The 288,358-nt window shown below is 41.3% G+C and overlaps 6 protein-coding genes across 10 annotated transcripts in view; 2 read left to right on the forward strand and 4 right to left on the reverse strand.

Moving 5' to 3' along the window:
* The first annotated feature begins 1,909 nt into the window (after positions 1–1,909).
* EHD4 (EH domain containing 4) lies at positions 1,910–28,639 on the forward strand. Its single transcript, XM_064714600.1, has 6 exons — positions 1,910–2,185; positions 9,847–10,023; positions 14,267–14,364; positions 18,356–18,768; positions 21,573–21,737; positions 24,187–28,639. The coding sequence occupies exons 1-6, from the start codon at positions 1,950–1,952 to the stop codon at positions 24,721–24,723; spliced, it is 1,626 nt and encodes a 541-aa protein (XP_064570670.1). The 5' UTR covers positions 1,910–1,949; the 3' UTR covers positions 24,724–28,639.
* Positions 28,640–37,222: 8,583 nt separating this feature from the next.
* SPTBN5 (spectrin beta, non-erythrocytic 5) lies at positions 37,223–127,400 on the forward strand. The gene is made up of 67 exons (XM_064714316.1): positions 37,223–37,333; positions 40,235–40,402; positions 40,859–40,978; positions 41,649–41,806; positions 42,690–42,918; positions 45,768–46,399; positions 47,369–47,507; positions 48,835–49,067; positions 49,510–49,663; positions 50,159–50,359; positions 51,490–51,696; positions 52,846–53,037; positions 53,764–53,916; positions 54,443–54,573; positions 55,250–55,501; positions 56,050–56,337; positions 56,980–57,226; positions 58,059–58,198; positions 59,192–59,291; positions 59,856–60,026; positions 60,115–60,279; positions 61,023–61,249; positions 61,769–61,955; positions 63,103–63,303; positions 64,344–64,460; positions 65,025–65,188; positions 66,903–67,035; positions 67,898–68,043; positions 69,217–69,331; positions 70,989–71,099; positions 72,240–72,419; positions 76,357–76,560; positions 77,783–77,932; positions 87,985–88,089; positions 89,093–89,278; positions 93,214–93,369; positions 94,001–94,192; positions 94,808–94,903; positions 97,579–97,697; positions 98,344–98,458; positions 99,127–99,240; positions 100,359–100,480; positions 101,116–101,278; positions 103,145–103,333; positions 104,120–104,197; positions 105,621–105,793; positions 106,852–106,942; positions 107,583–107,729; positions 108,886–109,023; positions 109,744–110,000; positions 110,151–110,337; positions 112,688–112,900; positions 113,276–113,472; positions 114,049–114,253; positions 114,960–115,154; positions 116,260–116,415; positions 116,984–117,201; positions 118,813–119,002; positions 119,806–119,982; positions 120,926–121,030; positions 122,009–122,629; positions 123,580–123,651; positions 125,195–125,281; positions 125,686–125,777; positions 125,947–126,032; positions 126,513–126,648; positions 127,226–127,400. Exons 1-67 carry the CDS (start codon positions 37,223–37,225, stop codon positions 127,398–127,400), a joined length of 11,679 nt encoding a protein of 3,892 aa, XP_064570386.1.
* Positions 127,401–129,894: 2,494 nt separating this feature from the next.
* Positions 129,895–159,031, reverse strand: LOC135448195 (cytosolic phospholipase A2 beta-like). The gene is made up of 21 exons (XM_064713907.1): positions 158,963–159,031; positions 152,876–152,948; positions 151,701–151,877; positions 150,929–151,065; positions 150,104–150,235; positions 148,871–148,929; positions 147,026–147,068; positions 145,773–145,836; positions 145,195–145,322; positions 144,961–145,071; positions 144,715–144,752; positions 143,689–143,824; positions 142,606–142,742; positions 142,116–142,338; positions 141,389–141,506; positions 140,276–140,413; positions 139,007–139,111; positions 138,369–138,554; positions 135,186–135,352; positions 134,493–134,679; positions 129,895–132,299 (listed from the first exon to the last, which is right to left on the reverse strand). The coding sequence occupies exons 1-21, from the start codon at positions 158,981–158,983 to the stop codon at positions 132,061–132,063; spliced, it is 2,619 nt and encodes an 872-aa protein (XP_064569977.1). The 5' UTR covers positions 158,984–159,031; the 3' UTR covers positions 129,895–132,060.
* Positions 159,032–182,409: 23,378 nt separating this feature from the next.
* LOC135448987 (acyl-coenzyme A thioesterase 1-like) lies at positions 182,410–186,537 on the reverse strand. The gene is made up of 3 exons (XM_064715407.1): positions 185,941–186,537; positions 184,426–184,628; positions 182,410–183,394 (listed from the first exon to the last, which is right to left on the reverse strand). Exons 1-3 carry the CDS (start codon positions 186,395–186,397, stop codon positions 182,792–182,794), a joined length of 1,263 nt encoding a protein of 420 aa, XP_064571477.1. The 5' UTR covers positions 186,398–186,537; the 3' UTR covers positions 182,410–182,791.
* Positions 186,538–187,572: 1,035 nt separating this feature from the next.
* JMJD7 (jumonji domain containing 7) lies at positions 187,573–195,853 on the reverse strand. 2 transcript variants are annotated; one of them, XM_064713909.1, is made up of 8 exons: positions 195,767–195,853; positions 195,050–195,203; positions 193,898–194,151; positions 193,382–193,438; positions 192,871–192,966; positions 190,548–190,624; positions 188,698–188,857; positions 187,573–188,183 (listed from the first exon to the last, which is right to left on the reverse strand). In XM_064713909.1, the coding sequence occupies exons 1-8, from the start codon at positions 195,831–195,833 to the stop codon at positions 188,095–188,097; spliced, it is 954 nt and encodes a 317-aa protein (XP_064569979.1). In that variant the 5' UTR covers positions 195,834–195,853; the 3' UTR covers positions 187,573–188,094. The 2 variants fall into 2 exon arrangements, with proteins under 2 accessions (XP_064569979.1, XP_064569978.1); XM_064713908.1 differs by lacking the exon at positions 187,573–188,183 and having other exon boundaries at positions 188,191–188,857.
* Positions 195,854–199,094: 3,241 nt separating this feature from the next.
* Positions 199,095–288,358, reverse strand: part of MAPKBP1 (mitogen-activated protein kinase binding protein 1) — a 97,548-nt gene continuing 8,284 nt past the window's right edge. For 2 of the 4 annotated variants that reach the window (XM_064713911.1, XM_064713910.1), the window contains exons 3-32: positions 267,346–267,437; positions 243,381–243,443; positions 242,747–242,804; positions 239,628–239,798; positions 236,537–236,674; positions 235,740–235,922; positions 235,131–235,148; positions 234,433–234,593; positions 233,865–234,054; positions 232,707–232,853; positions 231,648–231,832; positions 231,446–231,537; positions 230,952–231,077; positions 229,241–229,311; positions 228,680–228,801; positions 227,702–227,777; positions 225,059–225,170; positions 224,445–224,508; positions 221,302–221,427; positions 214,753–214,901; positions 213,991–214,040; positions 213,213–213,449; positions 212,227–212,396; positions 210,480–210,625; positions 209,887–210,057; positions 208,914–208,992; positions 207,061–207,371; positions 205,212–206,273; positions 201,906–201,991; positions 199,095–200,897 (exon numbers count right to left, since the gene is read on the reverse strand). In XM_064713911.1, the coding sequence (XP_064569981.1) occupies positions 200,604–200,897; positions 201,906–201,991; positions 205,212–206,273; positions 207,061–207,371; positions 208,914–208,992; positions 209,887–210,057; positions 210,480–210,625; positions 212,227–212,396; positions 213,213–213,449; positions 213,991–214,040; positions 214,753–214,901; positions 221,302–221,427; positions 224,445–224,508; positions 225,059–225,170; positions 227,702–227,777; positions 228,680–228,801; positions 229,241–229,311; positions 230,952–231,077; positions 231,446–231,537; positions 231,648–231,832; positions 232,707–232,853; positions 233,865–234,054; positions 234,433–234,593; positions 235,131–235,148; positions 235,740–235,922; positions 236,537–236,674; positions 239,628–239,798; positions 242,747–242,804; positions 243,381–243,443; positions 267,346–267,437 (4,950 nt within the window). In that variant the 3' untranslated portion in view covers positions 199,095–200,603. The remainder of the gene's footprint in view (positions 200,898–201,905; positions 201,992–205,211; positions 206,274–207,060; positions 207,372–208,913; positions 208,993–209,886; positions 210,058–210,479; positions 210,626–212,226; positions 212,397–213,212; positions 213,450–213,990; positions 214,041–214,752; positions 214,902–221,301; positions 221,428–224,444; positions 224,509–225,058; positions 225,171–227,701; positions 227,778–228,679; positions 228,802–229,240; positions 229,312–230,951; positions 231,078–231,445; positions 231,538–231,647; positions 231,833–232,706; positions 232,854–233,864; positions 234,055–234,432; positions 234,594–235,130; positions 235,149–235,739; positions 235,923–236,536; positions 236,675–239,627; positions 239,799–242,746; positions 242,805–243,380; positions 243,444–267,345; positions 267,438–288,358) is intronic. The other 2 variants (XM_064713912.1, XM_064713914.1) reach the window with 2 other exon arrangements.

Raw genomic sequence — 288,358 nt, forward strand, 5'->3', positions numbered from 1 at the left:
TCAACAAGAATACAGAGGAAAATGTCAGGCCTGATCAAGGAGGTGGAACTGCTTCCACCCAAGGCACAAATAGCTGAGGAATCTGCAACCCAGAAAAAGAACAGGAGGAGTGAAAGGCAGAAAAGAGAGATGCGTGAAGTCAGTGCACATCTCTTCTATCACAAGACCTTGAGAGGATCAGTCAAAACTAGTGAACAGCAGGTTTAAACAGAGTGAGGTAGTTCTGCACACATGCAATTAAGTTTTCTTGTTGATAAAATTTTATGCATCCAAAAAACTGACTGAGACAATCACTGGAAAATCTTTAGGGACTGAAAAAATACAATGGCTCTGCATCTGCCTCAGTCCTGCACTGAATCATGAATTCCCAGAGGCTTGGAGGACAGTCTGAGGCAGTATCATACCTGCCCTGTAAGGCATGTGAGCTATGTAAGCTTCTCCAGTCACTAAATACTGGATTTAGCACCACAGACAAGGAGGAAAGGAATCTCACTCCACACTGCAGTACTTAGGTTTTCAACAGCCCAGATATTTTTGCAGATAATTAATAATTAGGAGCAGTCAGACCTCTAAAGATGTGGTGGTACAAGACTAATTTAAAAGAAATTACTGAAGTAAAATAGAGAAGGTGTAAGTAACTACAAGGATAACTTAATTGTGTATTAATTAAGCCATAGAGAAAATGAATGACAATTAAAGGAATACCATGAAAAGGAGATTTTAAAAACTGAGGAAACCAGTCAGCAAGACCCTATGTGAAATGGCATAAAATCTTTGGACTCAGCATGGAAATTGCAACAAGAAAGTTGCAAAATATATGCACAGTCCTAAATAAAATGCAAAGCAAGGAACCAAGAAAAGGCAAAGTGGTTAAATGCCCAGAACTGAGCATTGCTAAAGTCTAACATCTGTTCTTTGAGGAAGAGCATAGAGAGGAAGGAGATTAAAAGAGCACATCTAAACCTGCTGATGTACTTAGAAAAGACCTAGAGCATATAGAGAAAATGCAGCATTCAATATGGAAATGAGGATGAAGAAAGGTACATAGATAAAAATGTGAAACATTAGATGTACTGGACCAGCAAAAGGGATTTATATGATATGGGTGCTCTGAAGGAGCCATAAGTGTGTCACACAAAAGGCGCATTTGTAATACAGTGTTTAAACACAGTTTCATAAAAAAATTCCACTCCTTTGCTTTTAACGGAGATCCCAAGTTTTTGTTTTGGTTTTTTTTTAAGTTACTGAGCAAAAACTTTAATATCAGAGGACAAAAAATACTTGTTTTATTGATTTCCCCAAGATTGTAATGAATCCGATGTTACCCTCCACTAAAATCTCCTGTAAAATCAATGGGCAAGGTGGCAGGACCTAGGGTTAGAACTAATGGTCGTATCTTCTACACACGTCTCACAGAAAGATTTCCCTGTTTTACTGAGATTTTTCACTGTGTTTAAAACAGTTGCCTGATGTCGCAGCTAAACACCACGGCGCTTAGTCACACATTTCTTTTGCATCCAAAGACAGCAACCATCATCCCAAAAACACGAAAAGCATTTGGGCCATTCTACGTTCACATCGGAGCTGTCAAAGTGTTTCCGGATTTCATCGCAAGGGGATGAGATTTTAGCGCAGAAGAGCAGCAGGCACAATTAAACCTCCAGAGACGGACTTGTGGCCAAAAAAAAAAAAGAAAAAACAAAAAATGAAAAATCATCGGATTCGATAAAAACCCCAGACGACCTTCCCTTTCAGCAGAGCCCCAAACCCTGCCAGGGTCGTGCCGCAGGGCGCGGGGCCCCGCCCGGCCCGGCCGCTGAGTGGAGCGCGGCAGCGCTGCCGGCACCGCCTCTCGCCGGGGCCGGGCGGGTCCGCGGCGGCGGCGGCTGCGTGTGCGGGAGGCGCGGCGGCAGCGGCAGCAGCGGCGGGACGGCAGCGGCAGCGGCGCGATGTTCAGCTGGCTGGGGAAGCAGGGCGGCGGGCGGGAGCGCGGCGGCGGCGCCGACCTGGTGCAGACGGTGACCGGAGGGCTGCGGGACCTCTACCTCCGCAAGCTGCTGCCGCTGGAGGAGCACTACCGCTTCCATGAATTCCACTCGCCCGCCCTGGAGGAGGCCGACTTCGAGAACAAGCCCATGGTGCTGCTGGTGGGGCAGTACAGCACCGGCAAGACCACCTTCATCCGGTAGGTGACCCCCGGCGTGCGCGGCCCTGCCCGGCCAGCGCCCCCGCCGCCCGCTCGGCCATCCTGGCTCGGCTCCTGCCCGGCACGGTGCTGCCTGCCGTAAATCCCTCCCACGCCCTGTGCGAGCCGGGCCGGGCAGCGCCGTGCCCTGACAGGCGGCGGGGCTGGAGCCGCGACCCTGCCGGCGAGCGGGGCTTGCCCAGAGCCTCCGAGCTGTGCCGAGGGTGTGCCGCTCCCCGCCCTGGCACACGCTCTGCAGCTCGCCGCTTGCTTCCCGTTCAGGAATATTATCTCCATTTCATGTTCTGCTGAGAAAGTGTAACCCCGTTGTCTACTTCCTCTTAGTTCTTGTAATCCCCAAATTGTTTCAAAGGAAAACCAAGGGCTTCGTGTTAAAACGGTGTGACTGCATCGGCCATGGGGAATCAGTTCATCTTATCTCCTCCCCTTTCTTTCCCAAAAGTAGCTTAATGCACAGATCAGATGTCATCATAGAAGATTAAGGCGACAAGAGTTTTGGGCAAAAAACCACGTGGTATCTGGAAAGTCTTCCCTTCCATGTGTGTTCATTTTGATCAATTACATTGAAGAAGCAGTATCACTACTAAGGCACCTTAACATTGTTGTTCCTGTTGTAGTATTTTCTGTCTTTCCTATATTCCTTATTTCTAAGTTTCCGGTAACTAATTTTTAGGAAAAATTCTAAGTTTCTGGTAACTAACTTTAAGCTGAAGCATATCTTGGGTAAGCACAATGCTATCAATCTATAAATATTTTGCATATTTTTGTCCCTCCCACATGCCCCTTACAAATCAATCTAATGATTTGCCCAACTCTGCAAGAGACACTGAGGAGTCACTTGGTTCACATTTTGACCTGCTTCTATCTGAAGTTCATTGTAGTCTTTCTGTAAAATTTACAAATATTTATCTTTCAGTTCCAAGGATTACAGGCAGCCTTTCCACAACGCTGTTTTCTTTTTGCAGTGCAAAATACCTACCTCCCTCTCCCCTGAAGATCGATGTTTACCTTTAATCACCTGAGAGCTTTTCAGATGTTTGCAGAACTAATCATGTGTCTTTTCAGATTTTACAGCTAGTTAATTGAAAGCTTGAAGTCAAACATGGTTTCTTTACTGATTATTACTGAACTCCCACAAATACATAAAAGAGGTGTTGCTCAGAGGAATATTTTTTAAATAGAAATATGGCTGTAATTGAAAGAAAAGAAACTTAGTTTCACGATCTCCGCAGACAGTCACAAGGTGGTGAGTGGGGGGAGGGGGTTTTGATCTGGATTTTGCCAACGTTTCTCTAGGTACGTTAATTCATTTTCTTCTTTAAAATTACAGTCGCCTTGTTAGTCTGTATATATTTCCTGATAAGTGTTATTACTTGGCTTATGGACAAGAGATGGGGAGAGCACAGGTAATATAGAGGCAGGCAAAATGGTCAGAAATATGTCCATACCAGAACTTGTTCTGTCAGCAGCATTGTTCTGTTATTTGCAATTCATAGAAAACTCTGGGTCTCCCCTCCTGTAAGAGTCTGCCTTGGTTCAGAACACAGGTTCTGGATTTAGGGATATTCAGCTTTTCTGTCCTTTATAGCTGCCCATATTTGACTGAAGTACAAGTCAGTACTGTGCTTAGGAACATTAGTGTTCCTTACAGTGCCTTAGGTGTATTTTTGCTACTGTTGCTTTGTGAGTAACTTATCACTTTAACAATAAAATGCTGAGCAAAAAGGTTGATTGATACTAATATACAGCCTGAATGAGAAAGGACCTATACTTTATTACAGCTCTTACCAGCTTTTTTAAGCGTCTGTCGGTGCCAGATGAAGATGCCTAGACAATTTTGACAGAGACGAAGTTTTCAAAGATGGTTTCTCATATGTTTTGTTAAAATACTTGACTTGATGCAAGATGTGGCTTCTACTGTGATGTGCCCTTCTTTTTATCCTCTTACCCCTTTCTGCTGTGCCCATTTTAGGAAGCTTGCAGAGCAGTTTAATCTTGTACAAGGTATTGGAGAAGACAGGCATTGACTACAGAGGCCAAATCTGTAGCAGAATATCTTCTATTGCTTCTAAAGGCTCTCACTGTGATCAACATTGCTTACCTCAGTGTTTTCTATAGCATAGATAATAGCTGGCTAAATCAGCATTAAAAAATGCTCCACTGAATATGGGCAGCCACTTCGACAATAGTGTCACAGCGACTGCTACTCAAAATCCAATTTTGAGGAGAAAAAGAAGGGCAAAAAAAGAGAAGTTCTTGTATGCTGTGTGCAAGACTTAGAAGAAGATCTGGAAAAATATTATAGTGTCCAGGTCATCCAGAAATAAATTCATCCTCTGGTAGCCTGAATCTCCCATGGAAAAATGTCATACCCTCTCAAGATTGTTATAATCCTGTATTTGTTCTAGATTTTTTTTCTTAGGATGAAGTAACACTGTAGGGGACTTATTCCTCCAAACCTTTTAATAAGAAAACATTATTTTAAATTTTAAATAAATAATTAGAAACTGCCTTTTGTTCACATTTCTTGACTTCAGAGTCAGGAGGACATATTAGGTCTACTGAAGTGTTTACTGTTTGGTTTATGTGTGAACATAATAATTATGTTTAGTTGTCAGATATTTATTTGGGATTTACTTTGATTGAGACATTATCGTGAGAACTTCACATTTTCATACCTCTGACACATCCCCATCCACCCAGTTCCTTCCACTAAGTCTTTATGGAAAACACTGATGTACCAGTGACTGAATGTCCCTGGGGATTAAGATATGGAAACAAACACTTGCAGATTTCTAACAGCTCTTGTGTTTTTTCACTCCGTGCTGTTTATCCGCTTTGGCACTCGGAACAATGCAGTGAAACCAGTCAGTTTTGCTGTCTAAGGTGTAGTGTGGTGATAGTTTTATTCACTTATTTGACACTGCTGACAATTCAAACAAATACATCCGAATGTTAACGCTTGTCCAGTTGTGTTTAATGAAGTGGGAGTATGGTGAGAGTCAATTGTTATCTTACATGTGAGCTGGTCGACCTTGCAGTTTCTGTAGTTGTCTCAATTTCTCGTGCCTCTTTTAGGAAAAAAGGTGGGGACAGGAGAGGAGAATTGTACTGTATGAAAAAGAGATAGGAGGTAGTCAATGCAAATAGGTAGCTTCTTTCATTCTGTTTTAGAAGTGTAGGAGACTGATTTTTTTTTTAAAGAACTTATCAACATGAGACAAACCAGAAGTAAATTCCTCAGATTGCCAAGCTGTGCTTTTACTTTGCTCACAGGTATTACTCAGAGGTTAAAAATTGTAAACTTCCTGCTATTTAACTCAGCCAGAGCTGACTTTTGTGAAAGCACCCTTTTGTATGCATAATGTCTGGAGTCTGCAAGTAGTGTGCAGCTGCATCTATTTATTTGGGGGTGAAGTGGGAGGAAGGTCCCTCTTAATTTCTTTGGGTGAAGGCTGTAACTTTTTCACTATCTCTACATGAAAGCTTTGGATTATTTAGAGCAGAATTCTTACACTAAAACAAACATCTAGTTTTGCTGTGTTAATAAAAACCCTGAATACTTGGTGCAGTATGTAGTATGGAGGTGAGCAGCCGTATAAAGGAGCCACGAGTTTATCTCCCAGTGTATCACAGAGTATCCCTGTTCAGTGCTGCTTTGTCCAGCTCACTTGCTTTTAAGCATTAGTGTGGCCTAGCTAATACATTTAGACTTCAGATGATAATGGGTATCTGCAACTGTGAGTAATCTTTTCTATCTCTGGGAACTTCGGAAGCTAGTTCTCCATAGTCTGGCTATCCATCTTGCAGAGGAACCTAGATGAATGTTTATTGGCAAAGCTGAAAGGTTATAGCCCAGGTGAAAACAGAGAAGAATCAACAGGATGTCTGTTGTTTGATCTAGACTGTCTTTGGGGCATTGGCTATTTTTAAGCATTCTTCCTGTGAACCTTTTTGAACTTCTTCTCTGCTGAAAATTCCTGAGAAGAGCATGTAGTTGCAGATGCTGAAAATCCAGGTATTTTCCTGTGCTAATGAAGCATTAGGTACAGAAACATTGACAGCTTTTCAGTTTACAGAAGACTGCTCTTAGCTTTTGTGTGGGTGGGTAAAACTGTTCTTTCTCACTGAGAAGAGTCATAGATTGTGTTGTGGCTTTGCCCACCCCACAGCTCCAGCCTCGGCCGAGCACCACACAGCCACTCACACCCTGCACTGTGGGATGTGGGGAGAATCAGAATGGTAAAACTGAGAAAACTCATGGCTTGAGATAAAGACAGTTCAGTAGGTACAGTAAAAGAATCACAGGCAAGGCAAAGCAAGGAATTCATTCACTGCTTTCCATGGGCAGGCAGATATTCAGGTATTCCCAGGAAAGCAGGGTTCTATCATACATAGCAGTGACTTGGGAAGAGAAAATGCTATCATTCCAAGTGTCTCCTTCTTCCCCTAGCTTTATATGCTAAGCACGATGCCATATGGTACAGGACATCCCTTGGGTCAGCTGGGATCAGCTGTCCCAGCTGTGTCCCCTCTTAACCCTTTGTTCACAGGGTGGGGTGAGAAGCAGAAAAGGCCTTGATTCTTAAGGCCTTGAGTGTGAGTGCTGCTCAGCAGTAATGAAGATATCCCTGTATTGTCAACACTTTTCAGCACATATCCAGAACACAGCCACATAGTAGTTATTGTCCCAGCCAAACCCATCACACTTGAGCACACCCAGTGCTCAAGAAGAGGCTTATTTTAGTCTGTACTAATTCTTGATGTGCAATTGTGAGCCAATCTTAATGGAAAATACCTGTGATGCAAAGTGATTTCTGCATCTGTTAATAGTTGTACCAGGCAGAGCATTGTGACTGTTGGGTGGGGCTTGGTATTTGGAAGGAGGTCTTGCCTTCCTGGATTGTTATCACTATAAAAGTCTGGTTTTTTTAAAGCTGCCTTTATGACATTAACTTGAGAGTATCAATGCAGTTCAGTAGCACTTTATTCTGGTTTAGTCATTTCAATAAAGTGCTAATCGGAATTTGCACTATCACGTTCAGAGCAGCAGAAAGAGATGTTGGAAATCATGAAAGATACTCCATACTTGTAACTCTTTAAAGCTGCTACAGATTCATGAACAGGCCATGAAATTATTTTTTAGGCACCTAAAAGACTGTCACCACTGAATTTCCACAATCATGCCATAATTTATGAGCTTTCAATAGATGGCAATTATCCTGTTACCCTGGAGGTGTCTGCTGCTGCATTTAGATCCCACCATGTAGTTTGCCTTGACCTGGGATGTGGGACTTCACTCCTGTGCATTTAATTCAATATATGTTCTTTACTGCGGCTCTTGGAGCATCTTCTGATGTATGTTGTCTGTCACCTTATGAGTTGCTGCCTCTGTGAGTAGAAGCCTGGGAATGACAATTTGTATCTATAGAGGAGCTTATTTACAGAGCTCTCTCTTAGAGACTCTTTGCCTTGTAAAAGAAGGGAAATGAGGAAAAGCAGTGTTTGAAATAGAACATTTTATTGTGGCAAGTTAAAAACTTCTTTTTAGAAGACGAAAGTAGAATTGATCTTTCAAAATCAAAGCCATGGATAATGCCAAACTGGAAATTTTTAGTGGCTCTTGTGAGTTAGCCTTGGCACGCTGTTTTAGAGAACTCTGGTGTGCAATGATGTTCTGTAAAGAGCTGGGAACACACTTTGGCATTTCATGTGTTCAGCTGTTTGCCAGAACACTTGAAAACCCTGGATTTCCAAGAGGGCTTCAACTGGTGAGCAATGAAAGGAGTTTTGTCTTCATTTAATTCAGATAATTTAATGATTTAATTTGTACAGTGAGGGATCTGCTGCATTTTACAAACCTGTGTGGGCAGAGAGGTTTGAGTGTTGTTTCATTTGCTTTTGGAGAGGGATCAGTTTTATTTCCCTGTTACTGTGCATTAGGTACAGCTTATTCTAGAGATAAAACAGATTGTCATGTTCTGGCATGATTGTTCCTATGTTCCTCCTCTTATGTTCCTCCTTCCTCACAAGTTTTAGTATTGGTATTTTTTTAATTTCTTTTTTTGGAAGCAGAAAACTACAGGAAATCTCATATAAGTAACTGTTCCATGCTCCCTGATCATAGGCTGAGCGAATTGGAGCCAATTTGCTAAGGCTCGTGGAAAACAGTCTTTGAAATATGTAACATATATTTAGTTTCTTAAATTCAGCTTCTGTGCACTGATCTATAAAGTTTGTGAATGCTTGGGTACTTAGTTTGAAAACAGAGATTGTTCAGCAAGTATAGATACTATGTAAAATGTTTTTTGCAGCAAAAGCAAACAGCAAGTGCCCTCAAATCAGTATTGATTTAGGAAGCTATAGCAGAATAGACGTAGCACTGTTGGATTAAGTCCAGAATAAACCATTATTAAAAGAGCAGCAGTAATATAGATGCACTAAAGTGTAACTAGTGCTGTCACTGCATGCAGGACCACCCCCTGTGACTTAAGAAAAATTCTCATGTAAATCCAGTTTTGATTATGTAAATAGTTAAAATATACTTGATTAAAATTGTGGTGTTTTGGGTTTTTTATAGGAACTGCAGGGTGACATTGAAAATGTTTTGTTTTAGCCTGGAGCGCCAAGATGGTGCTGTTGTGCCTGTGGACAATAACACTCTTGCTGTAAAGTTAAGCAGAGCTGTCTGTGTCTCTGTGAAGGATGGCAGCTGTCATAGAATGTGTGCTAGAGAGAGGTTTGCTCAAAGGACTTGGCGCTGCTTTTACTTCTTTGCACTTGCCATCCATGAAGGGATGCAGACAGGCATTTTATGTAAATAAATGCCCTGGTTCCATTAAGTTTTATTACTTAAATATACACTAAATTAATTTCAGACCTTGTTGTCTGGAAAGTCAAGGCCCTCTGAGTTTGTGCCGTATCTTCTGTCAGTGGACTACTCAAAGGGAAGTGCAGGATGGTTTCTGGTGGTAGAGCACTGCCTGACTTGGTGCCTTTTGGAAGTACTTTAGTGTAGGCCTAAATTTCTGCAGATCTGACGTAGTTAACAATTAAGTTTTGATGTGCAGATCAAAAGAAAGAAAAAAATTCCTCATTCCCAAAGAGATAAAATTTTATTGTCTCATAGTGGTTCTCTTTGCCTCTGATAGGATGAGTTAAAGTTCGTGAGATCACACCAAGTTGATTAAAGGGTTGGATCTGTCAAACTGAATCTGCTCACTTGCAGCTGCAAACCATTCCCTTTTTGTACCAGCAGCACTGGTTTGGGCTTAGAAACACTCAGAAAAGCAGCCATGTGTTTTAGTGTAACTTGCTGCACTCAGATCTTTGGTAGGAAGCATCCACTTAAATCCCTGCAGTTTAGGGAGTGCTTTCCACAATATTTGTAAAGGGATTTACTTTATCCTTTTACCTAGATGTTGTGAAAAACGAAGTCAGTTCTCTTCCTCCTTCTCCAGTTAACAGAAATAATGAAATAAAGGAAAAATATAATCTTAATCTTATAGAATATGCATATCCTTGGGAATTTTCAAGCAAATTTGCTTTTGCCATGGATCCCAATCATTCATTCTTTTGGAATATTTAAGTACAAATATAGCAATTGTGTATAAATACATTTATGTGTTATTTACCTCCAGATACCTGCTTGAGCAAGACTTTCCAGGCATGAGGATTGGTCCAGAGCCTACCACAGATTCCTTTATTGCTGTAATGTATGGAGAAACAGAGGGAAATGTTCCTGGAAATGCCCTGGTTGTTGATCCTAAGAAGCCATTTCGGAAACTCGGCCGCTTTGGAAATGCTTTCCTGAACAGGTGAGATCATCTTGCTTTCTGTCTTCTGATGATTGCATTTAAATTTTGGCACGTTCTGTTTTGAACAACATGGAATAAATATAGAAGTACAAGCAGGAATGGTGGCAGTTCAGGTGAATTAAATGAAAAAAGGCAGTACTAGGTAGGGTGACATTATGACAGAGATATTCAGTCATCTGAATAATAAATAGTTGTTAAAACCAGTTCACAGAAAACTGTAGAAATTATCCACTGGTGACTTGTTTGTGACTCCAGGTGGAACTCAGGATAAGTTTATGCAAAAATTCTACTCAATAAAACTGATAGGTTAGTACTATTTTTTAAACTACCATTCAAAAAACAAGAGAAACAATTATTTTCCCTTTGGTGCTGTCTTGTTCCTTTCCACTGATTTCACTGGATATCTTGGTATAGATATTTGAAATTATTAATTGCTGGGATATATAAAAAGAGATACTAGAAGGAAAAGATTTGAATGTATCCCATGGATAAAATAAAAGCTCAAGCTGTTAAGTGTTTTATATTAGCTGCCTGGGTGTTCAGGTAGTTCCACAGATTAGGGAGCTAGTGTCAGTTTTTGCTGTGTATTTGTAAAAAGGGAAGAGTTGTTCAGGGGCTGTGAACATTTTGATAGTAAACTTAAGTAGCGTGCTGAATATTTTCAGTTGAAAGTTAGTTACTAACAACTCTATTCTTATTGTCTGAGCAATCTCCCTGTTTTCTTCCTGTATTTGATGGTTGCTTGACATGGAGGCCTCACTTTGCAAGCCAATTAATCTAAATTGGTTCTTTTTAACAATACAATTTCCTGTTTGGCTGATAAATATTGGCATGCGTGTTAAAAGTTCATCATGTACAATTTTATCTGTTGCTGTGCTTATTCAAAGAAGAAAGTTTATAGCTGCTTACAGTTGGCTTGGCTATCGCTTTGCAGAGATAAGAATATGTGCTGTGGGAGACTGTAGTCAAGTCCCATTTTAAATAACAATTTTGAGATTATTGGTTAAATTCTGTCTTCCAGATCACCATTCTGTTTCTCCCTTTCCTCACCATCGTGCTGCCTCTACAAAAAATTAATATGCTTATAATAAAAATTATATAAATTGTATTTTGCATAATATTTATTATTTGCACAGAACATTTAATAATGGTATGTGTTTGTTTGGATAAGTGGCGATGCAATTTTTTGCCTAAATCATCTAACTAGTTGTGTCAGGTTCCGACTGTTATGCAAGCAAGATTATTGGCTAGCTAAAAAGATGTACTTTCAAAGTAACTGACCAAATTGCTCCAGTTCTTTTGGTGACTGTGATATTGTTGTATTGAAGTGCTGTGGGCACCCTTATCTTCACCAACAGTCACTCTTACTCGTTAGCTATTCAGCAGAGATCTGGGTGCTTATCTTTCCCTAGCATTTTTCAACACTTACCAACTCATTTCTCTTTATGACTTAGATAAAATTGTCTTGGGCTTCAGTATCTTTGAGTTCCTCCCAGGTTACCTGTAATCATAGTACACATTTTACTTTGCCTTCTCTTATTTGCCATGCTGACAGTTCTTTTTATCCAATATTACATTTTTCATACCTGCCTCAATAGACTTCTCTCTGCTTCCTCCTCCACTGTGTCCCATTTTATTTTTTAAATAGTTTCCCAATCCTGAAGTTTTGTTTTATGGAGGAACTTAAGGCTATGAACACTTGAACTATGAAGTTGAGTATCTTTTTCATCCAAGTCTAACAATCCAAATGACAGGAAGCAGGGACTGAGGTAATGGAAAAAATGAAGCAAACAAGAACACGGTATCACAATCAAGGCTTGTACTTAGTAATTAGCTGCATTAATTTATTATGTTACCTTGCTTTTGTTCTTTTTCCATGACCCCTTCTAATTGCCCCCTGTATCCCATTGATTATGGGAGGTGTTCCTCTATTAAACTCTTACTTATCCTGTATACTTTTAAGAAAAGTTGGGGAGGAAACTGAAGGTGTGGACCTAGGACCTAGTGTGTCCTTGGATGCTGGTGAGGGAAGAATACTGCATTATACAGTAATTTACATGCAGAAAACCATGTAAATAAATTAGTGCTGCTGGGAAGAAATGCATGGTCCTAGTCTATTTTCATGTGTCATAAGAAATTACAGTCATTCATACAACTGGTTCTGTAACACTTTTTAAAAAAATCTCTCATTCAGGTGGATAGCATGTAGTTCTGTTTTTTGTGATGTAGCACTTACTTGACCTGTATGAAGTGGTATGTTAAGAAATAGGTCTCGATGTTGAAAAGAGATATTCAATATCCACTATCATTACAGTTGTCTAAAATACTAGTTTGAGGCAAGATTTTTAACCCATCTTTCATCTTTATCTTATGGACATATTCTAAAAGCTAAAAAGCAGTTAATTCTGAGCTCATGCTTCTATTTCCTGTGTGTTTACCCATATGTTTACTTATCTCCTCCCATTGCCACTAGTGACTGCTGCAAAGAAGGCAGTGTCTGCATTTCTGAGGCCTGTAATTCTCTATTTTATCGCATGGTCTTTTCCAGCTGTCCCAGTTTGGGTGGTGCCTGAGTCAAGACACTGCTGTATTGTTCAGCTGGGCATAACAGTGCCTTTCTTCCCATAAGATAGGTCTAGAAACATCTTGGTGATACTGAACAAACACTGGGCTTTCTAAGGTTGGATGAGAGTGATAAGAAAAAATCTACATGGAAAGTCAGTCTTCAAATATATATGAAAGCTACTTTATGCTGTAGTAATGTATGTATTTTTGTAATGGTTCACATGATTAAATGTGTTTTCTTTGTCACTTATGCACATCCATTATGCTTCCACGTAATGTGTTTGCTTTGACATAGCACTGCCTTTAGGTTTTGGCAAGTTCAAATAATGTAATTTATGTTTACATACCCTCAGGTTCTGTCAGGCTTGGATGGCTGCTGTTTCCTTATGCCCTTTTGGGTTTCAGGGTGAGGTGCAGGTGATGCTGTCATTTCTGTTTTATCCAAGAAGGCACACTGTGTGCTTTTGTTGAAGGTTCATTGCTACAAGGTCTCTTGCAGAACAAGGTGAAGTGAGGTGTTAGGACTTCTTTTCTTCTCAATTTCCTTTGAATAATTTGCATTATATAAAATACCATCTAGACTTTGATATAGTTTACATTTTGTATCTGATGCTTGACTGGTTGAACTCTTCCTAACTCAGATCATCCAAGGCCTTAAAGGTCTTGTTTAACCTCAGCACAGCTACAGTTTCCTGTCTGTGATACCCTGTTTTTTGAGGCACTGTGCTTTGTGAAAACATAGGTTGACATATGGCAGCCCCATCTTGGAGCCTGAGGCTGCAGCTTAACCCTGTGTGGGGCAGCCTTGCAGGAGGAGGCTGGGTTATGTGCTCATTTGAATCTTCAACTGCTCCCTGATAAGAAGATTAAACTCTTATGCAAATCTCTTAAAGGCAGGTTATGATGAAGGGCAGTGAAGTTCTTCAGTCATTAACTGTCACAGAAGCATCATTGTAGCTTGCGAGTAACACACCAAGTGTTCTGCACTGCTCTGAGTCCTTGTCAATTATTTATTCTTCTGTAATACCACCATTGAATTTGCCTCTCGTTGCAGAGGCAGGCGGTTATTGTTTAGAGCATACAGTGTGTAATTTGAGCTCCTGCTTCTGGCAGTGTGATAGTTTTGGCTGGGTTTGTGGGAGGAATACTGGTGTTTTTCACTGGTGCTCCAGCCGAGGAGAGTGGTGGGTTAGGGAGTAGGGATCACTCGAACACTGCTAAATCAGGCAAGAGGGAGATGTGGCAGGAACTGGACCATAAACATATTGTCAGTATGGCTTTCTGCTTCCTCCCTTTCTTGGTCTTTAAGTCTGGGCATAAGCTGGAGTACATGAAGAATTTTCTCTTGTGTGTACTAATTTTGGTCCTAGCAAAATGGGTTTGATGCAATCTTTTTGATGTTGCATTTTCAACCCAAGTTGTCAGCTCTTGCAAAATTTGAAGTCTTATCAGCACTTAGATGTATGGTTTTATAAGGTTTCCCTGTGGGGTTTTTTTGAGAAGCTCTCTTCATAATTTTTGTTAAACACGAAACATAGCAGTTTGCCAGGATTCAGAAACTGTTTTGAGTCTCACTTGAGTCTTTCTAAAATCAGATATGTAATGGGGAGCTCTCAAGCAACAATCTGTATGTGAGCTAGAGCTATTGTTAATGGGCTTTTTCCCTGCTTTCCTGCAGGTTCATGTGTTCTCAGCTACCCAACGAGGTCCTGAAGAGCATCAGTATCATTGACAGCCCTGGCATTCTCTCTGGAGAGAAGCAGCGCATCAGCAGAGGTGAGTTGCAGAGCTTTATAGGCACCAAGCTCACTGAATGTTTTCTGCTCTACTGGACAAATCAGCATCCTGATCTCTGGGAAGCCTGTTTTAGTGGTACTGTATGTACTTTTGTACTGCAAGCCCATATTTTAAGGCTGGATGCAGCTTTGGAATTTTTTCTCTTGAAAGCTGGTGGGGGTTGGTATTTCTGTCATCCTGCTGCTATGGCTGCAAATGGCTACAGTTGCATGGTCTGTTGACTAATTAGTGCTCTATCACTCCCGAGAAAGAGCCTTATTTTGATAATTTTAATTGCTTTCCATGAAGTATTAATGACTCTTATATATATTATTGAAGTTCATGAATGAAGAAATGTTTCATAATAGCTGTAGGTTGGTCATGTCTGAAAAATTCAGGGATGGGGCCATAAATAAGGTGGGTTTTTGTGAGCACACCTGCTAGAGCTGCTTCTTAAGGTTGCTCAGTCATGCCATAATATAATACAGTCAAAGAGGAAGTTAAATGGTAGAAGGAGAAAGAGCAAATGAGAGTATTTTTAATAATACGAAAATTCTGCAGAGAGCTGAGCACTGTTTATCAACTGAGCACTGTTTTAAACATTAGCCTGTCTTGAGAAAGTATTTAAACAGAACAGCATAATGTAAACAACTTTCTTCCTTGCATTCTTCAGCTGCATTTGCTGAAGCATGTTGCTTTTCTGTGGAGTTGTAAATGGGAGTGATGCAGGGTGTGGCTTATGCTGCCCTCTGTTTTCAGGCCGTTGCTTAAGAAATGGAAACTTGTGTTTCGTGTCTCTGTCAGAGGAAATAAACAATTCTTTACCATATCACACCTGGAATTTTTTGAGGAAATCATGGTACAAGCACAATATATGTTAGCTATGCAACAGTAGTCTTGTCTTTATAATAAATTGATAGAATAAGGGACTAATTTCTTAGGAATATAATCTAAATTATGCTTACCTAATAAACTGGTCTACCAGATGCTTCTGGATTCTTTATTCAGTGATGTTTTGTCCTCTTTATTACTCATAGTCATGGCTTTCCTATATGTGATGTGTTGGTGAAATAGTAGAGATGAACAGCATGAGAGCACTACATCTCTGCAGGCAAAGACTTGAATGTTGTGAAACCAGAAATAAAACAAATACTGCATGTTGGCACTCATATTTTGGACAAAAGCTTGAGAGTATGACTAATGATCTTTAATCCTGAAAAAATCTTCTGATAAAATGTCCACAAAATATCCAGATCCCAGTTTACACAGTCTGATAAAATCAGCAATGGTCTGCTTTTCCATTGCAGGTTCCAGCTCCCTTTTTCCTCCTCAAGTTAAAACTGACCCCTTCTTTGCTTGTTAAATCAAGAGAAAATTATATGTGGCAGCATCTGTTGCCACTTTCATAATAGTATGGAAGGGAACATGAAATAAGCAGAAAACTAGAGTATTACATTAATATACCACTGAAAAAGTGAACAATTGTTAACCAAATTCAAGACCATTAGGTAATGCTCAGACTTCCGAGTGCAGGACAGAGTTGTGTTTCTCTCCACATTATGTTTCACTGGTAGTCCTGTTTTGCCTGAAGGACCATGACTCTTCACTACCATCTAGAATTGCTCCTGGGATTTAACAAAACATGGCTCTTGTTCCCTTGTTGTTCAGAAACTCCTTGTCAGGATGGTATGTGCCTTATCAATTGTTACAGCCTAGCTTGGCCTGCCTTTGATATGATAGACTTCCACCTAATTTGACATAGTTCAGTGATTACCTCAAACCCTTACCTGTTTCACAGGCTTTAATTTGATTAATTTTTTTACATGTGATTAAGATTGTTTTTAATGTGTCCCTTGTCATAGTTCTCTTATCAAAGTGTAGTTCTCCTGTATGCCGTTAGTTTCAATCATGTTTAAAGTGTCGTTGTACCAAATATGAGGTTTTGGGAGTTGGCTTTAGAGCACTGTTCTCTGTGTCCCAGGCTTTGAGTGCAGGTTAAATAAAGGTTTCGTACACTTAGGCATCACCATTCAAGGAGTTATTTACAAGTGCCTCTGCATTTATTGCATGCACATACTCTGTGCTATCATGATCAGAAATTCCTACACTCAGCCTTGGCTGAAATACTGCATAGTCAGATACATTTCCTGTAAATGGCTTTTGGACTGCTTATGCAGTTTGCATATAGATGGTTTTGTGGGGCACAGACTTGACTTGTCCTGTGATGCTGCAAATAGCAAGGTTTGTCTGACCTGGTTCTTGAAGGAGTCAGTCTGACTTAGACGTATTTATGCTATAGGTCTAACTTAGCACATTTTGAAGTTTGAGTTGCTTTGATGACTTTCTAAATTATTGTGTGTAAATGTAAGCAGGATTGTACAAGGTGTTTTCTGCTACCCCTGAATGTGTCTGTCAGAGAGGGTTCTGCTTTCTAGAAGTTTACCTTCTGTCTAACATTGGTAAGCTACAGCTTTTCTTATTTAAAATGTTTGATGGAAGACTGACATTACAGGGCCTCAGTGTAAGACCATGTCTCTTTGCTGTTGGTGGTTTTTTCCCATCTCACAAGCTGCATCTTAACTATTTACCTACGAACGAATGTAACATCTGTACAATATTAAAATCTGACAGGTATCACTAGGAGTAAGTTGAAGCCTTCAGAGTCCAAGAGAGGACTCAAATAGTAGCTTTCATTTTAACATGCAGGAAAACAGCAAAGGGACTAAGTAAAATTTGAGGACATGCACTATTTCCCAGCATGCTCTATTTTTAACTCTGGAAAGCATCCAGGATGAGGGAGCTTATTTCTTGAAGGGTCAAAAATATACACAGAGGGCAACATGTAAAGATGTCTCAAGACACAGCTTTCCCGCTCCTGTTGTCGGCAGGAGGGTGTGCCAGAAGCTTCCTGCCTGTCAGTTCAGGGCCAGTGTAAGTGGCTGGAGGAGAATGTGCAGATGTCTGCCAGCATTGTCCCCTGGGCAGACAATGCCCGTCCCTGTGCTGCTTCTGCAGCATCACTGGTGATGTTCACGCCCTTGCAGACAGAAATGTCTGCGTGGGCTGCAGGATTGGGAAAAATGAGTGTCTGGCAGGATGTAGGGAGGAGCCCCTTTAGGAAGGGAGGGGGTGTTTCGTTCATGACTGAGTGGTGTGAGGACAAGTGTTTCAAAGACTATGGGGAAAGAGTTCAGGGGAAAATGGATATTGTTTTTTTTTAAAAAGCAAAAGGCTCCCAGTACATACTTAGCTGTTCCTTACTCATACTAGATGAGTCACATCCATGCCGAACCCAGACCCTCATCACCAGTGGTGACTCTGCGGATTAGATGTGTCACTTCTGAGTAAGGAGTTCCTGAATACTGTTTGTTGTAAGGATTAGGTACCAGCTGAACCTGTAAAAGTATTTAGACAGGTGCTATGAATAGGCTTTCCTTTAGAATGTGATAAAGCTTGTTTCAGGTGATGAGGAAGGTCACTGCTTGTATTCTGTAACCTGTCATGTCCTCAAAGCCATCAGCAATGTACTCACATTACTTGTAAATTGTACTTTTTAGTCTGCTGTGGCAAAAATAACAGCAAGTGTTGCAAGGTAAGGAGAGATCATTTTCCTTGCTAATTCAGACAAGCAGTGCTAATAAAGTGATCAATATTGCAGTGATGAAGAGAGATTGTGATTAGACCCCCACAGCCCTACTTAGCTTTGGTGCTGTGCTGGAACCAGACTCCTGGAAAGAGGCAAATGTGGGTGTGAGACAGAAAAAAGGGCAGTGATAAAAACAGAAGGCGTTAATAGTGAGACTGGACCAAGGAAATGCAGGATACAGTTGTCATGACCTCACTGCCCAAACATACTGTCCTCTTGACTGATAAATCTCCTTTTTGCCCCCAGGCAGAGGCTGTTACCCTCTTGTTCTCTGTCCCCAGGCCTACACTCTCCAAAACTCACTTTTCTGAATGGTTAGACTGTAACAACATGTTCTTCCTTCAGGCTACGACTTCTGCCAAGTCCTCCAGTGGTTTGCTGAGAGGGTTGACCGAATCATCCTGCTTTTTGATGCCCACAAGCTGGATATATCTGATGAGTTTTCAGAGGCCATTAAGTCATTCCGGGGCCAGGATGACAAGATCCGAGTGGTGCTCAACAAGGCTGACCAAGTGGACACCCAGCAGCTGATGAGGGTCTATGGTGCTCTCATGTGGTCCCTGGGGAAGGTGATCGACACGCCAGAGGTGCTGCGGGTCTACATCGGCTCCTTCTGGGCCCATCCTCTCCGAAACACAGACAACCGGAGACTCTTTGAAGCCGAGGCACAGGATCTTTTCAAGGATATCCAGAGTCTCCCACAGAAGGCTGCTGTGAGGAAGCTCAATGATCTCATTAAAAGGGCAAGACTTGCAAAGGTAAGAAGAGAAGAAAACAGAATTGAATGAGCCTTCTCTGCTGCTCCCAGTGTGTCCTTTCTCAACCTTGCCAATTTTTCTCCTGCTATAAAGTATGTCTTTTTAGGGCAGTTTTTAATCTGGGATTGAATTGTCACTTTTTCAAGGAAAAGATAGTCACTTGAGGAGAAAGCTATTGGTAGAAGACAGGATCTCTAATTTCCTGTGCAGTTATCAAATCAAATGCATTTTCCTTGAAATATATTTTAATGTGAACTGCTAATCAGAAATGAAGAGGACTTGCAAATCCATCAGTATAGTTGTTTGGGGATGTGTACCACTTCCTGTGTTGGCTTATTTAAATTTCTGAATAGGAAGATAGACTTTCAGGAGTTTTTGATGGGGTTATTTTTGGGGGTTGGAGGGGGGAATGAGGGAGGGATGTTGGTTTGGGGGGGTTTTGCAGCCTGAGCTTTAGGGCACCCTGTAGAAGTTGCTTCTTTGAAAATTCCATTTAAAATCACAATGATGTTGGGTTAAAAGTTGCTCTGATCCCAGACCAACCTCGGATCCAGTCTGTTTTGTAAATGTTGGCAGCATTTTGTTTTCATTTGTTACAATCATTTTGGCATTTAAGGAGGGTCAGTTGAGTAATTTCTACATATTTCTATGAAATGTAAAATAAAAATTTATAAAGGTAAACACAGTACACAGTGGTCTTAGGGATATGTTAGACAGTCCCGGAAGGGGAATAAACTGTTTATGTGCAGGAAAGCAGCAGTGTAATCCAGTGGCATTTTTCTGCCTTTCAAACTGCTCTCAAAGTATTGACAGTCAAAAATAGCTTTTTACAGTGTTGAGTGTGGGGTTTCTTTTACCTTATTTCTGTGCTACCCTCTTCTTAATGTTTTCTAAAGCATTTACAGTAAATTTAAACAAAAGCAAACTCTTAACAGGCTGTCAGATTTAGGCATTAGACTTTTTTTTTTTCCTTCCCCAAGTCCTGTGACTCACTATCCCGTTTTGGAGATGGGGACTGTTCTTATCTACAAGAAACACATGTGCATACTGGCAGACCTTAGGCCACTTAGAATACACATGTGAAACTGTTGGTGCGTATGAATTATAAACATATTTTTCTGAGTTTGATAGAAATATTTTTTTAGATATAAGATCCAAAAAATTGCTCACAATTATTTGTAAACTCTCTTAAAAATACCCTTACTGAATCCATTCTGTAGTTCCGGAGAAATACTTACATCTGTACTCTTAAAAAATTTCATGGGTTTATGCTTCTTTATGCTGGAGTTTTTTTCTCCTCTATAGAAATGTACATTTATTTGCCATTAAAATGCATATGCTCTTTTTGGATATAGGGAAGTGTTGTGTGAAATTTGTGAACTTAAGATGTGCACATAAAAACTGGCTACATAATTTTTCTTTTAAAAGCAAATTTTTTTTTCTGTTTCTTCCTAAACAAGTAAGGAAATGAATGGGCAATTGCCATGTGCAGATTGTGTAAGGTTTGTGTAAAATGCTATAATACACACATTCTGTCATGGTTTGGTAGGTATTAAGTATTACACTTACACAACACTGAAGCAATCACTTGTTTTACTGATGCTTTTTAATGGTAATTTGTCTTCCCCCAGTCTCCAAAATTTCACCTGTTTATTGCTCAACAGTTTGATAGACATACATAATTTTTAACTCTTTTTTTTCTTCTGTGTGTGTGAAAATTATAACTTACTTCTGATTTGTGGACAGCTACATTCTTTTAAAATGAACAAGGACCAGATGTAAAGACATCCTGTAGTGGGGCCATTTGGCTGCTGTGGTCCTGCAGCGATCAGAGCTTAGGGCAGCATTACTTCTAAAAGAAGGCTTTGCCCTGCTGCCTTCCCTCTTTTGTGCAAAATGAGTATCAATGTCCACACAATGAGCTGGATAGGTGAGCTCACCTCAGTCAGGAATTGCAACCACTGTTTCTGTTCTGGAGCTGATCACTTGTTCTGTTGCCAAGCAGATCCTTTTGGTGGGGAAAGGTGGTGGGAGAAGAGATGAATGGTTTAGAATAGAGGCATAAGGAAGGTGGGCAGGATGGATATTTTGATGGCAATGCAAGAATCAATGCATTTAAAGACATCCTAGATTAGTCTTTAAATGTAAATGTAAGTCTTTAAATTTCCTTGTGAGCTGGAAAGGCTCTACTTCTCTCCCTAGGGCTTCACAAGGCAGTCATGGCTTGCTGCTCCTGTTGGAACTGGCTGCTCTGTCATCTGCATAGGTGGCTGCATAAATACAGACTATAGGTACTCACTTTTCTGTCAGTAAATAGGTAGGAATGCAATATCACTCCAAATAGATAGCTCTGCCACTTAGCATACTTGGATTGCTGGAGGAGTTATCCCATCGATACCCACAATGGCTGCTGTGGCAAATGAGCTACAAATCATACAGATGAACCAGTGTGGCTAGAGCTCTGTGTCAGGACGTGGGGTTTGTGGTCTTGCCTTTTCTCTTGCTGTTGGTACTCACAGAATGCTGTACCAAGCTTCTTCTTAAAAGAGCAAGTGTGCATCTGTATTTCCTTGAAATGTGTTTCCTTTCTCTCTGCCCCTCAAAGGAATGCTGAAAGCAGCAAAAGCTAATAATAACTAACAGGCAGCTAACTGTTCATGTAAACATGAAGTTCCAGAAACAGTAGTTGATAATATCTTTCCTTAGGGAAACATATTTCTGTTTCTTTTTATCACCTAGGTGAGGAAACCTACTGCTAAGTGTTGGTAAACACTAGTTTTGATTTCGGTTTTGCTTATTTTTAGGTTCATGCTTATATCATCAGCTATCTGAAAAAAGAGATGCCCTCTGTATTTGGGAAAGAGAATAAGAAGAAGGAACTGATCAACAAGTTGCCTGAGATCTACATTCAGCTGCAAAGGGAATACCATATTTCAGCGGGAGACTTCCCTGAAGTCAAGAAAATGCAGGTAAGATGGTAGATTACCATTCCACTGAAATAACTCTTAACTTTGTAGCAGGATTGCCAAAATTGAAAAGGTAGAACAGAGTATCTCAGTGTTACAGCTGAGGGTGTAGAGCAGTTGAAATGACAGTCATTTGACTGATACGACATTAGAGTGACTTGGAAGTGCTACAGACCAAAAAAGAATGGTAACTTGCTTAGTGTGCATTCACTGATACAGGACTACATAGAGACTATGAAAATAAGGAATAAAAAAATCTGACCTACTCTCCTTTTAGTCAGTACTTGGTCTCTCCTGGCAGGAAGTAACAAAGACTTTGTGCAAATAAAATGGCAGTGAACACTCACAGCTTAAGGGGCTTCTTTTGAATCCTAAATGTGGTTATATTTATCATTTTTGTGATAGCATCAAATATTTGTGTAGGTGAAGATATCATGAGTCATTAGTTCGTTTTCACTCTGCTCTGTTCCTGTTCTTACTGGTACTGTTTCCCAGTGACTAATAAAGGCAATGTATTACTTGAAAAGTCCAGCTAAAATCCTCTTGCTTCTGAAAACAGTCTTTGGCTTTTTTCTTGTCTATGAAGGAGAGAGAGAGAAGTTCTAGGTTTATGCTCTCAACTTATTTTTAAATACCTTTTGTCTCTTCCTCTTTTGGGTTTTCTGCAGTCTTTCAACCAATTTTCTGTCACTTTCTTGCCTATTTATTTTTGTTCTCTGATTCAAGATGAGTTAGAAAATATGCCAGGGAAAAACAGCTAGTGTCATGTTAGTAGTGATTTCAAGCATCAATTGGCATTTTTTATATCTCAGATCATAGACTTCTTAAATGGCCTTTGAATTAGAGGATAATTCAGCTTGAAAGCTGAAGAACAAGAGATCAGGAGCCTGCAGTTTGCTCTGACCATGGACTAGTCATGAGTGTGATGGAGGATGTTTTCCAGACGTGTCGTTCTGGCAGCACACGTGGTACACTTGCACAGCTATCATCAGGAGTGATGATTGGCTGATTATCTATACAAAGGCACACATTTCTTTCATAATCTAAAGTATTTAACCTGGGAATCAACTACTGGCATGAGATAGCAAATCACTGATGAAGCATAAGTTGTATTTTAGCTAAGTTTTCACAGGCAGGATTGATGGAAGCATTTCGTGAGTTAGGCTTTGAAAGGGGATCCTGTGGCAAAAGTTGACTCTTTCTCCCCTTGCTGCTTTTGCTTGTGATGCAGAGTGAGAGAATGAGAGATCTGAATATTGAAATAAAATTTGAATGAAACTCTGTCAGACTTAGAGTACATGTCAGTTAAGCCTGAGCAGCAGATGGCAGCAAATATTACAGGATACTGTGATACAAATGTCACAGTCACTTCTGCAATGAGGAGCAAAATTGTGTGAAAACAAAGTTGTGCCAAAACCAATAGCAAATTGATCTTTGATTCCTGGTACTTATTCCACTACATACATTTATTCTGATCATTTGCTGTCAGTCAGGTGATTGTGTATAAATGTCACCTGAACAGAGTTTTTGGTTGACTGTTTTTACCCTGTGCTCCAGGTTTCTTGGGTTCATGTCATGATCATTTTGATATGTATAGGAGCAGCTCCTTGAAGTGATAGATGGGATTGGTTAAAGCAATTTAACATCATTTTACAGAAGGTGGGAGGTGGTGGTGGTAGTGGTGATGTTTGAATTTTTTTAACCTTTTCCACTGTAACTTTCTCTTTGTGGCAAGCATTTTGCATGTAGAAAAAATGTAATAATTGCCTAAAGCATTTTTAATTTTCTGATGCTGTGGTGTAAAACATGCTCGGGCTTGTGTTGGAATAGTACATATTACCTAGGTAAACGTCTCACTGGTGTTGGGATGAAAACTCCACAAATTCTGCAGGGACTGACTTTGTGAGTTCTGGCAGCACAGCTATAAAACATTGCTGCTATCTCAACTCAGCTTTTCTTTATTAGTAAAGGACACCTTTTCCTGACCTAACTACAACCAAGAAATCTAATCTATAAAATCAGATCAGTCCTGCAAACATTTGATTTTATTTTTAACTCTGAACTCTTGCATAAGTGCTAGCAGGACTGAGGACTTACTTGCACGCTTTCTTTGATGTTTGGAAAAAAATCATCAAATGGAAAGTTGCTCGGTAACATTCATCAGCTGCTGTGGTGTTATCCGCTGCAGTTTGAAATTTGTATAAATGAACTCAATTTGAAATTTAATAAATGAACTCATACACTGTTGCAAAATTGTCTTAGTGTGTTTGATGAAATATATTGGTACATGTGTTTTGTTTCTCCATCAAGAGGAGTTTCAGCTATAGAAACAGCTTCAAAAGATACTTATTTTAATTGAATTATCACTTGACTATTTTAATTTTAAGCCCATTCTTTAAACTTTTCAATGTATTGGAATTGTTTTTAACTACTGTCACTGTATCATCCACAGGAGCAGTTGGAGAATTGTGATTTCACTAAGTTTCATTCTTTGAAGCCAAAGCTAATTGAAACTGTGGATAATATGCTGGCCAACAAAATTGCCTCCCTGATGAACCTAATCAGACAGGAAGAGAGCAACATGCCCACAGAGATGGTACACGGTGGAGCGTTCGATGGCACCATGGCCGGACCTTTTGGCCATGGATATGGGGAAGGTGCTAAGGAAGGAGCTGATGAAGAGGAGTGGGTTGTTGCCAAAGATAAACCTGCCTACGATGAGATTTTCTACACTCTGTCACCAATCAATGGCAAAATATCTGGGATTAGTGCAAAGAAGGAGATGGTGACTTCTAAACTACCCAATAGCGTCTTGGGGAAGATCTGGAAACTTGCAGACTGTGATGGTGATGGGATGTTGGATGACGAAGAGTTTGCATTAGCAAAACATCTCATCAAGATTAAACTGGATGGATATGAACTGCCTGGCACACTACCTTCCCACCTGGTGCCACCATCTCACAGGAAACCTTTCCAGACAGCAGAATGAACAATACAAGGAGAAGAGCAAGGATTTTGAAATTCCCACAGGAAATGTGTTGAAAATACCAAAATTTGAAGTTAAGCTTAGATCCTTAAACCTCACAGCACATTTCACACAAGCTACTGAAGTTATAAGCATGGCAGCAGGGAAACATTCGTGTTGCTGTCCCTGCTGACCTTCACTCAGACATGCTTATCACAAGTGCCTTATAATAGCTCTGTCATAAGGTGAAAACGTTTTTGTAGTCCTGTGTCCATGTCTTGCTGCCTTCACAACCGTAAAGCAGAAAAGACCACGCATAAAATTTGCTGACCTTCACCAAACCTAAATACTTATCAACCCTGTATCCACACTATCCTAAATAGCACACTGAAGCTCAAAATGTTAAATTCACCTGCATATACAAAGAATATTTAGATGCTAAAAATGTACTTAAGCCATTAAGTGGATGTAAGCATTTCTATAGTCTAAGAAAAGGCTGATATAAAAGGAAATCCTTTTCTTTCTTTTTATTGTGTAATTGGAATTAGAAAAAGATAGAATAATAATGAGGAGAGTCTTGTAAGTGCTCAGAATGTGAGCAAACCTGTTTTAAAACTTCAGATTCTATCTAGAACTGCAAAATAGTAAATTTTTTTTCGGTCTGTCATTGTGTCTTGTCTGAAGAGCAGCTTCTTCAGTTTTACACAGCACTATATAGTCAGTATTATCAATAGAAGAACTGAGATCTCCTTTGTTCCTCGTATTTAGAGTTTTCTTTGCAGTTTAAGCTTAGCTTCTCTGCAGACAATGAATTTCTGAATGGTTCAAAGTGATAGCAGAATGGTTTCTTAAGCTGAAAAAACCATGTTTGCATTGAACTTAAGCCTCACTTTCTGTTCAGAAAAGGTGTATTGCTCAAATTCAGCCTCCTCAAAGCACATCAAATTGTATCGGAATATTTTCATTGGTATTTAATTTCTATTTACAGCTAATTATACAGTTATGTCTGTTTATTTTTAAATACATAATATATTTAAGAGAAATTTTTAACTCTTTTGCCAACACGTAGCTGACAACCACAAAGAGAGATTCAATTCTCATGATAGCAGATTTGAAGGATGGGGAGGCAAACAGAAACTGTTACATTGACTGTAATAAGTGTAACTCATCCCTCCAAATATTACTCCTTTATTGAAAACAATCCATGAAAGGAATGGATGATTAATAAACATTTATTTTCCAACAACACACAATCAAAGTTGAACATACTCTCTGCTTACAACTGATTTTTATCAGTACCTTAAAAGAAGGCAAGTCTTCGGCCCTGTGAACTTGAGTCTTTCAGGGAGGGCCAGTTCTTTCCTAAAATCAAATTTGGCAGCCAGTTCTGGTCTATGTGTATGAGCAGGAATTGATTTGTATTCCATTTGTAATAGGAAAGATCCTACACATCAAAGGTACTGTAGTTTTGAGCACTTTCTTGTGAAGTCTCAATAAGTGGCAGCACCAATGCCTTCTGAGACACAGCAAGCCAAAAAGTGCTTTAACATCCTTGTGATAGGGGTGGGGAGGAAATAGTTTGGATATTGTCTCCCAGTTAAGGTTTTAGTCACACTTCCATGTTCAGTTTTGTGGGTGATCTAAGAAAAGCCTCAGCTTCTGTTTGCAAATCATGTATTTGTAGGTTGTTGGGTTTAATACTTCACATATTTCTGGACCTCTCATCTTTCTGTATCTGTTCTATTCTGAGGTGCAATTTCCATTAACTGTGTCAGGGCACTTGCAGGGGAAAACAATGATGCTATTTTAAGTAATGGCAGAACGCCACCTTTACCTCGCGAGGTTTCTGGGCCTGTATCAAGGATGTCCTGGCTTAGCTGAATTGTTCTGAGGACTTGATTTTTTTGGGTGTTTTGTTGTTTTGTTTTTTTTTTAATTCTTAGGTGTTTTTCCTATCATTCAAGCATACCGACTTTATTTCTGTTAGACCTAAATTAGGAGCCAAATTAACCTTAGTGCATCTCTGTGCACTTCAGTAGAGCTGTGAAACTTGACGCTGAGTCTACCTGTGTGACTGTACATCTGCAGAGTAACTATTTTCTATGTAATTTATTTTTGATTGAAAAAAAAGTAGTCTGTAGACATTGCTGGTGTTGAAAAAAAAAAAGGCTGCAGAAGTAGTAAGGTGTGTATGTTTGTGGGTAGTGTCTGCAGTCATTACCACTTCAATACACTACTGACCAATTTAGTACTAGTGACTAGTTTAATCAGGACAGCCACCAGGAGAAAGAATGCAAGCTTGTGTATTGTGACTCTTGGAGTGTAGGCAAAACTGAGAGGATCTGGGAAGCTGCTGATTTTCCCACTCTGCCTTACCTTGCTTTGCAGCAGCACAGGGCTGCAGCAGGGGACTCCTGCTTGAGTTCCCACCACATGCAGCTTCCAGGGGTGATGCTCCAGACATATTGGAGCCATGTGATCCCATGCCATTTGAAATATCCTCCTTCAGTGAGAAGAGCAGGGTAGTTTCAGTAGTTTTATTCTATTTTTCTAGTTTTGTTGGTAGTAAAATGGAGAACACAGCTTTTTCCTCGATCTCTGTGACAATATGCTAGCTTGATCTTAAGGTAGACAAATTGAAATACATCCTTTTGATAAGTTAAAAAATTTTGCCTAGATGGGGTTGTAGTATTTAGCTTTGTGTTCCTGTAGAATTTGGAAGATGAATGCATGAAGCATGTATAGGAGTAGACGTGGATTTTCTCTGGCTGTCTGGAGAAATAGGAGTGTTTCATGGTTGGCATCCACAGCTACATAAGTCTATTTCTAGGTATGTATTACCTAGGTACTACATAAATCTAGGTGTGTGGTAGAGTGAACTTAGATGATAGGAATAAAATACATTTCATGGGAACTTCAAACAGCAGTTTCTTGCACAACTAAACTGATGGAGTAGCTTGCTGTTGCTCAGGGGAGGGGTTTTCTTCTCTCTGCAAGCCTGTTCAGTTAAACCAGCCACACACAAGCGTTTGGGTAATGTTCTGTGGAGTTAGTGAATCCGTGTGTTAGAAGCATGGGAAGTGAGCAGGATTGCCTTCTCTCAGGATTGTTAGTATGCTCTAAGTGGTTATTTTAACAGCAGTGTGAGGTAATCTCTGGTGTTCAGTTTGTTGCTAATGTCTACTGAAGAAAGGTGAAGATGTTCAGTTGGTTGGATATTTTATGCCTAGGATTTTAATAATGTTTTCTGCAAGATCATTCAAAGCTGTCTGTAATTCATCCTGTGAAATCTGTGCCCACTGATGTAGCCTACTGTCTTAAACTAAAAGAGAAACTGCTGCTTTTACCCTTTCTCTAATTATTCCACAACACAGTATCAATTTACATTAATTTTTAAATCAGGATGAGGTCCCTTTTGTTAATTAGGTGTGGTGTGGATTTGTGTGGAACCTGGTCTCAAAGCAGCAGGTATGTGGTCCCTGGCTTTCAATATTGTTTATTGCCAGCACTTGAAATGCACCCTCTTTTTCTTTCCATCACTTTCTTCCCTTCACAATATGCACTCATTTTAGTGGCTCTTTAAATTGTTGGATCTCAAGCAGAGTTTGAAGTGTATGGTTTGATGGATATGTGTAACTTAGCACTGAGGAATGATCATGAACTTCATTTTCTATTTCACATGCTCACCTTTTCTAATATTTTTGTTAAACACTGTTTTCACTTAAAAGGCACTATGATTTTTGAGGAAAGGCTTGATCTGTGCAGTGTGCTTCAGTTTGTCCAATTAGGCAAACAAAGTTGTAAGTTCATTATTGTTGCACTTTTATTACACAGTAAATTCTTTGCAGATACTGTAATATATTTTAATATGCTTTGTAATCATTTTTAGAAAGCGGTGATAAAAATTGCTGATTTAATAAACTAATATTGAACTACCTGAGATTCTGGTTTGTATGTTTCTTTCTGGAAGATAATCTTTCAGTGACTCATATTTTGTAATCCTGCTACTTAAGGCTCATAGGCAGAGTAGCTATTTGGCAAGCTGCTGATTTTCCCACCTCAGTTTATGTATCCATAATAGGTTCTGGCTATTTCTTTTCTGTGCCCTTGAACTTGTTACTGAAATTACTGCTTGTGCCACGGCTTGGTTCCAGAATTAAATTTATCCGTAAAGAATTAAAAAAACTCCCACAAACCTCCAGCACCTCTCTGTAAGTAGCATGTTATAGCAGAATGTAATTTTGGAACTTCCTAATGTCTAAATGTGGAAGTACTCCAAAGTCCAAGTGTGGAACATAAATCTAAAACTTCCTGTGTGGATTGAAGCTTTGAAACTTGATCTGAGAGGTGGCATTTTAACTTCAGTGGGGGTACTAAGCTTGAAAAGTAAGAGTAGATTGAAAAACAGCTTAGCAAAAAGCACTTTGATGTGTTTGTCCCAAAAAATCCGAAGACATCTTCCACATCATGCTGCCTACTCCTTGAGAATAACCAATGGCATAAATAAAACATTGATTGTAACATTGTGCTGAAATTAATCCTCCGGCCCTTTCTTTCTCCTCTATGCACACATCTTTCTTAAGGCATTTCCAGAGATATGTCTGTGCCATCAGGACGCTAGAGTTTAGCCATAGCCTCTAAGTGGTCAGATTTCAGCTGCTGTGGAGTTCCAATGTAGCAGTGCTGATGCCATGTGTCACATGAAAGCAAATGTTTCACATGCAAGCTGTGTGTGGGTTCCTGGAGGCTCCCTAGAGCCTGAAATGCAGCGACTTGCTGGAACTGCTCCTTATAAAAGTAAAAAATAATCTGAAGAAGAGGAGGTTTTAGTGGTGTCTGTCGGTGGGAGGGGTTGCTCTTTGTGGTTTTATTTTAATGTTGTTTTACATGCTCTGCATATAAGATATTTCAGACTTTGAAATATTTACAGCACACTTCAGCAGTTATCTCTAATCCACAATTAGTATTTGGATAATAGGAAAAGTAGACAACTGTCCATGCTACCAGTTTGTAAGTTTTGCAGCAATTGTTGTTTCTAATATTTGGCACAATTAAACAGTGAAAAGTTTCTGTTTTAACTCGTGTGCCAGTACTAACCTTGAAAAATAAGAGTACTGGGGAGCCACTTAGTTTCTCCAAACCTTATTTGCTCTCATGTCTGGTGCATTTATAAGGCCTTTGGAGCAGACACTGCTCTGGGTTTCTCTGATCTTGCCATGCTGCAAGTACTACCTGAGAGTGCAGAGGACCTTTTGAAGGCTTGGCCCTTGGCCCTGCCTGCCTGACTTGGCAAGGAAAACACAGGAGAAAAGGTTGGCTGCCCTGCCCTGCCCAGACAGGTAGGTGTACAAATGTATCTGCTGAAAGTGCCTTCTTTCACTCAGGGATCACAGCAATGAGTTGGAAATAAATATCCATACCAAATAAATACCTGTTGTGATCAAAACACAGTGAGGAAGATGAGGTGGTTTCTCACCAGTGTGTTCAGAAGTCCTGAATCTATGCAACTTTTTCTGACCTGAGGGAAAAATATGGATGGAAACCATGGTTTTGAGGCAGAATCCTCTCCCTTTTCCCATTGGAGGACTTCATGCTGGCACAGATTTGTACCTGCTGATAGACTGGGGGCTCAGTTTCTGGTCCAGTGAATACTGGAAGCTCACTAATGTTGCATCTAACTTGTTTTCCCACCTCTTCTCTGAGATGGAGCTTGTCCATGTTCTTTCCAAGGTTTTGCTAGCTCAACAGCCCATATTCCACTTGAGTCTGAAGCTCTGAAGATTTCATTGTAGTGAAAATCGCTCACGAATGGTATGTATCTGTCACCAGGTGGTGTATTTCAGATATACTGGAAGATTTCGATGTTCACCATATTTCATATTTTTTAACAAGGAACTGCTGAAACATGCTGCTCATGCTTAGTGATTCTCTTTTCAGATAATTCTGTGGGTTTACTCTCAAAATGCATTATTTTGTGTTTAGTCAGAAAGTAAGAAATTAACAAACAATGTAAGTATAACCAGTAAGCTCAGGGCTTGGTAATTTTTGCCTACAATGGTGAGTAATTGCCATTTTTATTTGTGTTGTGTTAGCATGTCTTAGCTTGCATCTGCTAAAATTCGCACCTTTAATGTTGACTGTTTATACATTTTTATTAAAATTTATACAGTGTTTTTTCCAATGATCTTCAACCATTCCACATGACTGGACACCTTCACAAGGAAACTGGGATGGGCTGGGCTGGTTTGCAGTCAGTAATCTGCTGGTCAGGGCCGTGGGGGACCAAAACCTGAGAGCACACCATTGGTGTGCACGGTTCCTGGGGGCAGGTGCAGTGCTCTGGCATTGAGGCTGCTGGGAGCCACTTCCATATGTGAATCCCACAGTTTTCTTTCATCAACAAATGGAGCTAAGTGCTTTATCAGTCCAATGTACAAACAACCCCCTAAAATACAGCTGTGAATAAAAAGTTTCACTCTCATGCAGCAGTCTTCATTAGTAGCTGTGAAAAAAATGGAAATATCTCATTTAAATGATAAAAATACGCTAGTTAGATCTGGCATTCCCAACATGGTGATTTCTAAGCTCAGTTTCAGTTTCATGTTCAAAATATTAAAGCTATTTTGTCACTTGAAATCTTTTATCTATGTTTGTATGAAATGGAAAGAGACTGAGAGTCCTTTGTTCCATGTGTTCATCTCAAAAAGCCTTTGAAGTCCTTATGTTAACTATTTGAGGTTCAGAAACAGAAGGGAAATTTCAAGATAATATAAACAGCTCCAAGGAGAAAATGTCTTTAACTCATGACTAAACAAGCAAACATATATTTTCTGTTTCAAAAAGATGACTGAACTTCTTCATGCCAGGAAAAATAAATCCATCTGATTTTGCTTTAAGCTGTCCTCTTTTTCAAATGCAGTGAGGGGCTCCAGTTCCTTTGGATGATGTAATTCAACTGTTCTGCTTGAGTTCTGCTCCCTGTTGATGTCATGTCGCTGCTAGCCAACTATTCAAAGAGAAAAGCAACTTCTAGTTTAGACTAGAGCACGAGGAGGCTGAGGTTTATAACAACCCAGCATCCTGGGATGCTGGGTTAGATCGTCCTAGGCAGAGCCCAGCTTTAGGAGAAGCTCCATCCACTGTGGACCCCGCTGCCTGCAGGTGGGTGGCACCCCGGGGTGGCTGGTGACAGCAGGTATGTAGGGGCAGGGCACGGGGGGGGGGAGGCCTGGCGGTGGTGTGCTGGAGTCCTTTGGGCAAAGAAGCTGAGAGAAATACGTGGCTATTTTGGGACAGAAGTTCAGCTGAGAGGCCTGTGAAAGCAGGGAGTCTCTGCAGACTGAGCTGGAGGTTGCCGTGCCTCTCCTCAGCTGCTTTTGACTAACTCCTCCCAGCTTTTCTTCAGCTCTGGTATTCCATTCCCAAATGAGTGAACAGCTTCTTCTGCTCCTCCCCCGTGTTCCCAATATCCAAAGTATAGATCCTTTGTGCCGCAGTGAGGTCCAAGATTACATGTAATGCGTGGTTAGGAATGTGTTTAGATGTGGTCAGGAAACATTCTGGATCATGGTTCAGTTCACCTGTGTCCACACTACGTTGATGAAACTGAACATCAGCTGTTGGCTGGCACTGGGGAGGGTGGCAGAGGGAAAGGGCCCCCTGTGGGACCCAGATTGCTGGCTCCAGGCAGTAGGATAGTTTCTCTGCTTGCTTGGAACACTGTGAGCTACACAAGTGTAGTCCCAGGAGGGGGCTGCCTTTATACTCCTGGAGTCAATGTGCAGATGTTTTGAGACTCTTGCTTATGGAAGTAACATGGCTGGAAACCCAGTGGGGGATAAAGGGCTAAGCTGTCATGCACGTGTTTACATTTAACATGCTTATTTTCTTTGGGATTTGGGGAACCCCCTACTTAGCAGGGATCAGACAGGATTTTGCTGTACCTTCAGAAAGGTGTGTATGCACAGCTTGTGTAAGGGAGGGTGACGGATTGTGCCAAACCTTCCACCTGAGCCCTGCGAACAGACCCGGCCCACCCAAAGGGCAGGCGTGCGTGGGGTCACACGGCTCTGAAATCGGAGCTGGCTTTGCCCAGTGGCGGCACAGAGCGGGGCTGCAGCCGCTTGGTACAATGAGGGGCACACTGAGGTACAGGAATGTCAGCTACAAATGGCCTTGCTGGGGATGCTGTGGCACAGGAAGGCGCTGCACCCAGCCGTGTGTGTGTGCGTGTGTGTGTGTGTGTTCCTCGCTGGGAGCCTGCTCCATCCCCGCGGGCAAAGGCAATGAGGAAGGGAGGCCGTGCTGCTGCCTGGAGAGCACAGCCTGCGTGCCCTGGGGAAGCTCATGGAGATCGGCCCTCACTTGAGATCAGCTGTGGGAGTGGTGGCAGCAAACTCGGCATCTGCATCCCTGCGACTGCCACTTCTGGGCTTTTTATGGCAAGGGAGTTAAACATTTCTTCGCATCTTAAAGAGGGGCTGACAATTCACATGCATGTTATGAGAGGAGGACAATGATGACATTTAAGAAAAAGAATTCAAATAGAATGGAGTGTCACGTCCTTCTTTGATGTACGTGGTGTTGCCAGGAGGGGAGGAGCAGTGGGAGATGGGCTGGGAACTGTGGAGTTTTGGGGACAGGCTGCTTGTGCATGAGGTCTGTTTGATCTCCATAGTCTCCGTTTTCCTCTTAAGCAGAACAAGATTGTGGGCAGATAAGAAAGGGTGGTAAGGAATCCTAACACATCTTACTGGTGGCTATTTTGTAGAGGGGAATCTGGCATCAGGATCCTTCCTGTTAGGAAACAAACACATCTGCCATCATGGAAAACCACTTCAGGCTGGAAACAAGGCGTGGGAAGGGTACTCTTTGGGCCCTTCTTCCTGAGGTCAGTGGAAAGGCTTTCCTTCTCTGCAAAGGCAGCAGGAGAGGGCCCATAATTATCCTAGATGGGTGACTTTTTTCCTGATCCCTCCAGGAAACTGCGTGCAAATACTGTTGTGCCCTTCCTCTTGCTTTGTTAGGATATAAATAACTGAGGAAATGGCTTTATTTATCACTGTCACATAAGTGTCCACCATTTAACTTTGAACTTTAGAAAGATATTCAGGAGTTAGTGAGATTTTATACCATACCTTTGATTGCCTTGTGACATCATAAAAAACAAAGGGAGTGATTTTTTGAGTGCATATTTTACTATATAGATAATAATTAACTTGCAATAAGGACAAATACCTGCATCCAGGACCAATTCACCCACTGGTCCTCTACCTTGTGTTTGAAAAGAGCAAGGAGATTTTCTCAACACGCAAAACCTAACCAACTTGTGCTAGATTTAAACCAACAGCTTACAGTATTATTTGGCTAGTCCAGGACATGAGCCCAGGAATTTTGAGGGAATATTTTGGGAAATACCTGTAATATAAATATTCAACTTATTTATTTTTAAAAGTTTTATGTTACATTATATATGATATTTCTAGTGTGCATATGAAGACATAGAATCTACCGATAAAGTTTTATCTATCCTGAGTTTGGGTGAGTTCCTAATTTCTTTTTATGTTTCCTCCTGTCCCTTTTGGAGGCTAGCTAAACTACACTTGCTAAAAGGGAAAACACTGCTATTCTCTTATCTAAGCTCTGAGCTTGATATCTTTCCTTACAGCCTCTGATTTCAGATGCCTGCCCATTTTCTAGTACTGGCTCCCAGCAGAAACTTTCTGATTCCTGGCAATGATGCCAGGTAAATGTGTCCCGTGCACGTGTCACCTTGCAAAGGCCAGAAAGGACTCACTGCTATCTATATAAGTCACCAGAATTATTTTCCCTTTTGTTATTAATGAGAAGTCCATGAATAGTAAACTTTGGAATCAGCTGGCATTGCCTGCTTGACTCCAGTTGCCCAGCCAGCAGCAGGTATCTGTGCACAAAAGTGTCCCCAAAGCAGTGCTGAGCAAATTCCTAACACTTCACAGTTTCACCTTCTCGTTTGCTGTGTCCCAGTTTAACCACTTGGCTATCGCTCTGATCTTTGTACTCTCTGCTGTGCTTTCATTTCCTGAGTCCATTGTCAGGTTCAATTTTCCAGGTAAGAGTTTCTTTAGAAGGGCAGAACCTCCAGTTCAATTGTGCAAGGTGCACTTTACCAGAGCCTCAGAGCTATGTATGACTTTTCAACGGGTTTAGAGCAATTTTGTTGACTTTCATATATTATTTTTGAGTGTAAGAATTGGACAAGACCAGTGAAGACGTTTACTCATTGTGTGCTGTTGGGTTAATTTCTTTCAGATCAGATGAGAGGTTCATAGGTAGATCATAAATACTTGGTCTCTGTTCCTGAAAGCAAAGGTCACTTTGCATTAAAGCAGTGAGGTGAATGTAGGAGTGGATCCAGTGGAAGCCATTCTCAGAAAAACCAGCTGCTGAATGTCAGAAAGGACTTCCTCCAAAACTGGGTAAGTCCATTTTTTTCATGTTCTTTGATCTTTTCTTTTCTTGTAATGTACCACTATGACTAGTTTTAGCTCCTAGCACTGTTTATGCATCCTGAAAATGCAGATAATCTATTATGGATGTGTCCTTTAGGTAACCATCTACCCATGCAGGGAGCATTTCTAACTTGATGAAACAGATGAGCTGTTACGTGAGGCAGTAGCTCAACAAATAATCTTCCTTTGTACCTAAATGAAACCAGTTCTACCATTATTCAGGGTGACTGCAGTTTGGATAGGAATCCTTAAAAAAAAAAGAAGCCTGCAGATGTTCTGAGAAGCATTTGGCAAACTTAGAAATGGCATTATGGGTTACTCAGATATGGATTGTTACATGGGAGCGAGCTAATGTCACCTCTGCAGCAAGGAAAGGCAATTCTTTGAATATCTGCTCTTCAAATGGAGAAAACAGGCAGTGCTGAACTAGCCCACAAAATAATAAAATGTTGAGAGAATGTTCTCCATAATTCTATATCAGGTTTTGCTCAATTCTTCCTTTCATTAGGCTTTCATCTACAGTGATGACCCTTCCCTGTGTGGTTCCTGAACCACCAGGCTTCAATGCTGTCCCTGTTCTGAGGAAGTCAGGCTCTGAGGGTTAAGAAATATCTGCCCCAAAAAGAAATAACAAAATATGCAGTAACAAATCATTGCTTCTGCACTTTTCACACCTCTTAATATTGTAAAATGGCAAAATTATTTTAATACTAATCAGAGCATGGAAAGCTATCAGGTAAGGACTTCCCATTTTACAGTGACTGCTGTTGCTGGTTCCCTGTTGCTGTCTTCTCATGCTAGGACAGATAAAGTTTTCTTTCTCAATATTTTATGTTTTATGAATTAAGTGGGTACAAAGCCCATAACTGTTCAGAACTTTGCCTTGGCAAAACAAACACGGCATTTTGGGAAGTATGTCACACTGCTCCACAGGTTCTCAGATGTTTTAATTTTTCTTTCTTTTCTCTCTTTGCAGTGGGTTGACAGCAGTAGACACCTCTCTCCTCTCCTGTCACTATAACAGGTTTCTTGGTTTCCCAGCCAAGCTGATATCCAGGTTATACTTATCATTATAGCAGTAGTGGTCACTAAAAGTGTCCATAGCCATGAATCATGCACAGATTTTTCTTTTTTAAATTTTTTAAAATAATCCTCTTGCCTTCGTTCCAGCAAGGCTGCTGTTACAATTTACAATGTAAGCCAAGTGTCTTCAAAAGAGATATTCTGCTGAGCTGAAATCCAGTTTATTGTGTCACAGACACTAAAGGCAAGAGTCGTCCTTTCTAATCTTTCTGAATATTCATCTTGGGTGCTGTGAGGAATTACAAGCCTGACTTTTCACTGGTATGGATGAGGTAGACAAGAGTAGGGAAGAGGAATAATGTTTCCTGACACCCAGTCTAGGACCTTTTTCATGTGATTATGGACCTGTGTTACCATCCTTACTGTGAAAGATGTGCAAAAGCTGAACCTGTGAGATGAAAGAGACAAGATGGTTCCATTTCCTTTCTAAGCAGCTCTGATTTCTGTTGGAAGTACTGTGATGTGAAAGCCAAGAACAGAATCTCAACCAGCCCTCAGAGAGCACAACACACCTTTTCTTTGGAGGTGATTTGCAGATTCCTCCTTCTGGCAGTGTCTAAGATCAGGTCTCTGTGAGGTGCTTTCAGCACACTCAAGGAAGTTATTGATGGCTTTCAGGTAGAAGTGGTCCTCATGGGATCAAGGAGACTGAGTAGAGGCTGAGAGCAAGAAAATAAAGCTGCATAGGTACATGTCACATTTTCATCCTGAAGCTAGACATATATTCTTAAAGGGTGAGGTCAAGCAAGTTAAAAATAAAATTGGTGAAATTGAAGTGCAAAGTGCAAGCAAAAGGAAATGAAGGTACTACACTGGGTGTGTTATTGAATCTTGTACCTGTTGGTGCTGGGTTTCCTATAAACACTGGTGTATACTGTTTTTTGTAGGTGGCCTGGCAGATCTTTTCAGCACTCAGCAGCCTACTGAGGTTTCTGGCTTCCTAGGTGACCATGGGCACCGAATATGAAAAAGATCATATCAAAAAGCTGCAGGAGCAGCGAATGTCCATGCAAAAGAAAACCTTCACCAACTGGATGAACAATGTCTTCTCCAGGAATAATGTAGGTAGCTCCTTCCATTTGAAGATTTTTTTTTCTGTTGTTTGTTTGATTTTATTTTCCCACTGTATCCTTTTTAATGTTATTGTTAATGTATTTTTTCCTGGATATTGTCACATGCAAGCAAGGAAGGATTTGACTAACCAGAGTGCTCCATCCTCTATCTTTTACCTCACATCTCTCTCCTTTGTCCATGGTACCAGTCTTCTCTGAAATCAGGGTTCATTATGTGGACTGTATAACCCCATCATATTGTGATGTCCATTGTACAGTGGTGATCCTCTCAGAGAAAAATCCTCATTTGCTTCTTTTACCTGTAAATAAATTATCTGCAGATGTCAGGGTTTCTCGAAGCAATGCTCAATTCCTTATTGCCTGGCCAAAATTTCTGACTTTGTGCTATGCCTGATCAGTTCAGTTCAAGTTGCTGCTCAAAGGATCTGAAAAAGTAACCCCAATTTTGGGAATTTCAGACATACTGCCATGCAAGTACAGCCCAGTTTGTTTTCTGTAGCTCTCAGAATTCAAAAAATCTTCAGAGCCACTGTGCAGTCCATACATGTGTGCAAGGTAACGCCAGCATGTTCCAGGCTCCAGACTTACTGCAGATAAAGTTTCAGGCATGAATGATGTAGCTGTGTCACAGAAAGGAATGATGCCATCCAAAACAATTCCGTTTTCTGGAGTCTGTTGTAGATAGTAATGAAAATGGATGTTGGGACACCAAGCAGGACCAGGCCACTGGGTCCACTATAGCTCATCACTGTGTTTCAGCACCAGATGTGTTTTTTCAGTGTAATGTTTTGAGTTTGTGATTCATACAAAGGCAGCTGCAGAGCACAACAAACTTTCAAATTTATTTTTCGTAACGGGAGCGAACAAATGCAAAACACAGGCTTGTTTTGCCACCTGCAGAAAGTTAGGTTTTTATGGTGTAGGAAATTAGTTGTGTTTAGCTGTAGACATATACTTTCCCATTTTAAAAATACTTTCAAGTTCAGAGATAAAAATGCCGGTCCGAAGTTCCAGCAATGTACTTGTTCACGTATCATAAATGTCTGGGGAGCAAAGCCTGTGAGAGCTTTCCAGTCCATATACGGTAGAGACAGCACAGAGCTTATCTGGGTCTTCCTGGCAGCTTAGTCCCAGCTTTCCAAGGCAAACTTTGAGGTGATTGGATCATGCTACAGGACACTGCAGTGTTCTCAATTATACTGTTGACTACTTCAGGTCTAGCACTAAGGATGCTATTGGATTGAATTTGTTAAGCTATCTGTGACTGGTATCTTTATGAGAACAATGAGGCAACAAAGCTATTAAAACAACAGCTGGGTGAGACATAAAGCAGATATATGAAGCTTGTCTTTTTACAAATTCAAATGGAACTATTCTTCATTATGGAAGTATCACAGAATATAACAGCTTTAACTTTTTTTATTGTATTATATCATAGGCAGAATTTTAAGTTTTATTAAATATGCAAAAAGGAATAAAGCTGGCAACTTAACAGGGAGGTTTTTTTATGAAGATAATCAGTGCAGCAAGTTGTAAATCTTCGTGCCATACACAGCAGAGATTTAAACACTCTCTAACTTTTTTACACTTCCAGTGTTTTTTCCTTTCTCTGGAGAAAAGATCTCTTAAGCTAATTAGTAACTGATCAGAAATTAGAAGGTGCATGCCTGTTGTCTGTCCTTTCCCCCCTTAGCATGTAAATACTCCCCTTAACATGTACATTTAAAACAGATAATGGCTTCTTCCCTTCCCTTCCCTTCCCTTCCCTTCCCTTCCCTTCCCTTCCCTTCCCTTCCCTTCCCTTCCCTTCCCTTCCCTTCCCTTCCCTTCCCTTCCCTTCCCCTTCCTTCCTTCCCTTCCCTTCCCTTCCCTTCCCTTCCTTCCCTTCCCTTCCCTTCCCTTCCCTTCCCTTCCCTTCCCTTCCCTTCCCTTCCCTTCCCTTCCCTTCCCTTCCCTTCCTTCCCTTCCCTTCCCTTCCCTTCCCTTCCCTTCCCTTCCCTTCCCTTCCCTTCCCTTCCCTTCCCTTCCCTTCCCTTCCCTTCCCTTCCCTTCTTTCTCTCTATCTCTTTCTTTTTCTCTCTTTTTTTGATTAAAAAGATTATTTACTGTAATTGCAAAATCACAGTAATTTATTCTTAGGTGTGGTTTATTCTTAGGTATGGTTTTAATGTCACTTCTAGATGGCAAGTGGCATAAGGCCAAAAGGAAACACCCAAGGCAAGTTCTTGTTAGGTCAGAGTACAGACTGTGTCATGTTGTATCACCTAAGCGCTGGGTGACCTCATTACTGGCAGCAATAAAGCACATTCTTGTAAATGATCCTAACCTTTCACTTAGTGTGAGATTCTGGCTAAAAATATGGAGACTTTGAGTGGTAGTGCAGGTCCAAGCAGGACGTGACAAGCTTTGTTGAGACTATGGAGTATAAGATGAGTCATTGAATGGAATTATCAGCTCAACTTTTAAATGAAATGCACAGCTCAGAGTAAAATTATTCTGATCAAAGATTTACTTGAATTGGAATAAAAAATGCCAGCATTTTCAAAATATTTGATTTTGAAAATGCTCAATTTTTTATTTTTCAAAATCTCCTACTTTTTCCTTTTTTACTCTCTTGTGGGTTTGCATTTTTGTTTGATTGTTGGGGTTTTTTTAAACTTCAGACTACTTTCATAAGTAATGCATGTCCTCCTGCAAATCCATTTTTTTCTGACTTAAGACTCACCACTCTGTGGATATACACGCAGTCATAGAGAAGACTCACTGGAACTTCAAGAAGGTGTTGTTTGTTTCATTTTAGAAGTACAGGGTTCTCTGTGCCAAATATTAAGCTGGAGTCTGTACCTGGTCTGTTGTAGTGTGTTGTAATGTCCTGTATGGTCTTTACAGGTAAAGATTGAGATAGAAGATATTTACACAGATTTGAAGGATGGCATCTCTCTCATGAAACTCCTGGAGCTGCTCTCTGGAGAAGCTTTGCCCAAACCAAGCCGAGGACAGATGAGAGTGCATTTTCTAGAGAACAACAGCAAAGCCATCACATTTCTGAAATCCAAGGTAAGTTAATATTGATATTAGAGATCACAACAGTTTATGTATGTTATTAATTAAGTATAGCCTAATGTTCATTGTGGTTTCCCTCTCTAGTATACAAGAGCATAACTTCTGAAGACAGACTAGGGATTTTATTAAAAAGAAAAAAAATTAATCAAATTTTAATTTCTTTGTTATTTGAGTAATGTGTTTTAGAAACAGCTAATATTCCATTCCTTTGGAGGAAAGAAATGCGTTTCTTTCCTCTCCCTAACCACCAGTTTTCAAAAAACATATATAGAAATTTTAAATTTCTGAGATCGCTATCCCTTTGCTAGCAGGTCTGTGGACTGATGAAAAGATGTAAACATTAAACCTCTTTGCTTAAGAAAAGGGCCTGAACACCCTCTCTAGTAATAGTTTGTTACACTGAGAGCTGGACATGAGTGCATCTATGCTGAACAGATATTGGTTTATTAGCAGGTACAAGTAAAAGTGATTGGTCCTGAGAATATTGTAGATGGTGACAGAACCTTAATCCTGGGCCTTATCTGGATCATCATACTTCGATTTCAGATTTCATCTATCAAACTTGATAAGGTAAAACTGTATCTTTGTCTTTTCGCTTGTGCAGTTGTGAGGTTTTTTTCAAAGGGACAAAACAGTGACTTGGAGATAGAACATTCATGTTCTTCACCCTCTTCTACAAGTTTTTTACCAACTTTTGACTTCATGTTGAATTTCTCTGTCAATAGTTCTCTCTAGATTTGAGTCCCAAGACACTGCTCTGAAGAAGCACATGCTTTTTAAAATGATTTAATGTGTACTCTAAGAACGTGAAAAACAAGTTTCTATAAGGGTATTGTGAAATCAAAGTCGATCAATTCTAACATTAGACCTGAACACATAATATTTTGTTTCTGAGTTCTAGTTCACAGCTAAGGATGCAAATAAACTGAACTTTTCTTTCTGCCTGGTTTCTACAGACCTTACAGAAGAGAAACATTTAAAATAATTCAGCACCTACATTTTACCTTATAGTTTCTGCATTCATTCATTTCACTTTTTTTTTTAAATTGAAAACTTCTATTTTCATGTTAAACTTTTCTGCCTTTATAACAGATACAGTCTGTAAGTCATGACTTTGAGTGGATCTGTGAATTGAACAAAAGTGATACAAAGTGACCTTTGGGAACATAAGTGTAAACTCACTGATAATATTTTCATACGTTGTTGACACCAATTTTTCTTTTCCCTGTTCTCTTCACAGGAAGAGTTTGGAGGTAGAGCTGATGTTCTATTTGCCAATGAAGCCTTATTGCTATGGTGTCAGCATAAAACTGCCAGCTATTCCAATGTGAGTGTGAAGGACTTCTCCAAAAGTTGGAGCGATGGGCTGGCCTTCAATGCACTCATACATGCTCACAGGTAAGATTTGATGGATCAGTTTGGGCAGAGTTGCTCATTGCTCTTTCTAGCTCTGACACGGGTTGTTCCAGGGTCTGAATTACAAGTTTTTGTCAAGAAACTGTTAGATTCTCTCTACCCTTTCTTACTGAAGACTCTTCTTTCTTAAATTCTCTCTCTCCTTGGAAGGAAGAACAAAAAGCTCCTACTTGGAAACTCCTTTAGTTGGGTATAATATTGAATTTTCAGGGGAATATCATGTATCTGAACAGTACTGCCCATTTGGTCTTAACCCCTCAGTCATGTTCCCTTTGCTCTTTTTCTAAATTTTTTTTCAGGCAGTGATTTTATTGTATGAACTTTGGAGCATGTATATCTTCCTGTTCAATTGTAATAGAGTAAGCAACTTCTCAGTCTCTTTTTTTTCTCTCTTCTGTCCCTTTGAAAAAGAGTGAAGGAAATAGCCAAAAGCAGGAGAGAGAAACCACCTGTGGTAACCTTGAACACTTCTTTGTCCTCAAGAGTTCTGCTGTATCTTGCAGGGGATACCATAGTGGGGTTGTGGAACTTCCCCAGCTGGGAGTCACCTCCCTTCCCACAACTGTCTCTCTAGTGGGCTTTGGTTTTCACCCATTGGGGAAGAGGAGGAATAAGGGCAGACCTTTGTTGGGAGTGGTAATTCAATTTCATAGCAAACAATTTTCTTCCTGCTCTGTGGGCAAGGGACAATGCTCTGGAATGAAGTTCAGGGTCAAAGTAATTCCAGCGTTAATGTCACATAACATTAACAGTTACATGACTATTAACTTAGTCTCATAAACAGTTTATGGTTTATGATCTGAAAGAACTTACTACAAACATAAATCTTCCTTCATCTCCATGCCCTCTTTTTCTCCTTGCCCAGGCCTGATCTTATTCACTATAGCTCACTGCGGCAGGAGCAGCCCATTAAAAACCTGAACAATGCCTTTGATGTTGCTGAGAAAGAGTTTGGAATCAGCAAACTGCTTGATGCTGAGGATGTGGCAGTGCCCTATCCAGACGAGAGATCCATCATGACTTATGTGTCACTCTATTACCACTACTTCTCCAGACTGAAACAAGGCCAGACAATGCAAAAGAGACTTAACAAAGTAAGTGCATTGCTATCTTTGGAAGTTACAAGTTAAAAAGGTAAAGCTAAATTTAATTTGGAAGTGTGGGGGGTTTTCTGCAAGCTCAACTTCAGGATCATTTTAACTGAATCAAGAGGCACAGCTATCTGAAAGACGTTGTACCTTGAGACTTGTACCTGTACACACTCTGATGTCCAAGAGGGTTGCAATTACCTCACTGAAAATCAATCCCTTTTTGACCTCACACTTTCTGTTTGAGAACAGATATGGTCCCAAGGCAGCTTGAAGCATAGAGATCTCAATAGTATTTGAAGAAGATTAAGACTAGGCAAAAGCAGACCTAATCAACATTTTTCTCATTTAATAGGAATGATGATCCCTTCCTCTATAGAGCTACTTTGGATTTTGACCTCCTTTGAAAATCCTCATCCTTTCTTCCTAACTCCTTAGGTGAAAAATGAAAAAAAAACCAACCAAACAAAAAGCCCAAACAAATGAAACAAAACCAAAACAATTTAATACCACCACCACCAAATAAAACTGAGAGAATGCTAGCTAAATTGGCTGAATTTGTAAAAAATTTATTAATTTTTTTATTAAATTTAGCTAAGTTATGGGGTTTTTTTCTGTTTCCAATTACAATTCACCTCACATAAAAATGGGCTATATTATAAATTTCTTGTATCCCACTGATGGAAAACTAAAGGAATTTTGTAATCATTCTTCTGAAGACCACTTCCCTTGAGAGAATTTGTCTTCTATCTCCCGAGAAGTCTGTTCTTGTTTTGACAAAACTACAAAAGAAGTAGCCTGCAGAAAACCTACACATCCAGGATGGGTCCTGCAAACATCTGGATTCAGAGAACTGCCTGTGCAGCTGAGAGGGGGGATACATTGCTTAGAGGGAGGAACAAAAATTCACACGGAGACTTCCCTGGTGGTGACAAGGTGAAAAAGCAGGGTTTGGTCAGCTAAAAATGTGGTCTGTGTCAAGGATCAGATGATCCTGTAACATGGCTCCCCACAGCACCGAGCCTGTTAGTGTGGAAGGAGGTTCTGGAGGATGCTTTTTGTCAGAAACCCAATGTTAGGTAGTCCTGCAAGGAGCAGGGAGTTGGACTGAATGGGCCTTAGGGTCCCTTACAATTAGAGATACTCTAGGATGATATGTATTAGAGCAGCATGTTCTCCAAAGAGATGCATTAGATGAGAGCAGGACTTGGAATTCAGTCAAAGTTTGGGCATCAGTGAGGAGAGTGGGCAGTAGGACTCCACAGCTCTACACATGGGTCACTGGATTTTGGCCAGGAAGCATTATTTATCTCTTGATAAACATGAAATAGTCCTTGAGTCCACAAGCATGTATTAGAGGAACTGTAAGGACCAAGCAGGCCATAACGTTTGTATTTTATGAGTAAGCAGTTTGCTTACTCTGTCTTTTTTCAATTCTCATTGTGCTCCACTGTTTTTCCCATTTTTTCATAGTTATAGTTATTCTTTCTTTTCTCTCTCTTCACTTACCTGCTTCTTTTTCTCCCTTTGACTCCTTCCCTATTTCTAGCCTGTCTCGAATATTGCCTTCCCATCATCCTGCATTTCTGACACACACAATCAGAAGGAGAAGGAAAGAGAAGTTAATCTCTTCATGTCCTTAGACCCCTCAAATAGATGGCTCTGAATTTACTAATAGGATTGGGAGGGAAGCCTGAATGTGTCAAGGAAGCCTTTGAATTCAGACTAAGTGTGTGATCAGGTTGGCAGAGAGAAACAGCTCTGGAAGGCAAATCTCCTTTCCCTCTGCCATCTGAGGTCTGAGATCTGCATTTGCTTGGGTCTTTCAGCAAGAACTGGGTACGATGGCAGAAAATTCAGAAGCGAGCCCTGATGTCATGGGCTGCTTTTCCTGCACTAAAGGTTGGTGCTATTTTACTGCTCTTACAAGACTGCTGCACTTAGTGATTGCCCAGTGCACTTTCTGGTAAGCAAAAGCAGATTGCCACTTGGAAGGACTGGGACTTTTCCCAGTGCCATCTCCCTCACTAATCTGCCTGGCTGGGGCAGGTAAACTCAGGAGAATGATAGAGGCAGACAGCATTGTTCAGCACTACACCTGACATTTGCAGGAGTAAAGATCTGCGTCTTTAAAAAAATAATAGGAAGTAAAAAGACAAAGTTGGAAAAAAATGTAAAATGGAAAGAAATGATAATTTGATTCTAACACCTTTTGTTTCATTAGGGATTCAATTCTAGATGTTTGCTCCGGTATTTACCTGAACTTGAAATAAAGGCAGGTCAGGCCACATATGAAACAGATAAATGTCTTGGTCTTGAAAAGTTAGCGTTAAATCAGAGTTAACATCCTTACTAAAGCCCTGTTTGACCACAAAATGTTTTCTAGTAATTTTAATAAAGAGAAACAGTTCCAACAGAAGAGATGGAGAAGGAGATGTTTGACCACAGTCTGCTGTGTGCATGTGAGAGAACTAGGATCTTGTCAGATGGTCTCCTAAATCCTAAGTGGTGAAGCTGAAAGTGTGTAGTTACAGATTAGCCTAGAATTGTTTGTGGTTGAGGAATGAGACTGGTAAAAAAAATCTGGTTTTTTTTCAATTCTGAAAAAAAATTGTGAACCATGCTGTTTATTCCAAAATGTTTTCTTAAATAAAAACTGAAATGAAACATTAGGTAATATTGATTTATCTGTGTTTTATGGAAGGCTGTTCTAGCATTTCACCTAGCCTCAGATGTGACAGGTATCAGCACATCAGTATAAAAATGTGATGACTGCTGAAGGCACTGCTTTCTGTTCACCCACCATGCTTCATTCTGTTTCTTATGCGGCTTGTCATTTTATCTTCCCATTACAGATTGTGTTCCTCCTGAAGGAGATAGATGACTTGAAGCTTCAGTATGAGCAGATGGTCTCTGACCTCCTGAAATGGATTAAACAGAAGGTGGTGGAACTGGATGACCGTCATTTCCCCAACTCTCTTCAGGAAATGTGGCTGCTCATGGCCAACTTTAAAACCTTCCGCACTGTGGAGAAACCCCCCAAGTACCAAGAGAAGGGCATGATTGAAGCTCATCTCTTCAACATCAGGACCAAGCAGAGAGCCAACAACCAACGGCCATACTTGCCCCCAGAGGGGAAGACGCTGCAGGATGTGGAAAAGCACTGGATCATCCTGGAAAAGTCAGAGCACAACCGTGGAAAAGCGCTGCAGAAGGAGATGCTGAGGCTGGAAAGGCTGGAACAGCTGGCCCAGAGGTTCCTAAAGAAGGCAGCCCTGCGTGAGTCCTACTTGGAAGACATGAGGAAGGTGATTGGGAAGCAGGACTTCTGGCCAGAGAGTGTGGACAGGATGGAGGCTGCCAGTAAGAAGCTGGAAGCCATTGTGGCAGATGTGCTGCCCAGGAGGGAACGCTTCACAGCTTTGGATGAAATGGCCTCCGTTATCAGCCAGGAGAACTATCACAGCAAAGATCAAATCTTGCAGAAGTGAGTGATGGCTGAGAAACTCTGTGGTAGTGGAGGTCAATGTTAGTTGAAACTCTGTGATGCGGTGGAAGGAAATTAATCATAATTGTGAACCCTATCTTTGCTCCTCATGAATAGAACTGTCAGCAATTTCTTCTACCTGTGTGCAGCAGATAAGACAAACACTTCACCTTCTTCAAAATTCTAACTTTTTTCCTTGAATGATCAAATCCTCAGACCAATTTAGAGTGAAAAATATTTTTAAGGTATTTTTTAATATATAAAAATATACCTACAATTTTCTACTGAATAGTTTATCTGCCATCAAAAAATGCTTAGAGAGATACTGTTTTTTTCCCAAACCAACACATTTCTATTTCAGTCTGCAACTTGGGGAGATATGAATTGTTTAAGGCATGGTATTCTCAGATTAACTCCATTTTGGAGAGAAATTATATATTCTGTGATTATCTCAGGTTATTATATAACCTGATTTGTGAGTATCTAAGAATGCCATCCAAACAACTTCTCTTATGGTGCTTTTCTAAATTCTGACAAAATCAAGACCCTCTGTGAAAACTCAGAAAAACAGTTTAAAAATAGTAAATGAGACTATGAGATCAGATTGTGACTTATGATGTGGTTTAGATTAATGTTTTACTTTAAGCAGCCATTTAAAGAACACTTCTTTATTTCCAAGCCTTTCCACTGTATCAAGCAAAAGCACTGTAGCAAACAAAAGGATGTTTTATGAACATCCTTAAAAATAATGTGTAAATTTTAAGAAGTCAATGACAGTTGATGTGCTAGTCAAAATTCCTATAATGACATTCTTTTGACCTGTTTTGTGTTCCTGGCCTGTACTTTTACACTGATGTCAAGAGTCATGTGTGTTCATTTAACTCCTCTAAAGCTGCAAGCACTGAGAATCCTCCAGTGATGCCTAAGGTCTTTGGTCCAAACTGGTAATTTCTTTCTCTTCCTTTGCAGGCAAAGGAACATTTCAAAGCAATGGCAGGATCTCCTGAATCAGCTGCAGAGACGAGAACAATCCATGGGAACCATGCAGGAAATTCTGGGCCTCCTGAGGGACATAGATGCCATTACAGAGGAGCTGAAAGAGCTGCAGGTACTGACCCTCTCCAGCAGCACACAACTTGCAGTGCTGCCAATGTGTGTCCCCATGTTCCAGGGACTGGCTGCTGGAGATAAGTCAATCAGCTATAGAAAAAATAGACAGTTTTTACCTAGATGTCTAATTGAGCATTTTGGGTCATCATCACAGATAACTACAAGAGGGAAAACAGGCTTTGCTCTAGGGGATTTCCCTTATAGGAAAGCTAAGAATGCTATGGAATGTACTACAGGTTCAAGTTATATGGTAATATAAAGATGTGAAACAATATTTTCTAAATTTATGATTGCAAAAGCAAAATTGGAATAAACACACTCCTGTTTCCATTCCACATAATTCTTCTGAGTAGCTTCTGGAAGTTCCTGCAGTACTTTTACAGATGGGAATTAGCTCAGCCTTACAGGTATATAAGCTCATGAGAAAGAAAAGTTCCACTGTAAATGCATAGTGGTTGCTTTTAGCAAGAATTTCCAACTGTTACCAGAGTGTTAAAGCACAAACTATCCAGCATGAGAAATAACTGGGTTCGTATTGATTTTGTAATGGAAGGAAGTATGCGTACATCCTTTGCCTTGAAGACAGAAAAATCCTCATGACTACAGGTTGCTTTGTACCCAAGCTGAGAGTCAGCATGGTATATAAAGCTGTGAATTTCAAATTAAAGTTAAGAGATATCTCTAAGTTACAAATATTTCTGTCCTAGTGCTAGTAGGCAAAGAATAGCTAATACTGGAACAGCAATAGTCTGAGAATATGGGAAGCGATTGGTAAGGAGAGATAGTACCCTAGGATTAATAGTTGTATCCATTGATACAGTTAGGAAGAAGACAGACTGATAAGCACTTCTCATCAGTCACCAATTAACTATTATAAAGTACTTATTTTCATTATTTACATAGGCAAGTAGGCTTCTCAAATGAAAGAACATTGCAGTTGAATGGGATATTGTGGAATTCTTCAAATAGAGACTGTGAACAATCTGCCTCCAGTTGGGTCTATAGCAAAGAGATATTCATTGCACCCACAAATCCTGAGACCCTGAGTGCTTCATCAGAAGAAATATCTTAGATGCCTATTTGATGAGCCCATTATTTACACTGCAACAGATCAAAACTCTGGATTGTTGCCATTAGCTTCTAGAATTGGAAAAAAAAAAAAAGTATAATTTCTCTAAATAGGCAGGTTTTTAGCTTTACCTATCTGACATTCTAGGACATTTAGAAGCTATGAGAGACAACAGGAACCTTTTAACTGATGTATTTGCACTGAGACCCTGGATGGACTCTCTGAAAATATCTGTTTTTTTCTTCTCGCCTTGTAGGTGCTGGTGAATTCCCAGGACTGTGGGAAGCAGCTCCTTGAAGTAGTGGATTTGCTGCAGAATCACAACTTGGTTGACTCACAGATCTCTTCCTATGATGACAGATTGACACACATCACCCAGAGAACAGCAGAAATCAGCAAGGACAGCACAGTTAAATCAGAATTGCTTTTTGCAAAAGTTCAGATGCTTCGTCAGCTGTACCAGAACCTCACAGCTCAGAGCAAGTCACGGTAGGGCTGTGCTTGTGGCTCTGTTCTTCCTGATTAGGATGCCCAATATGCCATTCTTTAATGAGAAGGCACAGCTTCCCAGCATTTGAAATTTTGTCATTTCTCCATTTATCAAGACATAACAAAAGCAACTCGAGTGTCTTGATTGCACTTATGAAAGGATCACTCACTTTCATAGATGAGAAACAGATTCACTCAGCATTTATTATAACTTGCTGTATGAGAAGTCTGAATAGCAAATGGTTATCTCCTCATCTCCTGGAGAAAGAAGAAAATATAATTTTGTTTATTTTGTCTTAATCCATGAATAAATTAATATATGACAAAGAGGAACTAAAGGCATTCAAATTCTCAATTTTAAAATATTTCTTCAATCAATCTACCATTGTCTTCATGGAATCTTAATTCTGACACTCACATACTGGTTATTTCCTTGGTCCAGTAAATCTCAGCTAGAAGAAGCCTTGAAGCTTTTTGAATTCTTCCGTGATTGCAAAGAGGAAGAATCATGGATCTCTGAGAAGTGGAAGCTGGCAAGAATGACAACATTAGGGAAAGATGTCAGCCAGATCACAGCCTCTATTCAGAAGAACAAGGTATCTTACTCTGTTGCTGGTGCCTTGTCTTTGTATTAAAGCAACATTTTAGATCTTCCATGTCTTTCAGTTCAGTCAGTGCAGCACTTATAAGAATGCTGTCAAACTAATCCTTATCTTAAGGGTAAGATAATCCTTATCTTATTTCAGAGTCTGGAATTTTTAAAAAATGTATAGAGTAGGCATTTTTTTCCCAAGGAGGGGAAATAAAAGGGTATAGAAGGAATATGCTTTATTCTGGAGCAGAAGTGGGCCTTCTTGTGAAGACACTGAGCTCCATACTATGATGGGCAAAAAAAATGGTTGCTAGTTTCTGTGTTTCTCACCTTTTTTTTCCCATCCAAGAGAGATGAGGGTAAAGAGAGAAGTGGTGAAAATATCAGACATGTGCCTCTTGGAAATACTTGCATGACAGCAGCAGAGAGTAGGAGCCACTCTTTTCTCTTGGCTGGTGGGGAATGAGCTGTGCTGACATGTTTTCTGTCCTTGTGCTAGGCTCTTGAGGCAGAGTGCAATTCACACAGGGCCATATGCACAGAAGTGATGAGGAAGGGCTGGGAGCTCAGCCAGAAGAACCCCATGCGCCAGGACGACATTCTGAGGCAGACAGACAACCTCCAGAAGCTGTGGCAGCAGCTCCAAGATGAGATTGCTGATCGCAAAGGCCGCCTGCAGGCAGCAGCCCTCATCAAACAGGTAAGAGGCTCTGCTGGGGTGTGTGATATGTGGGGCATGCATGTAGCTCAGTTCTGCCCCATGCCCCCACGTGGAAGGCAACACTGGCAGGAAAGACTTCATCTGTTGGCCTTCAAAAAGATCTCTGGCAGTGAAGTCTCAATCCTCCTGCAAGCCAGGCACACAGGAGATTTGAGCAGCTGGGAGATGCTTTAAAGGCAAAAGTGCTAATGGAAATAACTCACATGACAACGCTAATGCAGAGTGTTTTTAGAGGTAGCTGTGTGACATATTTCAAAAATGAAAAAAATTCCAAAGACCACCAACAAAAGAAACACATTGTAAGACTTAGATTGCCCGTGAGCTTCACAAATCTGGCAAAGTGTTTGACCCTTCCATTCTGACCTACAATTTTACTCCCACAAACATTCACACATCTGCAAATAAAGAATTTGTGTAAAAGCAACATTCTTAAATAATATCACATTATCTCAGGTATTCTTGTTTTCCCCTTCTTAAGATTTTGCTCAGTCTGTTGTTTCCATTAAGTGTTTGAACAAAACTGAACAGCTTTTTTCTTAAGAAACTCTAAATTCTCTCTTCTCTCTATTGACCCCATTATGGTGTTTTTGTTTTTCTTTGTCCCTCATTACTATGGGCATTCTTTGTTTCCTGTTGTTCCTTTATTCTATGTCTCAAACCCATGTTTCACCCTTCTACAACCATAGCCAGGCAGACTGCAAAGTCTGGAAAAAAGTAAACTTCTGTTGTAGACCAAGTTCACTGCTTGTTCCTTAAACAATTAGAAAATATCTGTTGGTCTTACCTAGTGATGCCTACCAACATCATACATTTTATTGCTGCTGTTATGCACCACAAAGTTTTAACTAGTTAGGAGTTTTTAAGCAGCTACATAGGCAATCCTTGAATCTCTTTACTCACTATAATTCTGTGAATTAGCTGTGTTGTGAGCATGAAATACATCACGAGCTTAGAGTTACTTTATCCATAGCTGTCACAACACCTGGAAGTAACCTGAAGACTACAGACCTAACGGAATTTCCCCTTATTCATAATTTTACAAAGAGGAAGGAGCTGGATATGCTACTTCCAGCATAAATCCAAGTGTTGTTCTCCCTGTGCTCCCTCAGTACTTTGCCGACGTCGATGAAGCGGATTCGTGGCTGCGGGAGAGGCAGCCCCTGCTCGCCAGCCAGGACTACGGCAAGGACGAGTCGGGCGCCGAAGCGCTGCTGCACCGTCACCTGCGCCTGGAGGAGGAGATCGCAGCCTATTCCTCCGAGATGAGGCGCCTCAAGGAGCAGGCTGACATCGCAGCGCAGCACGCTCCAGCTGCAGTAAGCTGGGGAGGGACTGTGTCACGCTGTGTTGAAGAATGTCGAAAAAAATGAAATTTTTTTTTGATTATTAATTTTTTATTTGTTTTACCCAAATAGAATATTCCAAATTAGGTTTTTAATTAGAACTGGGAGAAATTTTTAAGCGAAAAAGAAGTTACTTTCTGCTCATAGCACACCTAGTTAGTATTCTTTAAAGTGCTAGAAATGCTCTCATCCATGTTATTAACTCTAATGGTCCTCCGAAATACATTCTCATTCTTTATTCTCATAAAATTATTAATTTTAATAATCTTTAAAAAGCAGACATTTAATCAAAACATCCTTACAAATTCTTCTGATACCTTAATGTAGTGAAGAACTATCCCACAACTCCAGGAGCAGCTCATTCCATCCCTTATTATTAAAACAAATGAGATGAAGTCAAGCTCTTCAGATGCCCTTCTTTTTCACTGACTAGAAAAGGAACTTTTTACCTGAAATCAGCTCATTTAATAACAGAATTCAGGGGAGATGAATGAATGACACATTTCATAGTTTATGTTAAATGTCTATATTCACTCAATGTTTAGCCCAGTAAATTTGAGAGCAATGGGCATGTATTGTGGTCTTTCCTTTACCTCATCAATCCAACATTAATTTTTATTAGAAAAATATTTTATTACTTTGCTATGAAATGTGAAAAAGCACATGACAAGATGGTGTTGATGCACAAATAGAAGTATTGGTTCACTAGGGCACTCACAGATTTTGAAACTGGAAGTGTTCAGGTGCTGAAAAATCACCACAAAGATAACCATGAGCGCAGTTAGTTACCTTGCTTTGTTGGCACTCCTGAAAATAAAAAAGCTTCTCCAACCAAACAATTTTGATTTGGGCAGAAAATGAGAATTTTTACTGTATCAATACATTTTAAAATGAGCTGAATTAAACTTCTTCTTTAAGCAAAACCAAAATATTTTTCAGGTTTTTAAATTAATTTCTCAGAATAAAACAATGGAAACAGTTCCCAAAAAATACTGGAAGTTTTTGGTTTAAAGGGTCAGACTGCTGTGATTTGAGCTAGCAAATCCAAATTTTCCTTCCAAGTGAAATTTTATCCAAATCAGAAATTCTTATCCATTGATTTTGTTAAATTTTTCTTAACAGATGACAAAGAGGGAAGCCCCAAGTGACTTAAACCAAAAGGCAACTAAGCTACCATTCAGTCGAACCTGGGCAACATCTGAAACTGCATCCACTGGAACCTCAAGTCTGGATGATCATTTTCTTCCAGAGAATATCTGGAAGACCCAAGAAGAAATAGATTCACTTTATGAACATCTACAGAGCATGGCTGAGGTATAATATCCCCTTCTGCTGTGCAGTTCATGAAAAAATCCAAACCAGTGAAAAATTGAAATTAAGTGCTTTGCTGGCTTCTGCTTTTCAGTTTAATAATGTGCCTCAATCCTGTTAATTCCTGTAGGACTTCAAGCCTTGAGATTATCATTGAAGTTTTTTATCAAAACAGATTTTATGTGGGCAAATTTCCCATTTATATTCCAGTATTTTAGTCCACGAAAAGCAGATTCTTTTGTGTAATCCTTTTCTTTTCCCATCTTAATTTTTGCTTCTTGTAGCTCCTCAATCACCAGGCTTTCTTGCCTGACACCAGAAAAAATAAACTGCAACCTGTATTTTGCTAATATGCTGCTCTTCACTCACACCTGCTCTAATCATGCCCTAAAGACTGACACAAACATGTTGTATGTGACTTTTACATATTCTAGAAACTGCTGCCTTATGCCTTCAGCAAGCAGCAGCAGGTTGCACAGCAGCCTTCCTTACTGTCCAGAGGCTGAGCACTCTCCAAATTATTCTCTTACGCATTTAAACCACTGTTGCTCTAGAAGAAATATTGTGATCTTAAAATTTCAAGTTCTGTTCTCTTTCAGCAGTGTCTGGAAAAACTGCTAAGGTATTAATACTATGTGTATGGTAGCTTAAATGGAAGGATCTTTTTTCTGTAGCTTCAAATGGTAAGGAGTTATTACAACAATAGTTAAGTCTTCATCTCTCTTATAGGACAGAAGAAAGGCTCTGGAGGAGATGATTGGATATTATCGCTTCTGTAGCTCTTGCGAAGAATTTCAGTCATGGATGAGAGATAAAGAGAACATTTTCCGCACTCTTCAACCACAAGCAGACAATGTGGAGGTCATGCAGCAGAAATATCAGGTATCCCTTTTTCCTCTTCCCAGATGACACCTTTTTAATCAATTTTACCTTAAGAAAAATTATAAAATTGAGAAATTACGTTTTGAGAGCCTTTTCATTAATTTCAACTTAGAGAGTCATGCATAGGCCAGATATTTCTTCTGTACAGACTATGCCAAATTACTGAAGCTGATGTGACTGTGTCCCTTTATCTTCCTGTGAACACGGTATCCTGTACAAATACCATGGTACACAAGGATTCTTTCTGTCATTTAGCTTGCATCACTTTTAAAAAGTACCAAATTATGAAAAAATCCATCAGTGCACTTGCATCCCAGTGGAGTGGGACATACGTGCACAGTGTGCACACCAGGGAGGGCAGGGGGATGCAGGGGAATTGTGTGCACACGTGTGCATGAAGAAGGCAGGCAAGGGAAGAGGCCACCTATGGAAGAGGGATATGAGTGGATGTAAGAGATGATAGAGAATTGTGTCCACAGAAACAGAAAAACCTCATGTTCTTCATTATTGTATTTTTCCATTTTAGAGATTTTTAACGGAACTGGCTGCAGGCAAAGGCCAGTTGGAAGACATTGAAAACTTAGCTGCTAAATATGGGAAGATCAGTCCCAGCAAGTATTTTGAGATCCAGACTTGGATGGAAAAGATCAACATCAGGTAAAAGTGCTACTGATAAGCAGAGGATTGTTTAACAGGAATAATTGGAGAGCTGGCTATTCCAGACCCTTCTAGACAGCAGTGCCACCGACGGGAAAGGGGCAGCCCTCAGCTGGCTGTAGGCTGGCCCTGAGCTCAGTGCCGTGTCTCCGGGACTGAGGGGAGCTCCTAGGACCCTGGTACCAAATTGCTTAAACTGTAGAAATTTTTGTGTGCCTGTTAAAGCACAATGTGAATTCATCCACAGGTGATGATGTTGTATTCAGAGTAGCTCTGCAGTGCTGCAGCTGATTTGGTTACTTAAGCATCAGGGTGAGGGCATACTTCACAAATCTTGAAAGGAGCATCAAATCATGTTTGACTTCACTAAGAGTATTTAGTATCTGTTGTGAATGAATTCCTGCTACCATGTCACTCAGTAGGCATAGGCAGGTCCTGATTTTGACCATGGTTATTTAATTGCATCGTGTTCAGAGTGTTCTAGTCACCTGAGCAGGTCCCAGTTTTGGAGATGACACTGATATGAACTTTGATGTTGTGAGGGAGTGCTGGTATTCACCCCCACCCATCCCAAACATTTAAATCCTGATGTAATCTATATACAAAACTCTTTCTGAACAGAAAGCAGATACAGTTCATTTATAACAATGGCTACAAATTATCATCTCACTTCAAGGTGGCAATCCATGGAAACACTGAAGGAGGAGAAAGGCTCTGAGCTGATTGGAGTGGCTGATGTGAGGACATTTCTTCAGGACTGTCAGAGCATAGGGGTACTCCTGCAAGACAAGATGGTCCAACTCAGGGATCTGGAGCCAGGGAACTTGCCTGCTGGACTGGAGTCAGACAAGCGCAAACTCTACACAATTGAGAGAGAGGTCCTGGTGACAGAGAGGAAAATTGAGTACTTGAGGAGTGTTGCAAAATCGTAAGGAACCTTCTTTATATTTTCACTTTCTTTGCTAGTTCTCTAAGACCATGCTGCAAATTATGGCTATAAAGAGAAAGAGCAGCTTTTGAAGTTTCTCTTTCTAGAAAACCAAAGAACTCACTTGCCTGCTGGATTGAGCTGATTTCTCTTGAGTGTGGCTGGGTGACTGGGTGACTTTGTTCCAGACTTCGCAGCTGTAGAAGGATGAATACCACAGGATTGTTTGTAGCTCTAAATATCCTCTCTTACTAGTGTTAGTTACCTACTTCAAAATGTGCAGGTATCACTTAGGTCCTGAAAGAGGGTAATTAAGGGAAGCAAGGGTGATGGTAGGAGAATAGCAGATAATTGTGCAAAGGAAATTTGCACAAATAATTTTGAAATATTAAGGTTTTTTACTTAAGTTTTCAGTACATTCACAATGGGGATATGTTGCCTTAGCTGACTTTCTTTTTAATGGAACTCTAAATATCCAGATCCATTCCTTTTAAAGAGTACTGGTTCAAGCTCTAAGTGTTCATACAGTTGAATGTATTTTATTGAAGGATCAAGGACACCAACCCTGCAGAGAGCAGAGCCATCACTGAGCAGGTAGAAAACATGGAGAGGCTTCTGGCAAAGCTCAAGCTGGAGATCCAAAAGAAGCGAGACATTCTGCAGTGGGCCCAAAACCAGCAGTCCTTCCTGCAAGACAGCCGCAGGCTCCTGCTGTGGGCAGAGGGCATTCGGGAGAAACTGAGCAGTGAAGAAATGGGTCTGGACGTGGGATCTGCAGAGCAATTGCTGAAGGAACATCAAGACCTGCTGATAGAAATTGGCTCTCAGAATGAGAGGTAGAGAGATTCTGGCAGGGTGGGCAGAGTGGGGTGATATGACAACGGTACTGTGAAAATGAAATGTGTAAATCATGTACATAAATTGTGCATGAAGGTGATACTGAAATTTTATTCACATTCACTTGAATGTTCATGACAAAAGGAGACTGCAAAACATAAAATCTTGTCAGCTTTTGCATATTATCCTGAAGGCTGGGGGAGGGGGAAGGAGGAGCTGTGTGTTTGCAGTAGTAGAATTCCACAATCTCTCCTGACACTCTCAGAAAGTGCCATCTGTACTTCTTTCCAGTACCCCATTCCTTCTCAGGCCTTATGCTTCCATTTGCCATCATTTTCAGTTCTTCTTCTGCACTGCTATGAATTTCCAGATACTGTTGGCCCTCCTTTCCCTTTAAATATGAAAGCCTGCTTATGTGGGCTTTCAGTCCCAATGGAGAAATCTCACCTACTGCCTCCAGCTTGTATCTCTGAGCAATAAAACAGCTGCACTTTGTAGTGCATAACCTGCAGGGAAAAGGTAATAGGGAGGGAGGGAAACTTGGTGTATTGGTGCTGTCAAGAGACCAAAGAGCTGTGATGAAAGAGAATTCGTATTCCCTCATGCAGTGAGGTCTCATTTTTCTTTTTGACTCTGGGAAGATTTCTGCAGCTTGAAGAGCTTGGGCGCAAAGTAGTCGACCAACAACCCAGTAACAACAGGAGCCGAGATGTCCACCAGACCATGGAGAGGCTTGCCAAGGAGAGCAAAGAGCTGGAGGAAATGTGGGAAAAGCGATGGAAAAAGCTGCAGGATGGCCTGGAATTGCAGAAGTTCAATAGGGAGGGAGACCGTATCAATGCAGCCCTCTCTGGCCATGAGGCCTTTCTCCGGGGGGATGACCTGGGGGTATGGACAGCAGCTGATCTTGTTTCCTCCTGCTTCTTCTCCCCATCCAGGGAGTAGCAACAACCTTCTTTATTAGAATGGCTTCTTTATTCTTCTGATCACGGCATTTCCATGCTTGGGAACTAGACTTTCAGGATCTTATTAACATTCTTGTGTTCTTACTCACCTTAATGAGAACAAAGCTCATTGTCCCTCAAAAAAATTTTAAAACAGCTAGGGTTGTGATTTGTTGCTGTTTGTACATGTCATATGGTTTATATAAAATTGACTCATCCATTAAAAAATAAGGTTTCCACTTAAACATAGTAATTTCTTTTCAAGTAAAAATGCAATCTTTTTTTTTAAAATAAAAAGCTTTTTATTTCATTAATGTAAGAATATTAAAGCATATGAAGCAAAAAACAAATGCAGACAATATTCACAGAATCAGTGAAGAAGGAGGTTGTGGTCTCTCACTCCCATTTATGTTCTCAGCTGAACCCAAAACATTGATACTTTGGGATCAACTGAGTGGAATAAAGTTTTGCAAGTTAGTCTTTTGTAATGCATATCCCTACATGGGCCAGAGTGGGAACATAAATTTAGAATGCAGATTTTCTTAAAAGGTGAAAATGGAACCATAATGGAAACATAGAACAGAGAAACTAGATATGATGCAAACGTGCCCCTTGTTTGTAGCCCTGAACATCCTTGGGCTCATGCAAAATGTATACCCTATTTCCTGCCTGAGAGAGAAGGAGGAAAGTAAGGTCCAACTTTTTTTTTTTTTTCACTGATACAGAAACAATAAGAGCAAGAAAAGTCCTGATCAAATTTTCTTTTTCAAATGCAGGACCATGTAGATGCTGTTCGAAGCCTCCTGAAGCAGCATCAGGAATTTGAACAACTGCTGATGGCACTGAAGAGACGAGTGGAAGCACTCAATGAAAATGGGGTGAACCTACTCGAGAGCAGGCACTTTGCATCTCATGTGTGAGTCCAAACCCATTGCTTTTTTATTTAGCTTTAATAAATGATCCAGTGATCCATGTGAAATGAAAAATTTTCTCTGAGGAGAAATTAGTTGACCTCCAATCCACAATTTGATGAATAAGGGAGCCAAAAAGAATTATTTTCAAAAAATAGATTTCCTGTGCTCTTAGGACAAATGAGCTTTAGGTTAAATGTGGCATTAGGCACAACACTAGAATAATTTGTTTTGTATCATAAATTACACATAGTGATAAACTTCTTTAGAGTAAACTCATTAAATGCCTACAGAAAAGGAACTCCTTAATTTGTCAGTATCACATATACTGACAAATTATAGAAATACGGTTTGCTTTCAAAAAGTTACTGAAGCAAAATTCTTCAGGAGCATCTCCTTCATGTTTTTGTCCAAGCTGAACTGTTAGCCTGTAATTCCTTTCTCTGTCCTAGAGCCACTAGGATCTAGTAAGGGGACTCCTTTGCAAACAAGAATTAGAAATGGAGGGTTAGAATGGACCTCTTGGATCAGAAGACTGTGTTCTTGTGATCATAAGTGATAATGTCTTGGACACTCCCTCCACAAATTTATAAAACTGCCCTTAAGATCTGATTTCTTGCCAGCACTACTACCATTAGAAAATCATTCCAAAGCCTCATTGCACTTACACCCAAGTGGAAGTTATTAGTTAATTATAAGTAATATAACAATTACATAACTATGGAATATTCAGAGCACAGGGAGGTCTCAGTGTTCCAATGTATGGCTGCAGTGCACTAATGTGACACAGCCATACAAGAGGAAAATCCTGACCAGCTAGCAAGCAATATCTGCTCTCCAGGTGAGCCCAACATGGTGATGGGACAGGGCCTTATATCCCTTTTTCCTGTCAGCAAAGTTGTAGAAACTAGATTACGTTTATATCACAGTCATGACTGCAGCACCAGCAAGGGGAAGCAGTTTTAGTACTGCATTGGACTTTCTGTTTTTCATGGCAGTATTGAAGAGAGAATGGTCACTCTCCGGAGAAGGTGGGAGCAACTGATACAAAGCAATGCCAAGCGAAAACAGAGGTTGTTGGATTCCCTACAACTACAGGTAACTGATACTGCAGATTTGGTCAGGCATCTGTGAATTTGGAGTTTTACCCTTTGTCTTAATATGAGACAAAAACTCACAGTGCTGAACATTCCTACTACAGCTCACTTTCTCTTTGGCTGTGGGACAGAGCTTTTTTTTCCGGGGATTCGATGATGCACTGGCAATAAAACTTACAAAGCTATAACCATGGAAAAAAATTTTTAAAAAAGACGAGACTCTGAATGAAAAATATCAATAGAATGCTTTGTCTACTGGTTAAATTTATTCTGTTCATTACTTACTATTGTTCTGGGCCTTAATAACTTAGTGCAGTTAATCAAAGTTTGGCACCAAGCTTAGTTTCTATGCTGAGATATGAAGTTATACTGGAGGACTGGTCCTCTTCTGGTTAAAATATTCTATCAACAATGCAAAACTTCACTGACAATTACAGGCAACAGATTAGTAAATGTGGTAAAAAAGAGACCAAGAGATATTATGATGGCTTAAAACCTCATCTATAGTTCAAGATCATACTTCTTCATTAGTTAAATCAATTTAATCCTGTTTGTTTTCTGTAAGGAGTTTAATCGTGATGCTGCTGAGCTTTTGTTATGGATGGAAGAGAAGTACAAGATTGCATCAGATGAATCCTATCGAGATCCAACAAATGTTCTACGCAAGCTGAAGTGGCATGAGGCTGCTGAGAAGGAAATGTTGGCTAATGAGGAGCACTTTACAACACTGATTAAGGTGAAGGCAGCTTTGGAGTTGTTTTCCATCTTGTACCGAAAGTCATAGATGCTGACTGCTAATAAAGTGATGCTCTGTGTTTCTCCAGAAAGGAAATCAATTGATTCAAGACAACCATTACGCCGCAGTTTCTGTCCAGGAGAAGATGTCAGAGCTTCAGAGGAAGTGGAGGGAATTGTATGGCAAGATGATAGAGCGAGGTGACAAACTGAGACAAGCTGGACAGCAGGAACAGCTTATGGAACTGCTGCAGGTCAGGAAGTCATGAGGAACAGAGGGGAGGAATAGCCTAGGAGCCTGGTTCCTCTATTGTGTGGACACCACATAAAATAGAATACCATCCAGACAGAAGTGGTTTTTAAGGTCTCCATTTCGTCTGCAGTTCCTGGAAAGAAACCCCAATATTATACTATCCAAGCTAACTTCAAGTTTATGAGCATGATAACAGCCAGCAAAGCATGAGGCTGTTGAACTTGGGCTCGACACTGCATCTGTGTGACCATCCTGTACTGGGAAAACAACCCAAACTCTGTAGGGGTCAGTGCTATGCACACATAACTGCTTGTCTGGAGGCAGTCTGGGGCTGCAGGCATGACACTGTATTAAGCACAAGGTCATCCAGTCAAATTTTATAACAAGGACAAATATGCTGCGAAGCTGTTGTGAGACCATTATGAATGGAATTGCTGTTGAGTTATAGCTACAATCTGAAGTCTTTCAAGATTGTGTAACACTTTTATATTGTGTTGCTGGAAGATATTTCAAAGAGACAGTTTTCAATGATGTGTTTTAGTGTTTCAGAGAGAAGAGTACTCCAAAATAGTTCACAAAACAAAATATTCTCAGAAGATGTCTCTTTGAGACATCCAGACATCATATTACCAAGAAAGGACAATTGGATTTAAAAATTGTGTCCAGGAAGCTGTCATAGGAGGGGGTGAGTGACAGAAAGTGTTGAAAGGACAGTATGAGTGTGCTGTAATCTTTTCCTGGCAGGATGCCAAAAAGAAGATAGAAAAAATTGAGAAAGTTCTTCAGGAATCTGAGACAGGCCATGATTTGCGCTCGAGCCGTGATCTACTCAAGCAGCACAGGCAGCTGGAAAATGAGACACGTGAGCTGGCAGAGAAAATGAATGCCATTGTATCTCATGCAAGGAAAATGGCCACCAATCACTTTGACTCCCAGAGGATTCTGGATGAAACACAGAAATATCTGAAAAGGTACAGTGTCCCTCTGGTTTTTTTGTTCTTGTGACAAATAGCATTTTTATTCTACCTTCTAAAAAATTCTCTTGGTTGATTAAGTTTAACCCATACTCGGGAAAGATTTTTCCTTCCAGCTGGACCTGATCGGTACCTACACAGCTGCCTGTTGACCCACCTCAGCCTTTATGACTGAACATTTCTCCTTGCCAGCTGCACTCCTCCTCTAGTCCCTTTCTTATCCCCACTTCATCCACTGCTTTGTAAGAGGTACAGTGATCCAGCATTCAATACATCACAGGACAAACCTAGGACTTTAAAAGTGTAAATCATTTTTTCTCTGCTTACATTTAGCGTTATCATATAGGTCTTGTTGCCAAGGAATCCTTGTATGTGCAGCAACTACTAAACATTGAAATTTAATTGCAAAGAAGTTTCCAGTGCTTCAAAATCTCCATGATGGTGTTGTCGTCTAATTCCCTTGGCAGAATGAGGATCAAGCTTTGTTTTAACATGTATTTAATGGATGACCCCTAGGTTTGAGTCTTTGCAAGCGCCTCTTTATGAGAGGCATAAGTTGCTGGAAGCTGCTGTGGATCTTTATGAGTTCTACCATTATCATGACATGGAACTGAACTGGATCAATGAGCGCCTGCCTATTGCCCATTCCACCAACTGCGGGAAGTCCTTGGATGCGGCTCAAAACCTGTTGCAAAAGCACAAGGTACCTCCTTTATTCAAGTCTTTTATAGTGTGGTTACCCACTACACTTCACCTCAGCCTACAAACCTGCACCCACCCCTGCACAGTCAAAACTTCCAATGAGTACATTCACTGATTCCTTCTCTGGTCCAGATAAAAAGGTTCAGTGGATCGACACAAATCAGCACAGTGGTGATGATTTTCAGAACAAATACAACATTCCTGTGAGAACTGCAAAATTGGTCGTATTATGGAGAATTATTAATGTGAGAAATTGTATAGCTCTTCCCATTAAAAAAAGGATAAAAAAACCTAGTGCATTTGACACTACATGGAAAAGAGTAAACAAAATAAAACTATTGTAGTTTTCTGCTTATGTCTTCATTATAAATTGTATATTGAAGTTTGTGTACACTGGATTTTCTAGGAGAGCATATAACAGGCATTTAGCAATTATCTTAAATCTCTACAGATTTTAAAATGGTCTGGACAATCTACAGCCACTGTATTTATAAGGAGAGGTTAACATTAATTTCTGGGGAGTTTGATTCTTTGTAGCAGTTCCTCACAGCCAGAGTGGTACCTCAGCTGTCCTGCACCACAAGCAATGCTGGATTTTGTAGCACCTTAATTGCAAATTTCATGAGAACATTTATGAGACTGGTGGGGAGGATTTATGGAGCAGTAGTTCAATAGTTTTCATGGTACTGATGACAGTGTCTCTCTTTGCATCATCCTCCAGCCCCTTCATCATCTTGGGTATTTTATTTTTGCATCACCAGCTCAACATTTTTTTCTGATTCCACCAGCTTTTTGTCTCAGCCTGTGATCTGCTCCTTCTCCCAAATCTCCCTGGCTGCTGGACAGGGCAAGGGGCAGGAGCATGGTAAAGAGAGGGCTTTGGTGTAGGGAAGTTAGGGGATGTGTGCTGCTTCCTTACACACCCTTCCCTCCTCCCTCGAGGGCAGTACCGAGAGCAGAGCATTATGTGTGGCATAATGCTCTGGCACCACTGACCAAGGCTGCAGGAATAAGACAGTCCTGGTGTCCACTTGCTGTACTCTGCCCACTGCCATCAGCTGCCAGCTTTGCTTAGGATTAGGAGCACATAGAATTTACTTGTCCTCACATATCCTTTATTCTTATTTTTTCTTTTCCCTCATTCCCAGGAACTGCAGGCAGAAGTGAATGCCCACAAACAGCAAGTCCAGCGTGTCCTGGATAAAGGAAAGGCAATGATTGTCGACCAGCACCCATCAGCTCAGAAAATAAGTGAGAAATGCCAGGAGCTTCTGACTGCCTGGCAGGGCTTGGAGACATCCTCTGAGGAAAGGATGAAGCAGCTGCAGCACTCAGTTGGCTTCCAGGAGGTACAAATTAAAGCAAAGAGCTTGCACAGTAGCTTCTTCAGATGAACAAGAGGACCAAAATGTTAAAGTGAATAAAAAACCAGCTTTGCTGGGGCTGGTGTTCTCTCCAGCTGCTTGAGGCCAGACTCATGGGAATAGAGGTGTGGACTGCCCAGCTGAATGCAGCCCCCACTCTCCCCCTGCTGCCCTACAGGTTCCCTTGGGTTCTATACCCATCCCATACAGCTGTGCACAGAACACACATTTCTCCCAGTAGTAGCTCCTTTCTCTGTGTCTTTACACAGTCTCAGGCTTCAACTTATTGATGTAATGAATCCTGAACTGGCCCTTCATACTGGAGAATTATGGCATGGAAATCAGAAAAGAGAGGATTTCTTGTGCTATCCATTCTTTACCTGTTCCATGCAACAATTTTCCAGGCAATAAAATGATACTGAGGAACAGATACTCTCAAATACTGTCAGATACTCTCAGAACAAGTTAGGGAATTTGACTTCATTCTTTTCAGTAGGCTTCTGGACCTTCATGCTTATCCTGTTTAAAAAAATAAAACTAAAAATGGCATGCAGATATTTATATCGATAATCCAAATTTTCTGTCATCAGTGGGTCATTTAGGAGTTCAGTTACTCAGGTGGTACATGCAGTTTTGTAGAAACAAACAGCATTTGCATGGAGTTCACAGCCCCAGTTAAAGTATGTTCCATTTGATCATCTGGCCTTTATTTCCTCTATATATGAACACACTTGTCAGGACCGTAGACTTTATGAAGCCTGATTCTTACAGTGATTTTAACTTCTCAGGCAGAGGAAGGAGAGATGTCCCACTGATATTATACACTTAGTTATCCTGCACTGAAGTCTTCCATCTGTGATCTCTTCATTATTTTATGATTTCACAGAGAACAGTGAATTAAATATTAAATAAAACATTACGGTAAGCCTTACAGTGCACCATCTATTTAGAATTTATTAGGTAAGAAAAAAATGTCATTAATGTTTTGAAAGTGGAAGCTTATTTGTTTTCTCTTTAACTGATAGTTTTTAATGAATACATCAGACCTGGAGGCTTGGATAGCAGAAAAATATCCACTCGTGACAAGCAAGGACTATGGTAAAGATGAAGATGGAACACTGAAACTCATCAAGAAACATAAGGTATTTCTCTGCCTAAATTCTGTGGGCTAGCCTGATCTTTTGGTCCCTCTGCAGTCATAAAATTGTTTGTCTTATTGGTAGTTGAGTGCCCAGCCATCTACAACATTTTGCATTGATATATGTCTACATATGGATAGATTGATAGAAGAGATCAGTGCAGTTTACTGACTTGGTTGGTAAAATGTAGTTTGGGGGAAAAGGCAGATGGTGAATATTCTCATATTCCTCTGAGGCCAAATCTGACTATCTGCTTTTCAGTTTCAACAGATGTGTCCAGAAGCCTTGTAATTTTTTCCTAAAATCAAAGATACAGATAAAGTATTAATCCAGAAATACTTTACCTAATATTCCATCAGGGAATTCTAATTGTCTTTATTCATTTAATTGGTTTGAATTTCTGTACAATTTTTTTTAATGTTGCTAGAAAATACTCTAAAATTATTCAGGTCTTGGAAATGTCCCATCCTTCCCAAAAATATTTCTTTTTCAGTCACTGCACCCTAGGCTGCTCACCGGCAGTGGCTATCTCGGACAACTGGCTCTCAATTCATTTTTCTTTGTCAGGCACTGGAGCATGAGATTGCCATTTACCAAGATTTGTTGAAAGAACTGAGTGAAAGTGCCCAAACTCTTCCTCTTGTGGGCTCCATCCAGTGTATTGAGGTTGATGCACCAAAGGAACAAGTTCATTCTAGACTCCAGGAGCTGCAGGAGCTAGCAGCAGCAAGGTATAAACCAGAACTCCCCCTTGGATCCTAGATTAGATTCAAAGCCCACTGAGATCCACAAAGGATATCTCCAGTTACTTCACTGGAATTTATATTCATTATGTTATAAATAAGTAATTCATTATCATTATAATATTGTTCTTGTTATTAATTTTATTTTACTTCTTAATTTTACAATCAAATTATATTCTCTCCTCTTTTTTCAATTATATTTAGGAAATTGCTTTTTTCTACATTATAATTCTGTGCACTTATGAGCTTTTCACTTTACTAAACATGACTTCTACAATTTATTCAAGGAGTTTTGCTACACATTAAGGATTTGATATCTACCAATTTCCTCTTTATCTTTATTCATCCTCTTGTAAAGTGACTTCAGGTGCCAGATTCTGGCTTGCATTTGTGGTATTTAGAATCTGCTATCAACTGGAAAAATATTTTTAGAATGTTCCCTTAGTGTTACTTTAAAATTGCTTGATTTTTACATATTGTAAGAGACACAATAATGAATTCACTTATTTATGTACCCAGTGACTGTGCTAGTATACAGAGGTTTTTATTCTTGAATGATCCTTTACTTTTAATTTCACTTTCCTTCAGTTATTATTACATTAGGATATTTACAACAGGAACAGTTGGCTTGTACAAAGGATTTTAACACTTACAGTTTGTTTTCAGAAAGAAAAAAAATGTCTGAACAACTTTGATTTTTCCCCCGCAAAAATTTCACTCAGAAAAGGAAGAGGATTCTGCAAGCAGAATAACAAATAAATTAATCTGAATACTAGAATAATTAAACCTAAAGAAAATGCTGGTATTTTACCTTTTATTTTTAATCTTGTTTACAGTTGAAGGAGTAAAAGCATCTATAGAAAAACCTGTGACTGAAAATTTCAGGAAAAGAAATAATCTAGAAATATCAAAACACTTCTGTGTGTTGAACACAGAAATGTTTTCATTTTTCTAAATGTTAACCTGTGTCTTGTGGCACCTTCTTGGTGCTCTGGTTTGCACCTCTCATCTGCATTCTCCTTAGGCTGGACTCTTAACAAGTAACATCTCTTGTGATGAACATTTGTGACTCAAACTGGGAAGCCAGATTCTTCTTTTCTGCAATATTTGCACAATGGCAGGCTGACAGATGGAAAATTGATTTTTTTTTTTTTTTTTGCTGTGGAAGCGCTGTAAAGTGTCTGGCTGAATTATAAAGTAATCTAGACCATTGGAAATATGTAACAGATTGGAGCAATTCTGCTGAACAGGCAATATGAGAATTGCATCCAAAGGCTTTCCTAGCATCTGCTTTCCTGATGCTCATTTTCACATATTTCCTTCTCATTTTCACAAGTAATTAAATTATCTTTAGAAAGACAGATCAGGACAGATCTGGAAAAAAATAAAGGTGATTCTTTCTCATGGAAATAAAAAAACCCAGCAAAAACAACAAACCTCAGGCAAAATCAAAAACAGAGCAGAAAAAGAGTTCAGATAGGCACAGTACCCTTCTGGGAAATTCAGCTCATGAGACAAGCATGACCTGTCTGACAGCTGTCATCCTACAATCATCATTTCCAAATCTGAGAAATAATCAGCCCTTTCATTACAGAGAATGAATTTTGATGGTGAGAGGTTTTAGGGATTCATTGGAAGAAAGTTACTGATAGCCCTTCTCTTTTATTATTAATTATATTATCTTGTCTCCTTCCCCCAACAGAGGGAAGAAGCTCGATGAAACTCTTCTCTTGCATGAGTTTCTACAAGAATATGAAGATCTGGAAGACTGGATCACTCAGCAGAAACAGACAGCCAGCTCCAAAGACCATGGAAATGATTATGAACATGTTTTGGTGAGTTTTTTGAGTAGCAGATTAAAAAATCAAATAAACTATATGTAGTGAGACTCTAAACAGATACTAAGATTGTCATTGAAAACTTAAAAGATAAAGTAAGAAGTAAGTATCAATACCTGGAAGATGGTTGGGTGAAGAAAAGAGTGAAGTGGATGGGAAGGACTGAAGAACAGGCAGCATTGCATCCTGTTACCATGAGGTCTGAGCTGTCTGAAACAACTGCATGCTGCATGCTAAAATGTCTACCTTCAGAGAGCAAATCTTTTCTATTTTTAATAAGTAGATATTTCAGTATGGTATCCATTTAGGATTTTTTCCTTTTTTTTTTTTAATCTTTTTAATTGTGATTGCTGATATACAGACCTCACACATGGCATAGAATCCAATCTAATGTCAGCCTGTTACAAATCACTGCAATGTCAGCCTGTTAGAAATCACTACAATTCACCTGTTCATCTTCATTTTTATAGTATTTATTATTTATTTCAAAATAGCTTGTGTTTTAAACCTGAAAATCAGACTACATTATCCATTTATGGCACTGAATACGCATTTGCGTTCATTAAGTAAAACCACATAATTTTATAATTGAAATTCATTGCACACAGAATGCTTATTTCTATCCCCAGTAATCATGTTTATGCCTCCTATCTGCATCACAAACCTCATGTTTGGCTAAGAGTTTGAAGCTTCTCATGGTCTTTGAAAGTAGAATCCAGTCATCCTCTGAAGTTTGTCTATCTCTAAGTATTATCAGCTTATTACATGTTTTATGGCTGTGCTCTGATGAGCAGGTATGTTTGGAAAAAGAGAGCACTCAAAAGGGGTTTTCTCTTTATACTTGTTTTCTCTTCTAAAGCAACTTTGTGCCAAATACGATGCATTCCGACATCAATTGGAAGCAGCTGGGAAAAGAGTTGTGGCTTTCCAGCAGCTGGCAGACAACTTGCTGAGCCAAGGGTATTCTGAGTCCTGGGAAATTCGGCAGATGCAGAAACAACTAAGGTAGGAGCCCTCTGTTAGGTCTAAAATGCTTTGTCCTTTCCACCTGCTCTCAAGGAGGAGGAAGTAACAAGAAACTAGGAAGGGATAAGGCATGTCCTCCTGATTCTCTAATTGCAAACTATGTCGTTTGCTCACACAGAGTTGCTTCCAGCCTCATTTAAAAATAAACATCATACTTGCTGTTCTGGCTTCTTGTAAATTGCTTTGGAGGTGTTTTACAAGGTGAACTTCCTTTGCCCTTTGAAAGAGGATCACCAACTGAAAGGCTCAGAGTTTAGATGCTTTTTATTGCTTCTTTTTTTTTGTGTGTTTGAATCCCATCACTGCACTGCAGAATAACATTAAGATGCTCTGAACTTCTTAGTTCTGGCATCAGTCCAAACTGGCCCAAAGGAGAAGTGGGTCTGCAGGCAGCTGTGGTCACCACAATATAAGAGAGTTATTAAGCTATTAGAGAGTGTCCAAAGGAGGCCGTGAGGATGATGAAGGGCCTTGAGGGGAAGCTCCTCATATGAGGAATGGCTGAGGTCACTTGGTCTGTTCAGTCTGGAGAAGACTGAGGAGAGACCTCACTGCAGTCTGCAACTTTCTTGTGAGGGAAAGAGGAGGGACAGACCCTGATCTCTTCTCTGTGATGACCAATGACAGGACCAAGGAAATGGCCTGAATCTGAGTCAAGGGAAGCTTAAGTTGGATATTAGGAAAAAGTTTTTTACCCAGAGAGTGGTTGGGCACTGGAACAGGCTCCCCAGGGATGCCGTCACATCACCCTGAGTTCAAGAAATGTTTGGACAAGGCTATCAGATGCATGGTGTGATTCTTGGGGTGCTCTGTGCAGGGCCAGGAGTTGGATTTTAATGATTCTTGTGGGTCTTTCCCAACTCAAGATATTCTATGATTATATGCTTGGTACTGCAAGTACTGCATATAAAACCTGAAAAGTGCAATTGAGGGGGGAACTCTTAAATAGGACCATTTCTTTAAGCAAACAGGAGGACAGAGTAGGGTAAGAGACATGCTGCCATTCAGAGAATAACTCCAACAGAATTTAAAGGGAGGAATTAAAAACTAAGCAAGAACAGGTTCTGTTTTCAGTATTTCTTTAGACATTTGGTCTCCTTTATTCCTAGTTTAAGTGTTTTACATTGTTCTTTTCCCCATTTTACCTTGAAGGAACTCTTGGGAGGAACTGTTGGAAATGACCAGATCACGAGGTGAGCAGCTGAGAGACGCTGAGGTGATTCACAAGTATTACCAAGATCTGACAGATGCTCTGGCCCATATTGAGGTAAAAATTCATAGGAAAATCTCATATAATGCAAACTTTATTTCAGCTTTTTTTTGGTGGAATATTCTTATGATTCTCAGCATTCTTACTGCTGACTTCAAATCCTGGGTAAATCTTTGACACGTGACTGGTTACCTTATGAGAATCACTGGTGAGACAAGGTGGAGCTGGAGTTCCTGATCCGTGGAAAAAGCTGAGAGATCAGGGTTTGCACTAAGGTGCCTCACCATGCAGTGCATACAGTGATGTAGTTTGCAGTCATCAGGCCTAAGAAACTACTGCCTTACCATGGTGGTTCTTTGTACACTGTTGTAGTTTCTTGTGTGCTGAAGAACTCTCCTCTGAAAAAGGCACTTGTTTGGATTACAGTGACCATTAGCCTGGAAAGTTGTCAGGCAATCATGTGATCTGAAGCGAAAAGCTGAGCCAAAAATCTTTTCCTCTCATTCCTGTGCCCAGTACTGGCAATAATTTCAAACTGTCCCAGCATGAAAACTAGGGGGAGAAGTCTCCCGAAAAAAAATCTTCAGCCTTCTCTTTTATCTGAACATCCTGAAGAATTTCACAGAGAAACCACATCCTTGCTGTAATGAGAGGTGTGGTTTCCCTAATGCAGATGTTTACAGGAGGCAGTGATCCAAGGGGTTCCACTGTTTGCAAGGCAACAGGGCTTTGTTTGGTTACATGTGATGAATTTTCTACTTGTTTGTGCTGGCAGAGGCTGTCCTATTCAACCATGTTATTCCTGTTTTCTTCCCCTGTCATGAAGAGAAAATCAAACATAATATTTCACCATTTACCAGCTGGGCTTTTCAGAACCTGGTGCTTATTTAACTTCAATGATGAAGTAGTTAATGCTGAGACAGTGACAAGTAAGGGTTCAAAAACACTTCACAGACCAGCTGTTGGTTTACCCCCATGCTGAGTTTGGTCCAGGCAGCCACTACGCCCTTCTTGCTTTGCATCTTGTTAATAGCTCCTGTGATTCTGTTGCAGAAATGCAGTTCTTCAATGGTAAGAAATGTTCTGCTAATTTTCCCTAAACTGACCTGGAACAAATTTCTAATAATTTTAGTGACAGTGCAGTTGTCCAGCTGAAATGCCTTTTTGTTTTGCATACATTTCCAATGCATGTCTGGGTAACAACTACATCCATTCAGAACCTTTGCTGAATTAAAAAAATGTTTACATTTCCATTTATGTAGTGGTCCCTCCATTTCTCTCATCTTTACAGTAATCTTTCTTGTGCATGTATAACCAAAATTGTTTCTAAAGATGGTTCACAGGAAAAATGGACTGAAACTGTTGCTTGTTAATGCTACTTTTAAGAATTCACTGTCCCTGCAGTAGGTACTCAAGACTGATTCCCAACACAAAGCCTGTAAGAAATTTTCTTGTATTGTCTGATCAAGGAAAGACACAAACCTTCATTTCTAACAGTCCATTTGAATAGTTTAGCCATTAAGATATTTAAAAGCGAGTCACTAGGAGAGATTTTTCTGGCTTTGTTTTATCTATCATAGTTGAGTAACTCAGAATGTCCTCAAGTGTGCAGTATCAGTTAGAGTACCCAATATTATTTAATGTAGGCTTGTAGTGAGTTTTGCTTGGAAACAGGAAAAAAAGCCCAAAGCTTTCTCTGATTTCTTATTTCCAGGAGAAATCCAAAAGTATTCCAGATGATGTTGCCAAGGACATGAGAGGTGTGCAAACCCAGCTCCGGAACCATGTGGCCTTGGAGCACGAGCTCTCTGGGAATGAGCAGCAGGTAATGGCAGTCGTTTGTGGTCTTCAATGTGTAGCCAAAGTTCAGCTTTCCAAGAAAAGCATAATAATAACTTGGTATTGTCAACCAAATTATTACTGTCTCTCACAGAAAGCCTGGAAATCTCTAGTGATTTTCCTTCATTTTCTGGGGTTTTTTATATAGTCAAGGTCTGATGGCAGTGATAAGGTAGGTAATTAAAACTTATCAAATAAGGTGCATACTGTAATAACTACTGACAGTAGTTCAATATGACCATTGAAGTGATTCACGGGGATATTTTTGATCATGGTTTGAAATGTAGGATTATGCCAGGCTTTGTGATATGCTTATTTTCTTCTTCAAAGGGTTCCAAGTGATTACAAGGAAAAATCCAAAATCAGTTTTATGTGCAGAGAAAATTAATATTGGCACAAATTGTATTGTGAGAAAAAGGATGGCGTTCACAATACAAATATGTAAATGTCATGTAAATAAATGTAAATTTTACAAATATGTAAAATTTTATGAGAAACTGTACCTTGTATATGGGAGACTTGATTGGCTTCAACAAACTATTAAAACTAGCATGAGTTTTCACTCTTGCATAATATGTGTAATACTATACAATAGTATATACAGTGTAAAACACAGCATGAGTTATACTGAGATTACTGAAGTTATCCCAGTATTACTTATCAGTGGCCTCAAATATTTTGGCCTTGGGACAGTAACATTAGAATTGATACCATCATCTTCTCATTACTTTTAAGAGTAAAAAAGCATGAGACATGCATGAAGAGAATGTAGTCACAGTTAAGCTATATAGTCAATGAGGAAAAAATTCTTTTGCTATTGCTTGCATTATAATAGTAATTATAATACTACTTTCATTGTTCATATAATAAATGATGTAGTAAAAATAGGGAAAACAAATCTGCCTCTGAAAAATCACTTGTGATGAGCCTTGACAAACACTGGATGTCACTATTACTCCATACAACAGACATTATAGAAGTGTTTGTTTAATACGAGGAGAGTTAAGTCAGAAAATGTTGTATTTTCATGAACAGAAAAGATAGCCCTTATCAGAACTTCTCTAATATTAGCAGGATCTCCATGATGCTCTCCTTCTTACCCTCTTCTTTCGCCCCCTGTGCACAGCTGCAGGAGCTGATCCACGCTGCTGACCAGGTGCTGCCCCATTGCTCCAGGAAGCAGGTGGAAGACCTGAAGGCAAAGCAGCAGGCAGTAGTGACCAACTGGAAGGCCCTGAAGTCCAAAGTGGAGCAGCGCAGGAGACTCCTGGAGCAAGCCCACAAGCTCTATGAGTTTCAGGCACATGTAAGCACTTCTGCCCTTTGTCCCTCACTACTCAGGGAAGGTTGCCTGCAGTGGGTGCGAATCAGAGGTTCACTTCCAAGCTGGGAAAAGGCTGCAAGTGCTCTCTGTGTTATCAATCAAGCATTTAGTGCTCGTAGATATTTAGAAAGGCATTAGAGGATAAGGGTCTTTTCTATAGGATAAGGATGTTTTTACCTTCTGTAGGAATAGAAGCTTCCATGCAGAAGTGTAAGGAATAATTGTCAGCTGTCAGAAGCAGTCACTGCTTTGCAGGAGTAGCAGTAATCTTTTCAAAGTCTTTGCAATGTCCACTGAGTAAGAGTGACAAAAAGAGATGTTACTGTCCCATTTATAATGCATAAAAGTTTGTTCTTTCACTCTCTCAGGGCATGCAATAACCCTTGGTTCACTTATGTCACAGCACATATCAAATACAACTCACTGATTTTTGCACTAACCTCTCAAGCTGCTCAGACAGGGACACGGGTATATCAGCATAGCATCAAAATCAGCAATGCACAGTTGCTTTGTCTCCAAAGAACTCAGCAGGTCACTGAGCTGTGATTTGCCATGGAGTACTCTGCAAATGTCAGTAGTCTCAGTGAAGGCACTTGAGCTACACCACTACAGATCAGTAGATTATTGCTGCAAAAACTGCAGGTGCTAAACCAGCAAGATACCCCCTTATATCAGGAAAGGAGTTGCTAATGTAGATTTCAAGAATGCATTTACATTTTTTTATTCTTCAACTGTTCCAAGTGTAACTATTGTGTCAATTCAAGATACTTCTGGTAGTTCACGTTCTGCTTCCATTTTTAGTGGGAAGCAGAGAGTGTCCAGATTATGTTCACCTGGAAAAAACTTGCTGCAAGTTTGTGTTAGGGCTGTGATCTGGGATCAAGACCACAACAGAGTGTACATGGTTGGTTTTTTTAACATGAGAAGCATCTGCATATTCAATTAATCCACTTTAAGTCTAAGTGTTTAAATTACCATTACCTGTCATATTTTATACAAAGAAATGTTATATAGTTAGAGATAAAGGATGTTTATGGCAATTTGGGGGCTTCGAGGGTTTGGTTTGTTTTTCAACAGCTACAAGTTCCATTATCATGTGCAGAACTGTTGATGGGGAAAATTAGTGTGATTCTACTGATGTAGGTGAAAAGTTCATTTGCCCACTGTCTTTCTAACAGTATCTAGGACTCATAGAAAGACTAAGGCAATGTAGAATGTACAATTTTAGAATGTATTTTTCTATCATATATATTGGATTCTTGAAGTCTTCAGCCTGGAGGCATTTTCATCAGGAGGTGGATCTTGGTGGATTTGACCATTAAAATGTAGTCACTCAGAGTTCACTTCTTTATTGATTTAGTCATTGCTTACATCATAGATTTAGTTTTTTACTTCAGATAAAAAATGTTAAACTGTCCCCATCCTGTGGGAGTGTTAGTCTAATTTTTATTGTTGGAATGATGCAAAACTCCTTTGGTTTGAATTTTGTCTGAAATGTGTGATGCAGCCTGTGGTCTGAATGACAAATCTATAGCTCATGTCTTGCTCTGCCAGTGTGTCCTTTGATCTTCATGACTCTTGACATCATTAAACAAAATGACAAAGCCATGTTACCATATTCTCAGTGATGTGTCTGGATGGGACTATGCCTCAGGCAACTCCCTCTGTCTCTGATGTCAGGCTGATGGCAAAAAGTATTCCCAATCCTCTCAATTTTCACCTCCTTATGTGACAGTAATTCCTGGAAAAGTGAAGAGCTGGTTCTGCAATTTGGTAAGCCTGTCTTGCTGCCCAGATGGGACAAGGCAGGATTATGCAGCCATGGCTATATAACTGTAAAAATTTCAGAAATTCTTCAGTAGGTTAGAGCAGCTTTGCTGCAGAATATTGCCCAAACTACTGAAGGCAAAGAGGCAACTTTGCCTTTCCTCTTTCAGCTGTGCCAAGAGGTGCACAAATTTAATGTTAGTCATAGCTGCTCAGAGTACTTTTTCCATTATATTGTTCATTTGCCGTCCACAGGGCCTTTTCTTTTAAAAATCATCCACAGATAAAGTGAAACAAACAAACAAAAAAATCAATTTCTATAAAATGAGAATTCTGCACCATCATCTAGTGTATCTCCTTACACCCCAGCAAGTACAATTTTAATGTGATGAAGTAGCAGAGCTGAACCTAACTGACAACCCACAGCACAGCAGAGGGCTTCAGATCTTCCACGGAACTTTGTCAAGGAAGATGAGTGTAGACACAGACTCCAAGTATTTCTGAATGTTCTGAGGCCCTTACTGTGAAGTTTGTGCTAGGATCTGCACAATCAGAGTCAGGCTCTGCTTCGGAGTTTCCTGCAGACTGATGCCTACTCTATCCTTAAATATTGCTGGCAGTGGTAGTCCAGTAACCTCTTATTGGCTCTTGACTTGTTCCATTGCATTATATATCCTGAGGCTTATGGATTTTTTCCTAATGCTTAGCTCAAAAATCTCAGGGAGTTTTAGACATTTGCAGTGCCAAGTGCAATGTCAGTGTCTACAGTGACATCCAGCTGTGTGAAGGAATTAGTTCTACAAATGGAAATTATGCCAACAAGTGTGCACTACCATGGGCCCCTTTAAAAGGACCTCAGTCTTTTTAAAGAGTCATTTAGTAGCACTGTTCACTGTGTTCAAAAAAGCAGTATCTTGGCTTTAAAGGCAAAAGTCAAGACCCCAGATTGGCCAGTTTCAATTTTGTGGTGCTTTTCTGAATTTTTTTTCCTGGATGTCTTTACAAGGTTTTCATTATAGGAACAGAAATCTATGGGTAGAATGGAGCAGCCAAGAATCTATTTCCATTACATACTTTCCTTCAGTGAAAAGCCAGCAACCATTTAAAAGATAAACAAAAAATTTAGTTTTCTGCAATAAAAGAGAATTTTTCTTCAGCACTTCCTATAAATAATAGTACTTTAAAATAAATTTTATAAACCTGAAAGACCATTTACTACCTAAAAATTGAATAAACTAATCCAGACATAGCTAAACTATAACCAACTTTATTCACCATAGATAATCCCCTGTATATCCCTCACAGTCCTAGTTTTTACCTACTGACATAAGAGCAAAACTCCTCCTGCAGATTCAAATAAGATGCCTAAAGTAAGAGACTGTTGAAGTATAGAGTCAAATGGAGAAAAAGACATACAGAGAACAACAAATTATTTTTACTTGTACAGTTTTCTTCAATCACAATTTAAAAAATAAACCTCAGGGATTTGTTTTAGCATTTTCATGCTCATAATTGGTTCACACATTTTGAGTTATTGCAAATATATTTATTGGTTCATCAGATTTTGAAAGTAAGCTAGCATGGCATACTTGTTCCTCCCAATCTCAGTCCTATAGTTCTACATACATAATATGCTTATGCAATTTCTTCTGACCTGTGATTTACCCTTTTCCCAGTTCTATTAGAGTGCATTTGTTTTTTTCCTGGAAATTGTCACTCTCATTTTAGAATATGTGCATAATCTAATTTTCCAATAGAATTGTATAAGCAAAAGTTTTCACAGAAATGTAAGATGACCTAACAATGACCATATAAACATAGGTTTATCCTTTATGAGGGAATAACATCAGAAAATACTTTAATAAAGATGGATAAAAGGGCAATAAATGATATCATGCTGCCACTGATATGATATGACAGTTTGATTATGATACTATAAATCATGTAACACAGTATATAGGAATTCCTGTAGTCGTGTTGTCCATCGTTATAAAACTCATAGAAATACTGCAAGCACTAATGAAATATTTTATTTATCTATTATTTTATTACCTATTATTCACTTAAAGTTGAAGAGTCAGCCTTAGATTTTCCTACCTGCTAACCTAAGTTTGAGCCCGAACCTGATTTTTCATATTTTCTGGGGTTCCAGGTGTGGGACTATTTCTTATGGACAGCAGAAATCATAAGGGAAATGAGAGCCAAGGAGTCTATTCGGGACATATCTACCAGCAGCCTGAGACTCACCCAGCATCAGCAGCTGCTGGCAGAGATCGAGGCACGAGAGGAGAAGTACAGTCACGTTGTACAGCTAGGACAGTCCCTCTTGCAAGATGAGGAAATGCCATCAAAAGAGGTAATTGAAACTCCTCTGAGCTCAGTCATGCATGTTCAGCACTGCATCCCAAGGTAACCAGGATTCTGTATTTTATCACACTGTGAGATACAAGTCACATACTCACTGGTCCCTGTGCATGACCTACATTTGCCTCAGTATGTGACCTATCTTGGGCATAAAAACATCTGCTTCATTTCTAACTCCAGCAGCAGATGTGTAGAGGCATTTCCTAAAGCCCCCCTGCAGCAAATCTGGACTTCTTCAAGAATTTCACCATGTTCTGAGCCACAGAGTCAACTCTATAATCTTCCCAAACTGGATTTTCAAACAAGTGCTACACTTTGTATTACAGGGGTATACCCACACCAGGACAGTCTGGACAAAATCCTGTCAACCAAAGAATGAAAACACTCAAATATATGAGAGAATTTAAAGATTGATTGAAACATTTTCTGTAGAAAAACATTACACTAGAAAATACACTAGTAAAATACACTCCCTGGAAAGATTTAAATCAAAATGTCAGTTGACTCAAGACAAATCGCTTCTAAGATTCTCACAGCATTTATTTCTTTTCCAGTACCTACCAGCTCATTTCTCCCCTGATAATTCATTTACATGTCTCTTGAATACCTTCACAAAAATGCGGAGTTTATGCAAGTTACTCTCCCATCTCACAAGCTATTTCCTGAAAATTTGCTGGATATTGCACTGTATGACTATGGTAGCTAGAAATCTTGCCGACGTTGAAGTCCTTTGCCTGTAGAAAAAGGCAGGAAAAAAATAATTCATGGAAGTGTTTGAAAGCTGAATAAAGTCTAGCCTTGTGGCATGAATTCACTGACTAGAAAATTATGCTATGTTGATAATTTTTATTTTAATATCTAAAATATAAAAGTTTGAAGTGCTAAAACAGCACTCTTAATGCTTAAAGGTAATGAAAAATTAGGATCTGATGCTAGAAGTCACACTTGAGAAACAGTTACCTTTCTTTGCTTTTGGTTATATATGCTCTAAGAAGCACTTCTCCATTGCAGAAATGAGGCACCTTTGATTATCTCTGTGCCCAAACAGAAGTGCTAGAACTTGTTCTAGTTGTTTGGGGGTTTTTTTCTGTTTAATAAATTTGTGCCATTTAAAGGCATTATCCACCACTCCACTTAATCCTCTCTTCTGTCAACTTACCAGGATCATGGGATATAAAGACCAACACAAGTTTTTATTTGGAATTTTTTTTCAGATTCAGCAGAAGCTACAGGCCTTGTTGGAAGAGAAGAAAAATGTATACAATGCATGGAGACAGAAGAAGGAGTGGCTGGAAAAAACACACCAAGAACAAATGTTCTACAAGGATTGGGATCACCTTGACATGCTCCTGAACTCACAGGAGGTGAGTTAATTATAAACTTGAAATAAGCAGCTGAAACCTTCAAGCATGTAAACTCTTTCAGACTAAAAGTGCCACTAGTGTTCACCTACAGCTTGAAATCCCTGTGCCTGTGTACAGAAAAGACAGTCTCTTTTATTGGTATTGTTTGTGTTGTGGTATCACTTGGAGACTGCAGCAATGTGCAAGAAGCCTTCCTTTCTCATGGGGCTGAGGTGTGGAACAGAAACAAGCAGATGATCCTTACCTGAAAGATAATTCACTGCAAATATACCTAAGAGGGAACATGTGAGCATCACAACAGAAGAGGGAGACAAGAGTCCAATATTAGTCCACTTTACAAACAGATCTCAGCTTGCCAGCTGCTTAACCACTGACAAACTTGGTAGGATTCAAAGAGAAAGGAAATTGTAAAGAGCGTTTGAAGGGATTTTACTTTGCAGGTGTTGCTGGAATTCTCACCTCAGGCTGAGAGTTATGCTGGAAAAATGCAGCTGGAGGGAAATGGATGTCAGCAGTGTGAGATAATACAGGAAGTGAATTAACTTCTCAGTTCTGCAAGGGCATTGATAGGAGTATGTAGAACAACAATGAAAGGAGCATTATCTTCTGTTTGATGCAGTTGAGAAAACCAAACTACTGAAAAAGGCCTCCTCATGAAAAAAAGAGGGCAGATATAATCAGTGCAAAGAGACAGAAGGACGTTCTTTTTATCAGCATTTTGCAGCTCTTGAAATAGATTTTTTTTCAGCATTCTTGAATTATGTTTTGTCTTCCTTGCACTTTCTTTGATTTGTGTAACTATTTCAAAAGGTTCCATTTTGAGATCTGGCATTTGCTATTACAAAACTGAGTGCAGTCACTCTGAAAATTCATTAATTGATAGATTGCTGCAATTGTGCTGAGACTTGGCATACAAACTACATCAATGGGCTGCAGGTTGCCAAACTGAAGGATTGGTGCAATGCTGGAGGAGGTTGCACCTCTGGGTCATTTTTCATTAAGGAAAAATAATTCTTAATTCTCCAAGACCACTGAAAGCAAAATATAATGGCTCTTATTTTGCACTGAGCTCGATTTTCCACCAGTGCTTTCCACTGGCACTAACTACTGTCACTAAATCCTTTTGGAAACTGACTCTGAGCTGTGCCATGCAATGATACTTCACCCTTTGTAGCACATGGGCCTGGAGATTTCTGCTACTCCTTCCTTGAATTAAATGCATGTCTATATAATTCTTTATAATTGGTCCTTTTAAAAAATGTGACCTACATTCTGGATTTTGTAGCGTGAAGCAGAAAGTTTCACCTCGGTGTAAAATATTACATAATTCTGCCCACTATTTGTTGCTTATATAGCAAATGACATGGTTTGCATTATATCTACCTCAATTCCCTACCAAGCAGTGATACTTCATTGTTAAGCTCCTGTATGGGAGCTTATCAGGGAAAATGTAAACACTACAAAAATTTGGCCACTGTATTTTTTTCTCTTTTCATTAAACGGATATCAGCCAATACACGGAGGCACTATCACTACAGCATCTGCTTTGCTCTGTGTAATGCAGGGGTAAATGTGTGGGAAGCTACTGTGAATAGGTGATTTTTTGAGCCTCAGTTGTGACTCCTGGTTGCAAAAGTCTGTATTACTCATACATGAAACGATATGAAAGGATAATGCACCTGGCATTTCTGGTATGGCCCCAGCACTTTCTCTACAGGTCAGTGGCACTTCACATTATTTCTTTGTTTGGATGAATTTGCCATTGCCATAGGTTGTGATGTAGACTGCCACAAGAGGGCTGGTGTTCATCAGAAGCTAGGTAAACTCTCCTGGTGGAATCAGAAACCAGAAGTTTCTTCAGCCAAACAAAGCCTGAGAATGAAGATTGTGACCTTGAGGACCATGAAGAGCAGTTCTGTTATCAGAATCTTTTTCCCACAGTATCCTCTCTGTGAACTTCAAAGGAGCCTGGTGCTCAGTTTTTCGCACTGACACTAAGCATCCAGAAGGTGGAACAGTAAAGTGAGGATGCTTGGCTGTCTCTTGCAACAGCTCTTCACACAGACCACACTTTACAGTCAAGCTGTCTTTTGCAGCTGCTGCCATCTGCCATGTAGATCAGAATAAACAATTTGACAGCGGAATGATGTTCCTTAGTCACTACTTGTATTTCACTTTTCTGCAGTTGAAGAACTCTTGGAAGAGAAATCTATTTCTTTTGGATTGAACTCTGTTACTACTGTATAGAGTTAAAATGTGTCTGCATAGTGATACAGACAAGCAGGATGCTAGGAAAGCAGTTTTTTTTCAAACATGTTTTTAAAAAAGAACTCAGCCAGGACATCAGCTGAAGAATCTCAAACCATTTTCCCAATAGGAATTTAGTCATTTGCTGCTTTCAGAAAGAACAAAAGCAAACACGCATTCAAAAAGGATTCCTATCAGGCAAACAAATAGAAGCAATCTCTCCACCCTTTTTGTTTCTTCTGACTTTTGTGTTTGAGTTAAGGCTGTTATGTGCATTTCACTTTTTATGTCTGCAAAACATCTGTGTAAGAAAGCATGCCATAACTTGTCAATCCTATTTTGGCTGTACTTCATGTGTCATAGACCAGAAGCAAGAAACAGGCGAAAGAAGAAGGTAACAGAGGAGTATTTTAAACTAAGAATTACTACTAAGAACTGCTCTTTCATTCGCTGTCTGTGCCACTGTTACAAGTTTGACTTTAAGCCAGCATCTTATATTACATCCAAGTTACTTAAGCCTTCAAAAGATTTCTGCAGAATATCATCTACCATTGTTCTGTGCTAAGAAAATAGAATACATGTGAAGAAAATTAGGCAAAATCAATTTTTAATTTTTTTATTGTTGTTAATTCAGTTGTGCCATCAAATGGAACTTCTCTAGGAGCCTCTTGTAAGAGCTGCAAACTGAGATCTTGTCATGCAGAGTGCAGACAATTAACAGCTGAAAAAGGGAAAGAAGGAAAAAGTTTTTTTTTTACTTTGAGCAGAAACTGTGTCCAATACTCTCTGCTCTGTTCTGATCTTTTCACAGCAGCAGATCCACTGCTCAGGTTAGCTGCTTTTTTTTTCCACAGATGAAATAACAGCGAGTTTGCAGGCTGTCTCTGGCAGGCACTTTTGGCTCCCTCCTACTCTGTCTGCAGTCTCACTGTCAGAACACTCAGGGAGCAGAGCCGTATGCTCCGTAATTTATCTTTCAGCCCTCCCACACTCATATTACTTTGCAGATATGACAGGAGGTGGTAGCAGTTTTAGAAGAGCTGAGATTTTTTATTTTGAATGTGGATTTTTTTTGTTCGCATTTTTCTTCTTGGAGAATGTTTGTTCATCTCCCATTCCTTTGCTTCAGAGGAAGAATGGAAATTTCCAGTGCCAAAGGAAAAAGGATTAGGACTTGGTTTTAAGCGCAGGGGGGAAGGCAAGCTCTGTGGATTTGAATTGTGCATCATTTAGGACTAAGCTTCAGAATGTCATACAGGGACCATTGCTGCAAACCTTCATCTGCAACCTACATCTCCACTGTGGAAGTGCTGCTCTCTTCCTGTAGAACGACCCCACCTCCCGCTTTTGAATCTGCCGTGCAGGACGAGCCTTTTCAAAAGATGCCAGTGCCAGCTTGGCATCCTCCCGCTGGTCAATCAGTTGCCAAGCTTGCTCCAGGAAATGCCATCTCACCACCTAGCAGCGTGTCTTACTGCTCAAGGCTAGATGTCATCCTGACACACACAGACCAGAGGAAAGGCTTTGGGAGCACTAGTCCCTGTGTCAGTCCTTCTGATGAGACATCCACATGTTCCGGTGCTTGCAAGGATCCTTGGGACCATGGATATGAGACGTCTGGCACTCAGTCAACATCTGCATCTTACAAGCAATATTCAAAAAGAGAAAAAAGGGCTCATCGTATTTCCCCTGGAACCAGTGATCCCTTGAAGCTTGCTCTGTCTTTGCCCTCAGATGTTCTTTCCTGCAAAGCTCCGTCAAGCTGGACATCACGCCTAAATGTTGATCTGTCTGCTCTTCCATCTGCTTCTATGCTCCACACCAAAAATCTGCAGTCATCCCTGGAACCTTGTGATTCACTGCCACGCCAACAACATTGCTGTAGCCAGTGCAATGTCCAAATGTCAGACCTCCACACTTCAATGAAGCTTTACATTTCAACGTGCAGCTTGATGATAAAGCCTTTTCGAGCAGGTTCCCATGGAAGCAGTCATGCTCATTCAAGTCTGCTCATGCCACAATTAGAGAAGGTGCCTGAAACTCCCTCTGGTCTTTCAACACGATCCCAGAAACCAAAACAAGGTTTCCCTTCAGGTGGGTCTCCAGCTCTGCAAATCACAAGATTTCATGTGACTTCCTCCAAGTATCGTGGCCTTCCCCAGCAGACTTTATCCAGAGATATATGGCTGTCCCCAGCTGTGCTGACTGGAAGAGAAAATTCAGCTAGCAGGAATGAGATCGTGAGCAAGGATTTAAGTCCAGAGCTGATTGTCTTTCAGAATTACCCCTCATCTAGGCCAGAGTTTAGGAAGACTCCATGTGATGGTCTAACACCTGCTCACCACAAGGTTTCCAAAATCACCTTGATACTTGCCACTCCTTGGACTGCTATGCCTATCCAGGTGGTAAGAGAATTTAGAAGAAGCCCAAATCCAACAATCTTTATCAAAACACATGATTCAGATAGAGCTGGCCCACCCTTTCACCCTGTGGAGATTCGGGCTGGCCTCTCTTTGTCAGTAAACCCTGTTTGCTGCTCAGGATTGCTTTCTAGCCCCTGGACAAGATCTGGTTTGAGGCCTTCCCAGGAAACATGCACTGTAAAAAGTGTATGTCCTGACAACCTTGTGACAAAAATTCCAGCTCCCACCACAGCTTCAACTCACAGAGACACAGCGCACCCAGGGTCTCCATCTATTGCTGTCAACATTGCATCCTTTGGAACTGGGAGGAGAGTGGTGAAGATTTGCATTCCATTCTAGGAACATTTGCAAACAGAAGATCTAAGTTGTGTTTAACCAAGCCATATGAATTTCTTTTTGTATGCATCCATGCCATGTTCCAGCTCCTTAGAGATGACTTGCAAGACAAGAAAGCCACGTGTGTTCTGCTGTCACCAAGGCTGCAGCTACAGATTGATCCAGCTGAGTGAAGACAAGGACTCTGCTCTCATCGAGCACTTAACAAGAGTTTCATTTTAACCATTTGAGTGCTGTTGTTAACACAGCATGCAACTGCTTACAGGCTTTGCATGATTGGGCCATAGTGCTCAGCACTATGAAGACTCAAGATTTTAGAACCAAGAGCTGGTTTTCTTCTCTGCTAGGTTGGACTTGATGATCTCAAAGGTCTTTTCCAACCTAGTCAATTCTGTAATTCTGTAGTCACTCTGGGACCTGGGAAAAAATCCTCAGTGTAGTTTTTCTTAGTTCTTTTCTGCTTCACTGTTTTCATTTCCTTACTTGTCAAATTATGCTGTATTTCTAAATGGTTAATTCCTGGGTTTGTAACTTTAAAGCAAGGCTTGTTTTCAAAAACCAAAGCATTTAAGTATGTAGCAAGAAATCACTTTTTTCCCTTCTTAGAAAAGGAGAGGTACCACCCTTTCCTGAGGGAAAAGAAACAAAGATAATTTAATATCCACAGCACGTCAAATTTGGATATCCCACCAAAGTTTCCAGCAGTGAAACTATGGGGAGTTTCAGAGGAATTTAGCCTGCTTTCAGACAAATGTTTCCTAAGTAAATATTTAAATGATGATGTTGTATGGGTGTAAGATTCTGGTATAACACCTAATACTTAGAGGGTAGGGATCGATACTGCAAATTTTGAAGAAGGAAGAAATAGGTGTGAGGAAACAACTAGGGCAGTTATAAGAAAAACAGCAGTTTTATCTCTGTGTTTTCCCATATATATTTCCAATATCAGATAACTATATTCTTATGCCCAGGAGACAACATGCAGTAGGGGGAGGGAAAGAAATTTTAAATACACTCAGCATTAGAATTTTGCATATAAATGGTGAGGACAGATGCCAATGATGTCACCATGGTAGAAAAAATGTATGTTTTCTTTTTATAAGCAACTTTAGTATCTTTTATTGCTCTTGTAATAGTATGATACCTTCTTACAACTTTTACTGAAATTAAGCATAGTAAAACATTTTTGTGAACCTTATATAGTCATGGTATCAAGAACAGTTACTTATTTGCTAAAGCAAATTTCAGATTATTTTCATTAGTACTTTTAGTATTTACTTTTATCAGAATTAAGTCAAACCACACCTTATTCTTCTCTGTCTCGGAAGATAGTTTGGACTTGCTTACATGCTTTAAGTGAAGGTTTTTAAAACTGATAACAATTCAGACTTCTAGTACATGGTTAGAGCAGAATGATTTTCTGTGGTTTTCCAGCAATCTCAGCAGCAAGCCCATGACAGGCAGTGAGAGGCAAAATCTGTGGAGCTTGTTATACTTGGAAGAGAAAAAGCAGAAGAAGGAAGTGGATTTGCACAAATACCTAAAATATATTTTATTCTAGGGAAATAAAAGCTGCTCTTCTTGGAATAAAAATTTATTTTGGGGCTGTGTCATTTTCCAGTGCATATAAATGTGAAATTGTGGAGTCCAGTTTCAAGTTGGAACGTAGTTAATGACTGAAATGTTTCATTCAGTGTTTCTCCAAAAGCTGGAGCTGGCAGATGCTGTCACATACTATGTAAATAGCATCGGTTTATTTAAAATTACTTTTTTCTTAATTGGACTTTGTTTTTAATTCTGCATTAACTTGTACAAAAAATGCAGCAGCTATGCAATGAACTCAGAAATAAGGAAAAGCTCCAGAAACAAGGAAAGCTCCATGGTTTACAATGTTAGTAACTTGAAAATTTATTCCAGAAAATCTCAGAAATCTCAAAAACCATTTTGTGGTTTTAAGCATCTTTGGAAGTCTTCACTTAAAAACAAATCTGTTTTATAGTGAGTGGCTGAGTCTTTTGTGCTTTTTGTGTCTGAATATTAAATTCCCAGTGATGGGCCATGATGCCTAACAGAAACAAACTTGAAAGAAAGTTAATACCTGCTGTACTCTGTGGGAGACCTCAGTATGTTACCTGAGGAGAGCTATGCAGTGTTTTGTATTTGAAATCAAAGTGTCTCATTCAGAGCAGGAGTTAGGAGACCTGTCTAAAAGTGAGCCAAAATGTTACTGGTGACAGGCCAGCACTGTGGCATGGGAGCCAATTTTTATTCTGCTTTCAGACTGGTATAACAATTGCTTGAAACGTTGTGGTTCTGATTATAGCAATGGCTGTTGTAAGAGTTCTGTGTAAAATACAAATGGAAATTTTTTGCCTCAGCAGCTCTCCAGGCAGCAGCACTGTTGGTGCTACAGGGGCTGCTCTCCTCTGAGCACATTGCTATTCCCTACCCTGCAATGTATGCAGCCACGTCCCTTTTGCAGCAATTTTCTTTCTGAGCACCAGTTTTCCTACTCAGTGTCACAACTTTGGTTGCCAAGAGCATTTGCACAGACTTCTGCTTGGGGGCTTAGTCCAAAGCTTTCAGTAGTCAGGAGGACCTTTTCTCAGTGCTGTAACATCCAAAGGAATTGAGCTTTGAATGCCAAGTGTCATTTGTGCTCAGTGGATTTCAGTGGGAGCAAGGCACTGAGCTCTCTGATGGCAGCTGCTTATGAGTCACCACCCCACACCCCTGCTCTCAGATGTCTCTGTTTTCTCTCTCTAAGGAAAATAACCATCTTCACCAGTAGCTGCTTCTTGCCTTTTTCTTCCATCAGAGGTATATAAGCAGGAAAACTAATAGCTTCAGGTATCAGTTTCACTGCTAACAGCTACAAAATAAAAGTCTTGGAGATAAATCTTTTTTGACCAGAAATGGTAGATAAGCCACAAAATGTATCAAGAAGCTGCAGTATTTTTAAAGCAAGGTTTAAAACACCAAAATACATTATGTTCAGGGCTAAGCCTCAGAGAGGTTCCCAGATGGGAGCAGGGGTCCATCCAGGGCATTTTGGTGCAGTCAGACCCTGGCAAGTAGGTGTGGATTACCCTGCACATGTGTTCAAATTTAGGAAGCTTCTCCTACAGAAGATGCTCTGTGGGGTTAAGCAGTTGTCCAGAGAATGAACATCATGGCTGGTTTTCTAGAGCACCTTTCAAAGAACATCTTTTACCTCTTATGCAAATCCACGCTGTTAGACTGCTACAGGATTGTGATGCTTTGCAAAGCAAGAGTGAGCTCTCTAAATGGTTTTTGTTCCTGTGCACATCTGTGGCTTAAAGGCACAGATTTACCCATGTCCTTTACTAGCCATTTTCCAAAACGTTTAGCATTTGTGTTGTTTCACTGATTCTGTTTCATTCCTGCCTCTTGATTCTTTCACACTGTATCACTGATCTCGAATTCTTCTTCCATCTCTGTTAATTGCACTTTACCCAGGCAAAGTTATTGATTGGAATTTCTCATCCTTGTCCAAATACTTGTGATTCCATGAGCTCAAAAATTGGATTGCGCATTACACACTACTGATAAATGCCATCACTCACAGCATGCTGATTTCCCAAAGTCTGTCCAGCCACAGACACTTCAGTGTGAACCTTATCTATGAGTAGTCCTTGCTCATGTCCCATCAGAGCCTGTAATTGGGGATTTTATCCTGCTGTTGTCTCATCACTGAAGAGAAAGTCTGTGGGCAATTGCATCCAATGAAAAAGAATAAATTCCTGTCAGCCTGCAGAAAAGCATAATTTTTTCTTGATAATTGATAACTATATTTATTATTTTGCATTTGGCAAAACTGAGTATAATAGAATGTATGGGACAAATAATTGGGCATTCATTTTTCTTAACACCAGAACAGAGAAAGGGAGCAATGCCTTTGAAACATGTGTGAATTAGTTGGAAAAGGTGCACACTTGCACAGTGTTAAAAGGTGCAGAGGTCAGATTCTTTAAAACCACATTTGTTATTTGTAATTTTGAATGCAGTCTTTCTGCATCAGATTGGCAGAACAGACAGTAAAAAATATTAATGCAGATAGGTTGGAATGATGGCCTGAGAAAATGACAGGTGCCATGCACTTGGTACAGGTGCCAGCTATGACATTTTTTCAGGAAGGATCGGCTGCATAAATACAGGATGGGGACAAGCTGGTCTGACAGCACTTCTGAAAAGTTTCTGGAAGCTCATAGTAAATTGCAAGGTGAACTTGAGTTCATGGTGTTGTATAAAAGACAAGCACTATATGCAGACATGCGCTGAAGACTGCAGCTTGAAAGTCACTCTGTTGTCTTCCCAGCCTTCACTCTGGCAGCTTTATTGCTTCTTGCCACTTATTACATCAAGTCTCAAAATAAGTGGAAGTGGAGAAAACCCAGAGGAGAGCGATAAGAATAATGAGAATCAAAAAAACCACAGCTGTTGTGGAATGATCAGTCAGATCACTGTAGTTTAACCTTGAGAAGACAGAAATCCGAGTATGAAAAAGGTCTATAAACATGCTCTAGGCTGAAGCAAACATAAAAGGAATGATCTCCTGAGTGTGGTTGAGAGGGCAGTATGTAACAAGGTGTAGCAATAGCCATTGTTTGGTGTTTGGAAAATCCTGCTAATGGCTGAGGTAATAAAGCCCTGGTAACAGGCTGCAAAGCCTCTGGTTTGGGAACTCTTCTAAGAAGGAATCATTTGGACATCTGTCAGACATGACAGTGATCTTGCTTGGGATTACAAGGATGGCTTGTAGACTTCTGGAATTCACTGCCTTGTGACCTAGTGATTAATAAGGACTGACAGGTCACTTTCCTTAGCTAGACCTGCTAATGCTTCTCTTTCTTGCTCAAGACCATGGACTTCTAACAATTAATTTCTAGCTTCCGTTGCCTCCTCTTCCTTTTTTCCACTCTCAAGTGTACTCTCAGCAGCAGACTTAATACCTCTTCTCCCATTTATGAATCAAGATTATGGGATAATTGATTCACTGAGAAAAATAATAAACTTTTTTTATAGGTTTATTTGAAAAGCAGTGACCTCGGAAGGTCTGTAGATGAAATAGAGCAACTGATAAGGAAACATGAGGCTTTTGAGAAGCTTCTGGCATCACAGGATGAGAAGGTAAAAAAATAAACAACTGATATTCTACCAGCTAGAATTCAATGAGCTAAAATTATAGATATGGTTTTTTTTGTAATTATGGTAACACTCTGAATTGGTGACAGGGATGAAATGCTTGATAGGCCTCATATGTTTGAACAAAAGATAAAATGGAGAAGCTTGGGGAAATAAGAGGCAGAGCATTGGAGAACAACTGTCAAAACACTCCATGTCCAAGTCCTTGCAACAGATAGGAAAACCACTTTGTAAGCAGAACACGGGGACTTAACAAGAGGAAATATTTAAAGCAGGCCATATTGTATTATGGATATCAGAAGTTTCTGCTCTTTTTATTTTAAAAAATAGTGACTTTTAAAGCAAGTAAAATGGAGTAGATATTTTACAAAATGCAGTAGGCATTTTAACATTAAAAGAAGTTGTCAAATTTTTTAAATATTCATTTGGTACAACAGCTGTACCAAAAAAGCAGCCTCTCTGCACCTTTGCAATAGCTTCTGAATTGCTCACCTGTGTGTAAAGGAGTCTGCCTGGCTGGTGGCCACTGCTGTAACTCACCCGGGCTAGGGCTCAGCTGAAACCTGCAGCTGTGCCTGGGCTCCCCAGAATGAACTCCAGGACTCTTGCCAGCTCCCTGCCAGGCTGATTGCTCATTTTGAGTGCTACACTACAACACCTGGTTTCCAGAAAGCAATAAAATCTGAGCACTCCTGGATGTCATGCTTACTCCATTACTCCTTGCACTAGATAATCAGTGGCCTAGGGACTCCTGAAGCTACAACTTTAATTAATTTATGTAGCCAGGATGCACCATAGAGTCCAATGACAGTAATGTCATAGATGTAACATAGTACAGGGTGAGGGGGAATGCTGGTTGGCTTCTCCCTGCTCTTCTTGCTTCATTACAGAAAAAAAGAGAGTATTTTAACTATGAAAGGACCTTGATTTTGTTTCTGTCACACCACTTGGAAGCATAAAGGTAATTTCAGATCTGTTGCCTCCTCAGATGATGTCTCTTCAAGAACAGGCAAGCAGGTTGGAAAAGGCTGATGGGCTAGAAGGGCAAAAGATTCAGCACAAACTGGATGTCATTCATGAGAGGAAGCGTCAGATCAAGAATCTATCCCAGAGCAGGCGAGAGAAGCTGCAGACTGCCCTTCTTCTGGCACTTTTCTACCAAAACTTGGAAGAGGTAAGAGGGTTTTAGAGTGGGATGGGGATGTGAAGCAGAGAAACCACCTACCTCTATTGGATGAAGTGCTTGCTCTTGCCAGACATTATTGAGTGGATGGATGATCTAATCTGGTGTGGCCGCTCCTGCCACACTCATGCAAAAAGATGCTCCAATGCCATTCCTGTTATTGTACTATTGTTGTGGCACATTACAGCAACTTCAGTCATCAAAAGCTCTGCTAAAATAAAACAGTTGAAAAGAAAACTGCAAGCTAATATATATTTTTCCTTTAGTGGGAAAGAAAATGTATTTCAAATCAGGATGAACACAAAGTGGAAAGCATTATGGCCTGGGCACCAAGCTTTATTAGTGGGTGTTCATTGAAGGCCTTCAAAGCACTGCTGTGGCTCAGCAGAGCTCTTGGGCTACTGTAGACTGGCTCTGCAGAACACGCTGCTCTCTGTCGCCTGCTCTGGCCTTAGCCCTGTAACTGAGTAGCTCTGCTCTGTCACTACTGTTGGAAAGATAAACTAGGTCAGCCCTTCAAAGGGCAGCACAACATGTGGGACTGAGAACTGTGCTGGCATAAACAAGAGCACACAGACTCAGGGGCACATTTTCAAGCACTCTTGCTGGTCTGGTATCCACCCCTTCTTCTGCTGTGTCCCATGAAATGTCTTCAGCGATTTACAAAACCAGAGCTATACTTACTCTTCTTTTTATTTTTTTTTCTTTCTTCCTTTTCCTTTTTCCTTTTCCTTTTTCCTTTTCCTTTTTCCTTTTTCTTTTTCCTTTTCCTTTTTCCTTTTCCTTTTTCCCTTTTCCTTTTTCCCTTTTGCTTTTCCTTTTATTAAAATTTAGCAGAAATTATTTATACACCCAAATATTAACCTGTATTATTTGGTTTTACTATCCCATGATAGGAAAGGAAGGAAAATCCATCAGTAATGGCTTGTCCACCTTTCGGACTAGCAGAGGGGACTGGATGGTGCATTGCACAGGGGTTATAATTTCAAAAGAGCAATTTCCCAAAATCCTCTTGGTAGAGAAATTGTCAATGCCCTTCTAGAGATACTATCAACCCATTAGGTTGGAATACTTATGCATTTCTTTCTATCTCTCTGTAATTGTCAAATCAGTGCTTGAGCTGGGGACCCCTTTCATTCTTGAATCACACACTTAGAGCATGAAATTTGGCCCTGCATAGAAGAACATTTCCCTATTGTCATCCACTTTCTCCACATAAATTCAGCCAGGAGTTCTTTGGGGAGCTTTTGCTCTCAGATTATGTGCTCATTTACCTCACCAACCTAGAATCATTGCCTACTGTTGGAGCATGTGAATGTCACCAAAGAGTTACAAAACAAAAAATCTTAAAAAATCTTACTCAATCAGTGATATCTTTCTTTCTCTTTGTTGGATAGAATGGAATGTTTAATTTAATTTTAATTATATTCTGGGCATGTACAAGTTCATATATGAGAATGGTCCCCACAGGAATGTTAAATTTGGAGATGAGTTTTGAGTTTGGCTGTGAAATCAATGAGGTCATTGCTTATTCTTACTTATTAAGAGAACAACACCCATAGCTCAGGTCCCACTCCCCTGAAAACTCTCTGTCCTGCAAACATGTTAAGTAATTTCTATTAAACAGAATTTTTTATGTAAGCAGAAATTAGTGATCACTGTCATCATTAAAATTCTTCTTACTCTCTAGAAGCATAGAGAACTACACACATTAGGACAACGAACCACAATCATTAACTCAAGAGATCACATACAGATTACAAAATAAAACTCAGCCTTCTACAGTTGAAATTGGTGCTTTTGTCTCACACAAAAGAAGCAAGATGGACTTACAGACTACACCCTATTGCCAAAAAGTCTGTAGCTCAGTGCTAATCTGGAAGGGAAATGAGCAAGTTGCTACTTAGAAATATGTGTATTTAAGTTATTGCAGAGGGAATACTAAAAAGTTAAAAGTTTTGATTCTAAAGTTGGCTCTGGGTTTTAATGCTGACTTAGAAACTTGCTCATGATATTAGTAGTACTTCCTTTCCCTTTCACCCGGTACATAAGAATAAAAAAACCATTCACATCTTTAACTCAGGGGAATGAGAGAAAGAATTAGTTGTTGTCTCTAGATGTCTGGAGCAGGCATATCCCTTTATATGCTTTGCATACTTCTGTCATTAAAAAATCAGTGTAATTTACAATTTGTACTTGCGAGGTTACAGTAACTGATATTTTGAAAGAGTAAGATTCTAAACTGGTAGTGCCCACATTTTTATGACTCCCATAGAAGTGGTCATAAGTTATAAGTCTGGTCATGGTCATGGTTATAAGTCTGGTCTTGTGCCTATACTGAGCATAACACTGGTTTTTCTGTTGCCTTCAATGAAGCGAAAAGGGCCATTCAGACGAATCTTTCCATAGAAAGATCTTGGGAAAACAGAGCAGCTTTGCTTCATGTCTGAATGTGGGCATGAGGCCAGGAGCAGGATCCCTCACTCTGTGGAGCCATCTTAAACAAGCCTTAAATAAACCAAGGCACTGAGAGTGCAGATGTTCAGTCTGTCATTAACGCCACTGCTTCTAATTAAAAAGTAGGAGAGAAACCGACCTTAAAGTCGTTTTATCCGGGAGATTGGTTTGTTTATCATTCCAATTGTATGGATGAGCCTCCATTCAAATGAAGAGTCACTGAAGTGACACTGAAGCACGAGTGTGTGGCTGGGGACGGGAGAAGGCCATCAAGGAATGGTGTTGGAAATGCAAACAGCACATGGCAATGTGCAGCCCTGGGCAAGTTTGATGTGGCCTGTTTCAGTCTCTAACTGGGCTTTGGAGGGAAACAGTTTCTGGACAGCATGCTGCTAGTGAGAGCTATTTCTGTTATTGTTTATGGATTCTCAGCAGCTGAAACAACATTTCAAATCATTAATTAACAGAGAAAATCCTCCAGCTGACAAGTCCTGTGTGCACATAATGCACAGTTCCACAAGGACAGCCAAGATATTTTGAAGCTAATAAAGCTGCCCTTCAATTTGCAGCTCTTGTGTTGTCAAAACATTGCATTACTTCAGTGCTCTGAGGACAACAGGATCAGTTACAACATTATGCCAAGTGTTCAATTCCCAGTGTTTTGATGGATAGAAAATATTTACTTCAATGCTAAGGGCTAAAGTTCAGCAGAACTTCAAGAAAATTGTAGAAAACTTGTCATCCTAGTCTTCATTTTATTCTGCATACTTTAAAATCCCCTTAAAAATAATTTCCTCAGAGAAACATATAACTTTTGGTTTGTTAGCTCTCATAAATCATCTGCTTTTCTGATATTCCTGACCAAACCATTTTGAATTTCATGAAGTATAAAAGCAAATACAGTTGTATTTCCTTTCAAATAATCTGACTAGTGCTTGGGCCCTGTCTGCAAATCTTTATTTGCATTGCATTTTCCATTTAGGTCTCACAACACCACTGACATGAAGGAATGTTAGTGCTATTTTATAGGTGAGGCACTGAATTCTAAAGAATCTTTACCCAGTTTGCAGGTAGGTCAATGGCAGAGCTACCAGATGAAACTCAGAGCCCTAAACCCCCAGAATCAGTTGTCATAATCTCATTTTAAATATATACCATGCTAAGGCTCAAAGATTCTCTCTACATAGTCTAGGAGACTGTATAATCTGTTAATGTCTTGTGATAAAATCTGAGGTATTCAAGGAATTTTTCATTACTCCTGGGGTCAGATAAAAATTCGTTTCATTCCTACCTGCTTTTAACAAAGTGGAATGAGTTCAGACACTTGAGATCCACCTCAGCTGTCAGCTTGCACTCAATCTATCCAGCCCAGGTACAGACACTTGGACAGAATAGAGACATGTCCTGGCAGGAAGCCCCAGGATCCCAGGCAGTTGTTGTGCTAACTCAGGTCCTTCTCAATGCTGCAGGCAGAGGATTGGATCAGCGAGCGCATGCAGAAGCTGGACGATCCCTCCATACAAGACCCCAGCAATCTGCAGGACAAGATGAAGCTGCTGCAGAAACATCAGGTCTTTGAGGCAGAGATTCTGGCAAATGAAGAAATCATCACAGCTGTTAATAAGGTGACCCTCTCACTCTGTTACTGTTTTTACAGATAATTACTGCTCATCCAAAGACAGATTGATGAAATGTAAAGGATGAGTGGCTTGGTTATCACTTCTGCATCAATTATCCTACTGGATCGACAAGGACCCAGTTGCTTTGCCATGGAAATGTAATGCTGTTAATTTACAACAGGGAAATACTTTATTTGCTCCATTCAGTGAGCTTCCATCTTTCCTTATAGCCTAAATAGGAAAATATATACTGACTTCTTCCTTGCCTGACATGGTTACTCCTACAAAAGGAGATAATAAGATTTCATGCCCAATTTTGAATATTCTTGTTGGAACTGGGTGAATCATATAGCTAAAGGGCACAGTCATCTGTAATACTTGGTGCTCCCATTCCATGAATATCTTTCTTGGCAGGGAAATATTCAAATGCCAGTTTTCAATTTTCTAGATTCCCTCCTGATATAAGAGCTTTCCAGCTGGCTTTATCATTTGAGTGATAAGAATTTACAGTAGTACTCTATTGTTCAGTCCAGGTTAGGAAGGTGAAAGACTCCTCCTAGGAAGGTCATGCAACATGGTAATCCCATTAAAAAATAGTGGCAACTTTAATTTCTAATTTCCTCTTCTGTATGTGAAGAAAGGAGAAGCCCTGGTATCAAAAGGCCACCCAAAATCAGGAGAGATCCGTCGCCAAGTCCGCATGCTTCAGGAGCACTGGGAGAAGTTGAAGAGAGCTGTTGCTGCTCGTGGAAAGATGCTGGAGGACAGTCGGGACTTCCTAGAATTTCTCCAGAAGGTGGACCAGGTGGAAGCCTGGATCAGGGAGAAGGCAAGTGGACTTCAGTATTTAACCCAAGCAGCTCACTAAAGACTTGATATTTAGCAATGACATTCTGATAAATGTGTCATCTTCCAGGATATTTTCCTAGTGATTTTTGTCAGGAAGAATCATTACATGTTCTACAAACAATATGAAATATGACTGAACAAATTCTATGGAGTCTGTCTGTACCAGAGTCAATTGGCAGTATTACCACATCTTCTCATGTAAACTGTGCACATGAAGAGTTTTCTGTGTGATTATTTGAGGCCATCTCATGTGCCTCTACTGAGACCGAAAAATGAAAGCATATTAGAATGGAAGAGACTTGAAGTATTTGGCAGCTGGTCTTCACTCTAATTGTATATCATTTCTAAACGTTTCTCTTTGTAGGAGTGAAGAATTGTTTTCATTCAGAGGTTGTTTCCATAGTTAGTAATAAATGGAAAAGGGAGTTGGGACCAAGTCTCGTAATTATCTAAAGATCAGAAGAGACTATTTCAGAAGCTGTGGGTTGGTGATTTATAGACACATCACAGAACTTATTGCATCAGGTTAAGCACTGGGAGTAACTGTGTTCTTGTACTCTTCACCTACATATTTGTCTGCTGCTTGTTTCCCCAGGAGGTCATGATTAATGTGGGTGATGTGGGAAATGACTATGAACACTGCCTGCAGCTCAAGAAAAAGCTGAATGAGTTCCGCGGAGCAACATCAGGGGTAAGAGTTGTTTTCCATGCTCATGTCTTGCAGGGCTGCAAGCAGCAGGTAACTTTTCAGTCCAGTTAGCAAATACAGTTCTAGTGCTCTGAGGAGGTGCAGGACCAAAGTCATAGGAAGCATCACTACCTCAAAAGTCATGTAAAAATACAGAATTTTCTCTTATTATGCCTTCTGCTTTGAAGATGTCTAGGCAGAGCTGTCAGGCACTCATGACACAACACAACATTTCAGACTGCATTAAACGACTGGAAAGCTTGCCGTGTGAGCCTGACTTTGAGCAGATTTTGTTTGTTTCATGCAGTCTGCAACGTCACAGTGATTTCCACCCAAAAGTGGTTTAAAAATAGTTATTTCAGCCATGCTTGTTTGAATCTGAAACTGATCTGGACCTTTCATGAACAAGCATGTAAAAAAAGAAATACTGTTTTCTCTATTTCTGTTCTTTATTTCTCCATTTTCCTCCTCCTGAGGAAGGGTCTCATTCTCATACTCCTTCATCCAAATTAAGCACGTAAATCTGGGGGCCTCTGTTTATACAGCACACGTGGTTACTCATGAATCATAACATTCATAACCAGACATTCAGTAGAACAGAGCAGTGGTTTATGCTTTGGATAACAGCCATGTGACAAGACAGCTGCACTCTTCACGTTTCAGTGCTGAGATCTCTGTCCCTCTGTCATGGTGCTGAGTCATGCCAGCTGCCTCTCCTGCCCCCAGAGAGATGTGCCAACTCAGGCACCAAACCTGAGGAACAGGGGCCTCCCTGTCGTGTGTTCAGCTCCCGCCATGTGAGGCCACATATTGAGGGGCTGCATTTGCAGCAACCCCCTGTTCTCTCTGTTTGTGTGAACTGCTACAGATGTGCCCTAAGAGGTCTGTGTGTCACTCAGGAAAGATTACTGTGCTGATGTGCTAGTCTGGAAACTGTGGGAAAGGTCTGGAAAGAGACGTGTTATGAATTTGTATGAGCGATGTTTACTCTAATGTAGTCTCCTGATATTCTTTATCGTCTGTTTGCCTGTTATCTTTTTGCCAATTCTTGTTATGGCAGCTCCCATCTTCTACATTTGTTGCCTAGTAGCAGAAAGAGACATTCCTCTTCTATGCAAAGTAACAGCGTAGATGTGACACCAGGGAGAAACCCTAGAGTTCCTTACTCCAGAGCCCAGCAGAATTTCGTGACAGTGCATTCACAGTGGATTTGGATAGAGAGCCAAATTATTTGGCTTCAGTACCAGGGAATTAGTAAATTGAAGAGACATTCATTTTACTCACCAGCTGACTGTGAGCTAAGAGATTGAGCAAGGGCTCTTCTACAGCTTGTACCAGCCAAAAGAAGGATGATTAATAGGGCAGAAACAACACAGTGTTCCAGCCAGCATAACTTCTGGACAGAAATGTTTTTCCATAAACTAAGGTAGATTTTCTATGTGCCACTCTTGAAACTCTTGGCCTTAGACAGTATCAGCTTGTAGCCACTGCTCCTGTAAAACTCTGAACATGACTCCTGCTGATAAAAAGCTGGACAGTTATGCAGTTATGCCCTGATAGCTGATGCTCCATTATGCAGTGCTTCCTAGGGAGATAGCAGCAGAAGGAGGCTGCTTCTGGCACACTGTGTGCATCCATCCAGTCTGGGTTTTCCCACTTGAAAAATCTGAGATCAGGGTAGGAAGTAATCCTCCTGCGTTGATGGCTGCCAAATTTTCTATTAATTGTGCTGCTATTATTTCCCAGGACAGGAGGCTGCAAGGTTTCTGAATAATATCTGACTGCTGGTTTCTCTAGTTTACTTTATGGCTGTACATAATAGGAAAGCACATGTGGAAGCATGTATGTTGGTATGGATGCAGCATAAACAAAATAAACATTGCAGTGAATGCTTGCATTAACAGTGTGCTGGCATCTTGCAGCTGTGCTTCTTTACACTAGTGATTGTCTCCCTGCTAAACTTGTGATTTATTTGTCCCAGAAAAATAGGGAATGTTTTTGAATCTTGGAGCAGTGTTCAGTATTGGCCATCTGTAGTACTCCAAAATAAAAATTATCCCACCATACTCTAGAATAATACATGCAAATATTATCCATTCTATGGTATGTGCATGGGAAGCAAGTGTCCTAGAAGACTTCGACTTAGAAGAAAACAGAGTGGCATAGGTTGTCTGGGATTCTCAAGGCTGTATGGATGTTGAGCCTGTTGTCTACAGTGCAGAAGGCACTCTGGGACAGGAGCTCACCTAGGTGAAACAGCCAGTAGAGCCAGGAGCCCATGAGTCACTGCCTGTCTGAGAGAGGAGCAATCTGCCACACATCAGCTCTTCCACAGCAGCCACCTGTGCAGCCAGCAACTGCAGCTGTGTTTCTTCACCAAATGAACCCCTGCTGGAATATCTGCCTTAGAAATGAGGGTCTGAGGGTCCGAGGGCCCTCACCTAGACCAAGATCATTGCTGCATCTAGAGCCATTAATGTTCTTTCTTGCCTTTACTGTCTAATCATCAGGCACATGGTAACACCAGCAGTTGTAGTAGAGCAAACTCCATGTGTCTGAAATATTACTGGGGTAAAGCCCTTTCTTGTTGCTGCTTGTGTTGATTTTCACATCTCAGTGGAAAACTGGGTCACAAGAAATTTCTCACATGTACCTTTGTTCCCCTTCTCACTTTACAGGAGTCAACAGTGGATGATGCTCACATCAGGACTATCAATACCCTGGCCATGAAACTGGAGAGACAGAACAAGGAAGAAACAAAGACAATCTATGAGCGCCGAAAGCAGCTCAATGAGAAGTGAGTATGCTTTCAAATGTTCCTTGTAAAGCAAAAAAAAAGAAGGGAAAATTAGGTGTCTTCAGCTGAGATAAATGGAGGAATTGGAACATTTGTTTTCATCTTTAATATCACAGCTACCAAATATCAGACACTGGAGTTGTCTTTCGAGACTCCCAGAGCGAGTCACTTAGAAGGATTTTTAATCCAGGAGTGCCAAAGTCGTGTTTCTAACCTTGGAGTCAAATACTGTGTTTCACATCACTTGGCACACAGGATTCATGAAGCTTAGACGCTTCCATCTATTCACACCGTTGTCCTGGTGAATTGCCTTGTGCTTTTCCTGTTCCACAGCCTCCTATCTAGGAAACAAAAGCATGAAGGTATTGATTGGGAGATTATTGTAAGTTTACGGAAACTGGATCAGTACTTTTTTAGCTTTTAACCTCCATGCCATCCTAAAGACATGGAAAAAATGCAACCAGATATTCTTCTCAGGCTAATGCTTTATCCCTGTGATGAGTCCCCTTTTATGGAGAATTGGGAGATCAATGCATGAGGTAGTTGAGAAAACCTGTGGTTTTGTTTAAATAGGAGCATCACAAAGCTCAGTTGTGGAAATCCTTACCTCTGAACTACATCTCTAAAATATTATTTCCAATTAAAGGTGGAACAGTTTTCATGGTAACCTGAATGCATACAGGAAGAAGTTAGAGGGAGCCCTAGAGATTCATGCCTTAATCAGAGAAATAGATGACATCACAGAAAGAATCACTGAGAAGGTATGTTTTCCAATTTTGATTAAGTGAAATGGAAAAATGTTCTGTCAATCTTATTCATTCATAAAATGGAGGTAAAAATGCTGAACCCGAATTATAATTTTGAAATTAACAGAAAAAAAGGCTATATAAAACCCAATTATTTCAACAATGTAAGTGATTATATTTATTTAATTATAAGTCAGTAGGCATTGTACTACTTAAGGTTACAAGACTTTTTGATTGATATTTTTATAACTTTTAAAATTTATTTATTCATTTCATGGAATTTAATTTCTTAGGATCCTAAGGATATTTTTATATTTTCATAACACACCTGAATTTCTGTGCAACAATTTATTGTGAAATATTTTTCTGCTTTGATATATGGAAAAAAAACCCCAAAAATTAGAAAAGAACTATTGAGAAATTCAAGGAGGCATGCCTGTCCTTGTTTTACATGTGAATGGCCAGAGGGACCTTAAGAAGGATTCAATGTTCAAAAGAGATGTGGATTCTTGTTTCATCTCTGTAAAGAGAGCAGATAATGTGCTCTATTGATATTTTAAAAGACGATAAGAACATTTAGATGGCAATGCAAAGAGATGAAGGAGGAGGCTTTTTGAAATAAAATACAGATTCTTTTGTTTGGTGTTACCTTCACCATCTTCATATCCCACTGCCCTTTCCAGAGTGCATTGATACAAGCACTGGATTATGGAAAAGATGTGGAAAGTGTGGAAAACCTGATTCGAAGACATGAAGAAATGGAGAGAGAAATAAGTGTTATTAAGTCCAAAATGGAGGTAAGAAGTAGGGAAGTACAAAGGATAGTGAAAAAATTTCACCTTTTCTTCTTGAAACAATGGTGCAAAAATCATTGTTACTCTTCAGATTGATTTGCAGGAATTTTCAGCAATGCAAGTGCAGCATAAATTTCTTCTCATGAAAATACTGTGCTGCTTAATCCTACTTTATCTTATCAAATATTATTCTTCCTGATGCAAAAAATCTAAGAAGAAAGGTCCCTTTTCAAAGTCTGGGTCTCTGGCCCTCACCTACAAGCCAGATCAGACTGTCCTACACATTTTGGAAAGCATGGACTCCATCTTTCCCCCCAGTTCCTGTACTCAGCTGAACCAAAATCACAAGTCTATTTCTGTTAAGAACAGAATGCAAAACCCATACTGCATGTAGTTTCCTGACACAGACATCCAACACAGAAATTCTAGGTTATAACTGCCTGCTTGATCCAGTCTGGCTTTTGTAAAAACTGGTCAGTTTGCATCATCTAGGACTAAATTAAATTGAGCATTAAATATGGGTCTAAGCTTCTTTATATTTATATATTTTTACTAAAAAGAAATAAATCCTGTTGAGCAGTAGTAGAAATTCAATGAAAACCTCTCACGTTTTTTCACTGTTGGCCCTTTCATATAGAAAACATGAAAAACTTTTTCTTTACAATAGTACAATAACTGTTCATTTTTAAGGATTAAAACCAGCCTGTTTTATTTTTTTGTTCTGCAGAATTAAAATTTTTAATTTTAATCAACTTGATAGAATTTTGCAACAAAGTTTTCAACGTTAAACCTGAGTTGATGAGCATCCATCAGACTGCTAATAGAAGTTAGAATGCACTTCATTTTCCAATCTGTTTGTCCATATTCTAAAAAACTGTTTTCTAAATTGTAAATTAACTTTTGTGCATGCAAAGCAATGCCTGCACATAGATGTTTGCTCACAAATGCATATGTATTATTTTTTGTATATTATATATCCCTTTGTATATTTTGTTACTGTAATTTAATTACCTGCCTTTGAGAGCTGGGGTCTAAAAATGAACTATTTTTCCTGAAAGGCAAACTCAGGAATGAATATAAGTTTATGGCATAAATTTACTCCACTATAAATCTCTTCCCAGCCACTGGAACTGGAATCTTTCCGCCTCTCCACAAGGAATCCATCCATAAATGACAAACTGACTATGAAGCAACAGGAGATGAAAAACAACTGGCTCCAACTCCAGGGACAAGCCAAACAAAGGTGAAGACTTACAGTTGTTTGAATATATCTCAGCAGGAGCAAAGCTGCTCCCTGGGGCCTAAACCATACTTGTCAGAGGTCTCTAAAGTTTTTTAAGGATTTTTTACAAATTTTACATAGGCAGCTAAGACACTTGGGTTGGAAAAAGTGTGACTTGATACACAAGAAGTTCCACTGATGTGACTTTGGGGAAAATAATACAATGTTTTTGTGGTTTATCCCGTTAAATAATGTTACTAAAATGCCTCCAGATTATCAAATTAATTCTATCATAAAGCCTTTGTGAAAGACTTATTTTTGGAGGGTACTTGAAGATTTTTTTTCCTCAAATCTTTCCAAAACAAGAAAGGCTTAAACCTGATCTGTAGTCATTGATGTAAGCAACAGATATGAAGCCTTTTTTACGTTTCTTGTGCTAATGGACTGATGTAAAAATATTTGAAAATATGTTGTCTCCAAGGCAGTGTGCATCTCCTGTGGTTTTGGTTAACGTGAGGAACTCTTAGGAACTGTAAGGGAAAACTTGAATTAATTTCATTTGGCTTCTGTTAAGATACTTTTCTCTGCAAATGGGGAGGGAGAGGCAACTAGATAATTCCCTCTCAGATGACGCTGAACTGCACCTTGTGTGGCAGGAAGGAGAAGCTGGCAGCCTCGTACCAGCTGCAGAAATTTAACCTGGAGATGAAGGAGATGCTCGACTGGGCGCAGAACACCAGAGCTTTAATGGAAGCAGGGGGGCTGCCTAAGAGCGCCAGCGAAGCCGAAAGCATGATAGAGGATCATCAGGAGAGAAAGGCAAGTGTCTTCCGTGGCTCCAGTTTCCCATGCTGGGAATCTTTCTGTGTGCACAGCGTGCCTCTGTCAATAACAGGGTAAAAAAGCTGTTTTCAGTACCAGGCTGGGGGTAAAAATCACCTACATACTGACAAAGCTGTTCCATGGGCTGTTTGGCAGCTTGTGTCTTTGCAAAAAGGCTCAGAAGCCCCATGAGCTCTCACCTCTACTGCTGTCCAAGCCTGATGGTGAAAAACAGGTTCAGTCTCACATCATGCACACTGCTTATCTCCTTATTCATATTGCTAAAGAACTTCATGCCAGTTAATCCTTGCTTCGAGCTAGATTTTTTCATGTGAACTTAATTTACATGAGAAGAAAATAAAATCAGTGGTTTATTTCACACAGCAAAGCAAATTACCAATGAATGGTGCTACAAATTCCCTTCTGAAACACTTCATATCCCAGTAATAATTACCTTATGAACGTTTTGGTGGCTAATTTTGCTAATATTTTTGGTTTCTTTTCTGAAAGGACTGAAATTTTAATTAACGTTAGGGAAAAAGTCAATATTTTACCTTTTCCCAAGAATCATAGCTATCTTTCAGCTGTTGTGCTGCATTCTCTTGGTAATTACTTTAGTTCTTCTAAAAATCTTGTTCACAGAATAATTGCTGATAACCAGTGCTTTGTGGGTCCCATTATTAACACAGTTTGTGGATTCTGATTAATTTTCTAAACCTGAATTTATTGTGAAGTACCTGAAATACCCTCCTTCTTTAGAGTCATCCATTTTTACAATGCTTTCTCCTATCACTTAACAATGTTTTTGCTAATAATTATTTGTTATATTAAAAATATCACAAGCCGCTGATGTAGTGTGCTCCGAATTTAAATGGTGGCAATATCTAAGTCTTTAATATCTGTTAGTCAAGGAGCCCAAATGGCTCTAAGGAGACAGTCACAGAGAAAAGGAGGAATTCAGGCATTATGTTCTTATGCTGACTAAACGAAAATTATAGACAAGGGAAGAAGGAGGAGTTTTTCATTTTGGTTAGTGGCTCAAACCAAAGTCCCTAGGAGAGACTGGAGTTGAACACGAGATGCTCATGAGAGTTTCAAAAATATTTTAATTACAATTTTATAACTCTGTTATCTATGAATGGGCAACACCACCACCCCGAAAATCTCTAAAAGCAGCAGTTCTAATTTCAGAAATGTAATAGTACATGCCATAGTGTTTAAGGTAGTTTATGAGTTAATACATGGCATTATTTCAGTCCATGGTATTATTTCAGTCCATAATTTCATTTTGAAATTGCCTACATTAGAAATTCCACATTCAGTTTGCAGGGATCATAATTGCTTTTTATGCTTTCACCTTCAGGATTTAGTATAGGGGTATAATTCATTCCTCAGACCAGGTGCAAAAGTTGAGTGTGTTTCATTTTAACAAAACAAAACGAAATAAAAGAATGTCTTTAACACAAAAATCTGATGCAAGCTTCTTTGTAGGGAGAGGAAAAGTTCTAGGCACTGTTTCTTAAAAGCACCACTTTTGTGTAGGAAGACTGGGAGATGATATTATGGATGTTTGAAATTGTGTTCATTTATATCTTAGTATTTTCTAATCTGTTTCTAACGTAATCTCAATTTTCATTTGTAGGAAAACAGTTGTTCCTGGACCAATAAACTCATTTATTATTTACATTTACTCTCTCTTAGGCAATTCTATGCCCTTCCAGTAACATAGCTCAAAGATGAATTATTTTCCATGCAAATATTAGTGCTGGAAAGTTACAGCTCAAGCTCTTCCCCTCAAGGCCTGTATTCTGAATAACTGGCTTTTCATAAACCCTTGACATCAACCTCAGTAATGTATTTTAGGAGGAGATTGAAGCCCGAGGGGAAAGGTTCAACGCTCTCAGTGACTATGGTAGAGAACTTGGCAATTCTGGTCACTACGCAACCCCTGAGATTCGCCAGTCCCTCTCCAAACTGCAGCAAGCCTGGTCTGAGCTGATCCAAGCATGGAAAGAGCAATATATTAAATTGTTTCAGGCACAAGATTTACAGGTGAGTAAAATGACATCCAAGAGAGGATAAACATGCCACTGACAGTTTTTTCTTGATAAAAGCAGAAAATTTATGAGATGGCAGGATGAAAAATGTGCTAATAATACCCAGTGTTTCATCTATATTTCAGTGGTTTCTGGAAGGCATGCTGAGGGCCAAGCACATTCAGTGGTGACAGGACTTAGAGAAATTTTACCTCTACAAATCATAGAAATTTCTGTGGAAAATGTGCCAATATATTTTTCAAAGACTGTAAAACTTAGCAAATTTTGGTCAAACTCTCATACATCTGGAAAAAGACACATACTTATAACACAACATCACTATTCTTCCAAATTCTAAAACCTGCCCAAAAAGACATGGAGCCAGACAAGTATTTTTAAAAAACTGAAGAAAAATTTAGCATGGACAGAATAATGTATTTTTTCCTGGCTTTTTTTCCTTATAAAATAACTATTTTGGCTGCAATTTTCCAGAAATACTTCTCTGTAACAGTCATCTCACTTTAAAAATTTCTGCTCAAACAGAGATTCTACAATGAAGAATGTCAAGTATTTTAAATAAGAGCTGGGCTACTAATCCCATCTAAAACCATCACATATATGGGAACTTAAATCTTATGGTATGGGCAGTTTCAATGCTGTTTCATGTATTACATTAATTTTTGAAATCACCATTAAAGTTTCGTTTTTTCAGTATACTCTGCTGAAGTCATGTTAGCTTCTGCTTTATAGCATTTCAGCATGTTGTCATGTTTGTGACTGCTGGTTTTTTTTTCCTACACAGAAATTCTATGGCTACGTGGAACAGATTGAGAGCTGGCTCAGCAGCAAAGAGGCTTTCCTAGCTAATGAAGACTTAGGGGTATGTGCCCTGAGAAATTACAGTTTACTCTGCAACCAGTCTGGAGGAGAAGGGACTTTACAGTGATGTGCTCTGAATCTTCCTGTGCTCTTTCTCCTTCTGAAATTACTGCTCTGCCCAGTTGGTGGTTTAGGATCAGATTTCTTTCCTTGGTACTTTACACAGGATGGGACTCTAAGAGTAATGGAACAATCCAACTGCTCTGAGTATGGCAGGAAAATGAGACTTCACAGAAACATGGAACTCTAGCATGGTTTGGGTTGGAATGGACCTGAAAGACCATCCATTTCCAGCCCTCCTGCCATGGGCAGGGACACCTCCCAACAGCGAGGTTGTTCAATGCCCCATTCAGCCTGGCTTGTCCTATCCGACCCAAATACATTTGCCAGCAGTGTGCAAGCCATCACTGCTGTCCCTGCTGGCATACCCAGTGTAGCTTTAAATTGCCTAGCACAGGTATCAGTAATGCTGCAATAACTGAAACTGCAGACTCATGCATGGGCTGCAAAAGCTGCTCAGGATGCTGGATTTGCATTCTGACACTTAGCTCACCCTACACCTTGTATAGGTAGTGCTACTAAATTAGTTGCCTCTGCAGGTGCTACAAAAACATCTCAGAGTTCAGTGTATTTGCAGTCCCTTCATTACAGTACAGACTTAGAAGGACTCATCCAATCACATTTAGCTTAACAATGTGCAGAAAATGCTCTGTGAGTAATTTCCCATCCAATGACTCATGTAAGCACCCAGAAGTTTAGTGGTTTTTCTGACCCATTTGATGTGAGCTTATTGCTTCCTTTAGAATAGTGGAGAAGCAGAGTTTACTGGGATAACAACAGTTTGACACCACTGGTTCTATAATTAAAGTGCAGAGGTGTGCTGAAAGGAGAACTCTGAGTCATTAATCTTGGGTTTCATAAACATTACAAGAACTGTTTCTCTGCAGATTAAATGTAATGTCAGACTCCAATCCTCAAATTCAAATCTGGATCTGAGCTCTTCCAAATTCCATGGGCTGAAATTGGGACTCTAAATTTAAACTCCTTCTGTGACATATTTGCTCACTTAACTCTGATTTCAGTTTGGCATCCCACGTTTGCTTTCAACATGGCATCTGTTTTAAGACTGATTTAAAATTAGGGGCTGATGTTTCAATTCCTGAGACGTTATGTGTTCTAACCAGCGCAACAATATGCACGAGAAGCTAAGCATCCAGCACTGAAATAATGGCTTCAGACCTTGCATGGAACAATATTTAGGTCCCAAGTGTCAGATCAATGCCAATCAATTCCAAGGAACAAAAAAATTTCTTGACAACTAGTTTTTAAATCTGGGGTAAATGCCATTTATCTTCTGGATTATCAGTGTTTTGGATGGAAAAACTCTGTCTGAAAGCAGCTTCCCTTTGTTGAATTCTATCCAGGACTCAGTGTCTAGTGTGGAGAGCCTGCAGCGGAAACACACACAGTTTGAAAAAGCCCTGGAAGCTCAGATGGAGAAAATCAATGAGATGGCTTCATTTGCTCAGCTGCTAACACAGAACAAGCACTATGACTCAGAAAATATCAGCAGCAGATGCCAGGCTGTTCTGAGGAGGTAAAGTCAAATCCTTCCCATGTCAGCCACCAATCTCTTCTGCAATGAGACCCTCCTCCTGTGATCATTATCTTTAAATGAATCAAGAGAACTGTAAGCTGGTTTGCATTTGCTCAACTTCATGCTTTGCACTGGAGTCTTCCCAAATTGGCTGTATTTCATTCCAAAAAGCAATTAAGAGGAGGGGGAGCAGGATTCAGAAAAAGGCAGTTTCTCTTTAATTTTGGCCTGGCCTTAGGGACAGTGCTGTGATGCTCATTCTGAACAGTGCTGCAAACAGAAGGCCTGCCAAGCCATAAAATACTTAATTATCATTAAATACTATCAAGAAAGGTCATTTCCTAGACAACAGCTTTTCTCTGCTCTAATGGGGTTGATCTTTAAGCCCCACTCAGATTATCCATTAGTGCATTTGCAAATTTTCTGATCAGATCTTACCCTGTAGTGTGAATTACTTTATTGCTACTAACAATTTGCATATTGTTAATATTAAACAAGTGCTGAAGTAGAAGCAGTTGTATTCCCTGCTCTGGTAGATGAAAAGAGCTACATAAAATTATGAAAAGAGACTGGAAGTCCCCTTTGATTCAAGTGAACATACTGATTTGTTAATGTTTTCTAATTTTATATGATTTATTAATATCTCACATCTACATTAACACTAATAAAGGGCTGCAGGTCCAAAAGTGGGGAAAAAAATCTAAAGGATGGTGTAGCTTTAGTTTATCCATGACAAACACCATCACATTTGCAGGATTTCCACCAAAGAAACATGCTGAGTTTATGTTCTCTTGAATCCTGAAAGGCAATAATGGTGATTTCCAGAGGCAGATACCATGTACACAGAACTTGTAGGATATCTGTCAGCTCGCAATCTTTCCTACAGCGTCCTGGGCATTTTCTCTGACAGCTGGATCAAGGGAATCTGCATGTCATGGACATTTCCCTCCTAGGGAATGGAGGATTTGATCATGTGTGTTTTAGAGGTGAAATTTGAAAACCCTTATCTATCTAATTCATTCTGTGACTTTTACCTCACATATCTGTCTTCATCTCAGAAAACAGAGACTGCTGGAGAATGCTGCTGCTCGCAGACATTTGCTAGAGGAATCAAGGCTTCTGCAGAAGTTCCTGAAGAATTCTTTTGAGGTAAAATTACACAGGATTCATAATATTCTGGTTTCTTAAAATACGCTGTGCTGCATAGATCTGAATGCCCAGACAGATTTGCTGTGAGGAAAATCAAGGAACTGAGCCTGGAATGAGATAATATTGGGAAAGATGAGGATAAGGATGAAGGGATATTTTTCGATTCTTTCCTCTAGTCTAGTGTAGTAAATGAAAGATCTACTGTACATTGGAAAACAGCAAAATGCAGAAAAAATAAATGCATTAGAAGGGAATGTGCCATCATTTAAAAAAAAAAAAAAAAAGAAGAAAAAAATTAGTTCTTTTTTTGTGGGATACTGGCAATGGGTTAGAAATAGGGTGATCATTGTCTATGCTCCCCCATGCACACATGTGCCCATGCATTTTCTCACTGCATGGGGGCTATCTGATGGAGAAGCTCCCTTTCCAGACAACAGTGCTAATAAACAAACATATAAGGGTGACCTCATGAAGGGCAGGAGGAGCTATGGGAAGCAGAACCTCTGAAGGACAACTCATTTTGGTCCCCATTTCCCAGTTCCCTGTTTTATACATATAAGAGGACAGCCTGCAGGCTGGAGCTGAAGAAACTGAAGAAACACTGAAGATTTTGTTTATTTCTGTTCTTCCCTCCTCACAGGTGGCTGCCTGGATTAACGAGAAGAACAGCATTGCCCAGGATGATAGCTGGAAGGATCCAAGCAATCTGCAGACCAAACTGCAGAGGCACCAGGCTTTCCAAGCAGAGATCATGGCCAATAGAAATCACTTGGACTCCATCAAATCAGTGAGAGAAGCGGGGTTTTGGGCAAGGGTGGGGAACTGGCATGAAAGACTCTGCAGACAGTGTGAATACAGTGATCTCAACCAAGGGAGAGGGAGTCACTGTCCTCTCACTGGTAATTGTCCATGTTGACTCTGACTATACTGAGAAGCTTATTCTTTTAGTCCACCAAGAATTTTCTGTGTCCATCTCTTTCTTCACTCTCTTACTATCTAGTGTGAGCAGGCTCTGCCTGTTCACTGTGCATGCAATGGAAACAGATGGGGACCTGCAATAAAAGATTCAATCCACTGACTTTAGGGACATCTCTCTGGGTGAATGCCACTTTAGAGGTATCCTTGTTTATTTCCAGCAGAGAATCTATCTGATTGGATGTACAGCCTTAACAAGGCGTGTAAGATGTATCCAACAAAAAGGATAGTTTTCAAGTGCTTCCTTTGCAGAGACACGTTAGTAGGCGAGATATGAAGGAAGCCTGACAAGACTTGTCAGATATTTGGTAGAAGCTGTGATCAGATGATAAGTTTGGAAGGACAGACTGTAACATGTTTATTAATTTTATTTTCAGCACAGTGCTTACTGGATGTATTTTGCAATAGATTACTACATTAAAAGTAGATTGCCCCCTCCAGATTCACCTGCATCTTAGAAACACCTCTCCTTTTCTTTTTTCCTTTTTCTTTTCTCTTTTCTTTCTTTTCTTTCCTTTCTTTTCTTTTTCAATCCCCCTGTTTGCAGACACGACAAGAGGGGGTTAAAGGGTGGAGCTACAATCCTCAGGAAAAATATCTGGTTTTATAGACTTGTTTGCACAATCTCTTTCACATTATTTCATGATGCCCTGCCTTCTTTGTTGGGAATAGTCCTAGTATTTGTGCTAGTCCTTGTAGAACACCTACTGACCTAGTATAGCACCTTTCACTTGCTGTGCCTCTTGCTTCCCTTGCTGTGCAGTTTCTGCCCTAATTTTAGTAAGCCTTTTGTCTTTATTAGATTTTTCTCTGTCTTTGCAATCTCTCCATCTATTATGTCAGGAGGTGAAGGTTGCAGCTGGCCCTTTACAAAAGAGTGCTGGTACACTTTGATGATGTAGGCAAAAGTGGTATATTCTAGTGCATTCAGCAAAGGAAGAATATGTTGCCTGTTGCTTCTGACATAGGAAGGGGAGAAGATGCTCCATGAAAGGCACTATGCCCCAGAAGCCATTCAGTCCAGACTACAAGAAATGGAAGAGCTGTGGGAAGAGCTGCTAGCAAGCTGCCAGGATAAATGGACCAAACTGCAGGATGCTTACAAGGTAATGCCAGTGGTAACAGGGATGCCAGTGGCTGGATCTTGGTGTCTTTTCCAGAGATAGCACAGCTGCCTTGCTACATGTCTCATCTACAAGTGTCACTTGATACAATACAGCCCGATTCCTCAAGACCATTATTGCAAAGAATCTGCTAAGTGTGGACTGACTGAATAGAATTGGCAGGAAAATTGGAGATCCCTATGGAGGGAAGAGGATTTGTATCCTCTGGGCTCCATTCTGCTTTCTGCTGCTGGTTTAGATCCAGATTCCAAAGAGAGAAAAATGTGTTTACTCAAATGTGTCAACTCTGCATCTTTCTCAAGGGCATCTTTTCTCCAGCACATTGAGAAAGAAACCTACAGCTGCTTTTCATTTTTCTAGCTCCAGGCACATGAATTCTCATGACTGTGAGTTATGCTTGCTTGGGCTATCAGAAAATCTGTGGTTATAAAACAGAGCTCTGCCTTTAAATGTTCTTTTTTTAAAAGATGCTATGTCCATGATCTGCATTTGTGCAACACAAGTAAGATAAGCTATTGATGTTCAATGCGTCTGTTCTTGTCTTTACCATGACTGAATTCTCTTCTTCATTTGCACCACCATTGTGTATGGGAAAAGTTCACTGAGCAGTGTGTGCAATCTTTACTGCAAGTGGCTGAGATTTTCACATCACATTATCTGTCCTAAAGGTTTAAATTATTTTTTCTTCTTGCTTGTTCTCAGGGTCTTCATTTTCAGCGAAATGTAGAGGACACGGAGAAATGGTTGGAAGGTGTGGAAAATGACCTGAAAGCACCATACAATGACAATGATCTGGTGGTTTTGAACAGTCATCTGAAGAAACAAGAGGAACTGGAGGAAGACATTGCTGCCCATAGGGACCGGCTGCAAGAGCTTGTGGTCACAGCTCAGCAGTTCCAGAAGGAGAAACATTTCCTTGCTGATGAACTAGAAGAGAAAGTGGATGAGCTGGTGCAGAGGTGCGTGAGAGCCTGGCCTGTCTTCTGCCAGCTTTTTTCTTCCCTGAATATTCTTTTTTCTTTCCTTCTCTACACTATTCTGAAATTAGTGTTTTGCATCCATTCCTTATCAATCTGAAGCCCTCACTGGATTACCTTTAAAACCCACAGATACAAAAGGCTACGTGACCCTCTGCAGGAGAGGCGAGCAAGTCTGGAGGCAAGCAGACTGCAGTACCAGTTCTTCCGAGATGTTGATGAGGAGTTGGCTTGGGTTCGTGAGAAGCTCCCCATGGCTTCCTCCAAGGATTATGGCCAATCCCTGGTTACCATTCAGAGTCTACAGGAAAAGCACCAGGTAGTGTCATGTCTTTAGAATCAAATAAAGAATCAGTCTTTAGAATTAAATAGAAAACACTTAATTCAATTTGTCTCTAGCAAACTTCATCTGCTGTGCTTTGGCTAACAGGAGTCAGCATGCCAGGCATCATTTTTATCCTTTTCTTTTTCAAGGATCTGTCCATGACTTGGCAACATGCAGGATGCCATCCTGCTTACCATTGCAGTGGTGCAAGTACCACACCACAGACCTTCTGTGGTCACCTTGGCTGTTTCTGTGAACTGAGTTCAAACCCTGGCCCTTTCAATACAAAATAGATTTTACAAACTTGTGCATATTTTCATAGGTTCTTTGGTCCTAACAAAATGCTTTCAAACTCAGTAGATCCAAGAAAGCTCATTGCTCAGATGTCTCAGGATAAGCTCCCAGGAAAATATTTTTCCCAAAAACTTTTTCAGCTCTGATGAAGGGAGGGAGGGAGGGAGTTAACAGGGAATTATTTTGGTAGCTGACGTTCACTCCAGTGGTAGCTTTCAAGACAACCGCTGAAATATTTCACAAGGTTCAGATGGGCCATCAGAGAAAGCAGTGCCTGGAATACTGTCATCTCAAATACCAATAAATACCTTCTGATGGTTCTTTAATAAGGAGTACTCTCTCTTGGCAAATACAAGGTGGAAGAAAAAATATTCCTGCTAAGATTTGCCAGCAGCTATTGGTATTTAATATTAATAGTAGCATGTGACATCCCATTTAAGTGCCATGTAAATGACTTTTGGAGAGATCTGTGCAAGCTGCATTAGGATTGGGAAAGACAGGAGATCCTATAAATTGTCAATGTGTGTGATAGACACAGTCAGAAAGAGAGAAAGCCCAAGCATCTGGTGCTATCATTGTGAAATAGTAAGAATGAAAAACTTGTTTCATCATGATTAATAACATAAATGTTGTTTTGTGTGCAATTACTCCTAAAATTTATGAGCTCGTTGGCATGGTAAGAAAGTAATTAAGTTCACAGAAGAAAAGAATGCTTGAGCTGAATTAATCTGTAAAAATATTTCAAATAACTGAAGGAACAGAGAAGATACTGCTTTAGGCTATGATTAATTTTTTGTTAATTGGCTATGTCTCAAAATGTTTCAACTAACTGTGAGAGTGGGAGATATATACCATAAAATCGGTGCATAATAAAATTCTCTGACATTTTACTTACTATTCTTCTGGAAACAGGATTAAAATATAAGCTTTTAATTCTCAAAAATTATTAGCTACAGCCTGTGCATTTTCTTTTTAATGTTGGTTTACAAGCAAGCAAATGTCAGAATTGACATAACAGTCAAGAATTGAATATTCTGTTAGTTCCACCTCTATTGTTTGTCCTATTGAGCCAGATTTGCAAAATTCATTCCTTGATTTGTTGCCACAAAAGAGATTGTGAGTAAACTGTATTAAAACCTTCTTCCTAAAGAAGAAAAAAAAAGAAGCTGCCTTGCAAAACAGCATTTACACACAAATATATTTTGCCTTCAAACAGCTGCTTGGCTTGGAAAAGATATGGTGTTACTTTTCAACAACATCTTGAAATCAATAGGGGGAAGTTAAAGGCAAGATTAGAATCAGAGCTTTTTCCAGCCAAGTTTGACACTTGAGTTGAGAAAGCAACTCCTCTCCTCATAGAGGGCATCTCTTCTACATTAACAGAGCACTGCAGTCTAACTCTGAACCTTCTTATTCATAGCTGTGAAATTAAACAGAGAAATGGTAAAATAGTGGTGCTCAGGCACAGTCAGCCAAGGAAAGCATGTATGCTCACAGAAATTCATGTATGCTCACAGAAATGCATGTATGCTCGCAGAAAAACCACAGCATGGGCCTTGCCTACCCAGGGGAGAGTATATGGAGGGATGCATATAGTTTTAACATCTACCAGTCTTCAAAAATTAATTTCAAGTAAAGCCCTTGAGAATTGGTTTGAGGTGGTTTCTTCTCTCCTTGTCCTGTTGGCTGCCTGGCACTGGTGTACCCACAGTGTTTACAATGGCTGCTATGCAAAGATGCGTCTTCTACAAAAGCATTGGCAAGTGATAAATAGTAACTTGCAGGCAAATTGAACCTTTTCCCTCCATACTCTCGGGTAGATATACATCAAAGTTCAAGCTTCATGGCTAAATTTGATTTCTATGATCACTGCTTCACCCCAAGAAAAGTCCTCCACTCCAATCCAAGCATGCACTCAGAGTTTGTACCTCTGACCCACCTTTGTGAAGAGAAAGCAAATTTATAAAGGAATTGCATGACTACATTTTCTGGAATAAAAATTCCATAACTTGAATTTTTGGCCTATCATTTTGCTCTTTACTCTTTCCAGAACCTGGAGAATGAGATAAACAGCCGAGATGCTTTGACCAAAGCAGTGATCAGTACAGGACAGAAACTGGTAAGGGGAGGCCACTCAGCCTCTCGCAAGATTTTAGAGCATCTGAAGGAGCTTGAGACTTCTGTAGAGACCTTGAAGGCAGAAGCTCAAGAGAGGAGACAGAGGCTTATGCAGTCCTATGAGGCCCATCTGTTCCTAAATGAGGTAAGGATGGTTCCTGGGAGATTTTATTTTTTTAATTTCTTTTCTTAAAACAACTGGCACCTATATTGTTGAATGGATGTAAGTGCTGAGAAAGAAGCAGAATTCACACTGCCTTGATTTTTCATATCTGGTAAATAAGGATACAGTGGAGAAGCAACAGTTATCTTCCCAACAAATGGCAGTGAGTAACATGTAACTGCAATTACTGGGTTCTGGGTACACATTTTTTGGAATGGTGTCTGCTAGATTGCATTAGATGAACACATCTAAGGTGCTCTCTGTTTTCACTGATGTGTCAGTGCACCACTGCTTTTAGTTTTCTTTGTCTTGACCTAAATCAAGCTGTATCAAGGCTCATCCCTGTATGTTATACAGCTGCTGGAGGTGGAGGCATGGCTGGCAGAGAGGAGTTTCATTTTGGAGACCTCTGATTACGGGAAGAATGAAGAATCCACACAAGTTTTACTTCGTAAACTTGAAGCTACCAAACTGGACATGGATAGCTTCAGGTTAAGGATCGAGAAAATACAGGAGACAGGAGCCAGCTTAATAAACAAAGACAGTCCAGAGAGGTACGAAAACAGATTTCTCCTCCACGTCTGACAGAAATGCCCAGAGAGGGCAAATAAAGAAAAGTTCAACTATGTTTGATGGCTCATTCAGAAATAAGATTTCAGGGATCATCCATCCCTCCATCATCATCATCACACACACTGAACTCCTCAAAAGCTTGATGATTGTTTTAATGCTTTCATGAGATTTTTTTTTTTAACAACAGACCATTTCCTGCAGATCAGCTTCTTTGTCCATTGTCTACTCCCAGGAGCAGATATCTAACTTTAATTTACCACAAATGTTCAAAAACCACTGTGCTTGGGAAAGGAAATGAACATTCCTGACAGTTCACTGTTTTTTATTGAAAGTTTGTTTCTATATCTGGGGAGAAGGATAGGAAAAGAGCAGCCATTTGTATGATTTACTTAATTTCCTGAGCTAGCTGGGTTTATTGGCACAGCATAACTCATTCCATGATCTTATCTAGTTTATTCTGTGTTTTAAAGGTGTTGCAAATTAAACCTGTCAGAAAAAGCAGCATTTAAAAAGAACCATAAAGCAAAGACATACTTTCTGCTTCTTATTCTTTGCAGTTCAGTAATACTTTCAAAGCTCCAGGGGATCCTAGCAGACTATCAGTCTCTCCTACAGAAGTCTGACACCCAGAGAAAACGCCTGCAAGAACAACTCCAGCTCTATCAGTTTGAAAGAGAATTCCAGCTGGTAGATGCATGGCTTTCCAGTAAACTCTCTGTAGCAGAGTCCGATGACTATGGGCAGGACTTAGATGATGTTGAGGTAAAAGAAAATAAAAAGTATTGCATGTATGGTGTGGCAAAGCAGGGATATATTTGCTGCAATTTTTATATAGCTGTTGACAATGAAGCATGTTACAATGACAAAAACTAAGCAGAGCTGTTATCTCTACAGCAAGAACTCAGACTGGCTTCTGTCTGCTTTGACAGGCTTGCTGAGGTAGCATCCTCCAACAGAAAACTAGATGTATCAGAAAGTTAGCTTTTCTTGGAATAAGATGAGGTCAGCACACTCCATTGCTTGCCCTGCTTATAAATTTGACAGGAGCTAAAAAATTTGACTATGGTCAAAAGCAGTGGGCTGCAGTGCTCGTATCTCTTGCTGCTGATTTCAAGGATAAATTTCTCCTTGGGGCACACAGTGCAGAGAGGTATAATCAGCAGTGTCCACTTCTCCTAGGAACTGCTGCATATGTAGACAAGTTCTGTTCATTAACTTTTGATGTGAGCAACTTCTGCTTGTCAGGATGTGGTTATTTTTTCTCTGTGACACAGAATGTTAAATGATGAAGACAAAAGATGTCTTCCTCTGACTCTGGGTCATTTGGATTTATCAAGCAATTTGCACTTGTAGATTGCAGTGCATAGCTTTTGTGTTACACAGAGCAGAGAAAGTGATTCCTTCTGCCTCTCCCATGGAGGTAGGCCGAAATTCTTTATCTAAATTTGTGTGCCCATTTGTTCTGCAGGTACTGGAGAAAAAGTTTAAAGATTTTGTAAATGAGATGAAACCTCTGGGACATTCCAAAGTTGTCTCCTTAAATGAGTTAGCATCTAAACTGGATAAGGAAGGCCACAGCAAGATGGATGTTATCCAGAAGAGAACTAAGCAAATCAATGAAATGTGGGAGAAACTATGCAATGCCATTGATATAAGGACAGAGGTAGGAAATATATTAAAAACTGGGGCACTGATTTCCTTGCAGCCTCCCATGCCCTTTCTTTCCCAAACTCATGTTGAAACACAAGGTTTACAGGGGCAATGAGTACATTTTGTTCAATTTTTTCTAGATTCATTTCCCTTTATAGCCACTGCTTACCCTACTGTTCCTAGCAAGGTTTATACTTGAAAGATGCTTATCAGCGCTGGGTAATTGTTTTCCTTAGTTCACTGCTAACTTCAGTTTCCTGAAAAACAAAGCCAATCCAACAATTTACCACCACTAACAGGAGTCTGGCTCTGCCACTTATCAGTCTTTTTATGGAACTACTTATGTAACATGATCAAAATTCTCCAGGATTATTGCTGAGTTAACTTCTTGAAATCAAAGAAGGCATATGGAAGAGAATGTGGTGGAGGACACAGAGCAGCCCCCTACCTTTAGATAGCAGTTGGGTGTTAAATCTGCTCACTCCCCCTCAGGAAACTGCAGTCACAGATATGTATGGAAAAGCAGAGGTGACACACAGAACTCAACATTTTTGTTTGTTTTAAGGAGAATATAAATCATCAGATGTCCTCAATCATTTTTTTCACTACTGTTGCATGACCTGTTGCTTATGAGGTAGCTCAAGCCCACTATTTTCTGTTAGCAGAAATAAATGCATGGCAATTGTTGATATGAAGTTTGACTATAGACTAGTATTAGAACTTTTTTTTAATACTCTCATTTCAGAAAAGCTTAATTTTTGCTTAATTTATTTTTACTGTTTGCAGTGTAGACTTTATTCCAAGTAGTATTTTAAGACAACCTCTGTGATGTAGAGAGCTACTTTTAGAGGGCAATTCATGTTCTCCATTTTGATAATTCTTCTATGTAGGGATAAATTGCTCTTTGGAGACATTTGTTTCTTTCCATTGTCCAACAGAACTTGGGGATCCCAGGTTAACACCTCACTTTCAGGTGACTTAATGGGGAAGATATTTCATTCCCTCTCAAAATCCCCAGTGATTTTGTACTGCATTTTGACATACTGGGGTTACCTTTCTTCATATTGTAGACACAAAATGCTGTAGAGTATTACCATTAAATTACTTTCTTATTCCAGAATCTAAGAGCAGCCCGTCAAGTTCACCAGTATGACCATGATGTGGATGAAGTAAAGGGCTGGATGCAGGAGAAAGAGGCAGTGGTAGATATAGAAGATTATGGCTATGATCTTCCAGGTGTACAGACACTTCTCAGCCATCTTGAGGGAGTAGAGGTAAGAGGATCTGTGATGAAGCAGTAGCAGAAAAGCATAGATGGCAAATAAAAAGAGACTGCTTCTTGACTGATGCCTCTTAAAGGCCTTACTTACAAGACAAATTTATTGCATCTTTAAAATATTCTTTGTGCCTCAGAGAAGAGGGCTTTTTCCTCCTGTTTTTAACATTGGAATATTATATTCTTCTTTATTATATGCTATGATATATAATAATGATATTATTATATATGCTATAATATATAATGATAATATATGCTTCAAAGCAAATGCTTTTGCTTTGAAGGATGAACTTCTCTTCTAAAATCTCTGTTATGATAATTGCAAAGGTGTCAGCTGAACCATGGGAAACTTCAACTCCACATTTATCAAAATAATCTGTCTCATGTCTAAAGAAGTTTCTTTTATGTTTAATGATGAACAAGGCATTAAAGGAAAACTGAGAGGCATTCATATTTCGAGCCTCTGTACAGCCAGAGTGTAGAAAATATATGCAGCATTGTTAAATCCACTTTTGATAGAACTAAGTAGTGACTTGGTCTTACAATCCATTCTGTCTCCGTTCCAGAGAGATCTGGGAGTCATCATGAAAGAGCTGGAACGAATTCGAGGAGATGCTTGGCACCTCAGCCGCACGTACCCTCAAGTTAAGGAGAACATCATGGAGAGACTCACAGATGTGGATGAGTGCTGGGAAAACTTGGACAAAAAGTTTCTGGAGAGGAAGGCAAGACTGAGCCAGGCAGAACAAGTCCAGCTCTACTTCAATGACTGCAGGGAGCTGATGTATGTATTGGCCCCTTGAGTTTGGCAGTGGGCCTTATTTCTTGTCTTTCCCGCAGAGAATTTTCTAAATTATAGCTGTTAGTTATTTGATTCCTGCCCCAGGTGCTCTGCAGCTTGCTTTCAAATCTCTTTGAACAATAACCCATGGCATCTCCTCAACAGCGGAATTTAAATTTAAATTTAAATTCACGGAATTTACCAGATATCAGAGGTGACCATGATGCCTCAGCACAGTGCGCATGACAAAGACACTTTTTTTAGACTAATTCCTAGACAGTCCCTAAACAGCCCTCTGGAGAATTCCATCCCTGTGCATAAATTTGGTAGTTTCACAATTTCAATTGAAAATGCTGTTGATTCTGTAGGAAGGTAGGGTTAGATAGTGAAGTAATTTGTACACCTGCATAGACACGAGTGCCCCTTTTTCTCAGAGCTGAAACAGCTGCATTAAAGGTAATCTCCTGGAATAGGTAATGAAAAAGTTCACCTATAATAGGAGTAGAAATATAAAGACAGTGGAATGGTTACCACTGACTACTGGGCATTTACTATGCTAAGGGATAGATCCTGAGCTCAGGTAAATCATGAGTAAGTGCCAGCTGAAAGTTATGGAGTAGAAAATGTTTCTTAAAAAGTACCTATCAATATGCTTTTTTCCATGAATGTTCTTTGTGCACATGAAGTACTTTCATGTGTGGTCCTTCACAATGTATAAAAATACTGTTAAACTGTGTAGTCTAGGCAATTGCAGTTAGTTCTTTCTGAGAATTAGAATGCACAATGCTTTGATATGTGCAAATCTACATCTTTATTTTTAATAGGCTACGTATGGAAACAGCACTGGGAGTATTATAAATCCCCCAGATTTATAAACCTTCATCAACATATTTGTATATTGCTATGGTTTAACCCTCCCAGTCAGCAGCAAAGCCAAGCCACACATTCCCCCAGGTTCCCAGTGGGTTGGGGAGGAGAATCAGAAATTAAAAACAAGCAAACAAACAAAAAGCAACTCATTTGTTGAGATAAGAACACTCTAGTAATTGAGAAAAAAGTAAAATATAATAATAGTAATGATTAATTTAAAAAAAAAAAGAAAAAGGAAAAATAACCTTCCCAGAAACTATTGATGCACAATACACTTGCTCATCACCACTCACTGGTGCCCAGCCTGTCCCTAAGCAGCCATTGGTCCCTTCTGGCCAGCTCCCCCCAGTTTATATATGGGCTATGATGTTCTGTGGGATGGAGTATCCCTTCGGCCCGTTCAGGTCAGCTGTCCTGGCTTTGTTCCCCCTGCCCGGCTCTTTGTGCACCTCCTCACTGGAGAGCCTGGAAACTGAGACACCCTTGGCTTAGGGTGAGCACAAAGAGCCCAAAACAACAGAGGGCTGTCAGCATTATTCTCATACTGAATCCAAAACTCAGCACTGTACCAGTTACTAAAAACAGAATTAACTCTATCCCAGCCAAAATCTGGACAATATTAATATCTTTTGTGAACAAATAAAAGTCTGTATACATGTATCCACAGCCATGGGATGTGTGCATTCCCAAATGTCCAGCAGACTCAGATTCCTCCCCTTTTTACCCTTTTTCCCCGTTCTGTAGGGCCTGGGCCAACGAGATGCATGCTCTGGTGATATCTGAGGAACTGGCAAACGATGTCCTGGGAGCGGAGCTGCTCATCAAGCGCCACGAGGAGTACAAGCGCGAGATAGAGAAGCAGTGGCTGAAATATGAAGAAATGCAGCAGGCAGGAGGTGACCTGATGAAGAAGGGGCATTTCATGTCTGTAGAGGTGTGTTGAAGAGTTAAATATTTTACAAACAAGAGTGAACAAAGAGATGAAACAGACAGGAGGTGCAGCTTTGTCGCTCAGAACAGAAGAACTAAATGGGACAATCGGGTTCTTTGCTATTAAAAGCTACGTATTTCATATGACACACAGAAAAAGAAAACATATTTTAAAGTTCTTGTGCTACATTACAATGCAATCACCTTGCATTGCTAATGTCCCTGAGTTCACCAGAAGAGATGTAATTCTTCAGAAATGTCCAAAGGGGCAAGAATCTTAGCATTTCTGTGATTCTGTTATCTGTGTACCTTTAGATTTTGCCCAAGACATTGTCTGTAGATCCAGAGATCACACCATTGAAAACATCTTCAGAATTTATGCAAGATCACATTACTTCTGTTGTAGAAAGAACAAGAAAACTTTCCACAGTTGAAGTGTCTCCGTTGTTGCCTTGCCATAAGTGCATGCATTTGTTGAATCTCCCAGTTCTCACTAGTTTCATAGTACAAGCTGCCTAGATATAAAGTTTCATCTTGGGAAATCATATGGCAGAATATTTACAGTCATACAGTACGTGGAATATGCCTAAAGTTGTATTATCTAGCTGCACAATTTACATAATAAATTAATTCAAGTAGAAAAAAGAGGACTCAGACATCTTTTCTAAATTATGCTAACATCACAAAATTATCTAGAGATCATCTTCTAAATCATGAAGGCAGATTAGTGACTGCCAGACAGTTGACTGTCATGTGAAGTTTGATTGGATTTTTCAACTCCTGGCATTACAAATATTCTTTTTCTAGATTGAAGAAAAACTGTTAGAGCTGTCTGAGCTGATGAAGAAGGTAAAGGAGAGCTGGGACATGAGGAAAGTGTTATATGAAGAAAACTGGGAGATCCAATTGCTCCGCAGAGAGCTTGAACAAGCAGAAGCGTGGCTGGCTGCCAAGGAGAGCTTTCTTTCAGACCCATCCTATGGGGTGAGTAGCAAGCCTGCAGCATTACTGAGTACTGGGTGCCTTTTAGCATGTGCAGAGGGCCTGGCTCATGGACCAGCTCAGGCCTGAAATTAATCACAATCTCAACAGCAATGAGCCCTTGAGATTAGAAAGGGCAGGAGTTCTGTCCTCTTGCAGAAGTGAGCCCAGGGCAGCTGCTGCATTTGACATGGTGATGGGCTCCTGGAAGTTGTGGCTTCCAGGGGTTAGTAGAAGCCTTGGAAGGATTCCAGATCATTTTTTCAAATAACTTGCGGAAGGTTCAACCTTCCCTGTCTTGCAGAGAGCCTGATTCAAAAGGAAAAAGAAGTTTTCCCCATCTTGTAGGGGAAAAAGGGGGCCTTTCCCACCTTTTTATTCCCATTAAATGGTAGAATGTTTTACACAGGCACGTTTATAGCTAGTTTGTAAATTCCTTTTTAAACACTAGCATCCATATTTTTGTTTGTTTTGCTGAGATTTTTTTTCTCATTGTTGACTGTCTTCTGATAATTTCTAAGATTGGAAAACAAAGTCATGAACTTGAGTATCAGAAGGTCAGAGGACATCAAAGAAGTCTCAGATGCATTTGTTGTAGGGCAGGAACAAACTGTGTGCAGCACAAGCCAGAATCCAAGTACTCAATCTGCACAAAAGCAGTTATAGCTGGAAGCCATGGCACTACATGGCCTTGCAGAAAAGGGAAGGTTGGTATTTGAGCCCTTTTTCTCCTGCACAGCAAACAGACTGCAAGATATAGACCATTTTTTAAAATGTAAATTCAGATTTTTTTCATACACAAATGAAAAAAGTTTAGATATCCAGTTACAAAATTTTCAGAACCTTCACTTGGCTAAATAGAATGGATCAAGCTGAAAATCTTAGGTGTAATCTCTTCTGATGGACTTGATTTTGGACTTCTGTATGTGGCAATTTTTCCATTCAGGATTCAGTGTCTGAAGTAGAGGAATTATTGAAGAAACATCATGATTTTGAGAAGATGCTTGCAGCACAGGAAGAGAAATTTGCTCAGCTCAGCAGGAAAACCAAGGTGAGTAGTAGAAGGCTGATGAGCTGTGCATGAAACAAGAGGATGTGGGTCATTGATTGTTTGAATGTCACTCTATGTAAAAGATGGGGTAAATGAGAAACCAAAGCTGAAATATTTCAGACATAGCAAGACCTATATGTGGATCAAAAGGGACCAGCTAGCTTGAAAAAGCTGTAGGGGAGAAGTGTAAACTTTCTTCTGCCAGCACCAGCAAACAGGGTGTGAGAAACAGGGTGAACCCTTGCTTCACAGATGGAGAGATTTTGCTTCATTCAGAATTTCAGTAAGGAGCTGGAGCCACCTGCAAGTGACAGAGGATAGCAAAGGTCTGAAAATAAATGGAGACCAATGCACAGATAGGCCCTTTTCCTTCTGGCTTAAGATTTTTACAATGGATTGTGTTAAATACCAAAGATATTAATACAGTGAGCCTCTCAGGTTCTCTTTCATTTTGGGGGAGGTTTTTAAAATTATTTTCCTGAAACAACCAGAAAAACATAATGGTTGTGTTTGCCTTTAGGCTGAAAATTAATCTGTTTTTTGTTCAGTGACTTGAAATTTGGCTTAGTGAAGGGACAAAGCCCTTCCTGCCGAAATTTTCCACTAGAAACACCCTGGATACTCAGTGTTCTTACAGAAAACTTAAAGAAGCAGTGCCACGAGAGGAGCACAGTTTCTCCTTAGCTTATTAAAAAAAAAAAACCAGCCTCCAGCGAACTTATTAAGGACGGAATTCACCATATTTGAGGTAAACTGCCACTAGTACTCATGATTTGGACAACAAAATAATGCTTAGCACATAGCAATTAAATTCAGATCTAACTCTAAAAATGCCAGTGGAGGTACAGGCCTTAAGATTCAGTGCCAGGAGACAGTTTATTTGGAAAACCATTCCTGCTTAAAATAAAAAAAATCTTAGGTAAGTATTCATGAATGCATGAAGGCAATTTAAAAAAAATTAATTCTGCTGTCCTACAGAGAGAGATGAATCTCCTGAAACAAGTGGACACAGAAGAAAGTGAGCAGAAGGATAAAGGCAAAATTGTCCGGGTTCCATCTCTGAGAAGAAAACCATCTGACAAAAGGAATGCACCACCAAAAGTGACAGAGACCAAGAGCACAACGCCACTGCCACCTGTGCCCGCACACAGCGTGTCCTGGAGGGTCCCGCTTGAAACTATTTTCTCTCCCATTGAAAAATCTCCAACAAGGTTCCAAGAATTCACTTCGTCGGAAGTCCCTGAAGCGCAGAGCAGCAACAAAACAGAAATGAAAGCTGAGACAAGGCTTGGTGAGATTATCACTCCAGCTACACCAAAGGCCGTGGGCCCACAAGCTGCATCTTTAGAAAGTCGCAATTCTTTAGGCTCTCCTTTATCTCCTCCTCCTATAAGCCAGCAACTCAGCAGCAATGTATCAGAATCCCAAGCCACCGACCACAGATCTCCTCAGGAAAAAGATGCTATAGGCTCCTCTTTCTCCAGCCTGCAGACCACACCAACAGCAACACCACCCGAGCCTGGACAAAGGTCACCAGATAACTCACCAAACTTACTGCTGTCCAGCTCCTCTTGGGAGAGATTAAAGAATACATCTTCAGTAAGTCCCAGGAATTTCTGGTTCTCTCCTCACAAAACCACTATCCTGTGCTAGTTAAATAAGGCAGTAACAGGAAGTTCTGTGTGAAAGTCACAAAGAGCACCATACAGTAGCATCCTGATGGATACACTCCTGGATTCAAACAAGAAGCATTTTATGTGTCTCTGCAATTCAAACACTTTCCACAAAGACAGTTGATGTACAGCTTAAAACTGATTTTAATTTACTAAGCTTTATAACCTTGGTCTTACCACCTATATTGGTTTCTGTTTTTCTCTTCCTGAACTAAAAACTATTCCTGCTGCTGAATACTGAGCAGAGAACTTAAAAACAGGTGATGTCTCACACAGAGAATGATTTACCTACAGCCTCTGTGTAAGGTGGCAGTTCTTAGTGTCCACTCTGTTTAGAAGTCAGGACTTCATGGCACACTTGTCAAAGAGCTGACCAGGTGCAAGATTAGAACCAAAAACTCCTATTCGCTCACCCTGGCAGGAAATTCATTGTTACCTCATTGGCAGATAAAGTTGTTTTGTTTTACTCCTCTGCTTTTGAGAGGAGCATGTTTGTTAGATACCCAAGTGTACCAGTACAGCACTATACATTGGTGTAACTCAGCAGTTGTGGAGGTGGTATGAATAACTTGAACAATCTAAGTTGTAGAATGCAAGTAATAATATAAAAATAATATTAGTTAATTAACACACTAAGATAGAGAAAATTCCATAACTAAATTGTTCAAGAAGGATTTGAATTCTCTTCATTTAGGTGGTCTATCAAACACACAATAGCAACCTAGTGAGGATTTCCAGCTGTGCTGTCAATGTAAGGGCTAGAGGAACCAGAGATCCGTTCTTTGCATGGAGTTTATCTAAAAAATACCTTCAGAAATTTAACATAGGCCTAGGGGCCATTTTAAAGTTAAGTAGCATTGTGCTTGTATATCCCAGGTTTCTGCAAGTCTCCAGAACATGGAGGGTTTCCTAGAGAAGCGCGACCAGCTCCTTCCACGAAGACAACAGGTAGAAATAAATACTATCACTCTGGGTTATTTCATTGCTCCTTGAGTTATAGTCCAGATCTGCTCTGACTTTTTCAGGATAAGCTCTTGCTGAAGAGGAGCTGAGTAGTGTGGGCTTGCTTCAGCTATCCCTAAAATGCATGAGGAAGTGTCCACTGGCTTTGGCAGTACCTCATCTCTCAGAGAAAGAGACAATGGAATTTTTGCCTTTCATGGAAATCATGTAGAACAGGGTCTGTCTACAGTTAATGAATTTATAAACCAAAGTCTAGGCTGTATGAACATGTTAATTACAGTTTCCTAATTATAAACAATATAGTAACTGGTTTTAATATTTCAACTGAATTAGGAGGAAAAAACCCAAATGAAACAATCAAAAAAAAAAACCCACAAAAAAACCCTAAAACTTCATGATCCTGTAACAGTTTGTGATAGTTTGTCAGCAGTGGAAGCCCTCAGTTTCATCTCAGTCTCATGCTCCCAATATTTGTAATTTCTAGCTGTGCTAGAACAGAATTAAGGTCCTGTTTATCTTTGAAGAATTGGTTTCTTAAATACAGGTTTGAATGAAACTGAAATCTAAATTCTTATCCTGGGGAAAAAATATAATTTCAAAGCAGTAGCCTAACAATCATGAGAGGCCAGGAAATTTTCTACTACTCACCACCAATCTACAGACATCCATTTTTGCTGAGTGTTTGCACATAAACAAGTTGTCTGGGAGCATTTGCCCCATAGGATATTTCCTCTGAAATTTTTAACTTGAAAGACCTCTTTTAAAAGGTGAATCTGGTATGGGACTCCATCTTCTGGAAGAGAAATTTAGTTTTTCTTCACTTCTGGGCACACAGTGTTCAGAGATACTGAACTTCCATATCCCCCAACAAGAAAAGCTATGACTTAACCTTCCTCAGAACTGTTTCCATCCTTTTCTCTGAATGACCAAATTGTCAACTTTATTCACTGGCGTAACAAAATATGAATATAAGTCAAGGGTCCTTTATCAAGAGGAGTCTCATGGCATTAGGCTAAGTTTCAGTAGTGCATAATTGGGCTTGGAAATAGCTGCTACTTTTGCACATTGCTCAGTAGCATTCCACTGGGGTTAGCTTAGTAAATGAAGAATTCAATTTTATTGAGTCATTAGATAGTAACACTTGGTAAAATTAGCCTGTGACCAGCAGGCAGGGGCTGGTGTTCCAGCTAGGGGAAAATGTGGAGTTTTAGTGGCCGAAAATTAGACAGAACTTTGATTATCCACATTCAGCAATGTTGCTGACCACATGGTATAGAGTTTGTTTGAACCAGATTATGTCGTTTCTTCAGTTCTGACACATAAAGACCCTTTCCTGAATCACTCACACAGAAACCATAGCAGGTCCTGTTTTTCTAGGAGATAACAATGACTGTGAGAACTTCTGTGATCATAATATCAACATATCCTGGCTTCCTATGAAAGTTGCATGTGAAAGATTTCACTATAAAATTTTCCTATAAAATATATACCTCACAACTGAATTTTATTACCTTTTCTATTCATATAGCCACACTCAAGGTCTTGGAAAACCTTCTATGTAAAACTTGATGGATTAAAGCTTGATTTCTATGATGATGACAAAGAAGCAACTAAGGTAATTTGGTTTTTTAATCTTTCTAGCAAACTTTGTGTCTACATATGTAAAAATGAATTTTTAAATGTCACATTTGGTTTGGGGCTGGGGTGATCTGTTCCCTTTCAAATGTGAGCTGAGTGAAAATTCAGCAATTATTCAACTGATACAACTGAAAACAGACTGACAAGCTTCCAGAAATTTTCAAAGATACTTCTTTTAAGGCATATCTTATTCAAGAATTGCCTTCAAGATATAATGCAATTGTCCATGGTTCCTCTGTGGTTCACCCTATTCAGTGATGCTAGGATTAAAGTTAGAAGCATAAAGAGATGGGTGCGTAGTCTGCCTGCAGGTTGGTATGGAATTGAATCCTAGCAGAAAGGACGCAGAAGACATTTCATTTTAATTTTATCTCCCTTCAGAACACATCCTCAGTCCTGTCCCTCAGCATTTCTGGTGCCAAATGTGAGAGGCTGGTGAATTACAGCAGGAAGGAGAACGCCTTCATGCTGCGGTGAGTCGTACGGAGAAGGGCACAAACAAAAGCCCGTGCAGCTCCCTGCCCACAGGCACCCAAGGCTGTATGTTGTTAGGAGGCATAACTGGAGTGTCTCACACTCACAAACACAGAAGGTATAAGGCAAAACTGACTAGAACTCACCTTTTCCTATCCTTATTTACAGGCTGATAGATGGGGCAGAGTATTTCCTTGCAGCACCTTCTCAGACACTGATGGAGGACTGGCTGCAATCACTACAGAATAATATAGGTATGTTCTCATTTCCTTCAAGAATAAGCTGTGCCTTTAGCAAGTGGTGGTAAGAGAAAGAGAAGAGAATGACAAGATGTCCTTAGTCTGGGGCGTTTTGAGCCATCCTTTTTGCCTCTGTTAGAAAGCAATACACAAGTCACCTGCTACCTGTGATGTAGTGACCTGGCAGAGGAATGTCCAGGGTGACTTGCAAAGCAGTCTTGCAGTTGTACTGTGGCCAACATCAGGTTATTCTCTGCTAGGGGTGTGGTATTTGTCCTTTTATTAAGGAGCTGCTTTGGATCTCGATCAACAGCTTTTCTTCTGATCTAGATCTCTTCTGGACATCTCTCCACATAGTGGTTTACTGGGAAGGAAGCCATAGCATAATTATAACTATGATGGTCAGAGAAAATAATTATGGACCCAGAAGTGGCAAACTCTACTTCTAATGTTACTTTTTCTTTGTTTTGTTTTGTTTTTTTTTTTACTCTGTAGGACATGGTAACAGATCCCATTCTACAGTGATGGCGCAAACTTTCCTTTCAAACACAGAGACCTCCCAGAAAAGAGTGTGGGGTTTTCCAGACAGGGACTCTGCTGAACGACTAAGCAGCAAAGGCTCGCTGCTGAGGTATGGGCTCTGTGCTGCAAAGCTGAACAGAAGTCAGCTCTTTGTGCTCAGGTAGCAGCCACCTACAAAGAGACTGCCCTGAGGTCCAACAGTCCTGCTCCTCTGTCATTAATGTCACAAAAGGAACCTGGCCAGCAGGAGCAAGGCAGTGATTGTCCCCCTGTACTTGGCACTGGTGAGGCAACACCTTGAGTGCTTTGTTCAGTTCTGGACTGCTCACTTCAAGAAAGTTGGATTGTGTCCAGGGGAGAACAATGAAGCTGGAGAAGGGTCTGGAGAACAAGTCCTGCCAGGAGAGGCTGAGGGAGCTGGGGTAGTTGAGACTGGGGAAAGGAGGCTCAGGCGAGACACAGGCAAGGAAAAGACAGCTACAGCCAAATTCAGAAACCTGGCCGGTTTAAATAATTTTTCTCGCATTTGGAGTCTGTACAAACCTTACAGGCTATGATATGAAATCCTCACCCCACAGCTGGGCAGACTTTTGATGCTGAGCTAGGCACCTAATGAGTCCTTACATATACAGACTTAAACTCCTCTAGATTATACCTGATTTTCTGATGATGCATTTTCTTTGTAGGAGAACACCTTCCTTCAAAATCAAACCAGAGAGAGAGTCTGCAGAAATTTCCAGAGATTTTAAGAAAGATGGACCCACAGTGACACAAGCCCCAGTCACCACCCTCAGCCTAGAACAAAGTGGAAATAAAACAAAACTGCTTCCCTCTCTACTAAAAGCAGGAAGAGAAAAATGACATTTGCCTCAATGAATTGCAGACAATTATAACTTAACTCATCCCTCTGGAAATGTATTAATATGTTTTAAATTAATAATTTCCCTCTGAACTTTTAAAATTATGTATTTAATCTAATAAAATCTTTAAATATAATTAAACAGGATTCCATCTGGTATACTTTTGTGTGTACAACCACTTTGTCATTGCCAAGTGTTATCTACTCCAAGGTACTAAACCAAAGGGCTGGGGGACCTTTAAGCCAGACTGCTCACATGAAATAATTCTGTGAGACAGGAATGAGGAGCAGTGAGCAGTGCATGAGGTGCATCTGTGAGTTAACTACAGCCATGTGCAAGTAGACCTGCAGATACCAACAGAATAGATTTATGATGCTTGGGTGGTCTGTGCAGCCAAAGATAATGTTATACACTTCTACAGCACTTTGTGGTCTCCACAATCTTTTTTACAACACATCAACCAACCATACTCTATTTGCCAATTCTTTCTGGATGAAGCTACCAGGAAAAAAAAGTCCTGCAGCATTACTCATTTTTAATGGAATCTGAAACTTAAGTAAGGCATGAACAATCAGTGTTTCGGTGTAAAAGGAGAAGAAAAGTAGGATAGCAAGTAGGAATTCTAGCCCCAGACAGCAAGCTTCACATGCTAAGGTATGGTGTAATCATAGGGAAGAATACATATTTTTTCCCCCTACTTATCTCTGTTTCTGAGCCAAGGCATCCAATAGGTGAGCTAATAATTTCATTTTTTTGGCTAGTCCATCGCTCTCCTCTGTTTACCCCAGTTGGAGCTGCTGTCGGTCATGAAAAACAAAAGACCCAGCACATCAAAGTAATGGGAAACTGATGCATTTCATTATTGTTAACCATTTTTAACTGATTTAAAAAAACCCAAAAAAACAACAAAACACCAAAATTAAAACAGGTTCAGTATTTTAAACTTATCATGTAATTGAACAAAGATGTGCCTTAGCTGTGCTTCAGTACATCTGCCCCCTCACCCCCTTTTGCCATTCCACTGAAGAGGGTTTTACCCCACGAGGCAGATTTTGTTCCAGGTTCTCCATACCTTTGTAAGCCAGAAGATCCCAGATTTCTTCCATTCAATCTTGAAACCAGTAAAAGCCCTGTGAAGTTCTCAGCAGGCATTTAGCATAGGTAGAGCTCATACATCTGGAAAAAGCCTTTTTTTGTGTTTAAGTGCATAAGGAACTTCCATGGGTCTGGTGCTCTTTTGCAATATTTTATTTTTAATTATTATATTATTAAATAGTTAAAAGACACAAGCAAGCAATTTCTATGAAGAGCAGGTAATAGTTTTAAGAACAGTCTCATTTCCTTTGTATTTGAGAGCAGATAGGAAGCTCTGTATTTTTGGGGGTTTTTCCAGCAAAATGTTCATCAGAGAGCAGTGATCTGGGGTGCATTTCGGATAAGGTTTTTGGCAGGCACACCTCCATCTTCAATGGTTAAGCAAACACAGCACCAGACCAGCAAGGCCTGGTTTATAAGTATGGCACATGCCTTTCTTGGTGAGATGCAGAGAGAGGCAGCTTTCTCCTGGAAGTGCCTACTTTGGTTTCCATGCACTCTGTTCAGTCACAGCACAACATGTGCTACTAGGCCAGGCAAGGATGGGGACAAGGAAAAAAACAAAACCACAGCCTCTGAGGAACAACAACACAAAATTTCAGAGGCCCTCAGACTCCATGTTTACACTAAAGGGAACAAGGACCAGTCCTGAGCCCAAGTCTGATCAGCCTTACGCCACTGAATTACACCTTATATTTCTGTAGTTCGGGGGCAGTGCAAGCCAGCATGCTCTGAACCCAAGCTCAGGAGTGCTTTGAGGACACCCTGTGCCAGCCACCCCTTCCCACAAGCTGCACAGACAAGACTGTGCAAGGTGTAGGTCCCTCCAGCCTGCTGAGTTGTCCAGCAGCCTCTGTCCTCACAAATGCCCTCCAGGTCCTCCTACTGCACCACCAAACCAGCAACTCCTCTATTCTATGAGGAGTTCCTATGATTTGTATGACATTGACTCCTCCAATGTCACAGAATCATAGAATCAATTAGTTGGAAAAGACCTCGACAACCATACAGTCCTACTGTTAAACCAGCCTTGCCAGGTCCACCACTAAACCGCGTTCCCATATGCCACACCCACATCATGTTACAAAAACAAAAAGGCAACCAAAATGAAACAACAAGACACTCTGATGGGCAATGATACAGCCCTCACATAATTTCAGGCTCTGAAATGCAAAACTATATTTGAAAAAGCTTTTATAATTTAAGGCTACAGAGGTACCACATGAGGCACCAAGGAAATGAAGGGGCACATGCCTGTCTGTGCCTCTGGCTCCAAAATTAGGCAGCAGTTCCCAACCTGATTTTAAGTGCTGGCAAAATCTCTGGTGATAAATCTCCCAGAAGAGTAACACCACCTTCCCCACCCACAGCTCCCTCCCTCCCACCCTCCTGTTGTAACAGGGTTTAACAGTCCCTCAGACAGTAATTCCCCACCAGCTGTGGGTTACCTGAAAACTTTGCGGTTTTGTGGCTCCTTCACATTTTACTGGGCCTTTCTGTTTGTATTAGCAGCACTATGAATGCACCAAACATGCTCCAGTTGTTAGTCTGTGGAGCATTTTGTAAGAACAAAATCAAATTTTCTCAGTGTGGCTGAGCTGCCTCACTGCTGGGTACATGCTGCCAAGGTTCACAAGGGTTACAGATTGCTCTCTGTAGCCCATGGACACAACAGCAATATCTTTTTGCAGCATCAAAGCTTTCTAGGACCAGCCAGAGGAGCATGGAAATGCTGCACACCCTGCGCACATGTGTGCACAGAGCCATGTGGGCTTGTATGTGCCACACAGTGCTGGGCCAGGACATGCTGCTCTCCTGAGCAAAGGTAACAGATCCAGCTGGATCAACTCCCAACTCAAAATGGCTCTTTATGTTCTGTCTTGCAGCCAGTATCTGATTAGTTGTTAACTTCTCGTGATCTGAGTCCTGAGGTACATTTGCATTCCAGCTGTTAAGGCTCCTCAGTTCTGGACGGTGTTCCTCAGCTCAGCAAGTAAACACTGTACAAGAAGCATTGCTGAGCCTCAGCCATTGCAGCAGAAGCAGCGTTTAGTAGATGCAGGCTTCAGGCAATCATGTCTTTTGTAAATGCTCTCTCTTTAGAGCTTCAGTACTGTCCGTGTATACCAAAAAGACAGACCCCTCTTTATCGTTCTTTGTCTGATTTTGGATTTCAAGAACAACTAATTCTAGATCTCAAGTAAATTTCCAACACAGAAGAAATATGTAAGATTTTCCTTGGAAGTCCTGATGATGAATATGCTGTGTTTGGAAAAAATAATTCAGAAGCAGGTCCAAATTCTTCAGTGTGAGGAAGTCTGCAAACTTCCCAAACTTCTGTGAAGCTCTGTTTTATATTGCTCAGCATCCTTCCCTATGATTTTTTAATCTAGTGGAGGGCTATAAAGATGTTCCAAGCTTCTAGCTCAAGGCAAAGTCTCTCACTGCATTCCAGAGGAAATGAAAGCCAGGCGTCATTTTCCAAATATTTTCCACGAGCAAGGAGGAAAATGTGTCCTATTTTTTTTAAATTTGTGCTCTATTTTATGTAGCACCTATTAAAAATACTTTGCCTGTGATGTTAGGGGTAGAAGACTATAAAGGGAAAAATCTTCTGTGTGTGAAAATACAATGGCTCTGCACTCTGTTCATGAGTTATGTTGTCCTACATTCAGTTTATATCTGTAAGGAGAACCAGCTTACGTCTCAGTCATCATCACTAAATTAAATGTACTTGAGTCTATGGTAATTATTCCTCTCAAACTTCTGCTATGAAAAACTTGTTTCAGGCTCTTGACATTATAATCAAAAAAGGCACTGCTGATATAAATCAATGCAATCACATGTGCTTTATGCAGAACCTTTCCTGCAGCCAATGCTCGAAGGAGCTGTGCTCACTCACTGCTGCTACTGCCCTCTCTTTTGAAATGTAACTGCCCCCTTTGTGGTGGTCTGGAGCAGCATTTCTGTGCCAAAGTCTTGCAGGGGAATGGAAAAAAGGAATAACTTCTAAATCAGCAAGGGAAATAGGCCAAACAGAGTGCAATTGTCCACAATGCAGTTTGGCTGCTTTTCACATATATATATGCCTGACTTCAAAGCTGATCCCACCAGTTCAGTGCAAATTCTAGTTGCTCAGCCTATCTGAAAATCTGGACATCACTGAATGCAAATGGCCAGGACTTGATCTGTAATCAAGTATTGAAAGGACACCAACAATGGGCTCAGGGTTGAAGGGACAGGCTCATACAAAGAACTATCACCACCACCATATACTGTAACATCAAGGAGGTCCTGGGAGGTCTCTGCCTACCAGGACCCTAATTTCTTAATAAGAAAGACCACACTGTGAGACTCTTGTGGTCTGAAAATGTGGGGGAAGGAGATAAAATAAACCCTTCTGAAAGCTGGGAGCCTGAACATGGCAAGGTGAGAAATGTACAGATTTGGTCAGTTTTCTGCAAACAATGAACACTGTGATGTGTTGTAATGTGACTGTGATGTGTTGCAATGTGCTGCCACAGCCTTCAGTGGGGAACAGGGCAAAAATAAGCTGCATACCCAGCCTAGGGGTATCCAGAGTAGCTGGGGAAATTCCCAGTCCTTCTGCTTCTCTTTCGTTCTACAGCACTCCTGATTGCCTGGAGAAGCAGGTCTTTGTTATTGAGGATGTTGTATTTGCTCAGGTTCACAAGTTTATCAAAATTTTCAGAGGAATAAATTAGCCTAATGAGGTAGTAGGGTGAGCAGCTGTTCTCCAGATTTACTTCGCCTTCTTCCATCTCCGAGTGACCACGTCTCACTCCTGCAGAGAAAGAGAAAACCACCACAGTGAGATGAATCTGGAGTGCAGTGTTGTAGGGGACTGATCTACTTGGCAGGACCCCTGCTAAAAACAGCCCCCAGGAAATACTGCAAACCCACTCCACAGCTTGAAAGAACCATTTCTGGTCTGTTTTCCCAGTTCCTCCTCCTTTCCCTCCTGCTAAAGCTCAGACCTGGAAATCCCTCAGCAGAACTGGCCCAAATTCCTCCTTGTCTTGCCCCTGCAGACATCATTCCTAGGCAGCACACCCATGGGTCCATATCCATTTCCAAATGCTGTAAGTCTGATTCTCAGACAAAGACATGCACATGGAACACTTTTAAAAATCCATGATTGCCCCTGGATCAGCGGTGACAAGTGCAGGTCTGCCAGCTAGAGTGAGTGGACAGCCTAGTACACACAAGGAGACCTTGTGATGCCAAGCACACAGGACTGCCTGTTGCAGAGTGCAGAGGGACCAGAGCATCCTACATCAGACTCTCAGCAAACTCCAGCCTGGCCTCAGGTTTTGCCTCTTGGAATTGGCAATATCCATACTCCCGGTTATGTCAATGCTTTTGTTTAAAAGGACCCCCTAATTCCCTGCACTGAGGATTTCAGCAGTCTCATAATTATGTTCCTACAAATTTTTTGCTTCAGTTTTTCGCTGTTTTTTTTTGCCTATCTCCTTGAAGTCTGAACCAAATATGCCCAAAACACTAATGTAATGTGAGATGAGTTTCAGCAGGGCTCCAAAGAGACTGCTGAGATACTCCTTATGATTTCAACCAGAACCTCATGAAAAAGACACAAGAATTGTGTCACCTGCTTGAGACACAACAGGTCTTAGTCTAACCTAGTGGTTTCTGAACAGTGTGATCTCAGGGTGCTAGGCACAGAATACTACTAGAAGTGTCTGAATTAAAAATATCCAATGTTGTTTCACTGAGCCTCACAATACTCAGAGAGATGTATTATCTAAGCTGTCCACATCCAGATAAAGCTGCATCTGCTTCAAGCACACCAAAGCACAGTCTGTAACTGCTGCACTGCAAATGGGCACTTCACAGGCTGAGTCCTTTTAGACTGTAAATAGTTAAAAACAAGAAAAATAACTACCCCCATTCCACAAGATGTCTCTCATTCCCCTAGAAACAAAAAAGCTCCACTGTTAAACTTGAGATTCATGAAAGCAGGTTGCCAAGGACCCCCTCCTCCAACCACCCACATCAGTTGCTGGTTGTCAGCTTGATGGATGAATCAGTGACTGCTGAGAGACACGCAGGTGAGTGTCAGAGCTCACCAGTTTAGGCCTGGAGCAGAGAACTGGCAACAGCTGCTCTGTCTGCAGCATCTCATCTATTTTTCATTCAGAGAGATTCCAAAATCTTCACCTGCTTTACCTGCCACCCACTGCTCAACGGTTGGAACTCACCCTACATTGCCATTTGGACCATTTCCAGCCTCCACTGAACAAGCTTAGCTCCCTCTACAGAGTATCTCCTCTTTTCATACACTGAGTTTCTAAATGTGATTTTATTGATTTAGCTCTCACTGTACATATTCACTGAGCATCACTGAATATCAGAGCAGAAAGGTACCTTTACTTTTTGCTGCTATTCCTACCCTTCCCAAATGCTCCCTCAGAGACTTCCATTTTGCTCTGGTCCCACTATGGGCCCCAATAGAATTTTGGGTAAAGCTGGAAGGAGCTCACCCCTGTCACCTTACTCTCCACCACAAGCAGCCTGGGGAAGACAGGGGAGCAGGGCAAGCTCTGGGGCTGGATGGCCCAAGGGTCCCCAGCCCCCACCAGCAGGTCCTTCAGGAGGCCCTTATCTCCCTGTTCCCACAGCTCTCTGGGCCTTTCTTTACTCTCCCTCATCCCAGTGCCAGAAAAAATTCCAGCACTCTGCACATCTCCCTTGGCAGGACATGGCAGCAGGCGCAAGTGAGGAGGAGCTGCAGCTCTGCTCCAAGGGACAGTGACATGAGCCATCTGCCACAGTGCTGGAGGAGACACTGTGGCACTGAGTTGCCCAGGACTGTGTCCTCCATGCTTTTCAAGTGGAGAACAACCAGCAGGAGTATGGAGGCTGCTCTTCTGCCTCCCATCAGGAGACACATAACACATACCAGGGGTAGAGCACAGTGCCCTTGACTGTGCTCTACAGTTCTGTTGACTGCATTTACCTGGCTCCTTGAATTCCTTAAATGTGTCATTCACCAAGGGAAAATGGATTACTATGGGTGCTCTGGGGTCCTCTGCATCCGCAAATATGTAACATTCCTTTGGGTTCTTCTCTTCTTCTGGACTTAGCTCCACTTTGGGGAATGGGATATTTTGTATCTTGCAATATTTGTATGTCATCTCTAATTGCTGTGGACACAGAATGGCATGGAGTTAAAGCTCCAAAAAGAGAATCAGGTTTACTCAGGTATCCTGAGTAAATAGCATCTTAACTCATTCCCTAGAAACACTATGGAATGTGTAGTGCAGTAGAAACACTATGGAATGTGTAGTCCAAAGTAGCCACAGTACAACCTTACTTTCAACCAAGTCGGACAATGACACCTTATTACCCTGTAACATTTTTACAAGCCCAAGTGAATGACCCAAAGTCACACTCAGAATTCACCATGACAGACCAGGAGAGGTCACAGGCATGTCTCCAGCAAACAATCGTTACTGCAACTCCCTGAGGATTGTAGGAAGTATATGTTGTAATCCCCTACAGAAAAAAGAGCCTAACAGTTTCTATAGTTCCATTTTTGAAGGAAGTTTCTTTCCTCCTTCAAGGTATGGTGATATTTGATTAAGATTTAGACAGCCACTTACTTAAAAGAAGAGTTTTACTCTGCAAAGCACAAAGTTAATTTTCTCACCTTGAACACATGTCCCAAACCATAATCAAGGGATATAATGACATCGACATTCCTCTCTGGCTTGAAAAGTGCTGCACCACTGGTGTTGATGAAGTAGCCAACATCTATCAGACAAAGATACTTCTGCAGTGGTGTCAGATTGTTAGGGAAACCATCCAGCACAGTGTCTGAAAGACATTTTAATATAGTTAGTGGTGCATTTTTAGGAAAGAAGAGTGAGTAATTCTGTCTGTGCTACGTGCTAAGGGCAGCTCCTTGGTTACCCTCCAGACTGGGGTCACCTCCCTCCACAACGTGAGCCCACGAACACAGCCTCAGGAGCATGCCCTTCAAACTGCACATCTGGACACTACCTGGCCTGTTTCCACACTCTCCCAGGCACACTCACAAAGGCAGGCTGTGGGGCAGCCAGACAGAGGACAGGTGAGACACAGACTCCACTGACCTCACAGCTGCTCTGGGGAGTCATTTTTCACAGAATACAGACTTCAACAGATTATTATTTTTCCCCCTAAGAACTGGGAAAAATGCAAACAACAAAAACAATTTCACAGTGTTGCAACACAACTAACAAATGCAATACATCATTGCACTTCTGCATTGCTCTTTTCTTGCTTTTGCCTTCTCAGGCTTTGCCTTCAACCCCTCTTTCAGGTAGAAAAGTCTGGCTCCAACTTGCTTTCAGTGATGTCATATTAACTATCAGTCACACTGCAAAAAAATACCACATCATGCATACAACATCACCTCCCAACAGCTTAAAATACTGCTTGAATTAATTAAACCTCACATTAATGCCAAAAGGGGATTACACCAACTGGTCAGTTGAAATCTAAAGCCATTTTCTGAGATTGGCTTAGACTCCTTAGACTCTTAGACTCCTACTTCTCTGCCAGCAACCTCCCCAGCTTGCCCTGTAGACAGCAAGTCCTTTACTGTTCCTCTAGTGCACTTTCAGTCCCATGGAACAGGGAACATTTTGCCATGGTTTTAACTATCAAAATAGTGGTTTGAGAGTGTTCCTCAAGTTCACAAAATGAGGCAGCAAAGCCCAGAGCAGAATACTTGAGCTTCAAATAATTATGTTAAGGCATTTTAAGAAACTGTTGATCACAGAAATACTGTTGCTAAGTTTCAGCATTTCAATTCATTCAATTGGCCTCATTCTGTAGTGTTGATTTAAACCATGCAGAGTAAATGTAGCTTGTTCCATAGCCTGGAATGTTTCACACCAGCTTGAAGTAATAATTCATAATTTTTCCATTCCCTCCCTGTCAAGTCTTTACAAAATGTGCTTATTTTAGCATTCAAGGCTGAGAATTCACAGATTCAACTGTAATAAGAGACATTTGCTTGCAGTCCCTCATAGAAGAAACAGAGCACACTTTTTAGTTTTACTTGGCCTGGTGAACATTTTTAGATGAAATTCCATTACCCCTGTTTTCTTATCACAGAGATGGAACTTTGCAGCATTTATTCACGACTGTGTATGTGAACTACAAGTAGACACTTCTCTTGTGAGTATCCCCTCTTTCACCCCACATCCAAATGGGATTAAAGAAATCCTGTCTCAGAAATATCCTTTGAAGCCTGAATGCTACTGAAAAGGCATTAAGCTAAATCCAGATTATTAGTTCAATTTCTCATGAAGAAAATTAGGCATGGAAAGTCTTGTTTTAATATGTCAGATAACCTGAGCTTCAGGGAAGCCTCTAAAACAAAACTCTATTCTTAAGACTTCATCTACCACAAGATTCATTTCTGCTCACAGACCTGGCATCTCCTCTTACTCCTAGAGATGGATCCATACCTGGGTTTAGCTTGATCTTACACAGGCAGCAAAAAGAAGATTGAAAACCTGATAATTTTTCCCACTCTAGACTTTCAGTTTCCCTTTTCCCACTCTGGATTTCATGGTTTCCACATATTTTACTTTATTTGTAGAATGTCTACCTTGAGATAGTCATTAGTGTTCCTATGCTCACTTCCTCAACATCCTCATTGAAATCTGCTTCTACCCATTTGTCTTTACAAAACTGTCAGCAAATATAAGGACAGTTATGTTTTTTAACATTTACTGACTGTCAATTTCATCCTTCATCCACCTTCTGAAGCTACTTGCTTGTTCCTTCTCTCACCCACCCTTCTTATGTTACTTGTTTTTCTCCTTCTTTCATTTGTTTTCTTAGTGCAGACCCTTTTAGGACACAGACATTTTGCTTACTGAACATTTTAAAAGCAGATGGCACACTGTGGCCTCTGCCTTAACCCAGAGAAATGCACCACCATCCCTCCAAATTGTCAGCAAACTGTGTAGCAAGGGCAGAGAGGGACAAAACACGTTGTAACTTGCCTAAAATGGGAGAGAAAATGCAATTTGCCAAAGAGGAGGGCTCAGAGAAGGCAGAGAACGTGTGCTTTCTTGCTGAAGTCAGATTAACCTCAATAATGTGGGGTACTCCCACATTGCTACATGTTCATGGAATATATGAAGATGCTGGGATTATGGAAGATTTATGATGCAGAAAATCTCAGCTCCATCACCTTGCTATCATTTCACAGATTGTTTCATAGGTTTTGAGATAAAACTATTGCTGCCTGCCTAGACAGTAAGGGCCATAGAAAATGGCTCTTCAATTTTTAAATCAAGTCTATATATCTGTTCTTTTAACATTTAAAGTCTAAACCTATGTTAACTTTCTGTAGCTGGATTTTGGTGTTTCTGAGGGGTTAAAGACAGGTATCTGGATGGTAAATTCATCAGGCAGAAACACCAAATATATGGAAAACCACATGCTTGCTAGTGGTTTTCTAGCTAGTTAGTCCTTTCCTTCATCTGATCCACATAATAACCTGCTATTTTATGCTTCTGGTGTTCCCTTTGTTTCATGACCTCAAAAGATTCTGCCCTTCCTAAATCTTTTGACTACTGTACCTATGCAGAGCGACAAAATTCCTGTACAAAAGCACTTCTTGACCCAAATTACAGGTATCTTCTGGAAGTGAAAGAGCAGTCCATGGACTAGTTAATTTTAACCTGTTACCCTAAAGAAACAGATACCATGAATATAGGTCAAACTCAGCCAACTTCCAAACCCTGAAACAAATACGAGTTTTCCATTTCTAAAAAACAAAATCTGAGATGTTACCTGCACAGTGCAGCTAACTCTTTGTTGCAGTTACCTTTCCATTCAATAAACTTTTTCTGATGGATATAATCCTTGTGAAACTCTAAGCCTCTTAGGAAGTTATGAGACTTTCCCAGCAGCGGACGCTTGGTCATGATGTCCTGAAACATTTCATACAGCTTTCCTGACAAGCAAGATGGAGGCTCAATAACACTAACATCTTCCTCAGGAGAATGTTTTTCTGAAATAGAGAAGAAGTCATGAAATAGAGAAAGAAACAGCATCAATCTGCCCTGTCAGACACCTCTGCTGGCTAGCTGCCCTTGTCTTCCTGTGGGTCACTCTCATCCGTCTCTTGCAGGCTGCTGGAAAACATGTGCACATGACCCACGTCATTTACCAAAGAGATATTTAGTTTTCTTTAAAGCAGGCACAGTTTTTGTGTTTTACTCTTTCAAATGACACGCTGGCTTTGCACTTTCGCCCACAAGTAAAAGCCAAGCTTCTTATTTGCAGTAACAGGCAGAGCCATTTAGCAGACCATGAGGAAACTTTAAATGAAAAACATTTGTACTAACATGAAGCATGTTTCTGGGGAAAAGAGAGAAGAGGAAAGGACATAGCAATCATTGTGATACAGATTAAAGTCATGCTGGAAGATCCACAATGAGGCAACACTTTAGAAACTCTTACCTATATCTACCATATCTTGGGACCATCGCTCCCAGAATTCATTTGAATTTGAGGACCAATACAAGCCATCCAGCAAATTCCTAGTAAAGATGTTTGTCCAAAGACCTGCAAGTCAAACCACATGGGAAAAGTACTGCATTACCACATGTTAACCACTGACTATTGTAAATATCCATGCTACACATTATTAGCCCACCCAACCTGACCCCATCATGACACAACGAAGCAGCAGTTCTCAAAAAGTTCAAACACTGTGGTGTGAGCACTTCAGTGTCTTTCTCAGGAGGCAACTACACACAGAACATTCACTGCATAGTACGGAGTAACAGAATAAGAGGTATCAGTAACCCAAAAGATGTTGTAGAAAGTTTCCTGTGTACCTGTGAGAGAAAGGAGGCTTTGAAAGCATGGTGAAGCCATGTAAGCATAAAGGCTTTCTTTAAATTGATTTATTATTTAAATTGATCTAAGACTCATTTTCTTCCTTCCAGGCATGTTTTGTTTCTGTGGAGTGCAGCTGGTCCAGGTTCAAAATAGAATTGGCTCCATCTGTGAGTCTGCTTTTGGAAAAGAACTATCCCTCCTCATTAAACTCTATGCCAGGTACTTACATGAGGAACAAACTGAATCTCTATCAGACTCCACAGTGAGATAAACATGGGGGTTTTATCCTCTACCCTTGTGTTTGGTATCAAAACTAAAACACTTATAAGGATTTAAGGACTGAGACTGTTAGGTTCCTCTACTAGCTGCTTTTTCTTCACCTTTGGTGGCAAAATTGCCAGTCAAAGTAGTTGTTGGAGGTCAAAAGGCCCTCCTTCAACCTTATGGGCAGAGAAGATTAGTGACATCCTCAAGCCACAAAGCTCAGGTCGCTCCTGCCTTGTTCTAGATGACATGTTTTATTATCAGCTCCTTCCAATTCTGCCCCAGTAATGCTTCGTCTAGAATTATAGTTTATGAAGTTGAAGAGTTGGAGACTGATCAGGGAAGGAACACTTATTATTTCCTCAACTTGCTTCTTCCACCATCTTGTTTGGTTTAGACAATGGAACAGGAACTATGCTGCAACTTTTCCCAATCTACCCAGGTGAAAAGGGAGGACAGAAGGAAAGAAGACACACAAAGATGAGAAGTGTATGAAAGGGTAAAAAGCCCATTGATTTAAGACCTAAAGCAGAAGTGCTGGCAAGGAGCGTTGTGCCTGTGGCTAGCAAATATCACACTTTCTACGAGGCTGTGATTAACTACATAGCACTGCTATCTCACCTTCCAGATAGCAGATCCGAGATTCTGGCAGCTTCTTCACTCTCCTTCCCATGAAGAACTCGCTGTCAAAATATTCTGAAGGAATGGAGACTCCATATTTTGGCATGGCCACTTCGTAAGGAGAGAAATTTGCCCACTCTACAAAGAATTTACATGAGGCATGTTTGCTGCAATAAAAATAAAACCCCCAAATCTTCCCAAGGATCTTGATTGTCTCAGCAGCTCTGTACTATCTGCACTTTTGTACTGCAAGCTCCACTGTTTTACAACCCAAAGGAACCAGCTTTTTCAACTCAGAAAGCTCTAACATTCGGTTCAAATGCTTAGATATTTATTTCTATATAAAGGTTCTGGAATCACATTTGCCTCTCTAAATCAAGAGCACCAGCTGTACTTCATGCAAGAGTGGTGTGAATTGCAAGGAGTGACTGGCATGAAAGCTCCATTAACCCAAAACTGCCAGCCTACAAGATATAACAAAGCAGCCTGAAGACACATCAACATCACACTAGAAATTACAGTGTGGCATGGATGTGCAGTTTCCTGGCTCAAGCTGTCCTGCACAGGCATTACAGTAGAACAGTAGTTGTAAACATAAACAAATATAAGGATTAAGTGCTTTTCTTTCCAGTATCTACTGCTTTTAACACCTTTTGTTGAGTGTGGCCTGTATCCAGTCAAAGGATGTCATATCACACCCACCACAGCAATCATACTCCACTCCATTCTCATACCCTCATCAGTGCCATATTTAGGAAGTGACACTTTACATTTCACAGTGCCCCTAGAAACTAAGGAAGCATCAAAGCCATTTTATAGACATGGCAGGAAAAGATCAGATGATTTGCCCACACTCACTCACAGAGTCTGTTGCAAAAATAGGATTTCACTGATTTTTTATTAATGTCCTGTTTATGGCTTAGGATGCTACCCAGCAGACATGCTCTTTCTAACCAAGCAGTTTGCAAAAAAGACAAACATTTTATTAAAAGATGAATACTGAGTGAGGGCAAGCAACTGATGTATTCCTCCTTTTTTGTCCCACATAGACACCTCCCTCCAAATCCTCTTTAATCCATACCCAGAATCAGAAGAAACTCCCTGAACACCTACCTCTAAATTTGAAAGTACCAAACTTCTCCTCTTTCACATTGAGGACTGCATAGAAAGGCAGTGGGTTTTGTCCATGCTCCAGTGCCTTGCGCTGGTCTGTGAGTTTGTACTTTCTTGGCTAATCAGTGAGATAAAAAAATCACAGTAAACCTCTGTAAGAGCATAACACTGGCACAATCTACCCAAGTAAAAATTTAAAGATTGATAACAGATATTTTACAACACAGAGGAACCCTAAGTCACATTTTCTTAAAAGACCTTTTGCTTCATGTTCCTGCACTTTCCTTCCTGGCTGCCTTTTGGGTACCCAGTAACTTCCTCATTAGAATATCCAAGTGCCTTGACTGCCTGCATCCCACGGATCTTTATTAAAGTTGAGATTAATATTCACATCAGGATACATTACTCTAACTTTCAAATGTCAAACTAGAAGCAGACTTTAAAAATCTGACTTTTCAGGGAGAGTGGGGGCTGGGAATTCCTCAGTTCTTTCTGGGAGTTTGCCTACTGAAGTCACTAGCTGTTGGGCATCCTAGGACAGAGGCACCTTCAAATGATTATCTACTCTGAAAAATCCTGACCACTAGATCCCCTGTCATAGTTTACAAACCACATTGGGATGGCTCAGTCTCTTTGGATTTATTACACACATTTCATTGTGCCCTCAAAGAGTAAGGCTCTAAAGAAAGTGGTGTTTCCCAGACGTGTGGCAGGACCATGTACCTACCCGTTCATGCAAGAACATCTCCTGAACAAGTGACCACAGAGTTGTAAAAGATGGCACATGTCCTGCTTTTGCCCTTTCAGCAAGTTCCTTGTGATAATACTTCAGATGGTCTATAGACATAAGGTTGAGTTTGCATTTTGTCACTTGTTCTTTTACTGCTTTAAGTGGCCCCTCGAGAGACTTCTGTGACCAGTCAGCATGCTCATACAGGTCTGCTAGGGTCCTAAGGAGCAGAAATGTTAGAAAATCATCCATTTATTTAGATTATATTGGAAAATTGATACATTTACACAATTACTTCAATTAATTAAAGAAACTCAGTGAGCCTGATTCTCTTCAAACTGAATTCATAATTGAGAGCCAACAGTAAGAGCTTCATGAGGGAATTATGTTCATTTGTTAACAATGTAAGTCTGAAAGAGATTCATCTCCTACTGTGTGGAAAAGCAGTCACAGTCATTCCAAATTCAATCTCATTTTCTATACATACCATGTTGAGCCAGAAGCCCCAGTGAGGTAGGTGACACAGTCCAACAGATTTAGCTTCTGAAGAGCTAAGAGGTGGCCAAACATAGCTGACATTGCTCTGAGACCTCCACCTGTTGCCATAACAGCTATTACTGGGACCTGTCCAAAACACAAGGATTCTTCTCAGAAAGTTACTCCCTTGCTACTTGGAAAAGTCTAATTACAGCTCTCAGAATTTCTTCAGCAGATTCATTGGAGGACAATGAACTAAATCACCACTTAGCCAATCTTTACCAGTACCCTTCTGAAATTAACCTCCAGAGACTCTTAACCTCAATGCTTGGATGAGTTTGAATATGCAGTCATTTTAACCTTCCTTCTTACCTTTGCTCCCTATAATTGGAATTGCAATGATTAAAAGTAGATAATTACATTATTTCTTTATAAACAACAACAAATTGCAATAAATGCAGTTAAAATGGATTAAGGTAGCTTTTTGAATGCTGCTGATTCTTTGGACAGCGTTCATTTAACAAATACAATTACAGTAAGAAAATAAGTTTTCCCTTAAAAAGTCACCCTGGATCTTGGCAACAAAACATACTTCAGCTTGTTATAAAATGTTCTAATGTTCTTTCTTCACCACAAAAAATGTTTACTTTTTGTAAGAAGTGTTCTGAGAATGAAGAAAGAAAAAAAAGTAAGTCCAAAGAAGTGACATTACACTGATTTTGTAAGTATTTTTGTGAGGTGAATTTCCAATACTCGTGTTTTCCTATTGGTTTGGGTTGCCTTACTAGGCTGTATCTCAGACAATGTCTCATGTCTTGCTGACTTGCAGCACCATACTGCTGGAAACTGTGTCTGAAGAGTGCTATTATTACATCCTTGTTATTTGGCCCATTGAAAAGATTGGAGGGATGAATACTTGAGCTGAAATTTTACACGAGTCTGGGATATGCTACACTCAGAGCCTCTGCTCTGGTGCCATTCAAATCAATGGGTTTGTTAGCAACAAGCAAATATTACTAGAAATTTCGAGGGGAGTTGTGCCAATCCTAATTCAGTAGACCCACACCCCATGCTTGCATTCCAAAGCACACACCTCATGTCCATGTAGATCTCTTTCCAGGTGAAGAACCCTTTTCAGGGCTCCGGCAACGACTCTCTTCCTCTTATGCAGGAACTCCTGCTCTCCTTGGCACAGATCATACCCTAAGCGCACATCTAGTTTCTCTGTGCTGCAACAAATAAATCCAGAGGCACAGGATTGGTGTTTAAAACATATATGGATCTATTTCCAGCTACTGCAATCGAATGAATTCATTAAAAATCCTGATTCTTTGTTCTGATTTATACAGAAATGTATCTTTCATTTGCAAAGAAATCAACTTCTTTGCTTCTAAATGGTCTCTTTATTGTTTCAGTGTATGATTTACTGTCAGCTAAGGTTATTAAATATGCAAAACAAAGAAGGGCTTCTTTGACTTTCAGTAGCTTTGTAAGCTGAATCCTTTCTATTTCTGCTTCATACAATTTCTGAGCAAAGGATGACTTTAACCTAACAAAGTCTTTCATAAGCATTTGTACTGCAGATTTATACAGAAACCGTACAATGAAAAAGATATTAAAATACTTTTTGTTTGTTTCTTGTCTGACACATTATTTTACAATGCAACATTTCGTCTTCCCTAGTTTATACCTCTTTGTCTTGATATTACCAGCGCCACAAGTCCATTTTCTTAAGACAACATGTGTCATTTGGGTAATACATGGACTCTGATGTTTCCTTATTTCAAATTCTCTTTTTGCTCTCCCTTTGTTCTGTACCCGTTTTGAAGAAGCCTCTAATTTTAGTTTTTGATTTTTGATGCAAAGGACATTCAGTGACTAAGTCCCTCACCGTTTAAAACTCTCACAATTATTTTGCATTTTGGCGGGACTCCTTTGCCCCAAGGATATTTAGCTTTGAACTGTTGTGGTGACCCTTTAATGATGACTTAAATATTGCCCCATTTTGCCACTAGTCTTGTGCATTCCTTATATCTAAATAAAAGATACTCTGTTCAAGATTTCACAGTTCAAAGAGCAATAAAATCTTCAGAGAAAAAAAACAAACCAGTCCTCTTACCAAGCATTCAGTTGGAGGTACAACTGTAGTGGCACATTCTGTAAACAAGAGATGATAGCAGGAACATGAGTGGAGGGAAAAGAGAAGTTCTGAATCCAGATTTTCAGTGCCTCCTGAAAAGTCCCACCACTGCCACCCTGCCTACTTTTGGATGTTGTTTTTGGATTTGTTTTTTTTAATATTAATGCGTTAAATAGTGAGAGTTATTCTACTCTTCTTTTCAGACACAAATTATGAAACACTTACATGTCTTACAGGAAGGGTTACTTTCACTTTATGTCCAACAGGGAGAAATTTCAGTGGTACTGTTAAGGTGTCACTTAAATTGCTGTTGTCATCTTCCTTATCAGAAACTTTCTATAAAAAAACAAGAAGCATAGGTTGTATTCACAGAGCAGAAACAGTGCAGTTCTTCACTGTTTTGGTCACACCAGAAGTAAGCAAGCAGTATGAACAGCAGCAGTGTGGGGTGCCCATTACCTGCAGCCTGACTTTTAGAACTGGCTCCCAAGCCTTCACGCAGTGGAAGTAGAAAGTATCGGTGTCCTCTGTCGTCTTCTGGGTTCTCTCATGGGATGCAGGCACCGTAAGCACAAGATTTTTACCCTCTAGTTAAAACAGGTTTGTTTAGAGAATAATACTGCTGATCAGGCAAAAGAGCTAGCAAAGTTGGCAAACTTTCTGGTGGAATAATTTTCTGTGGTAGCTCCACTGTAAACTACCCCTCCAGCAAGTCTTCTCCAGCATAGGACCTGGTACTCCTGCCTTTACCCCCATAGCTTGGAGTGCTCCCAGAGTCAGCATCCTCTCTTACCTCCACCAGCAAGTGGAAGTGTCCAAACTTGATAGCTCCAAGGAAAAGACACAGAAACCAGTCCAGGGCAGTTCAGGGCATTTCAATGCATTGCATTTTATTATTTAGATCATATATCACTACCTATATATAATTTAGAGCATTCTTATTTGTCTCTGTACTCTAAAATGTCTCCCTCTGGATCTGAATGACTCTAATAGGGTTGGTTAGGTCACGTCCTAAGTTCACAGAGAAATTGCCATACCTTTCAAGTATTTCCTGCTTTCATTAATGTCCACATGCACTTCCAAGCAGCAAACCTCACGAGACTGTAAAAGAAATGGAAAAGGGTGAAGAAAGCAAATAACGTTTCTGCTGCAAATAATGAAACATCATGCAGACAGCCACCACCTATAATACTGAGCCAGCTGAACTGGTCTCAGTGCTGGGAGTGATCCAAGAGAAAATTCAGAGCTCATTATTCCAGGACAGTAGACCAGGTTGCACTGTGTCAGAGTGTCAATACAGTGGTGCATTGTCAGAGGCTGTTAACACATCCAAATTACCCCAAAACCAGGAAACTCTGTACAACACACTGGTGCCCAAACACATAGATCTAATAATTATTAAGGAAGGGTGGGTGAAAATACCTGATGATGAGTTTCTGTGTATTGTGGCAGTGATTAGCCTACAAAGCATCTTCTTATTGGCCCTGATGTAGGGAAATCATGAATTTATTCTACCCTACCCTCCACCTGAGTCACTCCAGTTCACCTTTAATAACTCATGCCAGGACAGTTTTCCAAGTCATTTCAGGAACAATGCATGCCAGTCATTGCAACTCTTGTGCCTCACACAGAAAATGAGGGGGAAAGAATACAATATGTGTTACTTTGCCTCAGGGGTATCAAGGGCTAGCATCTGGGAACCATGACAGGCTTGGAGGAGTTGGCATGAAGTTCTAGGTACTCCTTAGCTGCTGGGCCAGCCCGAGGAGACAGGTAATGTACCACATGCTGACTAACAACAAAACAGAGCTCTATATTTCAACAGCTAAAATAACTCTTTATTAAAAAACTCATTTCCCAAAAAGCTGTTACATTAGATACCCTTCCAGTCATAAGCACACTGAACACCTACTATTGTCTTCTACAGACCTTTTATAACCTTCATTTTTCCTGCCAAGTGCCATGCTGGGTTACGAGAAACATGATCAGTTTTCACTTTGAACACCAATAAATATGGAGTTCTGCAAGAGTAACAAACCACAGCTTGGCAACATATTGACATCTGTAATAGCTGAGGACTTCAAGGACTCACAGCTGCTGGGTTTTTTTCTGGAGAGGGCAACAGGTGAGCTGTAACACAAGGGCACTGTCCCATAATTCTGATTTTAAAATGCACACCATGCTCTTATCTATCATGGTAGGTTGTGTTCTTTCTACAAAATGGGGGGAAGAGGAGAGGACCAAAATGAAGCAGATGTCACTCCAAGATAAATTCTTATGTGAACCTTACCACTAGGACATCATTGGTAATGAGACGCTCTGGAGGGCCAGGACTGAAAAGATAAAAACAAATAAGAAACAAAAAAAACTGTGTGAGTAGATGGATTTGGTGTGTTTTGTTTAGTTTTTTAAATCGCAGTTATATGACCTTTCCCACTTGAATATAGGTAAGTTATCACAATTTGTTTTCTAAAAGGCAAAATACATGATCCTGTGCTAAGCATGTGAGCCAAAATACAGCAGCCAAACAAAAAGACAGACAGGAAAGCCCATAAAAATCTTAATGCTTAAAACTATGTGCTAAGTTACAGCAGAACAAAGGCATATTGGTATATGTGGAATCATGTCCTGCTATTAATAAGTGACCATATGACCTGGGGAAAGCAAAGACTACTATTAATGTGTTCTGCAAACATTTATTAGGAAAGACATTTCTGACTAGTTCATATTATAACTTATGGCTGATCACAAATGAATGGCAAATAAGAATTAGCTCCCACTGTGCTATATATGTATGACTGCAAAACACAGAGGTAAGCAATAAAAAGTCTTCGTCCCAGATATTTTACCTTTTAAGACCTTGGTCTGTCACTGAATGGATGTGATCATTTAATTACATGAGTATTCTGTAGAGTCTACCAAGAGCATCTTTCACTAAGGCAAATATTCCAACACCTCTATGTTACACACATTCATAAATGCTTTCATATATCTGAGAGAGCCACTGAAATTATGTAGTACATAACCTTTGTATGTCCAGGTTATTTCACCAAACACCATTTCCAGGCTTAAAACTTCTATTTCACTGTAAAATGTATTTAAATAACTAGGTTTGATTCCTAAGGATGGTCATTGTCCAAATGCCTTATAACTTGAATGGTGAAAGATGCTCCTATTATTTCTAGCCTGAATCCAGTTCCCAAGCACTGCCTCTCATTCTGACCTTTCCTGTGTCTGACTGTGACTGCTTCCACAGTTGCAGGAGATGATTACCATCATCATACATGATACCATCTCTAAAGGCACCTCTCACAGATAAATTAAATACATTTTGAGTTTCACTGTGGGAGAAATTAACCAAGAACAAAAAATTCTTTTTTTCTGCAGTTTCCTCATGTTTAAGAATAAGAAGTCTTATTTGTCTTACTTACAGTTTCTTCTCCTGATCACTCAAGTTAGACAGTTTTCACTGGACTACTTTTTTTTCTTTAGGTTTTTTTTTTTTTGGCTAATGCTAAACTCAAATATTTCAGAATGTGTATTTAGGGTGTTCTCTTCAACCAAGCCTGTGATAGGATTTAAAAGACAGATAAAGTTTATCTTATGGGACTTGTTCTCCTGCAGACAATGGTGATTACCATTTTGAGGGGGATGGTCTTATTTTCATTATTTGTTGATTTTATGTTTTTTCAGTTTAGCTAAGCTATTGCTAAATGTGTGACTTTTCTGGTCCTGTTTACATAACTCCATGTATACATTGTTATAATAATACAAGTTTTAGGATCTCTGAGAAATTCCACAATGTTCTAGGCATTGTTCAATTAATAACAACAATTTGAAGAGCACTCATGTTAAGTTGCACATCCCTCTTGTGTAAAAGTTATCACATTGTGACAATTTTATTACATCTCCGGGATCTAGATATACACATTCAACAGAAGTTTAAGATTTGTATGAAATACACCAAAAGGTGGAATTAGCTAGAAAAGGTAAAGTGAAAAAAAAAAAGTTTGAAACTGTAATTTAGGTTCACTGCTGGGAGAAAGAGCTGGAAGAAGTTTCTAAGTTTCTCATCCTCAGAGGTATCATTACTCCCTGGCAGATCTATACCTTTTAGCTTTGGAGTTTTACTCACACTCTTTCCATCCAGAATTCCACTTCCAAACTTTCCCATTTCTTAAAGCACCTCTCTGTCTAAAAAGAAATTGGTAAAATAAATATAGATTATTGAAGGCTGCAAGAATTTGGCAGCACAAATACACCTAAAAAACACTTCAAGGCCTGACATCTTTTCTGCTAATGATACCAAAAAAAGTTTGGTTTTGTGTCTTTCCAAAGCAGAAATTGCAACAGAAATCACAGACTTGTGAAAGTCTGGCAATTAAGATTAATAATCTCCCATTGTGTGATATGTAGAATTATACATATTTCTCTCTCTGATTGAGAGGGAGTGCTAGATTGAAAAGGAAAATGTGCATGGGGGAAAGGCATCAAAGCCCAGGAAGAAATGTCACTAAGACCAGAGACATTTTCACATACAAACCATTTAAAGCACATTTGAACTGAATCCAGAAGAGATGAATGAGGCAAGTGACTGAAGTGGTTATTGAATCATTGTATTTCCCAGTGACTCACCCACTGGCTGAGAAGTGCACAGCACCAGCCAGCAGGGTCACAAGGAAAATCCATGTTAACAGCTTTCATTCAGCATGTGGGAAGTAGCTGTTTTTATGGGCTGTCTCCCTCCTGTAATGAGTGTGTAGCAACACCTCAGCAACAGCTCAGACAAGCCCAGGAGCTGTCAGAACCCTATCCCAGCTTTGTTTACTGGACAACTCTCTTTCATGGTCTCCTTAATAAAATACCAAAGATGTTAGCAGGACAGACATTCCTTTACTATGGGCTAGAGAAATCTGAACCAACTAGGAGGAAACCAGCAGGAACACCAACAGGGAAAAAAGCCTGAAAGAACCACTTAGTTCAAATGATGAGTGAATTGTTTTCATGCTTTTAATAAATAAGTTGCCATTTATGAAGAAATTTCCCCCAAGCATGGCAAAAGTGGGATAAAGCTGAAAGGTAAGCAAGTATTTCTTCAGATTCTAAAAGATACAAAATTATTATTTACAGATGCTTCCTGTTAAAATATGTTGCCCTCAGATAGCATGAGACAGAAGCGTCTTCATTTTCTGAATTTGTAAAAAGAAATTCATGAAGACACAAAAATAAAGCAAAACTGTATCTGCTTTGATGAGGTATTGATAATGATATATCTACCTGTTCATGAAGATCCAAACCCTACCTAACATGGAAGACAATGTAGACAAACGAGCTCTTGTCAATCTCTCCCTGTGTTTTCAGCCCTTACCTCTGGTTTCAAAGCAAAAGTCTCGCGGATTGTCTCCCCAGGTCTGATTCTAGCAAGATTAAAAAGAACTGTGAACTGCATGTCATCTTTGGTGAGTGCATCTTCATCACACACTGCCAATTCTAAAATATTCTGGTAATAGAAAAAATAAGTAAGAACACTTATTGAGCTTCTGTTAGGCAGAAACAAAAAAAAATTATAGAAAAAAATTATTATAAATTATTTTTGCAACTGTTTCACTAGCAGAGCGGTAAGAATAAAAAAGCATGTCCTTTTCTTCAGTAGTCTGCTAATGTAGAACATTATTACACCCAGTCTTGGGAAACCTGAGAAATAGAAAACAACTACCCATAACAGAGGTTCCTGCTCTCCTGAGACAGAAAAGACGCCAGTGCTCTGCTCCCACTGATAACCCACCCAAAGAACAGACTTAGTTTCTTCATTCCCAAAGTTCTCCAAATTCCGCAATTTAGGGAAGGATTAAATTTACTGTCTTCACCACAGCAACTTCTCTACTCTTCCCTTAGAACCAGTGGAGAGAAAGCTTTTTCAAAGTTAGCCATGCCAATACAGCACCGAGGTATGCTACAGTAATGCTTATTTTACTCAGGTGACAACAAAGGGAGTCTGGACTAGCTTAGATACAGGCATTTACATCAGCAATGTCTGTAAATAGCTGAGCAAAGTACTGCTTATGTCTACTGTTCTGTGCAAACCAGTCTGTTAAACAAGCGTTTTCTTAAGTAATTTAGCACAGAGAATCAACATGGGGTCTACTGAGGATTCTGAGCTATTCAAATTGGTCAAAATTCTATATTTTACTACCTCAACTTCTCTCTGGATCCTAAAGTAGAAAGTCTCATTCCAGACAGGGTTGTCAGAATTCCTGATGGTTTTGGTCCGAAGCTTTCCAGGTGAAGCAGACGGCAGCCACAGGCGTACATAGCAGTCTGATGCTGTCACTGCAGCAGAGAAAAATCAAAAACCTGATGCCAATGTTATAGAGGAACAGTAGGGTTAGGCCATAATCCTGGAGATTAATAAATTTTACTACCATTTTTTTTAATTAGTAAAGAGATCACCATTTGGAAACAACCAAGGAAAACCATCTAATTACTGAGTAACTACAAACTGCAAATTTACACATGCACACACAAGGTACACTAAGAACCACATTTCCCATGTGAAGAGAAAGAGGAAAGTGGACTATGCCCACTGACCATTCCTCAGGCATAGTCCTTACAATTCCAGTCCATGATGTTAAAAAGTTAAACTGAAACTACAGCTGGTTCCACAAAGGGCTGTTAGGATGATTACGGGAAAGAAGAATGCATATTACAGCAAGATCAGAGTCTGGCTTGCTCAGTTGAGTCACACAAGCATGCGGAGGGGACACAATGGCTGTCTAGAGGTGTTAGGCACTAGGCAAGATGATCTGTTGCAGCTCAAGGCCAGCATGGGCCCAAGAACTGGAGGGCACAAGCAGGTTGGAAATCTTCGTTTCACTTCCATCCTATATCTATTCCTTATGGTTAGTGCAGGCAGTGCCTCGAGCAGCCATCCTTTGGGGAGAGCCAGGGTGGGGAAGCGCATTTACTTTGTGAGGCTTGGCAACGGTGTGAAAGGAAATCTCCCAGGTGATGTCCTTCAGAGCTGGAGTCAGGACTTGACGGAAGATTTCCACTGCAGCCCGAGATGCCTAAATACTTCAGACTGGTATCAAGCAGTGAATAACATTGCCCCGCAAGGTTTTGGCACGAAAGTGGAACTGTCCCTTCAATAGAGTAGATAGAAGAGATCATTGAAACTCAGAAATACAGGCCTTGTCACACTAACACCTTTCTAGTGTCCACCTCTGGATGATGCTACGTGGCACTTGCCACTGGAGCACAGGAAGTCTTTGGCAGGCAGTTATTCAACCAACAGGGGATTCACTCCCTCTGGTCTCCCTCACATCCAGGCTTGGTCCTACATGGCAAGGCATGGATGGTCTCAGCTGTAACTTGAGTAAATCATTGCAAAGTGATGCCTTTTTTTTTTTTTTGCTGAGTCATTTTTCACTAGAGGAATACACAGGCCAGAAGTTACAAAACTGACAAAAGGCAGCTCAGTGTCTCTGCTCTAACTGAGGAACTCATTGGAGACCTCTGCAAAAATGGCAGCTGAATAGCTGGTCCACAGCACACCTGGAGAAGGAGGCATAGGAGGCTGTGAAGGGGAGATAATGAGTTAAAGACACTTGAACACAAAAGTACACAGCAAAGTCTGCTTTGCCTGCATGCTCAGCATGGGCTTTGAACTGGATCTGCAGAGGTCCTCCTTAAACAAAGCTATCAATATAGTTTATTGTGACTGGTCAACAAATACCCTGAAAGATAAAGTATTTTAGAAGGCTTGAAATTCTCTAATTTATGTTTGATTATTGTGTATAATCGGTACATATCAATAAAAGGTCCCTAAATTCACAGCCTGAGTGGCAAAATTCCTGCCCATGGAGATTCATAGATTGCAGTGTCCTAATGAAGTCTACCTTCCCTTCTCGGTCCAAAATATTAATCTGGGTGTCTTGTTTTCCACCAGTTCCCTGAAATGCCACTGGAGATGTACTCCAATCTGATGATACCTGAGACATTTGATCTAATTACAGCCCTGGCATTAGTATTTATATTGCTGTGCTTTGCGTACGTTGCTTGCATACCTTCGGAACTAAAGAATATTGCTCACTGTGTAAACTCTGCAGGTGACTAAAAACACAATCAAACCACAACTCACACAGGTCTCTTGACTTGATGTTCTTAGCTTGTATGATTCTTACAGAGAGCATGTGGATGGGGCAAAACTTCATCTGCAGAGAAAACAAATGCAATAGTTTGATCAGCTCAGAAAGCAAAAACAAGATGTATTTCGAACAATACAGGGGACAGTCTGCCCATGTCTGTTTGAAATGAGGTGACCACCTTCAAGTGGCAGTACACCACACTGAGATGAAAACACAGCAGCACACTGGGCTGTTTGCTAAGGAGCTCAAGGAAATGAAGACAGAGAGAAAACACAGGCTCAGACAGTGGTATGGAGAGCTTTCTTTGTCACCCCAGAGGCACTTGTTTTCAGGCAACCTGATGGGTGTATGGCCACAGTGATGGTTGTACTGCCAGCACCCCAAGGGTCCTGTGCCACCCATAGCTCAGAATGGGGCCTTTGGAAGGGGATATTAGGAATTGCAGCTGCCTGCCCAGGTCATGGCACAGCTGACCTACCTAGACTAGGACATGGTACTTACCAAAATGTGCTATAAACATCTGACTTTGTATCTGAGCTAAGATTAAATTTCTGGGATGCTTGTAAACAGGGCAAGCTCACCAAGTGGCCCTGCTGACTTTGAGGGATCAGACCACAGGCCCAGCAGAGACCCTTCATACAAAATAAAAAAACTGCTCTGCTTTGCAGGTATGATATCACAGAATTCCATGTCATTATGCATCCTGAAAATACACAATGGGAATGGAAGCACTTGCCTTCCAGACATGAGATTTATTTCTATCACAGGCAGGCTATAATTTTAACACTATTTCAAGTTACTTGTTCCTAATTCTTAACAGTTAAAGTTTTCCAGGCTAAGCTATTCAGAAAATACTTGCCATTTTCAAAAGACATTCTGAGAAGCATGAATGAACACATACATAAGTGTAACAATCTTAATAAGAGAAGCAGGGAAAATACTTTAATCTTTTTTTAAATGGATACATTTAAATTTCCTTTTAATTTTCTGCTAGGTTTTTGCAGTTTTTCTGCATGCCATGTCATGACTAGCATGACTTGTCAGCAATATTAGGAAATAATAACATGCAGTTATTACAGTCCCACTACCACTAATAAATTAAAACTTAAAGCTTAAATTACCAACTGAAATAATACCTCTATTTGCTTAAACAGGTAATCTCATTACACCATCACGAAATAATTTGACAATTTTATTTTGAAAGTTAGCAACATGACTAATTTTTCTGACAAGGAAATTATTAACACTGTAGATACAAACTGTTGGGGAAGGAGGAACCTCTCTACAGAAAGAGTCACTCACTACAGTTAATCTGAAATTCTTTTAAAATGAGGTGGAGACTATTATTGGACATGTTTATTAGAGATGAGAATAGCCTGCATTCGGCTTCATTCAGCCTTGTTTAGAGGTAAATTACGTTACATAAGATGGATATCATCTGAACTAGCATGTGAATTAGCATGTTCAAATAAAGGCCTAATATTAAATTTTATTATGTCACTTAAAGTTACATACTTTTAAATTTCAGATTTATATTTAAGAGCTACTCTGACCAGAGAAACCCTTGTTAAACTTATCAATTCACTTTAGTCTATCTCTTGGCTTGTATAAAATTGCAAAGCAAATTTGGTTTTGTGTGACAAGAACTTTTCTAGTATGCTTTTCTCCAAATTTAAAACTGACATATTTAAATCTTCCTCAGTTTAATGCATTGTGGACATTACAAGTTCTAATTGGGACACTTCCATATTATTCCGGTTGCCCGCTGAAAGAATTTGACTTCAATATTCCTGTGCAAATAGTTATTTATCATGGAACTGCCAGGTGGAACACTCACTCAGCATTCTTAGTGGTTTTCATTTACGTGAATTATTGGATTATGTAGACAATTACAGAGGTGACTAGTTTTAATTAATATGTTAATTCTTAGTCATTTTGTAATCAACTTCTCCCTTGCTCAACAGAAGCCCAAACCATTCATAGAATCTGCCTTCACTGAAGAAATACATGTTGGCATAAATTTTGCTTTGAAACATTTCGTGATGAAAATTTCCTAACGTCTTATAAAAATAGCACATCTGCAGGTCATCTTCAGAGTACTCTCAGATGTGACAGATGTGTTTTTCATCCTCTGCCACTACAGCCAGAGTGCCTCACTCCTTCTCCCTTCCCCTTCCAACAGCAAGCACCTTCCTTAAACATGCCAACATTTGCCAAATGATGGAAACATCAAAGGTGACTTTTCACTCCTCCTGATTCAGTGCAGCTTAGTCCTGGTGTGATTGCAGGATAAAAAGCAAACAGATTCAGATGGGAAAGTGTGGCCATAATAAACCCCGGGGGCTCTGTAAATCCCACAAGGAAGCCAGAAACCATCCCTCTCCCAAAACTTCAGTTACTCCAACCTGTGATAACCATTCAGAAGCGGGGCTAATTCCTTTTTTCATCAGATAAAGGCAGAGCTAATTTTATTCAACAACAGTCCAGAGCAGACCCCTAGGGTCTGATTTGGATGATGTAAAACAACATCTTTGCCTGAAAGGGCTGGTACACCAGAATACCCTTCTACAAAAAATAATTACAGTTAGAGGTACAACTTGCTGTTTTCATAACATGAAAGGCAACATGTAACTTCACAATTAATGCAATTTGATGAGTGCAGACACCCTATCCAGACAGCTCTTGACAGACTTGCAGCTGTACTGGCCTTGTTGGTTTTAGTTCACCTCCTTGGGAGAAACATGGTTTCTTGTACAGGCATGCAGAGAGTAAAAAAACCCTCTGTAAACATCCAGAGTCAAAGGCAGCTTTCCCAGAAGCACATCACTCTGTTTTTGCTGGGAAATTACTAGTGTGACACTGGGGCCAACAACAGAGTGCAGGGCTCAGCTACCTGTGTATTGCTGCATCCTCAGCAATTACACTCCAGGCCAATAAATAGTAGCATCTCCAGAGTACCAAAGGGAAGGCTAAAACTTGGGGAAAAAAAAAAAGAAACCAACAAACTTCTTTTCACTTGACAGTATTTAGCATTAAACTATATTTCTGTAGTCTCAAACCAAGCTTTGAGGGAGTAATTTCTGTTTAAAATACAGAAGAGTCAGTAATCAGGAGATAAAACTAGCATGTCAGAATTGCCACAGCTGTATCAAACCTTAACAGACTGAAAATTCACATCTGTTGCCACCATCTCCTTGATTGTAATAATACATGCTCACTGACTTCCTTCCATAGGAATGTTGATCAGCTCTGGAAGGACACATAAATCTTTTGTTTACAGGCAGTTAGTCACTTAAGGCTTCATTCCAAAAAGACAACTTTGAGCATATGAAAACTTAAAGCTCATAAATATTGAGGAGCATACCAAAAAGATCTGTGGATGGCAGTAAAAGAAGAAAAACCTACCAAGAGCTTATATATTTGATTTCAGTCTTTATTGCCCCTCCATGCTGCTACTAGAAGAAGATCTCAAGGCCACCTTCACTAGAAAGTCAGTATTCTAGGGAAGTTTTTGCAGTCTGGGAATTTCATCCCATAATTCCCTGTTTTCTTTTTAAATAAGTCCTTGGTTTGTACATGTTGGAAGGCTGATTGGAATGTCAGTGTTTCACTCTCTCTGCGCCAAACTCAGACAGCTCTCTGAGCAGAGCTATCACCATGGGATAACACCAAATTATATTAAGCTTTAGATGCAGATTTTGCTGTCTTCTGGCATTTTGATAATAGCTGTAGGATTTGCCACTCAGCTTTATACATATGTTTCAGACACGAATAATTATTTTCTTTCATGGGTTACTTCTTCCTCCAGTGGTGTACTAGAAGCTGTAGAATATCTTGCCTACAAGATCTCACACCAAATGTAATTATTTGGCATATACTTACCATTATTTGATGTTAGATACTGAGGATTTGGTCCAACTACAATTTGGGAATTTACCAAATTGAGATTAAATCTATAAATGTATGAACTATAAGAAAGCTCAATTACCAGCCTGGTTCTAAAGCACTTTCTTCCACTAGATCCTCTAACATCTAGTACGGGCTATAAGCCCTTCCATTGGTGAGAACACTGCTAGAAATTTGTCTTTCCAACCAGCTGCCTACTTTCATTAAAATTAAAGGGATGAAAAGTTCTAGTGGAAAAAGTCACTGACTGAAGAAATATAGAAAACTATAGGAGTCTCATTTTGCTTGGGAATCACAAGTGTCCCAAATTTTATCGTTGGAATTTAAACAATTAGTGAGGAAATCTAATTCACCTTACAAACCTATACTGTAATTTCATGTAATCACTGACGGATTACTTCAAGAATCCTTGTGGATTTGGGATGTATCTCCTGTTCATATATATCAGTTACCTCTTTATATGTGTGAGTGAGTCCCTCAGGGCTTTGTATTGACAAAATTTCTGGGTATTTTGCCAGATGAAAATAATTACATAGCCCACAAAATAAAATTTCTAAGGAGGGATTATTCTTGTCTGAGTGGAAGACATTGCTACAAATATAAGTTGTAAATCAATACTGACAATCACTTCTGTGTCAATTTGGTAGCTCTCTTAAAGTGCAAAAAACTAACTGGGAGATTAGGAGATCTTCCTAGATAGTTCAAAGTACCCACACATTTCTAAACATGTGGGTTTTTTAATGTAAAAGAAAAGAAACCCACTCTATTCTTATTTCCATATCTATTTACCAACTTATACACACTGAAACACAGGCTTGCCTGACACAACAGCAGAGCTACCTGCAGTACTGAATTAAACTCTTTCCTTGGGAACAGAAGCTTTCTGACCTGAAACTATGCTTGCACTCAAACGTTTTGGCAGTGGTGCCTATTTACCAGGAGTCTGTCTGTACTCATGGAACATCAGTTGCAGCACTGAGAGGAAATGCAAGAACTTTGTCATTAAACTTTCTAGATAAAATTTTACCTGAGCTATCTACCCATGTATCAGCTGCAGAACTGTCTTACTAGATACACCATGGATCTTTAAAACTGACAGATAATATTCATATCTACAATAGAGAGATAAGTCTGGATCTAACTGGTAGATGGACTAGATACAAATTTTATCCAGAAAGTACATGGCATTTACAACTCATTTTCTCTTCCTGAATGCTTGTATATTTTTAATCTATGCCTTAAGCCATCTGTTCAAGCCACTGATATTTTTCTTTACCTTTGCCTGTAAATATTACCCTGTCACCATTAATGATCTCTATAGGCTGTAGCATGTAACATTGTGTCTCACTATATTTTAAGCCCATGAATGCCCATATATATTTTCTTAATATCTTTTATAGATATTACTAATTTCTATATAATAATATAGATATTATTAATATCTTCATAAATTTGATGAAGGATTTGATATATAAAGAATGATTATCTGTAAGCAATTCATGCCTTGCATTCAGACACCATGTCGATTTTAAGATACACATGAGAAAAGAATTTTCAGCTAATAGTTCTGTTGATTTATACTAAGAGCCATCAGTTAAAATCTCTGAATGGAACTTACTATTAGAAAACTCAAGTCCAGACATGAAATACTTCCACAAGAATTGCAAAAGCTGTAACCAGTACGTTAAAAATAGTTAGATCTAAACAGGTCAAACAGGTCATTAGATGTCTCCCCTGCAGCTAAAGTAATATAGATTATGCTTTGTTGCTAGATAAAGCTGTTGGTTTATTTCAGCTGGGGCAAGCAATGAACTTATGCTATGCAAAGAAAAGCACCTAGAAGGCCTAAAGCACTTTCATTTTACAGAAGGTAAGCTCTTCAAGAGCAGCCTCCTCTTCCTTCAGGGACTTCACTCCGGCATGTACACCAAGGACAAAGCAAAGTATCCCATTTGCTCTGTGCTTCCACTGAAGCTCGCTGACAGATCAGTTACCGGGAGGTACAAGAGGAGAGCGGCGAGGCTGCAGAGCTCAGGATGCCCCTGCCCACCACAGCAGCCTCTGCACCCAGCAGATGCAGGGAGGAGGGAGCTGGCAGGGAGGGCTGGAGCAGAGAGGCCCGAGAGAGAGCCAGGAGCCCGGCCACGGCCCTGCACGTGGCTCCGCTCTCTTACCTTGGCTGGTGGGCTCCCCATGGCGCCGAAGATGGCGGCAGCGACCGAAACCCCAATTTGGTTAACAGATCTGTCAGCTGACAAACAGGCTGGCAGCTTGTTGTGCTGCTGCTGCTGCTGCTGCTGCTGCTGAAGTAACCTGAAGGACACATATAATTTATACAAGCGCCGAGCTCCACCCTCTGCCTCCTCTGTGTGGAGGAGAGCCTGCCTACATCTGAGAGGGAAAGATCTGCAATGTCAGAGGTGAGCAGAAAGGCTGACACTTTTAGTATTTCTCACCATTTGCTATTGCCCCAACATCCTCCCAACAGGTTTTTGGGTTGATTCTGACATGTACAGGAAGTCTTCCTTCACTCTCACCTCTTTCACAGATCTAGTCAGAAGATTAATTTTCAGTAGCTTTTAAGTTCTTACACAAATACTCCACGAAAAAGAAAAAGCTAAAGGGATTGGAGAACTAAATCTCCAGTCTCTGGTGGGAGACCAACCCACTTCTGAGTGCTCTTTTCAACTTTTCCTACAACAGAGACTCAATATATTCCAAATATATTATTGGGAATCTTTTTGACAACCAGTAAATCATGACTCCTCAACTGGAAGTACCTACTGGCTGATCACCCGGCCAAGGCAGAGATGCTGGTGAAATTGAGATAAATATTAGCAGAGAAAGGGAAAGCTGCAAGCCTTCTGGCCTTTTTCCCTCTACCTGCTACTGATATGAATATGATACCTTGACATTTCCCAGTTTCCCATCCTGTTCCCCCATCAACTTGCTGTTGACAATGCTGGGTCAACAGGGCATCCCTAAAGACGGCAGAGGCAGGGCTTCCTCCACTTCTCCCATGTCTACCGTGACCTGCTGACAGGGTTCCTGTCAGGACACTGCTCCAGGCAATCTGCTCTGTCTGTACCTTTATCCACACTTGCAATTTCATGGTGTACAGACCCAGACTTGGAAAAGGCCTGGAGGCCACCATAAGTTTTCAGTAAGGTATGTACTCACTGGGGCATAGTAATTCCAGATAGGATCAAGACTCACAAAACAGCCAGTGGACACCTTAAACTAATGGAGAATGTCAAGAGTTAATTTTCATCAAATAGTATGAATTTGGTTTTTGACAAGTGAAAAAATATTAATTATAATCACAATAGTTCATTAGGAAAATAGGTTTACCTGAAATCTTTGGCTTCAGATTTTTCATGAAAGTCAGATACACACTCTGGATCATCCATTTTGTAAAATATTTTCCACAAAAAACTGCCACCAGCTACAATCAGTTTTAGGCAGATGCTCCTGGGCTTCTGCAAGTGACAACCAACCACTCCAATTGACATTTTGCAGACTCTGCTCTGGAAAGCAGCACTGTGCTCACCACCAGGGAGGACTAGATGCACTAGGTTGAAATCTTTGAAATCATAATAAGAAAAATATCTCAAATAAAGGTCTGGTTTTTACATGCAGTATATCAAAGGGCAGTTACAAAGCTCACAGAAAAATCAACCAAAACTCATTTGAAAGCAATGTGGAGTTCAGAGCAATTAACTGTGGAAGCCTGCAGGACTCCTGCAGTAACACTGCTTCAACAGCCTCACTTGGGCATTTTTATAGGACCAGTTAAGACTGTAGTGCACACACTCATCTTCTTGCTTCCATGGACACAGGAGTCTGTAACATCCCATTTCCAGAGACAAGGGAAAAAAGAGAATAAAGGAAAAAGGCTCTATTCAAGAGGAGTCTTGGTTTTCCACTTTTGTACTGCTGTTGCAGCTTTAATCAGTCAGTCTGCTGCTATAGTAAACTGAGACACCAAAGTAGTACATCGACAAATTTATCTCCTAAACAGAAGGCAAGTGGAAAACCTGCCAGAGAACAATGAACTCCACTCAAAGAGTGGTATGTCTGCCTGGAAACGGAGCAACACATTAAAAACAAAACAGCTGTTTTAATGCAGGGAGACCCATGTCTTAACAGAACAGGAAAGAAGAAAAAAAAGCTCCCAGAATGCTTTCAAATCAAGGTGCAAAAGTTATTTTGGAGAGCTATGGAACTAATTTTTCCAATAGCCCCTCCAAGAACCTAATGTTTCCAGTAAATCAGCATGGCCAAAATACATAAAACATTTTGTGTTTCTTGTCAACAAGCATGCTGACAACTACTACATCCATTTTCTTCTGGACATCAGGAGAATGGCTATGTGACATCAGGGCTCTCTGCAGACATTAAAAATGTACAGCATGTGGAAAGTTAGGCAAAGTCAGCTGCGTAAGGAAGGAGCAACAAAACTTAAAGGTTAAACCCGAACCAAAGAGGGCACAGCAGAATATGTTAGTGAACTAGAAAATAACCAGGAAACAACTTTAAGATGGTACAGAAAGTCCTCCCCCTCCCCTTTTTAGAGGGAGGAAGTCATGCCAGGCTTATACTAGTGGAGTTAGGCTCAGAAAATACCATACTGTACCTGCAGCAGCAGATTGTAAAAGACAGTTCAGAAGATAAAGAGATGAGATATTATAGAAAGATTTTACTTGTTAATTAGGACAGTCTCATTCCACATTTGTGACTGAATCTTACTTCTTTTCCAAACTACTATTAAGAAAGTACTTGGAAATAAACTGGGGTGGGGGAAGATATAAAAAGACATATCAAATTACAACGAGGTTAAATTGGTTCATACACTACCTGTGTGTTTGGATAATGCACACAGGAGACCGTGTGAAGCAAAATCAGAATGGAAGGAATGCAAGCCCATGCTGCAAGCTCAGCATGAAAGAAATAAAAGTCAATTAATATAGCATTCAGCTACATGCAATTTACCCAGTGGGCTGCTCACTAATTGCCCCTTGCAGGAAGCTACTGAGCTGCCAAAAAACAAGCAGTAGAGTGGCAGCAACTCCAAATGATTGTGAACTGGACTATCCTACTGGTGGCATAAACTGTAGAGCCAACAGTAAGGGACAGAACTTACAAAAAATACAGAAGTTTCATTTAGTGGACATCATCATTTGCCCCAGCAATGGCCCTGCAAAATTTCAAACTCAGTTTTGGTGTACAAAAACTGCCCTCACTGAGGCACTGTCTTCAGAGTCCTTCCACCCTTGGTCCCAGCAGCTTCGTGAGGAAGGATGGCAGTTACCAGAGCACACTCCTATAAGTATAAACCTCCCATAACTTTGTTTCAGAAAAGTTTTTCATTCATCCCGTAAAACCTTTTAAATAGAGATAAGTGATGGCTCTTTCTAGGGCTGGATGCAGCCACACCACTGAGTAGGTGGAGGTGGAAGACTGCATTTTAAGGAGGTGTATTTTTTTGCCAGACAGAGACAATGGGCGATAACAGTCACTTTCTTTTTACCTCATAAGTCAGTCTGTAGATTGTTCAGCTCAGTGGCTAGATTATGAAAATTATATTTATCTAGGAAAAGAAATGTGTACAGTCAAATACAAACCACATTTTTTTAAATGTTCTCAGAAATTGAGGGGGAAAAGTAATTTTTTCACTAGCTCATCACCAAAATATTTTTTCCATACTTGTTTTCTTTAACTACTGTAAAAAATAATCCAAATAACAACAAAAAGTTTATTAAAGTATATCTCAATTTTTCAATTCAAAATTACCATGTGAAACTAGGAGCTATAAAGCAAGCTTCAGAAATGCCACATTTAGAACATGTAACATTTAATTGTGAAATAAAAGCTAATTTTTCATTGTTTTCCCCTTGCCCCGTTCTAAGCAAACAACATATCCATTCTGAAATTATTTTAGAAATTTGAATACTTTCCAAACAACAATTTTCAGAACCTGCTGTTAATTAGAACAAAACTACAGGTTGTCTATCTGAGCAGCAATCAGGTGATAACATTTGTAAATGAACTGTCCTTCTGGCTATCAACATCCAGCCCTGTTTCAGAAAAGTAAAAGGTGTTATATCCTCTTCCCTATCTCCTGAACCACTGTTATCTTAAACAAAGACTTCATACAGTAAATCCAGTATCACTGGCTCTTTTTCCTGGCCAGAGTAAGGGAGCTACTAATTTCCTTAGGTGCTTTGCAGGTGTGGTTGTAAATAGGGCAAGATAGTGATCTTTGCAGCTTCACCACAGGAGGAAGCTGCTTATTACTTACCTGGGGTATCTGAGGACTGCAGTGTTACCTTTCCAAGACACGTCAATGTAGAGCCACACATTGAAACCTACTGTGTTTATGTTTAGAAATTGTTCTTTTATTTTAAACCAAGCGATTGCAGAGCACCTAATTGAAATGATAATTGAGTAAGATGTTTCAATGTCATTCCACTCAAGCCAGTTTCTGAAACCTTTATCTTTAGATCTTATTCAAATAGTCTGACACTGATGTCAGTACAAAATTGCTTGTGCAAAGACCTCAGAAGAGTTAGGTAAGTATTACACTTCACCACTTGGCTGACAGGAACACTTGACTTATGGTAATGGTATTCAGCTTCAAATTATCACAAGAAGGGTTTCCTTCAAGAGGTAGGGTTGCCACCTACCTCTTGTATTTATTTAATGGTCACTTTTTTAGAATCAAGAGAGTAACTCTTGCTTTCTGCTATTGTTTTTCAGCCTCTATGACTGACTGTTCTTTGGGGCAGGATCTACTAAGGACATGTTTGCTACTGAAAGTTATTATACTGGGCAAGAGTAATTAAAATACAAAGGTTGCAGCGATTGTATGACACATACAGCATCATTTCCTTTCTGTTTCTGTCCAATTCTCTTTCAGCTCTGTATGTGGGTTTTTCAAGGTCCAACCTTTACCTGAGCACAGCCCTTAGATGTTGGCTGAGAAAGAAATAAAAGATATACAATAATTTATTTCAAATAATACAGAAATCATCAAGGGTTCAACTAATGCATTCCTACCAGTACCTTATTGTCTCAGAAGACCTTCAAAAATAGCAAGACTAACACAGTAGCAGGCATCCTCACTGTGCTATTCTGTAGGCTGGTATTGCCAGTGGGTAGGCTTCTTAACTAAAGCTAGCATCAGCCAACTAGCCAAAGCTAGTCCAGGCCTAGGTAATCTGGAAGATTTTAATGAAGTGCAAATGTAAGAAAACCACTGAACTGAGCATAGAGGCAACGCAAAGAAATATGGAAACAGCCAGTTCAGGGAGAACTGAATGCATTCAAGTTTATCACCAGTAGCTCTGGAAATACCTGCAAAGTGCTCTATGGCAGGCACACTGATCACTAAGAACAAGTGAATGCTGACACAGAGTCCTTGGTAAATATCCAAAAATGCTCAAGTCTTAAAAATACCTACTGGCAAAGTTTCATGTTGCAATAGGAAATCTAAGGGCTAGCTGCTGCTAAAACAGGAGGTTTTGCTCCAGTCAACCCCCAAGCTTAGAAAGCCCTGCTCCTACTTCACAGTACTGGCTCTGAACTCCTCTGGCAAAATGCTGAGCTCATTTGAGGAGCTGAAGCAACAGAAAACTACTCTTCTCCTTTTCCTGAGGAATTTCCAGGGCTGCCCTTCTGTAGTGGCATGCAGCCATTACCTCAGCTTGAGCTCAGTAGAGGTAATGTGACCATGGACAAGCAGCATTATCCATGAGAGCTGTCTAAATCATCACAACTCCAAGGGAAATGAGTATCAGAGGCGGAAAACACGTTAGACAATTCAGTGCACATTCCTGCAAGTGGATCATTACCCTCCACTGATCCCACTACCAGAAATTCACAGGGCTTTTCACCACCTCTCTGTAGGTAGTGTAGGTCTTCTAAGTTTACTGAAACACTGTCAAATTCAAAAACTGAATTTTTTCCTTTTTTCCTTTCTTCACTTATGTCCCTTTTTTTAAATACAAAAACTCTAGACATCAACCAAGCTATATGAACAATTTAAAATAAAATAACCAGAGTTTGACTTAGTCATTAGAGTTATTATGAGCCTTGCAAGCTTATTTACAGCAATTAAAAGCCCTGTGACTCACTTGTGGTGAATTATAACTTCTGACACCAGAAGACAACTTCAGGGGTTCTACAGAGGATTTTAACACAAAAGTTCCTTCTGCATTGATGCTTATCCCTGTAGAAAATATTTCTGATGAGAAAAATGTCTCGCTTAGGTGTGTTTCTCTTCTTCCACTCAACTTGTAATATTTCTGTGACAAAAAAAAAGTCAAAATTTTCCTAATACAGCAATTGGGAATTTGCCTTGCTGAGAGCACTCTCATCTTAATTCCAGTGGTATTAAAGCAGCTTTTTGCCACCTGCTCCACTTAAGTAGCAGAGAAAGCAGACAAGTGTGAGCAGAGCGTGGCACTTGAAACACAGTGAGCATCTCAGCTGGTCTCAGGAAAGCTGCTTTAACCTGTGCCAAGGCAGAGTCATCCACAGAGCCTGATATTATCTCTGAATCTCTCTGTGTATGCATATTAGGTCAGGGTTAATTCCTCTGTTTCAGCAGCACATAAAACATGACCCTTGCATAACACTGCAATTTTAAAAGATTTTGGTCTAGTAGAAAAAATATTTTTACAGGCACAAATCTTATTTAACCTCTTAACTTATATAATACTTTGGGAATTCTGAAACACTGAAGATTTTTACAAAGTGCTTCTTGAAACCTGAGAACCTAGAATAGAAAACCATACCAAGGCCAAGAGAAATGTATAGCCTTCAGCATCTCAAGGAACTAGGGTGTTTTTAACTGTAGGCCTCCCACATTCATGGTCTATGTGGCAGGTAAGGCATCACATGGCCAACAATAGAAAAAATTTTTGAGTAGACCATGAAAAGCATTGAGTCTGTTTAGAGCAGAACATTAAATTAAGCTACCTGCACTGCCTCATTTGGCAGAGAATTCCAGATCAATGTGCCAAAGGCCCAAAATTAGATCTGCTGGCCCTAGCCAGGAAGAGTCTGAGCTGGGGGAGATACAGTCACTCAGATACTCTAGCTTCCAGGGGCAGAGATCTGATGGAAGACAAGATTTCAGATGATCACCTCTCCCATAAGCAGCTCCAGGAAGCTCACCCACAGCCTGCCAACGCAGCAGGGCACAAACCACTGCTGGTGCCCTCCCTGCAACACGCACAATTTGTACTCTGCAACCCTTCCCCACGCAATACACACATTGCAAAGTGGCAGAGACCCTTGCTTTGTATGATTCAAATCCACTAATTGTTGGTCTTCCCTCCTGTGTAGTTACACGCATACTGAATGCATTTGTCAGCCAAGTAGTAGCAAGCAAACTGAACCACAAAAAGGTAAAATGTCCTGCACAGTGCTGGGAACTGGAATGTTCATTCCACAGAGGAAATCATGTTGGCACACCTCCCTAAAAAGATTTCACTCCCATATATAAGAAAGATTTTGAAATATTTCTGGGTTGATGCCTCAGCTGACATGCCAGGACCCTGCCTACAGAGCTGTTTAGGCTCAGCAGCCCCCTGGGCATGCTGGGAGCTTCACAGCTAAGAGATCTAGGAAGATGGAAGCAAAGGAATTGACCAACAGCCTAAGAACATCTAATGGGCATCTCATTCACCTGCTGACCAGCCTAGGGGGTAACCCCTGGTGAGTGGGAGCATGTCCTGTCATCACAGAGTGATGGGTAGCCAGAGGAACAGGCCAGGTGGGTCAGCAAGGCATATGAAAGCACGACAGCTTTCCAAGCAGGTTCCATGAAGCAGGAGAACCAGCCAGCCCAGCAGTACAGAACCCAATCACCATTTTCAAACAGGGAAGGGTTGCATCAGAAAAGTATGATGGGCCCTGCTCATCAGACACCGCTTCCTCACGTATGCTGCATCTGGGAATGGCAAGGACCTGACTGCTGATAACACACAGCATATTTCCTCCTCCTCCTCCTCAGGCCTCATACACAAACAGCTGACAACATGGACAGATATGTGGAGTATGGAATGCCTTGTGCAACAACTTGCTTACAGTAAAAAGAGAAGAAAGGAAGTAGGATTTAAATTGGTAATGTACCCTCTGCTCTTTGACCCTGTCATAAATCCTTTGTACATCTTAGGCAAGTTAGTGGGAAATTTGTTGTGAAATGGAAGTAGCAACAGCCAGTTCACCTGAGATCACAGAAACTGCTGCAAGCCAAAGGAAAGACAAACAAATATTGTAAAGAAAAAAAAATTATTCTGTTGTTGTAGAATACACATTCTATTTATGAACACAATCATTGTATACCGAGAAATTGAGTGTATTCCCCATCAAGTGTCTATACTTTGGAAGGCATCAGTTTAACCAAGGTCCAGGGAGCACCAAAAGGTCCACTAGTCATGGTGAAGATCAGAAATGTGTCCCACCCTCTGAAGTAATGCTTTGAGGTGCTTCTTGTTGCACGTTGTTTAACCTTATGTGGCTCTGAATCAAATTAAATGAATGGTTGCATTACATTATTACAGATGCAGCTAAATGCTGTTCACTTGTCCCAAGCAAAACATTCTTCAGCTCTGGGGGGAATAACCTGGGAGTCAAAAAGTTAATTAAGGGTTTCACATGGCACCAGGGACAGTCTGCAAGAAGCAGTGAGCAGGGCACCTTAATTTTCATTCAGTATACTCATGTACTAGGAAGTCTCTATTAGTAACTCAAACAGAAGATACTATGGTCTCCATTGCAAAACCAAGAAACAAAGATACTGTAAAGCAATTTGATGCTCTCCTAAATAGGAGTAGATCTTAACAGCTATTAACAGCCCCTTGCATCCCCATCAATTGAAAGAAGAACTGTACAGGTGAATCCATGCAAATCCATTTCAGACTCTCATGATAGATATATCTATTTGATATCTTAATTCTAGTTCTGGTTATGATCATTTGAGCTCCACTTCCTTCCTTCTGATATGTGTAGTCATTGCCATTATGTGGTCTGTCTGTGTCAGGACAGGGTGTAATGAAAAGCATTCTAACAATGGAGCATCTTGGAGTTTTTATTACTAGCTGTGTAGTGCTCAGCAGAAGTAAAACCCTCATTCCTTACACTGTCTCCTGCCCCTTGCCACTCCAGGTTACTGCGGGGATCTAGTCAAAATTCAGCCAGTCAAAAAACAACCCACAGTAAAATGCTGAAAATTCAAAGCCATGTCTTTGCTGTTGGAAAAGATGTGCAAAAAGAGTAGAAGACATCTTCCTCATCTGCAGCTACTGGTAATTCACTAGTAGGTCTTGTGCTTAGACAATTCCAGCTTTTCTGCTGTCCATTTAGGAGTTAACATATGCATTTAAAAAGCCAAAAGCTTTGATCTCCTCAGACACTTGCACACATTCCTCTCAGGAACAGTCTAATTGATATTAATAGGATAATTCAAAGGTAAAGTGCCACCTCAGATGCACCAGTGCTTAATGAACTGGAGCACAACCAAACAGACAAAGGAATATACACAAAACATCAGCCTGTTTCCCCCTCTCTGCTCCCTGAGAAAACCAAATGTATCGCATTTTTTCCTAGGTTTAATTATTGTTAAACTCCTGTTCCTCCTATTTTTTCGTATGTCTTGGTGTTCATGCATTCTATTTAGACTACAGATCTTTTTGGAGCAAGGTCTACAGCTTTTCTGAGAACTTCTATCACTTTTAACAAATCATTTCTCTCTTGCCTTTTCACAGTGCCACAGTGCCTCAAACGTCAATAAATTCTATTTCTGATCTTGAAACCTGTGTTAAAGCTAAACTATGTATCTTCCCTCCTACACCTTCCTTTCACATGGTGACCCCTGACTTTTCTCAGCCTCCACATCACATTTCCCCCCCATGTGATAGGTAAATTTAAATTAAAACTGGATGATTCTCTTTTATGTGTAGCTCAATCAAACACGAGGAACTTGATTCAGGAATTACTGGGAAAAATGCCTACATTGGGTAGGTCCAACTAAATATTCATAGGTGGTTTTTGTTCTTAAAATCTCTTTTTTTCCATATTCCATATTTTCCTTATATATCAAACATATTTTAGAAACCTGTAGTTGACCTATATCCACAGATAGTTATGGTCTCTGTGCTTCATAAAAAGCTTCAGATGAAGAGACAAGCTGTTCCTTATTTCATGAAGACTCGCTTTTTAATCTAACAGTGTTAGAAACTAACATTGAAATGCCCTTGGCACTGATATACAGCACACCTCTTCCAAAAATATGGAGTACTAGAGCTTCCCAGATGATACCTTGCACAAGACAGCACATAAATGCTTCCTCAGATGGAGCCTTGGTTCCAGAGCCTGAGGTTCATAAAACCACAAGGGAAGGAAACACCCATCCTTCCCCTGTTTCACAGCTTTCTTCCCTGAGCAAACATTTTGAAGGCAGTTCCTGGAGACAAACCTTGAAGGATTTCCTCAGCCAGTTTCCATTTCTTATTGGTGTTCCTATAGCAGAGGCACCAACCCCTCATTTGCATCTTATTTGTGTCAGAGGGTTTCAGTCTTTCCTGTTTATACTTTATATGCCATCATGGCAGCAGTGCCATTAGGATAATTATATATATTGTTATGTTAGAACTCCCCTGCACACTACCAGGAGACGCTTTGTGTCTTAGATAACGAGGTCAGCAATTTCCAAGATCTGCAGAACAAGGACAAATTGTTTTGGCAATACGCCCAACTTACTCCCAAGCTTGACCTACCACCTTCCCCTACAGGAGACCCCCATCTGCTCTTCTGCATTACTGTTTATACCTTCTGCTTTAGGCTCTTCCTCCAGGATGAATCATACCATGTTTTATCCTCTTCAGAAGCTCCCATACTGAAGGCCACACCAGCACAGAGGCCAACAGAAAATTCTTCAGTTAAGATAATCACAAAAGCAAGGGTGAGGGGGCAATAGAAGAAATCATACGCCAAAATCATATCTGAGTAAGTTTTTCTAAATCACCATCAGTGGAACACACTCCTAAGCTGGATTTGCATTACAAGTAGGAAGAGGAAACACAAAATAATCTGCTATTCACAAATGTACACACAATGGGCTCACAAACAGTCTCCCAAACCCTCCCATTGCACTGTTGCTGCCTCCGCAAGGAACAGGACATCTCAGCTCCACTGTAGCTTGTGAGATCTGACAGTCCAGGTTTTATTTAGCATTTAATCTCAGGTCACATTCAAGGCCAGCTAACACAGCTAATTCCTCAATTCATACCATTGCACTGAAATTCTGAGGCACCTGAATTTTCAGATCACCATGCTTTGTAGACCTAGTAATTCTAAGTATGACTTGACTGTGCACTTAAATTGAAGATATGGCCCTCAAAACAGACATATTACAAGTGAATTTCTGGTCCTAACAGAATTGATAGTGAAAATATCACTAAGAAATACACATCTTAAATCAGAGCTGTCACGCTCAGCAGCTCTGCAGAGAGTAAGCTCCATACAAAGCAGAGCAGCTGGCTTAGGGAAAGCATTGCAGCTACCTAACGTGCTAACCAGCAAAACAAAGCACCATGCACCCTCCGTGGGTGTTAAGCCGCATGTATGCTTCCTATAAAACAATCATCCAACCTACGTGGTCTACCAAGGTGTAAGCACAGGGCCTGCTACCCCAGGCTCACTTGCCACTCACAAAAGAAACAGTGCACCCCAATACTTAGCACTGCATGAGATTTTGCAGCCTTTTGACACACCCTGAGCCAGATACCATCTCCTTGGCTAAGGCTTGTACTGTATCTGTACACAACTGTTGCTCTCACTGTTGCTATAGCTGTACATTATGAAACCCCTCAAATGTGCAATACATCCGTTTTTGGCACAGCTCTCACGAGCAGGTGTGTTGTGCAATGCATTCTTCAGAGCTAGCAGGGATTAAACAGCATTTTGTGGGTCCCAGGAGATGCAGTTTATATTGGTCTGAGCACCATAAGGCCAAGTTTGCTCTATTCAGCAGAGCCAAAAGCTGTTGCAAATTCAGACACACAAAGACAGCAGGAGAAAAGAACTATGAAGTTTAGGACGAGTTCAGCACAGATTAATTTTTAAGTTTCCAACTTGCAACAATTTAAGATAAAGCTTTCTATACAAGCATGTTCCAAAATGCAGACATTTGGAGAAAAGTGTTTCTGGGCTAAAAATGTTCTGACTTATTCCAGGGAAGGTAAAGGAAGCTTAGAAACAGATGTTTTGTGTAAAATATCTTCCTAAAACTCTCCTATATGAAGCTTTTGGGATCTTGTCACTTTTGTTGAAGTGTCTCCTTAGACAATACGACGTGGTTGGGATAGTTTGAAAACTTGGAATTGCTAGGCTTTATTGCTAGAGGGTTTGGTGCCTTAAAACACAGTGACACCATGTGGCCAATCGCTCAGGATGGAAACAATGCACTCATGGAAAGGGCAGTGTACCATTCTCTCATTTATCTTTGGCTTTATTGAATTTGTCTTAGGCTTGCTTGAAACTACATTAACTACTGAGAGCAAACTAGGTTAGAATCTTCATCTGGGCAGGTAAACAACACCAAAGCCAATGATCAGTTTGGATTTCAGCATACGTTCAAAAGTCTCAAGTTTGCAAAATTGTCCAGTAAAACCTACCTCTAAATTCAGCAAGTAAATACGCATAAGTTTGTACATATGTCAAAACACCATATTCACTTGCAAGCAATTTGTAGAGCTATGATTCAACACTCTCAAAAAAGTGCATCTGGAAGTTGCACTTAAATATCTATAGTTTAATTCTGCAGTAGCATCACAAAAACTTGCAGTTAATTTTGAAAATGGAAATATATTTGCCTTGCTCTCATGGCTTGTTTTTCTTCCAAATGGATACAGTTACCCCCACTTATTTTTACAGATATTTCTGCATGAAATATTTAAAGTTGCAAGTGGGAATATTGCTGCTGGGAATCTTCTCAGTAGGTTTGTTATCACTCTGCATTATATAATATGATGGCTGATGTGATGAATCATCTCTCCCTAGCACAGTCCTTTTTTCCAAATGAGGTGCTGCACATTGGAAAGGTTCCATTCACAACAAATGGTAAGAATGGGCAGATCTCTTTGAAAGACAGACACACACACGGGCAGGCAAATAGGCAGATGAAAACTGAATACAGAGTACCCCTTAAACAGAAGGAGAAAAATGTACTAATTAGCTCTTCACAGGGAATATATTCACTCATCAAGAAATGTGTATTTTCAGACAGCATTCAGAGTACCTTGCTCTCAAGGGCAGAGAGAAAATACAACAGTATGACTCCCAGTTGCACAGGCTTTGCAAAGTCAGTGTGCCATCAATGTCTTTTTTGCTGATGAGTTACATAACATGCTGGTGTCATTTTTTTCTATTCCATACTGAACTCCTGGTGAGCAATTTATGTCAATACTATCACAGTGCATCTGAATGTAAATGAAATGTTAATTTGAAAGGTGATCTAGAAGAATTTTCACCTACATATATAATAGTTTCACCTCTATACATAGCAGTTAGAGCCTAGGAAGCACCAGCTAATTAGATACAGGACTTTCTGACTGTTCAAAATAGGAATTTGAGCTGAGGAAGATTACTGACCTGACCCTTCAAATTTTGTCACCCTCACTGGTGAGATTATGCTGCCATCTTGTGACTCGCAAATTTTACTTAGCCACAGGTGACACTTTTTTCCCCTAGACTGGGAGGACAGAGTACATGATCTCCCTGGTACAGAGGTGCAGTAAGGATGCTTTGAGCAGCCAAGCCTTCGTTTATATTCAGACCCACATTGTCCCTGCTTAGCTTTCTTATCTGTCACCCATGGACTGCACCCTTCAGTGTCAACATGGTTGCTAAAGGAAGTGCTGTCCATGGACAGGCCAGAGTAGAGGCAACCCTGCAGAGGGGATGAAGCCCACAGTTTAAAGGACTAGGGGTTTGTAATAAAAGCTAAAGAATATCCCCCTGCTGCCAAGAGAATCATATGTGCTGGAAAGCAAATTTAGCCATTTAGCCAGCAGTAGAAAATTGCAGTATACACTGAAAAAAAATTAAAAAGACATATTCTTTACAGCTGGGAAGCATTATTATAAATTATTATATAGTTTTGTATATTGAGGATAAAACTTTCCTCTCCATCATCTCAAGTGTAAAGTTTGTATATTTATGGTAACATTTTTCTTGCTTGAAAATGTTGTCACTGTATTCTGAATCTAAATAGGGTTTTTCCATCTGCTCACATTAAATAAAATAGCTGTATGTCAAATGGATATGCTATTCCCTGAGCAATACAGGCTTCAGCTGTGCAATGACTGCTTACCCAGCATTTTGAAATACCTGTAAAAAGGTTAGTGTGGCTGCAATCACACTGAAATGCAAGCTGGGATCCCCTCTCCTAGTGACGCCTCGTTCTTTCCTTATACCCCAACCACATGTGCCTCCATCAGCGTGTACTCTCACAGCACTTTTCAGCTGAAGACACAGAATCAAGTCTTGAGCTGCTGGCAATATGAAATGCATGGCAAGGCAGGAGCAGGCACATACCAGGAACAAGCAGGTTTGAGGGCTCTGAGCCAGCAAGGCAGCTGCTCTGAGCTCAGATTGTTTGGGAGAGCCCCCAGACAGCATGTACAGCTAAAAGGTTCCCTCAACACCTCTACCTGGAGACAAAGCATCAATCCTTCCTCTCTACCAAAGCCTCAACCACCATTGCACACCCAAATCATATTTCCTTTCAAATCCTTGCTTGCCAAAGGAAACCAAAGCATCCTGCACTCAGTTTCTGATCAGAGTTTCCAGGACATACTGTATTTTCTTCAGGATATGGCATAGCAGAACAAGAGCTCCCAAATAGCCACTGAAGGTTATGTTTATCCATACAGTAAACCATGATTCTAGAATATGGAAAGAGGAAAAATGAACCTCTATACTCACCTAGCATCCATTTCTGTAACATGTTGATCACTTTGGCATCAATCTATTACTCATAGATGTGTAAAATCCCACTGATAATAATCTGAGGTCCTTCAGGATATGTACCATATTTTCTCATATAATCTCATGGTCAAAAGTCCTAGTGACAGTGTTCAGGACTCCACCTAGTGAGCTAAAACAAGAAGCCTTTAGAGCAGATAGTTATTGCTGAAGAGAGCATTCCTTTCCTCTGACAGGGGTAGAAGACCAGCTTAAGACAGCAGAAGGTATTCCACTGTCAGAAAACCTTTACAAATCCAGGCCATGTTCAGGGATTGCTGATGTTTTTAGTACTATGGAAGTAAGTCAAGGATACATCGGAAATCCATACCTGGCAAGGAGATATCCTTTTTCTCTTGCAAACTTAATCCATATACAGAAATGTACAGCCACATATTAATGAAAGAGGTAATATTTCCCTATGGAAATCCTTGTCATATCAGCATTTGCATCTCCATATTCTTAAAGCCCAATTCCAGACATACAAGATACTTTATTTTATTTTTAGATAGAATCCACCTCTGCAACAAGAGTTCATGCTGGGTCTGCCATTTCTTCCTCATTTCACAATGAGGTCTTAAGAGCTACCAGAAGCATTGAGCAAGCCCTTCTGCCCTGAAGCAAATACAATTTTTAAATCCTTCTAATATATAATCTCCACTCTCTTGCCTTAATATATCAGGCTCTTCCTTTTCTGATACAGTCTGCTGCCAGAATGGATTCAGGTTGCAGCAGCAGTCCAAATAGTCAGTGGATTAACAAAGGAGCAAAGTCCATATCAGTGCTAAGTATGTTGTAGTTCGAAAGGTTACTAATCAGACAAAAACCTGATCATTAATAAATTTCCTTTCAACAAACCTCATCACAACAATCTGATCCCCTATATTACAAGAGATACAGAATTCATTTTGCAAAGTTTGTTGAGAATAAGAACTCAACATAAGGCTGGAATTCTTCTAAAGAGAGACGAGGAAAGAAAGAAAGAAAGAAAAGCAGAATTCAGGAAACCTAATGGAGGAAAACAAACTAAAATAGATGGAGAATAAAACAAAGGATCAGGAAGTGATAAACTGCAGAAGCTCAGACCTCTGGTAGTCTGGAGGCAACTGCAGAATAGAATTTTGGTTTGGCCTGTGGGTATTGCCTGAAAGTAGGTACCTGCTGTGCCTGCTGTTTCTATGGTACTGGCAGAAGACAGAGCTGAGGGTGCTGCTACCACCATATTGAAAACATCCTTAAATATGCTTTCAGTTTTCACACCTCTTCAATGAAAACCTAAAATCCTTCAAGAGAAATCTTGCAAAGATAAAAGTATTCCTGACTGTCTCCACGTGGAATCTCGTACTGGAGAATTGGGGACTGCAGCAGAGAAATCATCCTTACCATCCACAAACACTCCTCTGCTCCCAGAAGAGCTGTATTTCACACACCAAGTAACATTCTGTCGAGAATCTCCTGGACTCTGGGATCTGCACATGTGGTGACCCTCGGAAAAATCACTCTGGTTTTTGGGTGTAGCAGGAGGCTCTGTCCTCCAGGAACACCACCTTATGAGGAGAATTCTGCACTGTTCTACAGACAGAGTAGCAGGAAAGCAGCTGAGACATGCACAGGCACGGCTCAAGTAACAACCATATGCACACTGATACCCTGAACAGCCTGCTCAGAGGCCACAAAAGCAATATGCTTTACTATGCGAGTGCTACATGAAATGACCCTGTTGTCAAGCCTGGCTAGGAGCTGCAGAGTATACACAGGATTTATGAGACTAACCTCTGGATTCCCCCAGAGCACAGGAAATTGCATTCCTTTGAGATCTGGACTGATGTTCATTGATAATGCAAAATTATGTTCCTCTGCAGGGAGATGAAAAGCAAAGCGAAAGCACTGGAAAACCAAATAGCCTTATGTGGAGAACTGAGAGGAATGAAGGGTAACAGTCTTAAAAACTTCTACTCTCCTCTCAACCCAGCTGAAGGGAGAACCTGCACATGCTAAGTACCGGGAGAAAATTACTTAAAAAGTCAAAGCTATCTTTCTTAAATGTGTGATTTTGAAAGGCAGAGTGGTATTACCTGCCTCAGCCCATCATGATCCTCTGTGAGGTGTCTGTTATAAGGCTAATAAGGCAGACAGAAATTATAAAAATACCAGAAAGCAAATGGAACAAGCAGTAAATGAAGCAGAGAGAAGGCAGCTCTGGCCTGAGTATGACTGAACTCTCACTGGGTGGTAACTATTAGGCACCAGTATTTTCTCAGGCCATGTAAGGAGATGAATGGGTTTGGCTTTTTCCAAGCAGTTCTTCTGCTAGTGGACAGTGTTTTTAAGGCTATACAAAGCACACCTTAGTAGCCAGAGACAACTGGAAAAAAAAGAGAGAATGGTTATGTTTATATCTGCTCTTCCTCCCTGCTCTTTTGGGCACAGTGTTCCAGATGAATCAAGGGAGACACAGACAAGGCACAGATTAAGCCATATATCCTAAGGAAATTAATTACCAAATTACTAACTTTGCTTTATATTATGTGAAAGGTAACTCTTGGTAAAATAAAGCTCTCATCTCATGACAAAAACAACAAGATTTCAAAACCTATTGGTCTAATGAGGAATAAAATTTAAGCCTTTTCCCTGAACACACCATAAGCACTAATGTACTAATAAACAACAACCTGCTGACCAGAACACAAATGTGGGAAATGGAAGAATCTTCTCAGGCAACACCAAGGCATGAGCTTCAGCCTTCTAAATCCCATGGAGAACCCTAGCTTTTAGGTGAATGGTTATTTCAAGGAGACTTTTAACACTAGTCCTTAGGAGGATAAAACAGAGTTACTCAACTAAATGCTAATCTTCTCCCCAGTGGGAGAAAACCTATTTCTTATCTCAGAACTCTCTAGCCATTAGAGAACAAAAAACTACATTATTTTCAAGTCTGATGAGTGACTGGAAAATCTGAATGGAATCAACAAGAAATAAAATAAATAAAATTTGTTCTTCAGTTTCTACATTGACCTCAAAGTGAGGGAGCTTGAGAAAACTTCTATAACTTGTCACTAGAGCTACAGCAATGGAAAGCATTTATTACCTCTCCATAAAAGCATTCATTCTCAATGACAATAAGTGTACTAATAATGACTGATTGCAAAATCCCTAAGTTGAGAAAGCAAAAAAACACAGGTTTCAGTGAGTTGTTTGTAAGTAGATCCTGTGTCCTGTGTTAGGATTAACCCTGTGGCTGAGTAATGGGCACTGTGCAGAGCCCTGGAATCCTGGAGCAGGCAGGGTTCACCGTACACTCACCTCTGGCACTGCACAGTGAAAACATCTGGTTTGTGGACATGGGCCATGGTACTTTCACTTGTACATGTCTGTCTTCTGCCAGAAGGAGATTTCTGCTGGAGAACCTACATTCTATGGAAAAAAAGGAAAAAAAGAAAAAAAAGAAAAATCCCAAGTTATTACAAAACAGAATTTTAAAATCATATAATACCTCTACTTGAAAGTGACCCATAATCTTTTGGTTTTCCTTTGCTTTTCTCTCCCCATTCCTCACTTCCTTTCAACCAACATTTATATATGCCCACACACTCACATACTTCCCTTGATGAGGTGGAGAAATTTAACAATTGATATTCCCTGAATGCACACTATCTTTCTTTTCTTTGTATGCATAATTTATGTACAATTTATACCTCTATTTTGGTTAATTTTTGATTTGTCTAGCTAGGTTACAATTTTGATTTTGGGTGCCCTGGAAGTGGAATGGCATGGTCAGTGGGACAGAAGTGAAACTGTTAAAGATAGAGGGAAAAAAAGGAAGCAGAGATTATATCCTCAGTGAGGGAACAAGATTCCCTAGAAGGCTTGAAAGAGCAGAATTGCCCCAGCACAGTGCTGATCTAAATGTAGCCTAGGAGGTCCCAGCTTTACAGGGAGTGGTATACAGACTGCCATGGAAGCAGTAAGTGCTGAGCTGTTTAGTGATTTGATGATATTTCCACCAAAAAGTACAAACCACTGACCTCCTTCTCTTCCACTACAACAGCAGTGATGTCATTAGGTATCAAAGTAGTTTTCCTGTGTCAAGATGACATATCTCTGATCTGAAATAACCCAGAGATGGGAGAATGGCTGGAGTCAGAGCACTGTGCAGCCAAAAATAATCTGGTTTGAGTTAGTGCTGGATGTTTGAGGATGTCAGAGTGACACTGGCCAGGGACAGACTCGTGCAGATAGCACAGGATTCTTGATTCAAAACTACCTTGCTGAATTCATAACATATTAAAATGATAGCAGGGCATTAGAACTTCCTCTTCTAGATGAAAGCAGAGATATACACATGCTCTGTTCCTATCCAGGACATTTCCTTCGAACTATCTATCCAGCTTATCTCTTATCTGACATCCATATTTCACAATTTTCTCTCTACTGTCAAATACCTCGCTCCTTCAGGACCAGATCCACTGCAAACAGGGGCAGCACACAATGAGCCAGCAAGCACTCACTTCACTGGATACAAAAGTGGATTCATGATTTACAATCAGCTGGACTAGTTGTTACAGACATAACTGAATTGCTTTCTTACTTATCTTGGCACAGTATGGCTCACCCCTGCTTCTCCTGGTAACCCCATACATGTTCCTGCTGTTTCCTTCTTTGATCCAGCAGAACATTTTAATCTTCTTTTTGTTCTGTTTTGTTTTCCACAGGATTACCTCTTAGATCACTAACCAGGACAAAAGCATGACTGTCCCTCTGTGCAGCAAGAGTTTTTAAGTACTCTATTAAGAGTTAAAAAAAATGTAAAACCACACCTTTTACTGAAATTATTTTAATGTAAACATAAATTCCCAGCCTAAACACAAAATACTGAAGTTCAGCAGTTTAGGTAGTTGAAAAGATACAATCCTAAATAAATAGAATGTATCTCATTTACTAATTTTTCTCTAAGCACTATCCAGAGTCAGGTACAGACATTTTTAGGTTTTACCCAAATTTTGCACAGACAATTTTTTAAGACTCAGAATTTCTAATTTTTGTCCTCAACAATGAAAAATAGCAGGGATATTTCACAGTAAATGCTGCAAGGAGCACTAGTTCATTGGAAATACTAATCTTTCTTCTCCCCAAACTTAAACAAAGCATCACTTTCTCTGTGCTTAATACCACATTTGGATCAGATTCCATTTCTGAATAATATGTACATAGCAGTAAAAAGTGCAGAATAGTAGAGTTGTTTTTAATGAAATGGTAGAATTATAATTTTTTAGCAAAATACAGAAAAAAATTTTACTATTTGTATTTTGTCACTGGTCTTATCCCTCAGCTTGATAACAAATGATCTAGTAATGCATTACAGAACTGACTAAGCTTTGGATTTAAAAAAAAACTAAATCTTTAGACTTTCAAATACACACGGGGAATATAAACCAGAAATGGAGAAAAGTGACTCCTAAACTACACCACACAACATATATTCTCATCTTTCACTTCATTCCTGTTCTGTGGCCATGGAAACCATGGACCACCGAACACTTAGCGAGAAGCTCTTAGAGAAGCACATTTGCATTGAAATCCCTTTGCTCAGCATAATCCTTATTAAAATTCCATTGAAGCCTCAAATACCCGCTACTTCTGCAGAGACAGCCACTTTCTCAAAGATGTTTCACCTCCTCTGCACCTGTGGGTCACTTTTTGCTAATAAAGGCCTTTTGTCTACTTTCATTCTGCAGTTTCCTTCAAATTATACTCTATGTGTATCAAAATGCTTCAGGGTCACAGTCTTCAATGCAAAGATGGAAAATCTTAAGAATGTATTGGGCAAATCAGCACTCTCCATTGCTGCCTGATTCCTTGACAGCTAGGGAAATTATCCTACCCTAAAAAAGCATTGCAAGACATACTGTTCTGTTATAGTAAACTTGCTCATAGCAGCTTACATGTGGGGATATTCTCAGTTCTTAAGAGGCTTGTCACAAGCTTTTCTTATTCTCAAAATAGAAATGAAGTGCAGAGCTAAACATTGGGTGACTAAGAATAAAGACAAGATCCTTCAGTTCAAGCTAGTCCTTTGATACCCTATTTTATCTGAAGCACTTTGCAATTAAGCAGATTACAAGAACAGAATTTCCCATCCAACTACTATTGGATTTATCAGTTGTGCTTGGCAGAGGATCTCTTGCAGCTAAGGGTCTATTATCTTTAATTAAATAATAACTTTCACATTGTTCTTGAATGATGTTGTCTGTATTCAGCAGGTCTGGAGAGACTATATGAAGCACTCTGACTCAACAGCCTGCAATTAGTAGAATATTGTCTTGAAAAAAACCTGTGATCTTAGCCCTACCGGTGTAAACCATCTCTTCAGCAAAAGAAACATTAAGTAGTCGAAATCTTCAGCAAAGTGCTGAAGAACATTATTAAGAACAGGCAGAAGTGTGTTACTGATTTAAGCCATTTCCAGTTATTTTGTATTAGTCTGACATCAGTTTCCAGTTTCTATTTCCTGAAGATAAGTTTCAATTTTGAGTTTAATTTTAAAAGTATTCTCAGTGCAACTGAGTCACCTTGAATATTTTCCTGTACGTGGCACAGAGCTGCTCAGCTACATCAGCTTTTTCAGCCTTTCTTGTCAGATGTCATCCAAGTGATAAAGGGCTCTTAAGTGGATAGCAAAGCTGTCATTCCAGAGCAACAAAAGAAAGAGGTTCTATGTGCTGTTGTCATCAATGGAGTCACCAGTCAGCTCCCTTCATCCTCTATTTTGAACACTCTTTTCCATGAACCTGACTGCCAAATGTAACATCAAAACTGGATGAAAGCATCACTGACCACACTGTTGATTTACTGATGGAAAGCATTTTTATTTGTAATGGTAGTTTCCTATAGATAATGTATTTTCTCGGAAGGTCACAATTTTGTAAATCAAAGTATAGATGTGTAAACTGCTCATTGAAGGCTGGGAAAGCTTCGCTTCCCCTCAGAAGGGATTAAAATAAATGTGAGTTATCCCACAGGCTAGAAACCAACACACTGCTTTGTATAAACCCCACTGTATTCAGTAAAAATAAGAGAACTGAATTACTCATACCACAGAGAAACTCACAGCCTAAAGCCCTGAGTCTGAGAAAAATGTGGATCAGCAGCCCAGGTTTTCTGAATGCTTCAATAAAACAGAAAAATTAGGGAAAAGAAAATGTGCCTTACTCAGATGGAACTGCTTAAATGTGTTTGACTTTCCTTGCTGTTATATGTTACTCTGCCACCCAGGTCCCACTCAGTCACTAAACACCTGTAACAACCACAGTCCATGCAGGACATAGGCACACAAGAGACAAACAGAAATCAAGTAAGAGGCAACAGCATAGAACTTGATGGATGACCAATATGGATGAGCAGAGGAGAGGTGTCTCCAAACTACTCACATCTTCAGGTAGGCGGTACCCATCTACCAGTCTGAGGAACAGGGGGCTCAGGAAAACCAGAAGTACCTGAAGGGACAGTCTGTGCTGAATATGTTGTATGAGAGAGTCCCCACCCCTCTGAGGTCCAATGTGCTCATTTTGAGTGACCATTGCCTCCCTGAAGCAAGAAAACTAAGGGCATGATTCAGCCTTAGTTGAATCCTTCAGCAGGAAGGATTCCTGCTTCAGCAGGATCCAGGCTCCTACAGGGCTTTTGTCTCAGCAGGAACTGGAAACCAGGGACTACACTGCCAAAGGCAAGATTTCTCTGCCTCAGTGCCATGCAGAGACTTCCAGCTCCTGCTTGCTTCTGCTGCCAGGGTGTGAGTCTTCACTGCTCCAGGAGGGAGAATCTGCTCCACTGGTGCCATTTGATATGTAGCTGCTGTTAGCCACTATCCCACAAAAGCACAAGGCGGATTACAGCCCCCCCTTGGCAGGTTTGGACACTGGTAAAGGGTAAGAAAATGCCCATTCTTCCCAGATGGTGAGGTCAGTACTCTCTTGAAGAGTGGCATTTCTTAGCTATCACTGAGCCCACAGCTGTTTGCTATAGTGCAGGGCAACTCAGAGGCAGCCCGCCTCACTGGGCTCCTGGGAACTCAGCAGCAGTGACTTTACTTTTCACCCCAAAATGGAGACAAACTAACTTTCACCATATGAGAGCAAGCACTTAGCACACCGCTTGTCTTCCCAACAGGAGGTGAGGACTTCTGCTCATGACCTCCTCAACTGAGTGAAGGAACAGCTTGTGGCCACACCAGAATTGTTCCTTAATGTATTGGCAGGTGCACAGATGGTTGAAGGCTTCGTTCAGATAATCTCAAGCAAACTGTGCACACACAGATATACTGCACATTGCACTCACTGAGTGGCGCAGCAAAAACTTTACCCTAATATGGAACTTATATGGAGTCAGCAGGAGATATACCCAGGGTAACCTGGGTAAGATTCACTTCTGGGTTTTGAAGTACCAGAAAAAAGGATGTTATCACTGCACTTCCAATTAAGCCAGAAGAGTGCCTCTTCCCTTAGCTGAGATCAGAACTATGGCAACCTTTTTACTATGAAATGGGAGAAAACAATATACCAGGAGGAAGGATGAGTGCACTACAGTGCTGTCCAACAAAATTGCTGTTTTATCTGTGTTAGTTAAAGGTGCAAGACTAAATCATTCAATGGATAGCTCCTCCTGTGAGAGTATTTCCTCTTATGAAAGGAGATGGTGTCAGATTGAGGGCAAAGATAGCTCAGCACAAATGTGATTTAGATGATGGGATGCTGGGTTGTTTTTAGACTACAGCATGGTGCCAATCTACTGTGAAGCTGGGGTCAGAAGTCAACTGAAATTCAACTAAAAAATGGGAAATTATTTGGGGAATGAAAATAAACAACTATGCAACAGTGGGGTTTAGAGGAAGGGAGTCCAGGAAACTTCTGGTGGGTTTCCAAGATCCAGTGAGTGCTGAAATACCATCCCTGGCCAGAATCTGACAGTTTCCACTACAGCTTGCTCTTAGGGATGTCTGAGTCCATCAAATGTTGCCAGAAAAAGGCCTGTATCCTGCGCCATGCATCTTCTTGGGCTTTAGCATGCTCTCTCCACTGCCCTCCCCAATGCACCAACATCCCAAGCACCCTGTGGATTGAAACTTTGCACAGAGGCAAGTATGGCGGCTCCAGGAGGTGCCCTGCTCCAGCATAGGAGTAAAACTCCACTTGCCGGCCGTGCTGCTGAAGGCGCTGAACAGCATCCTGGCAATAGAGGTCACTTTTCCAGTTCATGTCATCCAGTCCACACAGGAAGAGGAACTTGGCTAAGGACCTCTCCACAGGAATGCGACAATCCCAAGTTGCTGGGTCCATGTGATCGTCTAAGACATCTGAAAAATCTACTATTCCAGACTCATCACTGATCTTCACCCTCCCCAAGTCATATGGGTGGACAGGAATAGTGAAGCCATCCCCCTCCAGGGGAATGAAGGAATTAAAACTACTTCCAGATATGCTGACAGCTGCCTTGATACCAGGTAGAAATGTGGCCATGGAAAGGGCTAGATCACCTCCTTTAGACAAGCCCAAAACGCCAATGCCAGTATCTTTCACCTGAAACAGAATTATGAAAACAGTAATATTAAGTACTCTTTATTTCCTGAGCTGACATAACCTCTCCAGTTTTTCTCACTCATCCAACTATGATCACTCACATTTTGCCCCTTCCCTCTCTCTGTTCAGGTTATATTACTTCTTCATCTATCCCTCTGCTGAGCCTCCAAAAGAGCGACTTTGAATTCTACAGCTCCTCAACATTCCACTTCCTGTAACACACTTGCCTCCTGGTGACTTGCATAGACAAAGTGTCCTTGCTCCCTCCACATCTCAGCTCAGCCTGCTCTCAGTACAGTCTCTTTTACTGCTCCTCTCTCCAAGACACTTTTTCCTGGATTTTCTTGCATTGAATTTCTTCATTGCAGTTTCTTCTCTCCTACAGCTGACCTGTTATTTTCTGTGTTGTCTTGGAAGACATAATGTTTATTACACCTGAGGCTAAGTGAGTCCAAAAGCTGTTTTAATCAACTTATTTCTAGTGAAGGCCCTTCACACTGAATTCTAGATGTTTCAGAACTCTCTGAGGAACAGAGAGAAGCAAGGCTGAATTCTGCTCTCACACTGCCTACAATGCTGGTGTCCATGTAAAAGAAAGTAAATAATTTTGCAAAACAAATACACATTAAGTAGCATTGCATTAAAAAATTAAATGCTACTTTATTTCTCTTGGTCACTTTTAGGTTAAGTATGATGATACATTGCCATAAAATGTCTTTCTTGTCCCACACACTTGCTCAAATACAGTCTCACCCTCTTAAGATATGTCACACCTCCAGTGCTACAACTGTGAAGGATTCTGTTGTTAGAGTGTTTTATTACTATCCTGCAAAACTCAGGATCAAAAGCCTGTAATATCTCAGAAACAGTAAAAAAGCCAATGGATTCTTTTTCCCTTCTAAAATCTTAAGATATGCAAAACTAGTACAAAATTAATGTTTCCTGCTTAAGCAATTTAATACTTCCAGTTTGGGAACCAGTTAGCAAACTGGAAAATAGTTTCAGGAAGAGCACCATAATTTGTCTCTTACCTGCTGCTGCTTACGCAAAAAGTTCACAGCCTCCTCAAAATAGCTCAGTTCAAGGGTCTCTGGCATAGCAGGGATGTCTTCAAAGGACATGTAAGCAAGGGCCAGAGTCACAAAGCCTCTGCTAGCCAGGAGACTTGCTCTGTATTCAATAAGACCTCCTCCAGATCCATACAAATCAATAAGTCCAGGGAATGGGCCAGGTCCTGCAATGAAAGGAGGGGGTATGCATAACCAAAAGAAAAGTTCCTCTGGGTGTCCTTTTGTGGTGCCTGCTCAGCACACATCAGGACAGCAGATATCAGAAGAAAATCATCCTCTGAAGCTTTCCATGGTGAGTGTCGTTCTCAGGAACAAACAAAAGGACTGCAAGGACATGAATTTGCACATTTCTTTCTCTCTTAGGAACTCATTATAGGAAATTCACATGTTGGACATCCTTCTCTCATCCTGAATTTCAGCTGGCATTGGCCTACAAGTCCTCAGGCCATTGAGGATCAATGAAGAAACAGTATTACTGCAGGAGTGGCTCTTCCTTAGGCACTATGCTGGCAGGCATGCCATGAAGGGAATACTTGAGTTATTAAATACTCAGGTTATGAAATATTCACAAATGCCAGAACTGATCTGTGCCAATTCAGGCTTCAGTAAGATCTGAGTAATTTCCCCTGAGCTCCTCAGCTCTCCTGCAGCAATAGGACCTTCCTTTCCTGATGCTGTCTGCCCATTCTCACCAGATTTCCCTTACAAGATGTGGTGTTGCTGCAGCTGCAAGGGACTGTTTGTCAAGACAGCCATGTCTAAGGGCCATTCAAGGAGCAGAAACACTTCAGGCCTAAAGCAGTTTTGCACAGGATCCATTCTCAGCACTGTCTGTGTACAGAGTTGTAAAATATGGCATCTGTTTAATTAAAGACCTTGCTTTTCCCATTTGTCTCCCGTCTCCCTAAGTAACCCATGCAGTCCAGCTGCCCAGTCAGGAAGAGACTTCTTTCTTTGGCTTTTCCTTAGCTAAAGAGAGACAGGTCCAGAACCTGCAGGAAGGCCTGTAGGAGCTGCTGAGGGCATGGTTCTTCAGCCTAGGCTGGCTGCAGCCTGAGTCCAGTGCTCCCACCATGCCTTGCCATTCTTCACCCCACGGCCAGAGCTGTCACGGATCACAGCTCTGCCAAGGACCGGGGCCTCTTTGTCCTGGCAGCTAAAGAGAAAAGCTAAGAAATAAACACACCGTTTGACAAAGCTCTCACTGCAAGAGAGGTCAAGACACTCAACTAGAGCAAGCACGAGACACCTTGTGTTACCACTGCTGTCCCCTCTGCACCACCATACCCCTGCCCCGCCTGGGCAACACCGGCTCCTGTTTGCTCTGCTGTGGTGATCCAGGTGCCTGCGCCAGGCACAGGCTGAGGGAAGTGTTAGCTGAGGCTTTGCTCTGGGTGGCTGAGTGCATTCAGGGACCACGGGGCAGAATACCTGGTGTCAGACATACCTGCAAAAACAGAATGGAATTAAACTCACCAGAAGGGAGGAAGAGGGTTGCTCTGAGACGACCTTCTCTGACCGGAATCCTCTTCACTCCCTCTCCTAAAAACCATCGTTCATTGGTGCATTTTCCCAGCAAGCGGCTCGTGTCGTCCCCGTGGCCCTCATACACTTCCAAGTCCACAGAGAAAGGGGTCAGGACGTTCCTCTTTGCCAGCCGCTTATAGGGCGTTTTGGACTGCAGAGCCCAGAGCAGCCCCATGGGCTCCACTCCCAAATAGCTGCCCCCCAGCGCTGGGGAGCGGCTGAGGTCCAGCTCCCCGCTGCTCCCAGCCCTGTAGAGAGCGTGGGATTGGAAAAGCTCCCCGCTGTCGTCCAGCAGGCTGGCCCGGAGGGTGACCGCCTGCTGCGGCTGCAGTCCGGCCACACGGATCTGCACGGGCTCATCGAACAGGCACCGGAGGGAAGGCAGGACGGACAGACGCGCCGCCATCCCGGCTGGCCGGACGGAGAGCTGCGGCCCTGCCTGGGGCGAGGCGCCGACCGCCTGAACTTCGTGAGACACGACCTCAGCAACCTGTCCCTTCTCGGGATTAAAATCTCTGCTCAAAGTCCAGGAGGACTCATCGTGAGCACTTCCTCTACTCGGCCGGCACGGGCTGCTGGGAGCCGTAGTTCAGAGCCCGCCTCCCGCCAGACTCTCCGGCTCGGGTGGCGCGGTGACACCGGCCACTGGCTCAAGCTGTCACTTGTTCTTAGCCAGTGCTTTTACTTTTGATTACAGACAGAAACTAAATTAAAAACCCCAAAGCAGCAAAAAGAGATATCGAAATAGCAGCGCCCCCCCCCCCCCCCCCCCAGCTGCAGGAAATCCCAGATTTGGAAGGCTTGGGAGACTTTGCTAGGGCAAAGTAAACACAGACAAGCTGCAAAGCCTAAGCAGCGTGACATCTTAATCTCACCACGAAACAAAGCCTGCTCTTGATCCCTCTTGAGCTTTCTGCAATTTCTGGACAAGTACCACAAGTTAAAATTAAACTTTATGCTATAACTATGTTTCTTTTAAAAAGGAAAATAAACAAAGTCAAACAATTACTATATTTTTCCTTCCCAGGAATTAATTTCCCCCGTATTAAAAATGTTTCTAAGGATCTGCTTGAAGATTTGACAATAAACACCAGCTCTTGGTTTTCATGAACAACAATACTACATTTTTGCAATGTCTGAGTATTTAAAAGACTTCTTGTCCTACCCTGAGGGTCTCAGACACACGAGTAGTCCCAGCCCATTCTGTGGAAATAAAAATGGGAATTATGGCTCTTTGAACCCGGCTCCTGGTTCAAACAACTTGCCTGACCATGCTCTAAGCAGCAATTAATGGCAAAGGAATGAAACAATCAGTGAGCTTACAAGCTGTAGAATCACACCTCATGCCATGAGACCACATGAAGATTGACCGCAGATATGGCAGAGCAACTCTAAAATCATCCCTCAGGATGCAAGAGAATGCAGTTATCTTTAAATACAACAGTGAAAAGAAATAAAAAACAGCACTAAAAACGTGTAGCTTTTTATTGGAAAATAGCCAACATTGACTTTTGCATGTCCTCCTAGATGTCCTTCAGCCATTGTTTACTTTGGAAAAAAAAAAGTAAATTATTACAGAAATAAGGTTTAAACTGACCTCTTTATTGCAGAAATAGTAGTTCCTCACCATCAAAACACCACAGCCACTGAACTTAAAGAATTACAACAGGACAGACTTTTGCCTTAAGCAGAGTGCATAGATTGGACTATTGCAGCCTGATGCATAGAGCAGATCCTTCCTTGTCCACTTGGGTTGTAATGAAAACAATCTGTAGATCTGAACAAACAATCAGGGCTTCCATTTTGGGATTTTCAAAACCTGGATTATCTCTCTTCACATTTTATTTTGCTCACCATCAGCAAGGCAACATGCAAAGGCCTAAAAATCCTATTAGCAAAGTTCTCCTTACAAGCCAAAATATCTGCCCAATTGGTCTGGACTCTGAAATCAAGAAAAACAGCCATGATGTGCTCAGCAGGCATCGTTGACCATAATTTAATGTTCAGTTCTTTTTGGGGAATCAGGTTTGTACTCCAGTCACAGATACTGATAATTGCATCACATCAGAAACAGACATCACAGGCTCGAGTCTCCCACATTTGCTATAGCATTTTCACAGCTTTTGTGAGACAATCTAGTAGTTGATAATAGCTGTACTTAATGTCATATTCCATGTCATACCAATAATTCACTGAGGAGACAAGAAAAGGGAAATACATTTAAAGGCTAGAATGTAATGATTTACAAAAATCACTTCCTCAAATGTTGCAAAACTTGCACAACAATAATACCTTGCACCATCCCCACCCCTCCACTTGTATCCAATGAGCACTGATTGAAATTCTGGAATTCACTTGGGGAGAGAAGAAAAAAAAGAACTAGAGAGGTTATGACAAATCCTACAAAGAAAACAATGACATGACTTTTGGTAAGTGCAGGGGAACAGTAACACAAACACAACCTTATTAGCAAGGTAAGAGATTAGGTCAGAACAGATTTCAGCTCATAAGAAAACAGAGTGTCTTCCATGTTGTGCCAACAAAGCTATGAATTATAAGCAAAACAGGCTGGAAGGAGGCAGCCCCATGGGATCTGTCAAGATTGCAGAGAGGCAAATAGCCTTAAAGGAACTTTTGCTTCCACTGGTGCTTTGCTGCAGACCCACCACAGTTCCAAAATGTATCCATAAATACTGTCTATTTTACCTGCAATACAGCCATGTGATTGCTGAACATGATGGAACCAGAGAGAAGGTAGATATAACATCTCACCAGCTTTCACTGTACACTTCAAAGGCTTTGCCTGAGCATACTCTGGATACAGTTCCAGATCAGGGTTCAAGGGGTCCAGAGGGATCCAGGGCACCTAAAGGCAAAAGAGTGTGCGTATATGGTACTGACCCTGGAAAAAATTCCAGCAAGCTTCCAGAAAAACAACTGATAATCAAACTCACTAGGTTACAAAACATGTACTTTGTCTAGCAAAACATGTACAGCTATGTCGGATCTCAGGATCTCAGTCCTGAGGTGCTGAGCCACCGAGACCACCCTTGGGGGGCTCGGGAGTCCTGGAATGTTGCCAGAAGTGTCTGGTAGCTGGACTTTAACCCTACACAGGAGACGACAAGGATGAGGGCTTCACCGGAGTGAATGGTGAAGGGATTAGCTAATTAGAGGGTAGGACACAGGGTTTAGGATTTATGTACAGGGGGGTTTAGAGAAGTAAGATGGAGGAATTGGGGTGTGTCCTGTCCTTCTTCTTCTTCTTCTTCTCCTCCATCTTCTTTGGTGATGGTGGCACTTTCGGATTGGTTATTACTGAAAGTGCACCGAGTTATAAGAATAAATGGTATTGGGGAAAAATGATAAATATTGTACACGTAACCATGGGTATAAAGATAGTGGCTGCCCGGAGGGCAGAGACAGTGTGCTCATGGCTGACTGCTGAGCAGATCTCTGTTCGGCTGAAAGAAAATCTTTTAGATAAACAATTAATAAACATAAAAACCGAAAGAAGAACTGAAGCCTCTTCTCGTCCTTCGATATGCGGGCTGCCCCAAGGCCACCTCGGGCCTTTCCAGGCCCCTCAAACAGCTGAGATATCCGGACACAGCTACACAGCTTTCCACATGCAATTTGGAATAGGTCAAGGATGCAAAGATGTTCCTCCTTTGGTGATGCACTTCTATTTAGATAAAAGGCAATAAATGTCATCCATGAAACTGCAGTCTCGTGGAATACTTTCAAAACACCCCCAGCCCCTTAAGTTTCTTGTTCTCCCTACATTTAGTACTTGAATGCTTTATCTGCAGCACTCTTTTTAGAAATTCCTTTCTTCTTCTTAGGCTCTTTGGTGTAATTTTTACTCTCAGCAGCTGAAACATCCCTCCTTTCTGGGAAGTCCCTCATGCCTGCACTAATTCTTTCTCTGCCCTACAGAATTGTAAACTTCAGCATTCCAACCTTTCTGAATTACAGGAATGAGATTCCATGGGCACCACTCTGGAAACGGAAAACAAACCCCAGTTCAAGTTCTGTTGTAACATTACTCACATTTTGCAGAGGCAAAAGGCAAGGGATTAAGATTCTACTGAGATTTGTAAAGTGCTTCCAGATCTAAACATTTTAATCAAATAAATATTGCTACTACTAAGAAAATACGACATTAATTTAGACAGGTATGTTCTATTGCACTGAATGGATACTACTGTGGAGCTGAGTAGAGGGCCAAAAGAAAGTGAATGTAGAGGGGTCTATTTCAGGCATAATGAAATCAATTTCTTTATTGTCAATGTGTTCAAAAGTTCTTTAGTGGATCTATCAGAGTCTGGTGCAATGCAACATTTAATTATATTAATCGTTTCGGGTGTGCAGTAAAAGATTTTTCTGGAAGCTGGGCATCCTTTGCAAACAGTAAAATACAAGTGAAATATCTGGGCATTCTCTTTCCAATAATGCAGGATTTCTAAATATCAATCAATATGCCGAGTTTGAGGGCTCAGCAATGTCCCAGACTCTCCCTACTGTATTAACTGCATTCTCTATAAAGTTTTTACCTTCTCTGCAGTAGTCTCATCCACAATTTCAAATGAACCATCTTCTGATACGTGGTAGGTTGCTGGCTGATAGAGCTCTGGAACCACAGAAAGAATTAAATGACAATTCAGAGAACCTAACAGCAGTGCAAGTCAGACTTTCATCAAGAAAAATTAAGACAAAACCGCTTTCACTATCCTTCTCTTTTTCCATTTCAAATTTTATCCAGTTTTTAATATGGTTTTTTTGCAGTCAGTCTGAATAATACTGATTCTCCTCCAAGTCCATTTGTATCCCAGTCCTATTTTGTCCCAGTAACTGTTTTTTTTCCTTTTCAGAAGGCATAAATTTCCCCTGACTTACACATCATTCTATAGTTGGGTGTTTCATCTTAGGTCAGTCTACCAAAGAAGCACTCACAAGAGTTATTAGTGGCTTGTGACCAGTCTTTCATTTCTAATTTTAATTGACAGGGCTCATCAATTGCTTCAGATACTGCTGGTTGCTTTTCTTTCATTGCTTCAACACGTGGTTTTCTAAGCCCTCCCTTGAGACAGTTTCTCTCCATTAATTAACCTAATGCTCAAAAAGATGGAATTCTCTTTTTACTACACACTATGAAATGTAAGCATTATCTCTGTTCTATGCTTTAACAATAGCTTGTTTTACAAAGTAGGACTCCTATAACACACATATATTTCATACATTCACATACATACAACACCACCTGTCCAAGAAAGGCTGAGATAGGGTTGTTCAGCCTGGAGAAGACAGGGGACTCACTGTGGCCTTCCAGTACCTAAAAAGTGCTTATAAGAAAGACAGAGAAGGACTTTTTACCAAGACCAAGACAAGGGTTCATGGTATCAAACTGAGACAGGGTAGATTTAGATTATATATAAGGAAGAATTTTTTAACAATGAGGATCATGAGGCACTGGAACAGGTTGCCCAGAGAAGTTGTGGGTGTCCTGCCCCTGGAAGTATTCAAGGTCAGGCTGGATGGAGCTTTGAGTAATTTGGTCTGTTGAATGGCAGGGGCATTGATTCAATGACCTTCAAGGTTCATTCCAATCCAAACCATTCTATGACTCTATGACTTCAAGGTTGTAAACAAAATAAAAACAGTATAAATAAAATATTGTAGCAGCACACATCTACCCAAAATTATATTTCCATCATAGAGCACTCTGCATTCACTTAGTCTGATGGTTTGAAAGCCAGGGAATGGGACAATCAAATCTTATGAGGTATAAAGCAAAGCTGTCCATCTTTTAGATAACACTGCAACAGTAAGTACTGCTGTGCACATAGGAAAGCCACATAAAGAAACAGAAATCAGGCAGTGTGAAGCAACACTGCCATAAGAATTTCTTTCTTCATTTCTCAGTTTTCAGAGATTCAGTTAGTAGCTTGAATATTTCATTAAAATACAAGGTATATTTTAGTTTCCTGGGGTTTTTTTTCCTAGAGAAAAGCAGGTAGGCAGAATCCAAACCTGTAAAAAATCAAAGATGACAAGCTACAACACTGCCAATATACTTAAACAATTTAAATATTCTAAAGCTGAAGAGACTGCCACGAGTATCGCAGAATCAATTAGGTTGGCAAAGACATCAAGAGATGAGATCCAAGATCATCAAGTCCGAGCTATGACTGAACACCCCCTTGTCAACTAAACCACAGCACTAAGTGCCACATCCAGCCTTTCCTAAATCACCTCCCTCCAGGCACATGACTTCACCACTCCCCTGGGCAGTCCATTTCAATATCTAATCACATTTATGGGGAGAATTTCCTCCCAATGTCAAATCTAACCCTCCCCTGGGCACAACTGGAGACCATTACCTCTCCTTCTGTCACTGGTTGCCTGGCAAACGATCCTGACCCCCATCTGGGTACAACCTCCTTTCCAGGAGTTCTAGAGAGTCAAAACCTCCCCCCTTTCTCCAGGCTTTTCTCCAGGCTAAAAAAACCATGCTCCCTCAGCTGCTCCTCATAGGAGTTACCCTCTGGAACCTTCACCAGCTTTAACACCCTTCTCTGGCCCTGCTTCAGTATCTAAATGTCCTGCCTGAACTGAGTGGCCCAGAACTGGACACAGGACTCAAGATGTGAACCAGTGAGCTCATTACTTTACTGGACTGGAAAACCTGGCTTCAGAATAACAGTTGTATTACAAACTACCAGCAGCATGAAGTAGGAGAGATTTCTGTCCACACTTGAAAGCATAACACTGCATAAACATCAAAATGTTACCACTGCTTCCTTTTTTCACATCTTTCAGTGTTTTAGTCTGTCCTCCTTCCAGCCTTCAGACACATTGCACAGCAAAATGATGTACCATATGGGATGAAGGGACGGTCACTTGGTGGATGCAGCAGAAAATATTTCTCTCCAGATACTACACAGTACAAGTTCTCATAATGATCTTTATGTACTAGGATTGAGAAAAAAAAAGAGAAATGGGGAGAATGACAGAATATCATAGCTATTTCCTTCTCTGCAGCAGAAACTGCAGTAAACTGAAAGTTAACAACTTTCCCTATTACTATCAGACTGCTTCTTCCTCTTGCAGCCAGTGGTAAGGCACAACATCATGTTATATGATGCCAAATGCATTCAATGAAGCAAATTGTCAGTGCTTTGCCTAACACAATGTCAGGTAGATACATCCAGAGATACTGCAGCAGGAGGCTGCAGAAGGGCAGAATAAAGAATGCAAAAAAAAGCATGTTAAAATAGAACTGCCCTGTCAGAAAAACCACACCATTCTCCTTGAGCCACTAACTCAAAACAAGCCAGCTTAAATTTGTGAAATCACCAAAAGATTTACACTGCCATAGGATACGTACAAGATGTCACAGCAGCTGACTCCCCAAGCCAGAAATTCACAGCATCAGGCTTCTTCCCTGTATAGTTAGAGAAAATAAATATGATGACAATAACAAATCATCCTTTTTTTTAAATTCTGTCCTATAACTTCCTTCATAACTATGACAAATTTCATGGCAAATAGCACTCTGTGAACAACAGCAACCTCCTTCTCCACTGTGAACACTAAGCCAAAATATAACTCTAGATCAAAGAAAAGCCACTCAATGTAAAGTGTTACACAACCTCTTTTCAGCTGTGAGGGTCCCATTACACAACAGAAGTACTGACTTCAGAGTAATCCAACCCCAAAACTTGGATTACTCTATTAGGTATTTTACTACTTCTGCTTCCTAAGAGGATAAAACCAAACTGAGCTGTGGCATTCAGAAAGAGAACAAGTATTCACCATGTAGTGAATTGTTTTAAATGTGTTGTGATTGTTTTAAAGCCCCATGCAAAATATTTACTGAATATGAGAGAAATTGAGGGTTTACCCAGTGCTTCACTCATCCATGGTATGTCAGGCTGCACATCACAGACAAGTTCAGGGAACTCCTCAGTGAGGTTTGAACACTGCTTCTGCACATAGAATACGTTGGGAGAGGTCACTTTCTTCTCCACAATGTCCAAAAAGTCCATGAAAGGCATTTGGCGCTCCTCTGGCATAACAAATCGGTTCTGAAACACTGCATCTGCATAACCATTTGGTGTCACTGCCACACTCACCACCTTGGGACCTACCACCTCCCTGCAAAACAAATCAAAGGTTTATACCCAGGCCTGCAATTAGCTCTTATATTACATACTGGTTATTTTAAAAACATGCTTCAAGAGCAGCAAAAATAAGATGCCTGTCATTCCATGGATGGGGGTCTCTAGATCAGATTTTCTGCTATGTGGTAAGGACTCCAGCATTCTGCTCCAACTGCTCCCTGCAGTCAAGGCAACTCTAGTTTCTTTTTCCTCTCTGAATTCTCTCCTAACAGGACAGTTCACAAGGGATCTCCCTTTTCCTCCATGCACTGGTCCTCTTTGGCCACTTCTTTTCACCAGTCATGGCAGAGCTTGATATTATTGTAGCCATTAAACTCAGCCAAATCCACGGGGGGTTCACATGTTCAAAAGCATCTGAGCAGGGAGCAGGGGTGGACAGAAACTGGTAGACACACACCCCATGAGGCTAGCAGTCCTTGGTTCCATGAGATATTTACCTTAAAACCCCACAGAATCTGACTCACAGATACTAGGTCTAACCACAAATCCTCTCTGAAAAGAGGACCTTTTGTTAAAATTTCAGTTATTGTTAAATGTTCATCCTTTAGTTTTTGAAGAAAACAAGGCGTGCTCAGTCACAAACAAGTCAGTCTGTTCTTAGAGCTTTACAGCCCCACTCCAGCTGTGTGGGTTTCAACAGCCTGAGTCTGTTGCTTGCACACAGCCACAACACCCACCCTCCTGGCATCGGAACGGGGAGGGCAGTATGTGTGCAAGGAAGACACACCTGACCTTGGGAAGACTGAGCACCTTCAGCCAGAAACAGGAAGGAATCTGGGCTAAACTTACAAATAAAAGCAAAGATTAACCAAGGGGTTTTTGGTGAGGTCACCAAAACTGAACACCAGTCCTACTCCACAGCTCGCTCATACCTGAGGTACGCTGAGGTCCATTTCTTCAGAGCCGGCCAGTGGCTGATGGCGTTGCGGATTACGCAGGGTTTATTCGGACTCACCCACTCTCGATAGAACTCCAGCGGGGACGGAGGCCTATCAAGATAGGGCACGGACTCCGGCCAGCCCAGCTCTGTGCAGGCAAACAATAAACAGCGTTACTCAGCATCCCGGGACAGGCGCCTCCTGCCAGCACACGGGCTTCACACGCCTCACCACGCTGACACCAAGCAGCGCTTTCCACGGATCCAGAATCCCTCTGCTAAAGCCCAGAGGGTGTCAGGGCGCTTCCAGAGCCAGATGGAAACCTCAGGCCAGCGCCTGAGGATAAAGGCTCAAAGGGCCTGTGCCATAGAAAGTGCACCTCCCACACAAAGGTGATACCACAGGATGATTTTTTGGAAGCTGGAATAGTGCTTCGTTTTGCTACTTTATACACAGAGAAACAACCATTAAAGGACCGTTTTCTCGAGTTTCTCTTTCATCTTGCGGGGGCCTTTCTGCTTCACCTTGACCTCGGAACCAACACACGCCGGCAACACAGTGGGTGCCGCTGATGGCCCCACGCAGCCGCCGCCCGCCGAGGCGGCAGCACCGGGCGGGCCGGGACCCGGGGAGGCGGCTGGGCCGGCCTAGCACCACTGCCCGCCCCGGGCGGGGTCACCGCGGCCTCCCCCGCCCCGCTCTGGCGCTCACCGCGGGCCTCCCGCGGGAAGGCGGCCAGGCAGCCCCTCACGGCCCGCAGCGCCGCGCCCTCCGCCATGCACGGCCCAGCCCCGCAGCAGCCGGCCCCGCCCGCTCCCGCCCCCTCCCCGCCCCTTCCCCCGGAAAACGAACCGCGGGCGCAGCGCCCCAGTGAGTCGCGCAGCTCAGTAACAAATGGTCACGTTTTTATTGAAACAGTTTAAGACACGAAGTACAAATGGATACAGAGTTAAAAACAGCTCCCGGGGGAGCCTCACAGTGCAAAAAAAAAAAAAAAAAAAAAAAAGAAAAAGAAAAAGAAAAAAACTACAACCAAAAAAAAAACCAACAAAAGGAATTTTTAATTATTTTCCCAAATAATAATTAAAAAAAAAGACAAAGTATTATTTTGCCTAAAGCCGAAAGTATAAAAACACGCATTTATAAATAAAGCAGGAAGGGTTTTTTGTTTGCGTTTCACAGGAGTGAAGGAAAAGGGCAGTGCAGGAGGGGGACGGGGTGAGGAGGGGCCGGCCCTGCCCTGCCCGAGGCGCGGGCGCCGCAGGACGCGCGGGGCGCACATGGCTTGTTCCGGGCGCGGCCGCCCCGCGCGGTCCCCGTGTGACACGAGCACAGCCCCAGCCGCCCCGCGCCCTTCACACGCGCGACCTGAAACATGGGACACGCCGGACCTTACCCAGAGAAGGAACCACTTGCTCTCTCGGGGGGCTGCTAGAAGACCTGTCTACCATTTCAATGAGGTTTTTGCCATTTAGTGTCCTGGATGCTACACATCCAACGGGCTGGGGGAAGACACTGTATACATGCATGAGTTTACCAAGGGTGTTTAAATACTTTCATTTCTTTTTTTTTCCTTATATATAAGTATATACATATTCGTTCTTCTTAAAAAATTAAGTTGGTATGTTTCTACTCCCAGAAAGAAACGTCCCAATTCCTCTGAGTCATGATGAAGTCTGCAAAACGGGGAGGCTGGGGAAGGGGCTGCTGTAAGGCCATGCCCCAGTCATCACTTGGGAGATGGCATGGAAAGGAGAGGACAACCTGAGAGAGGAGGTGGAAGAAAGGGATGCCCATACACACAGCTCCCGAGCGCCGCTGAGGGATGGGGAGGATGAAGGTGTTACCTGCTTGCAGCAGGAAATACAACAGTTTGCTGCCCTTTCAGGTTGCAGCCCTTCCTACTGTCCCAATTCAAGAGAGCCCTTAAACGAACTGAGGGATTCCACAGGCAAAGCAGTACTATTTGCAAGATGGAAAAGAAACCTGAAACTTTTCATTTTGACCAGGAATGTTGAGTTGAAGAGGGGAAAATATATGTAAAGAGGATAGGTAGATCCAAATTATTTTTTCAGTTAAACAAATAACTTATCGTAATACAGGTATCTTGCTGTGCCTATGCTAACACCCACCAGCAAAAGGGATCCCAAACCATTAAGAGGGATAGACTCAAATTTATTACCTCCTCTGACAAGCCTCTTGACTTCCCAGGCAGTTACCATTCATTATTTCTCTACCTGGCCCAATGGACAGCCTGTAGTGAAACATGTTCACAAGGTGCAAATGCAATGCATTTATGCTCTTTTTGTTCTGTAAACTAGAGGTTTTAGGAATATTTCCTACTGCCAGCAATAGGAAGTTAGCAGGGAACAATTAGTTAGATCAGTCTTAAATTATAAAGAGCAACACTATCCCCTTACCCCTCTCAGCAACAAACTTGTGGCACCAGCATTTACTGGGCTTCTAATCAATTCAAAACATCAAAGCCTCAAACAAGCAGTTCGGGACTTTGCCATTTAAGAAAAAAAAATAGCTGCTTAGAGAACAGTTGCAAGAGAAGAAGCAAGAGGCTCAACAGAACATATTTAAAAACAAACTCCTTCCCATTCATCCTTCAATTACAGATCACCATCTCCAAGTCCTATATCTACTTTCCTGAAGCCTTTTGGTATTGTATCATTCACAGGTATTGGCCAAATAGTGTTCTTCAGACCAAGACCATCTCTACTTCTACTGTTTTCCTGAGTCTCCTACATACACTGTTCTAAATTTATGTTAAACTACACAACCATTCTCCAACTGATCTACTTGCCCAACACTTTTCTTACCATTATTCTGATCAGATTTCACCTCTGGTTTCCTGTACACAGCCATGACCCGTAGCAAAGTCCATTCCAGGAAATAAAACCCACTCTGATCAGCTTAAAAACCAAATTTGCTTCACACAACTTATTTCCAAGGAGCTTTGTTTCATATCTCTATGTCAGCTTTGCTGGTTGTTGACCTTTACTTTCATGGTCATTTCATTCTCACCACTTGGCTCTTCTGTATCATCTCTGACCTTTTTGTCACTACCTCAATGTTTAAATAATAAAATGGTATAAAATTGCACAAGGAAGTAATATAAAGGACCCTCAAACCATTATCAACAGTACCAAAATACACCTGGGTTCAAGGGGCTGCTATTTTTCCTGAGTGTCTTGTGGCCCCAGTACAGCAAGAAATTCCTTGTATACTAGGACATGTTCACAGTCTGAAAGTGGAGGAACAGGTCACCTCAAAAGCAAGCTTGACCCACACTAACTCCCACACAGACCCAACATGGCTGTTATCACACATTCCACTCATGGCATCTCCAGGTCACCTTTTCACTGCCAGAAACTTCCTCTCTGGTTTCCAACTTGCCTTCCTTTGCAAAACCTGTCTGTGCAAGAGAAGCTGCCCATGGGACTGAGCACACCAGCTGATTCAGCAGAATACAGTGCAGAGAAGGGACTAGAAAATAACCCCTTTAAAGTTTCAGTATAAGCCCATGGAAAGAAAGGTTAGCAAGGACATCTGAAACATGATTAGGCAGATTTCAATTACAGGCAGAAGGAGCCGGAAAGCTCTCAAACTGTTTCCCATGCTGCCATGTCCTGAAGCACTCAGCAGTGATCAGGCAGCAAACCTGTTTGGGGGGAGACAGAACTGCAGATTATTCAGCCCTAGAGTACTCAGGAGAAAAAGGCTGTCCTATGCCAGTCTGGCCAGACCAGCAGAAAAAGGCTGCATTGCAGATCTGCAGTCACAGAAAGTCAACAGACCACATTTCCAAGTGCCACAGGGTTTCAGAGAAACAGCAGCCAGGACAGTAAAATGAAAAAACCTGCTTCCACCCTGTAACCTCTGCAACCAAGTGATGCAGTCTGGCTGCTTCTGACTGACTTCCACAGATGCTAGCAGTCTCTCTCCCATCAAATTCTTGTTGCTTGCATTAGTTTTATGAACTTAGATTACACTGTGCTGTCTTAAAAATAAATGCAAGACAGACTGGAGATGCAAGAAATAAAACATTTCGTGTATTTTCTCCTGTTGTTGAAAGGAATGGGAGTAAGGGGGAAGGTGCTGAAGAATTTCATTGGTTTAAAATTGTTTTCCTTAGCTTATATCATTGACCTAAAAAACATCATTGGACAATTTTAAGCCACAACAGACACAAGTTAGCATGGGTTTAAAGAAGCTCCGCAGGGCAAGAAGAATATTGCACATACAAATGCAAGAAGAGAAGATTCTGTTTCTCAGACCAGAAATTCCTTAAAAGCAAAGAAGCTAGAGGCAGGAAAAATGGTGGTCATCACACCCCAAAATATCTCATTTGAAGTTCTTAGGAAATAATTTTGTGAGGGTATTTGAAATAACTTTACAAAAGGTAAAAGAATCCCAGCTTTCTTGTGATGTAAATGTTCTGTTTTCATGTAAAGGCAAGGAGAAAACATTTTCCTATCACAGTGAAATGAACAAATGACACAGATGAGCCATGGCACTGAAGATCTCTCAAACCCATAGTGACACTGTACGAGATGGAAACCATCTTTTCCATGTCACTTCTCCAAAAATAAATCATAACAAAGTCAATATCCAATTCCTAATCATGAAAGCTGGCTGAAATAAACTTTTGTATCTAAAACCAATTTTTAAAATGTTTGCAGAAAACCCAGTCTGAAGTATTCAAATTCCAGATTAAAAATACCACTGGATGAACTCATAAAAGTAATCTCCAAAGCATGGCCCAAGGGATACAGAGCCTTTCCCTTGAGGTGAATGCAGATAAGATACAGTGTGGGGACTATTTTGACACAATAGGAAAGCAGACAGGGTTGTCATAACAACAGCAGGATTACTGCAGGGAACAAAACCAAGGCAGGAAAACCAAGAACAGCAAGAAAAGATCTAAGCAGAGAACAGTTCATTAATTGCACAGACACTCCAGCCTGTCTCCCTGTTGGGGATTTATAATACAGAGATTGTTTCTCGCTGGGATATGGCAAAGGGATTGACAGTTTTTTAAAAGGACAAAGGTAACAGCCACAAACGTGGCATAGAGCAACAGTCAAGAGAAATAAATTAATAAATAAACCATAAAAAGTCTGATTTCTTATTCTTATGAAGTCTTGGAGAGGAAGGGATTGGCTTCACATTGACCTTTACTTTTAGTCAGCAGTTCAGAATTTCTTGGATAAACTGGATTTTCTTTGTATTTTAGGTGTCAAACATCCTGATCTCCTGGCTATGAAGAAATTTCAAGGCAATTTCTCCAAACTCCTCTTTCAAGACTTTGTTTAGAAGTCTTGGAAGTTGAAGACCGTTGGGAAACAAATATTAAAACTGTGGCCAGCACATTGCTAAGAATTGGAACAAGTCAGTTGTTGGAGCCTGAGGAAATCAATTTATAAATGTATCCCCACCAGCCCTAGACCAGCTGATGGTAGCATTGGTCTGAAGCTCTCTCTGTGGTCCTCTTCTTGCAATTATTTCTGTGTATTCACAAACACCTGAAGGCCACCCCTCAGAGTTTTTTGTCCATGCGTCGTTCCACAGCTTGCAGCAATAGCTCCGAGTACTGTTCCAACAAAGCGAGTGTCTGCTCATCTCCCAAGCTCTTGGGACTCGGTAGATTGGCACCACATCCCTCATTCAGTGGGCTAGTGTTATCTTGTGGCTTCACCAGCGCCTCCTTGTCTTTTGGAAGCTCTTCTGCATCCTTCAGAGAGTCCAAGTCTTTCTTCACGGAGGAGAATGCATCTGTCAGGAGGCCTGCTATTTTATCTTTGTCAGTAGAAGATCCCGTATCGTTTAGTACCTGAAAACAAAGAGGAGGGGAAAACAAGGAATGCATTGGGGTTCAGGTAGAGCACCAAGTAAGCAATTTTAGCCCTTGAGGAAAGTAAAGCCATAAAGACTTGCAGACCAATCAAGTCTACTTTTCTTCAACATTTGAGACTGCCTATTTAGACATATAGCAGCACATGCATCCAATACTCCCTAGCTGCACAAAATCCAGAGGCATTAGTCCAAAAGGACAGAGATGAGAAGCACATTTTTGGGCAGTGTTCCCCTTATACTGGGCTTAAGAAGGTACTGTGTTTCCCAGCTGCAGCACAGGGCCACAGTCTCCAGTCCCTCCTGTCTGCCAAATGCAGCTGGTCCCAGGAACAGAGCAAGGTCAGAGAGCTATTGCAAGTGCTGTGGCCAGAGCTGCAGAGGACCATGTGGCAGGTGCTCACCACCAAAGTCTCACACTCATTGCAGGAGACCTGACAGATCAGTGCTAAGAAAAGGAACAAAGAGCTGTTATATCACTCTGCATGTAGCTCTGGTCTAGAGGTGAGAGGGACAAGCAAACAGCTGCATGTTCTCTCCCAGCTGGATTCCCATGGTATTCCACATTTGCTAATCCTTTTCCCAGGCATGAAAGTCAAAGAACAGATGGGGTAATAAAACTCAAAGCTCCTGTAATATTTCATATCCCTGAAATACTGTATAACCATTAATTAATTCCCTAATACCCCTTTGAAAAAGAGCATACTGTTATCTTCAGTTTACAGATAGGCTAAACAGACTGAAAACTTAATTGATTTGCTCAGAGTACCATAGCAAATCATTGGAAAATCCAAAAGCTAGAAATCAGGAGCACCTGGTTCAAGTTGAAGGCGCAGTCAAGTGGACAGCCAGACAGCTTGTGTCACTGAACACACAGTCAAGAGAACACCTTGAGGCAGCAAGCACTTACATCTGTGTAAGATGCCTGTGGGCTGTAAAGCCCAGCTAGTGTACCAGGGTCTGTGTGTGAGGTCACTCAGTCACTCACCCTGCGGTAGAGGTGAAGGGCTCTGCGCATGCTGTCCTGGAGCTCGGACACCACATGCTCACACTGCTCTATGCTGATGCCCGACTCTGGAGGGAGGAAAACATAAAAGCACAAGGTAAGGCACAGACACTCTACTATTCACAACCTCATAGTTTGGAAAGAAAACACGCTTTTTAATGCATATCTGAAAGACCATGCACACACAACTTGTCATTCAATATTTAGGGCTAGTTTGAGCAAATTATTAAATAGGCATTTCTGTATGAGCTTTCCTTCATACTAACTAGACATGGTGCTTGCTTCAAACACCCCTATTTTTCCAGTCTTTAGACTCTCCAAAGTCAGCAATGTTCTTCCTCAAGCTGCATATTTTTGTTACAGTCACAGATAGTCACAGATTACCCATGTGATTTCCAATTGCAATTAAAGCCATGTTTGTATGCGGACTTCCAGGGGCATGAGGGCCTGATCCAAGGAGCCTCTAATTTAGCTTCTACCTAGTTAGAAATCTACAAGCTTCCCCTCATGTACCCTTCTGCACAGAGTATTAAAAGCACAGAGCATGATGGATTATACTGAATTATTGCAACATTCTCTAGTGAGGACTGAGTTCCAGAGGAGCTGTGACAAGCAAACTCAGAACAGAATTGCATTGCCGAGCAACACATGACATACACTGGGGATAGACCATAATACATATCTAAAAAGTAAAAGCAAGCAACTGAAGGACAGCATTTCCTGCCTGTCCCCATCAGATATTATCTCCAAAACATGAGCTGAAGGCCTGCAATCTTCTTACAATAAACACTTTCATGAGTTAGACATAAACCATGAACAAAGACATAGACACACAAACACAGTCTTCAATTTGCAAAGGCCTGAACAAAGGACATTCAACTTTCTTTAGTTACCCAAGCCCAAAATTGTCACATGAGCACTGTAATTTCTGCAATTCTAAGAACACCATCTTGGAACAGACTGGAGAGGACCTAAGCTAATTTTTTTAATACATCTAGATGATGCATAAACAACTACAGCTAGAAAAACATCTACTTATACATAAACAAAAACATCCACAAAGAACAAAGGAGTAAGAACAAATCCTTCCATCTGCATCCTTTGATCCTAAATGTGGAGTCTGAGGACAGGGGGCTTCAGTGCAATCTAAGATTCTTGATTTCTGCCCCCCTCCTTCCCTCCTTATGTTTGAAACCCAGCTGTTTCTTCTCATTTCTCTTTTCTGGATTTCTCCTGTGATCATTGTTTTTATGCTGGTCTCAAGCTCTGGGAGGCTCCAGTCAGGAGAAAGATCACAAAACCTAATATAAATGCTTAAGTAACAGGCATTTTCTGCCTCTCGGGTGTGCAGAGCAGAGCTCTTCAGAAACCAGCAGAGAATATTAAACACAGCAACAGTATCGAGCACATCTACAGCATCTCAACTGTAGCTGTCAAAACTAATAAGTACAATGAAGTCTCTTTATTTGCAGCTGTCATACAAGCAGGAAGTGGAAGGACAGAAAAATTAAGTGGAAATCCAAAGCAGCAGTGCAAGTCAGAAGCAGAACAAGTCTCTATCAACAAGTCTCTATCAAGTTTAGTTTTCATCTAAACTGCCACATTGTGATTCCCAGAAGCCACAGTAAGTTGTTCACAGCAATAGCCAACTTGGATCTAAAAGGCTTTTCCAGCATCTACCACTAAAAATCTGGGAAATGTGGTCTGCAAGAAGCTTAAGGCTGACAGCTGCCTGCTGAGAAAAAAAAAAAAAAACAAAACACTGCAATTCACAGTGCTGTATCATTCTAACTCACTAAAGGATGCTGTTAATGTTAAATATTCTGTCACGGTGTGTTATGTCTTAGGAGTTGTTAAAAAAATAAAATCAATACTGAAAATCTTTATCTGTGCTACCTGTGTTAATTCTGCAAACTGACCAAAAGCCATTTGCTATGTAGTCTGATTCACAAATCTAGAAAAGAAAACTCAGCCTAAAGAGCACAGACAACAACAATTCTGCAGTAGAATGTGATTCCACAGCTTCAGGCTGCATCTGGTGCTAGAAGAAACCTCACCCCTGTAGGGGGAGGGTCTGAAAATTTCAGTTGCACTCACTATTCTTCAGGGCAGCAACAGTATGATAACTGCAGGTCCTTTGACAAAATATCACATTTCCTGTTTTACATAACAGTGCTTCAATCTTAAGGTGTTTGATCTCTCAAGAAATGCAAAAAGAAAAAAACCAGTGCATCGGAACTAGATTAAACCTTCTGCAATGTTTTGGTGCAGAAATATTGTCCTTAACCATATTGTGCTGTACAATTCCAATGAATGGTGCAACAGCCTGGCACCACAGAAGGTAATTGATCACAGGATTACAGAGCTATCCCTTCTCAGATATGAGTAAGAGCAACATAACAAAAGGGATAAAAGCTGTATAGTCCCTTCAGGTACAAGCTATCAGTGCAGTGGTTAACATTCAGCTTTCTAATGCACAACTCAGAAAGGTGTATTTCCTTTCTGACTGTGACACAAAAGAAAAACCTCAGGAGATGATGTGGAACTAAGCAGTGCCACAAACTCTGCCACTGGAGGTTTTCCTGCCTTAGAGGACAGAATTTCTGCTTCAATTTGAACTTATCTGCTAGTTTTCATTTAATTGAATTACCTTAAACTGAGACCTGTAACAGATCTTAGAGCTGTTTTCAGCAGGTGGAAGTTTTTCATCTTGTACCTTTTTCTCCAAACTAGAGATAATCCAAAAATTAATGCACATTTTTTGTGTTCAAACCCTGCACATACTCAGTTTGCAGACATGTCCTCAAAGCAGAGTGATAACAGCACAAAGACCTGCTTGCTCTCACAGATAGCTACAGCAAGGAGCTCACTTTCATGAACTTTATCTCATAGGAGAAAATTGTATGCAAACCCTTCTGGACCCTGCACACCTGCATATTAACAAAGGAAACTTTGAGCTGCCTGGCATAACTTCATTGTCAGTATTACCTGTGTTTGCTTGGTTCTTTAGCACATATTGGCCTGTACCTTCATTTGCTGGCCAAATGTGCTCCAAGAGAAGGGTGGGGAATGTGACCCATGTACTTCAGGGGATTCCCACCATATCAGCTTTTAGCATTGACCACAAAGAGGTTTGAACCCCTAGAGGTAATTGTACAGCTAAATCACTAAAATCATGACAATTCTGAGGTCTACAAAACCAGCTAAGGAGGACTGTCAGACATAAGACCCAGAGGAAATGGAAACTAAAGACTGAGAAAAAGATGTTAGATTGAAGAAGTGTCTCACCATTGAGGGGATGGTTTATGGAACGAGACAGGTGCAGACAGGACGAGACAGGCCAGAAGCTGGACGTAAAGAAATGTGATGGGATCGTGAGGCGGTTCACAAAGACAGGAGACAGAAGGGGGAAGATAAGAGATGAGTATCCATGCACACCTGAGACCTGTGCCGAGGCAGTTATAGCTGTAGGAGACCTGGGCCTGATGGGGTCTAGTGGGCAAAGTCCAGGTTGGCTGTCTAGCACACAGGCGATGCCGGTGATCCGCTCCCTGCCCCTGGGCAGTGTGCTCTCAGGAGAACTTAGCTGCTGGCCCTCTGACACTTCCCTCACTTTTAGACTAGTGACCCCTGGCTCATCCTGGCAATCTGTCCTTGAGACTGGATAATCCACTGGGGTCTCCTTAGCAAGCCCTGTTGAGACCTCTCTACCAGGAACCAGAAACCCAGCAGTTTGATTCTCCCTCTTGGAGGTTCGGACCTCAGGAAAAGAGGGCTTCTTTTTAGAGGCCCCAGCAGGTGACTGTGGAGACTGTGGCTCAAGCAGGGTTTTTGCTTTGGTAGTGGGTGAGAAGGAGGCCAGTGTGGGTCTATCAGGCAATGGTTTGGGAATGTCAAGAATCAGATGTGCTCGGTTTGATGATGCCAACTTGCTGTGGAAGGACTTGGGAGATGAACAGTTTACAACTGGCTGGAGTGCAGGTTTCACTGGAACATTTTCTTTCACTGGCAGCTTAATCTTCTCAGCATCTGATGTGGAACTAAACTGTGTCTTCTCTGTCACTGGAGGACTAGTCCTCCCATCAGTCAACATTTCAGTGGAGCAACCAAGGTACAGATTTTCCCCTACAGATACGCTCCTTGACATCTTAGCCCGGAAGCTGGTTGTGGGGTTCATGTAGGACTTTGGTTTTGCAGCCCTGACATCTTTGGCCAGCAGAGCACCAGATCCATCCATCTTCAACATACTGGCTGATAACACCCTGCAATTGTTAGGTCTGGGATCCTTCTCAACCACCAAAAGAGTCTGAGGACGCTGCTTGGCAGAGGATATCACTCCCGGACCCTTATCTGTGAAAATTAAGCAGATAAACATACCAAAAATAGACAAGAGCCTGCAGTGAATTCCTAAATTGGAATTTAACATGGCTCAGCTCAGCCCCTGTGAGATGTGTTCAGGTTAGTATCACCAAGCCTCAACAGCTTTCTTTTTTTGCCATCCTTCATCCTGCTCAGACAATTCTGCTTTCCTCATGAGAGAGATTTGTTCTTAACATGTATGGTCAGAAAACCTTGGACCACTGTGACTCTTAAGAGAGAGGCCAGAAGATGCCGGCAAAAACTGATATGTGCTGTTGTGGTGATCATGTGGGGTTTCTTTTTTGGTTTTTTAAACAAATTTTAAATTTATTAACGGTGAGCGAGTTACTTGTTTCAAAAATAGAGTTATTTCGCTCAGTGGGCATGGATACAGTAAGCTCTCAGTTACTGTCTCTTCCCTCTTTCTCTCCTCCCCACCCTGGGGAGCTTCAGTCTTAGCTTGGAGCAGTCACCCACAGCAAGGGAGACTATTTTTGCAAATACTTCATTTCACCCTTGCCAGTGCTTCTCCCACAGATGTCAAACAAATATCAGAGACTGACAATTAGAAGACCGGCATCTGCATTACAAAGTAAAAATATTAAATAATATTTAAAATAATAATATTTAAAATATTTTCCCTTGACAGGCTAGGAGTTAGAAGATATATAAAGCCTGTAGCTCAGAATGCAGAAAGGCAAGTTTAATTTAACTCCTCCACTGAGTTGTCCCCATTTCATTCTCAGGCTCATACCATCATTCCAACATGTGTCCTTACCCTCATGCACGAGGTCATGCACTGACTGTGCCTTCCTCATGACTGCATTCACAGGCCCTTCTGGAAAGGAGGCAATCACCCGTCCAGGAGCCATACCAGCTCTGCTGGGCTCCAAAGCTGATCTGCGCTTCTTCTGCACACAGGCAGCTCGATTTGAATTTACATGCTCCAAGAGCTGGCCGCTCTCCGATGCGTCACCAGGATGGCTGCTGTCATTTTTCAACAGGTTTGATGTAAACTGACTGGTCTGGGTTGGTGGCTCGATGGGCTTTGAAACCAGTGTCAGATTGGATGAAGAGAGTGACAGTTGTCTAAAGAACACAATAAAGAAATCCCAGTTAAAACAAGTAAGTGTGTTCCCCTGGATAGACAGGAACATGCATTAAGTTTCTCTGGAATTAAGAACTCATCCCTGTCTGGACTTTTGTGAGTCAAAAATACCCTAATCTGTTACCACTTAATTCTACTCAACCCTGCAAACTCTGGTCTTCAGGCACTTGACTAGAGACTGCAATCACAGATAGCATTGAGTTGCTGTTTCCAGGGAGGACACCATAAAAAGTGAAGACAAAAGAGAAGGAAAAATTCCAGGCATAGGAGAGACTGGGCAAAGTCAGGTCAGGTGTTTTCTCTCAGCACACGTTACTAAAATTTAAATCTTTTCAATTCTAAGATAACCCTGAGAGGAAGTAAATATGCTTTCCTAACATTATGAAAGCATAATTACTAGGAAAGATGGTCAGTATCTCAAAGAGGAAAGCCTAATTTCCTCTTCCTCTCCACCTAAGACAAACACAGTGGGCTTACTTCAGAAAGGAGGCAAGTCCCAATCTGGCATGTTTAAACAGCTGAACAGATTCAAAGCCCAGAGATTTTCATAATCAAAAACTACCTCCCCTGTTACATCTTTAGAGCACCGGTGACTTCCTTCACTCATCACTGCAACTCTCCAGAAGCTTACACAATAGCTAGCATTGGTTTTCTTCCCAAATATACATGAATTGGACTAAGAAGCATTTGTGACAGCAGCAACAGCAGCTGAATACAGCAATAACAAACAGATTTCCCTACCATACTGAATCTGGACACAGCTGATGAACCTTAGAAGATGTATTCAAATCTGCTTAGTCCTATATGATGAAATTCCTTTGAACTAAGATTTTAGGTTGTCATTTTAGAGGAATACAGTATTTGTGTGTTTTAAAAATTTATGAACCCAAATCAACAAAAACATTGACCTAATGCTTTAATTTTTTTAAATTTATTTGTTTGTTGGGATTTTTTTTTAAAAACGAGGAAAACCATTTGCAGAGGCCTTTTGAAGTGCTTTAGTGTTGAGGGAATTTTGGAAGAATAATAACCCTGTGAGGCTTTTTGTGAGACACCATAACACCCTGTGAAGGCATGGGACCGAGAAACAAAGCTGAGTAAGAAAGGACTGTAAAACAAAGGAAAAGTTGACAAATCTACTTTCATTGTCCAAGCTGAATGAAATGCAAAAGAATAAACAGAGCATAAACAGTGAAGAGAAAATTAGATTATTAGTGATTCCTCCAACTTAATCAACCAAGGCATTAATCATGAAACAATTAAGCATGTTGTTGAAAGAGGGAAAAGAACAAACAATAGTGTTACATTAGAATAAATAGAACAGCTAAAGTGATCCGGGATAACCCGCCCAAATCACAAGAGTCTGCAAACAGCCTGCCAAGGCCTGTGCTAACACTTTGCTGTGCCTAGGCACACCAAGGCCAGAAGTTTGTTCAGCTATTTTCACCCAGAACCTAGCATGAGACCTACTCATATTAGTATAAATACACAGACAAAAATACTCAAAACAAGCAGAGCCATACCTGAGAGCCGGGGACTGGGAAAGAAAGCGAGAGGAAATGCTGAGGGTTTCGGTTCTTTCCAGATTCCTACATGAGCCACCTAAAAATTTTGGTTAGAGGAGAAAGAAAAATGAGCAGTTTATTTACAGAGCATTCTCTGTAAATTTTCTTATCATAGAGACTATAAAGTGTTCCCTGATATGCAAGGGGATTTTTTTAAGCTAAAGCCACCGAGAATGAAATAATTGTATTTCCTTTGCCTTTAGTGTTCTACTTAGATTACTCTGCCTTAAGCTGCTACTCTCCCTAAGGGTACGCCTCCTCCTTTTTTGCTTCCCTTTGTGTCCTATCCTGCCTATAGGACTGTGAGGCACTGGCATGAAGCAGAAAACAAACCCATCAAATAGGAAAAAAAATAAAAGAAAAAAAATAAAAGGAAAAAAAAAGAACCCGAAAAACTCACGTAGCTATTGCTGCCTGTAAGCATTATCAGTTCTAAAAATATATGCTTTGTTCTGGAGTTGGTCGATAAAGGCAAACCAGCTCCTTTGCCACTCTGATGTCTCCTCTTAGTCTCTCTCTCCACCCAGCTTTTCAGCCTTTTCTTTTGTGACACTGGCTATGCCTTGATGCACCACTAGAGGCCACTGCGTGTCACCTATGCGGGGCGAACGCGCCGCCGCTGCCTTCCTTTGCAACCGGGAAAAACAGTCCGGGAGCAACGTAACAGCTCTGTAGGATTCCAGGGACAATACTTAACACAAACTGACACTGAGCCCAGTCTCATCTACACAAATTAACACACGGACCGATGAAGTTAACAGATGCTAACTCTTCTTTAAGCCTCTTACACTGTTTTCCATTTTTTCCCCTCTCCCCATATATGCAGACATGCATGAAAGCCTAGCAGAACTTAAAGCCTGTTTTGGTTTATACAGGAGAAAAATCAGAAGCGACCTTACAAAGTCTCCCCACTGAAAATATAGAGATGTACCTTTATCATCAGTGTTGCTCAGGGTCCCAAAATGCTCCTTGAGGAACTTTTCCTGATCAGGTATCTGAGGAATTTCTCCCTCAGGCATGCTAGTACCCACATCCTCCTCTCCTTCTTCTCCCTCCAGGTCTGAAACACCATCTACGCTTAGAGGCTCAGTGCCTTCAGAATCTGGGAAAAGGCAAAAAACCCCCAGTGCTGTAAAAACTAAATCGGAGTAACATTAGCCAAATTAAAAAAAAAAAAAAAAAAAACAAACCAACGAAGATGCCAAATTGAACCTAGAATATTAAAGTTAGTCAGCATTATATGCAGTAATTCTCTAATCTACTGTATCTTACAAACAGCATAGCCTATGGCATAATCAGTATTAAGCCTCCTTGGCTAGTGAGGTAAGAGAAAGTCAAAGGTGCAAAAGGAAAGAAGGAAAGTCCACCAACTCCTGCTTCCACAGTGGCTTCATTGAGGTGTCTGTTTAAATGCCCCTGAATCTGTACAGCAGTGCCAGTGTGACTAATAGGAGTGTAACCTCAGCTCAGCTCACTAAGAGCTCATATATAAATAAATATATTTATAATGGCTTTGCATCTTACCTTCATTCGGATGGTCTGGGCTGGACAGACGACTGCTGCTGTAATCTACAGAGCAGGCACTGTCTGGACTGTGTTTGTCTGGACATCCATTGCTGTGATAACCTCTACACAGCTTCCCATGGGGCAATGCTTTTACCTGGAACTCACTACAAGAGAGACAGGAAGATACAGCAGTAGAAGACATACTTGTTTTCATGTAGAGAAGCACATTTTAACATTAACACATTAATAAGGCCTTACCTGTGTTAGTAATACCTTTTATTACAAATGTAAGGCTTTAAAGAGAAAAAGAAGTTGATTTCTCTCATCATAATACAGTATATTCTTTGCATTTCATTAAGCTTGGACATGGAAGTCCCAAGGGGACTGTCTGATTTTCTGGGCGTTGTCAGTTCCCATGATTACCAGGCACCAGCAGCACCCTGCTCTGGCTTGATTTCCAGTACAGGTGAGGAAAAAATGTAGAAGTTTACATGTTGAAAAAGGGACTAGAACCAGGCCTACACCTACAGGACAGAAACTCCAGTCTGCCATAGATTTAAGCTCTAATACACTTTTTTTCCCATGTTCATGATCTGCCTCTTTGACCAAATTCTGTGATGCAAAATATACAAGATTCTGGCTTTGAGAAAGACTAAATTACTGAAGAACATCATACAAAAATACAATCTTATATGAAAGGGTTACTGATTTCTGTTGTGATTTCATGGAACTTATTTTGTCAAATGTCATCAGCACTGTTCTTTTGCCTGATGCTTAAGGACTTCCATTTTTCACTTTTTTGAATACTTTGGTTTCAAACTCCAAGGCAAGGTAGGATGCAGAAGTCAATCAACAACTGAATGGCAACTACTCCTGGCAGCTCCCATACACTGTAAACATTGCCATGTGTCCAGTCTGTATCCAACATCACTGGAGGGTCTCCCTTTCTTACATGATGGAGCAGCACATGGCTCTACTCCATCCAAATGTTATCATCACAAAATTAAAAATGAAAAATAAGCTAGGTGAAACCTTGCAGCCCCAACTACAAAATCTTGGCATGCACCCTTGCTTGAAAGTCTGTCTAAAGCTATCAGCCCTGCTCTCTGTAACATGACACAAAACAAAGGAAATTAAACAGCTACTAGCATCAGGTTAAGAGGGGAAGGGAAGAACAAAATTCAGGGAAGAAAAATAAAAGGGAGCACACAAAAACTAAATTATGTAAAATTAAAACAGAAGAAACAGCAGAGGAATAAAAAAGGTCTCCACCGTCTCCAGTGTCCTTTTCAATTCCATCTGTATTGAGCAATTCATTCTATTTCCCACAGAAGAGTAATCACACACTACATTTGCTAAATTCTTGCCCAATTTTCATAAATAAGTGTCCTGTCATTTCTCCTGGGTAGGCATTTCACTGCCACATATGTGTCACTGTCGGTGAGTTTTCCAGCTTCCAAGTTTTCCCTTGCTATTTTCAATCCAGATAAGGGAGAAAGCAAAAAGGCTACTCTCAAGTTGTTTACTCAACAAAAAAAACTTGGAGGAGAATGTTAATGTGCAGTTCCCTCAGAGGAAAATTACGTTAATGGTGCCTTCTTCATAGTTTCACATTCCTCTAGCATCCATCTGACATAAAACTCTCAACTAAACATGTCTGACATCAATTAGGCAGTAAGTCAAGTCATCAAAGTTACCACACAAGCTGCAAGAAAACCAGAACAGAAACATCTGAGCCATGCACAGCAGAGAGATTATTTTTAACCTGCTAGAGTCTGTGGGATGGATTTCATCTTGCTCAGGGTAGATTACACATTCCTCACTCTCAGAAGGTTCCAGTTCCTGAGAGAAAATCCCTTCTTCACAAGACACAAGACGAATCACTTGGGGTCGTGCACAAGACCCATTATCTTGGGGAGGTATTGAGCTGCCAACCTGGTTTAATTTAAAAGAGAAAAAACTAGATATTACCAGTGTTTTACCTTACATCAGCAAGTGCTGTGCAGGGCTAGAAAGTATGCATTATAGCATAGAATATGTTCAGCAATCTGAGATCTGACAACACAGAAATCCTATGTCTTTTCTGTTCCTTATTTACCAAACTTGTCAGACTATTGCTGTACTTTTCTGGTTTGTTTCCTGCTTGCAATTCCCTGAAGTTCTTTGGTAAAGTACTCTTTGATCACACATCAGGAGTGTAAGCCATGTGGCAGCAGGTTCTTCCATTACCTTCTATAGACTGATCGGACAATTCACAAAACTGGGCCATTTCAGCTCAAAAATTGAATTACTGCACACAACAATCTGAATCCTGTTCTCAGTCACACAGTTATAGGGGAGGCAAAACTTCTAATGAAGCTAGGCACTGGACAGACTGCTACTGGAAAATAGGCACTAGCTTTCTGAGGATGAGCACACATTACTTGCTGCAACCCATCAATACAAAGATCAAAGAGAATTTACTCATCCAGCACAGCCAACACCTAAGGGCATCATGTGAGCTGCATTCCAGTGGTTACTGGAGTCAAGAAACTGCATCCCAGCAGAGTGAGCTAACAGGTTACCAAATTTTTACACACCTGTACCTCCAAGCTCAATTTCTCAGCTTGTTTTTGACATAAATATTCAAAGAGCTAAAAGGAAACATGAGGTCTTCCTGTCATTGTAGTAGTAAATGTAGGTAATAACAAATAGATGCAGGAGAGATGCACTCAGAGTGGGTTCCCCTCCTCAGAGCAGCACTGCCCTTACTTTGTTGACGTGCACAGGAAGGTCAGTGTGCTCTTCTCTGTCGTCCCCATTGCTGTTCTGGGACAGCGAGTCTCGGCTTGGAGAACGGGAAACAGAGAAGGACTCCAGCTGCCGCAGGTCGAGCATGGATTTCACCGTCATCTCTATGCTGCTGCTGGGCTGCGACCAGCGGCCCCGCTGCCGGGGCACCTTGCTCATCGGTGCCTCTGAGCGCTGCATCGCCGCTATCTCTTTGGCCTGAGGGAAATTAAAACACAGACCGTCTCAGAGACTGAGCTTGGCTGATGGAAAAACAGGAGAAAAAACACAAGAAACACAGAAAAATATAATTATGTCCATCTCAATAAAAGCCTCAAAACTGTCTAAGAGACAGTCTGAAAGGTACCTTTAATCATAAAGCATCAAGTAAAAATTATACTTTTGTTGCTGCTTCTTGCACAATTGAACAGTTAAATGTCTTGCTCAGATCCAAGTATGTGAACAGCTTCAGCACCACATGAGATTCAGATCAAAAATTAACAGAAAAAAGCATAACATCTGATGGAAAAAGACTGATGTAAAAATCCCAAGTGCAGCTCTAGACTCCAAACACCCTAGTCTCTGAAACTAGGCTCTATTTTACCATCTCTAAATCATTCTTCAGAGAGAGGCTTCTCAATGGTTTCCCACTACAGCTGCACCTTTCCCACATGTGCAAATGCATATTTTAATCTCTCTGGGAATTTCTCCTTCAGTTTCCTTGTAACAAGAAATACAGTCTGAAGGTTTAATAACTCACCCTCCTCATTTCCCAGTGGGAAAGGCTTCTTGAGAGGGTAAGGTCTGGATCTGCAAAGGTAAAGAGATATGCAGCTAGTTGATATCCTGTACAGCAGTCCAGCTTTTGAACAACCTCTTACTTCATCTTTCAACAAAGGTAGTATTCCTACACCTTTTGAACCACTGTCAACACATGCTTTCCCACTGACTACCCAAATCATTGTATCAAAATTTTAATGGAGACATACAGTTTTATGTAAGATTTCCATTGAATCAGCAGACCACTGCAGAACTTGCCACAGTGCAGTGCACTCCCAAAGGCTTGGGAAAAAAAAATCTGCTCCAATACACTGTACCATCTGTGGTAAAAATACATCAAATTAATAACAGCAATCTCTACTGTAAGTTTTATCAGACATCTCTAAAATCCTCTCTTTTGAGGAGATCTCTTGATCTCTTTTGGTTTCTGCAGAATTTTAACAGCTTGTAGACTCTAGCCCACGAAACTAATTCAAAATTTCTTTAGCCAGTTGGAACTAGGAAGAAACTTGCCAATTTAACATCTGCATTTCTAGACAGAGAACTCTGAAATGCACCCCTCTTCAGATGCAGGAATGTGCAGCTCCACATTACCCATTGGTATCTATCCATATGCTTCTGCTTTGGCCTGTCTCTTTCTGCCCATACCTTGTTATCCCTAAGCCAGTGTCTCTCATTTTGTCCTCCCTTCACATTCATGTCATTTTCCTCCACTCTGCTCATGTCCCTCTCCCCTTTATACCTGAGTCTCTCTCAGTGTTGCAGTTGGACTGAATATGGAAAGACTGCAGCCCTCGTAACTCATCTTCATCATTGCCTTCATCTTCACCATCCTTATCGCTGTCTGATGAGAGGGCAGGCACAGAGGACAGGGCAGAGATGGACTCATGCCTGGAAGGCAGGAATTAGAAGGAGTATTATGGTTTATGCACAAACTGCCCACCATTTCAATCCTTACACCAGTTCTCCATCCATATTCAGGAGGCAGTCTCAACTCTCTCAAAGAGTCCTTGCTCTAGCACAGCCCACCTCTGAGAAACAGGGCGAGCTAAACCCTGCACAATGATTTGCAGACCCTGCCACAACAATGTTCTCATACACATGGAAGGCTGACAGAAATCAGAAGTCAACAAGTGTGAGAAAGCCAAATGGAATGAAACTGGGCCTTCCATTTCAGACTCTGCCAATTGATACGGTCAAGATGGTAGATTATATTTGAAAGGCAAATATTTTTCCCACCCTTAAGCATTTCTTCTCTGGAACTGATTTCCACATCAAAAACGTCAGAGATAGTCTCTGTTTGAAAGTAACTGGGTTAATAGCAAATTATCCCATAAGAGACAGGTTCATTTCAAGGATTGCCCCAGGCAGACCCCAAAGGCACAGCCCACACACCACAAGAGCACCATGCTGACTATTTTAACTTTCAAGCACAAGGATCATGTAAAATGTATCTTGCACAGATCTTTGGTTTAAGTCAATCAAGGCAAGTTTTACCACACACACCTCAGAGGCACTCCCAGCATAGAATTGCCACCACCAATCAAGGACACTCAATAACATCAAATTTCACTCTCCCTCTTTCTTCTCCTCTTCCCTTTCCTCTGCTCACTCCTTCTGTCCACAGACTCAAATGAACAAATAAACTTTGGGACAACAACTGAATAAAGAAGAATCCCCAACAAACACATCTGAGTAGCCCCCACTCCATAGCCTTGAGCTAGAGTGCCAAACTCATCATAAGTGACATTTATAGGATATCACTGGTGAGTGTTGAGTGCCAAGCATTATTCATGAAATAAAAATAGCTCATCCACCAAATACAGAGCAGTCTGGCAAGGGATCAACTTCTCCTGCAGCTGACAGATCACAGGCAGTATTGAAACGTGGTAAGAAGCAGTTAAGGTATTTTAATCTTTTCTCTTCCTGTGTAATGGCAGAACATCAATTTCCATTTCATTATGAGTAATAACCATTTCAGATGAGCTTTGAAGTGTTCTGGCAAAAATAAAAGTGAAACTGACTGTAGCCTAAAGAGTTCTTAAGTGAAGAATTTTCATTTTGGTCATCCACATCTACTTTTGACATTTGAGTTTATCAGTCTCTCCATCTTTTCCACTGTCTCCTTGTATGCTCATCTTGTCACTCTCAGGTTCTTGTGTCTAAGCAGAGGAATCCTGACAAAGCCCCAGAACCCCAGTATGTCTGAGGTTATGCCATGTTTCATCCAATGATATATATTAATTACATTTATTCATGGTAGGCAATATTAACTTTGTATCAGTAACTTTGATAGCATCCTTCTGCTTCTGTTCATCATGGTTGTTTGAGGAGTTTATTATGACAAAAGGGTTGGATTATTAGACCTTTAAACATCTAGCTGGTTGAATACCTCACAATGATGAGGTGATATGGCAAGGCAAGATTATGGGTTTGCCAAGCTCCTATGTGTACTGTCATTGGTTTAAATGGAGAAGGGAGGATTGCCATCCATGTGTTACATGCTACAAATAGAAAGATGGCTCCTGTCCATCAGATGGTGACTGAGAAAATTGGTGAGGGGAGAGTGGAATAGTATATTCCAGTGTCCTTAAAGTAGCAGAGTAAGAGAATGCAAAGGATATAGAAGTCAGATGGGTTTTTTCATACTTCACAGGAAGTGATAAACAAGTTATGAAATAACATATTTGATATAAACATAAGGTCATCTTGCATTATCCCAGCAAAAATTCATGCCCCTCTTCAACATCCTTCTTTTTACAACTCAAGTATGCTTTTCAAACTCAGTTCTGTAACTTGAAGGGAGACAGATGAATGAATGATATTTTCAAAATGATCCTAGATCCCTGGCTTGAAACTGAGATACTCCTGAAATGAAAACTAGCTTCACAAGGTCTTGAGTGTTTTAACTGTTGTTCTTGCCCAAGTCAACCCTTCTTTTCAGACTTCATTAATTCTCCTTTCTTTCCCTGCCTTCCCTCATGTACTGTGGATTTTCTCCTAAGCCCCCTGTTGCACACATCTCCTCAATACTCCTCCTCAGTTCTTTTTCATGCTTCAATGGGAGTCAGTGTAATGTTCAGTGAGTTTTCAAGCACAAAAGCTGTTTCCAAATAAGCACAACATGAGAGCATTTTGAAAATTAAGGAGTAAGACTTCTGGGGTTTGCTGAATTCCTCCCAAGAGCCAAACCCCAAAGCATCATTATACCAGAATGAATGTTTCAGAGTAGCTATTCCAGAATAGCATGTACAAACATGTCCAGTTCTCAAGATCCATGTGACTCAGAGGAAGTGTTTCAATTGTAATAATTCATCTTTGCTAAGGAACTATCTCATTCTACTATCATAGAATCACAGAATCATTAAGGTTGGAAAAGACCTCCAAGATCATCAAGTCCAACATTTGACTTAGTATCACCATGCCCAATTAAATCATATCATGGAGTGTCATGTGTACTCATTTTTTAACACTTCCAGGGGTGGTGACTCAACAATTTTCCCTTGGGACCCTGTTCCAATGCTTAACCACTCTTTCAGTGAAGAAACTTATACTAATGTCCAACATGAACTTTCCTTGGCACAACTGGACGTCATTTTCCCGTGTTCTATCGCTAATTGCCTGTGAGAAGAGGAAAACTCCCAGCTCACCACAACCTGGATCTTGTTCTATACAGGTCAGCAGTGCCAGTTGCTCTTCAGCTCCCAGTTTTTGAAGGGTCAGACAGTACAGTGTGAATGGAAGGGAAGGACCTTACATTAGAAAGCCTTCAGTACACAGTATAGACTTAAAAGTGCCACATGTCATTATGGAGCGCTAGTATTCAGACAAGTGATAATAGGTACTCTGCATGCTTTTGTACGACCTGAACCAAACCCTGTTTTGCTTTCTCAAAACAAAACAAAGCAGACAAGAATGGCAACTATCCATTTAAAGAGGTATGTCATCAGCATTCCCACTCTGATCTTGTGCTACTTAAACCATCAGCTTTAGGGATGTACTTATGAAACTGTAATATCCTGGGTGTTAGGTATCACCAGCAGATTAAATCCTCCTGCTTCCCCCTCAAATGCTGAAGTGCTTTAAAAGGAAAGTTGTTCTGCTTTTCCCCACAGAAGGATCCCAGAGTTCATGCACTGACTTCAGAGTTTCCCAAGTGTTATAATTGCACTAGTTCATCACAGACTGAGGCACCATTTCTGATAAGGCATCAAGAGCCTGCCCCATTCTAAGCCCTGGAAATGGCACAGCTTTCCTGGACTGGACAAGACCCACTGAGAATTTGATAAGGAGCTATTCTTTCCTGATATATCTGACAGCACACAGTACTTCTTCAGTGTACACATATAACTTTTAGACAATTTAATTTGGATTTTTTTTTTCTCCTGCTGTTTATACTGGAGAGTCAAGGAAAGCCACAGATAAAGTGATTTTTAAAACATGACTATAAGCACTGCAAACATTCCTCAGTAAAATCAGCTTAAAACTTGAGACAAGCTCTTCTAAACTATAAATGCATACTTGGATCAAAACCAAAACCCTACTAAATGTCCTTTACAAGATTCCTTCACTGAAAATATAAAAGCCTTAAAACCAGAAAGTACCAGCAATATCAACTGAGTACAAGTTCTATTTTCCCAGACTATCAAACCTCCTCATGTTCAGGGGAAAAAGCACACATCTGCAATTACCACAACCAGAGGTAGAACTCAAAGGCTCTCAGGCACACTATGGAGAACTGTGGGTCTAACAGGTCAGAGCAATTCCAAGGTAATACAATGTCCCATAAAGGTGAGTCAGAGAAATCATTCAGAGGAGAGACACTTTGGTCTCTAAAAATTATTGGAGGGACTGAAAATGCTGGGACTCTTCAGTTCAGAGAACAGGTTGGATAAAGAGAGCTTATGAAAAAGGTTTACAAAACCATGGGCACTACCAATAGCTGGCTGCAGAACAAAAGATCACCAGAGCTCACAATATTCAGAAGCAAACTTCAGACTTTCATGAAAACTAGTAGGAATGTGCTTTAACAGAGACAAAAAAGTCCTTCTTTCCACAGAGAGCAGTGAACTCCAGGAACTTCTCACCAAAGGAGGCTGCAGAGGCAGACAATATTATGAAGCTCAAAAAGAATTTATACAAACTCAGTGGACAATTGGTCCATGTGCAGATAGAAAAGGAAAAAGGTAGAAATATACCTCCTAACATCCCTAATGTAACAATGGAGCATGAGGCAAATGGACCACAAAGGTTCATACAGCAGGGCCCACAGAGTTTCTCACTAAATAGCATCTTCCATTGCCAGGGTCACAGGCAGAATGGTGGACTTTGTGGAGCACTGGTTTGACCCAAAATAGCATCTTCTGTGTGTTTACACTGCTGATGTTACTCACCTGTGTCAATTCCTGCCCTGACAGTTTCAACTGGATAGACTATCCTGAATTGGAAATCTTCATCTCCCATTGTCTGTTCAGATCAATTTTGTCACCCCACCATTATTTTGATTATTCACCCTGTAATACACCCATACCATGATACTAGCAGAATGTGTTACTTCCCCCCACCAAATTCTAGCAAGACTGTTCTAAAGAAGATCTAATAGAACAAATGACTTATCACAAGGCAGGCACCTTTCTCATACTACTGCCAGTCTTTTGAGACAACAATTTGACACCACTAAGTTGCAACTCTCTACTGCAACCTATACAGACAGGCTTTGGAAACAATCAGAACAGGTACAGGACACCAAGAAAACAAATCTCACTCAAGTTCATTAATTTTTCTTCTCCCACCTCAATAATGCTGGTCCACTAGGCTCTTCTTCCATTGTCAGTACCAATCCAAAATGCCCTGGGAATTATGTATTTGCTGATCTCCAATGAGCACAGCAGACGATCAAAACTGAAAACAAGCTTTCAGAGCTGACAAGCAGATTGCAGGCTTGCAAAGAGGCTACCAAACAAGTTTACTGAAGTTCTGGGCTTGGCGTGGCACTAGCACCGCCCTTCAGCCAGCGTCTGTGATGGAAACAAGTATCACCTCACAGGAACAGGGCTGGGATTATCTGTCACAGGCTGAGCCTTGGTAGGGTAAGGCTGCAGCTGCTGGAATAATAGAGAGACTGCTATAAAAAGCACATTGCTTGACAGATCCAGAACTTTGGCTAGAAAAAAGGCTTCCTGGGTTTTCCCAGTATCGTTACTAAAAGCACTTACTAGACAAGACTCACTTCAGAAATGAGCAGATCAAGACTTTCCAAAACAAAACTATGTAGACAAACTGGTTACAACACTGCTTGCTCCCAAAGGGAGTGGGAAAGTCCTTGTGACACTCAAAAACAGTGTGGTAATTCCTCCAGTGCTTTGGTACTTTTATATCCAGAACTCCATGTGTAGTCATTTGGGACATAAGAACAAAAAAATCTACATTTACCCTTTTTTCCCCACTGTGATCTCATAACAGGACTCTCCCCTGCATTACTTACAGTCCAACTAGTCTCAGTTACTTACAAACTACAGAGAAACCAAACACATTCGACTAATAATCAAAAATATCTTGTCACTCTTGTTCTGTTTAAAAACAGAAGCACCACTTTTAAAAGAAAGGTCACTAGATAAATTTAGATCTATTCCACTTGCAGGCTGCAGTAATTTGTTTTGAGATATGTTGTTTACCTAGCAAAAAAGAATAATATTATTCAGCTAGCAAGAGCTTTTCCCATTTAATTTATTTTTGTATTTATTAGTCATTTTATAATTATTTTAGCTGAGTCTTTCACAGCCTCCAGAAAACAGTTAACAAAGAAACAGCAAAAGTGTAAGGACTTTTTTAGAATTATGATCAACATAGCCAACTCATAGAGCTCACAGCTATACTTCAGTACTGACACCACAGAAAACAGCTTTCAAGTTGCATTCAGCTTTGATCTAAACAACCCTTACTCATGAAGGATCACAGCTTCCCTGCTGGAATTCTATGTATCATCCTCAGTATTCCTAGGTGAAGTGCTTAATAAAGTTTCTGACCACATCATTAAACTAAATTAAGACACGAGAGGCATTGCATACATATTGCAATCAGTGAAGCACACTAAGTCTGTCTGGAAGATGCCAATCTGGTTTCTATATCCAAAGAAGGGGGGTACAAAACCAAATTCAAAAGAGAAATAAGAGAACTTTTGGAAAAACACTATCAGTGAAGACAGACAAAACCTTACAGTTGAATCCCAGTGCCACACTTGCACATTCCACTCTACACAGTCAGCCACCTGTTCTCAGTCTGCTCTGCTCACCTCATGAGTCCAGCTGCCTTGTGAGGAGGAGACTTCTCTGCCTGCTTCCCTCTCTGTTTCATGTCCGACAGTCGCTGCCGCATGTTGATGGTCATCTCTGAGCTCAGACGCCAGATGAAGATGCAGCTGAAAGAGAGAAAGGTGAGGCTGGAATCAAGTCTCAGTTCAGTTTATTGATACTAATTCCTACTGCAGAGACAAACTCTCATTGGCAGAGGCACACACAGAAACAGTTTCACAGAAACTCAACCCCATCACAAACCTCATGGTGAAAGGGTTAAACCTGCCTGTCAAAGCCTCCCTGTGAGCGAGAGCAACTGCAGAGATATTTACACAGACTCATCTCTGATCCTACACCTTTTTTGACTGTCTGACGAGCTGCTGAAGGAAATGCTGTAACAAGTCCCTCCGTGGTCAGCAGGATAACTGGAGCCTACAGATGTCCCTTGCATCCTCTAACAGTGGCTAAGATGAAGTCTCTGACTGCCCCTAAACCCAAAGGCAAGGCCTTCCTAATGCCACCATCCCAGGGAGTCTCTGTGCAGTATTAACAGTTAAGCTCATGTGGAAGCAGCAGGGTGCTTCTAGTATTTCACTTGGGACTCCCTAGAGTACACTTGCACAGAATCTACACAGTCATTAGCTCGGCTGGTCAGAGCACAGGGCTAATAACACCAAGGCCACAGGTCCAATTCCTGTATGGGCCATTCATTTTGGAACTGGATTTGATGATCCTTGTGGGTCCCTTCCAAATCAGAATGTTCTGTGAAATATTCTGTGACATTTGACTAAATTTGGTCAGTGAACTCAAAAGCATTGGAGAAAAAGAAACCAACAATGTGGTCTCATTTCATGAATTTCTTCAGAAATTCAGTTTAAAAAATATTCCTGATCATATTAAAGAATAATGCATCTCATCTTTAGCTATTAGAAAGTAAAATGACCAGCACCGTCTTTAAAATTTAAACTTAGTGCTAACTAATTCTTTTCATCTCAGTCATCTTTCCTGTCTAGCTGGGTATACCTACACTGATGTAGAAACAGAGATGGTGCTTTGGCTATCACTTATAAAATCTTGCATGCTACTTTGTAATCCAAAGAGGATTTAATTCAGTTCTTCAAGTCCCATCAGTGCCAGTATACTCATGGGTACTCCAATACACAGAAGATTTTTCAATGACTGGCTTTTCCTTCTTTCTTGATAGCATGTAAACATTAATTTGCTTTGCCATTTTGAACAAGGACCATAAACTTTGGTCTCCCTGACCTGAGGGAAAAGTCAAAAGTGCCAAGATCCTGAATACCTGAATCTTCATTTTTTCTCTCTCATGAAAAAACAATTTAAAAGGTTTAAATTTCCATATCACACCAAAAAAACCCCATAATATCGTCTTTGCAGTCTGTGGAGATTTTAAGGCAAAACTAAAAATTCCCTTCTTGTCCCCAGTGCCATGCTCAGGAGCATCAGTCCCAGCTACTGAAATCACATACAGACACTTTGCATTGCCAGTGAACACACTCTCATCCTCCCACTGGAGCTGTTCAACCAGGAGAAAGGGGTGAGGCACTGTGTCTGGGAACCATGGCAACCCAAGACAGCCAGCTGCTTCCTCTCAAGGAGCAGCTCTCTCCAAGTAACAGCAACCATAATCTGCTGCTGAAAAAATACTGAAACAGAGGAAACAAAATTCTAAAAGCAAATCTGGCTTGCTCATTATCCCACCCCCGCAGTTATCAAACCTAGACACAAGCAGCAAACAGCCCAAGCCTGTGAATACATTAACATCCAACACAAACTCTGCCAAAGCAAGCACCCACCTCTCCTTTTGCTGGGGTTGGGGAGGGGATTTTGTTTTGTTTTTTCTTACCTTGCATTACTTCCTCACATGAATCTCACAGCCCTTGTGCCCTTTCTCATCCCTGCTTTTCTCTCTATTCTCAGCTCTACTCTTTGCACATGCTGCTATGCGTGAACAGACTATGTTCCCTGCTTTCCTTTGAAAAAGATGCTTTCTCATATCGTCACAGCAAACTTCTTCAGGAATCCTTTCCTCACTTCTCATCCACTTCCTTCATACCCTCAATGAAGAAAATGACCCTGTTGCTCATGAAAATGTCAACAAAACAATGTCGCACTAAATCACAAGGATCACTGGGGACTTCAAACCTTCCATGTTTCTGCAATTTTTTCAGAAGTTCACAACAAAAGGACTCTCTCTCTTACAACTTTTGTCCCTAATCTATTCAAACACATGAAAGAGGAAAACTAAATTATTTATTTATTACTGAAAGACAGAAACAACCAACTGATGAAATATAAGGTGATATATTGTATGTTCTTTAACCACTCACCCTCTAAAACACTCAATTCAATTGTGATTTATTAATTTGAAATAAAAGGAAGAGAGAATCTGGGTTCCTCTGAATTTGCAATAGCATTCCAGGAGCCATCGTTCTCAAAGGAAAAATTTTATTCAGTTCAGTTGATTTAAGCATTCACTGATTCTAGAAACAGTGGCTCCACTCACCTGTACGATCACCATCATAGGCACGTATTCTCCCTTTTCCCTTGGGCTCAGTCTGGTGACTACTTCAGCTTTTAGTGAACTGATTTAGCTCACTAAATGTGCAGCAAACTCATCTAAGGGGAGTAGTGATGTAGCAATCTGATTTAGCTGAATAAGGGGTCAGCTGCACCACTGCTGACTCAGGGGAGTGGGAAAAGGACCAAAAAGTGAGGACAGGACTGTCCCTTTTACTGCTAAACAGACTCCTACACCTGGTGAAACCTAACCAACAAGAGTATTGCAAGAAAAACTTTTGGCACTACTAGCAAAAATAGCCCAAGATGCCTTTTATTACAGGCCTGATGACTGGTCAGGAAACAGGTCACATGTCTGTCTCCTTTCCAGCACAGTATTTACTCCCAGAAAAGGGAAATACTTCACATGGGTCCCATTCCATGAAATGATAGCATAAGCTCTTTGCCAACACCACACATTCAGGATTCAGAAAGCTCTGAGATTTATTTGGAATTCATAAAACATCTCTGAAAAACAAAAAAAATCTACCTTTCCTAAGGACATGTTACATTTAGTATGAGATGGCATAAGCCAGCACCACAAACAAGCAAAACCTCTTACCTGTCACCAGAAACAGAGATCAGATGTTTGCAGTCATTACTGAATTTCATCCCAGTTACAATCTCTGTGAGAAATAAAGCACAAAAAAGCCAATCTTCCCTGAATTATTCAAATGGACAGAAGAGATAATTAGCCAAATAGCCTGTCTGCACTCAGTAATTCACACTTCACAGATGAATATGCCCCAATTACCATAACCATTTAACCAAGAATCTAGGCTTGACATGGGAGAGGTACTCCATGGCAAAACATACATGAAGACTGAATTCTCTGTTTGCCTATAATAGAACAGCTCCTGCATGGTAGGAGCTGAAGACATATCATAATAAAACTAAACATACACTGAAAAAACCCCACAGACTATTTATAGGCTATTAGAAAAACTGTGTAGATAAATACATGACTTGACAAGTGGGAATGTGTGTGTGTGTGCACTTGTGTGCAAAATGCAAATATTGAACTTGCAATAAAATATTACAACTTCATCCAACTACAATCTATTCAAAAATACCCATTAGGTAAACTTTTTGTGGGGAGAAATCTTCAGAAAGCTTCAGACCCCACTATACAGTCATCAGCAGAAAAAAATACTTCCAGATGTTTATAAGCCTTACCTGAGTGTCCATACATGGTTGCAACACACTCGCCAGAATAGAAATCAAAGATGGAGAGGTTCTTGTCAGAACAACTGGTTGCAATATAAAGACCAGAAGGATCTGTTTGCACCTGGTTTAGGAGACCAGAGGAATGCAAAGATCTGGTGAGAAACTAACTTCAAACAACATAAAAATAGTTCAGAGTACCCAAGACAGTCAGACTAAAATGCAAGTAGCCCTCACAGGAGTCCAGTTGAGTACCAGCCTATCCAGTATCCCAGGACAAATCTCCAACCTGACCAGACTTTTAAGACTATCTCCAACCTAATCAGAGACTGAAGGCACTTAAATTAAATGCCTTCATGACTGTGAAGGTATTGCCACCAATGGACAGATTTCTACTTCTCTCCTATTTTTTTTTTAACCATTGGGGTCTTACTTTCTTCTATGTTAAGATCAAAACAAAACACCAAGAAACTCCCACCCCAAAACACACACACCATACAAAAAGAAAAATCATCAGAGATGACAGAGTTAAGGGAAATATTAAAGGATTCAAGTCTTCAGGAGTGAAAGCAAAAAAGAACTCAACACTGCCAAGAAACTGTCTTTGATAATGATGCTGTCACATCTCTAGTATTTGCAATTTCCATTTTTCAGCTATTTTGTTTGTTGTTTGTTTCTTCATGTACACTATTTGTTGCTTTATCTTGGATCAAATATAAAATCCCCTGCAAATGCCTCACCAGATCTAAAGCAGCACTACACAGCAAATACAGTTACTGTCACCAATTTAGAGAACTTTAAGGAACTGAGAGGATAAACTCTTTTTTCAAAGGAGACATGGTATTTAAATAATGGTAATTCTTTTGGTTTGTTATGGCTCTTGTTAAGGCTCTTTTGGTTTGTTATGTTTATTTTGTTGATGTTTGCTTCCAGTGTCACTGTTTGAGTTCTGCTCATTAAATTGCAATGTGTATTATGATCTCAGAATAACATGCCAAGAAAGTTTAAATTCCAGAGACAACCATAATCCCTTGGTTACATAATTGTCTTAAAAATGAGCAAAGCAACACTAAAAGTAATTGAGATTCCCCACTTGAGATACACATTTAAAAAAAAAACCCACAAAAAACCATAAAGGATATTAAGAACAAAAAATTCGGCTCCCAGAACATTTCACGGTTTTTTGTCTGAGAAAAATCTAATCAAACACCTAAGCTTATCAGCAGTTTAAAGTCTAGCATCAGTTTTTCATTTTCTTTGCTCTGGCTTACAAAAAATTTGTGGGAATTATAATAGGCAAAGAGAAAGATCTTTCTCTGTAAAACAGAAGAGCTGACACTGAACAAAACTTTGTTTCCCCCTTCCCTTTTTACCTGGTTATTTACACCTATCAATAGGTTCCCCCAGAAGGGAGCTAGAAATCTCATCTACTCCTGCCTGACCCATTCAGAGTTGACCAAAGATTCATCCAGCTTAGTCTCCTCCATAAGGGCCACATGTTTAAAGTTTGTTATTAAATGCACTGATCAAATGCATCTTCAACACTGTCAGGCTTGGAGTATTGACCACCTCTCCAGGACTCCTGTTCTAGTGTTTGACCACACTCTCAGTAAAGAAATGCTTCCTAATGTCCCTGGTGCAGCTTTGAACCATTCCCACACATCCTGTCACCAGATCCCAGGGAGAAGCACTCAGCACCTCCCCCTGTGTGTCCTCTCCTCAGAACAATGCAGTCACCCTTCAGCCTCTTCCTCTCCAAACTAGATAAGCCCTAAATCCTCAGCTGCTCCTCATAGGACATTCCTTCCAGTCCCTAATAATAATACTGCTGACCAGTGCAGCAGTAGAAAATTATCAGTGAAAAAAAATATAATGAAGAAGCTTGTGTGGCAGCTTTAGAGATATTTTGATTTTGTCAGCTGGCTTTCCCCCTTTATAGACAAGAATGCAGTTCTTCCACTCCATTGTGAAGCTCAAACACACCTGATTTACCAAGGTAAGCCCCGGATAGTGGCAGAAGCAGGTGTGCTACACTGGCCCAAGGCCTGGATGCACTCAGCAGGAAGGAAACTTAAACAGACTCTCCCTAAGCAGTACCATGCTTGTCCAGAACTCTGAGACTCAGGCTTTTCAGGCCCAATACTATTTTATTTTATCAACTCAACAGTTTCCCTTGTATTTGCCCTCTGAAATCCACTTCACAAACACTGATCAACAGGTATTTCCACTTTAAAAATCCTAACAAAACCAGTCAAGAAAACCAGAATGAGCTCTCTGGAGCAGAAAGCAAAGGATTAAATTAAATGGATTAAATCATCTCCTGACAGATATTGGTGCAGTTCTACTTGTTTTTACAGCACAGTCCTGTGACTCACTTCAGAAACAGGACAGCGAGAAAAATCAAAAATCAACGTCAGCATTCATTGACTCTCTTCCTGTTTTAACCTGATGAAACGCAAATATATTACCAGCCCTTAAGGGTGGAAGTAGGAGGAAGCAGCAGCAGGGTAAAGGACAAAGTATGGAGCAAGGAAAATAAAGAAAGAAAAAGAAAAAAGAAATTACTGTACTCAGACTTGTATTTCATTTTCTTGTCCCTGAGCTGCATTCAGAAAAGCTGAAAATTGAAAAAGGAAAGAAAAGAAAACAGCTTACTTTGATAAGGGTGCCATCTTCACCTTGGGATCCCTTGTAAAGTTTCTTCTGCTTCCCACTGCTTATGTTGAAAACCCTGAGGGGATGACATAAGATAACATGGCTCATTGTGCCCAGGTACTACTCTGGGGCTGCTGTCACCAGGATCCTTTTCTCTCCCTGTTCCTCATTCCATATAAAATACAGGAAACGAGGCCAAACTACAGGAAGTGGAGAAATTATCTCCATGAAATATTATCACCAGTCATTTAAATGGTTCAAGAAAGCACCCCAAAAGTAATGCAAAGGCAGATCATCTGAATTAAAATCGAGGCTTTATTCTCAAGCCAATAAACAATCAATCCTCACTGCTGTAAAAATACCTGGGCTCCTTCATACTAGAGCAAAGGATTAAGAGAGCAAGACACTTCATGCTAGAATACAAAACCAAATTACACCCAGTAGTGATATTTAGCTATGACCAAAACTCTTAACATGTCACACAGCTACAATACGACGAGACACACAACCACAGAGAGACTCCTTTACTTTCAAGCAGACAGATTGGAGAAATGGATAGAAATAGAGAATGGGCTCCACTTGTTCAATGACAGTCACATCTATTTCTGTTTTAGGCTCCCACAGTCCCAGGTATTCCACAGGACCCCACAGCTGTTCACTAAGTACCTTCAAAACCAAAAATTACCACAGTACAGAAGTTTTTGCCCCACAGTTCAATGATGTGCCAAGGAAGGCACACTTGCTCCCCCAGTAGAAAGCCTTTGCTCTGCAGAGCAACCCAGTGAAAAGCCACAAGTCCCATGGGAATTGCACACATACAAAGCTCTTTATCATTGAGAGGAAAGGCAGAGTTCAGCCTCACAGTGCCTCAGATCTGTCTGAAAATGCTGTAACAAAGAACTTAGAGGCATAATGATGGATACGGGGCTGCTTCATTTATGACTGGAAAAATATTTTCAAGTTGAGAAGGAAACTAACCTGATATTCCGATCCTGGCATCCAATAGCTGCATATTTCCAGCTGGGGTCCACATCCATGTCATAAAGTGTGGTCTTCCTAACAATGTGATGTGTTCGGGTAAACTGGACCCCTTCTCCTGTCTAAACATATGGGTAACAACTGTGTCAAAATCAAGTCGTTAATCCATTATTAAAAGCAAGTAAACACAGATGAGTCTTCTCACACAGGCAGCACAAAACAATCCTTCCCAGGGAGCTGCTGGGAGCAGCTGGGACTGGAGCTACAAGGAACTTCCCTTGAGCCCAGACTCTTTCACCAGTTTTCACAATAGCATTGGCAGTGAAGGAAAAGCAGATATCCTAACAGGTCTCTGTTTCTGCTGTGAGAGGTCAGGCTGGGAGTAGCTGCATGCTACACAGAACTATTTGTCTGAATGCAATCTCGCCATCGAGTCAGTGAGAGGCACTGAGGCTCAAAGAGCAACAAGCTCATACAGAAACTCTGATATCATTCTTTGAAGTAACTCCTTTGAGGAGAGGTTGTAAATTAGAAGTGTACAAAAAGCTGTGATAAGGTTACCTTCTGCGCAGTGCGGAAATAGATGCTCTTGTCTGCCCCACAGCTTATCATCCTCACTTTCCCATCGTTGGCTGGAATAAAAAGGCAAGAGACAAAAGATAAACACATATTCAAGGTGCAGGAAATGTTTGAATTTGCACCAGTGCTCATTTATTCTGGTCCTGATTAGCTAAGACTGACTCCTCCCCAAGCAGCAAAACAGAAACCCCTTCTCAGGAATAGCATTTGTCTTTCATGCGCAGGGAGCATGAGGTTCCAACACAGAGGCTTTTCAGAACAGATTAGGATGTAATTCTGTCTTCTCCCTCACCAATATGCTCATCTCTGTGTGCCACAGCACTCTGGCAACATGGCACACTGACACTCAGTAGAAGCTGAAAACAGGCAGTAGGCACTTCTCAGACCTTATAGAGCTGGACACTTCTTTCTTGCTGCCCTTTCTTACTGCAGGGCCAGGCTTCCCTTCTTCCCTTAGGACTCTTCCATAACGAAGCAGCTCCTTCAGCAAAGCAACATCCAATAAAACTCCAAGTAATGACAATGCATCCAACACCACACAAGTCCTTGAACTACACCCACTTAGAGCATGCCAGCACTTGGCTCATAGACCAGCATAAAGGCCTTAGCTGCCAGGCCTTGAGCCCACTTCCCTCATCTCGTGGGAGCTCAGCTGGCTGCATTCAAGGCCAGCTCACTGCTAAGACAGATCTGTCAGAGAAACTGCTGCTGGACTTGGAGATCCTCCAGAAAAAAAAACTTGAAAAAGCCTCACAGTTGCTTTGGGGAGCCCCTGTTTCAGGGAGTCCCTTCACCTGGGAATGGTTTTCAAGCTGAGTTCTCATCCTTGAGTCCCAATTGAGCTACACTGCAGCAGCATTGCAGCCACACTTGTGCCTGGACATGCACCCCACTGAGCCAAAGCCTGACCCAATCCATGGACTCACCTTCCTGATCTGAACTCCATCTTGCCCTGCTATTATGGACTTGCCTGGCAGGCACTAAACTTGACTCAGCTTGACTCTGATCACTCCAGACTGATCAAAACCTTGAATAGCTTGAATCCATGGTCTTATTACTATGGATTCGCCTGGTGACCTGGACTACTGGATGTATCTAGACTTGATCTGTTCCTGCTCATGTCCTGTGGTACTTTCCCACAGCCAGTGGAAAAAGCCACTACCTTTGCCTGCCTTCCTGTCCCCCATGGCTACTGCCTTTCCCTGGCAGAGCAGCCAGCTCTTGCTGTTCTGACTGGTGTCTGACCATTGGCAGCAACTGAGTGCTGGGGATAAAATGTGCTCCATTACCAGGAATGCAAAGCCTTACAATGGCTTACAATCACAAATTTACTTCACCCAAAACTTTTTTTTTTGTGTGATTTTTTTTTTGAACGACTGTTCAGAGTTCTCCTAAATTAGTTCTCTCTGAAATTAGTTAGTGGGAATAAATCATTACAGAAAACAGTTTTCCAAAGAAGTTATGAGGAAAGGTTCTCTTAGGAGGGAGGAAGGAGAGGAAATTAAAGCAAAACCAGAAAAGAAGGCAAGTATCACCTTCTGTTAGGACTGCAACTAAAAAAGATGACCAAAACCAACCCAGGTGCAGCTTCAAATTGATCTAGTCCAGTAGATAAAAGCAGATAAAATTACAGCCATAAGGGGACAATAGCAGTGCTCAAATCCAGCTTTGGTGGGAGGCCATGATTTGCTACCTGCAAATTTCACTGCAGTGATGGAAGAAGAATGTTCATCCAGGGTTTGCTGCAGGCTATAGTCCTTCCCAGCATCCAAGACATGAATCAATCTATCCCGACTGGCTGAAGCTAAGAGCTTTAAACCTGTTAGAAATTGAAAAAGACTGCAAGATCATGACTTAAAAAGTCATTTTTAAAACAGCTTCCCAAGACTTCTTGGAGACAAAACATTATACTGCAGCTAACTGCATATATGGACACAAAGCAATACACCTGAATTTTGCATTACAATAATAAACAGAACAAGCTGCAATATCAACATACAATATTCCAATAAAGAGTAAGAGAAAGAAGACTTTTTTAAAGCCTGGCTCTACTAGCCCATAACCTGAAGCCTCATTTAAAATCCATGAGTAGTTCAGCATGACAATTCTAACATATCATGGTTGGACATTCTGACTTGCTCAACATTACATTCATAGGCAAAGGGGAAGCAGCTCAATTGCATTTACCTGTGTCAGGTTTGGAGTATTCCAGACATAGGATCTCTGAGTCATGGGCTTCTACCTTCAGCATTTCCTTCAGAGACTGCAACTCGTATATTCTAGGATATAACATGGCTCATTTCAGTATGTTTAATAAAATTAGCAAGACCTGGTTATTTTCTCATGCCTGACCAGTCTGCAATCTGCATTAGAAGCTTTATGGGATTACCTGAGAGTGCCTATCCTGTCCCCTGAGGCCAGGTGCTCCCCGCTGGGACTCACACAGACAGTGCGTATCCCCACCTTTGTATCCAGCACTTGTGCATCAGCTTTGTCTGCACTTCCTGCTGAGTTGTAATCAGTGTCCAGAAGTACCTGAGTGTTGTCATCTACATAGATGATCTTCATCAAGTCCTGGGGACACAATACACCCAGAAATATTTATTAGTTACAAAATATTAAAGCAAAGCATCTGCCTTAGAAATTGAGCTCCTAGCCAACATAAACATTTTATTGGCAACAATGCTGTAATTGGTAGGACCTTTTAGTTAGGAGCAAGCACTAAGCCCCTACAGATTGTAGGATGGAAGTTTCACAGTTGTGTCTCACAATCACCCCTTTCAAAGGATTTAAGCTAGAAACTAGCAGCATCTCCTTTGCTACTGACAAGCTCTGGGATTAGTGATTACAACATATTAGGGCACACAGCAAGAGTGTGGAAGGAAAGACTTCTAGTGATTATCTAAGTCAGCAGTCTGAGTACTGACAGAAAAAGCAATTTTTTCCAAATGATTGGATGAAAAAGCAATGATTCCTGAGGTCAGAGCTGCTGTGTCCAGAGATCTTCCAACTCAGATGAGAACAGAAGCTAATGTCCACATGTAATCACTGCTCTGTATGATTAGCCTCCCTCTTATATAGATGAAGTGAGTGCAAAGTTTTACATTCAATTTCCCAAACCTCTACTTCATTTAATTCACTTTTTCCAAACAAATTTTATAAGTGGTTACACATCACAGACATGCAGAAACATATGGCCTTTATGGAAATCTTTGGGTGGTTTATGAAAACAGCAATAATCCCCAGGACCATTTCAGAGAACCTGTCCTTCTGCCCAGTACTCCTTTTGTGTTTCTTCAGGTTCATACATTTAACCAGATTTGTGCTCAGTTTACAGAAGCCTAGGTTGACTTGGAGATACAAAAAAATTTAGGCCTTAACTTGGGAATCTGTGTGTGAAGAAGAGCAACCCCAAGGACAAGGAGGTGATCCAAACCTAGGATCTTACATTGCTGAGGATGTTGCGGTGCAGGGCTGTGCCGTGGATGTTGGAGCTTTCAGTGTTCCACAGACGAATGGTGTTGTCAGAGGAGCAGGTGATGAAGGAACCAGGGGGGAGGCAGGGCTGATTGTTGTCCTTCACCTCTGGATACATCTAAGGGCAAGTAAAATCAACCCCTGAATGATATTGCCTGGCATCTGGCACCCTAGGCACTAGTAGCAAGTTTCAAAACAAAATGAGACAAAAGGGGTGTCCTCTCTATTTTCTAAAGGTGAAAGCCAGACAGCTCTGACAAAAACCTATTTGCAGACCAGAGCTTCATACTGACTTCAAACAAATGTTCACTGAGCTTCCCTCATCACAGAAAACCTCCTTAAGAAGCATGCAACAAACCGGTAACTTTTGTTTATAATAGTTCAAAGAAAGCACCTCAAATCCCAAACAATGATCATGCAATAACCACCTTGCACTGTTGTTTGCAACTTTCATCTACTACTGTCAGTTTATAATTCAGAAGGAAAGGGTGAGATGCAATTAATAAATAAAAACAGAATTCTCAACCTCTTCCCACTTTCTTTCCACAACATTTCCACTTTCCCCTCTCCTAACCATTGTTAGACATATTTCAACATATTAACAACTCCATTGTTTCCTATACTTCCTTTCCTTCCCTCTGAGGGAAAACCAACTAGACAGACTGCAAGATGACAGACACTTGAGAGGCTATTTCCACATGTTCAGGTAAATATGTTAAGAAGGACCAGAGTTCACTATTTTATCACTACTTCATGTTTTTGACTTAGAAGCAATTACTCACCACAGATGTCAAGCAGTTTTTTTTGAGGTCAACAATAAATTCTTGTGCGTTTTCTAAAAGGGTGCTCTGTATTCAGGTTTGTTTAATTCTGTTCCCTCTCCCATCTCTCACCTTTTAATGGTGAGATTTTTTTCCCAGTAGCACCACACATTCGGTCAGCCATTGCAGTGCAGCCAAAGAACTGTTCCCAGGCCCAGCAGCAAATGCACTAATCACATTTTCACCACAGGTGAAAATCTGAGTCAATTCCCTCTACAGTCAGCATTTGCATTCAAATTTGGCAGCTCATCTGATGACTTTCTCAGCTGCAACTCACAATCCAAGACCTGTGTCTGCAGACAACATACCTCAATGTTCCACACACAGGAAGAGTGATACAAAGCAGAGTACACCTTGCCCACTTTCTTCGGATCTTTGACATCCCACACATACAGGCTGTGGTCATTGTATACACAGGAAAGCCACTGGTTGGTGGGGTCAAAGGTCAAGGCAATGGTGTCTGGATACTTCGCATCAGCCACACCAGAGAAAAGACGGCTGCACAAAGAGAGAACAACAGCCTGGTTAACTTGTGCTCTCCAGGAGCTGGGGCAATGCTCAAACAAGAGAGCTCACATTCTCCACGGGGCGCTGTTGAGATGAACAAAGGCATCTATAGGTAGACAGAGTAGCTAGCCAGGAAGACCTGTCTCTTGAACAACCAAAGTCCCAAAAGAAGCCTCAGAGTCCCATGGCAAAAGTCTTTCTCCTTGCCATCCAACTGTAGTCCAGTCATACAGGGCAAGCCTGCAACAGCTCAGAGAGATCTGCAACAGACTGCCAACTTTAATCCATAAAACGAGATGGCAAAGGTCTGGGGAACAGTTCTAACCCCCACAAGCTTCCCTTGCTCCCTTCCATCCTTCTCCACAGTACCTGGCCTCAGTCACACTTGCGATGTCAGTTCCCAGGAAGTGTGGCTTTGGCAGAGTAGTGACAAAGTGAAGGTTCAGAGGGTTAAAAATCCGCACGGTGCCGTCAGCACAGCCACAGAAGATGTAGTCATGATTCACAGAGATGCAGTTTGCCACGGTGGTCTGAGGAGGACACAGCACAAGAGACAGCAAATGAGAAATGTGCTCTCATGTCAAAGGTCACCAGACAGACATCAGGGAGAACAACGAATTGACAGACAAAGGAGTCATGGTCAGAAGAGCTGCGGTGAAGTCGAGCCCTGGGAGTAAATACGCCCTAAAGGAAAAGCCTAAAAATCAATTTTTCCTTTCTGAAGAACTTTCCAGCCAAGGTCCACTGTAGATCCCAAGCAGTTAGAAAAAAGCCCAGTTTCTCTGCCACCCACTATGATGGGAGGCCAGCAGAGCTACTATTTGCTCCAGCTGAGTCCTACTCTGAACACTGCTTTTATTTCTGTGACATTCAACAACACTGGCAGGCAAGCAGCACCTCACCCTGTACTCGCACACCAACACATTACCTGTCAGGAGGGGATAAGAAACAGAACAAAATGAATTTTCTTCCCCTCCCTTTGGGATCTGTACAAATGGCAGAAAATGGCACAAAATGGAGTGTGGTGAAAAGGGGATGAGTTCAATGCAAAAGTTTTTTCAACTTACTGTGAAGCTGTCTGTATTCTGAGCGAGAGTGAAAGGCAGATTTTAGAGAGGAAAGGAAAGGAAAGAAAAGAAGAGGCATTTCACTTGAGTGAAAGCGTGGACAGACTTTTTCCCTTGATTTTAATACACAGGATCCCTGAAGGTGGGCACGTTACATTCAGTTGAAAGAAAAACATTGTGATCAAATTCTTAACTATGGGCAGGCCTGGTGGTTTAGAATAGACAAATCAACTACCACCTTGGGAACCTGCATTTGAGATGCACAAGCCAAGTAAGACATTGCAGAGTGGATAGAAACCAGAATCCTTCTAAAATTCCTACTTGCCCCAGCCAAGCCAGGAGGGACCATACAGGAGTTGCCATAAGGACATTGCTTTGCCAGTAGAGCAGCCCCTCTAATGCTGGGGTGTGAGAATGAAAGAGGCTCAGCAATCAGTAAAATCCCTTTGACAAGAAGTAACACTATTCTTGCCCAGCCTTCCAGAGTAAATCACAGGGTTGCAGAAGCACAATTATTTTCACTGCTTGTGGTCAGCTTGTACCTCTGAGTGCCCTTATTATTTGTTTTTCCTGCTCTGCTTGAGCAGAATAGGAGGATGTAAAACTCACCCTCAGCTCCACCCACTTGTCTAGCAGCCTTTTTTCATTGAATTCACAGAGCAGGCCTGAGGATGTGATACAGAAAGTGCTGTCAGCTTTTTTGCCCCGTCCACAAGCCACGTCCGCAAAGAAGTTGTTCCTCAGTTCTCCAAGCAATCCCGAGCGACCCAGCAAGGGGACAGTGGCATTGACCTACCAACAGAAAACAGTTTGCTACAAATACAGCAAGGTACTTCAGGCAGACAGTGATTTTTTTAGACCATCAACCCCTGAGTGCTGAAGTGATTCAAAGAAAGAACTGTAAATAGCCTAGAAGGAGAGGTTTTACTTGCTGCTCATGTTTACAACTGTTCATGAGCACACAGAAAAATCACCGTAGGTGGATTCTGCCTCCCAGAGAATAACACAACAGCTAAAACTGTTAAACACTTTGGCTGATGCTTCAAAATTACACTCACAACCTTTTGAGAGGCTCATACCAATGTCAAAGAGCTCTCCCCACCTCTGTGCTCCAAGGAGTTAAATTACTGCAGCTCTTTCCTAGCTTATTTGTTCTTCAGTATATGTGACTACTAAAGAACAAGCATGCTGCTATGCAACTCCAGGAGTGACATCCCTACATCAGTGCAAGACAAGCTTTTGGTGCTATCAGTCCATGACACTTCAGAGCCAGGCGTGGAAGGCCATCCTTGCATCCCAGAAAAATAAAAAGTTTCCCACTTCCCACAGCTCACTGGGGCAAAACCCATCCTGCTTTAAGACAGAAATGCCTATTTACAGGTTAGCCTTGATGCACTTTCTCTCACCTTGGAGGTTTTGCTGTCATCCAGGTACCAGAACTTAATATGTCGATTTCCAGCAGTGACAAAGTAACTGCAGTCCTCCGAGAATGACACTGCTGTCACCTTACTTGAGACTTTGTTGGCTGCCACTACGATGTTTTTCTGGAAACACAATTGTTTACATTGCTTAATTTCTTTGCTCAGAAGCAAAGGAAACTAATTTCAATTACAGGCACATATCCAGTACAAGCAGTGCAGCAGAGAAAAGATGAAACCAAAACTATTCCCCATACACCTCCATATACAACCTCTTCAGCATTAGCTAGGAAAATTGATTTGGCAGATAGTATAATTCACATTTATATTAAATGAATATTATTATACTCATATTTATTTTAATTCACATTTATATTAAAAATTCAAATTTATATTCACATTCCACATTAACTATAATCAAGAACAAATCAGCAGGCACTAGTGCCTGCAGAAGCTTGGTATGTGAGCCATGACAAACATGTGGGTTTCACAATCACCAGGAGCTCAGAGCAAACCCATTTCCCTTCCTAAACAGCAAATGCAGATGTAGGTCAGCACAAGGAAGAACTCCCCCAGCCCCCAGGCAGCAATGAGGCCATTGCACTCAAGATGAGGAAATGGTATTTTTCACAGAGAAAACAGTACTTGTTCTTCCATAAATTCTTCTTTCTCTTGAAACACATTGTACTTTATCAAAAGACTCAAAATACACAACGACCATCCCTGTACTGGAAGTGAAAAAGCAAAATCTATTACACCTCAAATCTGCACCCCAAAATGGCAAAGTCTGGGAAAGGAGGAAAAAGACACAGGGACAGAAAACAGGATGGACACTGTTCAGGCAGAATGGTCAGACAGCAACATCACACAGCACCATTGCTCAGTTTTCCTCTCCCTGCCTTTGCCCAGTTAGATGTGAGAATAAACAAGTTTTCTGCTTTGTCTGTTGTGGATTTGCAAACATGCAGCACACAGCTGACAACAGTGCACCCATTTTCATTCTTGCTGTGTTTCCTTTACCCTTCTTTTCAGGGATTCAGCTGCCCCCAGTCTTCCAGGCACAATGCCCTAGCTCACAAACCACATCACTCCAAGGGCCCCACTGGACTGTGGGGAGAACTGAAGAAACTGCTGGCAGAACTGAAGAAACCAGCACAAGGGGAGTCTAGCCTGCTGCACCATCACCATGGAGGATCCCCCAACCCAGAATGAAGGAAAGGCAGCAATTATCATAACTTCTTTCAAGACAATGGACAGAGAAAAGCTTAGGACCCTTGCAGACCTCAGTATCTGGATCATTGCTGTGGTCTTTATTTAGGGAAGCAAGGGAATCCTACAGACAACATGGATTTTCTTTCCCATCACAGTCAAATGACTAGGTCAACCAGTCAGGAAAAATGGGGAAATAAAAGCAGCAGCACAGAGGATAGAAGTGTTGTGGTTAAAAGTAAAGGAAAACACTTCAGGAGACCTGTATCCTCAGTCTTTATTGACTTTGGTCAGGTAAAGTATATCTAGTTTTGGTGCCCAGCCTGCAAAGTAAAGGCCAGCAAGAGCTCCCATACCAGTCTGGAGCATAAGCTTAAAGTGTGTGTTCCTCAGCAGGGAAGAGTCAGACAGTTCTTACCTCAGAAGTTCTCATGTCCACAACTATACAGTGAACAGAAAAACCTGGATAAGCAAGGGAAAGCAAAACTACTTGTACTGTTTCACACATGCCATGCATTGTGACCCTGTCCAAGTCACTACTTTCATTTGTATAACTAGAAATAATCCAAAGAATGAGCACTCAATTTGCAACACAGACATACACATTTAGGTTCTCTCACTACATACAGTATGTAGCTATATGAAAAAATAGCAATGACAAACTTCAGCTCACACAGAAGATAACAGTGAGATCTTAAATTACAGCACATGTGACAAAGATTAAATTACAGTAAATGTGATGAAGAGAGTAACGTACTAAATGAGTGTGGGCTTAGAAGCTACAAGAGAAGAGGAGGCTCTGAGTACCTAAAGAAGACCTACAGAAAACATGGGGAAGGACTTTTCATCAGGAACTGTAGTGATAGGACAAGCAGTAATGGTTTTAAACTGAAAGAAGAAGATCCATATTAGCTATTGGGAAGAAATTCTCTACTGTGAAGGTGGTGAGGCACTGGAGCAGCCTGCCCAGAGAAGTTGAGGATGCCCCATCCCCAGGAATGTTCAAGGCCAGATTGGACAGGGCTGTGATGGGGTTTCCACTTGGTCTAGTGGGAGGTAATCCTGCCAATGGCAGGGGAATTGGAACTAGGCAATTTTTAGGGTCCCTTCCAACCCAAACCATTCTATGATCCTGTGAGATTTAACAAATGCATTGATATTTTTTTTTCTTAAATCATATCTCTTTTAGAGAGGGTTACAGCACTCGAAGAGTTAGCAGGAGCATCTATTAATACAAAGGATTCCTAGCCTACTAAAAATAAATGTCTCTTTTCTTATCTACAAAAAACAAATGCTTAAATGTTCACTAGAGGATAAGACACAGGCTTTGTTTCTACCAAGACTTGCCTCAATCCAGTGACAGGCAGAGCAACTTTCCTCCGCTTTCACCCATTATGAATTCCCTATATTCCCCTTCTCACCCATCAGGGATGGGACCAGAGTATCACAAACTCTGACATAAAAAAATCAAAACAAGCCAAGAGTATCCACTCCACTACAAAAGAAATCTCTGGCTGATGAGAGTTTCCTTCCTTAACCTCATAAATTAGTTTTTAATAAGCCTCTAAAAAACACAATGGTTTGGCAAGGTTTCAAAGTCCAGGCTTTTCTGGCTGGACAGAAAAATGTAACACATTCCAAAGCATAAAGAATATCCCTTCATGGAAATGACTTAGACCTTCCCTAAGGGACCATAGCTTTCTCTCTTGTCCAAATTTGTCTGTGTCTATGAATGTCAAAAGCCAAACAATAACTACAGAATTTTAAAAAACAGAAAGCAAGATGGAACTGAAGTAGTTTACAGTCAGATCAGAAGCTCTTTCTGATTTAGCAGCACCGCGTGGTCCACCCGACCTCCTAGAAAACTTACCTTCCATGACCACACGTTGACAATCATGTCATGCTGGTACCCCACAGACACAATGTACTTGGAGCTGGGGGAGAAGGCCACACAGGCCACACCATACTTGTGCTCCTGGAGCTCTGCCACCTGGGTTCGCTCAGCCACGTCCCATACCCGAACTGCTGGCATGTGTCCGCTCTGGAAGGGACAGGAACAGACACAGAACAGGAGGGGTAGACCCAAAATCAGTTCTGACACATTCAAGCATGTAAATGTGCAGGAACTTGGAAAAAGATGCCTACATGGTGCACTCACAATAGGTTTAGCAGTTCCTCTGATTCTTTAAAGCCCAGGTTGAGACCAGCAACCTAAGGACTATATGCATTTCAACAGCTGTGCAAATTAATACCACCTCCCCTGCTTTAAACCTTTTCTTATGCTACTCACAAAATGCTAGTCCCTGATCTAGCCAGAACAATACTTTTGATGCACATCCCTGGTGTTTGTAATGGGAATTTACAGCCTGCTTGTGAAAAAGATTATAATAGATTGTTATCCCTAGACCCAGTGAATGAAAAGCCCTCCCATCTTCTGCTCCTAACACAACACAGACATCTGAGATATGCCATACAAAACCATGACATGGCTGTTGTGGGAACTCTCACACACCACCTGAGGGAAGCCTCTGAGAAGCTAGCAGCACCATTTCTGTCACAAGGTAACGCACAGACACATTCCACCCGAAAGAGTGCGGGCAGGGTAATGTCAGAGAAAAAGACACGGCAGGAACAGAGCCTCTGCTTTAATGTTGGCTCTCCAGAGAAACAGAAATGCCAATTCAGCACTTTCTGCCAGACAAATCTATTCTTTTGTTTAATTGTTTGTTATTAAACCAAATTAAAACAAGGCGCACAAGATGAGCTGAAATGCTGGCCAAAAAATGTGCTTGATGGGCAAATCTTGCTCAAGTAACTGCTCATGATTCCACATTGAAGTCTGTCAAAGCAGCAGCTTGTAAGATAACATATCCATGGCAACATGGCAGAATGGTACCTTTTTGATTGGTTTTAAGGTAGTAATTTGATTGTGTGGGAGAGGCAACTCTCATCACAAGTAGAAGTCGAAGCTTTAAAAGTTTAAAATTGTGGATGCTTTAATTGCCTTGTTCAAAGGCTCTGCTAAGCAACTGCTTGTGGCCTGGAAAAATGCCATGGTCAGATTTAACTGCAGTTGGTACAGTTCTCCCTCCTGCAGCGCAGAGCTCAGGTCTCAAGGTGGCTGGCAAGATATTACAATGAGCTGAATCAGCTGCTCTTCAGAACAACTGCTATAACTGAGCACATACATATATATAACTATTTTCCAGTAACTTAGCATACACCCCAGGACTTTAACAAACTGAATTTGCATTTCATCTTTTAAGAAATTCTCACCAAAAGGCAGTTCTGTGTGATCCCCATGGACTCTACATCTCCATGAGGAGAAATAAAAAATAATAATTAAAAAGAGGGAAAAAAAGAGTTTTCTTATGAATTTGAAATATGTAAAAGGCATTTAATATGTACGGTAGCCAAGGACTAACCTCCATGCTCTCCTCCCGGAAAAGCCAGCCATACAGAAAACTAAGGTGTTATTAGGCAGAATTAGCATAATGCAGCTACAAGGGAGCTTGAGAAAGTGAACTCAGAAAGCATTTCCCTGTGGGACAGGGGATGAACTAAGACACGACTGCTGACACCAGCAGGGGACACTGCTACACTAAGCAATAATTCAAATGTAAGACACGAGGGAGGATACTGAAAAAAAGAAATGGTTTTACAATAGGGCAAGAGAAGACATGTTTTGCAACAAGGGGAAAAGAAAAAAAAAAACAACAAAAAACCCCCACAAAATCCCAAAAAGCCCCACTACAACAACAAGAATAACAACAAAAGCCCTACAAATTCCAGGATAACTGGAACAGCTTTTTCTTTTTTTAATGATTTTAATTCGCCATTTACCCCAATAAATTTTCAAACAGAAAAGTCCTCACTTCATTTTTTACCATTTTTCTTACTCCTAATGAAAAGCATGGAGCACCAGAAATTGAAATAAAAATGAAAACAAAAGAAGGTACCAGAATCATCAGAACTGAATACTATGAGCTATGAAACCTCACGTTTTCACAAAAAAGCCCTAATCACAACATCTAATGATGGAAAGTTAATGCTAAGTTTTTCTCTATCGTGGTAGCCTCCATCCAAAAAAACCCCACTGTTCTTTCTACCCTTGGTCTGATCCATCCAGAATTCAGGCCCAGGATTGGAGCCACCTGGGGACGTGACAGCTGCCATCACAGTGACCACACTGGGGACCTCTGGAGAGAACAGTCTCCACCTTGACAGCTCCAGCACAGAACAGTGACACACTTCTCTCCTCCCTGTGGCTGAGGCTCAGACCTGTCTCACACATGCTCCCTCCCCATCTCTTACAGAGGCACAGGGACTGGTGGTAAACTGCCATTAGTCACACACAAGAGCAAACTAAGCTCAACCATATGAAGGTCAGTATTTCTGCAAATTTTTAACATCCAGCAATTTCAGGCTCATGACACAGCATGTGTCTTGAGCTTCTAATGCAGAACAGACAAACAGCATACTCATCCTTATTCTCCCCTTTGGGCATGCTGGGAAAGAGAAAGCAATTGTTGCTTCCAGCCAAACAAACAGTGCCAAACCACAGGCACCAGCATCTTCTGTGACTATTCCTAAAACTCCACTCCAGGTGCACTTTTCTTTTTTCCTGCAACACTGTTTCTGGCTTCAGTTACTTCCTGAAATCCTGAAGGGACAGTGCTAAGCTCAGGCCAATATTCTGGACCATCCAAGTACTCTTCATTGATGCTAGAGTAGAACAATGCTGTGTGTCCTCTTGCTTATTTTCACTCTACCTTCAGCCCACAGATGACACTCCAGAAGACCCATCCCCAAAGCTGACTTGTTAAAAAACTCCCAGCTGGAGCACCCAGTGCCACCCATAAGCCAGCAGGCCCACTGAACAATGAGGCAACACTGGAACTCCTCTGTGTGAAAACAGCCTGTTTCTTCTAAGCCCCTCTGCCCTGCTTCAAGGTGGACAAGGTGCACCCTCTCTCCTCTCACACTTACCTCTCCTGTAACCAAATATTTTCCATCTGGAGAGAAAGCAAGTGCTGTAATTGTTTTCCTAAAACAGAGAAAATAACGCTGAGAAACATTTCCAACATGTGATTTCATTTCAATACATCATGACTGGGGAGTAGGTTGGGACGAACTGAAAAAATGTTGAAGTCACCCATAATAACCTGACATAATGGTTTTGCTTTACCATGGGGATTCCCTGCTGCCCAAGCCTCAAACAGCAGCTTACAGCAGCAGAAAGGCTCCAAAAGTTGAGGCTCATTGCTCCACCTTTATTCCAGGTGCAGGACCATGTCACACTGCTGGCCTCAATAATGAGGTCATCATTTTAGGTGGAGAAAAAAAAAGTCAGATACCAAGGAACTGTAGTATGATCCCCTCCATGTCATGACCATTACCAGTTCCTCTTGGGATCCAATGTTTACGAGGTGGTACTTTGTCAGCAATAGCACCTCATGTGAGAAGGAGCTGGAGTCAAAGCTGCAGGCAGCCTGTCCCCAAGGCAACTCCAACCAAGGGGATTTAGCCTGGAGCAACAGCAGCTCCTCCTGCACTTCAGTCAAGCTATAGAAGTCTTGAATTCACCTCACAGAAAGCAAGTCCAGCTTAAAGCTTTACTCACCTGGAGCTGTTTAGAATATGGTGTTGCTTATTTTTTCTAGGGTTGAACAGCACAACAACACACCTAGACAAAGGAAACACAAAAACAAAGAGAGATTACATCACCACATGCATAAAGATAACCAAAGAGCTACCCTTGCTGGAAAAGTTTAAAAAAAAATTAAAAAGAGCAGCAAAAGTAGTCTCAAAAAGCTGTTTTATCCCCTAATCTCAGACTGAACTGAGGTTAACTGAAAAACAGAAAGCAAAAGAACAATCCAGAGGGAAATCACATCTCTTTTATGTTGAGGAATACCATTTGCTAGTACCTTTCCACCCTCCAGGAGCCCTGAGATTGATTGTTCAAGCTGAACAGAAAGTTTGACCATGAAAACTTGTGCAAAGCCCTAATGGATTATGCCCCCTGTGGTAAAAGTGACCCTGTGTGCTGGGCACCAAAGAGGGTGCAAGAGTAAGACAATAGGGAAGAAGGAAAGAGGGGATCTTTTGGAAAATATTTGGGAAGTTAAAGGCACTAAATTTCTGTGCCTGACCTTAACAATAGATAGGACACAAACCACTGAGTACAGCACAAGAAGGGACTGGCCGGTTGAGAAGTGAGACATACGATGCCAAAAAAGTATTGACCTAAGAAGTCCATCTGCATAAACAGCTTGCTCAGGGGCCTTGTAGATATCCCTCAGTAAGATGAACTGCTAAAGCAAGCAATACTAAGCTCCTGGTAAGCAATATAATCACCTCCACTGTAAGCACAACACCTCTGTTGCTGACATGGGGGGGAAGGAAGGAAAAGAGACCCCATCTACCACTATTCTTGCCCATAGCACATTGCCTCCATGCCTCAGCCCACCACAACTAAACCTACAGCTGTCACAGATACTGCAGACTTCCCCATTCTCTACAAACATCCTATACACCATTTTTAAATCTTCAGGTAAGAACATTTGTCTTGCAGCAGAGCACAGTAACAACCAGTAACAGAAAATGCTGTTATGGGAATAAAAAGCTACAGGAACAATTGTCCTGATGACCTTGTGCTGTATTTTTCACTTCACATCTAAAATAGAAACTGTGGAGTTTGTCTGTCCCGCTACAAGAACACTGCTGGAGTTTGGAGAGTCCCAGCTCCTCCTTCACTGCAGTGTTGGGGGAGCACTGCAGGATGTCCCTGCTCCACTGCCAGCAGCCTTTGCTGCACTGAGGATTTCACTCACATCACCATCGTGCTGGGGCTTGCTTGCAACACAAGTCAGGCTACAGACATCAATCACTGGGAGAAACATGCAGGGCACACAGGAGAAGTAGAGGAGTTGGCCTGAAACAGTCAATTAGAAGGGCAAAAAGCTGAGGCACCCCAGAAATCCACTGCAGAACCTCACCTACAGAGCTCACCAACATTTCAATTCACACTCACACCCAGGACAAGGCACAGCCTGGCACCACACTGCCTGGAACGAGAGCTGCATCCTTCCAGGCCCCACTGCACATCCCCAGCAGGCACGAGTGCTACAGGCATAGCTCAGGGGAGACAGGGCCCTGCAATGCCTCTGGCATTCCCTCACCTAGTCCTGGCAGCTTTGGTCTTTGGTCTGACCAGGCTACACTGCCACAAGGAGTGTCAATTTAGAAAAGAGGGCAGAAAAGAGGAGTGACACACCAATACTTTAAATACTTGGCTGGACCTTCCACACTCCATTAACATTGCTAGCTCAAAGCCAGCATCCAAAGCACCAAGGAAGCACAGGATATGCCCTCCCCTCCTTTACACTACTCTCCAGCCATGCCATTTCACACATCCCTATCCACTCATACCCTACCCTGAAGGCCAAGGTAATAAAGGCACCAAACTTTCTTGACAGTTAAAGGGCAGATAGCCATGGTTGGAGATGTAGCCTTGTGGAAGAGCAGAGAAAGTGTAGATAAGCAGTTTGCTCAGACCAGAATTGATCCTTTTTACCCTGGGGAATCAAACTGGAGAGTTTCAAGTCAAAGCCATGCTACATATTTCTCAGGGATTAGTGCAAAGAAGCAGGTGGATTGTGTTCCATTAACAAGTCAGGGAAGGTTAAGCCTTGCAAATCACACGATATGAAATAGGAAGTTAGCAGATGTGAAAATCTATCTAATCCCAAGCTTCCAGCTAATCAGAAAAGCAAAAGAAAAACCCCATTATGGTTGGATAGGGTTAATGGACCAAAATCCTGCAGAGTTAAAATATGGATGAATTGTGCTTAAAATAAGCTTCAGAAAACCAGAAAGAATAAAAGGAAGAGATGAAATCTTCACAAAGACTTTCTTACGCAGCTCTTAAAGACAAGTTTCTGTTTCATTGTGAGGAACTCAGCAGAGAAACAGGACTTCAGAGAAGTGAACACAGTTTAAAAAACAGAGGAAAGATACAAAATATAAACCGCGGTCTTCAAACCAGGCAAGCAAACAAACCACTTCCTAGAATAGTGTAGTGGGCCACAAAGGTCCAGGGTTTTGCCATTATTAACCTTTAGGGCTGAACTTTTGCCACTTACAATCATGAATTTTAGCACAGCAGCACCCCAGAACAGCCTGTGTGCCAGCAGGCTTCCCCCTCCTCTCCCGACCTTGGCCAAACCCAGAGCCTACAGGGGAGGTAAGAGCACCACCCAGCTCACACACCTAGGCAAATCAACAGACCATTTCAAGAGCCACACAGCTCCTAATGCCAGAGCAGCTATCACAAGTGTGGATATTTTAACTTTGTCTTAATACTTGATTCACTGAGTTTGACCCATAATTAATAAACACTAACTGGAGGAGCAGGGGGATAAATCACAGTGTCTCCTTACAGGTGAGCAAGCATTAAATTATATCACAAAGTAGTAATTTTAACTCATAAGCTCAGCAAAATAAGATATTTAGATTTGTTGGTTAATAATTAACACAACTTAGTAATTAGTTATGACCTTCTTGCCAACAAAGCCATTTAGCCAGGATTAATTAGTTTTCTGAACTTGTTTTCTTAAATTAACTGCTACCCAATAAAAGCTACCCAACTGCAATGCTGTCCCATGCTGATTTTCCACCATTCCTCTCCTCCTCTGTCACACACAAGGGCAATAAAGACTTCAGCCAACTCCAAGGACCCTCTATTAAGCAAGATGGAAAACCTCAAACCATCAATCATAGAGTGGGGCGCAGATCCTGTTCTGAGAGTCAGGAGCATGCAAGTTTGAATACTAGCTCCTTCTCAAAATGCTTGGGAAGGTTTCTAGTCCATTCCATCCTAAAGAACACATTTCCACAACAGGCAAAAACTATTTCTAGTTCTTCAATCTCCTCAGAGTGTTAGGAAACAGCCTCAAGTTGCATCAGAAATGTTTAGACTGGATATTAGGAAATATTTGTTCACAGAAAAGCTTGTCAAGCACTGGAACAGGCTGCCCAAAGAAGCAGTTGGGTTGCCATCCCCAGAGGTATTTAAAATATGTGAAGATGTGGCACACAGGGGCATGGTTTAGTGGCGGCTTGGCAGTGTTAGGTTAATGGTCCATGATCAGAGGTTCTTTTACAACCTAAGCTGCTCAGTGACACAGGGTGGCCTTCACTGCCTGCTCAGACACAGCTCAGCTCAGTCCAGCAGAACCTGCAGCAGCTTCCTAAATAAAGTATTTCAGAGCCCATTAATACTCTGGCCCTGGTCCATTTTAGCAAAGGAAATCAGTCTAGCAAAATAAACTGAACAGAGACACTGAATGATCAGGTTGCTGACCCAGCTACTCCACACTGCCTCCTATCCAGTAAGGCTATCAAGCCCTCGAGTGAGTCAAAATATCTGCTCCTTTCCATTTATGCTTGCTTCAATCTTACACTAGTTAAAATAATAAATATAACTACCATGGAAAATTAGTTGCATCAAAGAGCATACACCAATATAACCATCCTCCACCTTTGCTTCTTTATAAGGTTGCATTCAGTATTTTGCAGCCAGAGGGATAGGAAAGGATAAATGGCAAGAGAGCACTGATCTTTCTATTCACAGCTTCCAACTGTGCATGTAGACAAAGCAAAGTACTTCAAACCCAAAGTTCCACAATGGACACATGACCTGTTCCACACACTCCACCCCTTTCCCAAACTGAAGCTTTCAAAACAAATTCAAGTGCTCAAGACACCTTTGTCTGAAGAGATATTTTTGAATGCTAGTACCAACATGCAAACCAAGGCTAGCTCCAGAAACACCTCATGAGACCTACAGAGCCTGGCACACATCAGCTGTTGAGAACATCAACATTGTTAGCCCTCTTGTTTCAGCACAAACCCTATCTCCTCTTCAGCTGCAGACAAGGCTTGATGATCACAGCACCTTTCTAATCCACAAGTAGATTCTGACTTCCAAGACATTTATAGAAACCATTCACTGCTATGGATTACAGCTGTACAAACCATACATTAGGCAGCTGGGATCAAGTGTCCTGTTTGTTTGCATGCTGGCTCCTGCACAGGCTGTAGGCAATGGCACACATACTGAAAGAAATTATTTCTAGGGCTATGGTGCCACCTCACAACCATTAAGCACACCTTCCTGATGCAAGCAGCTTTTATAAACAGCTCAGCTGGGCAATCCTTCCCAGTATGCCTCTTTCTTGTGTGACATCCAGGGACACAAGAACACAAGGGAAGGACAGAACTAGCTCTCACAGCAGTGTCAAAGGTTTTTACCGACAACATAAGCATTGTCCATCAGGGAGCTCATTTATATCAGCCAACAAGAAAGGTTCCTTGCAGAGCTTTCCAAACCTCCATGGAGGTTGTATCTTCACAACTGTGCATCATATACGCAGATGAAAAACAGGGAGGGAGAGGAAAGGAGAAGGTAGGCATGGAATGTCACAGTAGTTTCCACTGTCTCCAGCAAAAGCAAAAAGACCCACAAAATATAAAAAAATGAGCAATTTTTCTTGGCTAAATATCATATAAGGAGTGAAGAAGAATCAGATGTCAGTATCACATTTACACAATGTATCTGACTCACTAAATCAGTGGCAGTGGGTCACTCCACCTTCACTTCTGACTTTTCTTCTACTGGCTTCACTTCTGCACTTACCAAATTATAGTTTCTGGGTGTTTTACTCTTCTCATTGTCCTCCTGTTTCCCACAACATGCCTCTATTAACAGCTGCCTTACCCCACCATCTCCTTCCTCAGCAAGCTGACAAAAATCAAATTTCTGCAGAAGTGTGTTTTCCCTTCTTCTTCCTCTACAGGTTCCCCTTACAAGGGGTTTGGGAAATTTAAAGGCTGCAGTAGCATTCCTTTCCAAGCTACAAACCAGCTCAGTGTTGCCTTATCTTGTGGGACACATGACTGTAGGGAAAGCTCATGTGTCAAGCCCTCCTCTCCCAAATGCATGGAGCCCATGCTATGAAGAGGATGCTGTACAGAGGAAAGAAAACTCCATTAAGACATGAAAACAAACATTAGCTTTCTTTCTTTTTTTCTTCCCCACAATATACTCCTTTCATGCCACTGCAAGAAAAAATGAAAAGAGTTAACAGTCCCATCCCTTCAAAATTGGTCCATTTCTCAATTTCTGGCTCATACCTTGCTCTCTTCCCCTCACCCAAAGCTATTCAAATGAGAGTGCAAAAGCTTCCTATGCACTAAATGCATGAGGGAAAAAAGACTTTGATAAGAACAAAATCTTTTTTACACTGCATTGGTTGCCATGGCAAGCTTGATCAGAGCAAAGCAGTGTCTACAGAAGCTGGTGCTAATTTTCTATGTGGCAATTCTTCCTGCCAAAAAGCTTCTTTAATTCATAGCCAGTACTGGGAGTGAGTTAGCAGTGATGAGAGGATGTGCACACTGACTATGTAACTGAATAGGTATTTTCAAGCAAACTGTATTAATTACATGCATGCTGAGAAGAAAGATCTATCTGTTGAGAGGTTAAGAGCTGGATGTCACTGCCTGAGCAGAAAAGCCTCCAGAGCTCCCTGTACCAATCTGTGACAGAGAGAACTAAAAAGGTGGGAGCCTGAGAGGTGCAGCAAAATTCATGCTTCAGAAACCAATGCAGGCTAATGAAAAGCCACGAATACCGAACAAGAAACCCACTGTGAAAAAGAAAGTCAGTGATATATTTAGTGTCACTAAACTAATAGGGTAGAAATTTCTGATTGCCAACCACACATACTCTATTTAAAAGGCTGCATGGTACCCCAAATCTGCAGGAGTAGGAGCTCAAACGCGTCACACAATAGGATCTGCTCCAAAAAAACACAGGAAGAACTGTGACAAACTGAAGTCCAATTTCTGGCCTCCAATAGCCCAGTCCTAGAGAAGAACAGGGCATATTTTAAGATACTTGCTCAGACTCTTTTCTCAGCCTCCAAACTTGACTTTCAGAGACACCTTAAAACAGTGTGCACCTACACTGAGAGGAGAGAGAGCAGCAGAGGAAATTTCTGCAGAGCTGAACTGACAAGGATTTATAAGGATAATCCCCAAACAGACAAGGGCAGCCTCTGGTCTCACCACCACTTCAGCCTACTGAATTCACCTTGTCTATTACACTAACTGAGCCTCAAAGCTGAGAGCCCTGCAAAATCTCCACCAATACCTATGTGATCTGATGACATCCAGAAAAACAGGCAGCTTTCTCTCCCTGTCATCTGGCAGGGATGCTGCCATCCTCATGATCCTCTGCTGCCAATGTGGTTTGTGCCTGTCTACCTGAACAGGCCCTGCTGCAGATGACAGGGCTGAGTGCCCAGAAAGCTTCTCCTCAGCTCCTGCCCTGCACAGGGAGGGCCAACACGAATCCTGCCACACACAGCTGACAGCTTCCACTGGCTGCTCTCAGCAGCCCCTTTACACCTGCCAGACTACATCTTTAAAACAACCAGCTGTGTCTCTAACCTCAGGCTGCAGATGGCAGAGAACAGATGCACAGATCTGAAATGGCACCCAAAATGCTTTAAAAATACTTTTAAAAAGCTCAACACATGAACAGTTAAAAAGATCCAATAACAAGCAGAGATTGTGACTGTAACATCAATCAGGGCCTCTCTTCTTTCCTACACAAGGCACCACTGAAGTTCCAGCTTTACCAGGACCACAGACGAGAAATTGCAGATTTCCTTCCTGCCTCCTCCTAGAGTGAAGGTGCTGCCCATCCTCATGGGCTGGCTACAGTGATTTCTAGCAGATCCAGCTGATCTCACTGCAACATATCCTCACTCCCCTGCAACTGTATGTGGAAAATGCTTAACCTACCATTGGAGGTGCTCATGCTATTTCAAGGTCTATTGTTAAGGAGGCAGAGCAGATGAAGAGAAGGAGGGTTTTTAAAATTAGCAACCCTTCTGACACTGGGCAAATACAAGGCAGGGTGATGACTCAGGAAAACACTTCACACAAAATGGATGCAGAGAGGAAACACAGCCTGGGACCCGTCTCCCACTGGATAAGTTGTACACAACTCCAGAGGAGCCACACTGGAGCCAGAGACATGGCAGTAGTGCCCTCAGGAGAGTGATGGCTTTTTAAAGAGCTGCACAATAAGGAGGCACCTTTCCTGGGAGGCAAAGAGCTAAGCCAGACACAAATTGTGAAAGACTTGGGCAAGAAGTGCATGTAGGGAAAGCAGAGGAGAAAAAAGGCCTCAGAGGAAAACCATGAAATTTAAACCAGCTTACTAACTGGGAATCATTACAGTTGCAAGGAAGATGAAAATGTTTCCAGTTAATTGTTATAGCTCACGGCTACCTAGTCACCAGTGATTCAGCAGGAACTTCTCCTTCAAAACAACACCATTCCCTTCAACAAATCAAAGCCAGGAGAGGGAAAAAAATCCTCATGAATGAGAAACCAGGAATAAAGCCCTGTCCTAGCAGAACCAGGGACAGGCCATCTCTGCTGCATTGCAGAATATTCCACCTGTCCTCCAGCCTGCAGCAAAGGTAGGTAGAAAAATGAAGCCATGCAAAGCAGCAGCTGTACTTACACAGACTGAAAAGTATCAGTCTGCTCATCTGACAAGCTTCAAAAGAGACAGGGCACTGATGACAAATGCCTGTATAGACACACATACATATATTTGTAGGTATATACACAGACACACACATACATATGGCTCACGGCTGACTATAACATTTACACGCACATGGAGAGTGCACATTTCTCTCTCCCTCTCTCCAAAACCACTCACTTGCCTAGGGGCAGGGAAGCAATGCCAGCAATACACCTACACGAAGTATCAAATCAACTGGGCTAGGAGTTGCAGAGCTGCATTTTATTTCAGTACTGGTGGCAAACACCCACGGAATACTGCAGAAGAGCAGCAGCCCCAGGGGTTAGAGCAATGGGCAACTGATGATGGGTAGACTGGAGGAACAAAAGGATCACTGAGATAGTTAATGACCAGAAAATGTGCTGATCAGACAGACAAGAAAGACTGAGAAGCACTAAGAAATGGAGTCTTGAGCAGCACCTGGCTGGTTCCAGGTGTGACCAAGAGATGAAACAAACAGCCAGAACATGGCTAAAAACCTGAAGAGCTTCACATGCAAGACAGAGAATGCAACTTCTTCCAGGATGAACACTATAGGATCACAGTAGTTGATTATGTTAATTCTTGGGAAAAGACCTATTTCCATACGCTGAGAACTCCCAAAGTTACAGCTGTCCCAGGAACATCAACAAGGAGAAAAAACAACTATCTGTCCTGACCGACCAGCCAAGACACCTGCTTCGGGGATCTCTAGCTCCCCAGTTGCGCTCCACCCCTCCACTTGCTCTCAAGATCCAGTCCCTCTTCAATCAGTATCTGGCTGACAGCCCCAGATTTGCCATTTTCAGCAGCAGGCCACAAACTTTTTACTGAGTCTCAAAGGCCTTGAGCTGCCTGGGTTTGCGTGCTCTGAACTTTTCTTGACCTGCTTGTAGCTCTGTTTTACTTGGTTGAGCTGTGACAGCAATTTCTGTAACTGACCAGGTGTCTATAGATGATTTGTTTTACTTCTGTTTATCTTTTGTGGAGTACAACCATAGTTTTATATAAACAACGTTGACCAACAGCTATTTTATGTAGCCTGAGATATTTACAACTAATGACTGCATAGTGGAGAAAAATGCAGGCATGGTATGAGAGCAGAGGCCTTGAGAAGTGGAGAAGCAGGACACAGTGCAGAGGAGTACAGGAATGGGATAAGAGAGGAGGCACGTGCTTGCCATTTGAGACCAAACCACTGCAAACAATTCATGCGCTGTCTGTTAAAAACCATACAGACCTGGAGCTGAAAAAAAACGGCTTTTAGGGATAGCAAATGAAACAAAGAAAAATTATCCAACATGCATTAAAGACATCATATATAGTGAATTCTAGAAGCATTGTGGAGTTATACAAGTGTAAGATTTGCAAATGTATTAGTAAACATATTAAAAATTACCCAGATGAACCCTGGAGTAAGGAAGAATCCAGTAAAACCCACATCATACTCTTCCCAGAGAAGGGCTACAAAGATTTACCCTCAACAGCTGACTAAGATCCAGAGGAGCAGCATAAGGATGAGCATAACATCAGAACAAACAGAAACAAAGAAATGTATTACAGTTTTAATTGCACTATCCCAATTATTGAGATATTTTTATATAGAATTACCCTAATGCATTATTAGTCCTTCTTTTATCTGTCATAATTAGTGGTAAATTGATTCATGAATTAGAGTGTTATGTAGTTATACCAACAATCAATTCCTGTCTTTTTTTATTTATGCACATACACAGCCTGTATATAAGGGGTGCTTCCTCTCTGCCCATGAACAACAAAGCCCAAGCAATTGCCTCAGAGCAAAGACACATGCCAGGGAAGAGAAAGCAATGAAAGACAAGTTAAAAAAAAAATCTGAAAATTTTAAAAAACAGACAAAGAGCAGTTTAGAGGGAAAGGCAAGAAAAAGATCAAGAGAAGCAAAGTTTAAAATAAAATTACTGCAGAATAATCAAATCTGCCATCACGTGTTGAGAAAATTCAGCTTTTGAGCCCATGGTATAATAAGAGAAGATGGGAGGTCTCTGAAGGTACCCTCCTGGGATCAAGCAGCTCCTTGCAGAGATTTGCAGACCCAGCTGGGATTACACAGAGAAATCTGGCTCTACACTTCAGGTTTGCACCAACTTCCCTGCAAGAGCAGTTGACATCATGCCATGATGGCTCAAAAGCTGAATATGTGTCTTCCTTTAAAACCAAGTCCCAAAGGAAAAATACATCCTGCTTTCAAGCAATTGGCTAACACCTCTGTTTCCAGCAGCATGCACAGCCAGGGAATTCCCTCATTGTGCCTGAGCAACTCAAGAGCAGGGAGAAAGATCCATACATCAAACTAATCATCTGGGCAGACCAACATGACAGCTCATGGCTGATACCTCAAGGCTTTAACTGTTTTACCATGAGTACAAAGTGTATCAATATTAAAATGGCATCATTCAAAGGAACAAAACAAAAAAAGAATGAAATTTAACATTGTCTGCCAGCCCCCTCTCCACCACCATCTCCCTGGATGGTCACACCTGGGGTAAGGTACTGGCAGACCCCTCCAGGGTCCATTGACCCATTATTGATCTCTCCTGCATTCCAGAGCAGGCAGCAAAAGCCCCACTGCGGCAAAAAAACTGGAGCAGCTTTTCCCCTTGAATGCTTCAGTAAGCATAATCCAGGCCATATCTGTGCAAGAGTGTCAAACAAACAAAAAAAAACCCCAACCAAACAAACAAAAACCCACCACAACAAATAAAACAACACACCAAACACACACACAGAGAAAAAAATGCTTCTTGGAAAGCATGAAGTTAAAGAATCACTTGCTTAAATAGCCAGTTGTTTTCCACTTCTCTAGGCATGGTCAAAGCTCACAGTTGCCTTGGGCAGCAGGCTGCCAGATCCACAAAAAGGCACTAAAGCCTCCTGCCAGCCTTGCCTACTCAGCACCCTACAAGGTCAGGCTGGCAGATGCTGAAAGAAGGGGCAGGGGGGGCCTGCTTCTCCCCACAACTGTCCACACCACAACGCACAGGAAGCCTGCTGCAGTTCCCAGGCCCAAACATCCACAGCTCATGCCAGCTCCCTCTCCCAGCCTTGCCACTTCTCACAGAAGGAACAGCTCAGACATTGCCAGATTGGCAAAGTTAAATTCTGCCCATGTTATTTTTTTAGAAGCCTTGTGACAGCTCTGCCTTTAACAAAAGATGAACATTTACTTCTCCTTTACCTCTATCTCAGCATAATACATAGCATTTTAAATGCACTGCAATTTTTCTTCAGAGTAGTTAATGAGCATCAGTCATCAGGAGATCTGAAAAGACAGCTTTTCTAGAAGGAGAAGCAATCATTATAAAACTCAGTTTTGCTTTCTTGTATATCTCCATTTCCTGTCATAGAGAGATGTTGTCAGGTTAGAGTCCAAGACTAAGAGTACTTCCCAAAAAGTATTAGGTCAGCATTGCAAAAGCACAACAACTGACTCCAAAGGCAAGAAATTGGCCCGTATCAGCTCTGTCAGTCCTTGGCTGCCTGCTGAAAGAATCAGGTTCAGGTGCAAAACAGGCCAATGTGTTCATGCATTGCAGGGCACATCTTCCAGTGCAGCAGGGAGGGAGCCGAGTCCTACATCTGGTTCCTAAGCAATAGTCAGGGCATGCTTACAATAAACAAAATACACCATTTTCTTGGCACTTCTTAGCTAACACGATGCTCATTCACCTTTAACTCGCTGCCTTCTGACACTGAGTGAAACGCAAGTCCATCTGCAGTGCCAGGTTTTTCAGAAAGAGGAAAAGAAGTAATTCCCTGTTCTTCACACCTGGTGATGGGATATGTCCTTTGGACTTGTATGTACTTCTTTTAACTTAACCTCTGTGATTTGTGTGAAGGTTGCCAGGAGACAGTGCCTGTTTTGAGATTCTTAGAAAGGGTGGAGCTCAGCTGAGGCGGCTGGTATCTCATTTTCATCCCAGACTTTGCTATTCAGTCCCCACTCCCCCCCCTTGCTCTTATGCAAGCTCAGGACTTGGCTCACAGGCCAGTGGTGTTGCTGCACCAAGGCAGTGGTTGCTAGGAGGTGTAACTGGAGAGATGCAGAGCAGGTAGAGCAGAGAGCAGGCTGCTGCCTGCAGGTACACAGGCTTTGGGGCACTCGTGCTCTCTGCCATCCTCCTCCTTTCTCAGCTAATGGGCAAACCCCAGCAGGTTGCAGAGCCTCAAGCTGAGAAAAGGCCTACATGTTCCAAAATAGCTGAGGTACTGAGAGCTTAGCAACACTCCTCTTCCCTATTTCACTAGCATGCAATAACCTTCCAAACCTGTCAAAGCTTCCCACTTGCAGAGCTCTACATGAGTGTTTAGCTCTGTTATCAAATAAAGCAGTCATGCTTATTCTCTTGCTTCCTTTTCTTTGCACATAAACTGCAAGTTTATGACCCTCACCACGGGACTGCTTCCCCAATCTCTCCCCTTTTTGTTTTCCTTTTCAATAGCACCTTGCCTTTAGTTCACATGCTGGTTAATGAGATCAAAGCACAAAGTAACAAACCCACCATCTACATGGGATTATTACCAGCTTGCCTCCCATTTTAAAAATCCAATTGACACACTCTAGGATTGAGGACAGTCAGGGTTTCTCTTAAGGCAGGTTAAAATCAGAAATGACCAATACAATCATTAAAACAGCAACTGCTGTAGACATTGTGACAGGCATGATGGCACTTTCCTTTTGAGGGAACTGGAATATTTGCCCTGGAACTAGGATGGCAGCAGTAAGAAGCAAGTACTACGTAGTTTTCCTTAATATGGTTTGTGAGGCAATCCAAACAGCACCAAACTTGCAGGACTGCTCCAAAAAGCCCTACCTTTCCCTGCTCACAGCCTTGGGAATCCAGCACAGGGAAATTTCAAGGACAGTTAAGTGCTTTTGCTGTGACAAGAATTTTCATTGCAGCCTTGCAAAGATAACAGCATTCTCATTTCCCTGCTCTCACTTTCTTCATCACTAACATTTTTGGCAACAGCAAGAATCCACACTAACATTAATGTTCTTGAGGACTCAGCTAATACTGTTGGCCCCCTAAGAAACATTGCACAGGCAGTGCCTGGACCTGCCACACCAGTTCTGTGGGACAGTGTGGGACAGAAGCTACCTAACTAACTACTTGCCCTTCCCACAGTACCCAACTTCATTTACAGCTCACTCACACCACTGCAGCACCACATACAGAACAAAACCCCTCTCCAAGATTTTCCATCACTGGTGGGAAGAGCACATACACACTGCCTAGTGTGTACACACAGACAGTGCAAGCAAGGAGCCTTCTTTGGCCCCTTATAAGAGTCCTACCATTCATTCTTACACTAAAAACCATCCCCAACTTCACCATCAGTTAAGCTCAAAAGTTTCTTATAGTTAACACAATTGTGTTTCATGCTGCAGTACTGAAGGGTCTGAGTCCAAAGGTAATTAATAATCAAAGAATTTGCATGTAATAGTATTCTGATGTTAAAGAAAAAAAAGGAAAATGTAAAACATAGCACTGAAGGAATGCTTACACAAACTTCATCCCATTTCCTTCCACAAACTGTTCTGAGAGCACTTCTTTCCACCATTGCCCCACTTTGCATCCTCTCTCTGAGAACCAGGCTTGTTCAGCACTTAGAACAGGTAAAAACAAGGACACAGGAGTGGAGCCGGTAGCATCTGGTGGTTTTTGCCACAATCATGTCCTTAACTTTGTGTGTGTGCACATACCACAGTGCCAGCTGAGCTCGTGTCCCCTTCATGGAACCAGCTGTGGGACTTTGAGCATGGCACTGCAAAGGCTCTGAAAGGCAGCACAACGTGTCTCTGGGCTTCACCACCTTAAGAGAAGGTTACTGTGTGGTCTTGGGAGAAGAGTGTCCAAACAGGCACAGGGAAGGATTGGTGTACAACACAGCATCTTTCCCATTATCCCTTTTTTTTTTCTTTTTTAATATAGTCATTATTTAATTCCCAATTCCTATTATTTATAAGGGAGAAAATAGAAAACTGTTACTTTTTAGGAAACAGTGCAAACTGAGAGAAACAAAGTGATTTTCTCTACCATCCAGTCCCATGACAGGCTATAAATATCAAAAAAAGAAGTCTGTTCCCCATGCCCTACAATACACTGGCTCTTCCCTATTGCCAGCTTTTTTCCGAAAAGTCATCCTGTCCTTTGGACAAACCCTCAGTCTCATTCCAAATATAGAGCAACATAAAGAATACAGAACAACACACTTCTAGTGAGACCCCACCTGATGTACTGCATCCAGGTGTGGAATCCTCAGGACAGGAAAGACATGGAGCTGTTAGAGCAGGTCCAGAGAAAAACCACAAAAATGACCAGAGGACTGGAACACCTCTCATGTGAGGATAGGCTGAGAGCTGAGTCTAGAGACAAAAAGGCTACAGGAGACCTTACTGTGGCTTTTCAATACTTAACGGTGACTTACAAGAAAGACAGGGACAAACTTTTTAGTAGAGCCTGTTGTAGTAGGAAATGGGGGAAATGGCTTTAATCTAAAAGAGAATAGATCCAAATTAGAATTTTTTTTACAAAAAAAAAGTAGTGTGTTAAAGCACTGTAATAGGTTATCCAAAGCGGTGATAGATGAGCAAACTGATTTAGTTGAAGATGTCTCTGTTCACTGCAGGGTGGGTTGGACTAGATGGCCTCTAAACATCCCTTTCCAACCCAAATTCTATCATTCTATGACTTTCCTGTACCCAACTGTGCATATTTGAAGGTGAGAATGGGAAGGAAGAATAGAGTTACCAGCTCGCCTCCGAACTGAACTCAGTTTTCTGTTCAACTCAAAGCAGGGTTCCCACATCCTAGGGAGATCCTCAGGCTGCTCTTCCTGGGGAAAGGCATCTGCCTCCTCTCATATATTCCCTTTCTCTACAGATTTCCTGTGAACAAATTTGTGAAACATGTCCCAGAATGTTTTATTTCAATTTGATCATTCCCTTGAAAAATTCTCAATTCAATCTAGAGATCAAAAACTATCTGCCAGTCTAAACAAGTCAAGGCTTCCTATTGTGGCTTTTGGTGGTCTGGTTGGGGTTGCTTGAGGTTTTCCGGCTTGTGTTGTTTTGTTTTTACAGACTGCAGCAAATTTTTATCAAGGGTCACCAGACTTCAGCTTTGATTCACCCTGAGTGCAGAGTGTGGGTACTGCCTGTCACAGGTCCTGGCACGGGGAGGGCTGCAAGAGAGGGCACAGACTGTGCTCCTTCTGGGACAGGAGGTTCTGTAGCCACACAGGGAGGGAGCAGTGTGCTCCCCCATTGATCTCAGCTGCAAAGTCCTGCCTTTTCCAGCTGCCTGACAGAAAGGAGGAAGCATGGATGAGCACAGGCTGATCCCAGACAGCAAGAGGTACACAAAGAAATTTTTGGGAGACAGGGCTCATATCACGTGGCTTCTCTTAAAAGACAGGGAATAAACAGATACATTGGTACCTGGAGGCTTGAAGGAGGATGCCATATCAGACCTATTGCTGATGCCAGATGCTCAAATCATAACTGTAGGATAAAACATCACATTACATCTCTATCTGTCCCAAGCTGCAGTGGCTGGCTACAGAGCAGCAACCCATTCCTTGTAACCTGAAGGCTGGATTAACACGTGGCACTCAGGACAAGGACCCAGAAGCTCTGTGCACAGGGGAACAGCACTCTGTGTACAGCACAACAGCAGCTTGCCTCAAAGGGACCTGGCAACACCAAACATCAGCACTGCCCTGACTCATCTTTCAAGAACAAGAGTGGCACAACGTAGAAGTCATACAAGGTCTGAAGCCAAGCACTCCACAAGATTCCCACTGTCCACCTCAAGAGCTACTCCACAGCTAGCAAAGATGGCATTAACCAACTCCCCATCCAGCAGCTGAGTTCTCAGACTCAGGGGCTCAGCTCCCAACACATTCCCCCCAGCTGTCTGACAGCACCCCAGTGCTGCAGTCTTCAATATATGCTGCAGCACTTTTGGCAGACTTGACTAAGTGTCCCTCCAGTTTAGTAAGAAGCTTTTCTGCCCAGCTATTTTGAGGTTTTGTCCTATTTTTCTCCCTTTTCTGCTGGGCAACAGGTTAGCTGCAGGTCTGAAGCTTCATTGCTACCTCATTATTTAAGATTCTATCAAATATTATGTCCTCTGCTGGTAGTCAAAGGTAAAGAATTTTAATTAATAAGGCAAGAGACCAAAAGCAACCACACACACACACACTAGGAGACTGGCTGATGAAAACTGCTTGGAAGTCAATTTAACAGGTTTGACTCCAGTTCTAGTAAAGTCTTAAACCAGGGGAGTTTGCCTACAGCTCCAGTTGGTGATTGCTAGTACTGCTTTGTTTGCTCATTTGTCTTCTCTTCTCTTCTGCCAAACCAAGCAAGGTTACAGCTGAACTGATCAATACACAACTGCTCAGCTAACAATTCTACTCTTTAGGTGCAGTTTTATTAGAGACATGGATTCAGTGTGGAAGAGTCTCCAGTACTCACTGGAGAGACAAAAAAGGGAGACAAAGAAAAAAAAATGTAAAAATTCCTGTCTGGCTGTTATGGACACGTAGAAATAGCTCACACAAGAAAGACTGCCCCTACTCCAGCAGGCAGGACCTTTTCTGTATGAAGTGCAATGATGGGGATTGAGAACTGGATGCAGCTGCTACCCAGATTTGAAGAGGGCAACTACCCCAAACTGCATGAGTGTTACTTGTGAATGTCATAGGTCAACTGCAAGAGAACAGAAGAGAGGTCATAGCCCCTTAAATAGACCATAGTCCTCTTAAATCCACCTCTGATAATTTAAATATCAGTTACAATTATTTGGCCTGAGAATAAAGCACTGTTGCAAAGCATATCTCCACTGTTTTGTCCCAAGTACAGACTTCACTCTCTTGCCAGAGACTAATACTGCATCAGCCTTCTTCAGCCCACCCTTCTCCACAGCTATTTCTTCAGCTAAACCCTCCCCTCCTCCCAATCTACATTAATAAAGACAAGTAGTGAACAAAGTCTTGTTACACCTCACCTTGTTACACTTCCTTTCTCTCCAGTGGGTATTTAACACAGGGAGATTTGAGCCACAAAGTATCCCTGCTTCTTTCTGAGAAATCTGCTACTGCTGGGGAAGGAAAGGGAAAGAAGGGCTTGGCTACTTTTTGTCATCTTTTTGAATAGATCTTTTTGAAACCCAGTGTTGTTCACTTTTGACACAGAAAGTTTTGGTTGTAGTGGCCTTACTCAAACCATTCTATAATACAGATGCTAATTATGTTTAACGATCTCACTTAAAGGGATTTTCTTATCTTCATCTCTGAGCCCATCATCACAATAGTGCCAGCTGGAAAATCTCCCCAGATGGCACGTTAAGCACAGTAGCCTCACAGAAGGAAGGTATTAACAACACCCCAGATTCCTGGGAGATGATGAGGGGAAAGAGGTCCAACTCTTGAAAGGCAACTGTCCTGTTTCAAAGAGGACAAAGCAAGCTGCCTCTGATGGGACCAAAGATGCTGAAATCTGCTTTGGAGCATACACAAGAACTTTTCTTCATTTTATTGTAGGTTTCTACATCTTTACAACACCACAAGATTTTTCTTTACGAAAGATCATAAAAAGAAACCACAGAGCTTCTCCTTCAGAGCTTTTGGTAAGTAAACTTGAAGGAGACAGCACCAGTAGAAATGGATTTACCTACTGGCAACCCAGCAGCTCAATTACTTCAAAATCCCTGTACCAATTCAGGCTGCATTTGGGATACAGCCCAATAGCATTAGTGCTCATGCAAAGGAAAATTAGTGAAGAATTGTACCTTCACAGAGCAGTAGAGCTGTGCTCAAACTGCACATGTACCATGTACTGGCTCTATAAGGAAGTTATAGAGATATATAAGATTCCTTCTGTGCACCTAGAGTTTTCTAAAGACAACTACCATTGTGACACCCAAGCAATGTGATCAATTAGTTAATAAAAACAGGCACTGAAATAACGCAGGAATACTTGTTAACTTACAAATTAGGATTTCACTGTCCATGTCACCACTAATTCTAACCTGGCCAAATTGGTCATCAGTCTTGGAAAGATCCCAGTTCAGAACAGCATTCTGCCTCATTCACCATCAGTCACCTGTTAGATTTGCCTCTCAAAATTTGTTACTGTACCTCACTGACCAAAACTTTCCACTTTAAGTAAGAAAGAATGAGCAAGGCAACATCATACCTGCTCTAGTTACACAATGTTTATCCTAAATGTTATTTCTCCATTGCGGGTTATATACAGCTTAAGGTAAAATTGTTCTAAACTGATAATTTATTACCTTGTGCAGTAATCTATCTATATGATGATGGAAAATTATGACAAACTTTCCAAGAGAAAGTTTTCCATCCACATGTGGATGGGCTGGAAATCACTCAGCCTTATAGCCTATCTACTGGAACTGGAGAGAAGTATTTGAGAGCAAACCAACAATCACTTCTGGAAAAGAAAAATCTCCATTCTTTCAGCTTCCAGAGGGACTTACCACTGAGCTACGTGAGACAGCTACACATGTGTTGAGCAGGCTCCTAGATGGATTAGAACCAATTCACTCATTTCCTGTTCATCCCCTTCCTCCCTTTGCTGTGATAGAGCCCATCATCACTGCCAGTCAGTGCAGGACCTGACAGCCAGGAGGGATATGACTCAGAAGGGCTGAGGAGTTCAGTGGCTTCCACTCCATTCTGCAAATCAGCTGAGGATGAGGAATGCAAGAGGGGAAGACACAGTGAAAAGAGACTGTGGCTGGATGTTGCTGCAGTGCAGGCCACCACATGAGAAGCTGCTGCACTGACATGCAGCATGCACAGCACAATTGCAATAAAATAAAATTTGACCCAGAACTGTGCAGTTTTCTGATTTGAACACATACAATTATTTATTTTGGAATATTACTTGTCCTATCTCCAAAAAAACAAAACAAAACCACAAACAAACTAAAACCCCAAAGTGATAAAGCTGAAGAAGGAACAAGTCTAACTCTTCAATCAGATCCTGCAGCAAAAAGTAGCAGGATAAAAGACTCAGTATCTTCATTTTAACTTTGATCATCCATCTCCTATTATCCATCCCTTCCTATCTACAAATAAGGATGATTCATTCTGAAATTGGTCAGAATACAGGGGCATCCAAATCATGTGTTCAGCTAATGTACTATGCACACACACAGCTAGCCAGGGACCTGTGTCTGTACTGTCTACAGTAACTTCTGAGAGAAAGCCAGAGAAACTCCTTTTTCTATGTCTCAGAGAGAATGCTCTATATTGAACACACATCTGCCTTACATACAGCAGGAGCTGTATGTAAAGGATCATTCAAGAGCTGAAAGGAGGAAAGAATAAAAGAATATGCAGGTTGAGACTGATCAACTCAGCACACGTGCTATGTATGAAATACCAGTTTTCCCATCAAGGAACACTAATGTAAAAAATCCCTGAAATCTATCAGATTGGCTCCAAGTTGATGAGCAGAGCTAGAGGGATGCTTAAGCTGACCAGAGCATGACTGCATAGTGTTTAAAAGGCATTGCACACTTAAGGCACAAAGTGCTGTGTTCCTGCTCCTCAGAAGGAAAAGCACAGGATGCTTCCTCAAGCAGGCAATGCCTCACCAGAAGATCAGGTTCCCAACCAGCTATGAGGATCAGCTGAGAGCCAAGAAAAGAAGAACAATGAGAAGTAAAATCAATCAATCAGTCACACCAACCTACAAGGCTTAAAAAAAACCCTAGTAAACAAAACACCAAAACCAGATAAGCTGACTAAAGCTATCTTAGCAGCTGGTCTAGAATTTAAATTATAGACATTTCACACACCCATTTTTTCCTTTTTAATGTTAGTCATCCTCAGAGGATTTTCTTAGTTTTGTTTTTCTTCTTGTTTCTAGGAAACAGAGCCTCAACTAGCTACTGAAAAAAAAAAAAAACAAAAACATAAAAAACTCAAAAGACAATAAATTGAGAAGAGCAGGGGAAATGCAAAGCAGGGGAATTGAAACAAAAGAAGGCCAGAGCAATGGTCCTACCACAAGAGGTAAAAAAAATGGTACATTTCTCTACTCCCCTCACAAGAACAACTTTGTTACTCACTGCAAAACCCAAACAAAGATCTAATTAAGCAACTTTGGGTTTGTTTCACTCGATAATATAAAAACAGGTGAATGCAGGCCACAAATGCAAGACCTGTGCAGAGGATACAGTTTTCTCTCTTTATGTTGTCTTATCTCCCAAGACAAGAGCCTTGTATCTAAGTGGTAGCCTGGAACATCTGCACACTTAGTGCCTTTAGCCCTTTACCACTGACATGAAGAAAAGGTCTCCTATAACACAAACATCCCACAAAAAACATACCAGGATCAGCACAGCTGCTGTTTCACACTGCCAGAGAGGGAGCCCCATTAGGGTCAAAGCAGAGAAAGGATAATATGTGCAAAAGACATTGGGAAAAAAAGGAAAAAATAATGTAACACTCATCTCTTTGGCACAACAGTTGAGTTGGAATGAGTTTTGTTGCATTGGGAATTGCTTCTTTCATCAGTTTAAGAAACTTCCCGGGAGATTCAGAAACACCGGGAAAGAGAACACTGAGAAAAACAATCACATTTTTAAAAAAACCTATTTTAAGCAAACCAGAGACCCAAATTAAGATTATGCTCAAAGAATGCCAAAGCTCATTCACATAGCTGCTTGTATACCTGACTTGGATGAAGTCACAGTGCCTGGGGCAACTGTTTTGATCTCAACCAAATCAATCTAGGTATGTTGAAAGTGTTCTTAGGAAAATACAGCGTTGTTACGCAAATTCAGCTTTTAGGGGTGGGACTGGAGGAGCAAAGCATCTGCACGTCAGCATTGCAAAACCTCCCTACACGCAGTGGGCTGGGGAAATCACTGGACTACAAGTGAGGATGACCAAGTTGCATGAACAGGTCATGAAACAACTGTGCATGAGCCATGCCCAGACTGCTACATCAGACTCATTTAAATAGTTTGGTGTCCAGTAAATGCACAGTTCTGTCTGAGCAACAGAACCCAGATGGTCATAACCACTGTCACAGGGTCTGATTGGAGTCCTATCACCAGTGCTGCCCCTCAGGGTTCAGTACTGGGCCCAGTGTTGTTTAACTTGTTCATCAGTGACTTGGATGAAGGAGCAGATGCCTCCTCAGCAAGTTCACTGATGACACAAAGCTGGGAGGAGTGGCTGATACCCCAGAGGGCTGTGCAGCCCTTGAGAAGGACCTCAACAGGCTGGAGAGATGGCCAGGGAAGAACTGTCAGAAATCCAACAAAGGCAAATGCAGGGTCCTGCACAGGCTGGGGCTGACCTGCTGGAGAGCAGCTCTGCCAGGAGGAACCCGGGGGTTCAGGTGGACAACAACTGAGCCAGCAGTGCCCTTGTGGCCAAGAAGGCCAGTGGGAACCTGGAGTTCATCAGGAAGAGCTCTGCCAGCAGGTCAGAGGTGATCCTGCCCCTCTGCTCAGCCCTGGTGAGGGCATATCTGGAGTGCTGTGTCCAGGTCTGGGCTCCTCAGAACAAGAGAGACATGGAGCTCCTGGAGTGGGTCCAGCAAAGGGCTAGGAAGATAATTAAGAGACTGGAGCATCTCTCTTACCAGGAAAGGCTGAGGAAGCTGGGCCTGCTCAGCCTTGAGAAGAAACCATGGAGAGGGGACCTCATCAATGTCTATCAGTGTCTCAAGGGAGGGTGTCAGAGGATGGAGCCAGGCTCTGCAGTGGTGTCAAGCAACAGGACAAGAGGCAAAGGACAGAAACTGATGCACAGGAAGTTCCACCTGAATATGAGGAAAAGCTTCTTTACTGTGCATGTGACGGCTCAGTTCTTTACTAAACAGGTTGCTCAGAGAGGCTGTGGAGTTGCTCTCACCAGAGATATTCAAGAACCATCTGGATGTAATCCTGTGCCATGTGCACTAGGATGACCCTGCTTGAGCAGGGAGGTTGCACAGAATGACCCAGTGTGGTCCCTTCCAGCCCTACCTATTCTGTCTGTTTAATTCAAACAGAAACAAAAATACACAAAATGAAGCCAATGTACCAGAAAGGCCAGGATTCTTCCAAAGCAAGAGACGTTCACTGCAAATCACAATGGGGGAAAAAAACCCACAAAAACAACCAACCAAACTAAAAAACACCACTAAAAAACCAACAAGACCCAAACTGAACAAGATTATTAGATTGTTAGCTTGAGACTGTATGACTGCAGCAAATCACAACAGTATCAGGCCAGCCATGGCACAAAAGCAGCAAGTCATACAAGCATTTGAACTTTTAGAACACACATCTAGTATATTCCTGCCCAGGCCATGAAATGTTACCACCAACAAGTAAGGACAGGAATTCCCCTGTAAAGCCCTAAGGAACCACATAACCTTTTAATTAGCCAAAAGAAACCCCAGGTGTACTCACACTTGATTAAATCATTGTCAGGCATGCTCATCAAAGGACGTTGCTATTAACAAAGCTAACCTACCTTCAGCTATGCAAGAGCCCAAAATGAGTTTACTGCACTCATTTTCTTCTCTCTTTGCTGATTTCAAGTGTGAGCATATTCAGTATCAGAAAAGATGCACAGGAAAGGGCAAAACACACCAGAATATATTTGCCTGGCTCCAAAGAGTTCAAGCATAACAGATACTGTTGAACAATGATGGGGACCTCAAATTGTCTGCAGATTAACAGACTGCCCACTGACAGTAAAAGAGGCAATAGGCATAAATTAAATCATAAAAAAATTTTTTTAAACCCTTTCTTTTTATGCTTTTATTTTGTTGGTATTACTATGAGAGTAGTCAAACACTGGAACATGGTGCCCAGAGATGGAGGGATCTCCATCTCTGCAGATATTGAAAAGCTATCTGGCCATAGTCCTGAGCAACCTGCTAGAGGTGACCCTGACTGAGCACAAGGGTTGACTAGATGATCTCAAAAGGCTCCCCCAACCACAGCAATGTTGTGATTTGGTGAACTAGGATATTACCAGGACAAGCAAAAATTTCTAGCCAGTTTCACTGACTCCATCTCTCATTTTAGCCACAAATACAGAATCTTTAAATGCTGCTAGCACACTTATGGTACCCTTGAAAACATCATCTACAACCGATGTGGAAGTTCTTGTCTTCTAATTCCAGCTTTCATGTCTAAAGAGTATGTCCATGCAATATGACTTGGAGTCATGTCCTTTGTCTTCTCTTTTAGCTTGCTGACAGCAGAAAAAGCTCAAAGGAGAGCCAAACTCATATTGATTCCTGCATTGCAGCAGACCTCTCCAGCCCTCACCCATGTCCCTGGTCCCTGTAGGTAGCTCTTTTGCTTTCCATCAAAGTCTCCTTCTGGATACCTCTATTTGAACTTAGACTACAATTGACAAGATGTGTTTCATTCCAAAGAACTCACATATAAGCAGGTTCAGGCTGTTAGCCTGAAATATTTCCTCACATTTGGCTGAGGAACATGGCAAGTCATAAATTGCAGGGCATCTACAAGAAGGCTTCTGTCAATTCATTGAAAGAATCATTTGTTCCATTAGGTTTTTATTGGATTGAGAATCACAGAGTTATGCCTATGTTCATCACACTACAGAACACAGTGAAAAGTCCACAAAATGTATTTAACTCCCAGCTTAGAGCAAGAGGAATGAGACTAGTTCCATTAAAAGGGATCTCATTAAAATTTGATAATGCAACCCCTCTCCCCTGCCAATTAAACTAACAGTGCTGAGTCTCATCATTCTCCGGTGTTTAAAGAGCAGTAAATAGGCTTCCTATAGAAGATGGTCGTGGAAACACCCTGAATCTTTATGTTAATGCATCAGTCATGGTTTACTTTAGCTTTGAGGAATGTGGCTGGTAACTCACCCAGCTGGATAAGCAACGAGGCCAGTTCTGGGGTCGCAGGCTAGTCCTCTGCCTCCCGACACGGTTATGCCCAACACCTTCTCCAAAGTCACCTAGAGCATACAAGAAAGAAAACAGGAAGTACCATGAATGTGAGTGCAGTTCAAATAGACCCATAACACAGATGCTGATGGTCTGGTTCACACTGGTTCCTAGAAATCCACTGAGAAGCACCAGGTACAAAAGCAACTCCATTCAACTTTCAGTATCGGCACAGGAAAATACTGCTGGGGTACAAAGAAGGCGTTATCGACCCACTTATTACTTTCCCTACGCCAAAGCATTGCAAACAGAGGGTTGCAAGCAGCAGATAGTACTGGTGAAAAGCTGGGATGCACATTCATTGGCCAGATTCCCATCCTTCCAGTAAGAGCAACATACCACTGTCTCTAGAGCTTGGCTCTTTCCTGAAAACAGTTTCTAGGTTGACACATCCAGTAGCATGTGGTTCAGCCTGGTCTCAGCCTTGTATTCCTAGGAACTGAATAGTCCATTTTTCCTATGGTGCTGGAGGTGAAAATCACAACGAGTGGTTGAGGGTATCCCTTGCCAGAAGTGTGAAATAGAACACCATAAACATTCACAAGCCTGCTGCATACCAATGACCCTTGCAAGAGACTGTTATCTAAATGTCCTCATACTCCCCTCAGGCAAACATCTCCACTATTTTTAAGAAAAGAAAAGAAATGCAACTGGGAAGAGCTGCTTGGAAGATATAAAGGCCTCCGTGGTGAGAAGCTGATAAAAGAAGAAAAAAACCCCACCACCAAAACGGGAAGGACGGGTGACAAATGGACACGACACAATGTTTCAGGTGCAGAGAAGGCCAGGGAGATTCAGCAATTGCCCCAAAGCAAAAGGCTGAAGTGGGATTACACTGCACAAAATCTGGTTTGTGGCATGAAAGGACTCAACCTCTGAGCACAAAGCAGCTGTCAGCCCTGGGGTTATTTTGACGGACACAAATTTATTCTCTTTCCTTTACATTTGCACAGCTTCATTTTATTTATTATATATTTGATGCATACATTCTTCCCCAGCATTGCTGTCTGTGCCAAACTCAAGGATTTTACTGGGTCACAGTCTTCTGTTTTTAATTATCATTGTCTAAGTCATATTTGGTTAAGGCCTTAGGGGCACGGACACAGCATCAGAAGTTACTATTGTAATAATTACTACTGACTTTAATAGCTGCCCTGAAGACGAACATCTTGCATTTATACCGAGGTGGAGCACAAAAGGCAGGGGCGGGGCAGGTTTCCCACGCCACCCTGACCACACACCTTACCAGACCTGAGGAGTTTGGCTGCAGGGCGAGACACAAGGTCTCACTGAGCTCAAGGCTCAGGTTACTGGGTAAGGGGCCAGAAATAACCCCACACAGAGAATCTCCTTGATTCAGCAGGTAAACAGAGCTGAGGTGCCACCACTTAACATGAGCCTTCCATGCTTTCAGTTAGTTCAAATTTGGCCTGCCTTCAAACAGTGACATGGAAAGTGGAAGATTTCATTTTCCAATCTCTGGAGCAACTTGGTCTTTTTTCCCCTCTTATTAATAATATACCCCAGGTACTTTAAGACATTATGAGAACCCACCAAATTCTCCCCTTCTCTTGCAAACTGAGAATCTCTGAAAACATGGTTTTTACAAAACTCCACTGGATTTTTGTTAAAAAAGAACATGCAAATAAAAATGCAGTTACAAATAGACTGATAAAGAAAGGAACTAGTTTTGTTTCAACTTAATATTGGAACAAGGTTGGGGAGAAGAGTGGGAAAGGCCAGGAGGATATCTACTCTTCCAGATTTGTTAAAAACGTTTCAAAACAAATCTTTTTAAAGCAGCTCAAAAACATGCAGAAAGAACTCACTGTTTCTGCTGCTGAGATTCTGGCTAATATCAGCAGCTTCCAAACTAGCAGAGGTTTGAATTCATACGGAAAATACATTCTTGACAGCAAAGGAGGAAGTGGAAGAGACATGTGCCATTCAAGTAGTTCCATCTAGATAAGGCACCAATTACTTGATTCTGTCAGCAAACATCAATTTAGCAATGCTGTGATTACACTGCTCATTGCAGGCTTTAGTTCAGTCTGGCTGTAATTGCCACTATCCTAAAGGCACTGCTTGACCTTGGCCATGCAGATATTCAGCAGCAATTCAGCAACCTACTTTCACCAACAGGTATGATTTTGCTCTGCAAGGACATTTACTGAGCCTCTCAGTGTGCAGTCCTACACCACAGCGGAGCTGACCTTACAGGAGCCTGTCTTGCAGGGAACAGCTCCTTCCTCCCTCATCCTACTCAGCCCAGTGATATCCCTCTCCAGACAGCCCTGGCATGGCAATTACATGTCCAGAAGGCCAAACCAGCAGAAAACCATGTTCTACTTGTAATTCTCTGTTTGTTTTCTGTTTGCCAGCCTGGGGAAACCCACAGGAAGACCAAATTCAGGGGAAAAAACCCTAAAACAAACATACCTTTCCCTGGCAACTGGATCAATCTAGCTGCACATCCAAAGCCCAATCTGACCCCTACAAGTCTTTAAGAAGAGGAGAAACCAAACAGGAACACTACGTGATTTGTCTTGACACCCTCACCTCACCTATACCAAAATGTCACCCCTACTCCAGCCTCCTCTCTCACTCTGAAGTCAGTGGAGGTCCCCTGCTGCTTTGCCAAGAGACTTTTTGTGGCAGTGCTAGGATGTGGAAAGTCAACCTTTCTCCTACGGTCAGCACACAGCTTGACAGAAAAGGAGTAGCTCAGTCTTCCAGTCTGATTATTTTACTGCCAGCGAGTATCTTCTGACCTCCAAAAGACCATCTGTTCCTTTAGAAAAAGGCAACTGTCAAGGCCATATCCCTGATATTGACAGAAAAAGTGCTACAGAAATAGGTAACTGTCTCTAGACTAAAGACTCACAACTAACTTTCTAAAAAACACTTCCCCTCTTTTGTTCCCAGTCTTAACTTCAAAAACTTTCTAGTGTAAAGAACTTGAAAGGCAACCCCACAAAGCCTACCCAAAGGCAGCACATCCACTTGATAATACTCGAGTATTAAAACCAACTTGCATCAAAAAGTATGCATATAAATTTAAAATGCAACCAAATGTCATCTTATGAGACTTGTGAGCTCCACCTCCACCAACCTGCCCACAATACACCAGTTTTTTCCCCATGACCAGCTTCCAGACTAGGTGACACAGAGGCAAGAGATAGTCACTTTGTCAAAAAATTTGAGAATGAAAAACACTTCAGAGAGAAAAACAATAGATAAAACAGTATGAACTGGAAGCTTCTCAATTTGCCAGCTAAAACAAATGAATTCTTAATATGGTTAATTAGGGCAAAACCACATCAACTTTAACTTCCTAATGTGGTATTAAGATTTGTCAGCAAAGGGCAGATCTGTGGATACAGGTCTGCACTATCCACCTCTGAGGTTACCACTTCCTCCTGGGTAAGGGCAGTCTCCCAGCCCTACACAGCCATAAACACTGCCATTCATACAAGTGTTCCAAGCAGCACTTCAGCACATCCCAGTCTGAAATACATTATTTTGCACACCTTCCCAAGGCTGGTCTGAGCTAACCACAGGATCTGGAGAGTTCCCCTGCAGATCTGAGACACTGCTCATTACCAATAGCTCCTGTGTTTGCCCAGTTTGAATCCTACAGTTGTCAGACATGTCACTGCTTGCTCAGGCCTTCACAGGGAACTAATGGGCCACCTCAACACCCCCATCCAAACCTGGAAACAACTGCATGACTAAACCTGTCATTTGTACCTAAATTAGAGGCAGCAGAGGAGGCTGACAAGCTGCATTTGTTACTTCATCTTGAGGCTTCTATTAATAGCATTTGGCACTTTCAGTCAACGTTCTCCGTTCTCCGTGAGACTTGCAAGAGCTGTTGAATTGATCCACACACAAAACACTTCTGCAGCTCATTTTGCGCTTCTACTTTGCTATCTGAAACCATCCCATCTCTTTTTCTTTAAGGTCAACTTTTACTCAAATGTTGATGCTCAATATACACTCTTAGGCACCAAAACCTGTGCAGCTAACACCTATCTTGCAAAATCTGATATTCAGCCATTTTACAAAAATTTGGTGAGTTGGAACTGCACAAATGTGTATAAAGAAATTTTTGTGTCTAAGCAGATCCCTTACCCTGTTCCTTCCACATCAAATCCCAACACCATCAGATAGGTAGGACCAAACCAGCAGAGTCCTGAATTGCAGGACTCAAGGCACCAACAAGTATTCACAGCAGCTGGGCCTTCCCAGAAAGAGAGGTCCCCCTGCAGCCCAATCCCACCTGAAGTCAAAGGGCATATCTGACAGCAGCCCTTGCTTCCATCAGGCACAGTCTCACACAGTGCATGGGGCAAGCCCATGCTTGGGGAAAGAAGCCATATCATCTCTGCCTTCCTACTGAGGTGCAGATAATCATTTCAGAAAGACTGATCTGAACAGCCCCAGCCAGCCTCGTCGGGCCTCTCAGAAAACTCCATGTGTGACCAGCTGCACCCAGGTCTCAGAGTGAGTTTTGTACTTGCGTGAGCTCTTTCTGTTGTTTTGAGGAAGTTATCACAAACAATTGCTTCCATATGCTATAAGGACAACACAGAAATCCTTGAAGGATCAGCCCAACTTAACCCCCACCTGTAAACACTTTCCTCTTTCCCATCATTTGCATTCCTTTGGGACCATCTACACTTGCAGAGCCACAGGGGAGTACAGGAGCACTGTGGCCTGCACATCCAGCCAGGACTCTGTTAGAAAGCAGGAGTAAACACACCCAGCACAGCAATGACTTCCACCAGAACGGGTGCCAAAAGGGACAGTTCTCACACTGACAGTCCTGCCTGCCTGTCACAGGCACTCTGCCTACAGCTGCACTGTTTCACTACTGAACCCCTGGGTAGGAGCTCCTGTATCTGTGCCTGTTTGCACAACAGCAGATTTCTGAGGTCTGCCTTCATCTTAAAAGAGAGAAAGAGACATTTTCAAGAGAAAGCCATCTTTAGGCTTTAGGCCACCAGGCATCCCTCAAAGAGCTTTGACTGCAGGCTGAATAATAGCCTGCTGCCACTCACACCACCATGCTCCCCAGGTCAGCAAAAGACTAAGTTAGGAGTTCAACAGTATTTGAGCTCCTTATCCTCACACTCAAATGCTAAAGAAATTAGAGTTTTCTGACTTGATCGTCTCACTACCTGCCTTCTTATGCTATCTTCATTCTCTTTTGGGTCCAAATTCTCATTGTTCACTACAAGCACAATTTATTTAAGCATGGAAACAAAAAAAGCAAAGTATCTGAAAGGATCTGTGCTACTCTCCAGTGCTCAAAATGACAACCAAGTGGAGAAAATTGATGTTATGGTACAGGGCTGCCCACACACTCCAGCACCTACAGCATTAAGCAGGAGGCTACAGCCTGAGAAAACCATGTCCAATAAGCAGATATGTCTGTTCCAGACTCAGAAGATAGGCCACCTTGGATCAGAGACCAATATCTAGCCCTGGTTTCTTTTTCCATTTGCAGCCAAAAGGAGGAAAGTCAGAAAGAATGGTATAAAAAAATTTATGGACAAAGGTTAAGATCAAGGAAAACAAATTTGATTCTTTCTCACACCCTGTCAGTCTTCCAGTCTCAAAATAGATATTCTGCATTTTTAACTTATTTCAGTAGAGTTCTCCACCGTGAGCTTATCCACTTTGTCTATAAAAGCTTAGCATTCACCACATCTTTTGGCAAGGAACTCCACCAGTCTGGTATATTGCAAGATGAACCATCTGTCATTATTTGTTTTAAACCTTACTTCTAATAGTTTTATTTGACATGCCTCAATCTTTGTATGGGAATAGACAGTGAACAGTCAGTCCCTATCCACCACATTTAAGTGGTTCACGATTTTGTAAGGAGCTGTACTATCACCTCAAGTCATCTGTGTTCCAAGTACAAGAGTCTTCTTGAAGTCACTTTATGGCTCTTCTGAAAGCCATTTCATAACCTCTATCAGCTCTTCTGTGAAGCCCTTCTATGTTCCCTACATTCTTCCTGAGACAAAGGGCAAACACCAAGACCACATGCAGCTTTCCAGGCATGGCCACAGCAAGTGTTTACAGAGCAGGATAATACAGCCTGTTTTGTTTTCCATTTTTTTCCCTTACTCTTAATCTGCCTTTCTGACATCTAAGATCATTTACAGAGAACAACAAAGAGGTCACCCTGCTCAACAAAGTCACAGGTAAGACCTGCTGCTGCTTTGCATTTGGAAACATATCCCCCATTCTGTCCTGTCTGCTGCCCTATGGAATGGGAAAGCCTATTCTTGAGTTAATAGTTTGATTTTAACGTGCCCCTTTCTCTCCATACCGTTGTGAGCATCTATGATCAAGAGCATCCTCAGAGAGAGTTCTTACAGCACAGCTATTCCAATCCACTCCAGAATGGCTACTTCAGTAAATGTCCACAAGCAGCCAATTTCTATTTTAAAAGCCTTCCCATGGGCCTATGTATAACATAGTTAACATTCAAACCCATTTAATTAAGTGGCGGCATCGAGTCAGCATGACAAGACAACATCCATCAGAGTTCATCTACCGTCCACTGCACAATGTGCCTGCCCTCATCCCTCTCCTGCTTGAAAATAGGCATATTAATAATGCATGTGCAAAGGCACGGGCTCCTGAAAAAGCAAAGGACACAGAAATCCCTCAGACACACGAACCATGAGGGCCACCTCGAAAAGCCTTCCCTAGCACTTAATCAGTTGTAACTAAGTAACAATCTTGGAGGGGGGGAAGGGAGGGAAGTGGCTACATAATCATCTGGGCTCTTGTCTTAAAAAAAAGAAGAGGAGAGGAAGAGGGAGAGGGAGAGGGAAGAAAACCCCTTTACTGATCAACCTGAGACCCTAGTCTTGAGAGCCCAACACTCTTTGGTCCAATACACTGACTCAGGGAGCTCCAACATCAGGCCTGAGTTTCACAGCAGCACCGTGGTTTGCCCGTCTGTCTCTCTACATTCTGCTCCCTGAGTTTTCAGCACCTCTGCATGCACTCCAACGTGTTTTCCATGCTGCTACACAGCAAAGTTGTATCAATGCACTCTGGCATCCAATACGTGAAAATGCTGAAAATGTGACTGTACATTGTCAGCGTCAGCATTTAAGAAAGCTGTCTATCTTACATAAGTGAAATTCAACACAGAGCGCCAAATCTCACAGCTGGCCCTGTTTGTACATCCCTGCTGCTGCCCCCGAGCCCCACCGCAAAAAAGCACGTCCAACCTCCAGGGAGCAGCGCACACGTTGTAGGCACTAATCCATCGTCTGAACACACTGTCTGATGGCCTGTTACTGCTGCAGAAAAACAAAGGCTTGAAGTTTTACATTTAGTTCTGCTGAGCTTCGTTTGGCACATAAAACACAGAGCACTAATTACAGCATACTGTTCTACTTAAGGGGCTGTCAGCATTTCCACGGCAAAGCCTTCATTTCAGGGCTTTATAACACAGCTGTGAAATATTCATTTTGCACTTCAGCTTAACATGCAAAGGTCTGGCTTTGGACCAGGTTCCCCAGCCTGATTTTTTTTTTGGAGGGGGGGAGTTAGGGTTTCTATTGTTGGTCTGGCAGGGGAAGGGCTGAAGATGGGTGGATAGAATTAACTGCAGGAGGTCTTTGACTTACAAAAGCACACAAACAACAAAACTACTCAGCTCCATAGTTGGTTTCTGCCCCTCACCTACCCAATGTGCTCCCCTGCTTTTGTATATGAATACAGAATATGCACTTCTAAATTTCTTTTGCATGTAAGTATTTTATATTTTTCAAGAGGTTTTCTATCCTCTCCCACTTCTGCAGCCAGTCTTTCTTCCTTCAGCAACCAGCGCTAGGAAAGAGTAATGTCTTGACAAGCCTGGAGACTGAAAATATTCCACCTGCAAAAGGCAACAGTAGCAAGCCAAGCTCCAACACACGACCCATTCAGGAGGTCTCTGGCTGACAGAGCAGTCTCCATTTCTCTCCCTGTAAACTTCCTAAGCCTTGCCCACAGCCACCATTGCCCATCTACACCACCTGCCCAATTGACCCTCCAGGAACTACTGCAAGACCATGAAACTGGTTTCATGCAATCCACTACACAGATATGTTCTGATATTTAAGGTGTTTCCAGCCAATATCCAGTTTAAAGGCAGTATTCGTGGGAAAAGAGCTATAAGCAAGCCTCACAATTAACCAATTGAAAAAAATAAAGTGAAAGAGGAAAAAAACCCACAAAGCACAACAAAACAGAAAAACACCTGACCAGACCATCATAATATGACACAAGCAGTTGCCAATTTGATGTAATTTGATTTCAAGATAACCACTTTAAGATCATCAGGGAACAATCTCCCACAACACAAGTTATGAAATGGCACTCCTTGGCACAAGAGTGGCAAGAGCAGAAACTGACTTGCTAAGAGGTTTTGAATCACTGAGTTACGGCGAGCATTACATTACATTTGTAAACTTGCATAATAGCAGAGGTGGGATGGGGGTATTCCAAGGGAAGTGCTGAGCCTCAGCTCTAATGCCTCTGCCAGGTGTGTTGCACAGGGGTTGCAACTGGGCTGTGCACACATTTATTAAAAATTACCCAGACATTTAGACAAATGGAGCAAATCAGGGATGAAGGTGGGAGAAACAGAACACAAACAACCCGGGGTCTCCACAGGCTGTCTTTCCACAGTGTGTGTGCATTTGTCCATCTCTCCACAGAGCCTCTCTTGCCTGCTCTCCCCTCCTGGCCTCTTCACCGTGCTGGCTGCCTTCAGTCCAATTCCAGCTGTCAGGGCTGCATTCCTGACCCATCAGCCCCAGCTGTCGGGGCCTACGTGCTGAATCTGCACTCTGCCTTCTTCTTCATGCACCTGAAGAAAAGCAGTCCCAGGCAGGCCATAAATACCATTGCACAGCTCCAGGGAGTGGGTGGGAGGCTATTAATAGCACCTCTACCAGCAACCATAGTGAGGGAACTTAGAATACAAGAACACACCTGCAAGTGTTCCTGCAGCCTGCAAAGAGGACATGTAGAGGATTAATTTCCTACCAGCTTCTACAGCACAATAATCATCACAAGCCATCATTCAATAATCTTCTGTTTCTTCATTTAACAACAGCCTGGACCACCAATTTTCTCTTCCCCACTCCCACATTAAGTTCAATTTCTTCCTAAATATTGTAGGGATGAGGAAAGGTCCATGTAACCTTACCAACTCCAGCCAAAGGCAAGACAAGCAGCAGTTTCTCCTCCTTCTACCATTCAGTCATGATTCTCACTGTAAAAGCAACACCAACTCAGACTTCAATGAGATTTGACAAAACTTTCAGAAAATCTGAGCTTCAGAGATACAAGTGTGGTGAAGGGACAGGGAAAAAGTGTGTGTAAATTGTCCACCATTGTCAGTGCTGTCATGATGCTGTTGTGACTTTGATATGGGAAATTCTTTTAGTTGGTATAAGCAAAGTTTGCGAAGACTGTACAATGAATGCATGAAATGAATGCAAAAAAGAAACAGTGACATCAAACAGGCTACAAGTATTCCTGGCACATAAAGAGTCAATCCTGATTTGTTCCAGACTAAGCATCTGCACATGGAGTCAATCAGACCAGCTCCACAGGCAGTTAAGCCCCATTGAACACAACAGAGACACCTCAGTGTGGGCAGGCTTCAAAGAAACCCTTCCTTGAGCTCTTGGGACATGGAATTCTGCAGGATCACTCCTTCAAAAGAACCAGATTTTTCCACGTTGCAAATGTGCATTACTTTTTCATAAGGAAAGAGAGCAGACAAGATACCAGACTTTACATAGGGTATGGTTTTGCCCTCCTATATAAGCAATTTGTCTAGTGATTTTTTTTCTTTGTAGTAGAAGATGAAGCCAATTCACCTTCCTCTGCATCAAGAACTACCTATACAAGTTTTAGGCACAAATGCAAACTTGCAACACTGCAGATCAGTGGAAGCAACTTCTGACTTTCTGGCAATTTCACACACTGGTCTCTTCCAAATCCATGCACGGGGCTCGGAATACAGGCAAGGAAAGTGCTTCAGTGAGAAGAAATAGAAAAAAAAAAGTCTATATAGCTCCCTTGGGCAGAGTTTCAGTTACTCATATAAGGGTTTGAAATCAAGCAGGAACAAACGGTTCTCTCAGCATAAGGGTCACTGTTCATCATCATTAATCATCACTTCCCAGATAGGAAAGGCTCCTTCCCCTCTGTTTTGCCCAGGCTTTAGCACTCACAAAAAGCAAGAGACAAGAAAAAGAGCCAAATAGGAATGTGGGCACAGGCTGGCAAGGTTGCTCTCTCTGTGGCTCTGCTGAGGTCCCTCCTCTTGGTCCCAGCCCTGAGCTGACTGAGCCTGCTCCTAAATGCAAACAGGCAACAGTTAAAAGTCCACAGCTTCTCAGGCACACGCTCCAAGGAAACCGTGGCAGCACCACATAATTCTTGACTCTGAAGCAGTCAAACACAGGGGCCATAACCCAGCACTGCTAACACCGATACCGCCATGGCAAGGACTCCCTCCTAAATCACCTCCTGCTGAACTCTATAAACAACACATACATTCAAGCTAAACTTGGACACAGGGCAGAAAGAGAGGGAGCAGAACGTCTTCCCCACAGTCAACCCTGCTGAGGGGAGCCACAGAAGGAAAGCCACATCTCAGCACTTCAAGAAAAGCATCATGTTACAATCTCCTTCCCCTGAATTTCTTCTCTGGGGCTTATTTTTGGTATAAACGGATCTGTGAACTGTTTGACAAGGCTTGGGGGGAACTTAGTGGTTCATCTTGAGTCCAAGAGTAGAAACACACAGAACTACGCAAGATGAAGAAAAGCCTTTTGATCAGCCTGCCTGAGGCAACACACGTAATTTGTTCGTAATTTCTTTTTTCACCCATGACCCCATGCCAAATCAATTAATTTTCATCCTTCACCAGTGATTTACATAGCCATTCTGCCCTAAAAGTCTTCAACTGCCATATCTCACCCCTACCTTACCCACCTCACATTGTCATAAAAGCAACTATGCCTTCTAGAGAAGAGCATAGTTGTAGGAAGTCTTAAAGAGACTTAGTGTCTTAAAGAGACTCTGTATGTAAAAGCCCCACCTCTTCATGCCCAGATTCCTTCCACAGAGCAGGTATCTCAGAGCTCACCTCTCCTGTCACCTGAAGGATCTTGCCTGTAACTCCTGAACCGCTCCAGGATAAGACACCTTGTCCTCCCATGCATGCATCTCCCTAAGATTTCAGCGATGTTATGGGGGAAAGCACATACTTGCATCCTCAGGGAATGAGGAAATGGTTTTGTTGTAAGCTGATTTAAATTATCTTAAAAAATTACATATCAGCAATTTAAAAGATGCTAAGATGGAAATAAATACAGGAAGGACAGAGTAAGAGCAAAGCGAAGCATTTATCACACAGACAACATCCCTATGGAAAGAGGCAGGAGGTAAAGAGATTAGTATTCCATCTCTCCCTAAACATTGTCTGAACTATTTATTATTAGTTTCACAGTACTTTCAAGAAGTCCCAACAAACACAAAGCCCTCCTGTACTCACAGCAGGCAGCAACATGTACTCTCACACTGTTGGCAATCTACAACCAAGTATAAGAGGACTAGGTGGCAAGACCACACAAACACTGAGGTTAAATGTCTTAAACATGCAACAAATTAGCAACAGAACTGGGAATAATCTTACTCCCTCACAAATTTCAGCAGCTATCTACTGCATAGATCATGCTGCACCACTCCTGTACTTCTCTTCTGCTTGAGGCCAAGGACAGTATTTTTAAAGAAAGCTTAAAAACTAATCAAAAGAAAGCATAAGAGAATTCTCTCTTTTGCTCAAGCCAACCAGTATGTACAGGAGGAGACATTCAAGCTTCCTGCTGGCTCCCTGCCAAGACTCACTGCCCAGCACTAGGCAATCCCTCCCTGCACCCTTCCCTGCCCTCTGCCCCAAAGAATAAGCTTCTTACACAATAGACTTTATCAGCATCTTGCCCTTCATGAGTCCTGGAATGAAGAAGCTCTTCACATCTGTCCATCAACACACATATTGAGCACCCAAGAGATTTGTCCTGTCAGCCAGAAAGAAGACCACATCCCTCAGGGGGATTGATACAGAGGAACATGGGCCAAAGACTGAGAAAGCAAACTGAAGAGAACAGCACAAGCACTGAGTTCCACCATCTCCTCAACAATCCTGCTGCCACTTCCCCTCCTGTCCCAGTACAGAGGAAAGTCCTTCACCAGTAACATGGTGTCCCTGGTGTCCCTGCCACGTGCCCCTGCTGCTCAGTCACCAGCACAGACAACTCCAGCAAACTCATATGTGCTCACCCAGGTACACACCACTGAGCCATCCTTCTGCTGCAAAGATGCAAAGTGGTGCTTCAGGAGAAGCAATCATCATCCAACAGTCACAGCAGATGCAGAATTCAGTTTAGTCTTTTCCAAATAGTTCAATTTTTTTTTTCTTACAAGTTTATGACATAGACCCAGCATCCCAAAGACCTGAATGCTCTTCCTCTGAGACAGCAGCAAGAAACACCATCGATCCCCACACTTTTGTGTGCACACACATACACAGACGAAATCACCACTAAATAAACCAGAGAGACAAAAGGTTATAAAGGTAACTACAAACCAATCCTAAATAAACTCATTAAATCATTCATTCAATTTGCTTTCATTCTTCACTTACTCTGTCCCTAAATCCCTTCTTCCTGTGATTTTCCCCAAGGATCTTTTCAGTTTATTTTCCTGAAGGAAACAAAGTCTGTAAACGAGGGGTACAGTAGTCCAAGATAAGATGACATATTTGAGTAGTTGTTAAAGTGACTGAACAGAAAAAAAAACCAAAACATCTAAGTCCCTTAAAACCCTAAAAGAGGGACTAGCTCTGGAAAAGAAGTCTCCTCTAACTAGCATTTAGGTTCAGGAACATGGGTAACTGGTAGAATTACCAAATGTGAGAACTGAGGAAGTAACACCATACTCAGAGGAAACAATTCTTATCCACATACTTTAAAAACTCTTGGTTTTGTTACCATGTGGTTTCTGTCACATTTCAAGAAAGCAAACCTTTGCAATAACCACCATTTCTTTACTGCTCTTGTTTAGAAATTCAGAAAGCCCTAGATCCAGGGCACAACCAACTCTTGTTGCTTCAACACTTGACAAAGCATTGCTGCTTTTACATTCTTAGTTCTTCACAAAAATTGCTGTAGTAAAAAGTAGAAAGCAAAAGTAGAGATTATGGAACTCTTGTCTTCCATAATTAGTAGGGGGGCAACCCTCCTCATTTCCTGGTAAATAGCTTTAGACACATTCACCTACTTAGAAGCATTTAGCAGAGTCTGTCTGGATAAGAAATAACTTTGAGTGACACATGTAGTTCAGAAACACCTGAACTAAGTACATTTCTGCAGTTTAAACAAGGGAGATAATAACCAGGCAAACACTTGAAGAGCAAAGCAGCACAAGAGTGAACATCCGTATTTGTGCTGGGCCACCATGCTAACCCTGGGCAAACAGTATTTTTCTCTGGTAAAAACAGAGCTGTAAAGCTTCTATGCAGCTTGTGTCCACTCCCTGCTGTGGTGCACTGGCAGAGAGGTAGTGGGCAATTGGTGGATACAAGATTTGCTGTCACCCCTGCACCAGAACTGGCTCCTGCATGAATCCAGGCTGCAATTCCCATCACCGCCCGGAGGAGAGGTGTTGGATGAAACAGAGCTGATGGCCTGTCAGAGCTGAACGAATGCAGCTGATGATTTGCACTCTTAAACAAAAATGCAGAAAGAAATGACTGTAGAATTGTTTGTTGGAGCACTGAAACCCAAAAACATTCCCTCACTTACACTGTCTTGTCTCTCTTCTAAGTACATCGGTCTGTTTAAGGAAAGACCTGCAAACGTGTCTGCAGGTTGATACCTGCAACAGAGCACTTAGGAGACAATACTGTGTTACTGTCTCTGTTTAAAAATTAGCCAAAGACAAAATAAGTACTTAGAGTTCAAAGATGGAATTAATATCATCTACAAGCAAAGACTAAAACTGGCTGCTCAGTGCTTATCAGTACTTTCTGCTATTTCTACAGAGGTCATTTCCTACATTTCCTTTAGGTGAGATACAAATCTATTAGTGACAGAAAGGACCACAGAAACTGGCACAATCTGCCACAGCAGCCAAGCTGACTGAGCAAATACTTGCACTAAACAATCTCAACAAAGAACCAGAAAGCTGCTTTTAAATTGCAAGAGTTCTGTTCACAAGCGCTGCCTGGGAGAAGTCCTACGCATAGTCCCCATGGTTCAAAAGATGATAGCAGCATCCGATGCACCTGTGAAACCCCAGATGATGCCACTCCAAAATACTGCTCCCTACCATGTGTGACATCATGACAATCAAGGTGGCTCCACAAGTACCCACACTACCTGTCTAACAGTTTCAGAGGAAAAATCCAACAGTTCAAGCAAACTCAGCAACAGTTCCGGAGTCAGAAAAAACTACGATTGTCACAGACCAAACTCTGTGGTGTTGGGCCACCAGGTTGTTGAAACTGAATCCTGGGATTTCTGACAGATGTTTCACAGCAAGAGAAAAGAGCCGAGCAATCTTCAAGCAGGAAGCCAATGCTCCAGACCCAAGCACTTACGCTCTTCCCTGAAGGCATGCCATATGGCATTTGTTGTTGCTTTCAGCCACCTTCCACAGCCTTTTCCACTGGAGATAGAGTATCTGGAAAGTCTTCTTGAATCAGCTGTAAGGAAGGGAAGCCCTGGGTCTACCACTTTCTTCTATTTATATCAACAACATTACTGCACCAGTTCAAACATATTTTATATATAGCTCTGTGGCTTATTTCCAGGCAGAAGTAACTCAATGCTGGTGTACATATGTTTAGACCACAGCAATTGGAAACAATGTCCCATAAACTCTGTTAACTGCTGATCCACTGTAACCAGAACAGGCTCTACAACTGCAGAAATACAAACCATGATAGGAAAAAAAAATTAAATGTTATCCACCCAGAAGCTAAATAAGCCAGTTGCCACCTGCACAGCACTGACAGACCTCCACTGTAGCCCCAAGAGATTTATAGCTGTAAGTTAACAGCCAGCTCTTGTCACATCAAGATACAGTGTCTGACTGCCAAGACACCACATGGAGGTGACATGGGTGTGGGCCAGCATAAGGGCAGACATGCAATACACAGAGCATCTGCCAGTATCCACTTGCATTTTGTAAACTTAAGAGTGGACAAACAGAAGACAGTTAGATGTGCACAGCTCTATTTGTCAACCCTGTACTGAAAATGCCAGCAGTGCTACTATATTTTGATGAATCTGACTTGAATCCAGTACCCATAAGCTCACACACTGAAAAGAAACAAGAATGACAAGGAGCAGGAGCCCTGGCCCAACACCTGAAGGCTGTTTACCTCAGCACTGGTTGCAGGGGTCTCAGTGACACTTGCTGGAAAGCTCACAGGTTACTGATGCCAGTGCTGAGCCTAGGCTTTGACACGACCTCAGGTGAGCCAAGCTGCAAACAGCAGCCCACATGCAAAAAAAGCAAGATGTGATAATTACCATGCCTTTCACCAGACTGTCCCTCTCACAGACTTCAAATACAGCCCTGTCAGTCTTCCCAACACACATAAAAACAACCTTTCATCACATTTTTCTCTGCAACAGCTAAATACTGGGAGGGTGGACAGGGAGGACAGATATGTGATTAACATGTTTTTAAAAATAGCTTGCCTTTCTTTTGCCTGAACCCAACGTGACTGAGCTTTAAAGAGGAGAAAAGCATAATCAACACTTCACAAGTATCTAAAAAGGCACAGCACCTTTGGTTTTGGGAAGTGGAAAAGTTAATGACCACCATCTCAGGCCTCTGGAGAGACAGGCGTCTCTTCTCCTGGGGTATAAACAACCTAGCTTTATCCTGCATAAACCTGTTTGTAACTTTAGGGATGGAACTGCCCTTCCTGAACATGCCAGGTTGGCATCTTGCTTAGATCAGAGGAGACTCTGTCACTCTGTCAGAGAGCTTCTAGATGGGGAGAAAAAGGGAAACCAATTTCAGGGGGGAAATAAAAATGGAATTTCTCTGGTCAACTGCTTATTTGGAGGATGTGAAACAGGAAAAGAGAAACAGTCTCTATTCCATGTTTCACAGGACTGGTAAGCAACACATTCAGGAAATATGGATTATTGGACAAAGTGCAGCTGAGGTGATCAAAGCATGATGAAAACAACTGCATGATATACATATAAGGCATGCACACAGATACAGTTACGTGCATTAAATGAATCATCCTATAGAGACTCTGATCTTGCAATCAGCCACAGAGACACTTATCTTTACATCCATTGGGTAAAATGAACCACTCATACTACCTCACCACACAATGTTAAGCACATGCTGAAGCACCTACAGGAATGGTGCCAGAGTTTGCATTCAGTTTTCTTTTAAACCTTTCAAGGTCATCACAACTCTAAAAACACTACAAAGAGTTGTGTAAGCCTGTGTACATTACAGCTGCAACATAATACCACTGTCACTTCATAAGCAGGGGAAAAGATCAGGCTGTAAGTTACAGTACTAACAGGCACACTAAGAAAAGTAACGTACACTGAACCAGAACAGAGTATGGTCTTCGTATTAAACACACACACACAGAAAAATAGAAACACAATCATACCATCATCCAACCAGGCCTCAGCATTTCAGTACACTCTACAAGGCAAAATCCTGCTTGGCAGCTCTTTACAGTACTTTCCTTTCTGGGGATCTGAGAAAAGCATCCAAATGAAATCACAGTAGAGAGTGGGAGAGCAGGACATGGGACAAAACACAGGCAGCAGACCTGGAAGTAAATTCTTCTTCCAGAGAGGTGGCTGCAATGCACAGGCAGCATTCCCTTTGCTGTCCAGAGACGAGACCCTCTCCCCAGCAAGGCAAACCACCCACTTTGACATTCTACGATGGATTTTGTTTCTAAGCCCTTCTTTCTGTCCTAACTGCTTCTGCAGCTACAGAGATCACAGATGATTTATAGTTCTGCCATCTCTTCAGTACAAGAGCTCCTCAACTCAATTAATCCCAAATGCTACACAAATATGTTTCAGGCCCCCAACTCCCCTCCCCACAAGCCAGGGCAGGAATACCAGCTCATCTCTCTCTGGACAGTTATAGTACTCTGCACAGCCTCCTCCTCCTCTCCTCAGCCAGGGCTGCCGGCTAAGGAGGGCCGGGTTGCTCTTCCCAGTACAACAGGCCCTAAGTGCCAGAAAAAACTAGGAGCAGAAAGAAAGAGATTATTTTGCTTGCCAACAAACCTTTAGGCAGTAGGTGATGAGTGTTCCCAATTGTTTTAAACCTCTGGAAAATACTGACAGCAAAACTAAATGCCTTATTGCAACAAGCACTCTTCCCAGGGTAACATCAGATGAATGTCCACAGCAAGCAGTATTTCTCAACCCCTGGTAACCTCAGAGGTCCCCAGGTGCCCTGTAAAACACTTCTCTTTCACCAAAGAGGCAGATTTTTCCAAACAAATGAGACAATTCAGTTTCCTTGGCAGAAATGCAAAGCCAGAAGCTGCCCAGTGCACCATATCCCCTACCACGGAGGGCAATGTTATTACACACAGCAACCTGCCGGCCTTTCCCAGCCTTGCTGGTCAGCCTAGAACTTTGGTCACCAGAGTTACACCATGAAGGTCCAGGCACTGTCTGGAACAACACAGACTCTGAGCATATTATAGAGGGTTATTATATTATAGACTGGGAGCTTGGCTGTCTCCTTTTCCCAAATGTATGTTTAAACTAAGCTTTGCAGGCTTACCAAGGGCCACAGGCCCCAGGCAGTGCAGGGCTCTCCCCAGGCACCAGATACCCACAGAGCCATAGGCTGGGTCAGAGTGCCCCTTCCCAAGCACACCACAGCATGTCCACAGCCACAGGAGGCTGCAGCACCTGGAAGAAGCCAGGGCAGAAGCCATGAAACTGCCAGCAGGCAGGCAGACCAGGCCATGCAATTGAGGCCTGGGTGCTGCATGGCCCACTGGCTCTCACCCCAGCTCCAGCAGGCCGTGTAGAAATTCATTAATCAGCCCCCTGGCCATTTTATTAGCAGCTGTGTTTACACACTGACACTCCTGGGCAGAGATGTTCATTCCAAGGGCCTGGAGCAGCTTCGACACACAGCAGAGACAGTCCAGGCATTGCACCTTCTCCCCCAGCACCACACTCATTTTTCCATTGATAGCTCCATCAGAAAAGTATTTGTTGCAGGTCTCAGACATAAAAAAGCTTATTTGCAGCTTGCTACACAAAATGGGCTGTGAACTTCACAAAGCAAGTGTCCATAACTCACTCACCACAACAGTGATGCAGGAGACCTGTTCTCTCAGAAGTTACAGCCAAAGCAGGCAGTGACAAGGAAGCTGAAGGAAGCTGCCTCTCACCCAGAGCACCTCACCCTCATCCTCCCCCAGCACCAGTCATTCACGCTGCTGCTGCTGATTGCGTGTTAATACATCTCAACAGCTTAGCTCGGCAAGCCTGCAGAGACAGGCAGAACAAACCACGGATTATCAGGGAGGAAGATTATCTTCCTGCTGCAGAGGACAGTAAAATCCCAATTCCAGCCTCAAAAGCTGCTCAGGCTTCTAGAAACAGCTACATTCATTGATGCCTACCACAGACTCAGAAATATTTTTTCATGCATTTCATTAAGAACACTTTCTGTCACCTTGTATCTATTGCACTCAACCACCACTCCCATAGCAGAGTTTGGGGCACACACTGGGCAAACACTCTCCAGCCAGCCCTCATAGTTTGGAAAGGTACACAGAACCATATCTAAAGCCTATCTGGCCATGATTCAGTCCAAGAAAACTAGATGAACTGGGACAAGATGGGCTTAAGCAAAAAAAGCAAATCCCAAATTTGTTAGTTCCAGTTTACAGTCAGCAATGCTTTTGGACCCAGCTGCTCAAGAAGGATGATACCCCCAAAGCAGGTTTGAAACAACTGTGCTCAGAACTACTATATCTAGTTCAACACTGGGAGATAAGCCAAACACAAGGAGTTATGCAGCTGTTTTAAAGCTCTGGACACTGGGACACTTTGCAGAAAGTGGACAAGTACCCCTGTCTGTTTTACACTGAGGGAAAGAAGAGGCTCAAAGACAGTCTGAAGAGCAGAGCACAGAACCCAAAAACTTTAACTTCATTTTAAAAGAAAATTACAGAGCTCTATTTCAAGGTTCACTCTACCTTTATATAATTCAGCAGCAAAGAAACACTGGTTAAGAGCATGAAAAACATCAGTCTTAGCCCACACGAAGCTCTTGAAGAAAAGACTAGTATTGATGAAACATAACTGGCAGAAAGAAGTCCTTTCACTCATATAGCCTGTTTCTCTGTGGGACAGGATCATTCAACAGACTCTTTTGATACTGTGTTACCATAAAGACAGCTTGGTTTTGGATCTCAGCTTGCTGATGCTTTCGAGCACAGGCAAGTGCTTAACCAAGTACACCCTGACACTCATGCCCCCTCAAGATACCTCTGACACCATCCCTCATCCCCTCATGGTTCCAGTCACACCATGGCCATAGCCAAAGCACAGAGCACAGCGAGTTCTGAACACCAAGACCAGCCACCAAATAAGTAGGCAGGTCTTGCAGACACTTCTTTCACCCTCAGTCTTATTCTTATGTTTCAGGAGCATCACCAGCATCTAGATTGCATTAGGGACTGTGCAACGAGCTCAGGCTCCTTTGGTGCAAAGACTGGCCTGAGCAATGGTGCTTTTTTTTTGTAAATGAAAGCATCCCTAGTACAAACAAGACTTCAAAGGCAAGCAGCCCCTTATGTGCTACTCAAAGGTGAGCAGCCAATTTCAAAGCCCTTGGGAGACCTCAAAGGCTACCACTCTGAGCACAGGAGAGGTAGCTAACACTTCAATACTGGCACTTCAAACACCTGCCCGTGCTGGGCCTGTCTGTCAATAGGGAAGGGTTTCTGCAGAGGCAGCACTGCTTTTCACAGTGCCTACCTGGGAGAAAAAACAGGAGCAGAAAGCTTTACAACTCTATATCCTTGAATCCACGGGCACTGCCTTTTAGTTGTTTTCTCCTTTCAGAAACTCCTTGATCTACCTGCTCTCAAGACATTTGTTTAATGTTATGACTCTCTACTATGATGCAACCTCAGATAATCTACCTTTTTCCTGAGAAAAGTGTCTCTCAAGTCCACGATGGGGGAAATTTCAGACTAATTGTGCAAAGTGTCAGGAAGATGCAGAAATTAAAGAAGCATCACTGTAAGGAAGGAATGGCATTGTTAAAATTTCATTGGGTAAGAAATCTCATATTAGTAGTTATATCACATTAGCTATCTTGACCAACTAATACTGTATTTGGGAGAACAAGCAGGTCTGACTTTTATTGCTATTGACTTGGAAACTCTGAATACACCAGCAGTTCATAGTCCTCTACAGTACTATTTTCAATCAGTTTCCTCACAGTAACTAACAACAGTACTGGTCTCCTGGGACACTAGCAAATTTACAAGGCTTACTGGGGTTTCCACAGCTCTAATTCTTATGGTGCTTAATCTGCTTGAGCTTGTTGGAAAGTCATCATCATTAGAGCTACTAAAATCATTAGTGACAATAGAACCAAGTCAGCATCTACAACAGCACAGTTTGTGGACTTTAAAGCAAATAATCTTAAATGAACACAAGTCCCCCTCACATGGGAGAGATGAGAAACATCCCTGGTAATCTCCAAGAGGTTGGGCTTTGTGACTAAGGCTAGGACTTGGCCTTAGAGGATCAAGATTCAGTTTCTAGGTCTGCCTCAGACT

Source organism: Zonotrichia leucophrys, chromosome 5 (genome assembly GCF_028769735.1).
Source record: "Zonotrichia leucophrys gambelii isolate GWCS_2022_RI chromosome 5, RI_Zleu_2.0, whole genome shotgun sequence".
Classification (NCBI taxonomy): Eukaryota; Metazoa; Chordata; class Aves; order Passeriformes; family Passerellidae; genus Zonotrichia; species Zonotrichia leucophrys.

Excerpts from the sequence above, each read along its gene's own strand:
- EHD4 (XM_064714600.1), top strand. The coding sequence starts at position 1,950 with ATGTTCAGCTGGCTGGGGAAGCAGGGCGGCGGGCGGGAGCGCGGCGGC. Across the intron at positions 18,769-21,572 it reads AAAGGGCAAGACTTGCAAAG|GTTCATGCTTATATCATCAG; the intron begins GTAAGAAGAGAA and ends GCTTATTTTTAG. Across the intron at positions 21,738-24,186 it reads CTGAAGTCAAGAAAATGCAG|GAGCAGTTGGAGAATTGTGA; the intron begins GTAAGATGGTAG and ends TATCATCCACAG.
- SPTBN5 (XM_064714316.1), top strand. The coding sequence starts at position 37,223 with ATGGGCACCGAATATGAAAAAGATCATATCAAAAAGCTGCAGGAGCAG. Across the intron at positions 106,943-107,582 it reads TCCTGAAGAATTCTTTTGAG|GTGGCTGCCTGGATTAACGA; the intron begins GTAAAATTACAC and ends CCCTCCTCACAG. Across the intron at positions 116,416-116,983 it reads GCCATCTTGAGGGAGTAGAG|AGAGATCTGGGAGTCATCAT; the intron begins GTAAGAGGATCT and ends TCTCCGTTCCAG.
- LOC135448195 (XM_064713907.1), bottom strand. The coding sequence starts at position 158,983 with ATGGGGAGCCCACCAGCCAAG. Across the intron at positions 151,066-151,700 it reads CCGTTGCCAAGCCTCACAAA|TGACAGCATCAGACTGCTAT; the intron begins GTAAATGCGCTT and ends TCTCTGCTGCAG. Across the intron at positions 142,743-143,688 it reads GAGATCTACATGGACATGAG|GTCCCAGTAATAGCTGTTAT; the intron begins GTGTGTGCTTTG and ends TGTTTTGGACAG.
- LOC135448987 (XM_064715407.1), bottom strand. The coding sequence starts at position 186,397 with ATGGCGGCGCGTCTGTCCGTCCTGCCTTCCCTCCGGTGCCTGTTCGAT. Across the intron at positions 184,629-185,940 it reads AACCCTCTTCCTCCCTTCTG|GACCTGGCCCATTCCCTGGA; the intron begins GTGAGTTTAATT and ends CTTTCATTGCAG. Across the intron at positions 183,395-184,425 it reads TTTTGCGTAAGCAGCAGCAG|GTGAAAGATACTGGCATTGG; the intron begins GTAAGAGACAAA and ends ATTCTGTTTCAG.
- JMJD7 (XM_064713908.1), bottom strand. The coding sequence starts at position 195,833 with ATGGCGGAGGGCGCGGCGCTGCGGGCCGTGAGGGGCTGCCTGGCCGCC. Across the intron at positions 194,152-195,049 it reads TGGACCTCAGCGTACCTCAG|GGAGGTGGTAGGTCCCAAGG; the intron begins GTATGAGCGAGC and ends TTTGTTTTGCAG. Across the intron at positions 188,858-190,547 it reads ATGAGACTACTGCAGAGAAG|GTGCCCTGGATCCCTCTGGA; the intron begins GTAAAAACTTTA and ends TTTTGCCTTTAG.